We start from the raw sequence: 219,746 nt of genomic DNA, 5'->3' as shown, positions 1-219,746 counted from the left end.
GACCTGAGTGTTAACCAGCCCAGAGTCCCTCGGGAGGCCCCACTGCCCGTGATGTTCATACCTGTTACACTCACACACATGGATATGCCTGAATCCAGATTCACACATGTGTCCATCTGCTCCACGGGCAGAGAGGGGCCTGAATCAGGGCTGCTCACAGCAGCTTGACAGAGGGTTGGCCAAGAGAAAGATCTGAGTAGAGTACTCAGGATCTCAGGTTCCAGAGTCAGGGGGGCTGCTGGGTTCAAATCCTGCCCCCACCCCCTAGTGGCAAGCTGTGTGTCCTCAGCCAGTTACTTAGCTTGGCTAGGAATTGTAGCTGCGAACTTGTGTGATGCCTGGGATGCCAGCAGATATGAGTTTTTCTTTCCTTCCTAAGCTCTCTGTGCCTCAGTTTGCTCATATGTAAGAATGGGGTTAATAACACAATCTACCTTCCAGGGTTGGGTTGTGAGGATGTAATTAACTAATCCATGCAAATAGCTTGGAACAGTGCTTGGCTCATAGCAAGTTCTCAGTAACTGTTAGCGATTATTTTTTTCCAGCCTTTAAGGGGGTGTTGATGGGGAGAGGTAGGTAATGACCCCACTGAAAAGATTGATCCCCCAGGTTTGGCTGCCACAGGCATGGTCTGGGGTTGACCCTCGGAGGGGCAGTGGACACACCACCCTTCCGTACTCCTGGGGCTCATGCTAACAGGAAGGGGCACAAGTAGAAATGGGGGCCACAGAGGTAGCGTACTTACTTGCACTCCCCTTGGAGATGCAGGAGCAGCCTGTGTGGAAAGATAGGTAGCATTCAGGGGCATTGGTCCACACACTGCCAGAATCACAGGCTGCAGAGTCCCCTGACACCACATCAGGGCAGCCTCGGCCTCCAGGCAGAACCCATGTGCTGCCCAGGCCAGCCAGGAGCTAGGCTAGCTTTGGGCTCCCCCAGCCAGCAAACTTCCCAGGCTGGACCGTCTTTGGCAGCCTCAGAATCCTCGGTCTGCCTAGCCTTCCCTCTCTGCTGAGGCGGATTCCTGGAGTCCAGCCTCCCTGCCTCCCCAGAGGGAGTAGGACACATATTCAGCTGTGTGTGTTGATCTGAAGGTCAGTAGAGTCGATTTCAAAGTCGACAGACTGATCAACCCTCAACCTGCAAGGAGGCCACGGCCCAAGACCCTCTTTCCACCCTCAGCCCAGAGAGGGCCAGGGAGAGGCATGTCAGCTGAACAGGAATGCTTATTTCCAGGCGCCCCAGGGTCCCCTTGAAGATCACAGGCGCATTCTGAATGGAGACATTGGTGGACTTGTCTTCCACCAACTCTACCTGGCTGCTGGTGACGGACAGGTGGCTGATCTGGACACTGGGAGAACAAAGGGAAATAAGGAAGGGTGTCGGGGGCCTGGGAAGAGGCAAGGGCGTGTTTTTGTCACATCTCCACTTCTTGTCATCCTGCGCTGCCCAGGGATGCAGTGGGCAAAGCCCTGTCCTATCCTCCTGGAGCTGAGTCCAGCTTCACCTAATATCAGTCATGGTCAATCACATTTAATCTCTACTCCACCCATGTTTACTTTGGATAAGTTATATATTAATGAAATTTATTCTATGGAAGTTTATTCTATGGAAGTTGGTCTTATTGAATTGTTGATGATTTATTCAGGGTAATATCTCTTTTTTAACTTCTCCAGGCAACTTTGCCATCTCTGACCTCTTGTGATGTAGGTCTAAGATGGCTTTATCCTCATTTTACAGAAGGGAAACTGAAGCCTAATGTTACACAGAGAGTGCGGGGCTGGGGCAGCCCCGTTGGAGGCCCCACTAGACCTGGGACGCCCCCACTCCAGCTGCTGGCGGCAGGTGCTTTCCTCCCAAGAGGTAACGGTGGCATTCAGCATCGCCAGCGCCCCCTAGTGGTAGTAAAATGTTTACACCGACTCCAGCACCAGGTTGGTTACCTGTGCAAATCAGAGTCCACCTTTATTGAGCTTGTCTTTGGGGTGGGGGGCGGGGGGGGGTTGGGGAAGATGAGGTTTTAGGACAAAGATTAGGTCCCTGAACAGTGTCTTCCCCATCCCTGAGGACTCACACAGATATACAGACACAGAACCTGTTCCCTTGCAGCCTGAGGGGCCCAGAAGGTGGATGTGTCGTGTTCCAGGGGCCCAGCCTAGTGCTTAGACCTGGGTTGGAACCTGAGCTTGCCGCTGCTAGCCTCGCTGTGTGACCTCCAAGCTGCTTAGCCTCTCTGAGCTCCTGTTTCCTTGTTCAGTAAGCAGGGCCAGTAGAGGGATGTGCTGAAGGTAAAATGAGGTATTGTTTGTAAAGGTGCCTGGCCTATAGCACAGCCTCAGCCCAGGTAAAGTCAGGAGACTCAGTTTGCCAAGAGATCTTACTACCCTGCCTCCCTCTACCCTCCCTCTAAGGCCCGAATCTTACTGGGGCTGTTGGAGAGACTGATACCTTCCAATAAATCCCCACAGGGGCACTGGGGGATGGTGAGTGGGTTGAAGCAGCATGGTGGGGGCAGGTTGTGCAATACCAGGCTTCTGGCCCTGGTGTCAAGTCAGGTGGGGGGGTCTGAGTTCTCCTGGCTACACTTCCTCTCTGGGGGCTGGGGGCAAGTTTCAGGCTACTCCCCACCAATCCCCAACTGTTCACACCCCAGGCCTGACTCACTTGTGCAGACCTTACTTGACTTGGCCAAGGATCACCATGGCCCTTTGCCCTTGATATCGCTGGAGGCTGTCTGGATCACCTTGGTGGTCTCCTGGCTCATGAGAAGTGAGGGCAGTGGTGAGGGGCTGCAGGTTCAGGACCAGTGCCCTGTCCCCTGGCCTCAGCTGTGGCTCAGCCTCTTTGGGATGAGGGGTTGGACTTGGCCTCACTCTGGCATAAGTTAGATGGCTATGCTCAGGGCACATAGAGAGAGAGCTCTGACCCCTGACCCTGGCCAGAGATCCCAGCCATACCCTAGCCTCTGGATCCCAACACACAGGAACCCCATGATCCTAGTCAAATGGCAGCCTCTGAACCCAGCCACACACTAAGCCCAGCGTCACCAAGACTGTGCCGCGACACCCCCTCCCCCAAATACAAACTGAGTGTGTAGTCCTGGGACTCAAACTTTGACATCCTCCGTTTTAGAGACCATTGCGTTTAGCCTCCCTATGCCCTTAAGAGGCTAGGGCCCAGAGAAGGTAGGGGAGCTGACCAAGTTCACACAGCAGTGAGTGAGTGACAGAGCCTCCCCATCCTGGGCACATGCTAACCCCTGACTCCAGCCATGGAAGGATCCCCAACACCAAATACACACGGACCTCCTAACCTTCACCTTCTAACCTGACCCTCAACCTGGCTCTGCTCTGAAACTTAACTCGAGCCCCAGAATGATCCTGGGTCCCAGGCAAACACAAACTCCCACATCAGGCTGTTTGCAGCCCCTCAGGGACCTTCTCACCAAAGAGCTTGACTTGAAGGTGAGGACAGGAGAGAGTGAGGATTGCTCCACTCAGCCCAGGGCTGTCCTCTCTCTGGGCTACAGTGTGGCAGCCCCTGCATCAGAGCTGGCTTCTGGCCAGGGAGTCTCCTTCTCAGTGGGTGCCCCCCAAAGGAGCCCTGGACCGACAGACAAATGGGTAGACAGACAGATGCACGCACAGAGCAGTGGTGGTTGTACTTACACCCCAGGAGGGCAGGCTTGGTAAGTCGGTACACAACGCCTGGTACAAAATGCCTTTGGGGCAGGCGCGGTCACTGGCCAGCAGGGCTGGGGGCAGGAGGGAGGAAGCTGTGGGCGGGCCCATGCAGAGCTCATGTCTGCACAGCTCCCATGGGACAGGAGGCACTTCCGGGGCAGAGGGTCTTGCCTAATTCACTGCCCCTCTGGCCTTCTCTCAGGTTCAGAGCGAGGTTTCCAGCCAGGATTCCCACCTTCTGCTTGTCTCCCCTCTACCACCTGGCACCATGTTTGCCCTCTCCTATGTATCTGGATAATTGCTTAATACTTAAAACAAAATTTATTCTTTTTTTTACTTAAACAAATGTATGTAAAAATAAACATTATCTCTTTTGCCATAAATAGAAAGAGGCTAACATATAATGACAACAAAATGAAGACATTTCATTGTTGCCAGATACTCTCGCTTGACAATGACCCTCAGTTTGAGGCACGCTGTTGCATGTAAATCAAAACTCAGTTCAAAAAGGGAGACAGCTTTGTGGGTTTTCCCTCGCTGGAATTTGGTACCAGGGTACTTAATGCTGCATCTGTGTACCGCGCAGCAACCTCTTGCACGCCCTCCAGGGGTACGTGCCTAACACTTCGGTATTCTGGTTTAGAGATCATTGCCCTTAGCCTCCCTTATTGAACTGTGCCAGAGGCTGAGGCCCAGAGACAGGAAGCGAACTACTTGGGGCCACACAGCAGTCAGGGAGGGGCCTCCCCACCTTGGGCTCTTCCTTTGCCCCCACTCACCTGCTGCCTCCCCAGAGCTTTTGCCCTCCTTGGCGCTTCCCAAACCCCCTCCATCACCGACAGCCTGTCTCTGGGGCGGAATGAGGCCAGGGGCTATCTTGGAGTACCCCCCCGGCCCCATGCTGGCACCCTTCAAGGTCTCTTTGCGATTACAGTAGGCTGGAATCAGAATTTTGGGGGTGTCGGGACCACTCTGCCATCTAGGTTCCCATGTCCTTGGCTTCCAGAGGATTGAGAGGTAGGAAGGGAACAACTCTGAGTGAACGCCTGCCGCACCCAGACCCGAGCAGCGCACCCACTGTCAGTGTCCCCCTCCCGCACCGCCGGGAGCTCTACCGACAGGCGAACACATGGAGGGACGTGCTGGCACTCACCTGGCACCTCACAGTTGCAGCTCCGGAGGTCTGGGAAGCCTAGGTCCAGCGGGGCAGGAGGCCTGGGGACACACCGAGAGAATGGCGTTCTGCCACACTGAACTTAACCCCACGTCCTAAGATGGTAACAGGAGCCAGGCTGACAATGATCATGGCTCCTGGTGCCACGGTCTCAGTCTCTGTGGCCACCTTCCTGGAGTACGTACCTCGTCCTTGCCACCCCCTCCCATTCTGAATTCTCTTCAGTACCAGTCACAGGACACATAGCATGGTTCACCATGGATGAGCTCTTGTGCCATTCCATTTTAAAATATTAATCAATTAAGTTTTAAAATATAACACTGGTATCTGCATAGTCAAAAGTCACAGAGAAAGGGAAATCAAGTCACTTGTCAGTCCTCCCGTCCTGGAGCAATCTGTGTGTGTGTCCGTGCGTGTGCGTGTGTGTGTGTGTGTGTGTGGCAGGGGGGTGAGGGGCTTTCCTCCACGAAGGTTTTTGCCTCTGCACATTCATTCCACAAATATTTACTGAGCACCTACTCAACTAATGTGACCCCAGTCAGGGACACAGAGGGTGGGGATCAAGATGCCAGCCCCTCCTCTCACAGTCCCACATTCTAGATTTGGGTGGAGACTCAGGTACGGTGGTCTCACCTCCACTTCCCAGAACCAGGAGGCAAGATGATTATTTGCTGAATAATAACATCCACCGTTCATTGAGCTCTTATTGTGAGCCTGCTAGGCTGAGAGCTCCCTGAGCCAGGATCAAGGCTGCACTGGATCCTCGCATAGTAGGTGCTCAGCACATAGTAGGCCCGCAATAAAAGCTTGTTGAATGGCGTAGAAAAGCCAGGTGCTGTGCTGAGCTCTTTACATGCTTTATCTTATTTGGTTCTTATGATAAACTCATAAGGAGATATCAATTATTATCTTCATTTTATAGGTGAGGGATCTGAGCTCAGAGAGGTGCACTAACATATTCTACATGATGAAGCTGATGGACATTAGAAGGAGGACCTAAACTATAAGGTCTGTATTCTGTGCAGAGGGCTCTCACAAGTCCCCGAGCCCCGAGTAGGGGTGGGTAGGAGCACACACTGGGAGTCAGGGATCGGGTCTAGTTGGCCCCTGACTCACTCACTGTGTCACCGTGAATTGGTCACTGGCTCTCTCTGAACCTCAGTTGCCTCATCTGTAAAATGGGAAAATGTTGACCGTTGCCCTTTGCATCCAAGGAGACAAAGGCAGTGGACCCAATATGTACACATATAGCTGATTCACTTTGTTGTACAGCAGAAGCTAACACAACATTGTAAAGCAATTATACTCCAATAAAAAAAAAAAGAGGGCTTCCCTGGTGGCGCAGTGGTTGAGAGTCTGCCTGCCGATGCAGGGGACACGGGTTCTTGCCCCAGTCCGGGAAGATCCCACATGCCGTGGAGCAGCTGGGCCCGTGAGCCACTGAGCCTGCGCTCCGCAACGGGAGAGGCCACAACAGTGAGAGGCCCGCGTACCGCAAAAACAAACAAACAAACAGAGTCCTATATTAGGCTTTTGCTTGATCAGCACAAAGTATCCGTGGGTGGGTACACAAGATGCTGAAAACATGGGCTGCCTCTGGGAGGAACTGGGTGTCTGGGAGAAAGGGGTGGGGGAATTCCATGCCTTTTGAATTTTGGGTCACATGAATGTATTATTTTTCAAAAACTATAACATACAGTGTTTTACTCACAGCTGGGGCCAAGAATTCCCCTTAGCAACTGAGACCAAACAGCTGATTTCTCCTTCTCAAGAGTCCTCAGGTAGGGAGCCAGGGCCTCAAGGATATGACAGGATGCTATCCACAAAGGGAGGGCTTGCCCAGACTGCTCTCGGGCAGGTCCCTCCCTAGCCCCACGTGATACACCCACTCACAGAGCTGGGTGAGCCTCACTGATTCCCAAGGCCCAGCTGGGTGGGGCCTATTTCCCCTGGGCACCAGCCCCTGGGGGGTACATACCCACAGTCATCGCGAGGGTATGATGAGCAGGCATGTGCCCACTGGTCTCAGCAGGGTGGGGGCTGGAGGGCAGAGATTCCGCCCAGGAATCCCCAACATCCCCATCCATGGGCTGGGGCTTGGGAGCCTCGTTAATGGGCTCCATTTCCCAGGAACGGGAAGACTCCCTGGCGGGCTACTGTCCTCCTGGCTGCTGTGCATGTTCCACTCCTGGGGCCGTGGAGGGCAGTGACTGAGGGTGCCCCGGCCAGGGTTCTGGCGGTCGCGGCTCTACCCACAGCAGAGAGGGAGGCATGCCAATCCTTTAGTGCAGCTGGCTGCTGGGGGGCCTGGCATGGGAGTGTGAGAGGCCCAGGGAGTAATGGACTAAAAAGTAAAATAAGGCCTTTTTTTTTTTGAATGGTGGATGTTATTATTCAGCAAATAGTCATCTTGCCTCCTGGTTCTGGTGGCGCAGTGGTTAAGAATCCACCTGCCAATGCAGGGAACGTGGGTTCAAGCCCTGGTCTGGGAAGATGCCACACACTGCAGAGCAACTAAGCCCATGCGTCAAAACTACTGAGCCTGCACTCTAGAGCCTGCGAGCCACAACTACTGAGCCCGTGGGCCACAACTACTGAAGCCCGCGTGCCTAGAGCCTGTGCTCCGCAACAAAGAGAAGCCACGCAACGAAGAGCAGCCCCCGCTCACCACAACTAGAGAAAGCCCGCACGCAGCAACGAAGACCCAACGCAGCCAAAAATAAATAAATAAAATAAATTTATTTTTTAAAAAAAGGTTTAAAAAGCAAAATAAAACAAATAGAACTAACCAAGCAATCAACCAAAACCAAAAAAAAAAAAAAAAAAAAAATCTATCCCTGGCCAGGAGGGATAAGTTAAGAGGTTGGGATTAACAGATACACATTACTATATATAAAACAGATAAACAACAAGGACCTACTATATAGCACAGGGAACTATACTCAATATTTTGTAATAACCTGTATGGGAAAAGAATCTGAAAAAGAATATATATATATATAAAACAATCACTTTGCTGTACACCAGAAACTAATACAACATTGTAAATCAACTATATTTCAATTAAAAAAATCTATCCCTTCAAACTTAGAACCCTGCATCTTAAATTCTTCAAACTTAATAATCATAGTATCAGCTATATTTTTGAGCTATATGCTGTTTACATTATCTCATTTAATCCTCTTTTATTTACTTTTATCATGGTAAAATACACATACCTTAAAATTTACCATTTTAAAAGGTACAGTTCAGTGACATTTAATACATTCACAGCGTTGTGTGCAAGCGTCAAATTCCAGAACATCTTCTTCACCCTAAAGGGAAACTCCACACCCAATAAGCAGTCACTCCTCCCAACCCCCCAGCCCCTGGCAACCACAAATCTGCTCTGGACCTTTTGTATAAATGGAATACTACATCATGATGATTGTGAAAGTGCAAAAAGTCAGCTAGGGATTAGGGCGGGGATATCTTTTTAGTGGGGGGAGGGGAGAGGTGGGCATTATTCAGTTTACCACAGTTCCACTGAGGGAGAAAAATGTCTCTAAAGCAGATAATGATGATAGCCCAAGACCCTGATTATGTATATCTAGGTCCATGTCGGATTATTTGGAAGGACACACACTAGATTGTTAACTTGGTCACCTGGGGTGACGGCAAGGATGGGGGAGATAAAGTCACCCTTGAGTCCCCGGGGGACTGACTTGCTCCTTCATATTCAGTCACAACAAAGAGTAGGAGGCTGTGTTTACGCCGTGCCCAGGGGTCTCTATAGAAAGGGAACTTCTGAATGTGAGCAGGCTACATGTGGCTCCCAGCGTGGGCCACTCACCGGCTGCACGACTTGGGTAAGCCACTTAACCTCTCAGAGCCTCAGTTTCTTCAAGCATAAAATGGGCGCATTTTACGCATCTCCTAGGGTTGATGGGAGAATTAAAGGAGGTATTGCTTGCCTGGCCCACAGTCGGCTGTCTTATCATCATGGCTCATCCTCTTCTCCAGGCTGGGAGGAAAGCTGCTGGGTGTTAATATACTCTGCTCTAGCGAGGCCTCAGTCCTCAAGGCTGGCAGGGAAGAAGTCGCCCATCACTAGAAGGTGAGTTTCTGCAGCAGTGCCTGGCACACAGTAGGACCTCGTTACGTATTTGTGGATGGAAAGACTGTGGGGGCTTCCGGGATTTGGGTTAGTCACTGCCACCACTGGGCTGACCTGGGGGTGCTCCCCCATTAGTGCGGGTGGTGGCCCTGGATGCAGGGACAGAGCCGAAGGGCTCTAGGATCCAGTTGCCCCTGCGATGCCAACCTGGGAGGCTCGGAGGGGCCTACTTGGCACAAGCCAGGGGTGAGCCCAAGGGTTCAACTGTATTCTGAACAGGCGTGGGGCTGAGAGTAGGGGAGACAGACAGCTACAGAGCACCCCTGAGAAGAGACCCAGAGCCCAGCCTGCAGAAGAGTCAGAAGTGGCCAGCCAGCTGTACACACCCCCAGAATTCCAGATGCCAGCACCTCAGGGACCCGGGTCCCTTCCCCCCATGACCCCAGGAATCCCAAACCACCTACGACCACAGGTCCATTTTCTGAGTCCTAGGTCTTCCAGCAAGCCTCAGCCACGGGCCACTGGCTAATCTGGCAGAGGCCCGGGGCGATCAGGGGAAGTGGGGACAGGACAGAGGGAGACTTCAGAGGGCCTCGCATGCCAAACTCAGAGGACACCCGTCCTGAAGAAGGCCCTGCTCGGCCTCTGCTGCCCCCTGGTGGCTGGAGACCAGCTGGCCCCAGGCTTCTGGCCCAGCCCAGTGCCACTGGGTAGCGCTGAGGGCTGGGGAGGGGGAAGTGGCTGTAACTCAAGATGCTCGCATACCTGGTGTACCTGTACCCACACACCTGCCCAGATAAAGCAATCCACGTGCACGTGCAAATAACCTTGCGTGCACGTGTGCACGGATGTGCGCATTCCACGTACACACACAGGCCCCCTACACACAGGCCGATACACACCAACCCCAGCTACATCTGCCTATGAGACGCACACGCCCACACGTGTGCACATGCACCCACGACAGTCACCCAAACACAAACGATCGCGATGAGATTCGTGTCTTTTTTTTTTTTAAACATTTTCATGGGCTATATGTTCACAAAGCTTTTAGTGTTTCCTGACCTCCATCATTCAAAAACTACTGCCATGATTTCTGCCTTCTCTGCACATGCTTTAGACTGTTACTTACTTAACCTTTTAAACCGACTCGCTTTTTTTTACTTAAATGTATTTTAAAAGGGAACTTCGTATCTCCCCTTTAAGTAGAAAAATACGCTTATCTAATACATTGCAAAGTAACACGGTTATTAAAATAAGGGACAGACCCTCTAGATTTGGTTCTGCACACCCACCCCAGGGCACGTTTGCCGCCTTTGGAGAACACTGCGTTACTTTGAGCCTCGTGGCCCCTGTTGGGTGGATGGAGCAGTTTTTTATGTCCTAGGGGCCTATGTTTTGGATGAGGGAGCAGGGGCTCAGCCTGGAGAGGACCCAGGGCTCAAACCAGCTCTCCTGCCCTTGCACCCTCTGCCCTCCCCTAGGGATGACCTCTCTGGCCTCATCCTGCCAACGCCTCCCTGTCTGTCTCCAGCACCACTAGGTGCGGGTCTCCCAGTCAGCCCACACCAGGACTCTTACCCTCTGCAGCTCCCTGCAGCCCTCAGCCAACCCACCTCCTAGTCCTCCCTGACCCCAAATCCTCCCACCTGCCTTCTGTCGTCACTGGCACTCTCCTCCATGCCCTCAGCTCCTTGCTCTGACCCTGGATTTGAGGCCTTCCCCGCAGGTTCTCAGTGAGCAGTCCTCCCTCCTATACCCCTTGTGTGTAAATCATTTCTCCTCCCTCGCCCCCACCCTGGAAAACTCCAGCTCCTTGAACTATAATCCATCAGACCATACTGTTCCCTCCCTTATGACTCCTCCAATGGATCCCATCTCACTTTGACTAGAACCCACATTCCTTACGATGGCCTAGAAGCCCCTATATGATCTGTCCCCCCACTTGTGGATCCCTTCACCCACCACCCCCTTCACTCAACTTCAGCCGCCTGCCACCTTCTAAGGCATTGGCTATGCTGACCTTGTTCCTACCTCGGGACCTTTGCACTCGCCTCTCTTTCTACTTGGAAGACCCTTCCCCAAATCTTTGCTTGGTTTGCTCCAGCTCATCATTCAGGTGCCACCTCCTCAGAGGCCTTCCCTGACCACTGTCTAACCACTTGTCCTTCCCCAAACCCACTGCTAACTAGTGTCCCCCATCCCATTATTCTCTTTTCTTTCTCTGTTTTTTCCCCAGTACTTGTCATTTTATGTCCACTTGTTTCCTTCTTTAGTCTCTGTCATCCTGCCAGGATGTAAGCTCCATGAGGGCAGGAACACCCAGCACCGAAGGTCCTGAGTGCATAACTGTGAGTGTTGACCCCATGACATGTGCCTGCCTGCGTGCTCTTCAGCCAGCTGTGTGGCAGGGAACGCAAGCTCCTGCACACTCAGGCTTGCCCGAGTACAACAGGCATCAGAGTGTCTGAGCCGGTTGCTGCCGGGCCACTGGGTACCAATGCGGGCAAAGCCACTCTTGGATGTGTCACGTCGGAGACAGCTAGCCCCACCTCACTTCGTGCTCCCTGCACCATTATATCCCACCCCTTCCACCCTAAGGACGTGCTTCCAGCGGAGGCCACCTCTTCCCATTTCCCCAAGGCTGCCCAGCCCACTGCTGGAATGGGAAACCTTCTTTGTGAGGCACAGAGCAAAGCCTTATACCTTCTCTGGAGCCGCCCCCATATGCCTTTGGTCTCAAGCAGAGCCAGGGGGCACCTGATTCTGAACAAGGGACACAGCCTGCCTGGCAGCAACCCCACTGGTCAGTATGGTGCACCAGGCTGAGGAGCAGGACTCCTAACCTCCAGAGCTGGGACCCTTTATCAGTCAGGGTTCTAGCAGAGAAAGAGAACCCATGAGATTATTTGCTTGTTTCTGTCTTTCAAGAAATGGGCTTACATGATTGTAGAGGCTGGCTAGGTGAGTCTGACGTTGCAGGGCAGGCCAGCAGGCTGGAAACTCTTGAGAAGAAGCTGATACTGCCACCCGCGGCCTTAATGGCTTCGTCCTCTGGAAACCTCAATTCGTGTCTTCAGATCTTTCAGCTAGCTGGATGAGGCCAACTCAGATGCAGGGGATAATCTCCTTAAAGTCTACCAATTGTAGATGTTAATCACATCTGTAAGATAACCTCCCAGCAACACCTAGATTAGTGTTTGATTGAATGACTAGGCGTAGCCCAGTTCACCTTTTATCAACTTGCTACCCACGCACATGTCCTTAAACCACACTTAATCTCCAGATAAAGAAAATAACAAAGGCTTGCTTCCAGCGAATGTGATGCAACTATCCTGTCTATAACCCAAAACACAGGGATCCTTTCCCCAGAAGAGGATGCCAAGTCCTTGGGTGACAGTTACTCTTCTCTATGAGATCCTGTAACTTAAATCCTGTGATGTAGGGACTTCCCTGGTGGTCCAGAGGTTAAGACTCTGTGCTTCTACTGCAGGTGGCACGGGTTCGATCTCTGGTCGGGGAAATATGATCCGCAGGCCACGTGGCCAAAGAAGAAAGATCCTGTTATGTAAAGTTAACTATTATTATTTCATCTTATGTTACATGATAGGCGATAAGGGAAGAAGAAAAAAAGATTCACTTTATACTTACTATGTATCTACACAAGTTTGTGTATGAAGATACAAACAGCACAATAAGATGATGAATTACATGAAAATTACAAGATAATTCATGATAATTACAGGCCTCATTTCTGCAACTGGTCACATAGATGTAGCTGGTCTTTACAACTTTCTTCCACTACCCATTCCACACCCTCAGCAAGCACCTCAGCTGGTCATGGTTGCTGGGGTGGCCCAAACCTTCATTCCTGAAGAGTCAGGGCCATTAGTAGTTCTGCCTTAATTGCAGTTCTGCCTTACTTGCATTTTCCATCGACTTTAAGGCAGGGTAGCCTTAGGGATCTCCTGTATTCCGCACATCTTCTCCCTTAATTGTATAGTAGCAGCCCGATTTCCTCTTGGTAGTCAGGGTCAGTCACCCCAGCCAACAGGATAACTCCCTTCTCTGCCTGATGACTTGGAGGCTTGAGGAGCCCTAAGTGGCTGGTAGCTGTCTGAACTTCCAGTTCAATGACATCAATGTTGTGTCTCCGGAAAGCACTTCTCCCTGTTGTGGGGTGAATTACATCCCCCCGGGTTCACGTCCATCCAGAACCCTGGGATGTGACCTTATTTGGAAATAGAGTCTTTGCAGATGTAAATCCAATGGCTCAGTAGTTACTCAAACGGAAAGGAATTATCTGCAGAGGATGGCAGGACTTTGCCCCCAAATCCTAAGGGCCTCCACTGTGATTCATCCTTAGGGACCTGCCGCAAGCTCCAGACAGCATCCCTGCCTGCCCCTGCCTCTTCAAGCACCAGGAGATCTGCTGGATCCTGTGGCCCAAGTGGCAGAGCAGCACACACAGCAGCCTGGACCTGGTGCAAATCTTCCTCTTGTTCTGGGCCTCACTCAAAATAGGCAGCTTTTCAGGTCACTTGGTAAATGGGCCAGAGTGACACACCCAGAGAGGTCCAATATCCAGAGAGGCCAACTAGGTGTTGTGCCTGGTTTTTTGGCTGTAGGAGGGGCCAGATACAATAACTTATCCTTCACTGAAAAAACAGATATCTTGACACGCAACCAACCAGTGCATCGCTAGAAATTTCACTGAGGTGGAAGGCCCCTGACTTTTGGTGAAATTTATTTCCCACCATCGACAATGCAAATGTCTTACCAGTATATCTATAGTTACTACTTGTTCTCTAGATGGAATCCGCATATATCATCGATGTTAAACCTGTGGGATCTTTTGTGGAAGGGAAAGGTGATCAAGATACCTGCAGATCAAAGTATAATGACATCAAGCTGGAGAGCTGATCCTCCTGAGGCAGGACAGTGAAGGTGTATTGCTGGTCTGGCCAGCTGAAAGCAAACTGCTTTTCGTGGTCTTTACTAACAGGTATTGAGAAAAGAGCACTTGCCAGATCAGTAGCTGCAAACCAGGAACTAGGGGATGTGTTAATTTGCTTAAGTAATGAAACCACATCTGGAAGAGCAGCTGCAATTGGAACCGCCACCTCCAATCACCAGTTTATGATCATCCACTGTCATCCATCTGTCTTCTGCACAGACAGAATGGGGGTTGGAGATGTGGGAGTCACCACCCCTGCATCTCTCAAGTCCTTGATGGTGGCTCTGATCTCTGCAGTCCCTCCAGGGATGCAGTATTGTTTTTCATTTACCATTTTCCTAGGTAGAGGCAGTTCTCGTGACTTCCACTTGGTTTTTCTACCATAATAGGCCTCACTCCACACGTGAGGGAACCAATGTGGGGATTCTGCCCATTGCTAAGCACAGGCACACCTCGGAGATACCGCGGGTTTGGTTGCAGTCCACTGCAATAAAGCGAATATCGCAATAAAGTGAGTCATATGAACTTTTTTTGGTTTCCCAGTGCCTGTAAGTTATGTTTCCACTATACCGTAGTCTATTAAGTGTGGAATAGCATTATGTCTAATAAAACAATGTACATACCTTAATTTAAAAATACTGTATTGCTAAAGAACGCTAATCATCATCTGAGCCTTCAGCGAGTCATCTTTTTGCTGGTGGAGGATTTGAAATATTGAGAGAATCACCAAAATCACACAGAGACACGAAGTGAGCAAATGCTGCTGGAAGAATGGTCCTGATAGACTTGCTCAGCGCAGGGTTGCCACAAACCTTCAATCTGCAAAAAAAACACAGTTATCTGCGAAGCACAATAAAGTGAAGCACAGTAAAACAAGATGTGCCTGTGTGTCTATTTCAACTATACATTCTGGAACTGGGGACATAACCACAAGATGAGTTCAGGGACCCACTGGACCTACTGTGAGATGGACCTGACCCCCATAATTTTCTTTTTTTTTAAATTGAGTTTTTAAAAAATTTATTTAATTTATTTTTGGCTGCCTTGGGTCTTTGTTACTGCACGCAGGCTTTCTCTAGTTGCGGCGAGCAGGGGCTATTCTTCGTTGAGGTGCGCGGGCTTCTCATTGCGGTGGCTTCTCTTGTTGCAGAGCACGGGCTCTAGGTGGGAGGGCTTCAGTAGTTGGGGCTCACGGGCCCTAGAGCACAGGCTCAGTAGTTGTGGAGCACAGGGTTAGTTGCTCCGTGGCATGTGGGATGCTCCTGCACCAGGGCTCAAACCCACATCCCCTACATTGGCAGGCAGATTCTCAACCACTGTGCCACCAGGGAAGCCTCATAAGCTTCTACTCTTGACTGGCGGACCACAGTCACGTTTTGGGTCTCCTTGAATTAGTTTTAGTTTAGAGGCTGTGTCCAGCCATCCCCCCAAAGTCTGATTATTTCCTTTTCCCCAATGCACAGTCACCTTGATAAAAAGCTTCAGGTTCCTTTAGGGGAAGGCTGGGCGAAACAGTGTAAATTTTTTCAGTGTTGCAGTGTCCTTCCTCAAGGAGACTTGCCCCGCTTCATTCAAGGGTTTCTGGGTCTGGAAACTGTCTCAAGTCCGGGAATTGATGGAGAAGCTAATTCTGTTTGGGTGATTCAACTGAGACTTCTGTTCACTTCTGCTTACACAGATCAAGAATTCAGTTAGCCTGCCCAATTCTTTCTTTCTTTCCAAGGGATACCATGATCAACTGGCCAATGCCCTACGTCTGTGCAAGTCGAACGATTCTATTTCTTTTTAGACTCCGCTGGTACCAAAATGGTATCCACAGCCACCTTATCTCTGGTGATTTAAGTTCTACCACTTGGCCCCTGCCACCCTGGAATCCGATTATCCCTATTGCGTTTAAGGATCCTAGTTCAGTAACTGTGGTTCCCACTGTAATTTCTGACCTACAGAGAAGAATGACCACAGAGCTCTGCAATGACGCTGGGCTCCCCTCACAAATTTATTTCTCACAGTCGTGGTGAAAGTTGTGTCCTCTGGACCCTCACAGGGTAGGTGAGCAGGTCTGACATGATAAATCCACTCCGATGGACTTCCCTGGTGGTCCAGTGGGTAAGATGCCACGCTACCAATGCAGGGGGCCCGGGTTTGATCCCTGGTGGGGGAACTAGATCCTGCAGCCATGCCACAAGTAAGAATCCTCATGCTGCAACTAAAAGATCGTGCGTGTTGCAATGAAGATCCCACGTGCCGCAACTAAGAACTGGCACAGCCGAAATAAATAAATAAATATTTAAAAAAAAATCCACTCTAACATTCCAATCTTCCTAAGATTCAGAATACCTTCTGCTACAGTTCCCTAAAGCAATCCTGGCACTTCAACTTCATTGAGTGTAGGCCACCTGTTAGACTATATTTCAGCCAACTAAACTATTACTGTCCTTCCTCACTCTTCATGCTAAAACAGTAAACACAGAATCTCTGCTTACTGCATCCATATTAATAAATTCAGCCTGATCCAACTCAATGTTGCTTCCACCACTAACCCGCACCCATTAATATCCATTCCCACGCACCCCCCGAGATCTGTCTGTATAAATTCGAAAAATCATGCAGCTCTTTCAGTGTGTAGCAAAAAGCTGTTCACTCCTTGAAGCCTGCTGGGACTTGAGTCTGGTTATAGGTCTAGAAGCAAAGACAGGTGGGGTGGGCATAGGTCCTGAGAAGAATCAGCAGCATCTCTCAAGGTAACTACCTCGGGGAGGCCACTACAGTTTCTTCTGACAAAGGGCTAACTACCTTAGAAATGGGTAAAAGAGCTACTTCTGACAAAGATGACCAGTTATCTCTCCCTCTCAGTCAGACTACAGATCCGCATGGCTTCTGATCCCCTCCCTGGCCATATAAAGAATATTTATCTCCATTGTTCATTATGGATGTATGCCATCACTTCTCACCATGCATCTGTTTGCTGCTTAGAATGCCAAACAAGGCGCTGATTAATAGTAACAACTGCATTTCCCCAACCGTGGCACTCCGTTCAGTCATGGGCAGGTTCACAGAACAGAGGGGCCGCAGACCACACACCCTCCTTCAAAAGTACATCAGCATATTAAAGGCCCCGGGAATCCTGCAGTGAAGAAACCCACCAACTGGAATCAACCTGGTTTCCAAATTTACTTGACCACGGGCTCATTTTCTGGAGTGTTTCTTCTACAGAACTAGGATTCAAGAAAACACACCTTGGAAAATGCAAACTTAAAAAGCTACTATGGCTTGAGCTAACATTTGGAAAAATTTTGGTTTGTGCTTTTAGCTTTTTAATTGCTCCTTAACAACAGAGACCCAAACCAATAATTTCCTAAGTATTAACAGTGATATGTAGTACATCCTTATGCTATATTTAGTAACTGCTGTGGAAGCACTGTTATTTCTGCCATGTCGCCACCCAACAGCGCTCTTAAGCCTTGGCTCTTGTCTGAAGGTTCTTCTCTTGTATTAGTGCGGTTTGGGACAATCTGAACCCTTGTCAGCTGTCCTCAGGAGCACCATCCTGGAACTATTTTGGGCTGGTGGAATCTGGAGTTTAATCGATGCAACCCGACACCACGGGGGGAGAGGCCCCACTCCTTCAGAAACAGGAGCTGGGCACTGCCAGCTGCCTGGGGCTCCAGGCCCCTCTTCCAAACGATGATGCCCCTTGCTCTGCAAAACGATAGGATCTTTCACCAACAGTTTCAAAAGGCCTTCGTACCAACTCTTAATGACCACTTTCATCAATCCAGCTTCATGGCAGGAGGGAAGTCTCATCTCTGCACTCTTGCTTCTGCTGTGACCCTTCTCTCCAGCTCCTCAGGCTTTTTCTGTCACCTACTTCCTCACTTGTAAAACTATAAAACCTCCAGTCTCAAGTCACTTCTTCCTTCAAGCAAACATTGCCTTCGTAACTCATCAATAATCACTACCTCCTGACTGACCATTCCTCTGTTCTGGAGGTCTGGTGTTATCTGAAACTCTATGCCATTTCACTCCTTACTTATAATTATCTTAGTTGGCTTTTTAAAGCATGACCATACGTAAAACAGCTTTGTATCTACCCAGCATCTGGCTATGAATTGTTCAGTGAACGTTTATTTGATGTCAATGTGTCCAGTCACAATTCATTCAAATGATGATGACCATGACACAAGCTGATTATACTTTGCCCAAAACAACACTCCCGGGCCTTCAGCATTCTACTTACAGCATCACTCATGTTAAAAAGTACACAGCACTTTGCTTTTCAGATTAGTCTCAAAAATAATACTTAAAAGGAGGATTAAAGTCCAAAAGTAAGCTCAGCATGACATGTGAGCAGGTGAAAGGTACTTAATGCCATTAACTTTAAATCGTGGGAATTTAACTCTGATGGTTACAACATAAGCCAGTACTGTTTAAGTCAGGAAATGGGGGGCAAACACAAGCATAATCTTAGTAAATTAAAACTTTCGTGGCCTTACCTTATATTCTTCATCAGTACAAACAGTCCTTTAATAAAAAGAAGCACAATATTCAGGTTACTCAAAAATCAGCAACTCAGCTGTTGACCATCCAGAGGTGATGGACACGGAGTAAACTGGTAAGATGACAGGAGTCTCTGCCAGGGTCATTCATAGTAAAACTTTATTGAACAGAAAACCCAGCAAAGGTTTTCACCTCTGCAAAGCTCCTCTTGGTTTAAAGTAAAGCACGCATTTTAAAAAGCAATTATACATAAGTCTTTCCTAGAAAAGTCCTGCTAAAACATGTCTAGCAATTTCATTGATTATATAAAGTAGTACACTTAGTGTAATTTAAACATTCCAACAGGAATCAAATCGTACCAGCAGAACCATTTCTGCATCTATGACATCTATGTACAAATACACATGCAGACACACACATCTGGAAAAGTTCCTCAGGCATAAACATGCGACACTAATGCCTTCTACTTACAATGTCTATTAAACTACAACAATATATATTAAAGCTCTTCAGAATAAGGACATGAGAAGCCTTAGGCATTTTTTGTTCATCAAATTGTATCATGGCTTCACGTCTTACTTTCTGCTTTTGTAGAATCACAAAAGCATTATCATCCTCTTTGTTGATTCTTTTACTAATTCTGTGCCATCGCCACGTCCAGGTAAGGAAATCTAGCCAGAGCCAGATGATCCAGTCCACGCCTGCCAAAGCCTCTAGCAGCCAGAGAGCAAACACCATCAGTTTGCTATGGCTGGAGGACCTTCTGGAAGAAGGGAGGCAAAGAAAGTCTTGAAGACGAGCCAGGCTGTGCTCATAAAAGAAGGGCTGGTTTGCTCGTCATCCACTACGTCTCTGTCTGGAGGGAGGCGGTTGGGGTCTGCAATTTCAGGATCAGGGTCTTCCTACAGGTAATAAAACACAAGGAGAAAAGAGGACCGTGACAAGCACCCAGTAATGTCAGGAAAGGGCAGAGTAGCTCCCTGGCACCTTGCCCCATAAGCCAAGCCAGGTAGGCAGGACCCCGGGGAGGACATCCCCGGCTGGACGGAGCTCCTTCTCCAGCCTCCGTAGCACAACTGTGCTGGAACATTCTCATAGTTTTCAATATTCCTGGCAGCAAGTATCAGATCAAATGAAGTACTGTAACTAGATCTTCAACTATTATTAAACTAGTAATTAAGTTAGCCACTTCATTAAATGTGGATATTTTTCTAATTTTGGCAGTGTCCTGAGTTAAAAAAAAACTAAAACTGGAAACACAGGATTCTAAAAACAGATTCAAGGGTGACACTTTATATGAAAAAGAATATCCTTTAGGATTATGCATTAAACTGCCTTATAAAAATTCTATTTCTTTTTTAAAATATTTATTTATTCGGCAGTGATGGGTGTTAGTTGCAGCACGCAGGCTCTTCGATCTTCGTTGCCGCGTGCGGGATATTTTAGTTGCGGCATGTGGGATCTAGTTCCCTGACCGGGGATTGAACCCAGGCCCCCTGTACTGGGAGCACAGAGTCTTAGCCACTGGACCACCAGGGAAGTCCCTAAAAATTCTATTTCTGTATGTTATTTTCCAGGAAACCTATTCTGTGAGACAGGCTTATGTTCCTAATCCTTAATTAGAATAACTCTCCATTAGCAGTTTCCATGGTATAACATATCATTACTGAGAATGAACACTAAAAATAGTGAGTTTAAAAAAAACATTACTTATATATGCCAAAATGCAAATTGCCACATGACAAAAATACCTGATGGATTTTATCACACAATGTTTTAAAAATAGCTAATGCTATAAGAATAAATTTGAAAAAAATCTTGAAATATTGAGCCTAATAAAATGGTACACCACAAGGTATCTAAAGATTAAGGACTCGAGAGCCCGGTGTTTGACACCAAGATCGCCGGGCTCCAGCGGAAGCTCCATACCTGGAAGTTATTGTTGGGGTCCTGATTTGCAGCTTCCTGAGGAGGACCATCATTCGGGAAGTTCTGAACTGGCCTCTGTCGAAACGGAAACCACCCGACATGATGCCTTCAAAGGAAGCATATAAAGTCCATCTTAGTGAACATCAGAGTGACATGTACTCAAGAATTTTAGGGTCCTCTCAATGAGATGAGGTCCCCCTTGCTCCCCTCCTCTCATCAGAGCAGAACCTGATTAGAAGCTCGCAGCCAGGCCCATCTGCAGAGACATTCCACCACACCGGCTCATAGACCTTCTCACTGGCCTGTCAGGTTCTTGACAGGCACTATGGAAACTAGGCTTTATTCATTATCATGTGTCCAGCAACATAAACAGCACCTGACACATAGTATGTGCTCAATAAATACTTCTTCATCTGACCTAAACCTTACACATGAAAACCTGGACAGAGGGGGAAGGGGAAATACATACACAGCTATGACTATAATATATGTAATAACATACTAACAAGACCTAGATTCAGTCACCTACATATATGATTCTAGAGACTATAGAATTTAAAGAATTAACTAAAAGTTGCATCTGAAAAATCCAATTAAACCCAAGTCTTGAAGCAAATATGACAAAATATAACAATGATTAATACTGGATATGAGTACTTAATGCATTATTCTAAATATTTATTTTTTAAGATTTTTTAAAACTAAAATAAAAATCCATTTTTCCTATAGAGGAAAAATTTCTTCTGTCAGTTTTCACCACATACAAGGACATGTAACTCTAGGCCAGGGTTTCTGAACTGTGGTACTGCTGACATAGCGGGCTGGATATTTACTGTGGGGCTATCCTGGGCACCAGAGGATGTTTAACAGCTACCAACCAGATGCCAGCAGGACCACCCCCCTCGCTGTGACAGTCAAAAACGTCTCCAAACACCACCAAACGTCTTGGGGGCGGGGGTAGAGGCAGGTGCAAAACTACCCTGGTTGAGAACCACTGCTCTAAGCCATGGATAAAGCCAAATGCCAGGTCTGTGATGGATCTCTGGCCCTTCAGGACTATGCCACAGCCACTGCCTGACCTTTATCCTAGAAGGCAGCTGTAGCTTGATAAAAGATAAATATGTTCTTATTCAACACAAATACAATTTTCCTTTCCATGCCTCAGTATGGCTGTTTTATTGTGGTCATGAGCCTGGCAGGTAACTTAACTAGAGGAAAAGAAGAAAATGTTGTTCCTGTATTAACATAGAATTGTGTTTTTGGCAATGCGCAACCAAGCTATCAATTCTTTGCATCGAAAATCCTAGAATGACGTACTATTTAAATACACCTCCTTAAATATTGACTGAGACTGCTCAATAAAGAGGAAAATCTGCACTTGGTTTGAGTCACCACATAGTGTAATCTGTAGTAAAGGGAAAAAAGGGAAAGTGAAATCATCTGCTTACAGGTACATAACTACGGTGGCCCCCATGACCATGAGGAATCTGCTCAGGGAAGAGTAGAAGTAGAGGATACTAAGAAAAACGGAAAACGTAGCTGCTGAATAGGTCCAATCCAACCAATCTCGATTTATCTCATCATCTTCTTCCACAATAGGGCCACCCTGTGCATTCATCCGCAAATTCTGGTTGGCCCCAGGATTAACCACCACTTGAGGAGCAGCGTTCTGATTGGCGGGCTGGTTTTCAGCTGGAAACTGGTTGTGGATAGGGGCTGGAGCAGGCGCAGAGACCACAGGTATCTCTTGTGCACTTGGCGAGGGGACAAAAGCCCCTGATGCAGCAGTGGCTGCTAAGCTAAAATAAAAATGACAGAGGCAAATACTGTTGAGAGCAAGGCACCATGAAGACTTGTTCTCATAAGCTCATTTACGCAGGGATCTTTTACTATTAAGTAGGCATATACAAACTTGATTTTTCTTTAACTTAGTGAAGAACTTCTTTACTAACAGTCATATCTATAAATGCCTTTTCTACTCCTAAGAGAAGGTGCTTGGTAAATTTCATCTGGAATTAAACACCAAGGCCACCATGAAAATATGGTGCAGTAGCAAATTAAGATTTTCATAAAATGTTAAAGATATCACAAATTGAAAAGAAAAAAAGAGGAGATAACATATTCTAAATAAAGTCATCAAACTATGGATCAGTCAGCAAACTATGCATCAATACACAAATCAGTAGTTATCATTTATACTCTATTCCACCCACAGAAAGGCCTCTGCAGATAAGTGATGAAAATACACTCATCCCGCCCTTCCTAACTTTATGGGTAACATGGATGGGAGTTCCCTCAATTTCTGGGAGCCCTGGCCACACCCAGCATCGTGAGGAAAGACTCACTACTGCATGTAGTACTGCCGTGCGTATATCTGCTGGAACCAGGAGAGCTGCAGCCACCCATAGGTTGTGTAGCCTGAGAAACCAGGCCCCAGGCCTTGGAACGCAGGCTGGACAGCTTCAGGCCTATGAAAGATTTCAAAAGATGCTCTTTTTGAGTTGGTTTAGTATGAATAAATGAAAATTAAGTTTAAATTACAATCAGGAATTCAAAACAAAGAGACAGAAGATTGAGTTTTATGATAGTTACATGCAGATTTCCAGGTGATGCACCTGTGTAATACAATCACAGAAAGTACTGACAAAGCCCCCCTCCCATGGTCTGGATCCCATGGGAAAACAAGAGCCCGCTGCCCAGCACTGGGGTCTCATGATGTCATCACCATGATGTACAAACAAGCTGGACCTTTTCAGTCTAAGTGGATCCCCACCCTTATTTTAGACTTGCTGAGTCTCACTGAAGGTCTAAACCCCACTATTCATTCTTTAGGGAGCAGCTCTAAAAAGTCACACCTCTCCCAAAGTCTTTTCTGCAGGAAATACTCCTTTCCTCCAAATACCCATTCCTCCCTCACCCCTAGATCCGAACTCTACGGGGAGCAGAGTTATGCGTGGCACCACCCATGCACGCTTACTGACCACTTGTGCCTTGTAAGGCCGCCGGGCTGTTATCTCACGGGATCCCCCACAACCTTGTGACGGGGGAGCTCTCCACCCCGCCGTTTACAGAGGGGAGCCCGAGTGCAACTCAGGGAAGACAAAGGATCTGCACGAGGTCACTGAACCGGTAAGCAGTAGGGCTGGATTTGAGACCTGTTTGACACCAAACTCATGCTTCTATCATCCAGCGCAGCCTGGGGCAAGGTGTGTGTGGGAGTCATCTCTGGTTTTGTGAGCCCTACACAGTGAACTCCTTTGGCATCACTTCACAAAATTCAAACTAACAGAACTGCAGAAAGATCAGGAGTTGTTATGTGGTCATCTCTGCTGGTCAACTCCTATCCTTAAACAAACTAATATGCACCGGCTGTCCAATAAATATTTGTTGGATGAAATCAAGTTTTATTATGGTAAAATTCATAGTCAGATATGATCCTCAATTCTCAAATCATATAGCCAGAAAAAGGGAAGCAGTTTTAAGTGTTTCTATCCAATAATGAATTCAATTATCCACTTTATATGCTAGGTATGGAACTTAACCAAATTCCATACCCAGAATATTTCTAAAATTGTATTCTAATACAAATAGGTCTTGGTACGATACTGTTTTTGATCATTTAAAAATGATACAGTACATGGAAATGAGAAAATAACAAAGTGCTTTTGTTAGCTCCGATGATGATGACACTGCAGATACGCAAAGTAACTAAAAGGTTTTTAGAGTTATATCCTGAAGTATGTAGAAGTGAACTGACATAATGGCTGGGAATTACTTTTAAATACTTCAGGAAAAAATGGAAAGCAGGAATAGATAAAGCAAGTATGGCAAAACTTTGATCATTATATGGAGATTCATTATACAGTTCCCTCTACTTTCGTGTATATTTGAAAACCTCCATTAAGAAAAAAAACAACTCTTCATTCCTCAAACACCTGACTTTATCAACAATCAGATATTAAAACCTACTAGGAAACGGTGGGCAGGGGACTCGGGGAGTAACAGAGTTTCAACTTGTAGTTAATAAACTGTTTTTTCCCATAGGATCTTTCATAGTAAGGTGTTCCAAGAGCTGTGAAATCCGAACATCACAGCATTTAGTCGCTTCTGGCTTTTGCGCTAAAGAAAAGCTCTAATTGCTCCTTTTCTCCTAGCACCACCTGCACGGTACTTGGCAGAGCATTTCTCAAACAATCCCTTCACCTTTTGTCACCCACTGTTACGACAGACAAAGCACAAAGCCACTCGGCAAAGCAGCTGCACAGCGCTTACAACAGCTGCTTTTCTGCACCAGCACTAATTCCCTACCATGAGGTCAGCGCAATGTGAAGCACACCCACGTAGGAGGAGAAATGCCCAGATTTTCAGGACATGCGTCTCCACCTTTTAGATGTTCCTAAAAGGCTATGTATTAAGAAAAATTAAATACAGAAGAGATCTTTAAAGTGAAGCCCTTATAAAGCAAAATTTTGTCCATTTAAAAATTCTATGACTATATAGTATAAACACAGCTTATTCTTAAGTTGATGCAAATAATGCACATTCATGTTGTACAACCTGCTTCTTTATTACAACACTCACCTCGAGATATTCTCCCATCCAGAGGGAGAAGGGTTCCGAACAACCTCCCTTTGCCTTAAACCGTCACTTGAGGAATCCCCAGGAGACTGTCCCTGATTGAGACCAGCGGGCTGCTCTATGGATTCAGCAACCTAGATAAGTGTAACATGAACATGAGAACAAAAGGCCTAATGCAACTGTGTGAAATCAAGCTTCAAGGATTCTTTCTCTGTGAATGGCTTATGTCCCCAACCCTGACCTCTGAACTTGACAAAATCAAACAGATACAATGTTACATGAATATTCTAAAATTTGTTCAACCCAGTATCAATACAGATACTAAGAAAAAATCCATATTTTTTCCTAGAGTAGCTATGCTGCAGTTTCACTAAAATCTCCCAATGAAGTTATCATTGGTGAGAAAGCTTCCTGTTAATGCTCTATACATCTGTTTTTTTCTATACATCTTATGGTGTTAAATTTACTAAGAAATTAAATTTGACCAGTAAGATTCATAAACACAACCCAGCCAGCAACCTAAAGAATTTCTTACACTATATTCAGATGTTTCAGGATGTACAGTTGTAATGCAAATTTAGAGTGTATCACCACATTAGAATATTAATATTGTATATATATATTTAAAATAAATTTATTTATTTTTATGTTTGGCTGCATTGGGTCTTTGTTGCTGCGTGCGGGCTTTCTCTAGCTGAGGAAAGCAGGGGCTACTCTTCGTTGCGGTGTGCGGGCTTTTCATTGTTGTGGCTACTCTTGTTGCAGAGCTTGGGCTCTAGATGGGAGGGCTTCAGTAGTTGTGGCACATGGGCTCAGTAGCTGTGGCTCTCGGGTTCTAGAGCGCAGGCTCAGTAGTTGTGGCGTGGGGGCTTAGTTGCTCCGTGGCATGTGGGATCTTCCCGGACCAGGGATTGAACCCGTGTCCCCTGCATTGGCAGGTGGATTCTTAACCACTGTGCCACCAGGGAAGTCCCTTAATACCGTATATTTGAACTAACACTGTGAAATGAAAAATGAGGGATTTTGACCATCTAACATAAGCAAGTCTTAAGAGATCACTTGATAAAGACTGAGGCCTTTTCCTATCCAAACAAATAATCACAATGAAAATTTCCAAAGGAAATATAGTCATTTTTTACCCTTTATAAAAATCAATGGTTCCTTAGAAGAAATTTATTATGTGCTAAATTCATGCCTGCCTTGCTAGTTCGGTGATCTGGATACACAGCCACTACAGATCAAATCAAATCCCATAAAAGAGTGTCCTGCAGAGCTCCACTTCTCCACTACAACACTAATGGAATAGTCTACTACTACTATAGTGAACTCTCACTTGTGTTGATAACAGTTTCTTATTCCTGATTCTCACTGGGGAAGAGACAGAATATTATATGATAAAAAGACTTAAGAGTCTTATCCAACTTCCTTTATTTTGACCTTGAGAGTCTGAATGACACGAACTGCTATGATCATGAAAAAGCAGACATACCTTTGCGCTGGCTTCTGGCATTTTGGAGGGACTCTTCACACTGCACACCAGATGTAAAACATGCCGGTTTTCCTGCTGAAAGAAATAAGGAGGTACTTTAGGACCTGAATTCAACCTTGTTAGTGCTCAAAAACATTCAAAAGTTAATATATTTAGTGATACCTTTGGAAGCAAGTCCCTGAGACACTGGTGATCCAACAACAGCTTCCCAGAGTAAATTAACCTCTGGTCCTCTGGATGCTTATGGAAAGAAAGAGCAGCACAGATCAGCATTTAGCCCCCTCAAGTTCCCAACACTGAAGAAACTGTTTTATACAAATAATTTAAACGTGTGTGTTTTTCCCAGCATCATAGGAAAACATTTTTCCAAAGGCCCCATATACAAAACTTTTACTTAGGAAGTACTTAACTTTAAACTGATCTCTAACACGCAAACAAATTTAGGATGGCAAACTACCTCCAGTCCACAAAACCTATGGCAAGCTACCTGACTTCTTAACTCCCAGGGAAATTGCTTTCTGCCACAAAAAGCACAAATCTGGGGCTCCTACAGCAACGAACTTCAAAACTCAAAGTTTGGTCTCAGAGAAAACTGAAAGTCAGCCTTCCCTAAAACCACCTAGCATTGTCCCAAGATAACATGAAGCAATTCTAAACTTAAGCCCTCAGAGAGACTTTTCCCAACATACAAATGCAGCTAAAGCGGAGACGGTGTGTGGTAACATTCCACACCACAACCCTATATTTAGCATGCTTATTTTAAGGGGGAAAGTCTAAAATTCACTTGTCCAAGGTCTCCTGCTGCTAAAGAGTCAAGATTCCGAACCCTCTACTCCATTCCAGTGATTTTAAAACCACAGTCGTGCCACACACTTCTATACAAATCTCACTTTTAAAATCCATTTTTAATTCCCTTAAAAACTGGACTTAAGGGACTTCCCTGGTGGCACAGTGGTTCAGATTCCGCCTGCCAATGCAGGGGACACAGGTTCAAGCCCTGGTCCGGGAAGATCCCACAAGCCGCGGAGCAACTAAGCCCGTGCACCACAACTACTGAGCCTGCACTCTAGAGCCCGTGCTAGGCAACAAGAGAAGCCACCGCAATGAGAAGCCCACGCACCGCAATGAAGAGTAGCCCCCGCTCGCCGCAACTAGAGAAAGCCTGCGCACAGCAACAAAGACCCAACGCAGCCAAACATAAATAAATAAAATTTAAAACTGGACTTAAATAATGGCTTCAAGTGATATATACCAAAGTCAGTACACCGGAGCTCACCAGCAACTTCTCAATCTACTCTTGCCAAAATAACCAATTATGCAAAATTTGGAATAAAGCTGCTCCTGCCAAGTAGCCCAGAATTATAAAGCAAGCTGTTTAAAACAAACAAAAAAATAACCGTACCTATTTATCTGCATAAATCAGGATTTTTTTTTTTTGGACACTGGGCAACTATAACAAACTGCAGAAATATATTGGATGCTGTGTTCATCATTGTTCTCACTGACTCAACTTCATATGTAAATGCTCTAAACCTGGACTTGTAAATGTTATTGTATAGGTGGGGTCCTGCATTATATTAAAGAGTTTCACACTAGAAAAGGTTTGAAAACCACGGGTGCCCGTGATTTGAGGCCTGTTAAAGGCCTGAACCGACACTCTGCGTCTTTATCCAGAAGGCTGATTTAAAAATATATATATATTAAGCAAACAACTATTATAAAGTAAGGCTTCTCACATTAGAAAGCAAATGACGAATGTGCTCCAGCCAAAATTTTAAACACAAATATACAGACCTGAGAGACCTTTTATTTACAACTTTGGATCCTCGGACTTAATAGGAGTGATGTTCCTCACCCAAGGAAGCCCGATAGGAAAGCCCTCCTCCAAAACACCGCCTTTTACCAAATGACGCAACTAGAGGCTACACCTGCTTCGCCAATTTGTGTACCTAATAGCCATTCTTGCAGCAGCACTGCCACCTGTTTCTTGGGAGCAGCTATGGTGAAATTGCAAATAGTGCCAAGGCGAATGCTAGAGGAATGGGAGCTTATTATAAATAAGCACATTTCAGAAGAACGACTCAGAAGGGAAACTCACTTCCACGTTCTTGACAATATGGAACAAAAACAACCTGACCCATAAGCTACAACCTGACACGCTGCAACACTTCAGATAAGAAAGAACAATTTCACAATCTTGTCCTGCCCTGGTGCCCTCTCCTGTTTGATGGAGAATTACAGTTGTGGGCAGTACGCTGTTGACACTTACATAATATTAGAGTAGAAAGTAAATATAGGAAGGTCCAGCTCATAGCCTCCATCACGTGGTGGGGAGGGAGGGCGGCCCTAAGGGTGATGTTGACAGATGTGACAACCAAAACAAAGCGAGGAAGTCTCTGCAATTGAGGGACCAGAGTCTTAAAACCCAGACTCCAGGAGATTCCTTCCACCTATTTTCCTTCTAAATCACTTTTTACCGGAAAGTGCCCCGGGCTCCTCCCTGGGACTAAGCAAAGGCTGTGGAGTCCAGCTCACAGGGAGGGGAAGCGCCACATCCTGTTCCTGGGTGTGGAGCCTTAAGTACACGCTGCCTGGGCGCTCACCATGTTTCTCTAGCCACTGGCGGGGCCTTGGCCCCTGCCCTCACCTCTCTGCAATGAGAGGCTACATTCAGAAAACTCATTTCGCAGCACTTATGCTTCCTCATTCCTACCCATCGGATGCCATCCTAACGAGGAACACCCAGTCACTCCGACGTTTTGGGGAAATTGAGCCTTGGAGGGTGAAATGACTCACTCAAGGTCAAACTGCTGTTTCAGCGGGTTGGCTAAGGCTGGAAGCCAGATCTAGGGGACTGGGAAGGGGTCTGAAGAGGTATGGCGGGAGTGTGACAGCCGTTAGAGTTTGGGGACCTAGGACGCGAGGTGACAGGGGAAGGCGGCCCGTCAGAAAGGCGGGACGATGGCGGCCTAGAACGAGGAAGTGACAGCCTCTGGGCCACGTCAGAGGGCGCCTACGGCGGCAGGGCAGAAGGGGGAGACCACAGGCCTGGGAGAGGGGACCTGGGGAGCACCAGCCGTCAGTGGAAGGCCGGCGAAGCGAGAAGTTACAGGGAAAGGGGAGAAGGACGTGGCCTCCCAAGGGGGACGCGAGGAGTGCTGCGAGGATGACAGCCGGAGTTAGGGGAGTGCTGGCAGCTGGAGCCGGGGGCTCCTCTCACCGGGCGCTCGGGGTAGACGCGGCTCAGATGGGCCTTGAGGCGGCTCACGCTCCAGCTGCGGTCGCCGCTCAGCTCCAAGTCGCGGTGGCGCTGGTTGGGGCTCTTCACCAGGAGCGTGACGGGCTCGGGCTCCATGTCGACAGTGCTGTGGGCTTGGCGGCGCTCCCAGATGCCAGGAACTGCCACTGCCGCCACAACCTCCACAAAAACGGTTCCCGTCTGTGGAGCGCGCGCGCCCGTCTCGGGGACCTTTTATAGGCACCCCGCGCCCGGACTCTGCGGACGGAACCCTCTGTGGCTGCCACCCATTGGCTGGGGCGGAGAGCACTGCCCCAACGTGGCCCAATCGGCGCCCGGCTCCGTGGGCGGAAGGGCGGGCGGAGCACGTGGGCGCAGGCTGATGCAACCCGCCGCCGTGGCGTCACCCACGGTCGCGGCTGCGGCCCGAGAGCCTGGGTTCGGCGGCTGTGCTGGGGTGCGCGCGGCCCACGCAGGGCCCCTCGGCGCTGAGACACTGGCTTGCTCCCCGGCTCGGGTTGCTCACGGCACTTTAGGGAGGGCCGACCCTGCCGACTCTCCGGTTTGGCAGCCTCTGCAAATTGTTTCCTCACAAAGAAGCAGCTCCGCCCTTTTGACACCAGCCCCGTTTCCCCTTTCCCTTCCTTCCCCGGGTGGCCCGGGACGTCAGGCCCCCCAGGGGAGGCCGCCCCGCCCCCACCCCGGCCTCAGCTCAAAGAACTGCTGGGGAAAGTCCCCGTTTGCGAGCCCACATGGAAGGGCGCCCCCGACGCGCCTTAGAAGGGCCAGGAAGAAGGGAGATTCTTCCTGGGGTTCAGGATGCAGGAATCCGAGCCAATGTTGCCCCTTCATCTGTGACCTCAGACTTGAACGTTGAACCCCTAACTGTGGGACGTCATCCTAATGAATAGCAAGCAGGCCACAGTCCAGCTTAGGCTGGGACACGCTCGAAAAAGGCCTCACTTTATAGGATACTAACACGTAACTTCCTTGAAATTGGGGCTGAGTCACGGAAGGCAGGTTTCTCAGTTTTCCTAAAAATGTGACCACAGAGGCCTGGCTGATGTAGACACTCCCTCCCTCTGTAGGAAAAAAGGTCTTGAAAAACAAAACTGACATTGTGCTGGCCCGTCCTTGTTCTAATCCTGTTGGGACATCTGTTTTGCCAGGTGTGTCAGGACCTTGGCAGTTGTACATACAATGTAAACACTATGTAAATAGTTTCCAGAGTGGGGCAAAGTTAAGGAGGGTAACAGAAGGAACCTGGTGTGGTTGGTGTAGTACCACAGACTGGGTGGCTTAAAGGACAGAAGTGTATTGTCTCACAGCTCTAGAGGCTGGAAGTCTGAGATTGATGCCAAAATATTGGCTCCCTGTACACCGATGCCAAAATGAGATACAGAGACAGAGTCTTGGAGGAGAAAGAAAGGGTGGCTTTATTCTTTGTCAGGCAAAGAGGGAACACAGCAGGCCAGCACCTCAAGAATGGTGCCCCCCTCCCTGGGGAATAGGGAGAGGTCTCATATTTGGGGCTTGTGGTCAGGAGTATTTAATAAGGATCAAGGCGGTAATAGTCTTACATTCTTCTTTCTTCTGCGGAGTTTCTAAAGGGTGGGGTTGCTGACAAGATTCGGGTGTGTGCAGGGTCTCCAGTGGTCTCCTAATCTTGAGGAGCTTCTCTAGTCCCTTTAATCTTGCCTCAGGTGGCTTCGTGGCTGCTCCCCCCTTGATTAGCAACTGTTTGAATCTGCCCTTTGGAACTCAGGGAAGATATGGAGGCTGGAGTCTTGCCTACAAGAAATGGGAGACAAAAAGGCCTCTGTGTCCAGGAGCCCCACAGGGCCCCGCTTGGTTTCAAGATCAAGGTGTCAGGCAGGGTTGGTTCCTTCTGAGGGCTATGAGGGAGAATCTGTTCCATGCTGGCAATCTTTGGCATTCCTTGGTGTGTAGGTGCATCACCCCCATCTCTGCCTTCGTGGTCATAGTGTGTTCCCCCTGTGTGCGTGCCTTCACGTCATTTTCTCCATGCATGCCTGTCTTTGTGTACCAATTCCCCCCCCCTTTTTTTTATAAGAACACCAGTCATATTGGATTAGGGTTTTACCCTAATGACCTCAACTTGATCATCTGCAAAGACCCCATTTCCAAATACTGTCACATACACAGGTACTGGGGGCTTAGGAATTCATCTTTTTGGAGGACACAGTTCAATCCATAAAAATCAGCCTTAATATAACACAGAACACGGATGGTTTTCTTTTCAGCAGTGTTTGTACTAAGAAGGGAGGTGAAGCGCTTTAGAGATAATTGTCCCCATGCTCAGCTTTCTGTGATTGGTTTTTGTTGGCTGAGAAGGGCTCAGTCCCTTTTCATCCAGGCTGGCTTCATGGGTGTGGCACCTCTGGGGCTCTACTCTTTGTTTAATGCTCTTCTGAAAATTCTTAATAAATTTTGAACAAGAAGTCCTGCATTTTCATTTTTCACCAGGTCTCACAAATTATGTAGCTGGTCCTGTTTTTCATACATCAGGATGGAAGAAATGACTGATTACAATCTGGTAGTCTTCCAACTAGCTAGAAGCTAACCAGTGGAGCCAGGCCAGATAAAACAAGCAGAAGCCTTAGAGCAGGCAGCCAGACAGGAGATAACAGCTTCACTGGGTAATTAAGGAGGCCACATAACATGGTTTCCTGTAGCCTGCTGTGACAAGCATCAGGTCCCCTTAAAACAGCACATCCATTTTCGCTCAGTAGTAAGAAACTAAAGGGGTGTGCTTTTCACTAGGGAAAAGGCAATCCAATTTCTGTGATTCCCTCTTGAGTTATCTCTCAACGAGACAGCTCCTTGTAAAGGACTTTTGTGATCCTGCCTATAGTACAGAATTGTTCCTCGTATACATGGGGGATTGGGTCCAGGACTCCCCCCTGCCACCCCCTCCCCCATAGAAAAATCCTTGGATGCGCAAGTCCCTTCTATAAAATGGCGTAGTATTTGCATATAACCAATGCAACATCCTCCCATATACTTTTTTTTTTTTTTTTTTAACTTTTTGGCCGTGCTGCACGGCATGTGCGATCCTAGTTCCCTGACCAGGGATTGAACACGCGCCCCCTGCAGTGGAAGCGTGGAGTCTTTCTTAACCACTGGACGGCCAGGGAAGTCCCATTCTCCCATCTACTTTAAATCATCTCTAGATTACTTATATTACTAAATACAATGTAAATGTTATGTAAATAATTGTAAATACAATGTAAACACTATGTAAAGTTTCCAGAGTGGGGCAAATTTAAGTTTTGTTTCTTGGAACTTTCTGGAATTTTTTTCTTCAGAATATTTTCCATGTGGTTAGTTGAATACGTGGATGTGGAACCCGTGGATATAGAGGGCCAACCATATTTATAAAAACATTAAATTCAGGTCAACAAGCCAGGAATAGAGAGATAAACATGGAGTGACCCAGTTCTCAGTGATCTTATAAATACAGCGAGCATGATAAGACAGTCAAAAACAGAAATAAAAGACAACCCAGGGCTTCCCTGGTGGCACAGTCGTTGACAGTCCGCCTGCCGATGCAGGGGGCGCGGGTTCGCGCCCCGGTCCGGGAGGATCCCACGTGCTGCAGAGCGGCTGGGCCCGTGGGCCATGGCCGCTGGGCCTGTGCGTCCGGAGCCTGTGCTCCGCAGCGGGAGAGGCCACGGCAGTGAGAGGCCCGCATACCACAAAAAATTAAAAAAAAAAAAAAAAAAAAAGACAACCCAGAAGTCTCATCCATTTCTGAAGGACTTATGATTGCATTGAGGAATTACACAGAGGCAGGAGGAGAGGGGGAGACAGAGAAAACTGGGTGGAAGAGGTGGAATTTGAGCTGAACTTTGAAGGATGAGTAGGATTTGAATGAAAATAATAATGGCATCAATTATTGATAAGCCCAACAGGGGACCCGTATACACAATTTGTATGGGCAAGTATAGTTCAGTGGTTCAACTGATGGGCCCAGAGCCAGAGTGCCTGTTTCTAAGCCAACTTGTGTCACATATGAGCGTGACCTTAGGCAAGTTACTCAAACTCTCTGTACCTAACTGTCCTCATCTGTAAAATAGGAAGAATAATCGTGTCTATTTCACGGGGTTGTTGTGATATTTAAATGATATAGCATTGTTAAAGGTCTTAGGGAAGAGCCAGACACTTAGCAAGTGCTCAATTAATATTAGCCATTAATATTTAGGAAACTGCAAGGAGTTCAGCCCACAGGTTCCCAAGCCTGGCTGTGAAACAGAATCACCTGAGGAACTCTTTTTTTTTTTTTTTTTTTCTTTTTGCGGTATGCGGGCCTCTCACTGTTGTGGCCTCTCCCGTTGCGGAGCACAGGCTCCAGATGCGCAGGCCCAGCGGCCATGGCTCACGGGCCCAGCCGCTCCGCGGCATATGGGATCCTCCCAGACCGGGGCACGAACCCGTATCCCCTGCATCGGCAGGCGGACTCTTAACCACTGCGCCACCAGGGAGGCCCTTTTTTTTTTTTTTTTAAGTGAAGTCTTACAACACCAAGTATTGACAAAGATATGGAGCAATCAGGACTCTCATACTTGGCTGGTAGGAGTATAAAATTGTACAACTACTGTGGAAATCAGTCTGGCAGTTTTCATAAAGTTAAACATACACCTAACTTACAACCCAGCTATTACACTCACAGGGATTTACCCAAAAGAAATTAAAGACTTGCACAAGAATGTTGATGACAGCTTTATTCATAGCATCACACACTGGGAACAGTCGAGGTGTCCATTACCAGGAGACCAGATAAACTACTGTATATCCATACGATGGAATACTACTCAGTAATAAAAAGAAACGAACTACCATACATGTAGCAACATGGATGAATCTCAAAACCGTGCTGAGTGAAAGAACCAGACAAAAGGAGTACGTATTAAATGCTTCCATTAGTATGAAACTCTAGAATAAGCAAAATGAATCTATGGTGACGGAGAACAGATGCATGGTTGCCTGGGGACGGGGTGGCAGAGACGGACTTGGAAGGGGCCGTGCTGAAGTCGGCTGGTGCTGGTTTTCAAGAACCGAATGTGAGCTTGTCTTCCTGACTCTGCTTTCAGTGTCATCACACTGACAACCTGAAATTGGCCATGGTAGGAATATTCACACCACAGAGATCAGGAAATGCAATAAAGCAGAGCCTTTTTCCCCTGGGGAAGCAGTTGTTCACCTCTATTAATACACCACTGGGCATGAAGGAAATTTCTAGGGTGGTGAAAAGTTCTGTCTTGGTAGGGTGTGGGGTAGGCAGGCACAGACACTTTTCAAAATGGATCTAGCTGTATACTTAAGATATGTGCATTTCACTGCATGGACATTATGCCTGCAACTAAACATGTAAAAACAATAGGATGGGTGCCTGGTCCCATGTCAGGCCTACCAAATGGGACCTGGGGCATCTAAGTCGGTACTGATTCAAAGGCCAGCTTTGGAAACCACTGGTCAAGTGTGGCAGGAAGGACAGAGTTTATTTTAAAATACTAATAATGATGATGTCTGGACTTCTCTGGCAGTCCAATGGTTAGGACTCCGAGCTCTCAGTGCAGGGGACGTGGGTTTGATTCCTGGTTGGGGAACTAAGATCCCGCATGCCATACCGAGCAGCCAAAAAAATAAAAATAAAATTAAATTAAATTAAAAAAAATAACAATGATGATGTCAGCAAGAGGTAAGGCTGGAAAGAATTCTTGGGACCAGTTCAGGGAAGACTTTGCATGCTCACCCTTGAGAAGTGGCTTTATTTTGTGGGCAATAAGGTTTTTGAGTAGTAGAAGGACGTGATCAGAATCAGTATGGATCTTCATCATTACGAAGGCTGGGTTCGACGGGGAGAGACTTGGGGTCACGAGACCTGAGTGGTTTGTTCAAGAGAAAATGTAGATCAGTGCTAGGATCGAGCAAAAAAGGAAATGTGAAAAAAAAATTGGAAAAAGAAAAAGACATCGCAGAAATAAAGCAGGAGGGAAAGAGGCCTGGGAACAAAGATGGGTTCAGGAACAGAGCTAATGGCTAACGGGGGAGTGCTTACCATGTGCCACACACACAACTTCAAGAAACTTGCATTTAATCCTCACAGCAGCCTTTGAAGTAGAATGCTTTTATTATTACCATCTCACAGCTGGGGAAACTGAGGCATGGGGAGTTTAAGTAACTTGGCTACAGAGCTAGTAACTCTATGAAATTTTTATTTTTTAATTAACTGGTACTGAGGTATAATTTACATATAGTAAAATACATGGATCTTAAATGTACAGTTCAAAGAGTTTTGGTAGGTGTATTCACCTGTGTGAATTCCTATCATTCCAGATACATTCCTATCATTCTAGAGAGTTCCCCAGTGCCCCCTCCCAGCCAACCTGCTCACCCCCCCCACCAATCCTGGTCCCAGACATTACTGGTCTGCTTTCTGTCACTCCAGTTTGGTCGGGCCTGTTCTAGAAGTTCACACAAGTGAAATCATGCAACATATATTCCTTGGTGCCTCTCAAGAATAGAAAGTCAAGCGGCTCAGGGAAAGAAAGATAGTGAGTTCAAGGAAAATCCATACTCTTTTTTTTTTTTTTTTTTTTCTTTTTTGGCCGCGCCATGCGACATGTAGGATCTATAGTTCCCCCACCGGGGATAGAACCCATACCCCCTGCAGTGGAAGTGCAGAGTCTTAATCCCTGGACAGCCAGGGAAGTCTCGGAAAATCCATATTCTTAAGTGAGATTTCTGGAAATGTGGAAATAAAAGACTATGAAAATTTAAAAACTTGATGGTTAGAAGCACCTCTGTGGTGCTATGTCTCTGCTGTGACCTAATTCATCTTTAAATTCTGAGGGGGGAGAGGGAAGGAGCCGAGACCTGTTTTATTTTGTACTCAGGCTGTGAGGGTCTAGAAGCCTTTGCAGAACCTGAGCAGGCAAAAGGTCACTGACAGTGCACGTGCTTTATTTCAAACAATCTGGTGTCTTAGGCCCTGCTGAACTTCTGTACTTTGTTCTTGGAATTCTTGTTTTTACTTGGTTTCTAGAGATTCTCCCAAATAATTCAAGCTCCAACCAGAAACCTTGCCTTTTATGGTCATTTCTGAAATCCTAATTTGGCCACACACACGAGCCATCTTCTTTAAGCCAGGAAATGGACATCCTGTTCTGTACTCATGAAATCCATCCCATGGTGACCCAGGCCCACGCTAAACCGGAAGCAGCTTTCTTTCCTCACCAGAAGTAGCGCCCACAGTAAACCCTCCCAAACAACGTGGTCAGTGATCGGGAAGTGTTTTTGTTCAATAAAGGAAGGAGGTATCTCGGACTGGGATGCCCAAACTTCGAGTGTGACACCCACTTCCCTGTTACTTTCTGATATCTGTTTCTTAAAAGTGCATTTTTATAATCAAAGAGAATGAAAACTGATTTGGCTTTGAGAACCCCAAGTATCTCTTGAATGGGAGACACTGAGGGGTCTGGTCAGTCAAAACTGACCACTGGGGGCAACAGTGGGCCTGGTAGTTAAATGCACGGTGCACTTCTTTTTTTTTAAATAATTTTTTTAAATAGATTTATTTATTTTTGGCTGCGTTAGGTCTTCGTTGCGGCTCGCGGGCTTTCTCTTGTTGAGACGAGCAGGGGCTACTCTTCGTTGCGGTGCACGTGCTTCTCATTGTGGTGGCTTCTCTTGTTGTGGAGCATGGGCTCTAGGCACATGGGCTTCAATAGTTGTGGCTCACGGGCTTAGCTGCTCTGCGGCATGTGGGATCTTCCCGGACCAAGGATCAAACCCGTGTCCCCTGCATTGGCAGGCGAATTCTTAACCACTGCGCCACCAGGGAAGTCCATGCATGGTGCACTTCTGAACTCAGCCCTTATAAGGTTTAAAAATGTACCTGGGGTTCATTTACTTGATAAGCTAAATAGAATTATCATATGACCCAGCAATTCCACTCCTAGGGTTATATCTAAAGGAATTGAAATCAGGAATTTAAACAAAAACTTGTCTATGAATATTCACAGTGGCAACATTCATAATAGCCAAAAGGTAGAAATAACTGAAATGTCTAAGAACTGATGAATGGATAAACAAAATGCGGTCTATCCATGCAATGGAATATTATTCAGCCATGGAATAATATTGGAAAGGAATGGAAAGGAATGAAGCCATGGAAAGGAATGAAGTACTGATACTTGCTATAACATGGATGAACATTGAAAACATTGTACTAAGTGAAAGAAGGCAGACCCAAAAGGCCACATATTGTATGGTTCTTATTCATATGAAATATCTAGAATAAGCAAATCCATAGAGACATAAAGCAGATTAGTGGTTGCCAGGAGTTAATGGAGGGTGATTGCTTAATGGGTCCATGATTTCCTTTCGGGATGATGGAAAATTTTTGGAGCTAGATAATGGTGATGGTCACACAACATTGTGAATGTGCTAAATGTCACTGAATTACACACTTTAAAATAGTTAACATGGTGAATTATATCTATCTATATATATATATACACACATACACACATATATTTGGAGTAGACATTAATTCCTTTTATGTTTTAATTGAAGTATAGTTGATTTACAATGTATATATACCTTGATTTACAAGGTATATAGCAAAATGATTCAGTTATACCTACTATATAAATGTACATATATATGTGTATATATATATTCTTTTTTATCATTTAGTATGATAATCTCTAGGTCCACCTATGTTACTGCAAGTGGCATTAGTTCATTCTATTTTATGGCTAAGTTATATTCTATTGTATATGTTTCCTTTTTTTTTAGCCACACCGCACAGCTTGTGGGATCTTAGTTCCCCAACCAGGGATTAAACCCGGGTCCTCAGCAGTGAGAGCAGAGTCCTAACCACTGGACCACCAGGGAATTCCCCCATTGTACATATGTGCCACATCTTCTTTATCCATTCATCTGTCGATGGACATTTAGGTTGCTTCCATGTCTTGGCTATTGTAAATAGTGCTATTGATACTATGAGGTGAATTTTATATTATACAGTTGAAAAAATCAGAAGTCCTACTTGGTTCCCTCTTTCCTGTTGAATGCTATCTCACAGCCTTTCCTCCAATGGAGGGAGGAACCCAAATAAAATAACCGCCACCGGACAACAAAAATCCTTCCAATTACTGCAAAAAGGACAGGGTAGATAAATGGGTGGTTTCTGCTTGATTCAATAATCTCTCTCACAGAGCCCATGCTTGGCTCTTCTCTAGACTGCAGGTGCAGCCAGCTCCAGGTTTTTGACTCTCCTGGCTGCTTGGGTTTGGTTCCAGGGCAAACACCACTCAGGTGGGCCCTACTCTCCAGGCCTGCATCCTGGGCAGGATCATGGCTGAACTCTGAGGCCCAGGAAACCTCAAAAGCCCTCACTTCCCCATCACAGGTGCCAGTCCAGCCCTCTTCTAAATATTCTGATTGTAGTCCAGCATTTTACTTTAGAAAGAAAAGAAAAGGGCTTCCCTCATGGCGCAGTGGTTGAGAGTCCGCCTGCCGACACAGGGGACACAGGTTCGTGCCCCGGTCCAGGAAGATCCCACATGCCGTGGAGCGGCTGGGCCTGTGAGCCATGGCCGCTGAGCCTGCGCATCCGGAGCCTGCGCATCCGGAGCCTGTGCTCCGCAACAGGAGAGGCCACAACAGTGAGAGGCCCGTGTACCACAAAAAAAAAAAAAAGAAAGAAAAAACCCATATTTATTCATCTTAAGGTTTATAGTACCTTTTCATAAATACAGAATCTTTCCTGTACTCTAAATAAAATTTTGACTGTGTGTTAGTTTCTTTCTTTTTTCTCTAGCAAAACCCCCAGCTTCCCCAAGCTGGTGTCAGACTAGACCTAGCACTTAGGCAAAGATGCTTAAGACTACAGAGATAGCTATAGCAATATTCTTGTTAAAATGGTGGGACTTGTTACTTTCCTCCATGAATTCCCTTGCTCAGCCCTCCCATTCAACTCTGGACTTTTCCTTTCCCATCCCATAACAAACATCTCCACTCATTCCCCTCTTATCTCTGCCCTGGTTCCATCAGCTTTCCCTGCCCCAGGCCTACATCAATCACTCAGGTCAGCAAGATGTCACCTGCTGGTCTGGTTCTTTGTAAACAAGCTCTGGCCCCCTCCCCCTGCACCTTGCCCTAATTCCCCAAACCTCCTTATGTTAACCAACCCTACCTTTCTCCAAGACAGGACCCTTGAACATCTCCCGTTGCAGGCAGCCCTGTCTCCCCCTCCTCCTCCCCATTGTTGCTTCTAGGCTGGTGTGCATCTTAGCAGCCACTTCTCACCGGAAGGCTTACCTGACTGCAAGTACAATCTCTTGACCTCTAGGGCTCTCTTCCAAGATCACAAGCTTCCCTTCCATCCCTTCCCCATCTTAATAATTCCAGCTTCCAGATCACACTCCCTTTCATTCAGTTCTACTTACATTTATCTCTGCTCTGCTCCCACTGCTCATTGGCATAATCCATTCCTTTGCCATTCATTCATTCATTCGACAAACATTTATTGAGTGCCTACTCTGTGCTAAGCCCTGTGATGGATGCTGGGGTGCAAAGATGAGTCGATGTGGTCACAATCAGGGCTGATATGCACTCACTCAGCCATTTCAGCAGTTAAGATGTTGAAATACCACCATGCCAGCTGGTAAACATGCCGTGAATACCCTCCAGCTGCCCCGGCCCTGGTCTTCCTACCATCCAGTAACTAAAAGTTTCATCCCAACTGCCACCTTCATAGAGCTCACAAGCAAATGACAGACACCCTAGATTTTGCTCAAAAATATTTACCTCCTGGGACTTCCCTGGTGGCGCAGTGGTTAAGAATCCTCCTGCCAATGCAGGGGACATGGGTTGGAGCCCTGGTCTGGGAAGATCCTACATGCCGTGGAGCAACTAAGGCCATGCGCCACAACTATGAGCCTGCACTCTAGAGCTTGCGGGCCACAACTACTGAACCCGTGCGGCAACTACTGAAGCCCACGCCTACAGCCCACGCTCCATAACAAGAGAAGCCACCACAATGAGAAGCCTGTGCACCGCAACGAAGAATAACCCCCGCTCGCCACTAGAGAAAGCGTGTGCACAGGAACGAAGACCCGATGCAGTCCAAAATTTAAAAAAATAAAATAAAATAAAAACAAGTTTACCTCCTGCAGAATCTCAAACTTTGAAATGCACACATACTGACCACAAACTACCTTGTATTCTTCTCTGTCTCCCTCTCTCCCATTCCCACTGAGCATACTTTTTGTCCTCCTGCTACCAGTCCCTCAAGTCTTCTCAACTCTTGCAGCTCACTTCCCGTGTCTCCATCCATCTTGGAGCTCGTGGTCAGCCATTTTCATGTACTTTGGTCATTCTCCTTGAATTCCTCGTGCCTTGGCCTTCCATCCTTCTTGCTTGGCCAGCCCCATCACTGGGGAACGTGTCCCCTGCATTCTACACATTTGCTTTCTGACCTGGTGCTCGGGAGACCTGCCAGAGAAAGGCACCAGGGCAGGTGTCCTGAGAATTTTGCACCCTTGGACTAACAGAGATCAGCTATGCCTTCCCTGCTGCTTGGCAAAGTTTCCGCCACGTTTTACTGATTCACCATTACTACCTCTTCATCAATCATTCTCTTCATTGCATCTTAAATCTTTCCCCTCAGACCTATACATACACCCAGATCTCTCTTTATCACTCCCACCTGTAACAGAGACATTGATTGCTTGATGACTACTCACATGTTCCCCCCATTTTTCTAGACTCTTGCAGGGAGGTGGTGCCATGTGACTTACTTGGCTAATGGACTTTGAGTGGAAGTAACAGGTCACTTCTGAGCTGAAGCATTTGAAAGCCAGGGCATGACCCTCCTACTCTCTTTTCCCCTCCTCATTGAGTTAGAAGCTACTGGCTGAGGTGATAGCCTCCCAAGATGGGAATAGTTTGGATCACTGAGTCTTGAGGTGGAGAAGAGGGCTTACCCAGCATAGGAATATTTGTAAGAGAGAAATCAATCTTTGTCATGTAAGCCACTAACATTTAGTGGGTAATTTATTACTGCAGCAGAGCCTACCATGATCCTGACTGATACACCCGCTAAGATAACAACAATCAAAATGCTTTCCTTGGAGTCTCCTCCAAGTTTCCACCTTATTTTTTCTCCCCTTATTTTCCTTATTTTTCTCTCCATTGCTGGGTTACTTGAAGCACAGGTCAATGTGCATGGCTGCTGCTTTCCTTTCCCCTCCACCAAGTATTCCTCAATCTCTGGTACCTGAACCACCACCTTACCAAATTATTCTCTGTAAGGCTCCCAGTGATTCCCAGAACTGCAGTTCAGCAGCGGCTTCACTTCTGCAGTCGGCTGCCATGAGGGTTGACGATTCTATGCTTTTTCGATCTCTTCTCTGGTACCCTCTAAGGCCCTTGGTTACCTGGGTTTTCCTCCTGCCTCACCAATGATCTTTTCTAGGCTGCTTTGCTGGCTCCCTATTCTTCCTCCTACCCCTAAATGTAGCCCTTCTCAAGGTCCAGCCTCCAGCCCTCTCCATTCTCTTTACTTTCTTTCTTGGTGATCTCACCCAAGGTATGACTTCGATTTCCTGTCTTTTAGTGTTGACTCCCAAATCTACGGATGGTCTCTGTTCTTACAGTGTCAGGCTAACAGTGGACACCCTGACCTCTTCCTGAGCTCCGGGACCACAATTCTGACCACTGGGATGTCTTCATACTTAAAGTGTCCAAAACCAAACCCACCTTGTTGTTCATTTTCTCCAGCAGAAAGCCTATTACCTCGTCCTCCATATTACATGGTTTGTTCATTCTTACAGCTGCCCAGGCTCAACTCCTGGGGCCCTGCTCCTTCCACACATACATCCAGGCAATTCCCAGTTCTGGAAGATACTATTCTTCCTCCTCTTTTCCCTGCTCTTCGCCTCTCTCAGAGTGTTGAGACTTGCTGACTTGCCTTTGCAATTCTGCACAGCCTCCTCTCTGGGTGCCCTGCCTTTTCTCCTCCAGCCTCCTTCATCTCCTGTCTGGCCAAGCTTCCTCAGGCTCCCATCGCCCCTTCCCTTTCAGTGGCTCTCCAGTGCCCCTGAGTCAGTCCTGAGCTCCTCAGCCTCTCAGTGGGGGCCTTGCACACTACACCCTGCTCAGTCTTATTCTCCCCGGGTACGCACCCCTCATACACCAGGAAGACTGGTTTATTTCTTGTTCTCCAAACACACCTAGTAAGCTGTTCTTACTCTGGTCCTTGCTCAAGGCATCCTGCCACTTGGGTTACCTTCTCCCAATCCCAGCTCCCATTTCTGTCTATAGAATCCTATCAACTGTTCAAACCTATTTTAAATACCATTTTCTCTAGAGAGAGTTTCTTAATTCCCTTGACCTTAGTGTTTGCTCCCTCTTTTGCATCCTTAGAGTGTTTTATTTTGTAACTCTCCTATGAGAAAATGAAAACCACTTGTCCTTTCTTGCCACCATCTTTCGTCCACATGACGTTCTGCTCTTCGGCCTCCCAGCCAGGTGGTTCTTCTTAACGCTCTACCACGTGGTATTTTTAGAAACTGAGTTTTTTGTGGCTCCCTTTCAGGAAGGGGCGCTCATGTCATGCTTGTCATAAGGTTGACCCTCACTTCAAGTGTGCAATTAACAATGAAGCCGGTGGCTGGGCTTTCCTGGGCCCCGTTTCTGTAAACACTTTTGAAGTGGGCAGTATGTATTTTCTGATATCCTGAGCTATACACATCTACAAGTGAAACCTGGCTGTTTTGCATGTGCTTGGGGGCCTCCCAGCCAGGTGGTTCTTCTGAAACGTTCCAGCTATTCTCTTCCCTGTGAAACCCACCTCTCCCTCCTAGCCACACGAGAGGCCAGGCAGGTGTGTAAAAGGGAATTCAGTCCAAATGGGGCTCTCCATGCTCTAATGAGACCTGCGGCTCTCTGCCTGGGAGGCGGAGCTCAGAGAGCCTATCTGGTGGAAAACAGGCGCTGCTGTACTTACGTCAAAGCCACGACAAGTCTGGGCAGGAACTGAAAGAGGATATGAAATCTGGAGGCTGAAATGTCAAGGGGAAAATCAGGAGCTATCTGAGCAGTGGATCCTGGGGGAGATAAATGAGGAGTCCCTTCTGCAGTGGCTGTTGTGGCTGCTGGTGGGGGCTGGGTCCCAGCTCTGATGACCCAGCTCTCTGTGGCTTTCCATGCACAGTGCAAGGGTGGACTACTCACTGATGTGGAGTATCTACTCGTCCAAAAGCAGAGAAAGACACACACACACTGTAGACCAAAATCTCGTACCCTCTCAGGGCCCAATATGCCCAACAATGACTTGGAGGGCCTTCAGAGCCTCTGAGCACACAGTAGGGCAGCAGGAAGTGGTGGGCCAAGTGGGGGGGACTGAAGAATATGTCCTCCCCCCAACCCCTCCCCTCACTTCCACAACTTTGATCAACCACGCGTGGGCCAAAGCACAGTCAGCAGCAGGCCAGCTGGCTGGTGACACATGCTTTGGTCCAATTCTCTCATTTCACAGACCGAAGCTCAGAGAGGTTAAGGGGGCATAGCTGAGGTCACAAGCCAGTTTTGGGGGGAGACAGAAACTCAAGTCCAGGTTCCTTGGTGGCCATGCTGTGGCTCTTTCCACTCAATCTCTCCGCCCCTCGGGTTGAGGCAAGATTGAAAATTCTGGGAGACTTTTAAAAAGACTAAAGGGACTTCCCTGGTGGCCCAGTGATTAAGACTCTGTGCTCCCACTGCAGGGGTCACGGGTTCGATCCCTGGTTGGGGAACTAAGATTCTGCATACCGCGTGGCATGGCCACCAAAAAAAAAAAAAAAAAAAGACTGAAGAAAACAGGTTCCCTGTGTGTCTACAAACACATGTTAAGAAGCAAAGGGAAAATAAGTGGCTCCTGTAAATGTCCATGTGGAAATCTGGCAATATGACCTACAGAACCAGTGGAAGCTCAGCACAAAGTTCAATCCAGGGTTGAAAAAACAACACAGTTTTTTCATAACACTCAGCATAGTTGAAACACAGTGTGTTCCAAAACAAATGAATTCTGTTGACTGAATAAATGTATTTTTATTCATTTCATTGTTTTTCACCTTACTGTTAACTCAAGGCTTTAAAAATTATTTTTAATTAATTAATTAATTAAATTTATTTTTGGCTGCATTGGGTCTTTGTTGCTGCATGCGGGCTTTCTCTAGTTGTGGCGAGCAGAGGCTGCTCTTCATTGTGGTGCATGGGCTTCTCATTGCCGTGGCTTCTCTTGTTGCGGAGCACGGGCTCTAGGCATGCGGGTTTCAGTAGTTGTGACACATGGACTCAGTAGTTGTGGCTCACGGGCTCTAGAACGCAGGCTCAGTAGTTGTGGCACAGGGGCTTAGTTGCTCTGCGGCATGTGGGATCTTCCCAGACCAGAGCTCGAACCCGTGTCCCCTGCATTGGCAGGCGGGTTCTTAACCACTGCGTCACCAGGGGAGTCCAAGGCTTTTGAAAAATAATTTATTTATTTATTTTTGGCTGCATTGGGTCTTCGTTGCTGTGTGTGCGCTTTTCTCTAATTGTGGAGAGTGGGGGGCTACTCTTCACTGTGGTTCATGGTCTTCTCATTGCGGTGGCTTCTCTTGTTGCAGAGCACGGGCTCTAGGCACACGGGCTTCAGTAGCTGTGGCACACAGGCTCAGTAGTTGTAGCTCACAAGCTTAGTTGCTCTGTGGCATGTGGGATCTTCCCAGACCAGGCATCGAACCCGTGTCCCCTGCATGGGCAGGCGGATTCTTAACGACTGCACCACCAGGGAAGTCCCCAAAGCCTTTTTTTTTTTTAAACAAAGCTATTATCATTGTTCAAAATTTGGTTTCCAACATGGTGAATTTTTTTTTTTTTAATTCCCAAAGACAAAGCATTCTCTGTTCTTGGATCAGTGTCTCCCTGAGGTCAGAAGAGGGAGCACCTGTTTGCCAGGAAATGGTTTTTCATGTGGCTCTAGAAAGGCAAGCATTCCCTGATGGAGCCTTTGCCTTATCTGGAGTTGGAGTTGTTCCAGGTCCACCGAACGGCTCAGAGGCAGCCCCCTCTCCGTCCTTCAGGAGCTCAGCCAGGAGCTCTGGCTCCCTCAGCAAAGGCCTCCTGGGAACCCAGGGCCTTGGTCTCTGCAGTGGGACGAACACTAAAGTCCTTTGAGTCCCAACCCCAAGAAAGAGACTTTCGCCTTCATGACTAAGTGGGTGCTTCAGTGCATTTGGAGGGGGTCAACCAGACCCAGAGATGCCTGGTTCCTTGGCCACCCCAGTGCTATTGGAAGAAGGCTCAGCCAGTGGAATCCCCCAACAGCTCACCTTTATGCTGCTTGGGTACGTCTGAGCTGAAATGCCCTTTCAGAGAGCCTCACCCACCAGCATTGGACATATCTTAATGTACATGCTGCTCCTGCATCCCAGGTGATGGTGCAAACACTCTGGGGGGGGTTTCATCCACAGTAACCTGAACACACTTACCTGAGCAAGGTTCGTCTCCCCCAGGTTCTCTCTCTTCTCTGAGCCCCATCTTACGTTCCCCGCACTGCAGCCCCTCTGCTACTTACTCTGTTTCCATCTCTTACTGGTGGTTCCTCCTCCCTGTCCTCCCCTCCACCCTTGGGCTGGGTTTGGACATTTCTGATTCTTTGCCCAACGCTGCCATCTTTACACCCACCTCTCTGCTTCCCCATTCCTGACCCACCAAACCTGCACCCCCAACCAAACCTGAAATTTAACACTCCTGCATGAGACTCCCTAAACCATGCCCCTCCTTTGAAGCTCTTTCCTGACACACCCACCATCCATACCCCTCCTCCTGGTGTTTTTGTTGGTTCCCTTTCCTTCCCTGTGGGATGAGCTGGGGAAAACGGCAGTGATGCCCACCATGGCCTTTCTCCAACTAGATGAACTCCCTGTTGTATAGAAAAACACAGGGCACAGAGGAAAGTCTAAGCTGTATTTTTCAAATCATGAGTCAGCACCCATTAGTGGATCCCAAACTCAATTTAGTGGATTGCAACCAACATTAAAAGGAGAACAAGAAATAGAAAGAATAGAAACTACCAAAGTGCATCACTCATAGTAAGGATAAGGATTGATTTGTGACACTTCAGTTTCACTGTGTTTGTTCCAAACCTCAATGTAAAACAGATTTCTTACTGTGGGTCGCAGTCTGAAAATGTTTGAAAGTCCCGGTCTACCAAAGAACCAACCAAAACACTGAAGACATGCTATTGAAAGCAAAGGAAGTGAGAGGTGGTTAAATAAATTTGCATTGTTATGGAGGCTCAACGAGCCCCATATTCCCCCTGTAAGTGCTGTAGGTGGGGTGCCCACTCTCCTGATATTGGAGGGGGGAGGTGTGTTTAGGGGGTGCTCCCAGGAAAGGTCTGTAGAAACGGCCAAAATTCACACTCAGCACTCTGACTCAAATTTGTATACAAATCAAAGATTGAAATCTTAATTTGTTGTAATTAAGAGCAAAAGAAAACTTGAAAGGAATATGAATCCACCAGAGAGTTTTCCAGACAGCTCCACCTGCTACTTCTCCAGCCCAGAAAAACAAAGCCCAGAGGACTTGTCTGATGGGAGTGGGGTCCAGCTGAAATTTGGAAATCTACCAGCTTCTTCCATCAGATCATCAGATGCTACCACTAAAAGTGCAATGGGCATGTGTCCTGTCCCCGTGGACAGGTGGGCACCCCCTGCACCCTGGCTTTGGGCAGGCACAGCCAAGCCCAGAATTACTGGCAGTAAAAGGTGAGTACGTTTTCCTGGTTTCCTCGGATCAGGATGACCGGAGGTCTGAGGTCCTGGGACAGCGTCTCCAGCCAGGCCATGTAGAGCGAGCTCGGGCACTTCCCCTTCCTCCCTATGGGCAAGGTGCTGTGGGGCAGGAAGAAGCAGCAGATGGGGAATTACTAAGGGGCCTTCCCCACACGGCCCAGTTCCTGGTTTGCTTTCTGAACAGTGTCTCCGTTTATTGGCCCCTTCAGAGCTCTTTCTTCCCAGCCACCCTAAGAATGACCCGCTGCTCTCCTTGAAAGCATGACCTGAAATGTACCTTCAGCCGCAAAGCATTTCTTTTCTCTATTATTTTTTTTTTTGGCCGCGCCCCACAGCTTGTAGGATCTTAGTTCCATGACCAGATATCGAACCTGAGCCCTGGCAGTGAAAGCGCTGAGTCCTAACCACTGGACCGCCAGGGAACTCCCACAACGCGTTACTAAACAAAGCCATGGCCTGTAAGGTCCCCATGATCTGGTCCCCACCAGCCTCCACAACGTCACCTCCCACCACCCGCAGCCTCGCTCACACCCCTACGGCCACAGACGCTTCCTTTCCACTCCTGTAGAAAATGGCAAGCTTGTTCCTGCCCCAGGGCCTTGGCATGTGACATTCTTTCCACCCAGAAGGCAGTGGCCCCAGCTCGTCACCGGGTTGGCTCCTTCGATTCCCTCAGGTCTTGGCTCAAGGGCACCTCCTTCTCTGATCACCCTCTTCGACCCCATCTTCCCATCCCTCTTTATCATGTCACCCTGTTTCATTATCTTCATAGCACTTCACACTCTCAAATCCTATTTTTATTTATTTGTGTGTTGTCTGTCTCCCCCCCACTAGAATGTATGTTCGCTCACGAGTAGGCTGGGTCTGTCTTATCCGCCTGTGCCTAGAACACAGTCTGACACAGTGAGGTTGTATGCCACTCATCCGGCCATTCAGGTCATGCCAGCCTCGCCTCTCCAGCTACACACCTGCCTGTGGCCACAACAAAGTGATATGTTCACGTGTTTCAGCTGAGCGTCCTGGTCCTGCTCCCTGCCCCGTAGGTAAGGCCCTGGGAGCAGGACTCCGTTGTCGCCTGGGGAGGGCCCCTTGTCTGAACTGCAGTGCTGTGCAAATAACAACATGCCCTGGGAATGCTCTTCAGCCACATTTCCACAGCTATGTTGGGAAGTGACTTTTCTACCACACTGAGATTCCAAAGACGCATGGTGATGCCTGCAGCCATCCTGCTTTTGGCTCTTGGGACGTGGCAGCATCGCAGCTGCCAGCTGGCGTTACGTGAAGCTGGGGCACCGGCACCTTACGTGGGACTGCACTTTGTTTTCCCAAAGTACATCCACAGGTACTATTTCATCTGAACCTCAGAACCACCCTGGGGAACAGCTGAGGGCACTGGGCAGAAAGGAGGGTGCTGTGCGACACTGGGCTTCAGAGCCTGGCTCTGGGGTCAGAGAAGCTGTAGGAGTCACGGCTTTGCCACTTCCTCAGCCACGTGGCTTTGACAAATGGCTCACTGGCCCTGAGCCTCGGTTTTCTCTTCCCCGAAGTGAGAACACACATGCCTCCTTCATGGACGCTTGTAAGCTCTAACGAAAACCCAACTCAGGAAGGGTGCTGCACAATAATGCTCTCACAGAGTAAGCACTTCACAGTGTCAGCAGTACTGTCACCACGTATTACTATTTACCAGCTCGAGATGACCAGCCAGTGAGTGGCAGAGCTGGGACTTGACCCGAGGTCCTGGGATCTTTCCATCCTAGCGGCCCCTGCTCACTGCAACTCCCACCTCCACTGAGAAGGTGAATTGAGGTGCCTAAACAGCTGTCCCTTATTTAAAATTCCATCCTCAAAGCTTCACTTGCCACAAACACTATCCTCCCTTAAAAAGCAAGGTCCCCAGGATTGGGGAACCCGGTGGGAACAAGGACATTCCATTAAGCCAGTGTCACTTTAGTTAGTAGACTGTGTTTGTGTTTGCCTGGTGCCTTTCCAGGGAAAAGGGAAGTGGGAATATGGAAAGCAAACTTTCATGATTTAACAGTTACGCTAAAGGCTGGAAATGCCCTCCGGGAACTTCTACATCATTTTCCGGGACTGAATTCAGAAACTTCAAAGACCACGAGGGGACTGGTGGCTGCGTTATCCAGGGCAGGGGACTCCCATAGCTCCTGCTGTGGCCTTTCCCTCCCCGAGAGGACCCTGTGCACCTGTCCATGCTACTGATTCCCTAGGCAATCTCCCCCAGTGCCAGCCAATGACACACTCTATTTATGTTCACAGGATGTGTGTGCTGTAAGCTACTCATCTTTAGAAATAAAGCTGCTCCAGAACAAAGGAGCTTTTTGTTTAGAACTGCATCTCTTAGCCACAAAGAAAGGCAGCCTTGGATCAAACTTAGATGCGGAGAGATAACCGTGCTTCAGAATCAGCATCTCAGGCTTCAAAACCCAGTTGCCACTTGAGAGCTGTGAGATCCCGGCAGGTGCTGAATTTCTCTGAGACTCAGTTTCCTCATCTCCTAAGTGTGTGCGCTGCGGAGGGGATGGGGGTAAAATAGAACCACTTCATAGAGTTTTGGAAATTCATAAGGCCCAGTGGGTTGGGATTTTGAGATTAGCAGATACAAAGTATTATATGTAGAATGGATAAACAACAAGGTCCTACTGTATATAGCACAGGGAACTATATTCAATATCCTGTGATAGGAACTTCCCTGGTGGTCCAGTGGTTAAGGCTTCCCCTTCCAGTGCAGGGGGTGTGGGTTCAATCTCTGGTCGGGGAGCTAAGATCCCACACGTCTCGTGGCCAAAAAGCAAAACATAAAACAGAAGCAATACTGTAACAAATTCAATAAAGACTTTAAAAATGGTCCACATCAAAAAAAAAAACTTAAAAAAAATAGCCTATGATAAACCATAATGGAAAAGAATATGAAAAAGAATGTATATATATATATGTATAATGTAATCACTTTGCTGTAGAGCAGAAATTAACACAACATTGTAAATCAACTATACTTCAAAATAATTGTTTAAAAATAAAAAAATAAAATTAATAAGGCCCAATGCCTTGAGTGTCATAGAGGCTCAACCGATAAAATGCAATGTTGATTACTATTATTTTGACTACTACTATTTGGCTTTGAGGAGGGAGCCTCTATAGAAGAAAGAGGGGTCTAGACCCAAAAGTTATGCCAGAAGTAGGTTGTTAGTGTGGTCAAAGGTTGTTGGGCTGGTTACAAGGCTGCTTTACCAGCAGCGCAGGTTAAGCTGAGCTCAAATGTTATTCAGATAAACTGCTGATTAGCAGACGGCAAACAAGACAGTTCTGCCTCAAAGGTGCTCCAGAAAAGAGTCCACGTGCGCTCTCTGACATGCTGGAAAATGTGATTTTTGTCATTTCATGGAGGCTTGGGAGGGTTTTTTCATTCTTAGAATTTCTGGGAAATGCAGGCTCCTGGGCCCCACCCCAGGCCCTGATCTGGAAGGAATTGAGGAATTTGCCGTTTTCCACGGTCTCCCAGTGGTTCTGATGAAGGTGACCCTCAGAGTGAACTTTTTACGGGCACGTCTCCGGGTTGGAGACTGAGCAGTGCAGCTGCTGCGCCCTCCCAGTGGAGCTGGCTTGACAGCCAGGGCCCCTTTGGGCAACAGCTGCGGCTGCCGCCATGGGGTGGGACGCTGTGTGCAGGCCTCTCCTCTAAGGTGACTGGACTCCTGATTATTTGTATCAGCCAATCCCACAAAGACTGGGGGGTGGGGGATCCAGGGCATGGAGGAGTGGGAAGGGAGAGGTGCCAGCAGGTAGTCACCTCCCTGGATGAAATTCCTCATCTTACTGCTTGAGAGATGGACTCATTGTAGTGGCGAATAAACTTAGAATCATAGCATGTTAGCCGTGAAAAAGAATCTTGGAAATAATTTAGTTTAACTCTTCTCTATAATCAGGGAAACTGAGTCTCAGAGAAGGAGGGTTACCTGCCCAAGGCCACACAGTGGGCTGGCCAATGGCAGAGACAAAACGCAAATCTGTTTTGGAGGTGGCACTCAGGAAGAGGTGGTTTGGCACACCCACACCCCCTGGCTGGCACACAACAGGTACCACACCCAGGGAAAGTCGGGGAGCCATCCCAGGATGAAGCCATTGCCACCGTCTTGCCATCTGACCCAGTCAACAGCCAGGCTAACCTGGCCCTAGAAACATTTTCTGCAAGATGTTAGCCAGAGGCTTGGAGATAAACTCACTTTCCTTATACCACAGTCCCCACATCAAAGGCAACATGAAGCACTTTCTTTGTACAAAAAAATGATCTTCCTAAAAGCTCCAGGAAGCATGGCTTCATAGAGCCATCTTCGTGGGCAGCCACCTGTGCATTCACAAAGCCCCCCAGTGAGAAGGGTCCCAGGCTGGGCGTCATGCTCTGCTGTCACTATCTTGACATTCTTAATCACTTTTGAACAAGGCACCCCACCTTTTCATTGTGCGCGGGGCCCTGGAAATCGTGTGCTCCACCTTGATTTCCGGTACAAACAGGTTCCACAGGTTTCCCAGCTGCCCTGTGGAATCTGGAATCCGCAGGTGGCTCACCCCAGGAAATGTCAGGTACTCTGCTTGGCAAATGCCCACATTGCCTCTTGAGCTGGGCCTTTCCCAGCCATGTTCTGCCACCCTGAGACTCCCTGTGCCTTTGTTACCTTCCCCTCATCTTCCACTCAGCCTCAGCCAATACCTGCCCTAGCGAGGCAGCTCCTAACCAGACACAAGCAGCAGCAACGGAAGCTCGAGGAGCTGACAGGCACGGAGATTGGGACAGGCACGGAGCCTGGGACAGCCAGGGATGGGGCCAGGCTCTGCTTCCACTGCCTAGACCTGGCACCAACATCAATTGGGGGTGGCCGGTGGCCAAGGAGGGCTGCGTGGTTCCCAAACAACTAGGAATCGATTTTCTTCTGGAATGAGCTGGGTCTCCTTTGTCAAGCCATGTTTGGCAGGAAAAAGCAGTGGATAAGGGGAAAGTGGTGGTGAGGGGAGTCGGTGAGACCCGGGACACTGGGGCCACAAGACCTCTGCCAGCTGGCACTCAGGCGAGGGGCATGGGGCAGATGCAGGCCCGGCCACGTGCTGAGAAACCACCCGGGCTGTGTTTACAGGAGTTTGGGGCCCTACATCCTCACAGGGGAAGGCTTGGGTCCTCAGCCAGTGGCCACCCCTGCAGAGCTGACACCTTTGGGCTTGGCGACAGGCTTCTCCTTCTGCAGGGTGCTACTTACATGATGACCAGAGCAGCATCCCGGGAGTAATCCAGCAGAATCTCGTTCAGCCTCACCTGCCGAAGGGACTGGGCGAGGAAAAGCCATGTGGTCACTTTCCATGTCTGATGAGCGATCCCGGCCAAGCCCAGGGGCCTCTTTGAACATCTCAAACCAGGTGTGTGAACTGTTGCCCCTAAGTTATTATAGACTCTCCCACCCCCGAGAAGGTAAGTGAATGCCAAGCTCACCTCCTGGAGAAGCCCCCTGGGTGTTTCCTTCCTGACTTTATTACCATGAGCAGCGGGATCATGGCAGGGAAGAGCCCCTCACATGGCTGGGAAAGCTGGGTTCAAATCTCAGCCCTGAGAGTTCCTGGCAGAGAGCCTGAGCAGGTAACTCACCTCCCTGAGCGTCACTGTCCACAGCTGTGCAATGGGTACAACAGTGCCCTCTCCTGGGGAATTTGGGGAGGCCTGAGGGAGATAATCTATGCAAAATCTCCAGGCCAAGGGGAAGCACTTGATAAGGTGGACTTGGAGCAGGGGTGGAGCTGCTCCAACTCTCCCATAACAGAGTAGGCAAGAGCCTTCTGTGGACACGATGCTTTACTCAGCGTTTTCCAAGGAGCTGGGCAGCTGTGGGAGGGTCTGGGGCCTCAGGGCTGCTGGGTCAGGGAATTCCCCAAAGCTGGAGGGGGTGCTGGGTTGTGTGGGGCTCCCTTCCACCCCAAGACCTGTCTCCAAATTGTTCGGAAACGACTGACACTCAGGGTCTCATAGTGGACGGACACCCCATGTGAGAGAATGGAAAACCGAGGGGAAGTGAGTTCACCAAAATGTCACACGGTCGGCATTTTGGGTGGAATCATCCCTCGTTGTGGACCTGTCCGGTGAGTTGGAGGATGTTTAGCAGCATCCAGGCCTCTACTCGCTAAATGACAGTAGCAATCCCGCCCCCCTCCGAGGTGACAGCCAAAAATGTCTCCAGAAGTCACCAAATGTCACACTGCCTCTCAGAACCACTGACCCAGAGCATACAGGGAGCAGAACTGTGGTCCCCAGGCCCCCAACTGCTCACCCCACCTAAAAATGGCCTTGGCAGCTACCACTCTCCTTTAGGCCCTATCAGCGTCCTGAAGATGCTGCCTGGGAGGCGGGGTGGGGTCTACAGCTAAGGGGAGAAGATCAGCCAGGTTTGTTGGCCCACAGGACAAATTTTGCCTTGACCTTCACCACCCGCCTTATGCATCCCTTCCTGCACACATGGAGGAACAGGGGAGGGGAGGGAGAAGGACTCCGGGCAGTCCACTGCCACGGCCAGTGGGCGGTGACTCAAAATGGGCAGGGGGACCAGGCTCCCACGCCAAGGAGACTCCGAGATCAACCACTGGGTCACCTGTCATACAAGCCGAGCATGTATGGCTTGAGGACACCTCAGAGGCTTGGGGCAGGGAGAGTAGAATCGAGGGTCGGGGAGGGGGTTAAGGAAGCCCAAGACAGATGGGGCACAGGTGCTGACCCAAGGGAGCCCCTGGACCCCCACCCCACCCCAGCAAGGCCCTTCTCTCTCCTGCACCTTGATTCTATTCTTGTTAATCTCCTCATCCGAGATCTTCCAGGGGCAGTCCCGTCTCATCTCGGTGACCGTGGCCTCGTCTTTGAAACCATCATTCAGGCGGAAGGGCGCAATCATGTCCTCAAACCGCTTGGTGCTGGGGACAGAGAGAACAAGTGAGACTGGGTGAGATGCCCGTTTCCAGGGGAACCAGGTCTTCAGAGGGAGATGGAAGTGGGTGTCACGGGGACATACATTTCAGGCTGAAACCCATTCTGACGTTGCCTTTTACATCAAAGCAGCCTCTGTGTTGAATTCAGCGCTGACGGGTGGGTCTGACTTTCAACAGAACTTCCACAAGTCGTCCACGAAGACCAACCTGTGATCCACCTTCATCCACCTGTCCATCCCCCAGGTATTTACTGAGCACTATTCTGTGTCAGGCTCTGTGCTACACAACAGTGAACAAACCAGACAACATACCCCATCCTCACAGAGCTCACGGTCTGCCGGGCAACAAATAAGCAAATAAATACAGATTGGAAGTATTATGAAGGCACAAACTGAGTACCGGGATGGGGACTAATTGGGCAGGAAGACCTCCCTGGACTCAAGGATGCCCGTCCTTCTGAAACCAGCTATGCACAGGGCAGGGGGTGCTGGAGCAAACAGAACTGAAGGTACAAAGGCCCTGAGGCAGAAGCATGCTTGGGCTGTTTGAAGAGCAGCGAAGGAACCCACGTGTCCGGAGCAAGGCAAGTGCGAGGGAGAATGGGATGCCAACCAGTGTAAGTCAGGTAAAGGAGAAAGAGCCAGCAAAGGATACTTAAGAAGGACCACAGAGGTAGGTGGGAACCAGGAGAGGGTGGCGTCTTAGAAGCCAAAAGAAGGACTGTTTCAAGAAGGATCACTGTGTCAAATGCCGCTGAGAGGCAGAGAAAGATGAGGACAGCAGTGGGCTCTGTGGATCTGGTGGTGCGGAGGTCACGGCTGAGGCTGGAGAGAGTGATTTCAGTGGAGCAGTGGGAGGGCAGCCAGACTGGAGTGAGCTGGAGAAGGAGGGATGGGGAGGAAGAGGCCACAAAGAGTGTAGCATCACTTTGGAGAAGGTTGGCTGTGCAAGGGAGGAGAGAAATGGTCCCAGAGGTGGAGGCAGATGCAGGGGCAAAGCGGGGCTTAAAGACAATATGTGCTGGATGGGGTCTGCATGCTGGCTTGCGCTATCCTCTCCACTGAGGAAGGTCTTCCCCCATCTCTGTTCACGGCCTTCTCAAGGCTCTGCTCCTCCACCAGCAGAGACGACCCTATCCTCCTGTGCATTCTGGTCCCTGTCTGCAGCATTCTGATGGCTCCTGATGTCCTCCCTACACCTAAGCCGGGGTAAACCCTGCAGGGCAGGGCTGCAATGTACTCATCTCTGCCCCTGCAGCTCAAGCACAGCCCTGAGAGAATGGGAGAGTCAGTATATCCATCACTATTAAATAGTTCCTTTCTTCTCTTCTTGATTTCCTTCCCTCTCTAGGTAAACAAGGGCTAAAGAGGTCAGGACAGACCTTACTTTATTGAGAAGACAGAGTCCTGGAAAACCTCACGTAGACAGGTTGACATAAAGCAATCCTATTGTAAGTGTCTTCTTTTAAGAATATAAAATTGAATTATTAGGAGAATAAATCATCCCTTCTGGCCCCACAATTGAGCCCTGATACAAATTCACACAGGAGTTTGCTTAAAGTCCGCCCACTTGCCATTGCATGGGCAGGCAGGGGGAGTGGTCCCTCAGACCATTCGACATCTTCCCCCCTCCAAGTGCCAGTGGGTTAATATAACATCAGGGGCCGCAGCTGCCGTGTTTCTGCCTCAGGGCCTTTGCACCTTCTGTTCTGTTTGCTCCAGCATCCCTCAGCCCCGTGGAGGTGACGTGCCTCTGCCATGGCCCCTGCAGAAGGAGGTACCCTCTAGCTGTGTATTTCAGGGCATATGATTCTACCATTCCTGGCCACAGCCAACTGGACCAAAGGTAGCCAAGAAATAGGCCTTCCAGTGGCCTTTACCTTAGCTTGGCAGGAAGGGATGAGCTGGGCCAGTCACAGTCCCTTTTTTAGGCACTTAAATTAAGCAATGCCCAGAGAAGGAAGGAGGCAGCTTGTAGCGGATTGGGACTGCAGGGAAAGTTCGAGATGCAGAAAGAGCTCGGAAGCTACAAGCAGGCAGAAGCCACAAATCCAGCATTGACTGATCATCGACTCTGGGCTGGGCGCCAAGTTAAGCATGTTACCCGGATTGTCTAAGACAGTGGTTTTCAAAGTGAGGTGCCTGCACCAGCACCGGACAGCTTGTTATAATAGCATATTCTCAGGCCTTACCCCAGACTTATTAACTCAGAAACTTTATTTTTTAATTTTTTAAATTTTTTTATTTTACAGAATTTACTACAAAACACCATAAAAACTGCCTTCACTTAAGCTCTCTCTCCCCGTATCCGGCGAGCCAACTGGATGTCTCTGGGCGTGATGGTGACTTTCTTAGCGCAGATGGCACACAGATTGGTATCTTCAAATAAACCGACCAGGTACGCTTCACTAGCCTCCTGAAGCAAACCAATGGCGGCACTCTGGAACCTCAAGTCGGTGTTGAAATCCTGGGCGATCTCCCTCACCAGCCTCTGGAAAGCCAGCTTCCCGATCAGAAGCTCGGTGGATTTCTGGTAACGACGGATTTCTCGAAGCGCAACGGTCCGGGGTCTGTAGCGATGAGGTTTTTTCACCCCGCCGGTAGAGGGGGCGCTTCTCCTGGACGCTTTAGTGGCCAGCTGTTTGTGGGGCGCTTTGCCACCCGTGGACTTACAAGCAGTCTGCTTGGTTCGGGCCATTTTCTTTCACCCAATGCCTAAGTATTATGCCGCTTCTCCGACAGCCGCGCCGCTCCCGCTGCCCAGTGAAGAGCCGCAGTTGCCGAACTAACGGAAGAAGCTCCTCCGACTAACGAAGAAACCACTCTGGGTTCCAGGTGTCCCCTATACCTCCGTTTTTATACCCTCGCTTCACGCTGCGTCTCTGCGTCATAGTACCCTAATTTGCATACACCAACGACTTTTTCTATTGGCTGACGCTTTCGCCGACGCGCTGACATCCCCCGACACAAAGTTAGCCACAGCTAACTCAGAATCTTGCGGGTAGGACCCCCAAGCTGTGTTTTCACAAACCCTCCAGGTGATGCTGATGTTTGAGCACCACTGCTTTATGAAAATAATCCAGGGGTTGGAGAAAACTGAAGAAAACCAGTGTAGGTAAAATCAGCCTTTTGTGAATAGCAAGCAGCCTGGGTTCCTGAAGTGTGAAGCTGGAGACTCCCTCAGCCCCCAAGTCTGTGGGGTAGGTGTGGGGGGGTCCCTGGCAGATGAAACACCGGCTTCTGCTCGAGGGGCAGGATAGCCATGATTTGCACCAGTAAGAGCTTCAAAAACACTTGGTGTGTGAAAAGCATAAATGTGAACATTCTTCGGCTTCCCACCCAGGTATGTTTCTGGCAAAGACCACAGCTCTGATATGCAAAGGACCAGCAGGCAGGGGGAAGAAACACAAACAGAAATTAACGGCTGCACACTCGACCCTTCCTCTTTCTTTCCACGAGCCCAGTCTAGGTGGGGGCAGGGAGGACCATGTCCTTGCCCTTGGCTCACCAGAGAAAGGACTGACCCTTCTGCCTGGAACCCCCAACACAGAAAACTCACTGCTCAGCCCGCGGCTTCTGGTTGATGTCGGGAAGGACGTGAACTTCGTGGAATCCTAGCCGGAACTTGCTCAGCAGAGAAATGATCCTGGGAGACGGAGATTATTATTTTTTTTAATGTATTCATTCATTCAATGAGTTTTTATTGAGCTCCTGTGGAGGATATAGCAGCAAGCAAAACAAACCCTGCCCTTGGGGAGTTTGCATTCTAACCTGGGAGGAGGGCAGACAATAAATGAATATTGATAAAGCAGGTCAGGTGATGATGAGTGACATGGGAAAGGAATTGTCCTAAGTACCTGGTGGCCACCTCTGGACTAGGGCGCCTCACATTTTAATGTCTGAGCACCTGCTGGGGATTGTGTTACAGTGCAGATTCTGATCCAGCTGGTCTGGGCTGGGACCTGGGATTCTGCATTTCTCACCAGCTCCCAGGTTATGTGAGGCCTGCTGGTTCACTGGCCACACTTTGAGAAGGAAGTGTCTAAGGGATGGGAGGTGAACTGCAGGAAACTCCTCAGGTGGCTGAGGAAACAGATAACACACATGAACTAAGTACAGATCCAGGAGCAGCAAGCCAGATGGCCCTGACTTTGCATCCACAGGGAAGAGATGCCAACTGTGGTTTGCAGCAGTCAGGGAAGGCTTCACAGAGGAGTTGGTGATCTGGCTTGATGGTGAATGGCGGGTAAGACTTATAGGCAAAGAGGGTGTCTACACTGGAATCACCCAAGGAGCCTTCTAAACAGTACATGTGCCTCGGCCCTAGCCCGCCCATTGCATCAGAATCCCGGGGCAGGACACAGCATTCGTGATGCCCCAGGACTAGTTGGTGGGGAGTGAGCACCCCAGGAGGGGAGTCCAAATGACCAAAGACATGGGGGTGCAGGGGATGGAGTGGGAGCAGCGAGGGGCTGCCTGGGATGGTGTGGAGCATGCTAGGGGACAAAAAGGAGATAAGCCCGAAGGAGCAGGCTGGGGCCCAGCTGTCAAGCCACTGCTGGTCCCTGAACTTGGGAGTGAACTTAGGAATGCAGAGCTGTGGGCGAACATCTTGGTGTGCAGTGCTGGTTGGCAGGCCTGGGCAGGGCCTGGGTGGAGGCAGTCATGAGGAAGGCAGAGGACGTGGCCTGGTCAAGAGTCAGCTGCGAGGCAGAGGAGATTTCACACCCTTTGCTTGAAAGACATCCTGTGACCCCACAGTGCTGCAGCCTTGAACTAAACTAAACCTGCCGAACCCAGCTCTCAGCTGGAGCTGGAACAGGAAGCCGAGAGGGCAAAGCAGCCTTCGAGGTGTGTTTACCTTTTGGAGAGCACAGGGGAGCGGATGCTGCGTCTCCCAGGCAGTGCTCTCCTCTGCATTGCTGAGAAGGGCCCTCTGGTAGAGAAGTTCTCAGTGGCGGGTGAGGACAACGAGATGGGATTGCTGGTCACCCTTAACTCACGCAGTAGGTGATTCAGAAGGGGTCGTGGGGATGTGGTCCTGGCATAGGACTAAAGTGGCACAAGCCACGGGGTCCTGACCCTGGGGCGTCATGGCGGGCACTAAAGGCTGGGCAGGGTTTTCTCTCTGGTTAATTAACTGCGCGATTTGAGGCAAGCCACCCACCCCATCCTTCCCAGCCCGGCTGCACACTCCAGCAGTCCTCCATCCTACGACCTTAGACCTCACTTGACCTTGCTCTAAAGAAGCAGGTGCCCAAATCTAGGCACACATGTGCCACCTGCCCAATTCCTGCCACCTCCACACCTGTGTACCTGCCTACTATTTACTTCCTTCTCAGCTTAAGTCAACTCACATTCTTACTTAGATACATCCTGAAAGGAAATTGTCATCACAATTTAAACAGAAAACCAGCATCTCTTGCCAGAAAGATATGACCAATAAAGCCAGTAAACCAATGTCACTAAATTCTGGTGGATGCCATTTCCTGCCAAGCACTCCAGCCAGGCCTGCTTCCTCTTGTTTAGACAGAGAATCAGCCACAGAATTGGAGAATTAAGTCACTTCTCACCAAGAGATTCTTCAGAATTTTCTGCCCCTTATCCTGGCCACTGAAGTCACCTCTGGTCTCACCACGGGCAGCAACCCAAGCTTGGGGGACGTTGCCCTGAAAGATTCTAAGCTCCGCCTCATTTCTGAGGAGGAGGGGCCTTCTCCATCCTTCATTTCACACAAATCTCCTTGAGGTTTGTGGGTTTAAAATTTAACAGCTCTCCCTGTCATGGCCGGGACTAGGGCATGTGCATCTTATTAAAGGGGGACAGGACACCAAAACCATCTCTGAAATGGAGAGAAACCTGCTCCTGCCCAGAGCTTCCTCACCACGGCTGTGACCTGAGAGGGGCAAGCCCCCGGGTGCAGTGGAGGGGGTGGGCAGGCTGGGGTAGTGCTGGGGTGACACCTACTGCTCACGCACAACCCACACAGTGCCCCCCACTTACGCCTTTCTCTCCTGGTCCAGCCTGTTGATCTGGCCCCCCACGAACACGCGGGTCCTGCATTTATTCCATCTCTTCTTGCGGCCAAGGAGATAGGGGATGAGGAGGGTGAGGCCTGGCAAGGAGGGTCTCATGAGTCAAGAGGAAAATGCTCTCAGGATCCAGCCCTCTCTGAGTTCCCGCCCCGCTCTGCCACTAGCAAACCCCTTCCCCTCTTTGGACCTCAGTGTACCCACCTCTGTAATGAGTGTGCCAGACTAAACCAGGGGTGAAACACGGGGCTCTGTGGGCTGGGGTTTATTTGGCCTGCACGATGCTTTTAAATAAGTGAGCTGGCATTTAATAATTGGGATATTTCACATGTAAATCTAGATTGCTGTCACTTATCACTGTGTAATCCACAAATGACCTCACTACTCTGTGCCTCAGTTTCCTTATTTGTAAAGGGGGGTAATAATCGTTCCTACCTGGGGACTGCATTAGGTTAACCCATGCAAGCACTTAGTGTCAAGCATACAGTAAGTGCTCATTCAATACTATCTATCACATCCTATATATAATAGGATATATCTTACTGGAACAGAACATTTTCTCTGTATCTAGGACTCAATCAAGGGTGGGAACAATAAAGCTGAGAATGATATGCTTTAAGAAAAATGGGAGAGAGTGGTTTTCTTTGGGAAGTGAAGAATATCCCTACAGCTTTCCTGTGCACCAGGCCACCTCTCCCATTTATGTCATGTGTCTGTGACCCCAAGGGCCTGTCCAGTCTGAAGGTTCCACCTCATATTGACCTCAGCTGCTCCCCTAAGTCTCCCATTTTATAGTTGAAAAGCATGGGGCCAAGAGAGGGGCCCAGCCAGGCTCCTGTGAGCCCAGTGGTGGGCCCAGGGGTCCCTATTTCCCTTTGCTAGGCTCCAAGGTCCCACCAGAAGCCTTGTCAAGAGTGACCAGGAAGGGCATGCTGAGAGAGTAAGTCATAGAGGGGAGACGGCCGGGGGTGGATCCGGCGTCCTGGGGGCGCTGACCTCCATCGTCAAATAGCCAGTAGATGTCGATGGTCTTCTTTCCCTGCTCCGACTGGAAGATGGTGCTGGCCTGCTCCTCCTGCACCAGGGCCTCGGGGTCCACTGCAGGAGCAGAGGGGCAGGTCACGTGGGAGCAGAGCCCGTCCAAATACCCGAGTGTGTCTGAAACAGAGCGAGCTGCCCCGGGAGGTGGGCTTGCCGTCACCAGGGCTGTGCACGTGGTGGCCGGAAGCCCCTGCTGCAGGCATGCACTGGGGGACTGGCCCGGAGCACCGCCAATGGGCCCTCCTGATGCCGAGATGCCAGGAGCAGGGACCCAGGATGGGCAGGGCTGGGATGCGCCCCTCCCCTGCTCCCAGCTTCTGTCTCCTGGGATTCTGGTTGGCACTGGGGGGTTGGGGTCATTCTGTTAACAACTCCACTGTGCCCCTCACAGATGTGCACAGGATGCCCCCAGCTCCTGCACTGCAGGTTCCTCTGCCTGCCAGAGAATCGCTGACCCTCCCGGTTGGAGCCTGGCCAGGGGGGCCTCGGAGGGGTTGGGGCTTGGGCCCCAGAGCCCACTGGGTGGGGGTCCCACGATGCCTGGACACTGAATTCTCCAGCAGGGCTGGCAGTCTTTATCCTGCTCCCTCCCCCACCCCCCGACTCCCTGTTGCTTAATCTCAGGGGTCTCAGGCACCACTGTCACAAGCAAAAACCTCCTGCCCTTGCCCAAGTTTCCCGGTGGCCCGTCACTAGCTGCTCCCAGGGTGAGAGCGCCCTGAGCCTCTGAGTGGGTGGGACTGACCCGTGCCGGAGACAGATGGTCTGGCTCCACTGGCTCTGGCTTCCTTGCCATCCTCCACTGGGTCAAACACGGGGTTAACTGCAAAAAAGCGGGAGCTCTGTTCCCAGGCTCTCCTGCCTGGGGCTCTTCCGGGCTCCCCCTTACCCTGGGAAGAAGGTCCTGACCTCAGCTTCCACAGATCTGGCCTCTGCCTCCTTTCATGCTTCGGCCCCACCCGGCTTCCTTCTGCTGCTCAGACAGGCTACGCTCCTTCCCACCAGGCCTCAGTGGTGGGTGGCGTGGTGAGTGGTCCCTGGGCCAGGAGCCCTCTTTCCCCAGCCCTCCCCTTCTAGCCACAAGCCCCCTCCTCAGAGAGGCCCTCCTGCCCGCATGCCCTGTGTTGGCCTCCTCAGGACACCTCAGGACGCTGTCACTGCCTGAAGTGAGTCCTGGGTCCGTGCGTTTCCCGCCTGAATGTCAGCTCCTCAAGGGCAGACTTTGTTTTGCTCCCTGCTGCACGCCCAGCGCCTAGAGCAGCCTCGGTCAGGAGTGTGGCCACTGTCCTGTAAATTCTGGTTGCATAAATATTCAGTGAACTACTGCTGGGTGCCAGGCATGCCCTCGGTGACCCAGATGAACAAGACTCAGGCCAGCCTGCGGCGTTCACACCTCTCGGTTCCCTCAGCACTGCCTCCCCGTTTGTCTTCATATGCATTCTTTCTTTCACACCTCTAAAATTTACTCATTCAGATCTGCCTCTTTACATGTGACTTTACATGTAACACACATCCCTTACTCAGTGCCCCAATCCTGGTTCTGGAGACAAAAATACCCAGTTTTCATGGCCTTTCTGGGTGTGTTCTCATACTCTGTTGTCTTTACGTGACCCTCTCTCACCCCTCTTTTCCTTTTTCCTGGCTATTAGATCCTCTTTATCCCACTGGTTACAAAAGTTCTTATCGTGATTCGGGGGCCTCTGAGGTCCAGTTCTGGTTCTGGCCGCAGCTGGAAGCAAGACCTTGAGCTCGTCACATCCCCTTTCTGGACCTCGGTTTCTCCATTTAGAAACCTGATGATCTCCATCAAAAGCTGACTTTCTAGGAGTCTGTGACCTTTTATTTACTAATTTCCCCCTGTCTTCCCTGTACCACTTTAAAAAAATGGGTTCTAGAACTTCCTGATATCCTGCTCTGATTTTGATGGGGTGTCAAGAAGGTGGGGTGTGTACTCACTGTGCGCCTGCATCACCTTCGAGATGTTGAGCCCCTCACGCATCCTCATGACACACACACTGTAGTTGAAATCAAAAGCGTCGCTGGAAAGAGAGGAGGTGGGGTCAGCCTCCCCTTGGCCCCAGTCCCCAGCAGGCCAGGTGTCTACAGCTGACCCTGCCTCTCCCCATACCTTTCCTCCTCTCTGGGCCTCAGTCTCCCCATCTGTATAATGTGCAGGCAGGACTGGAAAGGCCCCCAGGACCTCTCTAGCTCTACTGTCTGCGGCACTATGGATCCTACAGACCCTGTACTTGGGGAAAACTGAGTCAGGCCAGTCTTAGGGCCAGGCCCTGTCCTCCTGATACATGCAGCTACTCCTCACAACTCTGCCAGCAGAGGTGGGGATGGGAATTACCCTCTCCATTTGACAGATGCAAAACCCGAGTTTTAGGGAGTAACTTGCCCATGACACACACTAAGGAAGTGGCCAACTGGGATTAGAATTAAATAGCTGAGGCTGGAAACCCTGAGGACAGGTATGCACATAAGAATGGCCTCGCTCATGAAGACATCAATAGGTTGTCTATATAAATGTCTACAAGGCTCCTACCCCACAAGTATATTTACTGCCTGGTTGACACAGTGTCCAAGAGTCCACCATTAGGGCTAATCTAATAGGATAAGCACTGCCCTCTCTGGACTCCTTTAATTACACATCACTGGGACAGGGGCCTTTCAGGCCCCAGCAATTTGGAGTTTCGGCATGCTGAAGCTGGGGGTTCCTGAAAAGCAAGTATACACCGCCTCCTGTTGTAATTTTGTTAGAGGCAGTGAGATGTACTGCTCAGAGTCATACAGCTGGTTCACAGCAGACCTGGAAGCAGGGCCCAGGTCCCCAACACTCAGCCTCATGTTCTTTAAATGCTCCTGAACACTGCCTCTCTGTACCACGTCAGTGCAGAAAACAACTCAGGTAGGCATTTTCTGGACCTTGCACAGCAAGAACTGAAGGAGAAAGAGTTTGGAGTTAACCCTAAAATCCCTAGGGAGTTTATCCCCCTGGTCCCATCTCCCAAGCTTGTCACCTCCTTGGAGGCCTGGTTTCAGATGTACCACCTCACAGCTTGAGAGCTGGCCATCTGCAGGTCTTCTGCAGCCTCCAGGTGGACACAAGATTTTCACCTAAAAACCCACATTTTCATCTTCTCTGAAAAACTAGATCTAGCAACACCGGGCCCACATTTCTGCTTGGGCACAATTAGCTGGAGCCAAATAGCAGCTGTTCTCTCCAGTTTGCCACAATCCCCACTGCTCCCTAATGCCCACCCTGAGCCCACTTCACTGTGTTACCTGCCTGTTTCTGCTGATCTTGGTGTCTATGACTCACAGGTCAGAGTGGGGAACCCTCAGACTGTCTTTTTCTTCCTCAGCTTCGAACCAGTGGACTCAGCTTCTTACAGCACCCACTGCTTCCCCCTCTACTTCCCAAGGCCCAGGAAACTCCAAAGGCCCAAATTGAGAGACCACAGGCTCTGCCTCCCTCATGCCCTCACTCACTGCAGGATGCCGATGTAGTCTTCCACTGTGGCCGGGTGAGCCGACTGCCAGTTCTTCTTGAACCCGACCACCAGAATGTTGGGCTTCATCCTCCCGAGACCTGCAGCCTGCCGGGGGTGGGGGGGAGCGGGGAGGGGATGAGGTGAGGAACCAGGCCGCAGGCCCCACAGGGCTCTGTTCTGTGACTAGGGTGGGGCTCCGTCTCAGCCCCAGCTGTCCTCTCTGCCATGTCATGGGGGCTTAGGAAACACATCTGCCAGTTCAGGGTCCTGTTTGCCTGGACACACCCACGAGACAGGTGAAGCTACAGCCAGAGTTATTCCCCTGCGGCCTCTCCAAGCCGGTGCCAGCGGCTGGACTGTCACATAAGTTCTGGATTATCCCAGCTCCAGCTTCTCTAGTAAATTATTTCTTATAAAAAGGGACTTGAATTTGGATGTCAATCTTGGAGTATCCCTGGGTCATCTAATCCTTACATCTCTTATATTTCTCTTTTTTTTCATGTTAAAATTTTTTTTTAACTTTTTGAGGTGAAACTTATATAACAGAAAATCAACCATTTAAAAGTATAATTCAGTGGCGCTTAGTATACTTAAAATATTGTGCAATCATAACTTCTACCTACTCTCCAAATATTTTTATAATCCCAAAAGGAGACCTCGTATGCTCTTTTTTTTAATTTTGAGAAATATTGAAAAGGATTCCCCTATGTTGACTCAGAATTAACAACTGTTATTTTATTCATGCATCCCATTACAAATGATAAAATTGAACAGTAAAATGAATTGCCCAGTGGAATGTTCTAGAACTTGATCTGACTGGTGGTTTCACAGCACTGAGCAGTGTCTGCATATGTAAACATTTATCAAACTATACACTTTTTCAGTTTGCTGAAAATTATATATGTAAATTATATCTCAAAAAAACCAAAATCACAAAATGTGTCATCAGCTCCCACAGGCCTCCAAAGCAGTTTCCCCAGGCCCTGGGCACTTTGAGAAAGTGCCCTGAATCAGCACATCTGGAAAGGCAAGAAAGGCGGGACTCCTGTTGCAGCAAAAGGGGCTTCAACTAGCCCCTCACGGCATCCCACCTTCCAGGTCGTCACACCAACTAATAAGTCCTGTGAGGAAGCCCCGGGCCCGCACACCTGCATGAGAATCTGGACACCACTGCGGAGGTCCTCAGCGATGACATCGGAGTAGAAGGCCTTGATCTTCCTCTTGTTCAGCCACTTGGTGTGCCCATTGGCGATGAGCCGGAGCTCAGGCATCCTCTGTTTGCGGGGTCCCTGGGGGGGACAGGGGCAGGTGACATCAGGGGTGGCCTTCATCCTCTGGCCTGAGACTCAGCCCCTCTCCTGCCCTGGAGGCTCTCCCCTGAGCTCATTGCTGGTTCTCCATTATGGAATTAGGGGAGGAAAAGCAGAGGAGGAGGGAGAGGGAGGGGTGGAAGGAAGATGGAAGGAGCAGGTGAGAGGCAGGACAGTGTGGGCAAGCCAGGGAGAGGGATGGGGGAGGGAGAGAACCTGCCCAGGGCACCACGGCCCCTCCTGCTGCCCCCAGGGGTGGACCTGGTGCCCAGGGGCTCCTCCAGGAGTACAGCCCCACCCCCCTGCAGGGGGCACTCACAATGAGCACGTGGCCGCAGATCATCAAGCTGAGATTCCGGGTGAAGGTGCCCACAAAGTCCACCAGGGCTGGGCGGAAGTTGGGGGGCCCCGTGAGCACCAGGCACTGGGGGCTGAGGAGGGGAAGGGAAAAGGGTGTGAGCTGTCAGGACAGAGCTGAGGGTCTGGATGCCAAATACAGGTGCCCCTGGAGTTCTACCACCTCCCAGGACTCCCTTCCTAGGACAGGTGAACCACCCTGTGGTCTTCCCATCTCTGATTCCTTTCCAGCTCTCTTGGTGGCCACCACACTGGGTGCCCCTTTTCCTTCCTGCTCAGGCCACCAAATGCTGCATGTGGGCAAACCACCCTCTTGCTGCTCCATCTGGTGCTCCTGCCCTGCCCAGCCCAGCAGGGTGTGAAAAGAATAAAGACTGGGAGTGGGGAGGCCCATCACTTATGAGATCACTGTGTCACTGGGTGGGTGAGTCAGCCTCTGGGTCAAGAGGCAGCCAAGGGTCATGGTCAAGGGCCACTACCAGACAGCTGGAGCCAGACAAAATTGGCCACTCACCAGCTGTGTGACCCGGCACTAGTTATTTAACCTCTCTGGGCCTCAGTGTTCTCATCTGTGAAAGTGGTTAGTAACTTCATATACCTCAGAGGGTTGTGGTGAGGCTATGTAAGGCACTTTGAGCAGTAATGCAACATAGATACATCCGATTATTAACATGGTGATCTGATGGGAAGGGGTTCCTGGGTGCACACTTTTCCTCACTAAAGAGGGGAATCAGCTTCGAAGGATACTTGGGAGAGGCTCATCACAGTCAGTCCCATGATCACAACACCAGAGCACCCCTACAAACACAGGTGGCCCTGTGTATCCGCATCCACAGATTCAACCAAGGGTGGTGATTGAATCTGTGGATGTGGAACCACGGATACTGAGGGCCAACTATGCTAGGCTTTTTATATAAGGGACTTCAGCATCTGAGGATATTGGTATCTGGGGGGTGGGGGTGGGGAGGTGGGGCTGGAACCAATTCCCCGCAGATACCGAGGGACGACTGTATTGCCCTTTGCATTTGTATTGCCCAGAGCATATTCCGTTGTGGAAACTTAGGTACACAGAAGTCACTAGACTTGCTTGGTCCCCACTGGGCAGTGTCAGCCCCAGTCTCCTGACTGCTGGGCAGTGCTCCTCCACCCTGTTTCCTCTCTGCAAGGGGACCGTGCCCATCATGAGTCTGCTGGTCAGGTGACAGGCCTTGGCCTGGAGCCTCCTGGAGCAGGGTCACAGCCAGCCCTGCATCCCAGGCATCCCCAAGGCTGCACTCACCGATAGTTCTTGATGTGGTCCTCCACCTCGTTGAGACCCACCGAGTAGCTCAGGGCCAGGTTGTAGGTGCCAGCCTGTACCGAGGAGCCCCAGTTCACCTCTGAGGGGTGTGTGCAAGGTTAGAAGTCATGGGAGAAACCAGACATACATATGTTGACCTTCTTCAGGAACCAAGCACCGTGGGAGCAGGTAGACAGCCTGTAGATCTGTTCCTAATGTTTGCACATGCAATATGGCTACGCATTTAAAAGTTATGCATCAAGCTATTGACTCTACAAAATATTCTCCTCCCTTGACGAAAAGATCTTCACAATGACCTGGAAGGCCGGGTTCTACTTTAGAGTGCTAGGCTTTCCTGGCATTCTGCATCCCACCCCCAGATTGCTGTCACCCTGGGAGCCTTGCCTGCATGCGTGCAGACATCCCTGCCCACACGTCCCGGCTTTGACTGGCTGCCCCTCAGTCAGTCAGCCCTCGGTCTGGTGTGCACACCAGTGGGCCGGCCACTCTCAGGAGGATGGACCTGGGCAGGCAATGTCAGGTCCTGCGTGTCCGGGGGGTGGTCTAGAGGTAGAGGTGTGGGCTCTGAGTGGGCACACTCCCAGGGGCTCCTCAACCCGTGGGAAGGGATGAGGCTGGAGCACCAGAGGGGGCCCTTGAGAGCACAGTGCCTGAGGCAGGCCCTCCGGCTGAGCTGACAGGCAGGATGGCTTGGCAGCCTCAGGGCGAGAAGGGACACGTGACCCCCTGGACAGCCTGCGACCGCACACCTGGCTTCTTGTAGATCACATAGAGCAGGAGGAAGAGGACCACACCGATGGAGATGAGGGCCGCCCACCAGGTGAGAAGGAACATGATGACCACAGAGATGATCGCCCCAAACAACGCCGCCCACTTGCTGTAGTATCGGAATGAGGGTCTCCACCCTGGGCAGGGGGCACAGGGCAGGACGTATGCTCAGTACTCCGGAGCCTCCTCCTGGGCCAGCATAGCTGGGCAGGGCCTGGGTGGCAATGCCCACAGTGCCCAGGGCTGGGGTCCCAGTCTGTGCCCACCCACCCACCCTGCTTCCTGGAGCTGGGCTTGGAGCCTCTGGTAGGGCCACACACACACCTTGGCTGGCATCCTGCCGTGTGAACATGCTACACCAAGGGGGAGGTGTCCAGCTCTGGCCAAATATGGCCACAGGACATCCAATGTCACAGCAGTGCTGGTTTCCGGGTCTCGCACAGAGCCAAGGGGGTGAGATGGAGGGGAAGGACATGATTCTGCCTAGCCCCACACTTGCAGGCCATGCCAGGGCCTCCACTAGTGACAGCCGCTCCACGGCACAACTCCAGGGCACCGTGGTCCATGGTCTAGGGAAAAGGTGGCCCCAGGACCAGCCCATCGGCGATTTGGGGCTAACTAGAAAAAGTCTTCCTTGAGACTCTTTACTGCCATCTGCCAGAAAATTTTTGTAATAAACATACAAATCTATAACATCTATGAGTGGCACCCCCTGGAGTTGGGCAACGTGCAACCTGCAGCCACCCCATCTGCGACTGACGATTCTGTTCCCTCTCTGGGGAGTCAGACTCCTGACTCCCTTAAAACTGGTGTAGGAATGCCCTAGAAAAGTCCCTGCATACTGTAAACAGTACATGAATCCATGTATAGTGTACATTGTAAGTGCTTGATAAAGGATAGCTGTTATTATTGTTATTATATGAATGGTCCCTTTAATTGATTTCAATTTGAGAGGTGACCTTGGTCTGCCCACCTGCATCCATGCCTTCCACTCTCTCCTCCATACCCCAGCCCCAGGTGCCTCCTCCCATGAGGGGGGAGGGTCTTGCTTACCAGGTGAGTTGGTGATGGAGGCGTGGAAGCAGCTGAAGTTGATGAGGGCATAGGAGCACAGGAAGAAGTTGGAGATGATGGGGGCGATGGTGTTGAGCTCAGCTTCAGGGACCCAAGGGAGAGAGGAATCAGTCTACTGGGCAACTCCACCAAGGAGTCATTGGTACCCTCCCTCTCAGGATAAGGGGACCCCAGATGGGCCACCGAGGCTCAGTGAGTCTCAACTTTCTCATCTGTGAAATGGGTCCATCATTTTGTGAATCTCAAAGTCCAGTGTTTTGTAAACTGTAAACTGCCGGCTCTAAAGAGGATGGAGAGCAGTGTGAGGGTAGATCCCATCAGGCTACGGGATGGCCAAGAACAGTGGCTATCACACTTCTTTGTGTGACCACAAATTACAGTAAGAAATACGTTTTACAGTGTGACCCAAGACACATGTTCTCTATTTTATGAAACCTTGAGACTGTATCGCAGTTCCACCCACAGTGGAAACCCATTCAAGAACCAGCTCCTTCCCTTCCCTGTCTCACGAGCCCCTGCTCTGCTGCAACCCCTGGCATCCCTAGACACACTTTTGCATGTGAATCCTTGTCTCAGGGCCTGCTTCTGTGGATTCCAAAATAAGACAAACAACTCATATGTGCCAGGCCTTCTGTACATGAGTCCATTGAATTAGCACAAGAGCCTTTCCCCAGAGCATTTGAGATCATGATCCTCCATCTGAGGTACAGTCAGAACCACCCAGATAAAACGACATCAAACCCGAGGCAGGGGTGGATGGCAGGGTGAGCAGAAAACATCCAGGAACATCTGGGAATGCCAGGCCTGACTAGGTGTTTCCATTCCCTGCTTGTGGCCCCGCTGCCTCTTCATCTGGTGCAGGATCCAGGAGTATCTAGTGTCCAGAAAGTTTCCCTTGAGTGGAAGTGGCTAGACCATTGGGTTATGTCTCATGGCTTGGTGATGCCAGCCTAAGTATTAGAGCAGGGATTCAGCTGTGGCAGGAAGGTGCCCCCCAGCCTGGGGAGGTTCACCAACAGTTGATCCTGACCCCATTCCTGCATAGGGAGCAGGGACCAGGGGTCATCATGCCAAGGCATGGTGATTGCCCTTGCTTGGTAGGGCCACCTCTCTCCTAGCAAGTTCTGCCTCATTGGCTAAGTAAATCAGGAAGTACTGGGGAGTGTGCACACATGAGTGTGTGCGTATATGAATGCACGTGTGTGTGTGTGTGTGATATACACACATGGTCTCTTCCTGCCCATCTGTGACACACCCTCTATGCATTATTACTCCCATTTTTCAGATGAGGAAACCGAGGCTCTAGGAGGTGAAGTGATTTTTTCCAAGGTCACACAATTGGCATATGGCAAAGCCAGGATAGAAAGTCAATCTAATTAACTGATTAACTGGAATCTTTCTCCTAAGGCATCCCCTACCTTGGAGCCCAAGGGATCCAGCAGCTCAAGATCTGAGAAATGAGGCTGGTCTAGGTTCTACACCTACAGAGATAGTGATCCAGCTGTTTGTACCAGCTCCCGAGGAGGAATCAGTCAGCTTGTCCTGTGCTCCCAATGTGCTCCTGGGGGCTAGTTCAGACCTGGGGAGGGAGGTCCCAGCTGCCAGGACACAGGAATGCAGAGCCAGGGAAAGCATGTCGGGCCCTGTCCCCATGGCCCTCACGGCTGGCCGGGAGAGGTGGCAGCCCCGTAACCTCTCCAAGGACTCACCGATGACGATGAAGGCCACAGCAATGGCATAGGCCAGCAGGTAGCCGCGCACTGGCTCATTGTTCTTGCCATAGCCTTTGCCGAAGAAGCCGATCAGCGGGTACAGCTGGTCTATGCACAGGCACTGTGGGCACAGGACGATGGGCTCACCCCCTGGCTGGGACCTGCCCCATCCCCTCCCCTGTGGCCACCTAGACCCCAGGCCCTGCTTGCTCTCTCCGTGACCTCAGCAGGGCACTTCCTGAACTGGGTCCCGGCTTCTGTCTCTTGAAAGTGGACTGATCTCCTGCCCTCCCCACCTCACCATGAAGACTGAAAGGGCAAAGGGGGCTGATCACATCAGAGGGAAACTGGGAGGGGGGTTGCAAACGGGGTGCCAGGCTGCACAGAGGGAGTGAGGGGTGGGAAAGGCAGCTGCTCTTCAAAGCTTGGCACAGGAAGGGGCTGCTTCCTGCAAGCGTTTGCTTTACTAGCTCCTTTTCCTTCAGTCTAGACATCGGGTCATATGACTCCTCCAGGCCTTTGTGGCAGTCACCTGGGGCCCCCTGCACCTGGCCTCCTAGACACTCCCGCTCCCTTCCACAGCCTCACCTGGAAAACTTTGGCGGCAGAGACGAGACAGGCCAGGGCTGAGGAGAGGGTGGCCCCAAAGATGCCGGCCGTGATCAGGGGTGCGAAGCCTGACACCATGCTCATGGTCTGCAGGGACATGGGGTTCGGGCCCCCATGGTGAGGGGTGGGGCCCAGAGCCCCCACCCAGGGCACCCCAGTCCCCGCTGCAGGCAGGGGCTGAGTCTGGGAGCTGCCATCTGAGTCTGCAACCCGCACTGGGGACCCAGTGCCCACCAGGGCAGGAACTGGGCCCAGGCCCCTACCTGAAACTCTTTCCCCAAGCCTGGGGCCAGCCCCCCAAACCTTGTCTACCCCAGCCCAGTCCAGCCTCCACCCGGCCCTCCCTGCATCTGGCAGGGCTGCGCATACTTGGTAGTGGTTGATGAGGCCGTAGCGGCAGCTGTGCTGCTGGGAGCACTCGGTAAAGTTCCAGCCGTAACCACAGGCCAGCCCCTCGCAGGCGCCTGAGCCGGGGATCACCGTGTCATTCAGGATTCCGGAGGCATCTCGAACCACACAGGACCCTGAGGAGGAAGGAGGGTGTGGGGAGGCCTCCTTTCCCTCCTCTCCCCTCCCCTCCCACCCTGAAAACACCAGACACTTCTGCAGAGGGCGACATGCTGCTGATGGGCCAGCTCTTCCTTTACTTTATGATAATAATAATAATGATGATGATGATGATGATGACAACAATGATTTTAGCTACCATGCAGAAGCGCCTCCAATGTGCCAGGCCCTGTGTTAAGGACTTTAAACACTCTGGGGAAACAGGTATTACTACTACTTTTATTGTCATTGCCATTCTACAGAGGCACAGGGAGCTTAAGTGACCTAAGGTCACAGTGTCCTCCTTAAAGTGGAGAACCGATCGCAGGCCCTAAGTGGCTATGACCTGGGCCATGTCCCTTGGCCACCTGCGAGCAGCTCACCTCACGATGTGGCTATTGGGAGCAAGAGCCTGTGTGAGGATCTCAGTGAGAGGCGAGTGTCAGCAGCCCAGGCCTGGTCCGAAGCCCACCTCTACCGCTCAGGCTCTGTGACCTTGGGCAGGTCGCTTAACCTCGCTAAGCCCTTGTTTTCTCCTCCGTCAAGTGGCAGAAATGATAGTGACCAGATTAAATGCAATAAGGCATGTAAAGGGCTGGGCACATGGTGATAAGTCAGTTGCTAGAGTCATCTTCCTCCTCCTCCTCATCATTGTTTTGATCATTATTCCTGGAGTTGGAACATGACTTTTCCTATAGGATTTTCATACCATGGAATCTGTAACCTGAGGTTTGAAGGGACCAGAGGAGCCTGGGGTGATCCCCCATCTCCACCACAAACTACCCGCCAAGGTGCCCCCCAAAATAAAGTTCAAGGCTCCACTTCCTGGGGTTGCCATGTCCTCCCGGCCCAGCCATCCTTGTTAGAGAGCCAGACGGCACCCTGTGACCCCTCCAGGGTTGGCAGCTTACCAATGGTGGCCGAGATGGCGAGGTAGGAAATGGTGGTCCAGAAAATGGCCATGAGCGTTCCCTTGGGGATGGCTACAGCAGGGTCCTGGAGGAGGGAGGGAGAGAGGGCATCAGGCAGCCCCTGGGCCTCCTCCCAGGCCCTGTCTTTGTCAGGCTGAGGGTGGGGCAGCAAACACTGACCTTGATCCGCCAGAACCCCCTTCCCTGGGGCATTGAGAGGAAGGCACCTTGAGACTGAGGACCCACAGAGGGGGACAGGACAGAACCAAGGGGATGGCTGAGACCATATTCAGGGCCCTGGGAGCCCAAGGCAGAGAGAGGAACTCCAAGCAGCCCCAGGCCTGGTCCCCGAGGACACCTGGCTGACGCTTGCTCTGGGGGCTGTAAAGGGTGGGGTGAGGTGGAGGGCTCCCAAGTCAGCCTGCCTGGGGTCAAATCCAGGTGATCGCTGGGCAGCGTGCATGTCCTCCCATGCTTCAGCCCCTCCAGCCTCACAGGGATGCTGGTGAAACCAAGGAACTCCAAGCAGCCCCAGGCCTGGTCCCCGAGGACACCTGGCTGACGCTTGCTCTGGGGGCTGTAAAGGGTGGGGTGAGGTGGAGGGCTCCCAAGTCAGCCTGCCTGGGGTCAAATCCAGGTGATCGCTGGGCAGCGTGCATGTCCTCCCATGCTTCAGCCCCTCCAGCCTCACAGGGATGCTGGTGAAACCAATTAATCCTTGTCAAGCTCCTAGACCAGGGCCCAGCTCACCAGCTGGGCACACTGCGTGCAGTCACTATTATGCACCAGTTGATTTGTCTGGTTCCACAGCAATCAATATATAGACAAGCCCCAAACTCTCTCCTTCCTCTTCGAGAAAGAACTCTGCTGATGCTTTCCTGGCAGTAGTAGCAGACCTTCACAGCCACGTCATGTGCTTCATTCTTCCAGGCACTTTCTCAAACATAGCTTCCTGAGAAGTGGCTGGTGGCGAAACTGAGGCCAGGGAGCTGTGAGCAAGGCCCAGCTCACTGAGCCCCAGCGGCTCGGTCCTGACCACGCCAAGGTCCACAGCCTCAGGCCCCCCGGGGGTGCTGATCCTGGGTGGAGTAACGCAGGCTGGGATTTTTATGGCAAGTTTCCCATCCAGGCACAGACTAGCTTGGAGGGGAAGGTCACGTCAGCCATAGGAAGTAAATTCGTAAACCTGCCAGCCTTTTCTGGGCCATTCTGCTCACCGCTCAGCTGGCAGGAAGAATCACAGGTGACAGAGCTTGGAGGGACCATGACACTGTTCAAATTCATTGGCAAGTCGAAGCAAAGCTGGTCATGGTCCAGCTCTCTGCCTCAGACACTCGGAGGCCTGTGCTGGAACCCATGGTCAATCTGTAATGACCAGGCCGTGAACCTGCCCTTAAGGAGCCCTGGCCCAAGTGGAGGAGGACAGGTGGGATCCTGCCAACACAGGGCAGATGGTGCCCGCCGCAGAGAGGATCACAGTGCACTGGGGAACCAGGTTGGGGAGACACTGCCAGGAACGCCGGAAGGCCTCAGGGTGGAGGGGACGATTTATGTGGCTCTGAAGGCACCGGGGTGGGAGGAAGGGCGCGGCGGGTCAGAGAGAAGTGGGAGCAGAGCTGGAGGGAGGCTGGAGGCTCTGGAGCACCCTGGGCTGCTGAGGTCTCTGCTCTGGGGGCCCTGCAACCATGGGCCAGCCAGCCCTGCCCTGAGTCCCTGGTCCCAAGGCCGACAGACCAGGTCAACCTCCCAGCTCACCTATGGTGGGTGGAATAATGTCTCCCCAAATTCACATTTATCCAGAACCTCAGAGTATGACCTTGTTTGGGAATAGCATCTTTGCAAATGTAATTAGTTAAGATGAGGTCATACTGGATTAGGTGGGCCCTAAATCCAATGACTGGTGTCCTTGGAGAGGAGAGGACACACAGAGGAAAGAAGGCCACATGAAGACACAGGTAGAGATTGGAGGGATGAAGCTACAAGCCAAGGAATGCTCAGGATTGTTGGAAGCTACCAGAAGTTGGAAGAGGCAAGGAAGTAATCTTCCCTAGAGCCTTCAGAGGGAGCATGGCTCTACTGGCACCTTTTTTGGACTTCTGGCTTCTAGACTGTGTGAGAATAAGTTTCCGTTGTCTTCAGCCACCAAGTTTGCGGTAACGTGTTATAGCAGCCACAGGAAATGAATACACCGGGCTTCCATCCTACCCTCACGTCTTGGCGTGAAATCTCAGAGCCCAACTCACAAATCAGGCATATCTGGGTCCACATCTTGCTTATCTCTTCCTGGCTGTGTGCCTTGGAACAAACCCTTTAACCTCTCTGAGCCTCAGTGCCTCTCCCCTGCTGTCTGTGAAATAAGAAAGTAGCCTGGCATGTAGCAAGCGCCTGTAAATGTGAGCGGTTAGGGGTGGGGACTGTATTGTGACACAACCTGGGACAACACCAGCCTGGCACAGATCCCACGGCAGTCACTAGGAAGTCCCTTGACTCTGAGCACCCATCCCCCCATCAGCAAATTGAGTTAATAATGCTTTTCTTGGCCTTAGAACAGGGTGGTTGTGAAGATTAAACCAACATGAGATCATGGTCACGAGACTGCTCTGTAAGCACTAAAGGGTTGGGGGACGTAAAGGATTAACAGTAACCATGACAACTTTGTCATCACCCCTTTAGGTCTCGGCTCACCTGTCACCTTCTCAGGAGTCTCTGGTCACCTTGTGTAAATTCACACCGTGCTTCTGCACCCCTGACCCAGGGATTGCCTCCCCACCACTTCCCTGCTTGATTTTTCTCCCCATCGCTCAACCACCGTCAGGCAAACTACAGATTTTACTTATTTATTTGTTGATTGTCTCTCTCACTAGCATGTCAGCTCCATGAGGGCAGGAATTTGTGTCTCTGTTGTTTACTGCTGCATCCACAAGACACTGGCCTCAAAGCTCAAAGCAAGTGCTCAAAAAATATTGGTTGAATGATGGAGTTGCTGTGATAAAGTTGAGGTCTCTTGGTTTTAGAAACTTGAATTCCAGGCCCTCTGACACCTGTGTGTGGGACCCTGGGCAAGCCCCTGACCCTCTCTGAGCTTGGTTTGCTCCTCTGTAACATGGGGGTGATGATGGTAGAAGCTTACAGCTGTCCCACAGATATTATTTTTAAAGAAGGAGGCACCGAGCCGGCCACATGGTAAAAATGACATTGACCTTGACAACCAGCCTTTAGCACTTCCTCTGGGCTGGGCACTGTTGTAAGCACTTTATGTAAATTAGTGCGTTGAATCCTTGCTCCCTGCCCTGGGAAGCCAGGGCTGCATGAGTCCCAGTTTACAACGGGGGAAGCTGAGGTCCAGAGAGGTTTTAAGGGACTTGCATAAAGTCCCCATGAACGGGAGCTGCTCTTTGCTGAGGACTTACTGTCCCACTGGATGGGCAAGGGGCCAGATCTAGGAGAAAAGTGTCCCTTTAGGGCTTGAGGGCATTTAAGACAGAAGAAGATGCCTGCCCCTGCCCCCAGCTCTGAGACAGCTGCCTGGCCCTGATGCCTGCACACTGGGCCGGTTGGTAACCTAAGAAGCTTGATAAAGCATCTAGATAAATCCCCAGGCTATGATGATCTATAACGGGGCTGGGAGGGGAACCAGGCCACCTGAGCACAAGCCCAAGCTCTGAAGAGAACTCGGGGCAGGCAGACCAGGCCCCTGCTGGCCGCTCCCCAGAGAAGGGAGAGGAGCCAGGCAAACACGGCCTCCCTCCGATTTCCAGGTCCTGCTAGAGCCACGCTGCAATTCGAGATTGCCTCCAATGCACAATTCTTAATTCATTTAAGAAAACGCATCAAGGAGCACCTTTCGAGCAGGACTGTAGATGGAGGGTGAAGGTCCCCAGCCCAGAGCCAGGCTTCTCACTGTTCATCCCCACTTGTGTACCAGCTCCTTTGATAACCTCCCTCTGGCAAAGATTCCACTGGGTTTCTCGTCTCTCAGAGCCCAGCTTCAGCCCCACCTCCAGCCAGAAGTTTTGCTGGAGCCCCTGCCACCTCAGTCTGCACTTCTCCCCAACTTGTGCGCACTGTGCTTCTGCTCTAACACTTCCCATTTTCCACATCCCACCACTGTTCACTCAACACACAGGCACCAAGCACCTAGGACGCATCAGACCCTGAGCCGGGAATAGGGACACAGAGGTAGGCCCCAGTTCTCCAGATGCGGTGGGGCAGAGACATAAGTGGCCTGACATCACTAAATTAGGGGAACCAAGACTCTGACAAAAGGGCTGGGAGAGGTATAAGGATGGAGGCTTTAATTTGCAGGAGGAACAGAACTTTGCAAGGTAAAGAAATGAGGATAGCGAGTCCCAGGTAGAGAGCACAGCAGAGGCAAAGGTGTGGAGGAGGGACAGGGCAACAGGGGCAAAGCAGTAGATCCTCAGGGCTGGGGCAAGGGTCATGGCAACAGCAACAGTTCCCGTGGGGCTGGGGCTTCACATGCCGAGCCAAGGAGCCTGCCCACATCAAGACGACGGAGAGCCCTGAGAGGATGTGCCTGATCCCGTATGAGTTTTGGAAGGTCAAGCTGGGTCAGTCTTCCCCTTAGGCTGGGAGTCCCAGGATCGAGGGAGGAGACTAGCCCATTTGGGGGTGGCCCTCAGGCCTAGAGTGCAGTGGTGCCAATCAACAACCTCAGAATGGAGTGGGATGAATGGGATGGATTGGGGTTGGCTTGGATTGAGTCGCACAGAAGTTTAGAAGCTCTGGCCCTGGGGTCTCAGGGCTCTGCTCAGTGCCCAGTGGGACATCCTGGTAGGACAGGGCCAGGAAGCAGGAGGGCTGGGTGTCTTGCTCACCTTGAGGTCCCCGGAGATGTTGGCTCCCGCCAGGATGCCCGTGGCCGAGGGGAAGAAGATGGAAAACATCCCGAAGAAGCTGCCGTCCACACCCCGCCAGTCAGGCACCAAGTTCTGGGCAAAAATGTCCGCTGGAAAAACAAGGCCTGAGTCAGGGCCTCCTGGAAGGCCTGGGCCCCCTCTCTGGGCCCAGCCGGGCAGGCAGGAGGCTCCCATGGCAGCTCCTGGCTGTGGGGGTCGTGGGTGCCAGCCTCCCCACGTAACCGAGCAGGACCCTACGGGGCCTTCCCAGAATTGACCCCCACCCATGTCCTCTGCCTGCCTTTTGTCTGTAGATAAGCTTTAGTCAAAGAATACATTTAATCAGAGAAGTGAGAACATGCAGGAAGAAAACAGTCAAGCAAGACAAAATAATAGTAGCTTAACCATTAAACAAAGTCAAGGACTTTTAGTTCCTCCTCAAGGGCTATAGATAATATTCTGGGCCAAATCCTTTGAGCTGTTTTGCAGCTACTGAAACCCGCATCAGGTGGGAGAAGTTAACTGCGTGCTGCCCACAAGCACGTAGACCCCAGACCAGCTGGAACCAGAAGGCTGATGATGTTGACTCCCGATTACCTCACCACCAGCCAATCAGAAGAATGTCCACCAGCTGATCACACCCCCCACACCCCCCTCCCTCACTCTATCTTTATAAATCTTTCCCTGAAAGCTGTCAGGGAGTTTGGGTCTTTTAAGCACTCACTGCCCTGGACTCCTTCCTTGACCCTGAAATAAACGCTGCACTTTCCTTCACCACAACCCAGTGTCAGTAGATTGGCTTTACTGTGCACGGGTAAGTGGACCCAAGTTTGGTTCGGTAACACTGGTGCCCACGTAATGGGCCAGATTGGTGGGCAGACTGTCCCTGTCCCCAGAGCCACAGGCAGTGGTCCCAACCTGCACATACCCCGGTAGCTGAAGAAGCCTTTGGAGGCCTTGTCCTCAGAGGGGGGGATCAGTGTCCCAACCAGGTAGTTGGCAAAAGAGACCATGATGACGAGGAAGAAGAGCACCTGGGCCTGGGAGGAAGGGAGCCTGGAGGTCAGACGGTCTGGCTCTGCCTTTTCAGGGAGCCCCAGCAGGAAAGAGCTTGCCCCAGGTCCCTTACTCTCCCATTCATTCATTCATTCATTCATTCAACACGCATTACTCCACAGGCTCTGTTCTAGGAGCTGGCGACATAGCAAGGCTCCTGTCTTGCTGATAAATAAGGAGGATGAATCTAGAGTAAGAACAGGGGGTGTCCCAGGGACTGGGTTGAGGCTACTTTAGCAGGGTGGCCTGAGAAGGTGTCTTCAGGGGTCCTAAAGGAGGAGGATAATGGAGCAGCAGAATGATGGGGGCATAAGCTTGGTGCATTCAAGGAAGAGTGGGGAGGTGGTGGAGCTGGAGGTCAGAGCCAGGGGATGAGAGGCGGGGCAGCCGGGGCCAGGGCTGTGCTGGTCAAGGCTGCCAGCTGTGGCCCAACATCTCTTCCCTTATTTCATGCTGAACCTCTGACTCGGGGCTTGGGATAGGTTCAGATGAAGACCACATTTCCCCAGCCCCCCTTACAGTGAGGTGTGGCCATGGACCCCATTCCGGCCAACGGGAAGTGAGCAGAAGGAATATGCACAACTTCCAGGCTGGGACAGAAAAGGAAAGGGGAAGGGGATTCTCTCCTTTCCACCCCCTGTCCCCTTCCTGCTGACTGGGCTGTGGACATGGAGGTGGGGGCCGTCATGGGCCAGGTGGATGAGGGCCACACCCCAGGGGTAGAGAGGCCACAGGATGGAAGGCGCCTGAATACCTGGTCCCCAGGGGACGGACACACACACACACACACACACACACACACACACACACACACACACACACACACACACACACACACACACACACACACACACACACACACACACACACCCTGGACTCTTCCATGAGAAAGAAATGAACGATTCTGGCTTAAGGCCCCCTTCCTTAGGGTCTGTGTCACAGCAGCAGAACTTAAAGCTCATCTGACACGCACAAGAGGCAGAACCAAGACCGGGACCAGGTCCCGCGATTCCCGCTTCTGCACTCGACCATGCCCACATCCCTCCCCAACATCCTGTCCTCACCTTGGACTCCCACTCCATGCCAGCCAGGGAGATGGCCAGCAGCACAGTGACGGTGACCACGCCAATGATGCGGATGTCGTTGGTGGGGTCCACGATGGGTGAGCCGTACTCCTGGGGGAGGTGACAGGCCAGGTTGCATGCCGCCTCTGAACAGCCCACCCCGCCAGGCTCCTCCACTGTGATTTACCTCATTTATGGTTGCCCTCTCATAGGAAAACACAAACTCAAACCCCTCCCCTGCCCACAAGTCCTCCAAAGCAGCTACTGCATGGGTCTGGACAATTTGGCCCTAAAGGCAACACGCATCCCTGAAGGAGACTTCTGGGTACAGTCTTTATTTGAAGAGATCATCAGAGTCACCCACAATGATTGGACTGTGGCTTTGGTCCCTAAAGCCCAAATTGGGTAGAGGGGCAGGAAGGCCTGGCCCAGAAGGTGTGGAGGAGAATGCGGCAGGCGGCCAGGGCTCCGTCTGCCCGGGGTCCAGCCCCTACCTCACCTGGAGCAAGTCCTGCACGGTCTCTGCGAAGCCCACAGTGTGCATGGCCACACCCACAGCATTGGCGAAGGCAAAGATAAGGCCGATGGAGCCCCCTAGCTCTGGGCCAAGACTCCGGGAGATGAGGAAGTAGGTGCCACCTATTGGGGACAGAGCCAGGAGCCATGAAACCAGAGGAGTCAGCTGGCTGGGGTGGACTTGGGGCAGGCAGAGCTGAGGCTGGGAGGGGGTGAGCATGGGGCCCAGGGGGTTCATGGAGCAGGAGACAACCAAGGCCATCCCATCGCATAGGTGTGGAAAGCCTGCCTGAAGCCTACATCTGGAATCAACAGGGGCTGCCTGGGGTGTCCCCGTCTGGGTGGGGGTGGAGGGTAGGGAGTGGTTCAGAGACCCGTTCCCGGGGTGAAGACTCGGGGACCTACATGAGGAGGACCTTGGGGCTGGGGGAGGGCCCACCTGACTTGACCTTGCCGTTGGTGGAGATGGCCGAGATGGAGAGGCCCGTGATGGAGGTCACCATGACCGAGAGCAGGATGATGATCCAGGTCAGGACTGTGGGGGTGGGTGGGGAGGTGATCGCCCCAAAACTCAGTCAGGGCATTTCTCAGAAGGAGCCATTTGAGGAACCTGAATCAGCCAACTGATTCACCACATGACTTAAGTCACTTTCCTTCTCTGAGCCTCACTTTTCTCATCTGAAAAATGGGTCTCTGTCTACCTCCTGGTATATTCTAAATAGCCAGGGAGCTGATAAGCCAACATGTAAAAGATCATTACGTATGGAAGGGTAGGTATCCTCTCTTAATAATAAAAAAATAAAGTAATAGTTACCACTTGATGAGCACCTCTGGGTGACAAACCCTGTGCTGTTTTATGTGCATCAGAGGAACCCCACAATAGATCTGTGAGGTGGGGACAGTTATTGCCCCCATTTAACTGATGAGGAAACCAAGGCTCAGAGAGGTAAAAAACTTGTCCAAGGTCACACAGCATGGTACAGAGCTAGCAGCTGGTCTGTCCACAGTGTGAGTTCCTAACCCAGATGCTCTGCAGAAGAAATTTGGCTCCAAGAGGTTAAGTGACTTACTGAGGGCAAACTGAGCCAGGGAGAGCCCCCAGGCCTGCTGACTCCACGTCCAGTGCTCCTTGGCCACACTACCCTGACCTCTGTAACCCGTGGGCTCTGTAACCCAAGTTCAAGATTGCTCCCGTGGAGCCTGGGAGGACCAGGACCCGGGCGCACCTTACCCCTGCCCCCCAGAGGCAGCACTCACCAATGCCTGCCTGGGCGGTAATCCAGGGGAGCCGCAGATAGAGGATCACACCCCAGATATTGAGCATGCAACGGATCTGGGAGGAGAGGGGGGTCAGAGGCCACCTGGGGTGGGGGCTGAGTACCCCCAAGGTCAAGCACATAAGTCCCTGTCCCCAATCTTGGCATGGCATTGGGCACCTAGGGGACACCTGGGCTCTTTCCTTGCTTCACCCACTTTAGTGGGTGCCCACTTCAGAGCCTCTCTGGTTCTGTGGGGCAGGGAGGGGAGGGGTACCCAGAGACCCACCTGTCCCTCCCAGCACTCTCCTACCCTCCTTCCACTGAGGCCTGAGGATGGGCAGCAAGCATTATCACCCCTCACCCTGCTCCAAGCCCAGGGTCCTGTGTCTGCCAGCCCCAGTCATGGCCCAGTGGCCAGCTGTTGGCCCAGAGCCTGGCATTCAGGGGGAACTCAGCAAATGCCAGCTGAGCCAATGCCCTACATACAAGCAGAAATCAGGGCTCAGGTGGCTTTGACTTCAGCTTACGAATTTAAAGCAAAGCCAGACGCCATAGCTGAGGCTGGAATCCCATGTGGGAGGGGCTGGTGTGGTCTTTGGCCCCAGCCATGTCTTGGGGTGGGGGACATGTGGCATTTACAAGCCCAGGGGGATTTCTTTTTTCTTTCTCTTTTCTTTTCTTTTTTTTTTTTAAGTCTTTAAACATTTTTTGTATTTAATTTATTAAAAAAAATTGAGGTATAGTTGATTTACAATATTATATTAGCTTCAGGTGTATAATACAGTGATTCAAAATTTTAGGCCTGGGAAATTTCTAAGGCCCTCCATATGCTCTGAGGTACTGAATGGGCCCACATCAGGCTCTGGCCACCACAGTGAGGGAGGGAGACCCAGACTCCGGATTACGGGCCTCTGGAGCTAGAGGGGGGTTGACCGTTCAGATGGAGAAAGAGGCACAGCCAAGCAAGCTGTTGGCAGAGTTAAGGTCAGAACCCCGGCTTCCTGCCTCCCAGAGCGGGAAGCTTTCTCCTAGATCTCATGCGATCCCCTCTGTAAAGTGCCATAATGTCTTCCAAAGCCAAGTACATTAGATTGTTTGCTATCTTGGGGCCTAAAACAGCAAACCTTCTCCTTCCCATCGTGGAGAATGAGAAAACAATGTTGTAGATTTGTGTTTAGTACTGCCCTCTGGTGGCTCTTTGGGGGAAACACAGTTTCTCTCAAAAACTCCAAGGTAGGCATTCATCCAAGGGCTTTACATCTATTAATTCATTGAATGCTCATCATTTCATAGACGAGGAAAGTAAGGCATAGACAGGTTAAGTAACTTGTCCAAGGTCACATGATGACTGAGCAGACAAACAGAGATCTTCCCCAGGGTTAGGTCTCAGGCTGGGGGGTAAATGGAGGTCAGGAAGTACAAAAGCAGAGAAAATTTGAGGTCACTAGGCAGATGGGGAAACTGAGGCCCGGGCTGAGTCTTGGGTCTGCCTTGACTACTAAGGCCCGAGAGCCCAAGCTGAGCCTGAATGGAGCTCTGTCGCCCTACCCGACATCCCATCCACGCCCCACTCACCATCACCCCCTTGACCCAGCCAAAGCGCACAGGCTCCTCAGGGTTCTTCTCGCCGTTGGTACCTGCCTCATCCTCCACCAGCCCATCGGTCATCTCATGGCTGGGCCGGCTGTCAAAGGCCAGAGCATGCAGGTGGCTGCCTTCCTGCTGGGAGCGCAGAGACCGCGGGTCAGGCAGGCAGGGGTCATGACAATCCAGCTCCCCCGCCTCCCCACCCTCCACCATCCAGCCTCCCAAGTAGCAAACCAGCAAGCCCCGTCTCTGCTGCAGACCTTTCTTACCCTCCTCTCCCCATCTCCTTTAGGTGAGTTTAAACTCTGTAAACTTCCACTGACTGGGAGCTCATTACCTCTCTGGGCAACCCTAGATTGCTTGACTGGGTCGCCAATGACTGGGCAATGAATATTACATGTGCCCAGAGCTTTACAGCTCCCATACCCGCATTCCATGTGGGCCTCTCAACCCATGAGGAAGACACCTGTTTGTCCCCATGACACAGATGACAGAGCCAAGGCTCAGAGAGGTTAGGTAACTGGCCAAGGTCACACAGCAGGAAGGCCCACTCCTCTGGGACGGTGTTTACCTTGAGGAAGGAGTGCAGGTCGGCCAGCGTGGGCCGGACCTTTCGGGGCTCGCCGGGCAGGGTGCTGTTGGCATAGTGCTCGTAGGCAGGCACCACATCGATAGTGTTGTAGCCAAAGGTGCGCATGTAGAAGGTGCTGCCGTGGGTCAGGTGGCTGGGGTGGCTGTTGTCATAGGCAGCCGGTGGGGGGGGCTCATCGCCCCCCAGCAATGTGCTGATGGTGAAGCGCCCACTGCACAGAGCAGGGTCTCTGGGCGTCTCCAACACTGGCAGCTCTGCCATCGTGGCTCTGGGTGTCGGGAGAGGGGGCCAGGGTCGGCGGGGACACGCAGGGTGGCTATATAGGCTGGGGCCACAGCAGGGAGGAGGCGGAGAGGTTGGCCCAAACCGCCCACAGCTGGCGAGCAAGGTCCCTGGACAGGGTGGGAGGCAGAGCACGTGCCTGATGCTGTCCTGCCCACCACCTGATCTCAGAGATAGCAACATGGCCTTGGACTGGGAGCCAGGGCTGGGTCGGCAGAGGAGGGGGGCATGCCCAGCCCCTGGGTCCTAGAGAGGCTCTTCTGAGTTTGGGGGCAGTGGACATCAGCAGCCAGACCCTAGGAAGGAGTACTCACCAAGAGGATCCTTAGGGACCTTACGAGGGTCCCCAGAGACAGCCTGATGGCCTGAGGACCCCCTCCACGCAGGTTCAAAAACCTCTTGTTTCAGTATATGGTATTTAGTTTTATATTTTGTTTATTTAGTATGTTCGAATAGATGAATGGTATGACATTTAAAAAGATACACACACACACACACACACACACACACACACATAAAAGGTTAGTCTCTCTTACTATGAGAGAGGTAGTGTGGTGGCCACCTGATGTGCCACCAGAAAAGAAGGACAACCCCCAGCTGCTGCGAGGGGTCTCAGTGTCAGCTCCTATGGCAATGGCCTTGCCTATGACCGAGTTCCCCCATGGAGCTCTCATCCAATGATAGGTGTGGGATGCAAAGGCTTGATGCCCTGCCCTCAGATCTGAGGAGCCATCTCACCTCCAGAAGTCCCCAGCGTCAGCTGAGGCTTTGTCTACACAGCAGCCCACTCCTCCCTCTGTCCTGTCCTGCTTCCTTCTCTTCTCGCCAGAGGTACTGACCCCAAGAGCTCTACTGGTGAGTGCCCTGCAGGCTCACCTTTGTCTCAAAGTCTGCTTCCTGGGGGTGGGTGGCCTAAAGCTCACAGGAAAACTGCTCATCTCTTTGTTATCCCTGCTGGGTTTTGCATCTTTCAGCCATTCAACTAACAAACCTTATTGACCATCGACCATGTCTTGGGTGGAGACAGGAGGCAGGAACACAGACGGCGGGCACAGGACTACGTTCACAGGGCTGCTGAGTTAGTGGGGGAAACGGACCTGGAAAGAGACCAGCCCCACTGTGTGAAGAGGGCGGCGATGGGAGAGATGCACATAGAGGAGGGTCAGGGTGGGGACAACCAGGGACAGGACAGACCCCTGACCGGAGTCTTGGAGGACAAGCTGCTCTTCTGAAGGCAGGGGATGGATGGAGGCCTCAAGGCCACCACCAGCCACAGGCTTCTAAGCTTGGCTTATGCCCAGGCTCTGGCCCTCGTGAGGGACACACTTTCTCTACCTCCCTGCCCTGCCTCTCGGACCTGAGCTGCGCTCTCAAAGCTCACCTACGTCCCCAGAGACCAGCTCTGAGATGCTCAGAGCCCCCCGGGGCTCCATGATGTCCATCAGCAAGTCAGCACCAGTGGACTGAGAACTTGTGGGGGGCCTGGCTGGCTTCTGCTGCCCCCTCACTCCTGGTCCAGAGGGGCCCAGGACAGGAGGAAATGCTCAGACCGTGTCAGGGTAACAAGCTGCGTTAGGGAATCACGACCCTCTAAGATGAGGGTGCTTCAATGGGGGTCCAGGAGCCCCACAAATTTGTAGACAAGTTTTCATACCTAAGTGCATTTTCCTGGAAAGGGGGGCATAAAGTTCATCCAACTTGCTAGAAGACCAGTCCACGGGGGCAGGGATCTGGGCCCATCTTGTTCACTGATATTCCCAAGCAGTTAGAACAGCACAGAGCAGGTCCTCATTAAACGCTTGTTGAATGAGTAAGGAAGGGAAGCCAGAACCAAAGAGAGGCTGCCATAGAAACCCTTGGCTGACAGAACTACCCAGGGGGTGGGGATGGGGACAAAGGGTAGGTCCTCGGGGTCCTCCCAGCTCAACCAGGCACAGGGGTGAGCTGAGGACGGCTGGTCCTCGATGACAAACCCAAAAGATTATGATCACTGTGCACTGTTTTGCAAAGTTGATATATTTACTATGAGTTCACTTCTTTAAAAGACTCTTCTCGGGGCTCCCCAGACCCCCAGACTTGCCTACTCCCTCTCCAGGACGTCTGGCCCCTCCTCAGAGAGGCTTCTGCAGGACGGTGTCCCCAACCCCAAGCCAGCTGCCAGCAGGGGGGAAGGCTCCAAGGTGAGGACTCCAGAGCCAGGACCACAGCTGTGGTCAGCTTTCCACCTTCCCTGCAGCGCCCCGCCCCATCTGCCAATTACTCCTTCCCTCCCACGGGGCCTCGGGGTAGAGCTTACAGACCTTATCGCCCTCTCCATCTTTAACTGCCACTTGACGGGTGAAAATCACAGCTGCCCAACACCCCCTTAGCCGTCCCTACATACACTGTCCCCAGAGCAGCTGTGGAAAATTCGTGATTAAGATCTTAGGAGAGGAAGTGGCCAGAGGGACCAAGGCTGGTTTCCAGCAGCACTGGGGCCCCAGCAGAGTGAGGGCCCACAGCTTTGCTGGATGACCTTGAGCAAGCCACTTCCTCCCCCTCTGCAATCCCCAGGCCTGGGTCAGCTCCAAGTTCCCTCCCAGCCCTGGAGGGGAGCATTTGCTTTTTTGAGAAGCCTTTCCTGCACCCCCATACCTGTATGTCTCTGGGTGGGGGGATTTAAGCAGGACCCCTCAAAAGGCTTATCAATAGGACAGTTGAAGGGACTGTTGGAACTCCTTGTCCCAAAGCACAGACGCCAAAGAAAGAGGCTTCCTGCCCTTGGATGGAAGTCCATCCCTTTGAGAAATGCTCACAGAGGCACTCTTCTTGATGGGGGCACCATGTGGGTCACACACGACTCCTGCCTTCCAGGGCTTCAGCTGCCAGGTTGCCCAGAGCCTGTCAGGTCTGAGACCAGGAGTGGAAGTTGGAGGAACCCTGAGTGAAACCCTGGGATTTGGCCTCAGGGGCTGTCAGGCTCCCATCTCAGTTGTCAGTTTCTCCAGGGCTCTGAGCAAGTCCTTCCCTCAGGCCCCTCAGCCCCCACTTAGCAGCCGAATAGAAATGACACCTACATCAGTGCTGGCTCTCACTCACTCAAGAGCCCCTGGCTGGGTGACTTAGGGCCCCTGGCCTCTCCTGGTTCTCGGAGGAAGAAGAATGGGGTGTTAAAGGAACAGAAAGACTCAGGAAACTCCCTGGAAGGGAAAACCCCAGGCACAGGGGGCCGAAATGGTGAGGACAGAAGGGCCTGCTGTCTTCACAGCCACTGAGGCACCTAAGCCTTTATGCAACAGGACTGGAACTCACAGCCTAGCCTGGCAGACTAACCAGCAAGGAGATCGCAGCAACTGGCTAGCAGAGGAGGGAGGCTGCCCTGGAGGAGGGGGAGCCTCGAGGGGAGACATAGGCAAGGATGGAGGGGGGTCTGGGGCATGGGGCTTGGGAAGGCGCGGTCAGTGGGAGGGACCAGGTGGTGGGACTGGAGCTCACGGTGCCATGGTGGGCGGGGGAGGGAAGAAATGGTGGGAGATAAGGCTGAAAGGGGTCCGATTGTTTCTTCAGTCACTCACATTTATTGAGTGCCTACTGCATACCATACCCTGTGCTAGGCAAGGAAGGCACCACGGGGAACAAGACAAAGGCCCTGCCCTCCTGGAGCTCACATTCTAGTGGAAGAGACAGACAAGCAGTAAACAAGCAATCATCATGGTACATTCAGTGATAAGTGCTATGAAGAAAACAAAGCCTTTTTTTTTTTTTTTTAAAGGAGGGGCATTTAGGCCTCTCTGAGAATGAGAAATTTGAGCTGAGATCCAACAATAAGGAGGAGATACCCATAAGTGAGCAGGTGTGAGCACAGGGGTTCCAGAAAGAGGAGAGAGCATGTGCAAAGGCTCTGGGGTAGGAGTGTGGTTGAGGATTCAAGATGGCAAGGAGGCCAGGATGGCAGGAGCCAAGGGACTGAGGAGATGGGTTTGAGACATGGAAGGGGGGACACCAGGCCTTATAAGCCAGGGTTAGAAGTTGCACGTTCTATTATGTGATGGTCAGATTTATATTTTTCAAAGTTCACTTTGGTCATTGTGTCATTTGGAGATTGGGTGGAGGGAGGCAAGGGCAAAGCAAGACTAATGGGGCCACTGTGGGTGCATGAAGGTGGTGGCCGGGCTGGGGAGTAGATGTGGATGGTAGGGTCGTGAGAAGTGTTGGGAGTTGAGATATATTCTGAAGGCAGAGCCGATGGAACCAGCACACGGATTCATGTAGGACAGGAGTTAGAGAGAAGAGGGGAACAGAGAGGACTCTATGGGGTAAATGTGGTGTCATTTCTGAGTAGGGACACATGGCAAGGAGGGCCTTGAATGCCAGGGTAGGAGACTGGCCTTTGTCCTGGGGAATCAGATCTCATCTGTTTCTGGAAACCTGGTGGGGGGCATAGTGGGGTGGTGAGCAGTGCCAGGAAGAAAGAACAGGGCCAGGGAGGGCCGGGAGGGGCTCCGGTGACAGTCAGGCAGAACAGACGACTCCACAGCTCTGAGCCCTCGGGCTCACCCCTGACTGCACACAACACTCAATCATCTCACTGGAGCCTCTGACAAATGCTGACTCCCCCGCTGGAGATGCTATGGGCCTGGGGCCGAAAAGGGGGTGAGGGGCCGGCATCAGTATTCTTAGAAATCTCCCCAGGTGGAACTGAGGGGCAGTCAGGCTGAGACCCAGTGGGCTAAAGAGAACAATCTTTCACACGCAGACTGCCCACCCCCACACCAACCCCCGCCCCATCCCCACGTCCACATCCGCCCCGGTCCCACGAGGCTCGCCTGGAGAGGATGGGTATGATGCAACCCTGGTGTCGTGAAATAGCCGGGTAAGAGGATGCGCTGCTCGTCGGCCTGATTCACAACACCAGCTGCAGCAACGATACCAGAACTCGGCGAGCTTCCTCCTCTGGATGTGGCTCCGAGGGTTTGAGGCAGTGATGACAAGCCTGGGCAAACATCCTCCCCGACCGATGGCTGTCCTGGGCCAGCGCCATGCAGAGGCCCAGGGCTGCAAATGATGGAGGCTGGGTCCCTGCCCACAACGGGGCGCACAGACTTGATGGTAGCGAGGAAGTGGGGAGCAGACACAAAACCCTGTATACAGTGTAGGGGGAAGGGCAACAATGGAGGTGTCTGGCACTGGAAAGGTCTGGGAAGCCAGAGGCTGACTACAACCTCTGCAAGCAACCAGGACCAAGGAAACTGAGATTTCTCTTGAGCCTTGCAAACCACATAAGTGTGTCTATTGCAAGCCTGGTCCTTCTATCCGGACAGTGTTACAGCAGTTGAACACTGAAGTACCTTGAAGCTACTGGCAGCTAAAGCAAAAGGGAAACATGTTTGATGATTAAGATATTTTCATTGTTAAAGGAACAACTCCTGGTTCCTTTTTCTTCACGGTTAGACTTGCTTTTTTTAAAAAAGTCTTTTTAGCCAACATTCATGCCACAAGTAATTGTAGGTATTAATAATGTATTAGACACAGCCTGGCTGTTTTGGAGAATACACAGAAGGACAGGGCACGATCACTGTCCTCAAGTAGCATATAGTTCCTCAGAGGAGGTAACGACCACGACAGCCACAACCCAAGGCCCAAAGGCAGAAATCCCTGGATAAAATGCTACATGGGTTCAGAAAAGGGATGACTTCCTCTGGCTGGGGTAATGATGGAGTGGGATGTATGAAATAGCACAGTTAGAATAAAGGCAAAAAGAGATAAACAAACATTTAAGGCAGGAGAGTGCCATGTGTTAGCTTGGAGCTTCCTGGCAGCCAAGGCAAAAAGTAGAATTATAATCGGTAGTCACTATCTGATAAAAAGAGTGAGATTTCACTTTTTTCCCCCTCTTCCTCTTCTCATAAAGAAAATAAATCTCCATCAACCCTTGATCCCTCCACCAAAGCTTGGAAAAGATTCAAAAACGAGGGTGGCTTGAGCTCATTCCTGCTGCATCAACACAAACTGAAGCAGTGATTCTAACAGAAATTCCGTCCTGTAGTCACAGGCATGACCATGTGCTCTTCACCCTGATGACTCAGCCTATGTGCTCTCAAGAGACCAAGGAGCCAAACCCATTGTTCCTCCTACCCACAGCTTTTCACTTTTAAATACACCTTCAGTTTTTCTAACTTTCCTGTAAACCTTTTTGTCTTTCTTGAAAAAAATAGAGGAGAAACATGGTCATTCTGCTCGATTTTGAACTCCACAGTGCATTCCTTAATGGCAGCTTTTGGAGCTCAGGAGCCTCTGACCTGATACTGGAGCTGGGGCCAGGGGACCTAGAATCATGGAACTGCTTTAAAAGCTCAGCTTCCCCCACCCCATCCCCCAAATTGGGTCCAGCCCTAGACACATGGAGGGAGTGGGAAGGATAAGAGTCAAAGGAGGCCTGGACCTGGCTCTGCACCACCTACCTCATGACCTCAGGCCTGTGTGCCTTAGTTTCATCATCTGCCAAATGGATAATTCTTCTCAATGAGTGTTTTGATGATCGAGAGAGGGAACTTGTGAAAGAAGCATTTCAGAGGACATTAATATTGCTCTGCAAATATATGTGTGTGTGTGTGTGTATATATATATATATATATATATATATATATATATATATTCCGCCCCCACCCTTCCCCCAGCTCTTTAGCTACCAGAAAAGAAAGGTGGGGGTGGGGGAAGAAACCAACTCATCCTTGACTATTTAAGGCAATGCTTTTTAGTAAGGGCTGGCACTAAAATTTATTAACAAACAAACAAAAAAGTTAGGGCATTAGGAGGAGTTGCGGGGAAGGCTTGCTCGGGATCAGAAGGTGGAAACCCAAAGAGAGTTGGATTTGGTCATTTGCATTCATCACAACTCGGGCTTCGACAGGGCAAACGTCCAGAGGATCCCAGAAGCCCAGAGAGATGGTCTCCCCCATCATCTTCTTGCCCCTTTACCAGACACCTGAAATAAGCTACTGACCTCCTTAATATATATCCCAAAGGATCTTCTGCCAGTGGTCACCCAGGGTTCAGCTGCAAGATGACACCTGCCATCCGGAATGCATTTGTGCTAAAGTGGGGAAGGTGCTGGATCCAAAGGGAGTCTGCCCTCCAGACGCGGTCCCTCGGGCTGGGTGCGAGTCCCCAGGGTATGGAGCCCTACAGTAGGAAGTCCGAGGGGCTTCGCGTGGAGCGGGAATCAAGTCCTCACTCCCAGTGAGCTTTGTTAGCAGCAGCACTGAGTGCTGGAGAGGCTCAGGACAAGCCCGGCAAGGCCTGTACCTGCCAAAGGTGGACGTGGGAAGGCTGGGGGCCGGAGGACACTAGGAAAGAACACCCCTGATGAGGGCCCAGGGATTCGGCCAGAGTTGTCAGATGGTCATTCACTTGTGATTTCCTGGGAGATGGACGCTGCCGTCCCTGCCACCCCCTCACCGCCCCCCACAGTAATGCATTTCAACTGGTGCCATTTTTACTGATTAACCATCAACATCAAAAACCATCCTAGACAACTAGCTTTGACCTTGGTGGGTACACAATGGGCAAGTTGACCCAATGGGCCCTAGGTATGCACATATTTTTCCTAACTAGTTAGAATTTTCATCTTCCTATTTAGTGCATCTCTGACAATCTATGATTTATTAAAAGTCCGTGCTGAGGAAGGTGAAGGGAGTCCACATTTAGAGGGGCCTTCTTCACTCCTTGCTTCCAGTCAGAACGATGGTCTTGACCCTGTTCTTGACCCAGGACGTGAAAATCACCTGGGGAACTTTAAAAAACCAGTCAGCACCCAGGCCCCTCCCCAGACCAATTAAGTCAGAAATTCAGGGGGCAGGGGCTTGGAAGCCAGTATTTTTAAGAGCTCCCCAGGTGATCCTAATAGGTATCCAGGGTTGAGAATGGCAGAGCTGGGGCTATAAGCTTGAGAAAGATGTGTTGACTAAGGCTGTGCACAGCACAAAATCTGGCTTTTCTTGATAAAGGTAATGCTGATTTAGGGTTCTTAAAAATAATCTTTCATGTTGTAAAAGGATTTTAAAGAGTTTTTTTATCCTGGGTAGACTCATGAATATATAAGCAGGCCATCAGCCCTTTGCTTGAATTCACTGCCTAAGGTCAACAGACAGCTTTACAGTTATTGATTTGTAAGACAAGTGTGTGTCCCCAAATGAGACCACCTGTTGTCACTCTGCCTGATGGACCACACACCCCAGGTGCAAACCCCACATACTCACCTCTTGGACAAGGTGGATGCCCCACAATCAGGTTTCTGCTCAGCCAGGAAGGGCTGCACATGAGGCCTGTGACCTCTGGCAGTTCTCCACCTGGCTCCAAGGCCCCTCAACTCACCTGAGTCCTGCTGTTTCCCCAGCTTCAAGGTCATAGGAGAGATTAACAGCTGCATGAGACTGCTGGGGCCGAGTGGGGAGCTGGAGTGGAGCTCATTATATCATTCTGGGATGGATGGGTGGCCATACCCAAACCACGCCGGCCCCCCAACCCACCCACCCGTCTTCGGTCTGGATCCTGGCCAGGTGCAGATGGCTCCCGCATCCCCCAGCCACAGGAAATCTGATCTTCTTTATCTAGCCCTTTCTTGTGGCATTTCCTAAGGCTTCCTATTTTATTATAGTGTCTGTGCACACGCACACACCTGCTTATCTCTTCTCCCCACGGACCACACCACACCATGAGCTTACAAAAGCAGGAACTGCAACTCGGTCTCACCTAGGAAAAGGCCCTTTGCTGTTGGTCTCGCCTCAGTAAAAGGTAAGCTTCTTGAAGGCAGGGATGTCAATTCATTTCACCACTGTGTCCTAGAACAATGCCTGGCACAGGATAGATGCTCAAACATTTGTTGAACTGCATTCTTCTTTCAGCGGTCACTGAATCAACAGGAATCACAACTTGAATTTGACATGCCAAGGTTGGTCCCCTTGTAGCAAATTTTTTGGCTTACTAATTTTAACCTGAATTTGTCTCTTGCAAAAAACAAAAAGATTGCCATCCCTGGGGTGGGGGTAATTGAGTCCACCCTGCACCCATGTGAAAAACCTGTTGTAAAGTGCAGAAGCCAAATGGTAGAGGACATACCTATAGCCCTAGAGACCCATCTAAACAACGCTGGGAGTAGGGTGGCCAAAATTAACCTTTATTGAGGGCCAACAGTATGTCAGGCAATAGGTAGGTGATTTCTATAAATTAACTTCATATTCCCATTAGCCTGATGGAATATGATTGGTATCCCTGCTTTACAACTGAGCAATCTAGTTCCAAGCAGTCAAACGACTTGCAATCAGTCACATGATTACCAGATGGTGAAATGGGGATTTTAGCCCAACTTTCAGGCCAGCTCCAAGGCTTGTGGTGTCTCTTGAAAATGCCAGGCCCAGAGGCCTGGTGGGCTTGTTCCATTCAGGGCTCTGTGCTTGGAGAGCCTTCAGTCTTGGGCTGGTCCCCCAATATTCATTTCCTTTTCCTCCCCCTGACCCCCACTGTTGCTGAGCTCTTTCCTTTCAGAATTTAGTTTTCAAAGAAGTCTCGAAATCTTTCTTAGGCCTTTTATGATTTCTAAAACTAATAATCACTGCCGGCCACCAGAGGGCCACATCCCAAACATTCATATTTAGGGAATCAAAATGCCCTTTTGGGTTTGATATAATTTTCCTAAAAATACAAGCCAGCTGATGTGTGTGGCTGACCAGTATGAAAGCTCACCCAGGGATCCACTCTGAGTGCAAGAGGGTCAGCCGGGTTGTGAGGGTGATGCCTCCGGGCCGGCACTGTTTGGGGGGAGGCATTTGCATCAACTGGGCAGAGGGGCTCTCCAGCCGACCTCCCTGAGGAAAACGTCTTACGCCAGCAACAGCACCGCCAGCATGCAGCTCTCCTGGGCTCTGGGGCCTCATTGCCCACCATCAGTCCTCATACTTCTCTGTGGCTGTGTGCTTCCCAGGGCTTCTATGGAAATCTGGCTGTTCCAAGGGAATGGCTAAAGCACCCCTCATTTGGGGTGACCAGTGGCCCTAACCTTGTCCTCTTTCCTCGTGGGTGGCATTTTAAAGGTTTTAACTAGGACTCCGCTGAAAAGCCTCTAGCTCTGAGATCTGGGTAAATGGGGCTACGCTTTACTGCAGCAGCCAGCTCTCCACCTGCCGCCAGCCCCTCGACAGCTTCCCCTCTCCAGCCACCGGCTCTTGCCAGCCCCTGCTCCAGGAGGTGCTGCAGAGCGTGGAAGAGACCACTGAGCCCTACATGGGGTGGGCCCTACATGGGCACTTGTCTGAGGCCCAGATTTCCAGGTGATTCATCAGGAAGTGGCCTCGCATAGGTCACAGGGGCCAAAACAAGCTGAGGGCCCCCAGGCAAAGGGAATGGGCTGAAGCTCTTCCACGTGGCTCCTTCAAGGAGAGAGTACCCCTGCCACCAGGCAGCTGGAGCCTGTCTCTCCCGGGCTTCTCGTTAGGGCCAGGTCTCCCAGGTGGAGAGAAATGAAGACCCCCTACCTCCTCAGCCATGTGCACATCCCTAGGCAGAAGCCCAAATCCCAGACCCTGAAAACGCTTCCTGGTCAGAAACACAGGCAGATACTGCCCAAGAGAGCAGGGGACATCTGTTCTGTGACCAGGCCCAAGTCTCTCCCACCATCGAAACAATCTTGCATCCCCTTCCCAAGGCCAATAACTGGCTACTGACCCCCACTTAAAATGCTTTCCACTGAGAGCCCAGTGTCAATGGTCACAGAGCTCCAACAGCTCCTAGGCCCAGAATGCATGCCACATGCTGGGTCACCATCAAAATGCTCTGGATGTATTGTCCCACCACACCTCCAGCCAGACCGACCTCCCTCAGATCCCTAGGCAGGGGACTGAACTCTGAGGCTGGTGAGGGGACAGCAAGACTTCAGAGCTGGGATGGGAGTCCTGTACTTACAGAAACCTGTGGGGACTTCGAGGACCCAGGGGCCCGGCAGGCCTTAGCCTTCCTTGCAGGGAGTGGAGAAGGGGCCAGGCCCAGTCACCCCCAGAGGCTGGGAAGAGGCACTTCTGCTGCCTTCCGAGGAGCCCCAGGCTGTGCCTCAGTTAAGGACATTCCCAGGAAAGGAGGCCCGAGAGAGGTTTCTGCTCCACTGAAGGACTGAACAAAGGGGGCACAAGACACTTAGGGAGAACATTCCGGAAATTTACTGGCTACAGACAGGGGTGGTGGTGAAGGAACCATCCTAAACAGAGTAAATGCAGAAGTTACTGTGCAGGAAGGAACGTGAGAACACATATACCAACTCTCTCCCACCTGCCCCTTCTCCCCACAAACAGCACACAGAGCGACAACGTCAGCAAAGCAAAGATGAAAGGAAAATAATCAGTCAACCAAACAAAGCAAAGAATTCTCCCCCCCTGCATCTCTAATCAAAGTTACTGATCAAGTGAGAAAAGGCTGTACTTTGCTTCCTTGTTCTCTTTATAAAATACACATTTGAAATTCCTGACGGAAAAATACCCAGTAGAAGCCAGCAGCTGAGGTCAACGGGGGCCCACACTCATCCAACTCAGTCAGCCTGCCTGGCTCTTCAGAACTGAATTCCCCTTACTGCCCTCTCTCCAGTGACTTCACGTATCTCACTGTCATTTCCGCTGCCCACAGAGGCACAAACAGTGCAACAGATCAGGGTAATCCAATGTAGCTGGAGAGTTCCTGGCAGCCTGTACCAAGCCTGGAAGCCTCTACACAGCAGATGCCAGCAGAGGCCAGCCTGAATAAGGCAGCTAGAAAAAACTGGGACAAACTTATACTAACTTATTCACTGTTTATCTGAAATTCAAATTTAACCAGGTGTCCTGTATTTTTATTTGCTAAATCTGGGGCAGATGAAGGGGCCTTAGCTGCAGGCCATGCAGCCCTGGATGTCACCTGAGAGCCTGCCTAGGCCAGCTCTGCTGCGGCCAGCCAAGAGGCTACAGTATGTCTGTTTCTCTGTTAGAAGTCCCCTCTGGGATCACGGGCTCCCCTCTTTCCTGTTCAAACAGAAGCCACTGTCTGAGGCAAACTCTTTTGCCCTCCCCATCCTAAGAAATAGATTCTCAGGGACCCCAAGGGCAAAGGCAACAGGGCATATAGAGTATGCCAATGTGCAATGCTGGGTTTCTGCCAGCCCCTCAACCTTTTACTTTTTTTTTTTTTTTTTTAAAGATCTGGCCTTTATCATTGTTAACAGTGAATCAAATGTCCACCCCTTCTTCTCAATGTTTCCCTACAGACTGTGCAGCTCTGCAAGTTTCCTTCTTTGAAGGATCAGTCCTGTTTTATCTAACCCCACGAGACACTCCCCTCTACCTTCTTTCAGACTGAATGCCTGTTAAAGGCCCCCAAGTCTGAATCCAGGCATGTGGAGCTGGTACAGAGGATGTGGGGAGGGGGCTGGCACAGGAGGCCAAAGCAAAGAATCTGCTCATTCAAACCTTTTGTGAGCGAGCCATTGTGGGCTAGATACCTAGGAGAGGGCACATAGAAGCTATTTCAAAAATCGAGATTAGGACAAAAAATTTTCCTCCCTTCCTGGGTTAGCCACTTAGAACCAACAGTATTTCTACTTAGATGATCCTAGCAAAAAAGGAAAGAAAGAGCCCACTTAGACTTCTGAACAACTCTGGGATGGGGACTTGATGACTCTGGCTATCCCCAGCTGCCTAGCACAGCCCAGCACATGCAGGACTGTAACTGCTGAACTGAACTTAGGCTGACACATCAACACACCAGGCCTGTTTAGGCAGGCCCTCCCTGAGCTATAGCCAGTCACAACAGTTACATGTATAACAAGGCAAGAAGAAGCACAGATCATTTGAAAATAATTTTGGAAACATTTTAGTTCGTGGTTTTAAGCTTTTTTCCACCAACCTTTTTAGTTAGAAACAAGTGGCAAGACATTTATTTCCTTCCTGTCCCTGTCCTGTGAGGGATACTAGTATACTATGAAGCTGTCAGAAGATGGGCCGGAGATAGGTGACTTCTGAATTCAACCTACAAAGAATGAAGAACGGGGGACCATCCAGGACCTCAAAACAGCCTCATGTTCCTGCAGGGAGCTACACTATTTCCGTTTAATGAGTTGCTGACTTCTTCCTGATATTCCTGAAATGCAGGCACAAAGGCCTTTTTTTTTACTGATATAAAATGAGCATCTTGAACAATAATACCATAAAGTGCACATCTCCATTAGGAATTTTATAACGTTTTCTCCCAATTTGCTGGACACACGGCTCAGTCAATCTCTATGACTGACTGAGGCTAAGTGAGAGTCCAGGCAGGCTGGGGCCTGCCAGCACTCTGGTGGGCCTGGGACAATGCCCCAGCTTGGGGTTTTATTCAGTGTTCGGCATGCCCGAGTCACTTCCTAAGTGGCATGATGGAAATGTGGCAATGATGTGAACTACCTAATGAGCTAGACAAAGGTTCAGATGCCTAATGGAGGAACAATGATTTTGGGGATCAGTGTAAAGCAGTAGGACGTTGGCACATCTGCACGTTATGGTTAAGTTAAGTATTAAAGCTTTGGCCAAAACAGTTCACTCAAACAGAGCGGGCAGGGGTGAGAATCCAAAGAGTAAATGCTCCTCAATTTTTTTCCTCTATATCAGCAAGTATGGGATTCTGTGGGAAAGTCAATAGTACTGTTCTTCAAGTAACCTAAACCCTAGAATTTAAATGATTCATCAAAAGAATAACAATAGTGGCTGCTCTACTGCCATTACAAGCCCCTAATTAGACTGTAAGTTCTTGGAGGGCAGGAGCAGGGCCTACATTCTGGCTTCAGTGTGCGTGGGCATCTCCTGCCCTTTGATGAACGCATCCAGCTCAGGCATGATGAAACCAAAGGATTCGCTCTGAGAGCTCACTAGTTCCACTTGTTTTCCCTTAGAAGTTAGGCGGCCATGGTTGTTTAAAAAAAAAAAAAAAATCAAAGGAACAGAGTCCATGCAATCAAATCCCTAGGCCTCTGAAAGGGACTCAGATCAAGTCAGTACATCCCTCTGAGTATCTCAGTGAGTTTATTATGAGCCACTCGGAAGCAGGCACTGACCCTGTCAGCCTCCAAGTACCCTTGATTTTGTTAGAAAGATTGGAATCTCATCCTGGGAAGATGAAAGACGCCCAGGGCCACTTTCTCTCAGTTCCTCTGGGTAAATGGTGAAGTCATGGACCAGTATCAAGGGAAAGGATTTAGCTCCCTGACCGAGTGAGCTAAGGATGACTTTTAACCTAATAACCTATCACAGGACCATGATTTCTGGGCACAAGCTGTAACCATGAGTACACGGGAACCTGTTGATGCTGTGGCCTTCTAAACTCGGCCTCATGTCTCCTGCATCTCTGCACCCAGCAGGCTTTGCTTTACCACAGAATCTGCCGACAGGACAAGCCCTGGGTTTGCTCCATGAGCCTGGCCCAGCCCTTCTGGTATGAACCGAGTTACCTTATTTCTCCTATAAATGTCTCTCGCTACGCAAGTTCTCAAATGCCAACCAGGGACTGCGTTCCTCTCAACTCCACCCAGCTCCCCCTTCAGGGCAGCTTTCTTCTCCCTTCTGTCCAAGGGTAGAGGACCTCATCCCCCTACGCAGGGCTCACGTGCAGCTCTCCTATTTGGAGCTGGCAGAACTGCATGACGCAAGGAAAGGGAAATTCGCAATTAATTCTCACAATGAGAATGATGAACAAGAGGTGAGCCAGGGAGCAAATATATATTTAAACACCTTGCACCTTCTCTCTTTTATGGCACTGTTATATTTCTATCTACAAGATCTAGTATCAAAAAAAAAAGAACCCTAAATCACACTTTATGAAAAGTCCTCAGAATACTCTTTTTAAGGCACTGTTAAAGCAAATTGTTTTGTTTAAAATATAATCAACACATATAAATTGGGCACAACTTGCTAAATCAAGTCCCCTGCACTGCTTGCGTTCTGAGACTTTCTTAGTAAAGCCCAATTGAAGGTGAAGAGATGGGACTAGAGGAGGGAGACAGCCCCTTAGGCTACATCCTTAATAGATATAAGGGGATCCAACTGATGAACAGCAGGTGGCCCCATTATCTATCTATTAGCTCTTTACTACAAGGAAAGGCAACAATTAGTATTTTTAAAACCAGAGGATTGTGAGGGTAACCATGCCCTGTGACAAGAGAGTTTCCTCCCTAGAAGCAAAAAGTACCTTTGGAGACTCTGGGGATCTTAACATCCTCCTGGGAGAGCCCGCCTCAGGAGCAGTCCATAAAACCGGTAGAGCCGACCATACCCAATTTCTCGTAGCCCCAGCTGGTCCATTCAGGAACAAACACTCGTCCTCACGTCCTCTCTAGTTTAGTCCAAGGCTTTGGGAGAAACAGGGCCAATGATGGGGGACAACCTCTGCTCAGGGACCACACATCCACGGTGCTGATGCCCAATGTAATGAGACCCATGAGCTGGCCCGGCCAACTGGCTTCATGAGTGGGAAAGGAAAGGAGAGAGGAGGCTGTCCAAGCAGGAGAACCAAGCACCAGAGAAGGGAAAAGAGGGGCTTAGAAGTCCTCTTGAAGAGGAGAGTACACAAGGCCAAGCAGTCACCTCGCAGTGCTGCAGCTACAGAGGGAGAAGGGGCCCGGTCTGCCCTCCCTCGAGCTCCAGCTGAGACCCTGACAAGGTTCATTTACCAGGCTATCATTTCCTAGGCCTATGTTTTCATCTCCAGTGGGATTTCAACAGAACAGCAAACCAATTAATCCTGGGATCAGAGCAAATAATTTGGAGGATGGTCTTGGACCCCCCGACACCAAGGCCCACCTTGGTGAGATAAGAGGGAAGAGGACATGGAGTGCCTGGTATTTCACACACAAATCTTAACTTACCAAGGCTGAGACTGGCTTTCACATTCAAATAAAAATGTGAAAAGCAAACTGTGACCCTGCTACAGGGAATGTTACATCTAAATAAAAGCAACTCCCAAAGGCTTCATTTCCTTGCTCATTTTGGGTGAATTTTTAATCATTTAAGGTCAACTTTAACCAAATCACAGATGCCTATATAAGCCTATAATTTTCTGGCCCAAGCACTAGTGAAGACATTTCCTCCCACACAAATAAAAATTTGAACAAAATTTCAAAGGAAAAACAAAACAAAACAATGAAAATAAAAGAATGTGAAAAGAAATACAAATCAAAGAAATTTATTGGTGTTGACAAAAATACATAATACAAAAAAACAAAACAAAACTAACACAACAGAAACAAAACCAGAAACTCCCCCCACCCTGGTGAGCCCACAGGCCTGAGGTACTGACAGCGAGCAGCCCCAGGAGCCCCTTGGAGCATCGCACTTAATTCATGAGGACCTCCATCTGCACCAGCCTCGCGTTGGTGTCCCCAGATGTCCGGTAGGGTATCATCCCAGCAAAGGTAATCAGGGCTCGGGCTTGGCTGCGGAGTTGCTGAGAGAAAGGGGAAGAAGAGAAGAAATCCAGTTAATTTCCGAGTCAGGGCACTGTCCTGGGAACCACCACCCCGGCCTTCCATTTTCTACCCCTTGGGGTCAGGGCAGATTCCCGGTGGGTGGATGACAGTCTCACCCTCCACTACCATGTTCCTCCAGCATGGTGCAGAGTTAGCAAAGCTCGGCTGCCGGGGCCTCAGTTCCAAAGCCCTTCTGCTTAGCAAAAGATGGATGGGTGTGCCGGGCAAGCTGCCTCACCTGACACGTCTGACCAGCTGCTGACACGGCCCTGTGCTTCAGACTGCCTGCTCTACTTCTCTGAGCCTCTCTCTCTCTCCTGACTGGTTTCTGTCCACCTGTTACCACGGGGTCCTGAGTTTCTTTCTAGGACCCTCATGAAGCACCTGCACTACCAGAGGCAACAGTCGTGCCTAAGTGAGGCCCATTCCAACTCTTTCCTCTCCTGCGTCTTCTGCTTTCCTTCCTTTCACTCCTTACATTCCTTCCTTCCGGACAGAAGTGCTTGGCCCTCTTTTCTCAGGCAACAATATTTATGAGATTCCTAGACTACTCCAGGAAGGAAAAAGATTTAAACTCAGGTGTTTCCAACAACAAAAATAGGAACCTTCACTCCAATTTCCAACTGATAAATTATTGAATAAAGAATAAAGAAACGTAAGAGAACAGCTTCAGGTTGCCCCACATTGAGGTGTGTTGGATGCCTGTACCAGCAGGAAAGGAAACCATATCTGGAATAGAAAGGGAGGGTCTACATACATCTTTTGGACCAGTAATGAGATTTTTAAGAAAAATTCAAGGGTCACTTACTAGGCTTCTTAAGGACCATTCAAGAAGAGAACTGAAAGGTAAGTGCCTTTTACCTGATATGTGAAGTAAATTGGCAAGTAAAGGTCCTAATTAATGTCCAAACCAAAAGAAATTTACTTTATGATGAGAGTATCCATCAGATTTTCCTTGAAAGTGCAAAAATGTGCTTGGGTTCTCCTGCCTAACTTGCAGCTACTTTACGTAAGCTCTAGGGGTATGCAGGCCAAGGGACCCATCCATTCCCTGGCAACACTGCACCTTAAACCATGAGGCCAATTCTTGGGCAGGCAGCTTTTACACATAAGTCTTTCCTTGACTCCACCCATCCCTTCCTTTCATTACAAAGGAGAGCGGTGGGTAAGAGGAAGACAGGAGAATGGCTTTATCCATCATATGTAAAAACTAAGTGCCTAAAAAAGAGAGACTAAAACACACAGCGTGTGAGTCCAGCTGGTCTTCAATCAGTTCCCTTCAGATGTGGAAAATGGACCTGCCAGGCCACCAGCTCTGCTCTCTGTGAGCAAGCCCTGCTCTGACCTGTAAGCAGTACAGAGAGTATCAGAAACGCCCACCACTTCAGTAGTTGTATTCACAACAGCACTGCTGCCAAGGCCCCAGCACAGCGAGCCCACTGCTGGCACATCTCCTATGTAGGCTCTTGCCTGTCCAAGGGCAGATGGCAGACCTGCAGCTGCCTCTCGTGCACACACGGATGGGCCTATCACGTCGGAGGACCACTTCCGAGCACTGCTATGTATGCTGCTAAAAGTGAAAATTCCCACCATCACTCACAAGGCAGAGGCTCTGACAGTGACAATGCCTGTAGGGGTCATAGCGGAGAGAGCCCTCAGATATCCATGGAGGCGGGAGATAGATTTTCAAGGCTCTAGTTTCTTGATTGCCAAAATCAGGTATGGCTGTTGTACACCATACTGAGAGACTCACCAAACATTCAGTGGAAATGTTAAGGGAAAGGTAATTCTAAAACACCGCCTGTTTTAATGGTTTAATTGGGTAAAACACCTTTCTTTCCCCTTTTGTCAAATCAACTGTACACCATAAGCTGTTGGAATCCCAGGGTTCTATCTACCTGGACTCTGCATGACCCAAGCAATGCTGGAGGCCCCACAGGCAGTGGAAAGGGCACTGGCCCTGGTATCAGACAGACCCGGCTTCCAGACGTGGCTCCTTCACCTACCACCTGAGGGGCCCACAAAAGCAAGACGCCTCCTGACCCAAGCCTCAGATCCCTCAACTGTAAAATGGGGATAACGACTGTTCTAGGTACCTCTCTGGAGTCACTGTGAGATGACAGTAGAAACAAGGGTTTGCACCAAATTGTTGACCAAAAGTAAGTATGGTTTTCAGGAAAGTGCTGAACTGAGACTCATAAAATGACCTTCTATTTAAAAATGGGCAGGAATTCTTGTGGAATCAGTATAAATTAGCATTTTGATTTCTTTAAAGGTGATATTCGCTGACTTGGCACATCTTTGTTTTTTAGCTTGAGAAGAGTAGCAACCCCATTAATGTTTGATTTCTTCCGGGAGCCCCCGACACAAACTTTACCCAGCTGCCAGGTAGTAAAGAAACGAGCAATTTAGGGTCATGAGCAGTGGTCTCATGAGGTGCAATGGACAGCAAACCAGAAAGGTGGTTCTCAGCGATGGTTCTGGCCAACCATCTGGCTGGGATCTTACAGAATCACGGTCCTCGATGACTCGCTGGGGCCTGGATGCCGACGATGGACTTGTCCCCTTGAGCCTCTTAAACTGTGTGAACAAGATGTTCATGGTGGCGAGAAGCACTTCTGAGAGGTTGTGCCTGACCTGCACAGAGGGACACACATGAAGTAAGGAGAAAGAACCAAGCCCTGGGGCCGACCACAGGTTGGGGGAGGGTGGAGCAGTGCTCCAGCAAGGCCTGGTCACATCATATCTCCACAGCTGCCAGGTGGAGCGCCACACAGCCACCAAAAAGGAGCTGATGGCATTGAAATGTCAAGCGTGAAAGCAAAGCTCAGGCAATGCTACTCAGAAGGTCAGGTAGGCCACTCTTCTGCTCCCTTCTTTACGCCCGTCCTCCTAGGCAGGGGTAGTGAGCAAAAAGCATGCCGACTACGTCTGGCCAGCAAGAGTGATTAGCAAAAGCCTGCATTTGAATGTCAGTAGGCAGGAACGCACACACTGGTTCTCCAGTCCCTACCACTCTCCACTATCTCAGACCCACCAGACTGTCTCCATGGGACCAGCACAGCCCAAGCAGAGTCCTTGGGAGTGTCTATGAGGACGGGCCCTGGTACAACACTTCAGTCCATGAAACACTGAATGATGTAACCAGGGGAGGGCAAGAAACAACAGAAGGAGTGGCTAGGGGTAGAACTGCACCAGGTGTGAAGGGACGGTCGGCGAGAGGTAAGACCTCCTGAACTGTGTGTACCACAGCAGGCAGCTGCCTCACCACATGTGCAGAAGCCGGCCTTCCTTCTTCCTCTAGAACAGAAACATGCTTTCATAAAAGGAATGCGCTTACTAATGGTTTTAAATTGAAACACTGTTAGGAACATCCCGGAACCAGGCAGCTGGCCCTCAGTGCCTGTGGTTCTAGAGAAGAGTCTTACCCTAGCTGCACATGGGAATAACCAGGGGGGTTCTAGGCTGCAGCTCAGATCAGGGAAACCAGAATTTCTGGGCCTGGGCACAAAGATTTTTTTAAAGGTCTCCTAGCAATTCCAGTGTGCAGCCCAGTTGAGCACCCTTGGGCTAAGCAGTGGCAACATGCTAGAAACCCTGCAGAGAGACAGTAGCTCTGGGGCTCTTGGGCTGATAACTGAGTCCATGGTCACTGCACCTGCTTCTTGAGACAAAATGGTTCAGAGAAGGGAAAGAAGGACGTGAATCATGATGCATATTTCATGTACCCAATGGAACTACTTAGACAAGATCAGAGTTAAGCACTGACACACCCTCTAGAACAAGTGCATAGTAAAGAATCAAACCAGATCCCACAGGATCAACAAGAAACCTGTTTCTCCCAAGAATATGTCTGGTCTCTAAAGCGAGTGTATTTTCTGAGTCAGGAACTCGGACAATAATCTGATGGGGATATGTGTACTCACAGAAAAACCAGCCCAGGATACCTGAAATTGGACTCGTCTTAGAAAACTCAGTCTGGATGGTGACTGTAGTAGGACTGTTAAAGTTATTGGCTACGTTAAAACAAAAGCTTTCAGTAGAAGTGGGGGAAAAAAGAATTTTATAATTCAGGAAGAAAAGGACTCACCTCATCACTGAAATTTCTGAAGGCAGCCACTCTCTCTTCCACACTTTCCTGATTCAGGGGCACCAGCTTCAACCGATCAATTATCTATTTAAAACAAAACCCATCGGTCCCATATGACACAACCATCACAGTCATTTCATCTCCTCAAACACAAAGTCAGCATCTAACACATTCATAGTGGGCTTCTTAATAGGAAATGCTAATCCCCTTATTCAAAGGCTTTGATTTTAACTTGCTGACTGACTCAATTCCTATCCTCATTTTCTGAGGCAGTTTTACAATTCAGAGATTTCAAATTACTCTGAGAAACCTCTCTGTTTTTAGATTAAAGAAGAAAGGAAGAGAAAAAAGAAAAAGGAAAAAAAGAGCAACACAGGAAATCCCTTTTACATTCACAGGATCATACTTGTCCTTCTTCACTTAACAGGCATACTGGTGACATTTCCTTTGTTTTAAATGAATCTCACGAAGTGTTTTGATTTTTCAAGGGCATACATTAACCTGCACTTCAAACACCCCTGCTGAAACTTACATCAAAGGCTCTGTCAATATGCCCACTGTGATACTCGTCAAAAAAGGTGATCAAGTCCAACAGAAGATAGAACGTGGAGTCCACAAATTTATTTGCACTGATTCCCTGAGCCCTATACCTGAAGGACAAAAAAGAAGGAAGGGGGGTACATTAGGAATTTCTGTGCAATCTATAACTTGAGGATAGCATCTAAAAAATGTCAAAACCTCTTAAACTCTCTGGATGAAGTGAACTAAGGAGTGGAAAATAGTGTTTCTTTTGAAATGGCCAAGCATTTGATGGCGGGTTTGACAGAAATCCATCTATAAATGTTCTGTGTGAAGCACAGTTCTCTTGCCTCAGCCCCCATCTCAGCAAGCATCTCCAACCCAGTTTTCACTGGGTCACTTTATTAGGCGTATCTGCAGAGGGCACAAAAAGTGACAACTATTGCCCCAGCCTGGGAGTTACACTGGTTAAAGTATGATAACTCCTCGAACTCATGGGAAGGAAGGTAGCTTCTGAAACACTGGCCACTACATCTCTAAGAATTTCCCCATCCATCCATCACTAGCTTTGTTCCAAAATGCCTTTGAGATGGCTGCTAATGACATATAGATGAGTAAAATGCCTAGAATTAAACCTCATGTACAGGATTAAAATGTTGAGATACCCTTTCATACCCTTCCTTTTGGCAAGAATGTTCACCAAGTGACAGTGCCAAGTGACAGTTGGTTATGACGTGGGGGAACAGGAACTCTCAAACTGTCAGTGCTGGTGGGAGGGTGAGTGAGTAGAGCCATGCTGGGGAACTCTTTGATGCTACGGTAAAGCTGAAGATGCGTCTGGGTGGGCGCTGGGAGCCCCGGGACCCCCCGGAGCCAGCCCTGGCCTTACCGCTCCGCGACGGAAAGCGCCATGTTCTTCAGCCTCTCCTTGTTGGACTGCGGGGCACTGATCTGGGGGACGACGGGGCTGAGCAGTTTGTTCATCAGCTCCAGCACCTTGTCAGCATTCTGTTCGTTTTTTTAAATTAAGAAAGGAATCAATTAAAAATAATCAGTAAGAGGAAAAAAACTAAACAACCGAAACCGAAGAGGGAACTTTTGTTCTGTGTCTTGATTTGGGTGGTGATGACACAGATACATACCCGTGGGAAACCCATCAAGCTGTTCACTGAATATGTGTACATTTTTCTACTTTTTAATTAGACCTCAATCAAAACACTTTTAAATGAAAAGAAAAATGAATTATAACCCTCTTTTTGCCCACGTTGGTCAGTTGATAAAAGGAGAGAATGTACTCTTCTTCAGGCCCCAACAGTCATCGGTATTCCCCGCATGTTCTCACAACGAGCTACTTCCTCCAGTTCTCTCAGAACCCCTCAGCTGTGGTTTTATTCCGACACACACCGGTCACAGTGTGTGTGCGGCTGCCCGGAGGGTGAGCACCAGGCATCTTCACCAGCAGCTTCACCACCCAAGCATGATGGGCGCTTCCTCTGCTGCCAAGGGAGACTTTGCTCAGTGCCCGCGGGACAGCCTTTCAATATGTCACTCTTGTTTGGCCAGAAAGACCTTATGGGCAGAAATAATTCTGTAAAATGGGAATTTCACCCTAACTGGACTATTAACTGCCTAAGCACTAGGAGAAAATGCCTCAGCAGGGAGAGGGGGACAACAATGGCACCGTCAAAATGTTTGTGCATTTGATGCCGAAACGCTGCTGACAGATCTATTAAGTGCAGAAGACAGAAAAGAGCACATTCTACCTTGGCAAGGTCATAAAGCTTTGCTGCTTCTTCAAACAGTCCTTTATTTTCTGCCACGGAAGCAACTTTGTTGATAATAGGCTTTGTGTCACTAGTAAACTTATCGATGACTCCAGGCTGACAAGACAAATTATGGAGGGGAGGAAGAGAGAAATGGGGGGACAGAGCTGTTATTTTAAACACAGAGAAGCAACTGAGATCCGAAAACTACTTTAACTGAAAATACTTGCCCTGGGCAATGCACGTATTTCATCAGCTAGACTCTGGCTTTCTTGAAGATATAAGGTCCTATTAAACATATGAAAAGGACCAAGGAAACTACCCATGAAGAGGCGGACTCAAAGGCAGCACAGAGGAGTCACCAGGAAGACTGTGCTTTCTAATTCTCCAAAATGACCTAGAGAATTGGTGAAATCACCAATGATTTTAATTTTGCTGATGAGTAGGCACTAGGGGGAAAAACCAGGAGGCTCAGAGAAAGTATCTGAAAGATTCTGAATTTGTTTTCTAAGACAGATGGCAAAAGAAATCCAGTCCTGAAAAAATATATGGCAAGTGGTGTCAGGATACTTAAAAAAATAAATAAATAAATCTGCAACATCACTCAACAGCAACCAAATGGTCAAGAAAGTATGAGAGAGGCCTGAGGTACCGCAAAGAGGGCAGACTGTGTGACGCCTGACTGGCCATCTGATTCTCCATCAGCCCTGGACCAAGTCGGGTGACCTGCTCCGCCACCCTGGCAGCACAGGAGATCAGTGAAGAGCATGGGCTCTGGGGTCAAGAAGGACTGGGCTCAAATTCCAGCTCACTTCCTTACTAGCTGTGTGATCTTGAGGAAAATAACCTCTCGTCTCCACTTCCTCCCTTGAAAAACAGATGACGGTTCCCACTGTGTTGGGTTCTTGTGATGATTAAGTGAGAAAATACATGTCAAGCATTCAGCACAGGGGCCTGGCAGTTGTCACTGCTCCATAAGCATGGCCACTGTCACCAGCACTGTCACTGGTCTTCTTCTGAAGAAGAATGCCACTGGTCTTCTTCTGGATGGTGTGAGCAGTGGGAGGTCATCTTGAGACTGCTGGCTCTAAACCACCCATTTTTACAAATGAGGAAAGTGAGTCCCTAAGAGAGGCATGTGGAGAGTGCCCGAGTGGGTCAGGAGGGGTCTCTGATACCAGGGCCTCCGCCCCTTCTACATTGCCCAATAGCCATGATGGGTCTTAGGGAACTGCTAAGGCTCATGGGAGCAGCTGCATCTCTGGGGTCAGTGTAGAGTTCTGAGCCCTCAAAAACTATCTTTTGAGAGAGGTCAAGTGCATTTGTAACTTTCCCTTCTGGGGAGAATAGGTGCGGTAACCAATTTCTTTCTTGCATATTTTCTGAGCCAAGAATGGCAGAAATGTAGCCTTCTCAGCTGAAAATATGGCAGGTGTGAACAGATGAGTATTCTGAACATAATAAAAAAACTATCTAACCACAAATTTACATATTTTAAGGAGAAATGTAAGTGTATGTAAAATCAAGGTCATCATTTGGGGCCTGTAATTTTCATTCTTTGTTTTTAAAACGAAGCAACTTCATTCAGATTTGCATCTTCAGTACCTTGAATCCTAAAATCTAACTATTCTTTGGACAATTATAAATCCCCAACTGCAAAGGAACACACCTCTGGGGTGCACTTAACCCACCTTTCTACTTCCATCGTTCTCTAGTTTCCCAAGAATCATATCGAACTGCAGAGAAAAAAAAAGTTTACTCAGTTTATTGGACGAGGATATACACATAATCCACAATTCTTTGAAGACAAGAGAGGAATAGGGGAGGTGGGAGAAGTCTTGCACAAACTAGAGAACAGTGAGACTGAATCAACATTTCCATTATCAGAAACCAAAGGAAACTCTAACACCCCCCTGCCCCCAGCCACATCCACCGAACTCATATTGAGGTGACCATCCAGTATCACATCAGCATGAGAACTTGTACACTGGAAATCATGGGGGCGTGGAGAAAAGTTAACAGGCATACCTCTCGACTTTCTATCACCAGCTCGCTCACACAACGCAGAAACATGTTTTCTCCTTGACTGTCTTTCTCATCTCTAGAAGGGGACAAAATCAACCTGGTTTCTGGTGTGGCCCCAAGGTCTCTGTCATTCTCACAGTGGCAGAAATCAAAACCAGCTGAAGTAAATGGTCAAAAGCCAGTCTAACCTGAGGAAGTAGAAGTACTGAAGGGCCTCTCTCGGGTCCGTGGATTCAAACTTCCGGGTGTAGAGAATAAGTAGCCGCACGAAGTTCAGCCTCCGCATGCACGGAGGGTCGCCAGGCTCATGGCTGACTGCACCGACGGGGACAGAAATGGTCACAACCACACTGCCCTTCTGACCCACACAACCGAGAGCTATGGGAACTGAGTCCAAAGACCCAGTGGTGGCACCTACTCCTGCAGCCCAGCCAATGTTTGCCAGTGTGAGCTTAGGCTAATCCCCTTCACCACCCTGTCCTCAATTTCGTCCCAAGTACAGATTGGAGAAAGTGGCATTTTTTAGTAAATCACTAGTATGCTGGTCTCTGAATGAAAAGATGGTGACAACTGACCATTACGGCATGTGCTCTGGAGTGAGTCTGCTGTGCTACTAAGGAAGCTGCAGCCATTCATGCACAGGTATCTTCTCTCCCTCCCCGGACTCCCACCCCATGCAGGTAGGCACACAAGATGGCTGGCTGCGCCTTCCAATGTCTCCAGTTAGAGCCCTAATGGGAACCAGTCTCATGACTCTAGGGACTGTTTCTCCTGAACCACCCTCCAGGCGACCTGACTCACTGGTCACAAAACTAGCACTTAGCACAGCATTTTATCTATTAAACACCTCAGGGAATACTAATGGAGGGGGGGAAGGCAAGAACCCTCATACTAATCATCTCATAAGCCCAACCGTCTACAACACTCTAAAATGATTGGTACCACTTGCCCAAATCCCTGCAGCTATGTGTCCACTGCCACCCGATGGGGGGATGTGTTATGGATGTGCCACTGCCAACAAATACTCACGGAGCTGAGCGCTCTGTCCCGAGGATTTTAAAAGCAGCTTTAGCTCAAAGAGCACCAGTGCCACGTGGACAGCATGGCAGCGCAGCCGCTCCATGCGGAAGAGAAAGGCAATGGCAGCTTCGAACTGCGCGGTCAGGAACAGCACTTGGAAGTAGAGGAAGGGCTGATGGTTCACCGTGAAGTGGGACTCGCCTGCCCGGGGAGAGGAGGTCAAGCTGATTCAGAAAGAGCCGGCTTCTGCTGGGAGCCCTGAGCCCAGAAGAAGCCCTGTGTGCTCAAAGGACTTGCTGGGCGGGACAAAAGCACCAGCCTGAGCCTGAACGGATGCGGGGGCTCTGGACACAGTGGACGCCACTCCAGCCGTGGCCTGCTTCCACGGCCTCCGGACCTCACAAAACAACTGGTGAGCAGGGGGCTGTGTTGTAAAACCCAAACTGCTTGCATTAGTTGGGAGAGAAACAGAGCACAGGACCTTAAAACGGAATACAAAAGGGGCTGTTTCTCTCCTTTATCCTGATAAAAGTCACTCAATAAGGACAGGAATGATTTCAAAGCTTCGGTATACTCAGATTCACAGATATCTGCGTTCAACACTGCGGACCACTAGTTGGAATCTCCTTTTCTTCCCCCAACTTTTAAACAGTGAGAGAAAGAAAAAAAGAAAAGCTATTTCTCCCTTGTTTGTGCTCAGATATAGTCACTGTGAGGTCTCTGAGGAAGCAGTAGCCAAGTCCTCTTATGTCTCTCCCTGAGCCAGTGTCTGCCAGAGCAGTTCAAAGAACTAGTGGAAAGAGTTTACTGTCAACGACCATGTAAGTCACGTACTCTGTTTATGGCCACGTACGTGGCCTCTACCCAAATTTGAACTTGTTATTCTGTTGTGTTGTGTTTTGAAGATCCAGAGGGTTCTGAAGGAGAGACAGAGTTCAGAGATGAAGGATTTTCCCAGAAAAAAGCTAAGCAGTGACCTTAGGTGGACAAGAGAGGGAAGGTAGTTATGTTCAGGGTATCTTACCGTAGTCTTCCAACAACTGTTTCTGGAACTGAGAGAGAGTGAGCCTGTCTTGTGGGGAGCTGGTGCCGTCATCATCGAAACACACCTGGTTCAACTAAACCCCCAAGAGAAATACAGGCATTGGTACAAGCTACTTCCTGTGCCGGGTGTGGACTTGTAGCCGGTTAGCTGCCACGCTCGAGGCTACGCTAATGGCTGTGTTACTGGTTGCGAATATTACACAATAAAAATGGGCCAGGAGACAGGAAATCCACTAGTCCAGTCACCTTACTGGCATTATACATTAAGCAGTAACATCTGTGTGCAGTGTGTGAGCAGGGGGAAGGGGAGAATGCCCTACTGGGCAAAGGAAGCAGCGCCTGCCTTCAGCCACAGGTAGTCCTCAGTTTTGTCGGCCACCTCGCTCTGGTTGTCGGTGATGTCACATCTGCCAATGATACAGTACACAGCCCGTTTGTAGGGGTCCGTGTTGTTCCTGAGGGCCCTGCGGTAGTGCAGTCGGAGCTTGTTCTCCGTAGCTGGGGACAATCTAGAGACACAAGGGAACACACAGACACATATGCTAAAGATCCTCACGGGCATCTGAAAGCACCTAGGTCCCAACCACACAGCAGAGTCACGAAGCCTTCCTTCACAGAGGGTAACACTGTCCCACCCATACCCACGGGCACCATCACTTTAACCAGACTTGCAGCTACCAGCACCTGCGTCTCTGCCCACTGGCTTCCTCAAGTAGTGGCTGGCAGAGGCATGTGAGAAGGTCTGGGGAATTAATCCTCCACCCACCTCCCTGGCAGCCCTCAAGCAGTGATGGGCAAGAGTGAGTCATCCCTTAAGTGCCTTAGCCCCGCTCTGGCTTCTCCACTCCCTTATCCCTGTGAGATCACCTCCCAAATAAACTCCGTGCACTCAAACCCTTGCCTCAGGGTCTGCATCTGGGGGAACCCTAAAACACTGTCCCTACTTTACACTCTCTTAACATGAGCAAGACAGGGCTTATGGTTTAAGACAATCTCCGGACATGGCATTACTGACACTGCCAAAAAAGTAACCCTGGTTTTCCACATGTATAACTGGGGTAACCACCATTATTTCTTCTACATACATATATGTAAATTTAAACTGGGTTCGAATATGAACTTAAGTCCTATTACATTAACAAAAACCAGAGGAAAATGAATGCTTAGCAGTTCCTTAATGCAAGAGAACTAAAAAAAAAAACAAAAAAAAACTTACTGAATTAATTCAATGATTATATCTCAAGATTGCTAACTTCTAACTCTGGCCTTTGAGTATGAAGCATATATTGTCATTTGGGTCAACCAGAAAAGCACTAAATGTGAACAAGTGAAGTGTAATACAACAAAGTTTCATTTAATAAAGCATCCTTGATGTGCCTGGGACTTTGTAAGTGTACACATGGTGTCAGAATGGGGCTCTTTTAATGTTTTCAACTGTTATTCTACAGAGTTCTACTTGCTTTCTAAACTTCGTTTTTCTCCCAAGCAGAAACTTATTTGGAGCCATGCACAAGGAAAAGAGAGCAACGCCAGTGGGGGCCACCCTGCTGATTCCACGTGGCTTCTTCTGGATGCACCATCTCATTCACCATACCTTCTGTCCTTGCTGTTCATGTACTCCTGGAACCAAGTTTTAAACTCTCCCAGCTGGTGCTGCGCTCGGTTGACCACCTGTGAAGCGGCAAGCAGGTCTCCACAGCGCAGGCAGTAATAAATTAACGCCCACACAGGATGGCCTTCCACCTCTCCATCCTGAAAGAGGAAAGGTTTAACTGATGACTTTCGATGTGCTGGCCCTCAGCTAAGCCCTCTTCTTGTATTAAGTCACTTAATCTCACAACTCCACTAGGCAGGGACCATGAATGGCCTCCTCCTCTCTGTTTTACAAACCAGGAACCTGAGGCATGGGGATGTTAAATAATTTTTCCAAGGTAAGCTGGTAAGTGGCAGTCTGGCTCGAGAGCCTTTCCTCTACAGCACTGTGTACACAGGCTTCAAAGTGGGTTCTCCGTGGAACCCCAGTACCCACAGCAATCAGGTGACATGTTCTTCTGTGATAATTTACAGATGTGTACTCAGGCTAAGGACGTTCACTGACCAATAAGAGACTATCATCATATTTGAGTTTATAAAATGTTAACCATTAATGATTAACTAAATGGATTCTGGCACTTCCATTCACCTGTTGTTAGTTGTTCACTCACTTAGTGAGTATCTTTGTTTTGGACACCGTGCTACATTATGCACTGGGGAATCTAAGAAAGCAGCTCTGTTCCCACTCTCCCAGCACTAGAGCTTCTCTCTCCTAAAAGTGGCTTTGTCATCACCTGCACAGCAGCCCTGTGGTTACTCCTCTCTCTGCTTCTCCCCAACTCCTTCAGAAAAGTAGACCTCAGACTTCCTTTCTTGGCCCCTCCACCTTTCCCTCGGCAGGACTCTTTCTTAAGCCCAGATCTGATCGTGTCACTTCCTCACTTAAACCCCTTTGAGCAATTTACATCCTAAGTGCTTAGCCTGGTGCTCAAGGCCGTCACCAGCTGGCCCCAAGCTGGTCCAGCCCTACCACACACCCGATACACCAGATATTCTTTCCTGCCTCCACGCATTTGTTCACGCTCCTCCTTCCTCCTGGAATACCCTTTTCCCAGACCCCTGGCTGGCAAGCCCCTACTCTTCAAGCACAAGTGTGGGCCTCACCTCCTGTATGAAGCCAGGAGCCTGCAGCCCACCACCCTTGGTACACAGCTCCAGTTCAGCACTTTGCACAGGGTCTGTATCTGACTGTAACTACACTGTGAGCTGAGAAGGAAAGGCACGTTCTAGGACCCATATCTAACTCTGTTCTTCCAGCTGTTTGAGCCAACAATCTCAGAAGTCAGCCCTGACTCTGCCACATCCAAGTTCTTCCACAGTCCTATTGGGTCTACTTTCAAAACATGTCCAGAACCCAATGACGTCATCCCCCTGCACCCTCCTCCACCCTAAGCTGAGCGACCACCATTATCACCTGGACTCCTGCACCACCAGTCTCCCAAGGTCTCCTAGCTTCTCTCCCTGCCCCCTCTGGTCTCTTCTCCATATAGTAGTTCCCACACATAACCTCATTTAAACTGAAAACGCCTATCCGAGAGAGACTGCTCTGGGAAAGTAACTGATCACATAGAGAAAGATGCCAATACCTGAAGTCCAGGCAAGGGAGCTGGAAGTTTAATGTTCAGGAAACTTCGAACCAACTGGTAAGTCCCAGGTACCCCGCCCAGCTGGGCCTGATGCAAGTTGCCAAAGACAGTCACAAGGGTGTAATTCTTATAACTGGAAAAAATTTAAAGGCAAAAAAGGGAGGTTGAAAACACATATTACACATTATCTATGTCCATACCCACAACAGTAGACTGTGAATTCCACAGGGAAGGGCCTGGATTTCAACCTAACATAGAAGAGGAAACAGTGCATGCTTAATGAAGCAAACTACATTATTTATTCATTGGGCAGTGGACCACTGTGAAGATTTCTCATCACTGTGGATACTCAAAAGAATCCCTGGAGCAATATAATAGTGGACTTCAAATGCATTAAGGGCTAATGTGCAGAATAATAATTGCTCCAGCTCACAGCCTAATGCTCTAGTGGGATCTTTTCAAATTTTTCATTTTGAAAAATTTTAAAGAATGCTCATATATCCTTTACTTAGATTTGCCAATTGTTAATATTTGTATGCATGTTTTTTTCTCTCTATATATATGTAGATATACACACATACACAAACACACATACTTTTTTTCTGAACCATTTGAAAATGTTATAGAAATATAGAAATCAGGGGCTACCTCATCTGTAAATACTTCACCGTGTATCTCCTAGTTAGGACAGTCTCCTACCTAACCTCAGTACTATCATGACACTAAGAAATTTAACATTAATGTACTGTTATTACCTAAAATATAACACATATTCAAATTTCTTAATAACATCCTTTATAGTTTTTCTTTTTTTTTTTTTTAAATCCAGGATCCAGTCAAGGGAAAGCATGAAATTTAGCTGTCATACCACTTCCATTTCCCTTAATCTAGGGTAATTCTAACACTTTTTATATAAAGACACTGACCTTTTAAAAAGAATCCAGGCTACTAGCTACCTGGTAAAATGTCTCACAAGCTGAATAGTTTCTCATGACTTGATTCAGGTTCAACTTTTTTGCCAAGAACCCTACCTACAGAGCTGATGCTGGTCCTGCCACAATGAGGCAGGTAATACCATTTTGCCCTTCTTGGTAACATTTAATCTGATCACTTGGTTAAAGGTGTTGTCCACCGGATTTCACCGCTGTAAAAGCACCTCCTTTCCCCTTTGTAATTAATAAGTACTTTATGGGGTAATACTTGGAGGTCATGTGAATAATCTGTTCACCAATAATCTTTCGCCCAGTAGTTTCCACTGGTGGTCTTTGCTGAACCCATTGTCACATTGGTGGTTGCAAATGATTTTCTATCATTTCCTGTTTATTTATTTGCTAGCAGGCTTCTTAAAAACCTTTACAGTGTTTTAAAATTGCTTTTTTATATTAAGATTAAATGGTTCAAGTTATAGATACCCAAACATGAGGTTAATACATTGAAGAACTTTCTAAATATGTTTCTTGTCCAAAACAAAACAGACTGCCTCAAAAAGTCAGGTGCTTCATATGTTCAACCACATAATAATATTAATATCATACCACATTAAGTATAATAACCAACTGAGAGAGACAGGGTGAGAGTGAGAGAGAGAAAGAGAGAGAGACACACAGAGAAAAACACCTAACTGTCAATTACAGAAAACAGACTCAATGGAAATTGATGTAGTCATAAAAAATGATACTGACAAAAAATTTTAAAAGCTGTACACATTTGGATCATAAGCTGTGTAAAAGATACATATCAAACAAAATATTCATATGTCCAAAAAGGTGGCAGAGGTGGTGTGGGGGTAAGGAAATACAACAAGGTGCCAGGGGCCTCTTGGGCAGGGGAGAGGGGACTGCTCCCTTTTTCAGGTCCTCTTTTTGGCATCTTCCAAAATTTCTGTAACAGTCATGTAGTATTTTCATAATGAAAAATGAACACAATTCAATTTAGCAAATGTAATGAGTTCGCCACCACTGGAAGTATTTAAAAGCAGAGGTTGGAAAAGAGATTACAGAAGAGTCCTGTAGCAACCAGGACAAACAGATGCCCACTATGGTCTCTTCAAACTTGAATGAAGACAACTCACATGCTGGAAAGGGCCTCAGAGCCTAAATTCCTTGAGAGCTAAGAAATGTGTACCTTGCTTCAAATTTGGAATGTGGCAGGAAACAGACCAATGCTATGTTTTCTCAACATTTTCAGCCTTATACCCTGAAAATAATTTGGGACCAGGTCTACTTTGCCACCTGGTGTATTACAACACTTGAAATACTGTACGTACGTTACACTGTCAGTGGATTAGCATCAGAAAAAGAAATTTTTTTAGTGAGTACAATTATCTGAAATATTCCCTTTATCAAAAGGGACAACAAATCTTAAAAAGGATGCCATCAGAGAGTGATGCTACTAGAGTGAAAAAGAAAATAAGCATACAATAGTTGTGCACAGGAAACTCCCAAATAGCTCCAAGTGCTGCTAAAGGAATTAATGGAACAACATAATTCCAAAAAAACTAAATGGAAAGAATAATAAAAGAAATGGGATAGCTTACATATATAAAACCGCAGCCTAGTACCACTGGTGAAGTCAAGCAACAACGTTAAGGATGAGGTTTACTGAAGAAAAAGCAGTCATGAGCAGTCATATACGTACACACATTAAAAAATAAAATCCTAATGTTTTTTATATACTGTAAGAACTTCTGACTCATATTTTGCTGACTTGTAGCAAATAAATACCACTATATACATTAGGTTCTTTGTGGCTGAAGACTTAGAAATTTACATTACAAAAATTTAGTGAAAGCCTGATATAATACTTTATGAACCCTTTGTGCCCTGTGCCAGAAGCAATAAAAAACCATTTGGAGCTCCAGATTTTTCTGAACAACAGAATGGAGGCTAGTGAGTTTAATATGTCTGATGGTGTTCATCTCATGTGGCTATAATATAATTAATTTAGTATTTGGTATAAAAACCTGTTCTCTCTCTCCTGTACCAGGTCTGAATTACCTTGACTTCCTAATGAAGTATTATTTTGTTGACAGAGGGTGACCACACTACAAGGCCATTGGCAGCTGCATGGGCTCAGCAGCAAAGAACTGCAATTGAGCAAGTGTATTCAGCTTGGCTTTCTCTTCTCACGCTAACAGAGAGAGGCCCAGCACCCTGTCTCTGAAATAAAGAGGGTCTGTTGCACGCTCATGACAACCCCTGCTGGCCAATTCAGAACAAGGAGTGTCCACAGGGAGTGGATGAAAGGCACGGGCCCTACCAACGAGGGGGACAATAGTTAGGGCACAAGGGCACAGCCACAAACCCCTTGGTGACCAACTCCAATTAGTGAGGAGATGGCAAAAAAAAACCCAGGCACAAATCAGAGGCATTAGCAGCCGGGAAGGATCTGGACTCACAAGGATTAACCAAGTAGAGCCAGAAGGAAAACAAAGGATCAAGGGGCCTTCCTAAGGTTTGAAGGTGGTAATGCTGGGTGGGAAAATTAAAATGCCTAGAGAAAACAAAGAGCCTAAGCAGTAATGGCTGAACCACAGGAGGGACAAGGATCCTGACCCAAGGCATCGTGCTCTAATAATCGTGACTCTGTACTGAGGGACAGAGAGTGGACAAAGAGAAAAAGAAAAGCCTAACAGTGCTCAATGCTCCCACTCAAAATGATTTTATATCGGTGCATAAATAGTTCTGGTAGAGAAGTGTTTCTGAAAACAGCCTAACACCTCTCAGACTTGCTCAACCTTGTTTAAATTATACCAGCTACAGAGCACTTAGCTTGAGGACTACTTGAAACCCAAGAACGGCTGCCTTCGGGGGATTTTAAAGCCAGCCTCTGTGCTGCCGTTGCCTTACCTCTGCTCGAGGTATCCCAAGGCCTGCCTGACGAACTCCATGCGCACTTCCACGCTGTTGCGGCTCTTCAGGGCATCAGTCGCCGGTGTCAACAACACGTCTGTCATTTGTTTTACCATGGTCCACATGTCAGAGATGTTCTGCACATAAATGAGACCGCATGTGACAATGCTGTGGGGCCGGAGAAATTGCCTGGTTCTTCACGGCAATCCGACTCAAAGGCACGCAGGACATGGAGGGGGAAGAGGTTAACGTCCTGTCTGAGGCCCTCAGGCTCAAACCCAGTACAGAAGACGCACCTCTTCCCGGCCAGCTGCCAGGCTCCCGTCTTCCCTGCGAGCAGCCCCCATCCCGAGCTGGTTTTCAGATCAATTACTATTCCAGGTCTGACATAACCACCTACATAACTAAGACAACATAAAACTAACAAGAACACTGAATCTCAGTGGGTTATCCCTTAAGAGAGAGTGAATACATTTATAATCATCCAAAGCTCTAGGAGTTTAAACTCAAGTAGCTGCATTTCAGTCCTTACAAGGTCACTGGAGTTAAGGCTTAAAATAAGAGTTTAACCTAAATAATACAGGTTCTGTCCTCCCAGAGGCTCTCCAGGGGCCACTGCTCTTACCCCACCGTTTGAGTGGCACAGCCTCCTTTTCTCCTGCCTGTTCACTCCCTTCAAAAGACGCCTTCCTGTGGCCTCCCAGGAAAGGCACTGGTGATCTCTCCTGTGTGTTACCACCACACAGCTGGACTTCCTCTTCCCAGAATCCTCCTGGCTGTAAACCTCTCCTAAAAATGTGTTCCCTGAACCCTTTGCAAAATATAAAGTTAAGAATCCTTGGAAGACAGTAGCGACTAAAGAAAAAGCAGGTTTACACCTTTTCCAAAGAAAAAGAGAAAATCCCGTTTTCACTGTTTCTCTCAAAAATTAAAAACTGTAGAAAATCCACCCTAAATGTGACCCTTTTTAGGTGGTGAGATGGTAGATAAATTCTTATTTTCTTTAGATTGGTTTGTATTGCCTTATATTTACTATTAAAAAAAAATAAAGCGGTTTTGAAGGAAAAAAAAGTGTGTACGAGTGCTTGCTTCCATTATAGCCTTTTCTCCTTTCTCCCCTCCTCCTGGCCACCTAACAATCTATCCATCCCCTTAATTTTTTTCCCCCAGCGGGAGAAAACTGGCCAAGGATAAGAACTGAGGGACAGGAATAAAGATGGGGACTCAGAGAGGAACAGAACCAGTGGCTTTTAAAGACCCCACCTGAGTCAAGTTCAAGGGGCTCACTGGTGTGAAAACCGCATCACCTTTACAATTCACATCTCATGAAAGAGCCTGTTAGTCTGTCTAAGGAGGGAAACTGGCAGGGAGGAGCTGGAGCCTGACAGGACTTCAAAGCAAACACAGCTTTGCTGGGCCTTTTGCAGATGCATAAAGATACATATATTTATATATATAGGATCATCATCAAAAAACCACCCCAAAATTATTTAAAATAAAACTCTGAAGAACAGTTAACATCTTTTTCCAGGGCATAGAGTTTCTCTTCAGCACATTTCTGCCAAGTCAGCAAGCTGCTAATCCCATTGGAACACCAGACCCCACATGTCTCCTCGGGTCAGCTCTGGGCGCTACCTTATCATCCAGCTCTGTGACGGAAGCACAGAGGTCCACAAGGTTAGGCTGCAGGTGTCCGTTGACAATCTTCTCGTTATAGATATAAATCTGAAAGGAAAAGCAAAGTAAGTCGCACACATTCTATTTTCACCTTTTCTTTTTAGAACCCCTTGAAGCAGTTCTGAAACCAGCTTCTGCCCAATGGTCAGAAGTTTTCCTTCCTCAGAGTGGCTGAGCTATCCACACTGCCTGGAGGGCAAGGCCTCCGGCCAGCTTCCCAGTTCTGTGCCTGAGCTTCAGACAGCAGCATCAACACCCACCAAAGCTAGCCGCTAGCCCAGCCTTCCTAACATCTGAGGAGTGGGAGCAGGGTGGTCCCGGGGGTGGGGTGGGGGGAGTCCCACGGGCCGTTCTGCATTGCTCTGCCCAGCAGACCATCAGTCCCAGAGAGCAAGGACCAAAGTGGAAGGTCTCCTGCTGCTGCTTCCTAGGAACCCAGGGAAACATTTGGTAATCTTTCTGGCAAAAGGACTGAATGGCCCCAGGCCCAGGGCTTGTGGACTTAGTAAGGACTGTCAGGTCACAGCCCTCCACGTGTTTTAGAAGAGCAGTTGCTGCCCATCTGCAGTACCCGTTTCAAAAGAATCCCAGCTCCTTAGTAAAATTTTCTCAAGAAAAAGGAACTATGTGATGTTCAACAAATGGAAAAGCCAATATTACTTTGGATTTTATTTTTAAAAAACCAACATAATGATGGTAAAAACGAGTCAGTTCTACTCTTTGCATCTGAAGTCCTTGCTCTACCGAGGACTGAACAAGGTAGTGATGTTAGACAAGTCAGGACCCTGTCGAACCTTACCTCCCTCTACTCTAAATGGGGGAGAGTATCATGCAGCCTTCAGGAGTGTTATAAAGATTAAATGAAACGGTTTTTAAACCAGAACGTGGTGTTTATTCACTCAATGAGCATTTATGAGGAGCCTTCCCTGGGGTACTGTGTTCAACATGGGATATAAAGATTCGCTCTCCACTGGAGGGGATAGCCATGTAAACAGATACATGACATTCCAGTGTCCTGAGTGCTAGTAAACCTTAGTTTTATGAAGTTTTAGTCTCCACAGACACAGAAGATACATGGTTTCTCTCCTCAAAAGCTTGTAATTTCATTAGGCCTGAATTCTGACGGTGCCTGTGGCAATGGAAGTCAGTCACATAATGAAAGTGAAATTTAAAAAAATGTAGATGTAGTGTGGGAGAAAGAGAGAGATCTAAAAACTGGAGAAAAAATAAATGAAGGCCAGTAGTAAAACATGAAGGAGTTGGAAGGAGGGGGACTTATGTGAGGGAAGCTGATGTGGCTGGTTTCAGATGCCTAGAGTTAGAACTGGCAGTGGTACGCTGAAGGAGAGAGGCTTAAAAAGAACATTTAGAACATTTTTCTCAACAAGGGGTACACGAAGGATCTCCGATAATACCATCAGCTCACCAAATAATTCAGTTAAGGCACCCCCCTGTCAAAAGCACAGGGTCTAGCAGTTTCTCCCCTCCCCCTATTCACCTCTATAGCCACCATGTGTTTTTGTCTCCACCTACCCCACCCCACCCCACCCCAGCCCAGGTTGGACGGAAGAAAGGAACTGGGTGATGCTGAGGGCCACAGTGGCACCAATCACGGGAGGGCTTCCCTGGTGGCGCAGTGGTTAAGAATCCGCCTGCCAATGCAGGGGACATGGGTTTGATCCCTGGCCCGGAAAGATCCCACATGCCATGGAGCAACTAAGCCCGTGTGTCACAACTACTGAGCCTGCGCTCTAGAGCCTGTGCTCCACAACGAGAGAAGCTACCGCGATGAGAAGCCCGCGCACCGCAAGAAGAGTAGCCCCTGCTTGCCTCAACTAGAGAAAGCCATGCACAGCAATGAAGACCCAACACAGCCAAAATAAAAAAACAAAGAACAAATGAATAAATAAATTTATTTAAAAAAAAAAGAATCACAGGAGTTGGTCATGACAGAACAGATGTTCCTTGGTCACTGCTGGTGCAGGACAATTTAAAGAGGATGGAAGCCCACCACCCTCAATTCAAGAAACAAGACTGTTTTCCCTTCTTGATACTTTGTGCAGCAAAGTGGCAAATTAGAATAAAATATACAGGTGGCCAGCACTGCTTTATTCAAAAAGTCAATTCCAGGTATGTACTGTCCTAAGGGCAGTTTCAGTCAACAGAGTCCCTGAGCTTTACCACAAAGTGTCTCAATCCATACTCAAACTATTGCATGGTCATGATATATCACAAGAACCACAACTTTCCAAATATCATAAGCTTCTCCAGGACAGTAATATCAGGTAATGGTGAGTACACTATGCTTACCAAGGCAGAAAAGCATTTAGAAAATTTCTCTCTACAACGGGGTGAAGAAGCATTTCTGATAATACCATTTGCCGACCAGGTGATCAGTTAATACAGAACTCCATTTACTCAGCAGTGCAGTTACTCAAAGCTTTACTGTACATGGGCTGTTGCCAAATGCAAATGAGATGCCTTGGTCAGTGTGTGAGGCAGATTTCAATTTCCCTAAGTTAAACCTGAGTCATTCTATTACCCAATTTGATAGACTTCTCCAGGGACCTAGATGGTAAAATATTAACGCGTCCTCTGAACGAAAACCCAACTTGCTTTCAGGGTTGGACTTTCACATGAAGTCTGTGTTCTCTTTTACTTCCCAGCGGGCTCATAAAGGATTTTCCTGGATTCGATCTTCTTTGAGAACACACTCACCTGCCGGGCATAGGCCATCTCGATGCTGTCCAGAGAGCTTCGACCAGGGGGTCCCGCATCACTGATGTAACTTGGCTGCAGAGAAATACACATTCAGAATTGGTTCAGAACAGCATTCAGTCATGTAAAGAAAAAAAAAAAAAACTATAAACATATGTTTGTCTTTAACAAAGCTGTTTCTGTTTCCTAGTCAGACTTCCTGAAAATGATGATTTTAGGGGCTTCAATAGAAGGCAACTCCCTTACCATGATCACATGAGAAGGGAGCAGGCATGGGACTCAACTCAAAAATAACAGGAGGCTGGAGAAGCTGTAAGGATATCTCAGTAACTGTTTCTGGAAAGGTACCTCTTTGTAACATTCGGTTTCAATCCCCCAGTCCACCTCATCTTCCCCCTCCATGTCTTTACACCAGTGAGGCTGTGGTGTATGTGGGTCTCCTGTTTCCATCACTCATATCAGACAGCTGAGGAAATGGAGTTTATAGGGTCACAATACCAGGATTCAGACATTTCCTATCTAGAGCCCACACTAAGACAACAGCTACTGATGAACTTTATGCATCTGAAGATATGAAGCCAGTCTAAGTTGGGCATTCATTCATTCAGCGAACATCTGCCAAGTGCCTGCCTGCCACATGCACAGTGTGTACACATCCATCCCCACAGGGATGACAAGACAGCCCACAGAGGCTGTTCCCAAAGAGCTTACCATCTGATGGGGAGAGTTAGACACCAACATATGGAAAAAATTCTTAGTCTCTTTTAAGAAAGACTAAAGTTAATTTTTAGCTAAGTTTATTCCCTACTGTAAAAAAATATGGATCAAAATCAGGTATGTTCCAATTAGGTATATTAGGCAAAATCAGGTATGTTCCAATTAGGTATATTAAATTTCCAATATTAGTTTGTACTGTAGCAAAGATCAAATTCTTCAAGCTTCTCTCATTAAAAAAAAAAAAAAAACCAATGCTCTATTCTCTAAAATCTAAAACAAAGCAGTTTAAAGTAGGTTTCCTGGGAGACACATGGCAGATAGCAGCAAAACTTCCTAGCACCACCAAAGCTGGTAAAAGGGATACCAGCATGAGCATGCACTGGGGCAGGACAGAGAATAGGAAGAAGCAGGAAGCAGAAAGGTGGGTTGTAAACCCTCAGGTTCTGGAATGAACACTGGACTGTCAGGACACCTGACAGGAGGACTGCTCCACTCCCTTGCTTTGGCGTCTGGGCAACGCACATATCCTTGGAGCCTCAGGTTCCCTTTGGTTGATGAAGGGGCTGTCCTAGACAATCTCGAGAGGTCCTCCCCAGCTCTCATTTTCTGCAATCATTGGTATTAAAAGAGCTTTAAACAGTTTACTGTTCAAAATATCGAATTTGATCTCACTACAGTACAGTAAAAACCAATGTATTGGAAATTTAAGAATATAGCTAATATACCTAGTAGCATACACCTAATTTTGATCCATACTTGTTTATAGTAGGGAATAATCTTAGCTAAAGGTTAACTTTAGTCTTTCTAAAAAAACGGACTAATAAAAACTTTTCCATATGTTGGCATCTTACTCTCTCCATCAAATGGTAAGCTTGGAAGATGCTGCTGCTTGGCTGACCCAATGACCATTTCACACCCCCACCTCTCACTTCTACTTGCTGCCACTTCCCACTCTGGCATATGGAGTTAAATATATCCAGTGGTGTGCTGGTAAATGTTTAACAACTGGCTTGGGAAAGGGGACTTGATTTGTAGCGTTTGCTGGTTTCTGGTGTAAATATTCCCAGCATGGCAGAAATCAAGCTATTCCAAGCAGTAGCAACTAGACGGCATATTTCCTGAAACTCTAACAATAGGTCCTCATGAGCTGACCCCTACACACTACCCTTTCCCAGCCTCTACTGCAGCTAGGAGTGGCCATGAACCCTGGTTCTAGCCAACCGGATGAAAGCACAAGCCTGGTAGTACATTCTGGCTTAGTGCAGCTTCTGCTTTTCCTGATAAAGGGAGAAAAAAGAGCCTGGCATGGCCTTTCAGCTTTCTCCCCTGAATGCAAACAGGCTGTCTAGAGCTGCAGCAATCAGCTTGTGAGACCGAAGTAAGTGGCCGTGCTAAAAATGGTGGCATACAGAGACAAGGAGGTGCCTCTGATGGCACTGCAGAGCTACTGAATTAAGGCCCACACTCTCCACACCTGCAGACTTGTTAGGTGAGAAAAATAAATCGCTATTCAACCTATAGAAACTCAAGTTTTCTGTTACTCACAGCTGAAAGCATTCATATCTGAAATGATAGAAAACCATCAGGTTATAGTAACAACAGCCACACTTACTGAGCAACTACTATATGCCAAGCACTGTCTTAATTTCTGTGTATTCACTCCACAACCCTATGAGATACATACTTTTATTACAACAGTTTTACAGAAGAAGACACCAAAGCGCACAGAAAGCACCTTGCTAGAGGTCACTCCAATAGGAAGTAGTGGAGCCGTGGTTTGTGCCCACAGCCTGGGGCCACACTGCCAGCCAGGGCAGCCCAGGGTAACTGTCCAAGGATGGCCATCGAAGAACAAGAGAGAGTAGCAGTTAGAAATCCTGGCTCCACTACTCACTAGCTACGTGATCTTGATTGAGTATATTGCTTCTTTTGAGCCTGGGTTTCTTTAGCTGTAACACAGGGGCAGCAATGGTATCTACCTCATAGATTTGTGAAATTATCTTAAATTAAATGGGAAGAAAACAGTACTTACTTCACAAGGAGTAAGTAGGAATAAGTAGAAAGAGCTCACTGTCCAACATTTGACCGGTAAACGCTAGCTGTTACCACTTTTTAAATAAAAAATAAACCATAATGAACACGGGACTAAATCAGATGTTGAAGAGTGGATAGATATGGACACTACAGAAACATAATCTAAGATATTTTCTTTGTGCTGGCTGGAAATTCTCATCCCACTCCTCTACAATGAAAACATATTCCTTGTAGGAAAAGAATCCCCCACCAGCTCATTTTCCATTTCTGGACTAATTCTGAGTGTTCCCAGTAACACTGCATTTGAGGACTGTTCTATAATGTGGCCATCTTTCTGGAACAGAACTCTCTGAAAGCTGATGATCCCTAAGTCTTCTGAAAGAACAGAGCACTAAGCCTGTTAGTTCCAGTAACCTAACTGGGGGGAATAAACGGGGAGGAGAGGGGGAATGGCACTCAACACTTCTGCAAGGACACAGCTGTTTCAGCTAAATATACATAAACAGCCTTGAGAAATATTTTCCAGTACTACTAAAAACCTAATTTTAAAAAGTAGTTGGTTTTTTGGCCTTCAAATTTCCATTTAAATTAATTTTGCTTAATGCCCTTGTTTTCAAACATACCTTTCCTTCATTTGCCCTTGGCCGAGCCTCTATTTCACCACACACACAGTCAGTTATCCATCAACAGGATGTGTACATGCACATTCCTGAGCAGAGGAACCAGCAAACATTCAATGGAATTTCAAAGCCAGGAGCTGCTAGAGGGCTGGGAAAGGAGACGCCGGTATGCTGTGTGGGAATAACATTCCAAACTCTTCAGGTTTTCTCTGTATTGGGGCCTGATCGGAGCACAGCGGGGATAACAGGAGCACAGAATCAGAGACCAGAAAGGCAGGGAAGATGGGTAGGCAGGGCCAGAGAGAACAACAAGGGGCTCACCCAGGAGTCTGGAGATAATGTGGAGAAACAGCAGTCTCTGGGAGCACAGACATAAGGGTCTTCTCAGTGTACCTGGTGTTCCCCAAACAGCCATTTTCTAAGTGAACATTCCTGAACAGGCAGGATGTGGTTGGAGAGTGGCAGGAGGGAACTGCAAGCTTTTATTAAGCAACTACTTTTGTACATAACATATCCAGGGATAAATAAATCTCTTTTCCCAAGGAGAGCACATTCTAGGTAGGGAAAAAGGAATGTAGCGCTCACTTCTAGCAAAACAAGTACAGAGTAAAAAGAAAATGTGATGATACTACAGAAGGAAGAGAGTTTTTAATTTCCAAGTGGAATGTTTTGGCTTCATGTAAGCAAAACAGAACCAAAGTAATTAATGTACAATAGTTGGCTACAGTATCCGTACATAGAAGCCCAGTACTACCAGAAAAAACGCCGACTGGGTACCAGAAGACCCAGGTTCTAAACGCAACCCAACTGTGTGACCTTGGGTAATGACATCTAACTTTTCTGGAGCATGATTCTCCATGGATAAAACGGGAAGAATACTTGGGTCATTTATACAATGAAATCTATTACGGCCACTAAAAAATGACAGACAACTACATGTACTAACCTAGAAAAAGCTCCAAAATAAGTTAAAAAAAATCAAAACATAATGCTAAGTAGTAGCATTTATTATATAAAATGGTGCCATTTATGGAGTAAATTGATAATAAACTGATCAGATGGACATATATGTATAAATGTGACATAAATACCTGAGAGGGAGTTGGAAGGATAGAATGTCAGAGGTTATGTTTGGGTTGGGGGTAGAGGAGAGCAGCTGAATTTTCACAATCTCTATCTCTACCAGTAGAATGCTGTGCTCTCTACCAGTAGAATGCTGTGCAAGAAGGTGTTCATGTGATATATCCTGATGTCAAAATGAAGGGCCCGTTGAGTTGGGTTCTTTAGAAAGAGCAGCTGAGCACTTTCTATACTTGAAATCCTACTCAAATTCCAATATGTGAAACAAATTAGGAAACTACCAGGGAGCCATAAAATACAGCTTGGAATCATCTAGCCTGGGGTTTTCAAACTCATACTGTCAGTCTATATTTTTACTGTATTCCATCAAATCTAATATACCATCAACTGTAAGGCATCATGTTATTTATGTACCATTAGGAAAGAAAAATGCGGACAAACTATGACACACTACTGAATTTAAGGCACATCTTGATTTCAGAGATGTTAAAATATAGAAAAGATGTGTAACTGGGAATTGGTGAAATATGATATTAAGTCAGTGATCAAAATTAGAGACTACATTCAACACACGCTGTTCACACATCACATCATTATCTGTAATGATTAAGCTACAACTTAGCTTTTCTACTGAGCCTATTGCTTGCTAGGCTGAGCCATTTTCCAGACAATACATTAAAGCAACATCCACTGACTATGTCTAATATCAATACAGCCACGACACACTGAGGCTAGATAAAAATTTACTTTTAAATGTTGCCTAAGATATATCAAGGATTCTCAACGATGCTCAAAGCCCGTAGTGTTGTGCAAGGAGCGCAGACTGGGGGTGCTCTTCCCCACAGGCCAGACGCAAGGACTAGGGTATGGGAGTTCTTAGACAGGAGTCTCTTTCTTGTTTCAAAGCATCATTTTTATTCAGACTACAACCTGGAAAGTTATTAACAATCTTTCGATTCCTACCTTTCTTTAAAAATTATACCTTTTTCTTCAATGATATCCTAAGGAAATTAACTTCCCAAATTGAATTTATGCTACTGAAGCATCATTTCCCTTATTAAAACTTGCCAGGAATAGATATTACTAATGTGTTGTTGCTCTTCTGTTATTGGAAGGCTTGGGGGAAAAATGTTTCAGGAACCACCATCTCCTAGTTCATTTTTGCTTAAAAATAAAAGCCTCAAGCCTCTCTTTATATTAAATTAACCAAATTTGGACATTTTCCTTCAAATAAAAGGTCAGCTCAAAATGACTGGAAGCCTCTTTCCTAATGACTGTCTGGATTCCAACAACCTTATTCTTGACAATAAAGTGCCCAGGAAAGAATGGTTTAGATGGCAAGTCACACTTTAATTATTTCTTCTACTTATGTCCTGAGATTTTTTTTCATTCCTAGTGACTTTATAGGTCAAGGGACACTTAAAAAGGGATAAATCCATATTAAAATGATAAAAATAAACTTAATAGTGTGTAGCTTACCAAATACCAGCCAACCACCATAAACACTGCTGCGATGTGCTAAGCGTGCACTCTATACCAGCTCTGGGCCAGGCACCTTACACACGTTCTACGTTCCTTCCAACGGTTCTTCAAGAGAGGCCTTTTACAATGAGGATGAGAACAGGGAGGTTCCCGGGAGAGGCCCGGGAACTTAGGCCTGCCGAATTCCAAAGCCTGTCTCAGGCCTTCACACTCTGCGGTTTCTTACAAAGAGGGTAGAGAAGGTGCCTGCCCAAGTGGAGATAATACCACCTTTCCATCATTTTGAAGAAAATTACATGGAAAAAACCTGTAAAAACACATGGTTCTTCCACATATCCACCAGAATGGTTGAATTGAAAAAGACAAAAAATACCAAGTGTGGCAAAGGTATGGAACAAAGAGAATTCTCATAGCGCTGGTGGGAGGGTACACTAAGACACCATTTTGGAACAGTGTTGAACATATGTGCACCCTCTGCCCCAGCAATTGCCCGCTTAGATGTGCCCAATGGATGTGCAAACGTATGTTCACCAAAAGACAGGTACAAGAATGCTCTCAATAGCACTCTTTATGAAAGCTAAGAACTGGTAACTATCCAAATGTCCATCAACATCAGAATGGATAAACAGATTGCAGTCATACTATTGGGCCATGAGAATGAATAGCCTTCAACTACATGTAACAATATACAGAATGTTAAGCAAAAGCCAGAAACAAGAGTACATACCATATGACTCCATTTACACAGAGTTTAAAAACAGGCAAAATTAATCTATGACATCAGAAGTTAGGACAGTGTTTCTCTTGGTGGTGGTGGTGAGGGGTAGTGAATGAAAAGGCACAGAACGGGGGATGCTGGGGTGCCGACAATGTTGTTTCTTCATCTGGGTGTGTTCCCTTTTGGTATATTCATTGAGCTGTATACTTAAAAAGTGCATACTTTTCTGTATATATGTTATACTTCAGGAAAAAAGTTCAAAACAGAAACAAACAACAAAACCTACAAGGTTCCAGAAATGCCAATTCCCTGGATTATCTGAAGAACCATCTGCATCATTTGTCAGCTTTTTCAGCAAAGTTATCCACTCTGCTAGGTGTCACAACAGAGAACAGCAAAAGTATCAATAACTCCCTTCCAAGAGGGAGGACTCGAGGTCAAGGAAGCAGAGTCTACTAAATAGACTAGTCTATTTTTAAGACAAGAGCAATCAAGAAAGAATATCTCATTAGCAGCTTATAATTACTTCCAAATCCCAATACAGACTACAACCTATTAACACAATTTTAAAAATGAAGTTTATAAAACCATGAGCTGTTCTACTTATCTGCCCAGACTCACAAGAAATTGAGAAAGAAACATTAGGCTGGCCAAGGATTATATACATTAGCTCTTTTTTCCCAAAGACTCTCCTCTTCTTTGAAATCTTTGAGTCTAAGAAATGTGGAACAGGGTCATTAATGAGTAATTTCCTAAGATAAAAGACTTTAGCATGTATTTATTTTGCGGGCTAATTTAATAGAAAAACTGGGTTTTAAATCAGGAGCAAATTTGTGGATACAGGATGTGTGAAGTTACCCTGCAGGCATGACACACTGCCAAGCTACCCACCTTTGACCCAGACTTCAACAGAACGATGGTCTAGAAGCCAACAGTCCTGGATCTCACCAGCATATTACACATCTCTCTGAGCCTTAGTTGTCCTATCTCCCATGAGAAAAGAATGCTAGCTAGTTAAGAAACAACTTCTGGGGAAAGGATTTATCAGGAAGCAATGGCAATATTACTTGAAATGTCTAATGCTATAATCTTTGTGACATTATAATTTTTAACCTGCACCTCCAAATTATCTGAAACTACTTACTTTAAAACAATAGTAAGGGGCGCCCATTATGGGTCAGGTGCTTTATGTTATCACTAATCTTCCCAATAATCCCATTTCACCAATGAAGACATTAAATGTCTGCAGGGTTAAATAACTTGGATGAGGTCTCAGAACTAGTCAGCGGTGAAGCTAGAATCTGAACCCCAGGGCTGTTCTCTCCCCAGCACCAGCGTGGTAAATGTGTGGTTAAGTCACAGCTCCCACTGGCACAAGGGCAGACATCACTAATCAAGCTAGACACTCTTTTCTGCTGATCCCAAGATGCAGCCTCAAATCCCTCTCAGGAAAGATCTCCAGGATAAATAAGTGAAAAAAGCATGATATAGAACAGAGCATATAGTAAAATAACTTTTGTGTAAGAAGGAGGGAAGATAATATATTGCCTTGTATTCATATCAAGAGACTCTGGAAATATTACACAAGAAAGTAATAACAGTGATTACTTCTAGGGAGAGGCAAAGCGGGGAGGGAATGAGCTTCTGGGCACAGGGTACTTTAGTTCTCGAGTCATATGAATACACTGCCTTTAAAAAAAATTAGATTTTAAAGAGGAGAAACCCCTCAACTTAGCACCACCACCAATCAATGAACACTGGCAATTAAAATAAACCCTATTAAACATACCCACTCTAAAATCACACTGTTTCAACATATCCCTAATACTCTGGTTAGCACAAAGTTAGCTAAGGCCAAATTATTTATTCAACAAATATATCTAGAGCATCTAATATGTTCCAGGGACTCTTCTAGGCACTGGAGATATGAGTAAACACAACAAACAAAAATCCTTACCTTCATGGAATTTACATTCTACTGTGAGAAACAGACAGTAAGCAATATAAAGACATAAAATATATACAATGGTTTAAAGTGAAGAAGTGCTAAAAAGAAAAATATAGCAAGAAAAGGGGATATAGAAAGTGCTGAATGGGGAAAGGTTGGTTTCAGATATCAAGGCCCTGGAAGGCCTCACTGAGATGGCACCGGGTAATATTTGAAGAAAGTGAGGGAGACAGCCATGCAGTTATTTGGGGGAAGAGCCTTCTGGGCACAAGCAACAGGAAGCCCAGAGGACCTGAGGCAGGAGCAAGCCTACCCGGTTCGTTCAAGGAACCTGTGACAAGCTTGTTTGGCTGGAGCAGCAAGAGCAACAGGGAGAGCAGAATAACTTGAGCTGCGAGAGGCAACAAGACCAGGTCAGGTAGGGACTTAGAGGTCATGGTAAAGACTCTGGCTTTCACTCCAAATGAGATGGGTGTCACTGGAGGATCCCAAACAGAGGAGTGGCATGATCTAGCCTGTGTCTTAATAGCGTCACTCTGGCTGCTGTGCTGAAAAGACTGTACAAGGGCAAAAGCAGGGAGACCAGCGTGGTTGACAACCTCTAAGATGACTCCCAATAATCCCCACTTCCTGGGATCTGAGCCCTCGTTTAATCCTCTCTCCTTGAGCATAGGCTGAATTTAGTGACTTACCTTGATCAAAGTAAAGCGACAGGATATTACTTTCAATATTAAGTCACGGAAAGACGGTGATTTCTGTCTTGGGGGGCCTTTAGCTCTTCCTTGGATCCCTCACTCTTGCTCCAGGGGAAGCAAACTATCATGTTGTGAGCAACACAAGAGAGACCCACATGACGAGGAACTGACGTCCCTAGCCAAGAGCCAGGGAGGACCTGAGGCTTGCCAAGAGGCACGTGAGGTAGCCTGGGAGTGGATCCTTCCCGAGTTTAGCCCTGCAGTGAGTGTTGCCTCAGCCAACATCTTGACCGCAGCCTCAAGAGACCCTGAACTATTTCTGGTAAATGCAGCTGAGCTAAATGATTGTTTTCAGCCACTACGGTTTGGAGTGATTGGTTACATAGCAATAGATAATGGAAATAACCAGTTAGGAGGTTAGTCCAATAATGTGAACAAGAGATGATGGTGACTTGGACCAGAGTGCTAACAGCAGAGGTGGTAAGAAGTGGTTGGATTCTGGGGATATTTTGAGAGTAGGGTTAAGTGGATTTGCCAACATGTAAGAGAGTCTAGGTGAGAGAAAGGGAGGACAAAAATGAATCTGAGGTGTTTGATCTGAGCAAGTGAAAAACTGCAACTGCCCTTTATAAAGATGATAAACTCTGTGAGAAAAGAAGGTTGATGCCAGGAGGGAGTTGAGGGCAGTAGCTACCATGACTCAATTCTAAACATGTTTAGCTTGATGGCTCTGAGACATCTGAGCACAGCCAAGAAGGCCACTAGAAAAATGAGTCTGGGGGTGTTTGGGGCTGTGATGTAAATTTAAGTCTTCAAGTACATAGATGGTATTTAATACCACAAGCCCAGATGAGATCAACGGGGCAGTAACTGAGGAAGAAACAAGAACAGGTCAAGGACTGAGCCCTGGGACACAAAAACACCTAGGGGTCAAGGAGTTTGAGGAAAATTCAGCAAAAGAGGCTGAGCAGAAGCAGCCAGACATGTTGGAGGAAATCCAGGCAAACATGGGCATCTGGAAGGCAATGAAGAGAGGGCTTCAAGGGGGAGACAGTGATCAACCGTGCCAGGACTGTCAGTAGTCAAGCAGACAAGCATTCTCTGACCTCACAGTTTTCATCGTGGTTTACCTTCTGGACTCAACCTACCTCGCTTTCTTGAGTAAAGTCAAGGGCATCTTCTCCCGATGCCAGCAGGGTGTGGAGAATCCGCTGTTTCACTTGCTCCCACTCAACCAGCATTGACTCTCGATGGTACTCCTCAGCCATGCCAAAGGTCTGTTGGAGAGGAGCAGAGAGAGATGACCCAAATGAGAAGACAAAGAACACGGTTTCCCTGGAAGCACAACGGAAATTCAAAGCCCTCCAGATCTGCCATCTTTCCATAAGTGGAGCAAAGGCAATCTATTTCAAATTATCCTTAAAGAATTTACTGACAACTGTTTGCAACATGACCTATTTCATCAAGTCTAACACATTAAATTTTTTAAAATTGTGGCAAAATGCACTTAACAATAAAACTTACCATGTTAACCCTTTTTAAGTGTACAGTTCAGTGGTATTAAGTTCATTCACACGGCTGTGCAAACATCACCACCATACATCTCCAGAACTCTTTTCATCATGCAAAAATGAAATTCTGTACCCATTAAACAATAACTTCATTCCCACCCTCCCCCAGTCACAGGCAACCACCATTCTACTTCTGTCTCTATGATTTTGACCACTTCTAGGTACCTCATGGAAGTGCAATCATACAGTATTTGTCTTCTTATGTCTGGCTTATTTCACTTAGCAAAATGTCCTCAAGATTCATCCATGTTATAGCATATGCAGTCTTGTTCCTTTTTAAGGCTGAATAATACTCCACTGTATGTACACACCACATTTTGTTTATCCATTCATCTATCCATGGACACTTGAGTTGCTTCCAATTTTTGGTAATTGTGAATCGTGCTACTGTGAACATGGGTGTACAAATATCTCTTCAAATTCCTGCTTTCAGTTCTTTGGGATACATACCCAGAAATGGAATTGCTGGATCAGATGGTCATCCTATGTTTAATTTTTTGAGCGATTGCATAATGTTTCCAAAGAGGCTGTACCATTTTTCATTCTCATCAACAGTGCACAAAGGTTCCAATTTCTCTACATCCTCTCCAATACTCACTATTTTCTGGGTTTTTTTGATTGTAGCCATGCTAATGGGTGTGAGGTGATAATTCATGGTTTGATTTGCATTTCTCTAATGAATAGTGATGTTGAACATCTTTTCATGTGCTTATTAAGATAAATATCTTCTTAAAACCTCTGAAATTAGGCTACATATTACAATTGATAGCATGTCAAAAGCTTAAATTGAAGTACTTTTTCTTTGTAGTACATAAAATAATGATGGATTATAAAGTCAATGGTATCTTAAGATTTAATGAGCCTCTAAGATAAGACAAAAAGTAAGATTCTCCCAGTGTCTATTTTTTTAAGAAACAGTAATATTTTTATATGAGGAAGCAAATCAGTAAAAGAAAAAACAACAGAGCCTTTTGCAATTAGGTTTCCTATCAGTCTTCTCAAAGTCACTACTGAAATGTCTGGCAAACCTCACTTCTATCTGCTGGTGACACAGCAGGTTGCCAAAACAAAGGCACTCAGAAGGAAAAGAAAAAAGAGAAAGAAGGAAAACAAAGAAAAGAGGAAGGGGGGCTTCCTTGGTGGCACAGTGGTTAGGAATCTGCCTGCCAATGCAGGGGATATGGGTTCAAGCGCTGGTGCGGGAAGATCTCCCATGCCTAGGAGCAACTAAGCCTGTGCACCACAACTACTGAGCCTGTACTCTAGAGCCCGCGAGCCACAACTACTGAGCCTGTGTGCCACAACTACTGAAGCCCATGTGCCTAGAGCCCGTGCTCCACAACAAGAGAAGCCACCACAGTGAGAAGCCCGTGTACCGCAACGAAGAGTAGCCCCACTCACCACAACTAGAGAAAGCCCTTCACTGCACGCAGCAACGAAGACCCAATGCAGCCAAAAATAAATAAAATAAAACTAAAAAAAAATCTAGGAGTGGTCAAAAAAAAAAAAAAGAAAGGGAAGAGGGAGGAAGGGAGAACACACACACACACACACACACAAAACAAAAAAACAAGAAAAAAAAACAAAACCCAAAAAACAAAAGCAAAACCAAAACCCCTCTGAGGAGGAGATTAAAGCAACTTATAGAGACATACTGAATCATAACCATTCTTAGCCTATTATTCTTCAATTGGCAGACCAGGTTTCCCATCAGCTTAAGCCCACTTCTCAAAAATCCATTTCATTTACAATCAGATTGGCATCTAATTAGGCAGCACCAAGGGAATGAGTATTTAGTAATGCCTGCTTTATTTTGGCAATGCAGATAATTTATACTGATAATATTCATATATATAAGCTCTGGGAAACTATCAGAAAAATCATATACTCCTGGGCCTCCCTGGTGGCGCAAGTGGTTGAGAGTCCGCCTGCCGATGCAGGGGATACGGGTTCGTGCCCCGGTCTGGGAGGATCCCATATGCCGCGGAGCGGCTGGGCCCGTGAGCCATGGCCGCTGAGCCTGCGCGTCCGGAGCCTGCGCGTCCGGAGCCTGTGCTCCGCAACGGGGGAGGCCACAACAGTGAGAGGCCCGCATACAGCAAAAAAAAAAAAAAAAAAAAAAAAAAAAAAAATCATATACTCCTTCTACAAATGGGATGTTTGAATGTGGACCAATATTTATTAAAATGTGAAAAAGAGAGCAGACACCCACAAAAATGATTAGGAAGAGGGTTGGCACATCTTGCAAATTTGATTTGGTCCATCTATCAATGGATCTCTTTTCTAATATGTATTGTGAAGACAAAAAAAGAAATGACTATCAAAAACTTTAAAAACAGTCTCTCATCTGGTTTTCTTCCCACTGAAGGTCAGGCAGAATGGACCACTCCAAGTAGCCTGGATCGAAAAAAATACCCGGAGAAAAATAATTTTCTCTTGCTACATTAGTGACCTTAAACACGAAAGCTATGCATTTTGAACAGAGAAAAGTATGCTGGAACAGAGAGGTGGGGTAGAGGGGAGGGGAAGAGGTAGTTTCTCTAGAAGCTATCCAGAAATAGTGCACATGTTGAACCACATTTCTTCTAAAACTCTTCTATTTAGTGGGCATCCACCTCCTTAACCTTGAACCTGTCCCAGAAAGGGAAAATAAGAGGGCCATGGGGCAGGAGGACCAGGGCGGGTTGAAATAAGGAGGTGGAGGGCTGGCATACCATACAGCTTTCCAAACTTGCAATAGGAAGTGAGGCACTGACTAAGCGCTGCCACTGACCCAGGACACCACAGTGTCACAAGAATTTTTCTTAAGGGTAAGTCCTCTGGCTGATAAAGAATGGCAGAGCACTAAAGGCAATTGAAGAAAACACAATCTGTCTCAGAGACACTGTTGATGAGGATGGCAGGGGCAGGCTTCCAGCATCACGTAAGGGTCAGGGCGACAACAGTGGGAATTAACCATCCCCTGTTAATCAAGCTGCCCACCTGTGTGCCAAGAACTCCTGCTTCAAGAACACAGGAAATACTCTGAAAACTGGCAGCTTTCTGAGCTCAAATCCTCAGATGTATCTGAGAAATATGCCAGGCTACTCATTTAGAAACAGCTCCACAACCTGAACAAACAGCACTGTCGTTCCATTCATCATTAGTGTGATAAGGAGCTTCAAATAAAAATAAATGGTCCAACATTAAAATTCTCTTCCCTTCACCATGCCACCCCCAGCTTATCTTAATTACATTAGAGATAATGGAACATCCAATTTGTGGGCTAATCAGGGATGATCAGCCACCCATCTGCCCTCTTCCAGTCTATTCCCTTTAGACCCACATCTGAACCACCAGATTAGGTGCAAAGAAGAATGTCAACTAGAGGAGCTAATGAGAGAGAATCAACAGAGCTACTCAAAAGAGCTAAGAACTAAGAGAAAAGGAGGACAGTGAGGGTCTGAGACAAGGTGAGAGACAGGGATAGCAGGGATAAGGAAAGACAAACCACAGAAAACGACAAAGCAGTGGAGAAACTATTATAAATTAAATCCGGGGACTTCCCTGGTGGCGCAGTGGTTAAGACTCTGTGCTCCCAATTCAGGGGGCCCCCAGTTCGATCCCTGGTTGGGGAACTAGATCGCATAGGCATACTGCAACTAAGAGTTCGCATACCACAACTAAGACCCAGTGCACCCCCCCCCCAAAAAAAGATTGTCATTGTCAAGACAGGCAGACCTCAGATATATTAAAAAAAAAATTAAATCCAAATCTTTCAAGTTATGTGGGGAAATATATCTCTTTGAACATAGTTAAGAAAGGAAGGCAGGGAAAGAACTGGGCAACTGAATTAAGAACAGGTGGGGAGCACTCGAACCCCATTTTCATAAAGGGAAGAGGGCAACCTGCTTTGACTTCACACCCACTTATTATTGAGCTGTTGCTGGCTTTTAGAAACTCTACATATGTTCTGATAATGTTGTTCTGTTTTTGCTGGGATGCACCAAATGGGAAAAGATAGTACACATTTGTGGTTTTGTAGCTTGTTTTCTTGGCATTTCAGCAGGATATTGGCAAGTTATTCAAACGTGAAATTACCACCAATAATGCCAAAAAGCTGCTCACCTTTTTGTTTGAAAATGATTCTTGTTCAGCAGCAGCCTCTGGTGTCCAGACAGGTGAAGGGTTCCCCCCGCCAGGGCCAGCTCCCAACACCGGAACATCTCCCTCACAAACACATATGCACACATTTTGCACTGTGGTATGTCACTTAAATGTTTTGGCTGGCTGCACATTCAGTCTCAATATGGCACAACGTTCAGAGACTGCCAATTTCAGAAACACATTCCGCAGGGTAAATGGATTAATAAGGCTCGGTGGCATTCGACAATCCTAATTTAATTTCATCGGTCCTTTACAGCAGGAGAATCAATGTTGGTGAGTAACTCACTCCAAGTGTGAACCAAAAAAAACCTTAAAAAAAATATTTTCAAATCTGGATCAAGTGAATTTCTCTATTTCTAGGAATAAGTACTATTGCCAAAAATATAATTAATTAAATTTTAGGGAATTTTACTCTGATAATTAAACATATCAGTCATTTAAATAATGTCTCTGAAACATATTCTTATAAATTAGAGCTGGCAAGCCCCCCTGCTGCCCTATCTCACTCATATCAGCCCTACTTAGACATTTCCACCTGTATGGAATATTCTAATAAAGCACACTGAGAAGCAGCATTTTTTTTTTACTTTCTTATTTTTTGAACCACATAAATAATACACAAATACATTTCACTTGATCTAAGGCTTACATAAGTAAACAGCAAAACAGAGATTCCCTTCACCCCTACTCCCTTGCAGAGACAGCTACTGCTTCCAGACTAATGTGAACCCTCCAGCCTCCTTCCTGGGAAAAGCTGCATTTTTAGAACCAACTCCACATGATCATTAACCTTCCTCCTCCCTCCCCAAAAGACTCTGGGGGCCTGAAAATCTTACTCCATAATGGAATGTATTGGAAAGATTTTGATCTTTTAATCCTTGTCAAACAAATGAAGATAACTCACGTTAGTAAAGTAAATGATCTTTGACTGTCTCGAGGGAATGTTTGTTGCGAAATATTGCTGCACATATAATGGCTGTTCTGGCTGACTTATTTACTATCCTCTCGAATATCAAGATGTTTTTTGTTTGTTTGTTTCAAAGAGCTTGGAGAAATTGTTAATTTAAAAGGTGGTGTAGAAGGTCAAATTGTGTGATAAAAGGAAAAGAAACTGAGGAAAATTATCAATATCATAATTGCTTTTCTGAACTGCTGATTCAGTATAAACCAAAATACCATTTATACTGTAACAATGAAACCAAAGAATTGTCTGGCCCTTCCATTTTATGATTAACTTAATAATTAACCGACCAGCCCAGTGTTTCAGATGCAGTCACTAAATACACGTAGAGTTATGAGCATGGTATTTTCCTCAAAAATGGTTCCTGTAGGGCTTCCCTGGTGGCGCAGTGGTTGAGAATCCGCCTGCTGATGCAGGGGACACGGGTTCATGCCCCGGTCCGGGAAGATCCCACATGCCGCGGAGCTGCTGGGCCCGTGAGCCATGGCCGCCGAGCCTGCACGTCCGGAGCCTGTGCTCCGCAACGGGAGAGGCCACAACAGTGAGAGGCCCGCGTACCGCAAAAAAAAAAATGGTTCCTGTAGAACTCCCTCTGGTGAACTATCAAGAGAGCTGGGCCTGGAACACAGAAACCAGCTTCTAGAACCTCCACGCCCCAGTATACACTGCTGCCCTCACAACAGTATACATATACATTTGGGTTCATTTCTTACCCTCTTGCGGGACTCTTCGATGGCAGACAGCAGGGCATTGTCCTTTTCATTCTTTAGGAAGCCCTAGGAAGGAGGAGAGAAATGACACAATTTAGGTTAAAATTAACAAAATTAACCTTCAAATAATCAAAAGCACACTGTAGGCAAAAGAAGAAAAACACCCGTAAGGATATCTGCTACCCTGCCTACCTTCACCCTCACAAAACTCTCTCAACTTGAATATGGCCCATATTATAGATACAGCTTTGGCTATGCAGCCAGTCACAGTGCCTGTTAACTGTTCCTCGGTCTATATTTCTCTGTTGTTTTCAGTTAATTCTTCAATTTCTTCCTAACATTGAGGAAGGCATCAGCCATCCCTTTGTTTGGGTGTTTTTCACTTGTTTGTCAATGGCTGGGATACCTGAAAAATCATTTATTTATGCTTTTCTTCTGGGGTTGTGCTATGTGCACTCCCTATTTCAGGCCTGATGACACCTGCTGCTTATTTAATACAGGTGGGGTGAAGAGGAACTGGCCCACAAGGCTGGTTTAATACACACAGGGTTAAATGTCTGCAAAATGCAACTTCATGATAACACAACAGACCTAGTTTTACATCATGGTTCCCCCATTTACTACTTGCACGGGTGACGATTTTAGACAAGTCATCCAGATTCTCTAAACCTTAGTTTATTCATATGTAAAATGAATATTAAATGAGACAATGTAATCAAGTGTTTGGCCCAAGGCTCAATACATGTAGCTCTAGCATTAGGATTGATTAGATCTGTTGGCGACATTAAAGAAAGATGCCCAGGGTGACTTCCTAGTTGCTATTCATTGTCCTCATTGCTCAACCGGAGATCCTGGGGAGGAGGACAAGGGACAGATGCAGACAGAGTGGGCTTCCATGCTGATGCCTTGCCATTCACACAGGGGTGAAGCTTTCTCCCCACAGCCTGGGATGTGGGGGCCAAGTAGGAACAAGGAAGATGATCCATTAACTAATAAGTAGTGATCAAACTCTTGGTTGTAATATGAAAGATTCTGAGTGACCCTATACATTAGATCCACCTACACTATGGAATGCAAGGTACCTGCGTGTCAAGCACACTATGGGTGTATTTATACATGTCCCAAAATCATCTGTTTTTTCAGAATCATGTTTTTGCTCTTTTTGTTTTAGGAACTCTTTGGGGGAATATAATACAAAGTAGAATTAAGCTAAAGTTTTTAAAGTGACATGCTAAATTTTAAAACATCTGACAGTTTTCTTGAAAGCTTACTGTCATGGTTAATTGATTAATTTATTGATCACTTATTTATATTTCAACAATTATAACATTTTAGTATATTTTGTTCAAACAGTCGCAGATAAGGCTGTGATTCTTAAAACAAAACAAAACAAAACAAAACAGGGGTAGGGGGCTGGATAAGAGTGGGGACATATATTTAAATAAAATATTACTAATCTTCACAGGATTGTCCACATCTGTTGTTACAGCCCGACCTGGGCAGTGCACTGGAATGGAAAGAGACAATGGCCAGCAGCTCGGGGAACAGTTCCCTCATTGGCTCCTCCAGGGCAGTCCCTGAGGCAGCTCTCAGGCAGCTCTGAGGACATGACACAGAGGCTGCTCCAAACACCTCTACTGATATTCGGTGGTGGGGGTGAGGGGGTGGAGGGAAGCATCTGCCACTTGCTTCTAAAATAATGGCCTCAATAAACCAGAGCACATAAAGCTAGGACCCCACGTAATCCAATCAGAAGGGGGCAGCTTCTCACCACGTGTCTGTTTCTGGCCATTGCAAGGGAGCCAGACACGAAATCATGGGAAGGATTTTAATGGACCTTGTTCATACCCTTAGCAGCAAATGATTACATCAAGTCAACAAATCTTTATTATGATTTCCCTTTTCCTGAGCGGGTCTTCAGTGGCTAAAGCTAAAGGCTTTAGTGTCACAGTTTATAAACAAAGCTATAGAACTATTATCTTCGACTGCTGTTCCTGAACAAAGGGCATAAGATTGTGCTTTGTTGCACCTTTTCATGGCTGCTGCTGATTGTCAGGGTGGTGGTGATAACCACTGACTGACAAGGCCTGGTCTCATTTTTTTCTTTTTGGCTGGGTTGGCAAGGAGTGTGCCAAGTGCCCCACCCCCTCTCTGGGCTTCTCTGCTCGTCCCAGTGACCAGCCCATCCCATTCTTTTAACTGCATCTGTGTCTGCGTATAACCCATATACACATACACACAATTCAAACACAAATGCAAAGCAATAATCAGACACATTTGTTTAAAAGCAACATAATATTCTGTAAGAAACACAATTTCAAAATTTCTAAGAAATGAAATTTCAAGTAGTGGTTAAGAAAGAAAAAGAAGAAAAAAAGGCATTGCTTTGGGGGCAGATTACTCTCTTCTTTATAAACCTACCTTCCAAAAATCTCACTTAATAAATTAAATGAAGTATTTGTGCATGAGAATCAAATTACAGATATCACCTACATATGAACAAAGATCATGAGCCACTATGCACCTCTACAACTGGGCTTTCTCTATAGCACAAACCAAGCCCACAAACTATAAAGATTTTGAATTTTAATTTTTCATCCTTTATTCCTTCTTTCATCATTTATTCCTTATGTAACCTATGTAACCTATGTAAAATAGTCCCCTCCTATCATATTTTATTTTTAAAAACAACGTATTAGTGACCTATCTTTTGAAAAGAATCTTAAATAATATACAGTCAGAATAGTGCTGGGATCCGTGTGCCATCTAGTGGCAGTTAGTTTCTTGTAAAGAATATACACCTTAAGGAAGAATAACAAATTAAAGAACTAATAAGTTGGGCAAGAAAATACCTGCCTCAGCCCAAGTTTCCCACGGATCTCTTCTACTTCCCTTTTCCATGTGTGTGTTTCCTTTCCTTCCAGCTCCTCCTGTGAGGCACCTCTCAGGCCCCTCATCTCAGAGATATATTTTTATAGTTTATCAGAAAATGGGTTTTCTATAGAGGTGAGCTGGGGTGAGAACAGTGTACTAGGAGGTGCCCTCACTCATTGGGTGGGGCTCCTTGCCACACTGAAGACTCCTGGTCAAAGCGAAGGCCCAACAGCTCACTTCCTACTTGGAGATGCCAGCCATCTAACTGACCCTCAGAGACCCTCATCATTAATATCTCCTCTTTTTGCCAACAAGTGCTCCCACCCAGCCCTTCTACTGCTGGCCCACTCAATAAAGAACATTCCATAAACATCTGCAGGCCTGCTAAGTAAGATAACTACCCTTGACTTACCATCTGTATACTGCTCCTCTCTGCCAGGGTCCTGGAAACAGACCCTCTTCTAACTGACTCCTTGAATGGGTTTTGGTTTCAAGCTTTCTGTAACATATAATAGCTCCCATTCAAGAAGCAATTAAGGGCCAGACATTGCTCCAAGCAATTCAAAGACATTATTGCTAATCTTTTAACAATATGAAAGAGTAGACATGATCACTCCATTCTCCTCCCTCCCCCGCCAATCCCATTTTACAGGTAAGAAACAGATTTCAGCATTCAACTAACATGACAAGGGTTTCCGACCAGGAAGAGGCAGAGGCAGAATTCAAACACAGCTCTAACTCTCAAAAGACCAACTGTTTCTGAAATACTTAGGGAATAGTAAACTTCTAAATTTAGAAAATAAAGATAAATTTCCTTTTATCTCTAAAAGGATGGGAGTCCAGGAGGGGAGCAAAATATCCTTAAATTTGTTTTCTTCATCAGTTATTAGTTCCCCTTTATAGATGATGAAGTTGAAGGCTCAGAGAATACTAATTCTTATATCAGTACTAGTAAGAGCTAACACTTATATGGATATGGTGATTACTTTGTGCTAAGTGTGTTACACACATTTGGTTCATTGGTTTACTTTTAACCCAATGCTAAACTGCCTCTCAATAGTACTTAGCTGGATGATCCTTTAAAGTATGTTCTTAAAGGGCTGTGTGAGATGGTTTCCAGAGCTTCTATCAACTCTAAAACACTGTGGTTTCATATTAAGATCACCTGGTTCGTAAGTAGCCAAGTTCAGACTTAGAATAAAAATTTTCTGACCCCTTTTCTACCTTTTTCCACTCTACCGTGCAAGTCAAGATGAGCTAGACAGCTATTTTACACTTGCATATTTATTCCTTTCCTCCCCTACTTCACATAGTTAGGTGAGGAATGAAACAAGTTTGGGGCATTCCTTTAGAATGGTGTTTTTCAAAATGTGCGTCAGAACCCATAATTGGGTTATGAAATCAACCAGCATTTTTTAAATGAAATAAAATGTAATAGAGATATGTGGTATAGGTAAATACTGTTTTGTGCAACATTCTTTCAATTATATATACTTATTTGTACGTATGAAGTGGGTCATGGTGTTAAATGTATTTCTTACTATGGATCACAGACAAAAAAGCTGGAGAAATCACTGTTCTAGCCTGCCAACGCTATAGTGTTCCAAAATATTATTATTATTTATTGCTGTGGAACAATAAACACTGTACACCTGCACAAGCAATATCTCCAGCCACATGTTCCATCTTTAACAGAGGAAGTGGGCTGCCTTGCAATGTATGCTGTCTGAGAATAACCCAGAATGTAACTGCAAGGTAAGCCAACTCTCCTATCAAAACTGTAGTCACATCTCAGGGACCTGGCAGCCAAACTGGCTTTTAAATGGCTCGGGTTGAGAAAGACAAGTATGAAAAACTGCCTTATTTTAATTACCACGAAGACTCTGGGTTTCAGAATATAAATGACTGTAGAAAAAGTGAGTGGGCAAAGGATGTTTGTTTTTGTCAAATGGCCAAATTCTCTTCACTTATTTGCCTTCCAAAAGTGAAAGCTGTAAGAAAGAAGGGTCTCTATGAGAAATATTTTAGTATCCACTTTAGCTAGGAAAGTACGATGGCAAAAAGAGCCTGCATTGATTCTTTCACAGTTCTTTGCTTTCCACCAACAACAAATAAGTGATTTATTGAACAGTTATGTAAACGGTTTGAATTGAAGCACACACAGACTTCCTAATCATTAAAAAATAAAACAAAAAAGATAAAATAATTAGTCTAAGTTGGCCCCACAAAACAAAAGCCATATTTTACATGGCCCTCAAAACACAAAAGACCGTTCTAGGTCTCCTCCCCTTCAACAGACCAACTGGTGATCCACCCTGTCAAACTTTAAAGTGAGGCAGCCATAGCAGGCCTGACTTTCTATCAGAAGGTATCTGACATGAGACAAAAACACATGGTGAGTTGCTGTAAAAAATCTTGTCTCTTCTCTCATTTAATACATAAAATATATACAAATTTATAGGAAGTCAATAACCAACATTCCAAATCCAAATAATATTAACACAAGTAAGCAGTGGCCATAGTTAATGGCCACTGTGGTTGGAAAAAACATTGCCAAGACACAAGCAGGAGCTAGGAGGGCAATGAAAAAGGAAAGAAAAAAAGCAGGGCAAAAAATAAACTTAAAAAACAGAATAATCAAGAGGGTCTGTTCCAAGATGAAACAAGAATTCCAATAAGCACTACAAGTATTCCTTAGAACTTTAGATAGTGAAATGGAGAAGTGTCCACTTTCTGTCAAGACAGGACTATGAGTTGTACCCATTATTTTGCTTGAGCTCATTCTGAATAAAATACCACTCCCTTAACCTCTCCCAAACCTTCTTCCCAATTTCTGAACGAATGACCTCTTCTGAAGTCTTCTCTTGGATAAAATTTTTACAAAGGTAAAACTACTACTAAAGGAGAAAGTGAGGAAGGACAAAGCAAGATACTGTTTTCAGATGAGCACAACAGAAATCCTGCCAGCACTGGAGCTGCTGGGCTTATCAGATGGTGTGGACAGGCTTTTCATTAGCTCCCTTTGTGGTGCCTACAGAGAACCCTCAAGGAATTTTTCAGGTGCAAAGAGATATTCTTTACTGAAAGCCCAAAAGATGAACAGAGAAATTCAAAATTTAGGGCATTTTCAAAATTTGGGGAACATTCATATGGTTTTATAGCATGCCTGGTTATTTTATTAGATCAATATTTAATGCATTAAAATAAGAGTATATAAAACGTCAGCTTAAAAGGCCCAAGAGAGACTGAATCTCCCTTTGTAAGAAATACAGACTAAATAGCAAATCCAAGCTTTATTCTCCAACTCAAATATTCAGAATAAGTTCCACTGCTTGTTTTCTACCAAAATTTTAATATTTTAAATTGTTTGTTCACAGATTGCATTAAATAAAATATTTTTTCAGACTGCATTAAATTTAAAAGATATTTATCTCTTTAAAATTTAATTTTATATATACATATATATATATCTTCAAAAAATACCCCTGCAGAAAGCAGTGCTAAGCTGGCAGATTTGACATTGTCAATTGTAATACATTTTTAATGCTGTTGTATGATTTCTCACTGTGCATTTATGCAAAAGCCTAGCCACCCTCATTCAGCAGGTGGCAGCAGACCCTGCAAGAGTGGCTGTGGAGTTTGTTCCACCATTTGCCAGTTCAGCAGACCCATCGGCCTACAGGCAGCTCTGGAGTCACAGGTGGCAGACCTTGGTGCTGTGTGAACACCAGGCCATCTGTCACTGTTAGGCTGCAGGGTCCCATTTCATACATGGTTTCTGCTACTGGCCTAAACAAAGGGTCACACAATTACATGATGGATTTGGGCCCATTAAGGCAAAGCAAATCACTTGCTCCCATATAATCCAAATTGGTTTACAAGATGGTCTACAAATTCTCACAGGCTGAAGAGAACTCAACGTGTGCAAAGAGATTCTAAACCCAAGAATACAGAGCTCTGAGCAGTGCTTCCCCCTGGGCCCACCTAGGGCTTTACCGGCAGCATTCTGACTCAAGTGTACTGGCTTGCCTGATCTCTTGCAGCCATGCCAACATAACTGTGACACAATTCCATCTCCCTGTGCCTTCTGGAAAAGCCACAAGCCTTCGAGAGAGCCACTCATGTAAGTCCACCTAATAGCCTTTGTGGATCCCTCCCTATTACCCTCTCCATCCCACAAAAGAACAAAAAGAAGGGTGGGGGAAGTGGAGAGGGAGAGAGAAGAGGAAGGGGAGTTGGGAGAGGAAAAGGAGCAAGGACCTCAGGCCTACAGCTTCAAGAATTAGCCTTCCCATCTTAGGAGAGGGAGAGGGGGAGATGGGGGAGGAGGAGGAAGAGGAGGAAGGGGAGGAAGAGAAGGGGAGGTGAGGGAGGAAAGAAGGGGGAAGGGAAGGAGGAGGAGGGGGAGGGAGGGGGAGGAGGAAATAACTATCATATAACAAACACCCAAACTTCCAAGATTTTCATCACTGGGTAAAGAAAGGATATAAGAAGTAGGACTCACTATGATCCAGAAGGAGAAGGTCAGCTTTGAGAATGGGGACATGTCATTTCTGTAGGGCACTGGTGAGGGGTGCAAGGATGTGCAGCACACCTCCCCCGCCAACACAATGTAGGCATATAACTACTAGATGCCTCTTCCTACTTCTACACCAAGGCGTCAAGCTGGGGCTGCTTAGCACATCTGGTTGCTGCACTTGGAGAATAAGGCCAAGGTTAAGGTCTGCAATCCTGTGAGGGCCATTTAAGTCTCTTGTACTGCAAAGCCAGTTCTGTCCCTTTTAGAGGGCCCAGGGCATCCCTGCTATCTATCTCTGGCCATCAAGGAAAGGAAAGCATCTGTCCAGCTCAGTTATTGGGAGACTCCATGGAGAGGGGGAGCAAGTAGTAAGGGCATAATATAAATGAGTAAAATAAAAAATGATGACCATTTAGTCAACTAGGGAGAGAAAATGCTTTTCAGCAGAAATGCCCCCTCCTCCCAAATCCAGCAGAGCCCTGCAATAACCTTTCGGGGTTGTGTAAGCAACTTTCCCCTGCTGGTCACAAGAGGTCTGGGGAGGATGTGATTTGCTCACCACTGATACCTCACCACTTCCAGAAAACTAGCCAGAGCCTGCACCCTAGTGATGCCGCAGGATGTGCCATGCTGCAGTCGCTGGACCTCTGCTGGCCATCCTCTCTCTCCACTCCTGGGAAGGGGGCACAGGAGCAAGAAAACTAGAAACCGAGGGAGGGAGGGAGAGCAGCCAGCCAACTGCTCTCAGAACGCCGAGGTGGCCCCAGAGGAGAAAGTAAGGACAGCAACTCTGAGCATTTTATCTCCTCTCCCTGCCCCCCAAACCCGTACCCCTGCCCCACCCTGCCCCAAACCAGCATACTTATTAGAGCCACCCTTTGCGGACACAAGAATAGGGAGGATTCTAAAGAGAAAACTTTTCAATCTAGCTTTGCAAATGGAATAAACAGTGTGCCAAAGTATGTGTGGCTTCAAAAATCAGCTGAAGAACCCTCTCCTTACCCAAAGGTATGAACAGATCTAAAAAATATTAATCCCATAGCCACTCTTAGGTGATGGAAAGATAAGATAAGGAGAATACACTAAGGGATGATAAAAATGTTTTAATATGTCTTTGGGGAACTGATTTCCATCTTGGAGATGGATTAGTCCATGTTCAAAGAACTTTGAGTACTAAAACCACACTGCAATATAAAATGGGAATGCATCAATCACAGCCTTTATCATGGCCAAAGTCCCCTCCCACTGCCCCCAAAAACCACTCTAAAAGAACTTATTAAAAGAACCCCGTATTATTTAAAAAATATACAGGTTGCCTGCTTTGTCAGATCTATTGTCTTTTCCCTTTGGAAACAGGAGACAAAAGCAAGATTGGGGGGCCATGAGAAAGACAGACAGCAGAGTGTGTGTCTCTGAGGCAGTCAGGTGGGAGCTGAGTGGTTTTTGCCAGGCTGGTTTCCACAGCACTCAGGATTAAGCCTGAGTTCTACTTAGCAAGCATAAGGAACACCGTTAGTCAAGACAATGTTTGGGAACCACGTGTCATATTAATTCCCTGCTGGTATACGGTGTCAGTCATTTACACTGCAGTCGAAAATCACAGCTCCTCCCGCTATGCAGCACTGTTTATGCTGATGGGATTGGAGCACTGATCATCATGGCTGTCACAGAAAACGGAGCTTTGGTTTTGCTGCAGTTTCTTCTTATTCAGAAATTCTTTTTCAAAAATTCATTTGTCTGGAGACCACTAAAACAACAGACTTTCTCTTTTATAACTTCCCATTGCCTTAAATGGAATTTGTCATGGTACGCCTTTGCTAACAGTACTTGGGATTTCACACTCTCCTAATTAAGTTTGGAAGCGTTTTGACTTTGCCTTGTCAGAGCTGAGGGAATACTGCAGGATGCACTACCACTGTCACCATGGGTACAGAAAACATAAAACACTGCTTAGCTAAAATGGCAAATACAAGCAACAGGAAAGGAGAGAGCAAGATCACTTTTCAAACACAAATTGCCCCAAACTTACAGGGAGCTGAAACCTTTCACCCAGCTCATGCACACTCGGAGGAGAAGGGGCAACCCTGCACTGTGGGACCTAGAGATAAAGGAGTGATCTGCTGGGAGGACATGTCAGAATGCCTGTGCCCATCCCGGAAGACAAGCATTTTGCCCTTCATGTGGAGCAACACAGTGAACCTAAAAAGCTTGACTTGCAGGATATATCTTGTTTTAATTGTTTGGTTATAAATGCATATCATCTACAACAAAGGACCAGGAGGACTCCAAGCACAGCTCAATAAGCCATTTCCGGTAAGACTGCGAAGGAACATCTCTGTGAGTAGGTTGCTAAAGCAAAGACAGACTTTGCTGTAAGCTCAATCCATTAGATCCATCACCAACCAGTAAGCCCACAAAGAGAAAGAGTCAAATGCAAGCAGAGGCACAGCACAGATTACGAGTCTGATGGCCTAGATTTAGGCAAAATTGACTGCTTTCCAGATGTATGACCTTGAGAAAGCTGTTTAATGACAGTAAACCTTGCTTTACTTGACTGTAAGATGAGCTGACTGCGCTACATAAACTCTAAGGCCAGCTCCAGAAATTCCAACTCCATGAGAAGTGGGAACAGGTAAGAAATTAGCATTGTCATGACTATAGTTCACTTCTGAAATAATCCATACCTTAAAACCACACAAGAAATACAATAAACTTTGTTTTTGAAGGCAGCCAACATATATTTAATATTTAAAATAACCAAAGCTCACAGAGAGCTAGAACAAAAATCAGAATCAAAGACAAAGTATTTTCACAGGAATGCTAGTTTCATCTTGCCATAAAGGAGAAGCATACTGTCCTGTTTTCTGAAAATTCATCCTATATTGAAAGGAGTACATTTTCACAATTAAAAAAAGAAGACAGCAAAAAGCAAGGATATTCAGAAGTATTAATAGAAAACAGCTATTTAAAATTTTATTTTATCCATATTTTTCACCAATTTCTTGAAAGCAACAATCAGAAGCTATCTAGATATAAGTGCTAATTAAGTCTTTTGTTCAGGAAAACCTCAAAATTTCTATCTTCTAACAGAATAAAAAGTAATTGTAAATTGGCAGGGCAGTGCTGCTAGAGGTATCTTCAAATTTGATTGAAGGAAAATGACCCGTGCGGTCCACCTCTTATCACAGTGTTCCTGGTGACGCCATTTTACTCCTTCCTCACTGCCATCTTAGTGCCACGAACGTCTCCTAGCGGGCTGGCCAACAGGCTTGCTTATCTACATTTTGGCACTGCCAGAGCATTCAAGGGTTTGGTATGAATATATTTTTTGCAGCAAAAAGAACCAACCCCTGACTCTTTACTACCAGCCAGGCTAAAATTTCAGATTGAAGAGGTTTAGGAATCCCCTACAAGTACCAGAAAGGAGAGTCTCTTCTGAGTAGCCAAACTTGAGTAGACCATGATGGGGTCAAAGAAAATGGGAAGCAACTGGGTCTCTGCTATGTCCTCAGAGTACCTGGTACACAGCTTACAGAAAGCCAGAGAAAGAAAATAAGACCAAAATCTTCAACCAAGTTTTACTTTAAAAATTTCAAAGGAAGGCTCTGTGATACCCTTTATGTCATCCAACCAAACATGTATGCAAGCAAAGATGCAGTTAAAATGGAGTTCTAATTTGCTGCCCTAAAAGTCTTATTTCAAAGTGCAAGCCTTGTAAAAACCAAAGGAAAAGAATCCCTTTACATTCCATTATATAGTAAACAATTAATATATTAAATGTCCTTCTCAGGATTAACAAAATTATATGGAGATCTAGGCTCTTATGCTACAAGCATAAGATTAATGCAAGATTTACGGAATCTTTGTGGGATTCTAAACAGGGCTTAGGAAAACTGAGCCTTCTTATTTCAATGAAAAGACTGATGTGAAAATCCTCCTCTCCCCTAGTTTCAAAGACATCTCCTAATTAGAGAAAACAGCATTCAGTGAGCAGGATGAACAACAGCTAGTGCAACAAGACTTGGAAGAACAGCTGGCTTTATCAATTTGATATCAAGTTAAAAGGTATCTAGTTCTGTGAAGATTCAACTCCTGAAACAGCTACTAAAGCATTTTGGGCAAATTCTTCATGGTACAGTTTACTGTACTTACTATAAATTCCTCAGGGTTAAGTGCCTTTAAAAAGATAAACACACAAATCAAAGTTAAAATCCACTTGTTTCCTCTTAGTAACAGCATAAAGGAACAAAGGAATAAGCTGAGTCAAATCCAATTAATTTTAAGAATCAAGATTTCTAAGCTTACAATCACAAACAAGAGTTTTCCACAAGTAGCTCTGAAGTCACAACTATTAATTAAACAGAAGGCACTAAAAATTATCCCCATTAATGAGAATGAAAGCCCTCAAAATCTACTGATCTTTTAAGATAAAATCTTCTTTTGTTAAAACATTTTTCTTATATATTTTAATCAGCCATTATAGATCATTAACATGGAAGCATTTTCTTAAAAAAAACCCCAATAAAATCCAGCAATTTTCTTCATAAATGGAAAATAAACTATAAAAGACAGTGAAAAGAAGCCTGGACTCTCTTAAATATACCATATTTAGATTTCTTTTTTCTCTCAAGTGTCATTTTCATCTTTGACTACTGATAAATTCATACCTCTCATTAACTTAAATTACCAATGAATATTTAATTAAAAGCATGTATTAAACCACTCACAAAACCTATATTTCAAGTATATATACATATATATATACACACACACCAATATATATCACACCTGGTTTCTAACACATACATTAAAAAATACATCTAACAATCTCTGTATTATACCTTTAATATTTGCAGCGTTCATTTTAAAGTCTATTTTGTCCATTCAACCAAAGACAAATTTTCAACCTCCCACCACTTTATGAGTATGAGAAATACTTACTGTAGACAAAAGGATTCCATTTTCTTTCTGGGAATGCTCTCCACCCTCCTACAGAACTCTTTTATGCAGTGTGCAATTTCATTTTCTGAGTTTTACAGTAACAAAGCTCTCGTGCCACAGAACCTAATGTAAATGAAATGGCCCTGCAGCTGCCTTCAGAACCCAGCTCACCTCAACCATGATACAGCTAATTGTTAAAAATGGTGGCTGAGACATTTTCCATACATTAAATTAAGGAGCTCTGATGAAGGCACTGGCATCCTCCCACTTCAGACAAAGGAAAATAATTTGCGACTGTACCAAGGCACGGATAACTGAGTCATCTCCCATACAGGGTCAGTGTTAGAGGTTTCCTCCATCTTTACAAAATGCAAACCACAGCTCATTGTCTCATCCCAGAAATCAATTCTCTGTAATGCTGCACTGGGTCAGAGTTTTAAAGGAACCTTAGTCATGGGTAAATCCAGACCTCCAACGCCGAGACAAGTGAAATTCTCACAGTTCCTCTCCCTTCCCTGAGCAGCTCTCTTCTATTCCCCACTTGACAGCTCCTCAAGTCTTCCTATTGTTAAGAGTACAGAAAGTCCCACACCTCTGAAGGGAGCTAAATCTCTCAACTAGGTGAGCAGTTTACAAGTCCGTGCTTTGGAAAGAAGTCCAGACCCTACAGGTCCCATGATACAAATACATTCCTTGGGGTAAAAAGCTATACATCATTGTCTTTTTTTTTTGGGGGGGGGGACTTGTTTTTAAGGGAAGACAACTATCAAGCTGCTTTTTCATGCTGAATTAGAAGTATTTTATCTCTGATATTAATCAAGGTATTAAAAGTGGTATAGGCAACATTTATAATTTTATCACCCTCCAGATAATGCTTACGTGACTTGGGAAGTTTTTCATTTCACTTACACAAATCACATTCTCTGCACCAAAAACTGGAAGTATACTTAAAGCATTCATATCACACTCTTTTGAGGATGAATTTAGGATAGGAAAAGTAACTATCTTAATTTAAATCACCTACATTTGATAATACTTAAGAATCCACATTTTAAAGCCTTATGCTAAAGCATTTCTTGTGAGATAATTCCAGATATATCAAATAGCACTTTTTCCCTATAACAAAATATAAATGACTGAATTCCTTGGTAAAGCATTCTACGCACACACACACACACTCACCTACAATCCCAAAGAAGGATCTGATTTTAGCAAAGAAAAATTCTATTTTAATATTTTACCTCTTGTAAGAATTCTGCACTTCGTATGCATCTTTTCAAAAAAATCCTAAAGAAAGACCACACTACTTACTACTTAAAGATGAAGCCTGCAAAAATCCTGAATAACCAACTATTTAAATCTTTAAGCAAATGCTTCTCTGCCCCACCCAACAGATTTTTTTTAAGAAAAATGTAGAATAACAGGGCACAAATCTGAATAATTCTCAGAAGAATCAAGTACTTTTTCTATTGAATGAGTTAAATGCTTCTGAATTCATCTCAAAATTTTAAGCAAACCGAGACTTTGTCTTTCAGAGGTACTGCAACTACATGCTATCAATGTATTTACTAGGGCACAATAATCTTAATTTCTTTACGAAACATAGGCAATCCTACCTGCAGCTCTCAAATTTAAGGAGTTACAAACCAGTCGATGCTGTTGGTCACGCAGCTCTTCCATACCTTCTGTGTGGGATGAGCTCTGTTGGAACCAGTGCTCAAGTTTTTCCCACTTCGAACAGCCAGAATTGGGGGGGGGGGGAGGAGGGGAGAGGAGAGAGAGGAAAGAGAGAGAAGAGAGAGAAAGAAGAAAAAGGAAAAGAGAACACCCTGCAAATGCTGATATGACTGAAGAACTAAAGAGTCTAATTAGACAATGAGATTGCAGGGTCCCCTGAAAAAGGGTGCACACAGCCCCTGGGCGCAGCATCATTATTTGTGCTGCTCCACACAAATTCAGAGAAGTCAGCCATCAGTTTGAAAGCACAAACTGATGCGAGTAACAGTTTATAGGTTACAGAAGGGTATTTTATTGTTAACGGACTGTACCAAGTTAAGATTTAAGAGGGGGAGAGACAACATGTAGGCAAGGAATGCTATGATACTTTTTTTTTTTGACCCAAGCCACTGCAATTACTCTGATGTGAATTTTTGATGACTTCCGACATCTTGCATGGTTAATAATCGCTTCAGCTGTCATGTTTGGTTAATGTGGAAAATGCATTTGCTGCATTGTGATGCAGTGCTGTGGCCACAGATTTTAACACCAGTTGTGAAGCTGGTCCCTTAACTGAGCAGCAGGAATTTGCACATGCCATGATGCTAAAATAAATGGTGGTTAAAAGATTTTATACAGCAGCAGGCAGATTCTGCCATTTTAGCCTACAGAATTTGTAGATCCAACATCCACAAGCATCTCAGATCACTGTACCCTCATCAAGTGCACTGTCCTTCAAATAGAACAGTAAATTCACCATCTTATATGTTTGGCCTCTCAGTAGTTAAAATATTTCTATACTGTTTAAATAACTATTCAGATTAATTACAGCTTTGAACAGAACCGAGGTTATTTGCATTTCAGGAATATACAGCCAATGAAACTGTCAGTGACACAGGAAAATGCAGACCTTTTATTAACATATGCTCAGCTCAACTGTCACTTCTCTGTATAACATTTAGGGAAAAATATATGATGTGTAAATAATGAATATTCCCATACTACCGTAATGGTTTTTTTAAAATGTTCCTCAGAAAGGGATTTGTTTTCCTCAGTGTTTTAATGTATAACCTGAAAATTAAAAGACTACATCAAAATACTAACATGTGTTTTTTATTGTCACTAAAAGAAATTCAATGCAGCAAACAACTGTGCAATTACAGGAAAGCTTGTGCAAAAGCAGAGATGAAACCGCACTGAGAACCAGGCACCAGATGATTAAAGTCAGGCCAGTAAGGTAGTGGACAGTCATTATGGTACAGATTGCAAAAGAAAAATCGAGAAAAAGACCCTTCCATCTTCAAAAACAAAACCCACAAACCCTATGATGCAATGTGTTGGCTGCAAAACCCATACCTATACTGCAGAACCTAAAGGACACATGATTTGCCAATTTCACAACACATTTTTATACAAATATTAACTTGGCTACTTAGTATCTAGAATTTGGCTACTTAAGGTTCTTATTCATCTATAATAATCATTCTGGTATTTAAAGAAGCAGAACCAGGTTACAGACTTTGCTGCTTTAAAAGATAAATAACTAATATAATCAACTTGTATTTCTTACATCAGAACATTTGCCAATTAAATGTTCATAGTTGAGATATTTCAGACGTTTCTGCCCTGAAAAAAATAAAACTAAAGGGAAAAAGAATGAACATAAGAACACACTGGTGTCTGAACAGTGAATAACAAGGAAAGAACTTATGTTACTAACATAAAAATCAACCCATGATTTCCTTTGTTTTATTCATTGTGATAGCACCAAATGCATAATTTGGAGGTGCATGTGTTAACAAGAGCTGTAAAGCTGAAGAGCTTTCTAGTTTTGTTTCTTCTCCTAACTTAAAATTAACTACACCAACAGTGCTATTTGGTGCCACAGCAGATGTCACAGTAGTTGTAGCTAACATTCAACAACTCAAGCTTTTTTGTTCCAGACCCCATACAAGATAGCACTAGCAGCTCAAAACCGCACAAGGAGGGAGAGAGGGATTGTGTGGGGGTAGCTTTGAAATTAACCAGGCTCAGCTTATGCTCCAATTACTGAACAAAAGACAATCCTGGGGGACCTCTCTCTGAACCAGTGCAAGAAGCAAACTCTTTTGTTTCTGATCAAATAAATACAGCATTGGAACACAGCGGATATGCAGCAATAGGAGTCTCTGCCTGGGGATGGAAGGGGCAAGAAAAAAAAGAACTCAAAGACCCCAGTCTGGTTACAGTCAAACCACTTCACTGACTGTTAAAACCTATTCCTGAGGGAGACATCTGAAGTTCACTACATGGGACTGAGAAAACCCCCTTCAATTACTTAAAAAAACCCATGTCATGGAGCCACATTTTTCCATGCCACTATGGCCGAAGAAATACGTTCAGCGGATAGATCTTTATGCTAGAATAAACCATAAACCAGCTCAGCCTCAGTCTTCCCCAATCTATGAATATCCCAAGGAGACCAGACGAGCTGCAGAATATTCTGACTGCAAAGGACCTCGGAGCTGAGACTACTGAGAAGTGTTAACTAACCTGCCTCAGACTCCAAGCCCGAATAAGTATGTGGAGGTCATTAAAACGCTGGACAGAAGCCACCTTACAAAGGAGGTACTTTTCCAATTGATTTATCACTACATGAATTAATCCATTCCTAAATGCCTATTTGGTAGTACATTGTTTAATTCTGTGTTTTGGCTTTATATAGTCCTAAGCACCAAAAACTAAAACAAAGAGAAAAGGACAGACAAGTAGTGGACTCAGCACTTATTAATATAAGGGACATAAATGCGCCTGCTTATACAAATGCAAAGATGATGTCTGAGTCTTTCTACCACAGGGGATCGATACGATCTTTTCAAAATCCTCTGTACACTGCACCATTCTGAACCACAACGGCAGCTAATTTGTACATCAGATACACACACTCTCTATGTAAAAAATGTAGACACCCAAGTGTAAAGACAGATGGATCTTACTACCACAATGACCAAAGTGTATTAGGTCTTTGTGTAGTTGAAAGATCTCCAAATTTCAGGTGAGGGCTTGAATTTTTAAACAGTATTCCATATAAAATTCCAACGAAGTATGCCTTTAGATAGTTCCTTAGAATTCACTGTAATGAGAATCATTAATAGAAGTTTCAAGTTTGTTGTTTTTATTTCCATCTCTCTACAGATTCTCCCAATTAGTCCATTAAAGAACTTCTTAGCAAAGTACAGGTATAGGACCAAGAAAGAAAGAAAAAATTTCCCGAAAATAGTAGGAACACTTCCTCCAACTTAAGATATCCAGGTTCCAAAGACTCTCAGACTTTCTCCCTCATGTAGTTAACTGGTTTGAAAGATCTGAGAAGGTAAAAAAAAAAAAAAAAAAAGGAGGGGGGAAAACAGTTCCAATTTCCTTAAGCCCATGCTTGAAACACACCAAGGATGAGGAGACATTTTTTAAGGGGTGGCATTAGTACTCCTTTAAAAAAACAAACAAACCTGTTACCATTAACAAATAAGATTATAGAATAGAAAAAGGAAGCCACTGAAATTCTATGGTTCAAGTAGAATTATAATAATCACTAGGTGGGGACTTCCCTGGCGGTCCAATGGTTAAGAATCCATGCTTCCACTGCAGGGAGCATGGGGTCAATCCCTGGTCGGGAAACTGAAGATCCCGCATGCTGCGCGATGCAGCCGAAACTAACTAACTAAAATAAAATAAAATAAAATAAATATCACTAGGTGAAGTTCAAGTGCACAACTGTAAAGCTCTAAAGTACATTAACAATATGCAGGGCTCTACCCAGAAATCAAACTTTTACAGAACGCTGGTTAGCTGTGTTCTGCCTTCTGCCAGGCTCACTGGGCTGCTGGGAAGATCAAGTAATATCACTGGTAGGTAAGTGCTTTTAAGTGTTAAAAATGAGAGGCCACGTGAGGTCGGGCAGTCACTGTCCCCTACTTGCTAGTCTTCTGAGGCACAGCTGGCTCCCAGTTCCCTTCCCAGCCTCCATCGCCAACCTCCTCCCGGCTCCTCTCTCCTTGCTGAGACCTTGGTCCCTTGCCCCATGCTATATGCTTCCTGTCCTGTACAGTCATTTGCCCTGCCACAACTCTTACCTCTAGACCAGTGGCTCTGGAAAATTCTGTCTGGAGCTATTTTCTGAGCAGTGTTTCTTATCCTACCTTTAAGTGTTTGAGGAGCATTTCCATGGTGATGTCTTGCCAGAACATCAAAAACTGAAACAAAATCTCAACTCTCAGTCTAGTTAACCTTCCTAATTCCTCAGCTTCGACCAACAGCACCAATCCTTCTCTTGCCACAAACCTTGAGTTATTTCTGAACATCCTTCTTAAGCCCATCAGGCACCAAGTGCGGCAGATGTTTTATTCCAAATGTCTCTCACACATCTTTTCCTCTCCGTTTTCTCAGCCACCAATCTGGTCCTGGCCATCATCACTGTGCCTGGATTACTGCAACTGCCTCTGAACAACACCGCAGCAGGTATCCTTCCACTGGCCATGCTAACTTCCATAAGTGTTTCCACACCCTCCCTCTTTCCGTGTTGACATTTACCTACTCCAAAACTTTTAACAGCATGTACTGCCTACACTCCACTGCTTGGCAGTCACTCCTTTCACATTTGATCCCCGCCTCACTGACAGACTTTATTTCTTAGCACATAACTTCTATTCTCACCTCCCTGACCTTGTTCAGGTTATTACTCTCATATCTTCTTTCACTTCCTGCAAGCTAAGCCCATTTAATCTTTCAAGGCCTATTGGGATCCTGACTATTCCAGGGGATCTTCCCCAATCACCCTTGAAGTCATTTGTCATTACCCCCTTCCTCTCCTCTGAACTCCGTATGGCATGTAGAATCTCATGTCATTCCCATTCAGTTTTGCCAGTCACTTTACACTGTCTTGGACAGTTTGACCCTATTATAGGAATGTTAGTCTGGGCTCTCCAGGTAGAAAACAATGAGCTTCTAGGGGGCAGTATCCAGAATTTATGTTTATTCTAATTGTCATCAGTGCCTACCATAGTGCTGTCCTTAATGGGCATGCAACAAAACCACTTCATTGATTTTCATTAGTGTTCACTAGGCCCCACCCAGGGAGATGGAAGCATCTACTTAAAGGGGAGCTAAATATTACTTTCGCTTATTGTTTGTTCTTTCAAATCTCTTCAGCTCCTTGAGATAATTGCAGCCTTAGGTACTAAGACAGATGCTGAGGTGGTTCTTGGCCAATGTGCAGAGGCACCAAATTCTTCTTTGTGACTAAGCAATATTACCAACAGTATTCAATTCCCAAAGTTGGCTTCCTTCTCAGTTGCATCTAGAGCCAAGGAGGTTCCGGGAAAATGAGATGGTCCTAGCCAAAGTCAGTGGTGTGGCATTCACAGCTGATCTGTCCTGACAAATCAGCTGAGAATGAAAAAGCAAACCTGCTAATTTTATCAATGACATTTCGCCTTGAGTATTAAGTGAGGACCACTAGATTTACGCAGCCACTAAAGAGTCAGAGGATGTCTGCACATCTTTTTTTAGCAGTAAAACAAATTAAGGTCCACTCTCTGTTGCTCATATGCAAACTTGTCTGCTCAGGGGTCAAGAAACAACAGGGAAAAGAAAGCTCTCTGCCTGAGAAGTTGATGAGTTCCTGCTGCCCAGAGTAGGGTTCTGCTTTGGTAAGCCTATAAGCCAAAAGGGGTGGGAACACGGTTTAGAAGTGGGCCAGAAACTTTAAGGCAGGTAGGTGAAGGTAATTTCAGAAGTAAGATTTCCACTTTAAACATGTTTTTGGGAAGTAGTTCCTCAGTAAGTGCAGTTACTAATGGGAATGGGCTAAAATGGGAGGAGGAAGGAAGCAGCTCTCCTCAAATATTCCTCCAGGGCAATTCACTGCAGTCCCAAGTTTCAGAAATTCAGAATGAAAGCTCTCTGTCAGTCTGGGTCTGGGTCTGGGTCTCTCTCTCTCTCTCTCTCTCTCTCTCTCTCTCTCTCACACACACACACACACACACACACACACACACTCACAGCATCTAATCAAGCCTTAGTATTTAGATAAAGGAAACAAGAGATTTTGGCAAGAACTTGTAGACTATATGAAGAACTTCTACCTCAATAATAAGTGAAATAATACAGTAAATACAGACTCATTTTCGTTGTAGCCATAAAATTTCAGGGGTGACTCATTTCCCTTGTGGCATAGATTAAGAAAATAAGGCACAGAGAAACTCAGATTCTCACAGGTCCAGGTCCTGGGTTCAGGGCCTGAGTTCTCTGCACAGCACTATGGGACACTGTACCAACAAAACCTGGCCGGGTGTGTGCTTGATGGACTCTATTTCATGGAATCTGAAGTTCTTACATGGAGGATGATGGTGGATAGAAAAGAACAGCTTCTGGCTTGCTAGTTTTGTTACCAATGTACTTTACACAACAGATGTATTTCTTACCAGGTTGATTGTAAATAGAACTCTTTTAAACAACTTCTATTTTAAATTCAGTAGGGAAGCTGTTATTTGAAGAAATACTAAAGCTAAATATCACCCCACAATTTCTTTAATAAATGCAGATATTCAGAGTTTGGATTTGCTTCCTAAAGCAAGGTCTATCATATTATTACTATTATTTTAGAGAAAAGACACTAAAACCTCAATTTTCATGCAATTTTTTTGCTGCATATTATTTACCATTTGTTATTAACTAGAAAACACTGATGAGGCCAGAAATTGATTAAAAAAAAAAAGACTCCTCAATAGAAAAGGATTACTAAAATTACTCAATCCTCAACGTAATTTAAACATGGGAAAACCTGTATATATTTCATTATCTGGTCAGAATTTCAAATTCACTGACATATAAAATATAAGTTCCTGAAATTTTTCTATGAAAAATTTTCTATGAAAAAAAAGAGAGCTAAACATTATATGCAATATAACAACAAAATGAATTTGCAACAGAAAACATGGTGACTGATGTCCCATGGGATGTTGGTCCTACATGATGGGGTGGGAGAGGTGAGAGGAGGCCCTGCCTTTCATCACCCACCACTTTTAGGTCAGGACAGACAACCAAGGCAAGTTGGACAGGTGGCCTGGTCTAGGCCCCAGGAGCTCATGCTTCCCTGTAAGAACCTCAGCTCACGTTTCCATCTCAGTACTGCACCCTCCACATCTCTACAACAGGAACAAGAGGATCTGCAATTCCAAAACAGTTTTTTGAAAACTAGGCTGATTTTAAAATCTGCTCTTCCCACACCATTCTCTCCACCATCCTTCCAGCAGTGACGCAGGTGAAAATCATTTAAAAAACAATGGTCCAGTTTTACTAACATGCTTCTTACATACTAAATCCTCCAGCAAACTACTGAGGTGATTAAAACATTTCCAGTTCTACTATTTTGCCATCTCACATCCTTAAGTCGATACTGGGACATTTCAAGTAGCTGAATCCCCTTCAGTAGACCTAAAACACTGAAGATCTAATAAAGATGGGGACTATATTATATCCACTTACGGTGCTTAACAAAGCATCATGCACAGGGTTAAGTGCTCGAATATATTTATTGATTAACCTATGAGTTGTTGAAGGTTATTATTCAGATGCTTGAGAAATGTTTACAGAACTGCAGCTTGTTGTCAGCCTTCTCCAACTGTGGTGCTTCTGGGCAAACTCACATTTAGAATTTAACCTGAAGTGTTCCTGCAAAGCTACCTATATATTAGTCACACTTAATCTAATTAAGTTCTATTTAAGCCTTACGGGTGAAAAACCATGTAAAGCTACCTACATATGATTTCTAAAGGCAAGAGGTTATTAAACCTAGTGGAAAGCATGCTGAAGTTGGGAGTCAAAAGAACTGGGTTCTAGGTAACCCTACACAGTTATTCACACCATGCCTCAGTTTCCTCATCTATAAAATGGGAAAATACTACCACACCTATATGAAGAACACTATGTATATCTTCAACTGCCTATACAACAGGATTAATCTTCAAAGCAAAGAGAAGCCATTTCAAATGATTTCTAAGACACACAGGCTGCACATTTTAATACATTTTTTAAATATTCAGACTGATTTAGACATTTCCAAGGAAATACTTATTCTGCCTCTGTGCTTTCTCTCATGGCATCTGTTGTTACTAGCAGGTAAGGAAAAGTAAAATCTAATGTCATTAACAGTAGACCCAAGATCTTTAGCGCTCACTCAATGCAGGAGGGGGTTACAGAGAGAAGCAAATGAAAAGGTAAACAAAATGAGGATGAGAGGAGCTGAGGAGAAAGGTAGAGAAAATCAGGTTAATGAATAAAAACAACAAGTCCATCTTTCATCTCTCCTGGCTCCTAATGATGGCAGACGGTGTATTTAATCTGCTGAGAGACCAGATTTAAGGCCTTCTTTTGGCACAGTCCATCCATGAATTATTAACATTTGCAGAAGCAACAGCACATCCGCTCAGTGATCAGAGAGGAAAGTGATGATTAACTAAAATGGGATTATTAATCCCTCCACTTCCCTTTCCTCTATCCCCCTCTCTTCTCATTCCCCACTGGGCTCTGACTGCTTTTTAGGCAGTGTATTTTAAGCTACAGCCTCGGTATCAGAGTCAATACCTCCACGGTAAAAAAATAATCAATGACCAATTATAAGTCATAGGTTTTTAATATATGTAAGTTTTTAACATATCTTATTGACCCCTGTGTCCTTCATGAGTGGTTACAAATTCTTTACGGACTCAAACACTTAGAAGATAAACACACTGCTTTGCAGGCTGAAAGCTCAGGGTTGGTCCACAGGTGGACTAAGTATAAAAGTTGGCAGAGAGGGCTAGAAAAGGGTTTACTTATACTAACTAGACTTCTGTAATAACTTAACCCAGTGGACCTCATGCTGGAGGGCTTGTTCAAACACACATTTTGGGCCCCACCTCCAAAGATTTGGATTCCGTAGCTTTGGGGTGAGGCCTGAGAATCTGCATTTCTAACAAGCTCCCAGGTGATACTGATGCTGCTGATCTGTGCACCACACTTTAGAATCACTGATAAAGATCTTCTTTCCTGTTGTCAAATGCATTCAGGGCATGAGAGGAATGGAGAAGGAAATTAAAACCAACCTGAAGTAGAAAGTTAATACAAAGACAAAGGTGAGATTTGTAGCTCCTTTCCCTTCCTAACCCCCAAAGAAAATCCTGGAGGCCTGAAGGGCTCTGCAATGTTTGCTGCTCCAAAACAAACCCTATTCCATAACACTCCCCCTTTCCCCAAAATATGAGCTAGTAGGATGAATAGTTAACAAATGGTGAAGAACATATATGAAGTTGAGAGCTAGATTAATTTATAACTTCATTCCTAAAACATGAAAAGCAAAATCAAATGTGCCCTTTTCCTTGGTCATTTTCTTCCCCATCATCTTCTCTACTTAGGATTTGGCTTTAATGTATGATCAATCCTCAAAAAACAAATAAGTTGAAACAGCCTCACCCAAAACAGCTATGTACTGTAACAGAAAAGTCTTATACACCCTCAATATCAAGCTGAGTCAGGCACCAAAAAAGTAGAATATTAGCAGAGGCTTTAGGCAAGGGCCAAAAATAAGGAAATGCACTTCAGGGTACCCATTAAAAGAGCAAAGCATGAGCAGGTTAGCCAGATGGATAAACTAAATTCCACCTCTTTGGGGTCTGCAAAAGCAGAAAACACAAGTAACAAGAGCATGTGAGGAAGAGGCCCACCTCTGGCAGCCAGTAGATCCAGCCTTTCCACCAGGCCCAGCCCAACCCCACACCTAGACTCACTCTACAGAGCAAGACAGCGCTGGTGGCTGCACGCTGCCAGGCTGCAGAAGCCAATCTTGACTGGCTTCTGAAGCCAATTCTTGAAGCCAGCCATGATTTCACAGCTGCCACTTGATTGCAAAAAAGGAGGTACACTCCCATTAGCAATGGCTGCTCTGGATGCCAGCCAGTCTAAAAGGCTGGGGGGGGACGGGTGGTGGGGGGAAAGAAAGAGGGATACAAAAGACAGAAGGAAAGCAAGAATGAAAGGAAAAAAGGAGAAACGACAAAAAGAACAGACAAAAGAATGAAAGAAGGGAGGATAGTCCAAAGGAAGGAAGGAATCAGGGAGGGTGAAACAGAAAGCAAAAAACTGGCAAAAACAAAAACAAAAAATCTCCCCCCTAATCTGCTCTGAACCCTGACAGCCTAGTCCACCTAAAGTTTCAAATATGATATTTGTTCTGGTTTGCCACTTTGCATGTGCTTGGCACCAGTGACCTACTCAGCACAAACAAGGCTGATACGCTCTAGTGTGACAAATCTCAAGAAACCCTGGGCCCCTTCACATAAAGGGCATCTGTAAAATATTATCACCAGCAGTAACACTTTTGTTCAGTATCACTTTTTGTTCCAAAGTATATCCCAGATGGAAAAAGTGAGGTTTGTCCCCATTCAGTCTATAGTATTACCCTTCTAAGTAGCGTTTTCATACCTACGACTGATTTAGTTAACCAGCAAATCTTTCACATGGAAAGGAATAAATGGAAATGTCACTTCAAAGAAAACAAGTAAGAAAAGGTCTAAGGGGAAAGACAGAACCAAAACATCAAGAAATTTGACCAGTGGCAAAAGAACTAGCTTAGCATCTTTGTGGTGGTGATGATGATGGTGATGATGAAAAGGAGGAGGAATTTATCCAACCAGTCCACCCACCCCTTGATGCCTTCCTCAGCAAGGCATGATGATAAGGATACAGGGCAAGGTATTAAGAAGCATTGGGTTCAAGTTCCACCTTTGATAATAACTAATCTATCTTGATCTCGGTTTCTTCCACTTCTAAATAAAGATGATGCTAACACCCATTCACCTCACCTCAAACACTGCAGTAAGGGATGAGACGCTGATGGACAAAGCCCACTGCAAAGTATTATATGAATGGAAAGATTATTATGGTGTGTCCCTCAAAGTTCACATAAAATTACTAACCTGTTATTTCCCCCCTAAAACTTCTAAATTAGGACAAAGTCATAGAGCTTCTCAATAACTATTTTTCCCAACAGTTTTCTAAATAATTTTTTAAATTTTTTATTTTATTTATTTAATTTATTTATTTTTGACTGCGTTGGGTCTTTGTTGCTGCGCACATGCTTTCTCCAGTTGTGGTGAGCGGGGATTACTTTTCATTGCGGTGCGAGGGCTTCTCTTCGCGGTAGCTTTTCTTGTTGCAGAGCACGGACTCTAGGCGTGTCGGCTTCAGTAGCTGAGGTGCGCGGGCTCAGTAGTTGTGGCTCGCGGGGTCTAGAGCGCAGGCTCAGTAGTTGTGGCACACGGGCTTAGTTGCTCTGCGGCATGTGGGATCTTCCTGGACCAGGGATCAAACCCATGTTCCCCGCACTGGCAGGCAGATTCTTAACCAGTGTGCCACCAGGGAAGTCCCTTCCCAACGGTTTGAGGGGGAGAGTGAAATGACATAATGGTTGCTCATAAAATCTGCACATCTCAGATCCCTTTTCACACATTAGGAAGTTTTTTCCATTACAGAATAAAGGAAAAGACTGTATATTACTTTATAGGAATTGACCAATTCTGAACTATATGAGGGCCATTCTTATAGACTACCTCTAACACATGCTTCATGGACTAATTCCTCACTGCCCTGTTAAAATAAATCAATTTTCCTTGTCGTTTCAAAGATGTTCTACAGCTACAAGTACCTGGTCCAAACAATTCAACACTCCCAAAATGGTGGCAGTCAAGAAAGTACACTATGGAGCCATTTTCCAAGTTCTGTGAACTAAGGACATCTTGTTTTTGTAATTAGAGGGAAAAGTGAATTTTCCCTTCTAACGCCATTCAGTTCTCATTCACACCCTTAAAATCCCAAATTTAATGTTTTCTTGTCATCTAACTCCCTCAGCCCTCACTCACCCTCAATTCCAGTCAAGAGGTGTCCAGGTTGTGAAAAGGAGGGTAAGTCTTTCATAGGCAATGATTGTTTCCCTTCCAATCACTCTGAGCCCAGCTCCCTCCATAAGCAGGACACTGTACCTGCCCCTCAGCTAGATTCTAATTTCAACTTCACACTGGGAGAGTGGCACCAGGCACACGCTGAGGACCACTTATGTGGGAGTGCTTGCTTAGCTGGGCCCTACTCTTTGTACACCACCACCCCTGCCCAGTTAGTTCCCTGCTGGTCTTCTCTTCAAGATTCTGTTATGTTAGTTTGCATTTATTTCTAAGAGCCAGTTAGTCCAAAGAGTACCAATTTGCATGACTTAGGTATTAATGTTCTGCTGAATGTCAACTCCTCACTTTTGTGCTATCTCCTAGAAGTGAGTAATTTTGCTGTGCAGAAATTCCTTCCTGTATTCTGGAGCACACACCAAGTTGAGGGCTCTGCCTGTGTCTTTAAAAGCCAAACACACATAATACCCATAAGCAGCCAAATCACATTATAAGATGCAAGATTTCAACATTCCGGCACACTGCCAGAGCTTAATGGCCAGTCAGACGCTAAGTAAGGAAATGGGTCTGCATTAAACCTACAAATAAGTCAACAATCAATAGTTCAGGATTACAGTAAAAATTTGATGTGCCCTTTAACTTGCTTCTAGCATCATCCTTCTAACTCCAGCTCAGCTTCAGAAGCAAAACAAAACAAAGATGATCAAGCAAGAAGCTGAACCCAACCAATTTTTACAAGCACAAAGCCTTGGCATTTCAAAACTAAAAGCTGCTCCAGGATTTCACAGAAATCCTTTACAGTGTACCTGTAGGGCAGCAAAACTGAGAAATAATAGGCTGGGCTTTAGACAGTAAATTAAACTGACAGCTCAGCAAGCAGAAAACTATGGCAAAAAACCCAGCACCTGGAGATAAACGGAGGAAGCACGTTTGGCCTTCCTGCAAAACTCATCTTCCCCCCAAACCAGCAGTGTTTGTATTAAAGTTTAGAAAGCACATTCCAGCTTCTCCCTCAATCAACATTATTTTACTACTAAGCTTATATAAATAAGAGCGATGCCCACCACATCCATTCTCTGTGGGCTTTGTACTCTTTATTTTGCTCTAAATGAGTGATCAATTATACCTCTATTTCCTATTTCTACCACCTTTCTCCTTCAAATATAACGTGGAAATTAGTCTACAATGAAGCTTAAAACCTAGAGGAATAAGGGAATAGTACTGAACTCAAACCCACAGAAGGGACTTCAAGTCTGGCATAATAGCCTTTTAGGCCTTAGGCTCCTCCTTGGTGAAATGGAATTAACAATAGTAACTGCCTCAGAGGGTTACTGGAAGGACTGAATGAGGAAACCCAGAGAGTGCTCAGTACAGTGTCTGGACACAATAAATGTTCAGTAAACCTTAGCTTTGCCTTCCCTATTTTAGCTGGGGTAAAACAGAAAACTGGAATTCAAAATTGTCTTTGGAGCCATGTTTCACTGTACCAACAAGTAAACTAAACAAAAGAAAGGAAGGGAAACAGGAAAGGAAGGGGAGAGAGATGAGGAGGGAAAGTGGCGGTGGGGAGGGGGGGGGTGGAGAAAGGAAGAAAACATAGCTACTGAAACTAGTACTACCCAAAGTACAGCTGAAGAAGCACCCGTCCACAAGTAGTTTGTTCCCAGTCTGCAGCAGGTAAGTACAAAATCTGAGAATCAGCATTTAGAAACTTTTATAGCAACCTGACAGAGTAATTCTATGTCCACTGAATTTAAAAAACTAAGGCTTACAGGAATTCCCTGGCCCTGGCAGTCCTTAGGATCCATGCTTTCACTGCTGGGGCCCAAGATCAACCCTGGTTGGGGAACTAAGATCCCACAAGCCTCATGGCATGGCCAAAAACAAACAAACAAACAAAAAACAAAACCTAAGGCTTATATTCTGCATGTCTTTTATTTCATTCTTTTCTAGTAATTCATTTTTGCTGTATTTTATAAAAGTATCTCTCAGTCTGAGATAAACTGGGAAAAAAGAAACTTGAGAAACACAGATTATGTAAGCACCTTCTGAATACAACACCCATCACCATATTCCTTCAACAGGAAGACATGTGGGGCAGCGTGGGGCCTCATCACAGAGCCAAGTGCTACTGTGAATGCCTTAAACCTTCAAGGATTCACCAGGCCCTGCTCATTTAGAGACTGCTTCTGCTGAGACAGACTCATATGCACTGTGGATAACAGAGAACCGAGTAAGAAATGAGAAAGCACTCCCAGATAATATCATACAAGTATACTTTGGTACCTTGAGCAAATCAAGCATATTATATAACCTTCCATGGCTGTCCCTAAGATAGTAAGACAGCTTTTTCTAATTAGACAATTTTTTTTAAATAGATAAAGGAGGAATGGAGAAAACTCTGCCCCACATCCTTGTGCTCATGTCATTCAAAGAAATAAATCAAATCAGGTAGTAATAAAAATCAGCCAGTGAATCCACACTCCCACTTACGTTCTGCTGACCTAATCCTCCCATTTGTGTTACAAACTAAATGAATAGCCTGGCTCTAGTTGTAAATGTGTTTTATAAGACAAAGGTTCTTTTTGTACAGTTTCTTGGAAGCTGTGTCACGCCCAGCCCTGCTCAGCAGATTCTGCTGCAGTGCTTCAAGTGCTGTGGTTTTCTGAAAAGCACAGGCGGGATTTTGCTGATGGTATCTCGGCCTCACAGTATCTCGGCCTCACAGCCACTCCATGGTGAGAAGCGGGGACTAGCCCTTCTGCCCTCCAGGATAACTGAAGCAGCGCATGCACCGCTGCTCATCGTTAGCGTTGGAGACCAGGAGCTGCCTTCACCCTGAGCATGGGACTCACTCAACCTCTCCGTATCTGAAGTGCAAGATGGAAGCCAACCATTTGCAAGACAGGAAAATGCTCAAAAAGGAAGCAATACACCCTGGTTCTGGGAGCTCTGCAGCAAAAGAAATTATAGTACTGGTCTTGTCAGTAGAGGACGTTGTTCATCCTACCTCCCAGCTTCTTTTCCTGGTCCCTGCCAACCAACAAACAGAAAAAAGCAAAACCAGGAGTATCTCCTGTCTGAGCCCCTCTCTCAGTTCCTTCACAGAATGCGGATTTTTAGTGGAGACAAGGAGAACCTGGGCCCCAAAGTTTTATAACTAGGGAGCCACACTTTGTAACCACCACCAATGGAAGGAGCCGCATCAGGCTGCTGGCCTGGGAAGCCATGGACTGAACACTGCGAAACAGAAATAAGAGATCACAGGGCGCTGTGGCAAGCAGATCAAAGTGGTGCACAGGGTCAAGGGCTGCCATCTGAGAATGACAGACTGGTCTACCGTAGTGCATTCAATATTTGACAAGGTTTTAACCCCCATTTAAATCAAACAGTTTAGCCCATTTCTGATTCCTGAAACCAAGCAATTTAAAGATACCAGAGTGAAGATAACAATATATGTTCCCCATCTCCGGAGTACTGGAGCATCAATAGATATCGGCAGGTTAAGAGAAGCTGGTAAAGAGGGAGGGGATGACTCAACTCCAGTTCAAAGGCACCAGGGCCTGGCCAATACTTGAAGCTCTATTAAATTGTTAGATAAATATTTTAGCCGTGGGCTTCTTCCAAAATACTCTTACAGAACCATTCCAACTTCTTTCTTAAGTTGGTAATTGATATTCCCCTGCTCACTACAGGATATAAGAAACCTCTGAGAAGACAAAAAAGCCTGTCATTTCCTGCCTGCACAGAATGCATTCAGCATCCATTTACTTGCTTGTTCTGAAAGCCCTGCATTCAGGAGTAAGTGTGAATGGTTAAGTAAAAAAGCTGAAATCTTATATCCTTGGCTCACATAAAAGCAGTTTTTCACATTTTCCATAGATGATGCCTTTAACAACCATTTTTATTCCAAAGTTACCATTTTTAATTCCATTCAGAGGACACTTTAATACAACTGCATACTTTGCCACCATACCATAATGTCTACCTTTCCCCTTATCACAAACAGGCAGAAAAATTAAATCATTTCAGTACTTACCACAGCAATCAGCATTAGACTACCTAATTATAAACACAAAATAGGATGGCACATTAACCTGCCTCTGTGAAGACACTATTTTTTCCTTTTTACATGTTTACTGGTTTTTACCAGCTCTGAGATTTACTCTGGGTCAGGGTTTAATGACAAGGAACAGCAAATAAGTGGGGGTGATGTGGGCACCGCAGTGTTTACCCAAGAGACGAAGCCTAGAACAGCTACTGCCCTGAACAAGAACACAGGACACAGTGTGATGTGTGTCTTTTCCACACGCACCTCAGCCACTACAACTGAATTCTGGCCTAAAACGTACCTGGTATTTGTTCTAGAAAAGGGTTTCTCTCTAACTAACGGGCTTTGGATCCAATGGGAATTGGATTCATTTGCTAGTGAACCCAAGAGCATTACCTATAGCTTGTTTCAAGTCCCGGATAGGCAGCTGTTATAAGCTGGGAAAGGGCAAGATTCAAATATCCATTAAAGTCCTCTAAAAATTCATAAGAAAGGTTACCATGAACTTCCCACTGACTCTCTTAGGAGCAAGAGGAATATAACAAAGGAGGTCAATAAATCAAATGCTTAACTAAAAATCTTCACACTGTTAGATTCCATGCAACAGTCTCTTACATTTTTATATTATGTGAAAACATTTGAAGAGCAAAGTTTCATTCCTTCAGAGTCCATCAATTCAAAATTTCTAATCATCCAATTTGGGCTAGATCACTATTATTTGCAGAAAAGACTGCTCAAGCATATTAAGAGCAGAAACAATAAGGAAGATAAGTATGTTTTGCCTACTTAAACCATTTCTCAGAATTGCTATACAAATTATCAGTATGCAAATAGATGCAACTCTTATGAATGAACCTCATCTCTTCCTTAATTTACTAAAACAGCTTTGGTAAGACCTCTCCTTGGTACACACACTTAGCAGTTGCAGTTTCTAGGAATAGATGAAAATGACAACTACATTTCTTTAAAAATAATTCCAGAATTAAGATATTGTTCACCCATTCAGAATGCACCCTCCCTCAACTAATTCGAGCTAGGGAAAGCTTACTGCACCTTTCCCTCAATATTAATACTTTGCCAGTACTAATCCTGAAGAACTGCTATTAGCATACTAATCACTCTAAGAAAGTCTGAACTTCTTTTCAACAAACTGCCACAGGATTTCTGGAACCAATTCCCTACCAACAACTTGCCAGTACTACAAACACACAATTAGCACTCAAGACAACTACTTTTCCTCTTAGCTGTAATACACAGCTGCATTTAATCAGCAGTACCTTAATTCTGAAGGTATAAAATTAAAAGATAAACTATGAAAATAACAATTTAGGTGATATGGGATTATACCACCAGTGATTCATTTTTATGCTTACCAAAGCCATTTAGCTTCTTCTGATTATTTAAAAGATAAGCTAAGAGTGGTTTGAGTATACTCTACGTTACCAAGGACAGAAAAAGGAAGGAAATAATGAAAATTTTATTATAGATATAGTGTGGTAAGTAGAACAAGTTTTTAACAAGTCAATTATTATTGCACCGTTTTCTTATAGTTATTTTATCCTCTTTTTAAGACTTCTTTTTCTCTTTATTCATACAGGACAGATTTCCATCTGGAAATTGAGCATATTATGAAGACATTTAGTTCCATATAGGGTTTTTTTGTGTGTAGAAGGGACTACATTTTCATTTATCATGATTTAAATTGGTTGCTAAGTCAATTCCAACAACATAAAGTTGTTTACTTTGTGGGGGAACATTCAGAAAGTTTTGTTTTTTCCTAAGCAGTAAAGCCAACATGCTATATTTGGAGGCCATGGGAAGAGAGATCTGAAACTATGAAAGAGGTGGCATCTAGGAAAGCCTTAAGAGGGTCAGACTGAAATTATGGCTCAGACATTTTCAGAGGTGCTACTCCACGCTAAAGGAAGGGGGTGAGCAAAGGCCTAAAGTATAAAAGGAAAATGAAAGAGTTTGGTAACCTGGTTAGCTGAAGTAGAAATCTCTCTCTCACACACACCCCAATTTAATCCTACCTATACTTACCCTGTAAACTGGAGTACTTAAAAATACTTTAAAAAAAATCAGACTGTCTCTAGTTGGAAAATGTCTCTTGAGAAATCTCTTAAATACATTATAGAACATTAACCTGTTTGGAGAGAATGACTATGACTAAACTCTGGAATCAGACAAGGGTAGTCAGCCTCACTTTCCAAAGGCCTGAAAGAGAGTGCTGAGGATGAGATCAGATACTTGGTTGAGGTTTGCAGTCCCTGGAACAACTAGAAATAGACGTCTTATCCTGAAACTCCTCCATGAAACAGAGTTAGATTTGAAGATGTTTCATTTATTACAGTTAATTGACAGTTTTAAATTTTCTGGCACTGTAAGTATAGTGGGTTGAAGTGGGTACTGCCAAAAATATATGTCTAAGTCCTAACTCCTGGTACCAGTGAACGTGATCTTATTTGGAAATGGGGTCTCTGCAAATGTAATTAAAGTAAGCATCTCAAGATGAGACCACCTTGGAGTTAGGGTGGGCCCTAAATCCAATGGCTGGTGTCCTTATAAGAGAAGGGAAAAATGGATTTGACACACCTGACAAAAAACCTACGAAGATGGAGGCAGACTGGACTTATGCTGCCACAGATCAAGGAATGTCAGGAGCCACCAGAAGCTAAAAGAGGACAGTCTCCTCTTGTGCCTTCGGAGGGCGCTGCCAACACCCCAATTTCAAAGTTCTGAGCTCCAGACTGTGAGAGAATGCATTTCTAATGTTTTAGGCCACTAAGTTTGTGGCAATTTGCTGTGGCAGCCATAGGAATCTAATACAGTAAGTTCAGCAATAATATTATTATATTTTGGTTTAATGCCATTTGGAAATATTACAGCCTAATGCCGAGAAACTGCAGCTCCCATTTTTTATGGCCAACCCAGGCTGTTTCTGCAGAGCCTTCTTGAAAAATACATGTAATCTAGTGAAAAAGCCCAGAATATAACTGAACTGTGTAACTGTGCACTTTATTACTCTATAATACACATCATCCATGGTACATTAGGTCTGTTCAGACCACACTAAAAATGTGCAGTCTGCCCTCTGTATTTTTTTCCAAAGACGGAAGTGAGCAAGTGGATCTCTGTGAGAGGAACCATACTTGCAAGCACCACAAAGTCACTCAGAACAGAGCAGTACAGTTGTTTTAGTACCATGTCCTCTTAACAGTTATGGCTCTTCAGCTCCATTACAAAAATGTGTAGGCCTTCTTTATGACCATTTCCAAAAATTAAATCAATAAACATTAAAAAAAATTCCACTAGCATCAGCCATACATATATTTAAGTGGGTTTATTTAAATATGTTACTTTTGCTGGCCACAGCAGTCTTTTAAAAATGCATTATCAATGCATACCAACATCACTGTTTATGACAAACAACAAAAAACCTGTATTAATTTCAAGCTCCATTAGAAAAAGAAGGAAATACAATCAATGTTTACGAAACAGAAAAGGACAACCTATTCATGGGAAAATGCCTTTCCAAGCTTATAAGTAATGCAAACAATGGATGGTACAAAGTCTTGGACAGCACCTGTCAAAGGATCCTTCAGCATTTCCTTTTATGGATTTATAAGCTGACATAATAAATTCACTCTGACTGATACTCAGTACGTGGGATTAGGGTACGTTCTCATCTCAAGAACTGCACTGGTTGGAAAACAAAAGCTCATACACAAAAATCGATCAGATTTATGGTATGTGAATTATATTTCAGTAAAGCTGGTAAAAATAAATGAGAAAAAAAACGTCCATCAAAAACTATATCTGGGGCTTCCCTGGTGGCGCAGTGGTTGAGAGTCCACCTGCTGATGCAAGGGACATGGGTTCGTGCTCCGGTCCGGGAAGATAGCACATGCCGTGGAGCGGCTGGGCCTATGAGCCATGGCCGCTGAGCCTGCGTGTCCGGAGCCTGTGCTCCGCAGCGGGAGAGGCCACAACAGTGAGAGGCCTGCGTACTGCAAAAAAAAAAAAGTATATCTGGCTTTTTTAAAAACAAAAAATTGAAAATGTCCAAATTAACTCTTCCTGGACAACCAACACATTAAGAGAAGAATTAAAAGGAGGACCACTCCATGCTAAGGGCGAAAGCTGGCTTGGCTCCTATATTTGACTACTACACAGGAAGTCAGGGAAGGACATGATACTACTATGGGTACAGGAAGTTTAGGCATAGATCAGCTGAGCCACACAATACAACTTAAAACTCCAACCTCTATCAATCACTAGAGCTATCTCAGATTAGGCCAAAGACTCAGCCCTTTAGAAGTTAAATTTTCTCCTTTAAGCCTTTGCTGGCAAGAAGATGAAGTCAATAGAGGATTTTATTTTGAAATTAGTTAGTCTTAAATCTTTACTTCAGGTCTAGATGATCAATTCCCAATTAATCAAAACTTACCTTGGAGTGACCACTTCACATTTTTAAAGCTATTCCAGAAAAGCTCAACTGAGAGGTAAAATTTTGAAATGGAGGCATCCTTCCTCTCAAAGTTCAAAGACTCCCCAGTGGTGCAGGACCAAAACTCTTAGCCATGCTCATTCCAAATTAAGAAACTCTCTTTGATGTGACCAAGCATGCATTGCCAGGAAGCCACCTAATGGGGCTATTGAAGGACAGTGTTCATGCATAAAGTAGAAGGTTAGAATAAATGATCATTATGACTCAATACATTTATAAACCTGTCATTAATATCTCAAAGCAAAAAATGTTGTACCACATCAGTTGGAATTCATGAAGTGCATCACTAAATGTTGCTGGGTATTCCAAATATGTATTACAAATATGCCAAAGAAAATCTAAAAAGCAGTTTTTAAAATAAACAACTTATTTGGCATTTTAAACATTAAAAACAACTCAAACAAACAAATAACCTTTCAGCAAGTGCCATTTCTTTCCACACTATTAGGAATACTTCCCCACATATATGGTGATTATTCAAATTATTTGAGCTGTATCTCATTCACTCACCTGTTATGGGAGTAAGTATTTGTTTCTAGGGCATCAAGCAGTTGAAATAGAAGGTGGGGAGAGCAACAGCTAAAACTTAAAAAAAAAAAAAAAAAAAAAAGAGGCAAGTATACATGCCATTTTGAGATTACATGGAAAGGGCTTCCCTGGTGGCACAGTGATTAAGAATCATTTGCTTGCCGGTGCAGGGGACACGGGTTCCAGCCCTGGTCTGGGAAGATCCCACGTGCCGCGGAGCAACTAAGCCCGTGCACCACAACTACTGAGGCTGCGTCCTGCAACTACTGAAGCCAGCATGCCTAGAGTCCATGCTCCGCAACAAGAGAACCCACCACAATGAGAAGCCCACGCACAGAAACGACGAGTAGCTCCCGCTCACAGCAACTAGAGAAAGCCCACGCACAGCAATGAAGACCCAATGCAGCTAAAAATAAATTAATTAATTAAAAAAAAAGATTACACGGAAATAAGAAGGCATCTATAAGGTGACAGGCAAATATAATTTAGTATATAAAACTGGAAAAAAACTGGATTTTCATACTCTGGGAACATATCAATAACAGGAAAAATAATGAATATCTATAGTTACTGAACTCTCAACTCAAAGTTGAGGGTTTTAGGTTTCTCAAGTGGAATAAACGCAGTAGAATTATGGCCATTACTATAGATGGATTAAAACAGTTCTCGGAAGGGTAGTGGAGTAAAGAGTATTAATTCAAATTGAGCTCAAATAATAAATAACAGATCCATCTGTACTAGGATTTGCCTTTGTAGGACCTGCATCCTTTCATCTCAAAGGTAAATCAATGATAAAAATGGTATCCCACTATCCTTTCACTCTAACACAAGTCAATGTTCCAATTCCTCAGAACTAAATGGATCACAGGACTTCCCTGGTGGTCCAGGGGGTAAGACTCTGTGCTCCCAATGCAGGGGGCCTGGTTTCAATCCCTGGTTGGGGTACTAGATCCCACATGCATGCCACAACTAAGAGTCCATGTGCCACAACTAAAGAATCTGCATGCCATAACTAAGACCTGGTGCAGCCTGAAGGAATGAATGAATGAATAAATGAATAAACAAATATAAAAAAAACCCAACAACTAAATGGATCACAAGATTTTTCCTTAACAATTTTGAACACACACACACACACACACACACACTCACACACACAAAAATACCAGTTTCTGATTAGATTAAAATAGCAATCAATTGTGCCAGTGGCATGCTAGGTTAAATGAGCCAGGAGTGCTCTATCAGACCATTTCCTGGTGCCACTAATGGAGCCAAATACTTCCTAGAAATCGATAAGTAGGTTTCAGTAAATAGTACTCTGTTTCCCCAGCTCTTTGCCAAGCCATACAAGCAAGATGTAGAAAAGAAATGTGGAAGACGAATAGTAAAATTATTTGAGATCTAGCAAAGAAAGCAAGAGAAACTTACAACTAATGTCTCCGTGCCTTGGATTAAGCCCAAAGAAGGAAGAGAAATCTGTGCTCATAATTACAATAATTTAAAAAGTGCAGGTCGGAAATGCTTTCCTAAATTCAGCCTTACAGAGCACCCTGAAAATAATCCAATGTTCCTCCAAAGCTGAGCCTCCCATTCTCTTAATATCTGAGGAAGAGAATTAACAAAGAAATGTGATATTCCTAAACCAGCTGGTGAACAAAAGGCCAGGGCCTTCAGCCTGGGTTGCATGCTCAGGGTTGCACCTGCACCAGTCCTGGTACCTGGCAGCCCTTACCTGAATGTCTGTGTCCTTCACAGGCTCAAGAGGCTCAAAGGTGGTGGCTGCACTCAGACTCTCCAATCGCTGGGAGATGTGGGATATGTCAAGTCCCCGAGACCCGAGGAGAACTGACCTATATGAGGATATAGGGCAGGGAGAAAGAAGTAGAATTAGAACATCTAATATGCTTCCTAAAATACTAGAGAGTATTTTTAGTGTGAAACTAAAACTTCTTATATACTGCCCAAACACTTTTGTATGGTTGTTTTATACCTTTCCAAAAAGAGCTACCACCTGGGATAACAGACACAACGTTGCATTTGGTAGTAAGAGAGAGTTCTGATCATGCCTAAATTAGAGTGAGGGACCTGTCTAGGATAAATTGATAGCATATCAATAAAATTACAGGCTAGACTGCTCCAAACACTTTATAGTAAAGAAAATCGTGAGGTAGATATTATTCTCAATCCCCGTTTTACAGATGAGGGAACCAATGTGCAAAGAGGTTAACCAACTTATCAAAAGTCACAGAGCCAGGAAACAGCAGAGCCAGGTCACCAAGCTCCACAGCACAAACTCTTAACCACCATCCTATATTTACAGCCTCTATAAAGACAGATGTAGTAAACCACAAAATTTTAGAAGCTTCAGGAGAACCTAGTCTAAACTTCATTCATTAATTAAGGAAACTGAAAGTCCAGGGCAATCAATAACTTGCAAAGGGCAGGGAAACCAGAATCCAAGGCCAGTTCTCCAAAGCTTCTCTTCAAAAGCCAAATACCATGTGCAGTACATCTTCAAATTCCCTCTCTGCTGCCCAATCCAACAGTAGAGGAAGCTGTCACCTGACTAATAAATGCTTTTGAAGAGAGATGGGAACACTACAGCTGGCTTTATGTCTACTCATCTGGAGCAATGTAACAATGGGAGAGCAAAAAAAAAATTATAGATTCTCACTAATATCTAGAACATTCTCTGGAAGAAAGAAACTTAGGGAAATTAATTGTTTAGACTGTTGCTTTTGGATTATGATTTAGTACCACCAAATCCCATCGATAAAGTCTGTGCTCATTCTTAGTAACTTAGAAGCTAGACCACCTGGCGGCACAAATAACCCTAACACCTATGGGTGTTACACTGAAGATGACCAATTCTGAACTAACACACTTACTGGAAAAAAGAAAAGACTTCTCATACTTATTTCCATTCTACTTAGTACCACAGGAATAGATAATGTGCACCCAGAGGGCTCCACACTGTAGATTTTTTGTCTCTTCCGTGCAGACTGGTCAGCTATGATGCCATCCCTGAGGCTTCCCCTCCAGGCTATCATTTCAAATAGATAATCTTGCCTCTCTCTTCTAACAATCCCTGATGGCTAACTTTCTAGTACAGTGGTTCCCAGTCCTGGTTGCACATTAGAATCGTCTAGACAACTTTCCTCCCAATGATTCTGATTAGTGTTGGGTAAGCCTGGAGCACGGGTATCAGTATTAGGCTCTCCTTCCCTTTTTTTATAACAGCTTTACTGAGATATTATTCACATATCATACAATTCACCCATTTAAAGTGTAGAATTCCATGGGTTTTAGTATATTCACAGAGTTGTACAACCATCTCCACAAGCTATTTTAGAATATTTTCATCACCCCTCCCTGCCAAAATTTCCCCCACTCCATAAGCAGTCATGGGAATATATCAATAAAATGCTCATGTCTCCACAAATCTCCCCCTAACCACTAATTTATTTTCTGTCTCTATAAATTTGCCTACTCTGGACATTTTCTATAAATGGAATCATACAATATGTGGTCTTTCATGACTGGTTTCTTTCACTGAGCATAACGTTTTCAAGGTTCATCCATGTTGTAGCATGTATCAGTACTTCATTTCTTTTTATTATTGAATAGTACTCCATCATATGGATATGCTATATTTTATATTAATGAACATATCATCATTTGAAGGACATTTGGGTTGTTTCCACTTTTTGGTTATTATAAAAAATGCTGCCATGAACATTCATGTGCAAGTTTTTGCGTGGACGTATGTTTTCATTTCTCTTGGGTATACACCTAGGAGTGGAACTGCTAGATTATATATTGACTCCCTGTTTAACCTTCTGAAGAACTGCCAGACTATTTTCCAAAGCAGCTACACTATTTTATATTCCCATGAGCAATGTACAAGGGTTCTAATTTTTTCCACACTCTTGCCAATACCTGGTACTACCTTTTTGATTATAGCCATTTTAGCCAACTCCTTTTTAAACTATTATAGAAAAAAATCTTAATATGAAATTAAAATAATAAACCCTGTACCTATCACCCAGCTTCAAAAACTAGCGTGTCGTAGCAAACTCTATTTTCATCTACATCACTACCTACTTTCCTCTCTCTACCACCCATATTATTTTGAAGTAAATCCAAAATATTCTCTTAATTATTTCATAACTTTAAAATGTGTTTGTTTGAATGGAATACAAGTAAGTTCTCTACCTGCAAATAATTGATATGCCTCCAAATGTCTTTTAATATTTGAGTTGCCCCTCCATCTCATTTTTTTTTCTTACAATTTCTTTGTTGGAGACTCTAGATTATTTGTTCCATAGAGCAGTGCTACTCAAACTTGAAATGTGCATGTGAATCACCTGGGAAGCTTGTTAATACGCATATTGTTTCAGTAGGTCTGGGATAGGGCCTGAGGGTCTCCATTTCTAAAAAGCTCACAGCTGATGCTTATGCTGGTGATCTATGAACCAGACTCAAAGCAGCAAGGATGTAGTTTCCCACATAACAGGTTTTACTGATTGCATCCCCATGATGTAATTTAACATGTTCCTCCGGCCTCTCCTATCCAATTTCCTGTAAATTGAAAGTAAGTGCTAATGGTTTGATCAGGTTCAGGTGGCATTATTATTATTATTTTTGGTTCAATTACTTCAGACTTTTATCAAGAGGTACGTAATATCTGATTACCTCTTTTTGGAATGTTACCAGACACTGATGATCATTGCTTAGATGCATTAATTCCTTAGAGGTTGCAAAATGGTGGTATTCTGTCTCTATTAGCTGGAATATTTCCCCTCAGAGACACTCTTCATCAACTATGTGGTTACTCTGAATAATGAGTTGATTCTCTAGCATTCTCCAAAGGTGACTGATGAGTTTTGCTTGAGTATCATTATGAACTCATGAATTTAAACATATCTGATGTATTTCAATCCACTGCAGTTATTATCCTTATCATGGCCAAAATCATCTCATCTTTGGCCAGTAGAAGCCTTTTCAAGTTGGTTTCTGAGTTCTTTTGACATGACTCAAGTTGACCTACATTAACTTCCTTGCCATCTGGTATGACAAGACAAGTTCATCTTGCCCCAGACCTGGAATCGGTCAACTCTCCAAAGAGCCCGTTACTTTTTATTACGAAATGGATTTTTAGAGACCACTATCTGGGCACTAAGATTGCTCATTGCTACGCTGTTTCTAAGCCTTTCAGTAAGCAGAGCTACAAATAGAGTTTTTACTTTTGTTTCAGTTTCCTTAAGATAAATTACATCACGAGTTCATACTGACATTTCCAATTCAAAATTAAAAACATAAAGTTTGGGTTTAACCTCATAGATTTTCTATCTGTATCTCCTTTCTCTCATACCCAAAGTCCTAGTTCTCAGCATCACCACCTTAACTACTTATTTGCTTTATCCTACACTATACACACAATAGTCTCAAAACAGCAGTATCAATCCCTGTACCAATAATATCATTATCGAAGACCGATTAAGATATTACTTGGAAATGTTCCTCTCTGAATGATTATGTCACCAACTGAATGAGCATTTATTTTCCTTCTTTAGGAATTCTTTTTTTGAAATTTAATTTTGTTTTATAATTACACAAAATATTTATACAATTCCAAAGTCAAATCTATAAAAAAAAGTCCATCTTCACCTTATTTTTTCCCTTTTCCTATAGGTAACCCTTTGTTTGTTTGTTTACACCATTTATATATATATATTTTTTGTGGTACGCGGGCCTCTCACTGCCGTGGCCTTTCCCGTTGCGGGGCACAGGCTCCAGACGCGCAGGCCCAGCGGCCATGGCTCACGGGCCCAGCCGCTCCGTGGCATGTGGGATCTTCCTGGACCGGGGCACGAACCCATGTCCCCTGCATCGGCAGGCGGACTCTCAACCACTGCGCCACCAGGGAAGCCCACACCATTTATATTAATCACACCTTTTTATTTCCTGTATTTGTTGCTTTGACATCTAGGGCCTTGCAGGTACTGGAGTGACTGCCTCTCCCACAGTTAGCTAATTCCTAGAGGCCTGTAAGCGCATTTAAGAACATATGCACACTAATTAATCCAGAGCCCATACCTCAACCACCTCCTTCACTGGGTCACTATCCCCTGCCCTAATCATCTCAGGGTGAGGTACCAGACAACTAGAGACAGCGCCTTTACCCTAGAGCCCACTGAGGCTATTCAAACTAGCCAGTCCTGAGCCTGCTCACCCTGCCTTCCCAAAGAAACCTCAGTAAAGGCTCTTGCCCAGGTTTTCCCCTTGCTTCCTCTGCCCCCTGACTGACCTCAGTGCTCCCTCAGTGGCCCTGCATGGCATGCCCTGCCTCCTGTTTCCAGAGAAATGTGAGTAGAGGGCTTCCCTGGTGGCGCAGTGGTTAAGAATCCGCCTGCCAATGCAGGAGACACGGGTTCGAGCCCTGGTCAGGGAAGATTCCACATGCTGCAGAACAACTAAGCCCATGCACCACAACTACTGAGCCTGCGCTCTAGAGCCCGAGCTCCACAACAAGAGTAGCCACTGCAATGAGAAGCAGGTGCACCGCAACGAAGAGTAGCCCCCGCTTGCATCAGCTAGAGGAAGCCCGCACACAGCCATGAAGACCCAATGCAGCCAAAAAAAAGAAAAAAAAGAAATGTGAGTAGAAACTTCTTCCTTCATGACAGTCATGTCATATCCATGTTTGCATGTCTTACCAAACCTGATTATAGTAAATCTCAGCTACTTTTAAACACCTTCCTTCTTTTTTTATTAGCAGTTAGGTATACAAGTTTGTGTTACCTACTTTTTAAAAACAGCTTTATTGAGCTATAATTCACATACTATACAATCACCCACTTAAAACGTATAATTCATAGATACATTTATAAATGAATCACTTTGTTGTACACCTGAAACTAACACAACATTGTTAATCAACTATACTCCAATATAAAATAAAAATTAAAAAGAATTTTAAAAAATGGCAGAATGTTGATATGATAGGTGATGGGTACCTGGGAGTTTATTATACTGTTTTCTCTACTATTGTGTATGTTTTAATATTTCCATAATAAAAGTGTTAAAAGTAAGTGTAATAAGGGGAAAAAAAGAATCTCAAAAAAAAAAGTATAATTCAGTGGGTTTTAGTATAGTCACAGATTTGTGCAACCACCACTACAATCGATTTTAGAATATTTTCATCACCCAGAAAAGAAATCACCCTACCCATCAGCAGTCACTCCCTATGTCCCCTAATCTACCCACTCCCTTGGCAACCTCTAATCTACTTTCTGTTTCTACAGATTTGCCTATTCTGGACATTTTCTATAAATGGAACTATACAACATGTAGTCTTGTGGCTGGCTTCTTTCACTTAGCATAATGTTTTCAAGGTTCATCCATGTTGGAGCATGTATTAGTAGTTCATTCTTCTTTATTGCCAAATAGTATTCCATTATATGGATATGCCACTTTCATTTATCAATTCATCAGCTGTTAGACATTTCGACTGTTTATACTTTTTGGTGATTATGAGTAATGCTGCTATGAACGCTCATGTACAGGTTTTTGTGTGGACAACTGTTTTCATTCCTCCTGGGTATAAACCTGGGAGTGGAACTGCTCAGTCATATGGTAACTCTATATTTAACCTTTTGAGAAACTGCTGGACGGTTTTCCAAAGTGGCTGCACCACTTTACATTCCTACCGACAGTTTACGGGGTTTCAATATTTTCCACATTCTCACCAACATTTGTTATCCGTCTTTTTGATTACAGCCATCCTAGTGGGGGTGAAGTGGTATCTTATTGCGGTTTTGATTTGCATTTCCCTGATGGTTAGTGATGTTGAGCATCTTTTCATTTGCTTATTGGACATTAATATACCTCCTTTGGAGAAATGCCTATTCAGATCTTTTGCTCATTTTATAATTGGGTTGTCTTTTGGTCCAGCCACTAAGTAAAACAATATGGAGGTTTCTCAAAAAACTAAAAATAGAACTACCATATAATCCAGCAATTCCACTCCGGGGTATGTACTTGGCAAAAATGAAAACACTAAACCAAAAAGATACATGCATCCACAGCAGCACTATTTACAATAGCCAAGATATGAAAACAACCCAAGTGCCCATCCATAGCTGATAAAGAAGATGTGATACACAAAGTGGACTGTTACTCAGCCATAAAAAATTATGAGGGACTTCCCTGGTGGTGCAGTGGTTAAGAATCCACCTGCCAATGCAGGGGACACAGGTTTGATCCCTGGTCCAGGAAGATTCCACATGCCACGGAGCAACTAAGCCCATGTGCCACAACTACTGAGCCTGCACTCTAGAGCCCGTGAGCCACAACTACTGAGCTCACACGCCACAACTACTGAAGCCTGCATGCCCTAGAGCCCACACACCGCAACTGCTGAAGCCCGTGTGCCTAGAGCCCGTGCTCCACAATAAGAGAAGCCACCAAAATTAGAAGCCTGCACACCGCAACGAAGAGTAGCACCTGCTCACAACAGGTAGAGAAAGCCCGTGCAGCAACGAAGAACCAATGCAGCCCAAAACAAAAAACAAACAAAAAAGAATGAAAATCTGCCATTTGCAGCAATGTGCATGGGCTGAGAGAACATTACGCTTAATGAAATAAGTCAGACAGAGAAAAACAAATACTGTATGATATCACTTACATGTGGAATCTAAAAAATAATGCAAACCAACGTACACACAAAACAGAAACAGACTCATAGATATAGAAAACTAATGGTTACCAAAAGGGAGAGGGAAAGGGGGAGGGGCAAATTAGGAGTATGGGATTAAGAGATACAAACTACGATATATAAAATAGATAAACAACGAGGATATACTGTATAGCACAGGGAATTATTATATCCATTATCTTGTGACAACTTTTAACGGACTATAATCTGTAAAAACACTGAATCACAATGCTGTACACCTGAAACTAATATAATATTGTAAATCAACTATACTCCAAAATAAATTGGGTTGTCTTTATTATTGAGTTGTAAGAGTTTTTAATATGTTCTGGATATAAGCCCCTTATTCGACATACATTGTAATATGCAAATATTTTCTCCCCATTCTGTGGGTTGTTTTCTCTCCTGATAGTGTCCTTTAAAGCACAAAAGTTTTTTAATTTTGATGAAGTTCAGTTTATCTATTTTTGATTCTGTCACTTATGCTTTTGGTTTCACATCCAAGAAGGTCAGGAAGATTTACACCTATAGTTTCTTTTAAGAGTTTTAAAGTTTTAAAGCTTTAAAGACAAATACCATATGATTTCACTTACATGCAGAATCTAAAAACCAAATCAAATGAACAAACATAACAAAACAGACTCATAGATTCAAAGAACAAACAGGTGGTTGCCAGAGGGGAGGAAGGTGGGGGGAATGAGTGAAATAGGTGAGGGAGATTAAGAGGTACAAACTTCTAATTACAAAATAAATGCATCACTGGAATGAAATGCACAGCATGGGGAATATAGTCAATAATATTGTAATAACGTGGTATGGTGACAGATGGTAACTAGACTTATTGTGGTGACCATTTTGTAATGTACAGAAATATCAAGTCAGTATGCTGTGCACCTGGAACTAACATAGTGTTGAAGGTCAATTATACTCAATTAAAAAAAAAAAAAAGAATTGTTTCGGTCATTCTAGGTTCCTTGAATTTCCATATGAATTTTAGGATCAATTTACAAATTGCTGCAAAAAAGCCAGCTGGGATTTTGATACGAACTGCATGTAATCTATAGATCAATTTGGGAAGTGTTACCATCTTAATAATATAAAGTCTTCCAATCCATGAATATGGACTTTCTTTCACCCGCTTTCTTAAATAAATGATAAAGTACTATACCCTTTCCTCCACCTTGCATGTTTATTTTACTTAACGATATGGCCTGGAGTTGCTCCATCCATGGCAGTGTATATTCTCATTCCTTTGTGCTACTGAAAAGCTATGCACATGTACCAATATTCAACCAGTCCCATATTGATGGATGTCAGAGTTGTTTCCAACTTTTGCTATTACAAATAATGCTGCAAAGAATAACCTTGTGCACACATCTTTTCATACTTTTGCCAGTGTATCTTTGGGAGAGATTCCCTGGAAGCGGGACTGCTGGGTCAAGAGTAAATGCACTAGCTATTGCCAAATTCTGTGCCACAGGCACTCTATCTCCACCAGAGATACATGAGAACATATCCAGTGCCCAGTGATTTTAAGGCATACCAGGGTTGCGAACCTTGGCATTTAAAAATTAGCTATTAGAATTATGAGAAGAGAAAGGATATCCAAGTGGCTGGTGCCTGGAGGAACTGTGGGCCTGTGCAGTGCATATGCAGAACTCCTGATGGGGGAGGGGGAGGGAGGAACGATGAAGGAGGCAGGGAATCTAGGGTAGGGATGGTTTTACAAATAAAGGCTGTACCAGAAACTTTCAGCTTCTAAGGGTGGAAAAATCCAAAGGTTCCCTGCCCCCAACCTGCCCCAATTTTTGTAAGCCAGGCAGCTTCTCTTGAGCACAGAGCCAGAGAGGCTGGAGTCAAACAGTGCAGTCCCAGGAGAACAGGAGGACAAAAGCTGTTCTCAGTCAGTATACATGGGGAGCAGAAAAAAAGTCAAGAGGCTTGAGTTAGTCCCACCAGTCACTTACTGACTGAAAATCCTGGGTGCATCACTTTTCCAAGCTTCCTTTTTCTCCTGCTAACATGTGAAGGAAAACCCTGCCTCTCTCACCTCTCAGGCTTGTGAAGACCAGTCAAGAGAGCACCTATTATATGCCTATGGGAACTGAAAGTGCCTTACAAACGTGAGGGATTCTCACTGCCCAAGCTGGATTTGAGTTCTGGTGTGACCGACCACTTGCTTATCTGACTCTCCTCAATTATAAAACAGAGACAGTAACACTTATTTCACAGGGTTATTTTAAGAGGAAAGTATATAATGCATGTAAAGTACTTGGCACAATGTCTGACAAACAGTAAGTGCTTTAAAAGGTAGGTTAGTACAAGCATAGTAAAGTTATAATCTGCTGTTTAACTCTGGGCAAATAAATGTTTATACATGCTTTGCTTGAACATGAAGAAAAGTGTGAAAGAATAAGTAAATTAAAAACACTGATTACCTTGGAGGGTAAAGTTAGGGAGAGAGAATGATTGCTGCATTTTTCTTTGTACACCTCTAGGTTGTTTGGTTTCTGAGCTGAATGGAAAAATCCAGTGAGGCATCTCCAATGAGGAAAAGGGGGGATGCAATTGACGATGTGTACCCAGGGAGGGCTTCACAGCTAGTGATAATATTCCATGTCTTAACTGTGCCATGTGCACAGGAGTATTCATTCATTTTCCTATTATTTACACCAGGAGTCAACAAACTTATTCTGTAAAAGGCAGATAGTAAGTGCTTCAGGCTTTGCCGGCCATACAGTCTCTGTCATCACTACTCAACTCTGCTACTATAGCACAAAAGCAGCATAGACAATACATAAACAAGTAAGTGTGCCTGTGTTCCAATAAAACTTTAACAGGCAGCAGGTTGGATTTGGCTCCTGGGTCTTAGTCGGCCAACCCCTGATTTATACCTTTATATATGTTATGCATATTCTTCTTTATGTGTGAAGGTATTTTACAATTTAAGAATATCACACATGTAAAAAAGCCAGCAAATCTGTTCCCTAAAATGAAAAATCCAACGAAGTCTATTTAAACAAATGAATTTCAACACAGAGCAATTCACTCTTAGGTCTACAAGCTAATCTTAACTAAAATCTTGAAGACAGAAATTTTTTTCAAAATTTATTTCGTGTAAGAAAATTTTCCCTATTCACTTCTCTCCTCTGCCCTCATCCTGTACTGAAATACTCACATCACACTTTATGTCTCTGCCTATCAAGGAGATGGAAAAATACAGTCATCAGCCCTTTGGTTTCTTTTTGAGCACCTGCCCCACCCTATATCCATTCTTTCAATGTTCCAACTTCCTCCTCCCTAAAATGATGAATTTAAGGTAGAAAGAGATGAGGAAGAATGGAAATTTACAAGAAAGAGAGCATGACTGATAATTGTTCCCAATAAAACATTTTCCCTTTTTGCTCTTAATAGGCTGTAAAGCTAATGTAATTAAATTATAACTATAGCAACTCAGCTGGCATCACAGTCCTTTCGCTCCAGCAGCATTCTTTCACACAAGCAAAAGCCTGTAGGCTAAAGACCCGGGGTACTGCAGGCAACCAGCAGCAGCAGCAGTAGGAGCCTGCAGGGAGGGAAAGTTAGCAGAAATGTCTAAAGGCTGGATGGGGTGCTGGACGAAAAGTGTAGTGGAGCAGTTGGCTGCATTTAGCTACAAGGCTGGATAGTGAAAAATCTCTGCCAGGGTTCCCCTGATTTGCCTTTACCAATACCAACAGAACAAAAACTAACTAGCATTTTAATAAATAAAATTCTGGGGAGGCCTACATAAGAATTTCTACAACATCCTTACTGACTCAGCAGAGCAGCCAAAACACTCAGCTCTCAAGATTAGTTGGGAAAAAAAAATGTAGCCCTTATACTCACCCCCTGTGACATTTACTATGTATCCAAAACAATGTCCCCACGTTAACACCAGCACTTAGGTCTTATCAAGTTTAAGGAATGAAGACTGAGCAGATGACTGACGATTCCCCATACAGTATTTCCCACAGAGAATCTTAGCCACTTTCCAGACCCAGCAAGGTCACCAGTAACAGCACCTCTGCATCCTCCCATGACCCTTCCATCAGGGCTAAAGGAGCATACACTCTGGAGTCAACCTCACTGGGTTTGAATCCTGACTCACTATTCACCAGCTGTGTGATCTGAGAGAGTTACTTGTCCTTTCTGAGCCTTAGCTGCTCATCTGTAATACAGGGACCACATTCCTACTATTTGTTGTGAGGATTAAGCAAAACCTTACCGATGCATAGTAAGTAATCAGTAAATCACATTTCTTATGAAAGAGGCGAGATGTTTTCCTGCCTCACCAAATAATAAGCTTCTTGAGGGCAAGGACCATGTCTAATTCATGGTTGTAGTCCCAGAGACAGCCCAGGCCTGGCACAGTGGGGCTCCCAAACACACGTCTGTGGAATCGACAACCCGAAGCATGTTGTGAGGCAGCAGCGGCCACTGGCCAGTCAAGCTGCACTTTTCTCCCGCTGCCCCCTCCTGAGGCTCACCCACTCTCCTCTTCTACAATCAACTGGCAGCCACTGCATTTCCAAGGCCTTTTAGAAGCAGCCTCTGGGGTCGCTGACAGTAAGCAGATAGGATCACTCCTCACTTGGATGGCTTCTCATCACTAACTGCTCATCAGTTTCTTCCAAGGACTCTTAAAAACTGTGCTCATCACTGGGCCCTCTCTGGCTTGGAGGGTAACACTTATCTGTGTGACCCACATTTACCAATATACTACGTGAGCCATTTATGACCAACAGTCAGTGAACCCAAGCAGGAACGACTGGGACGGTTTCTCTATGACAAAGCTCTTCACCCTTTCTCACCCTGATCATCTCTGCCTGTGATAGGGGCTCACAGCTTGGTCAGGCAGACAGGCTGGAAAACCCAGGAGGCAGGGAGACAAAGCAAGGCTGCTGACCTGTTGATAAAACCTCTCTTGCATTCCTGAGACTCTGGCTTGTGTCTGTCTTTTACAGACTACATCCAAATTCAAGGCAGGAAAGCAGCAGACCCTGCCCCCGAGCCACCAAGCACCAGTGCTGCCTCCCCACCAGTACTCACGCCTTGACATCTGCTGTCTCCTGGGATGTGCGTGTGAGGGTACGGGAACGCAGGCGCTCGCCCGCCTGCTGGATCTCCTGTAGGTTCCGTTCCACATGGGGAAGCTCCGAGATGCCCTCGGTCTCAGCGGCAAGCTGTTCAGCTTGCTGAAGGAGCTCACCAAACCCCTCAGTATCCATTGGAGATGCAGCTCCTAGGTGGGGGAGAAAAAGGAAGAGACCCAAATCAAGAGGAAAGACAGGCTTCAAACACTGCCTGAACCTGTCACAAGCTTAACGAAACACTAGGACTTTTTGTAAACAGACAAGGAGACAGCTCATCAACAAGCAGGATTTGTTCCTGAACATAGCCCAAGAACAACAGTCCTGACAGAGAAAATGAGTCAGACTGGGAAGAAACAGATCATTTTTGTCCATACTGACAGCCCCAAGATTGATTTCTGCCACCAGAACAAATGCAAAGATATTAAGGCACAGATCAGAATTCCTGCCTCACTTCAGGCTCAAAGCCGACAAGGCAACAGAAGCCATGGTGGCAACCTCTGGGAGACGTAAAGAACCCTCACTCAAACTTCCTCTCCCTCCACCTGTCTTAGACAGAAAAACACCTCCACCCGCAGACGGCTGGCAATTTATATGGCCATCTCATCTCATATGATTCCCAAACAACTCCATGAGGATCCTGAGAAGACAGAGAAGCAACTCCAGTCCACAGAGCTCAGTTCTGTGCCTAGAATACTCTCTGCTGCAATGAGGCTGAACTGAAAGCAGAAGAACACAGGTCTTCTGACTAATCCCATTAGTCTCCTTCGTTAACATAAAAGACAGTCTTTTAAAATTCATGTCCAAGTCTCCATTCAGTCATTCTTCAGCTTTATCTCTGAGAGCAGAGATCCATGTCTGCTTATTATATATGACATGCAGAATATGACTTGTTAATATACCTACTACTTTTAGAGATACTGTTGCAACTAATAATTATACTAATTTAAATAGCAGCTGGCTTCTAGATCATGAATATTATTAGCAAGATCACCTGTTTCTCCAACAACTGAGAAAAGCTCTGTGAACAATGTTGATATTTAATGCATATTACACATTTATGAATCTTCTATATACTGTACCATCCTTGTATAAGGTTCATAACTAAGAGAAGGAGTTTTTACCTCCTACCACTATTTAAGTCAACAGAAGATAAATAGTATCAACATCATTTTAAAAAATTACATTGCTAAAAGGTTAACAAAATTATTTATTAAAAAAAAGAACAATATTCTTTAAATAGCAGCTCTTGATTATACTTCTCCCCTTTGTTTTAAACCCATGGCTTCTATTGTACTTTAGAAATCCCTGTGGTCTAGAATTGTAGTTACAATGTTAATGTAATATATAATTATATCTCAGCTATGAAGCTCAGGTTAATGTTAAAAGGGCATGGTTTCCACCATAAATCCACAGCAGCAGAATAAGGACTTTTAAAAATGAACATTAAAGGACATTAACTTTAAAGGCAAGGGCACAAGGTTAAAACAAAAATAGCTCAGCTGGAGTAAACATGAAGACATTTTGGTATTCTTTATAAAGTTCCAAGCTGACTTTAATCTTTAGACAAAAAGCCATATACACTATAACTCTTTAGAAACTCTAAAGTTTCTAGATAATCATTGTCATTTTTTTATTTTACCTAATAGAATCAAGCTGTAACTGGCCACCTCCACCTGTGAGAAAATGTGGATCACAGAATGAGAAGGGTATTCTCGGGGACAAGAAGAAAGAAGCAGAGAGTATAATTAAACGACGGCTCCTGCTTGATGGAGAAATGTTTTTCCTCAGAAACCTATAGGGCCAATGATGTTCTATGAACTACCAGAAACATGGTCACTCACCAGAAAGAGGAAAAAAAAGAAATATGCTGCCTCTTACCCCCATACTTTTTTTTACTCTAAGATAAAAATAATTTGTCTAACAGAGCCAAGGAGAAGGAAATACATTTTTTCCTTCATAAGGAAAATTCTGGAACTCCCTGAATAAAACAAAACTTTTTTATGTTCAAAAAAAGAAGAAAAATAAAGGAAAAAAATATATTTATCATTTCACGTAACATTTCCATGTCAGACAAATTCAGACAAAGGAAATGCTCAACTTCTCAAATGACTTGCCCATACAAAGATTTAAAGTGATGGATTTGAGGGTAAGTAATAAATGCAAAATAAAAGTCATGATTTACTTTAATATGGTCCAATAAACATGATTTTTAAAAGTTAACTAAATAGAATTATTTTGACCATAGTAAAATAAAGGCTGAATCTCTAAACAACATCCTAAACTTAATATGCCCCAAACTGAGCTTTAACCTTTCATCTACAAAATCTGCTCCTTGGCCTGCTCCAGTCAGTTGCTTGGGCCAAAATCCTTAAGGGCCTCCCTGACTCACATCCCACATTCAAATAGGCCAACAAAGCCTTTCAAATCTACCGTCAAAATGCACCCAGAATCTACCTCTTCCCACCACATTCCCCCATCCAAGTCACTCTCACCTCTTCCTGGCTTCCCGGCTTCAGCCCTTGTCTCCTACAGTGTCTTTTCAATCCAGCAACCAGTGATCCTTTGAAAGTCTGATCACATCCATCCTGTTTAAACTTCTTGTACAGTGAAGCCCTACAGAAGCAAGCCATCTCTTCTTACCTACTAGACTCATCTCCAGTCCTGTCCCCCTTCCTTTCCTGGGCTCCAGCCACCCTGGGGCCTCCTTGCTGGTCCCCCAGAGGGTCAAGCACATTCCTGCCCTAGAGGCTTTCTTTGTACTCCTTATTTCCTCTACCTGGAACGCACCTCTCCCAGATATGATCATGGCTGATTCCCTATCTCTCTCAGCTAAACTGTCAGCTTGCCTCTGATGCCAACCTAGAGCAAAATATTTAAGAGTGCAACCTGCAACCAACCACCCTCAGCACTCCCCCCCCACCCCCAGCTAGAATGTAAACTGCACAAGGATAGGGTTTTTTGCCTGTTTTGTTCACTGAGGTACCCCAGGTTCTTAGAACAGTGTCTGGCACATAGTAGGTTCTCATCTGTTGAATGAATGGGAGTTTTATTCTTCCGTTTGTGGAGACTGTTCTTCTTGAAGGCTTCCTACACACTCTTGCCAAATCAGCACCCACTGGCAAGCAGAGACCAAAGCAAAAACATTCCCTTCCCACTACCAACTGATACTTAACATTTCTGAGGCTGCACAGCATAAGGCAGAGACAGTATAAATGGCAGGAATTCAGATCACACTTGGTCCAGACTAGTGCTTTCCCTCTAAATACCCAGACAAAAACCCAGTGATATTTTAGAAGAAACAGCCCAGTTTTCAGGTGAACAAATTCCAAACTAAAAGAACAAATATACATACAGGAAGAACTGTGCTATATAAGTTTAGAGTAGAAAATAAGCTTGTTCCATGTCTGTCTGAGAGAAGAGAGAAATGTATATGATACCATATTTGGGAAAAACTGGATCTGTCCTGCATTATAACTCAACCAGTGGAAACTGATTTACAAAAAAGTTATTAAAGTTTCCAAATGTATACTTTGATGTAGTCATCATCTTATTAAAATTTTTAAACGTATGGTTAATTTTACAAATTTAAAGATGATTTTTAACCCTTCTGCAAAATAAATATCAATTTAGCCACAAAACATAGGGGTTAAACCAACCGAATATCAATTTTGACCCAAGATACTGAAAACTGATCATGAAAATAACCTCACTAGCTTTGTCCAATAGTGAGAACCAGAATGATTAGCGGGAGTGGAGGTGAGAGGGTGAAGTCCAAGCTCCGTGTTGGGAAAAAAATCTGGCCAAGACACACGCAGAGACTGGATGCCAGCTGCACCCCTGGGGAGCTATGGAGGAGCCAGGAAGAAGCCACATGGAGAACCCACAGAAGTGGGATGTGCAACAGTCAATGCAGCAAAACTGGGGCTGGACAGGAAAAGGCCAGCAAGGACAGACAGCACTAAGGTTCCTCTCTGTCAGCATGACTCTGAGCCTGATTGTTGAGAGGCCTCTGGAAACACCGAAAGGTGCTTCAGAGAGCATGGCAGGGTACCAGGGCCCTGAGCAACAAACTGCTCTCCGTGCCTCTTGGCAGAAGTCCTACTAAGCCTCCACAGACCTCCTCAAACACCCGGGTAAGCCTTAAAATGAAGGGCAAACTTATCACTGCTGTTAGAAGGCAAGACTGGTTATCCTTTGGTGGCGGGGGGGTGGGGGTGGGGGACAGGAGGAGGCAGAAAGGAGGCTTCTGGGGGGCTGGTAACTTTGTTTTTTTATTCTGGGTGCTGCTTAATAGTGTGTTCATTTTGAGAACATTCATTGAGCTAGACTCGTGATTTATGTACTTTTCTGATTGTGTATTGCACTTCAATAAAAAGTTCCCCATCAAAATGAAGGACAATGACCCACTGTTTTTCAGAGGTTGCAAACACCCTGCTATATTAGAAATGGTGGGACTTCCCTGACGGTCCAGTGGTTAAGACTCTGTGCTTCCAATGCAGGGGGTGTGGGTTCAATCCCTGGTCTGGGAACTAAGATCCCACATGCTCCGCGGTACAGCCAAAAAATTTTTTTTAATTAAAAATAAATAATAGGGCTTCCCTGGTGGCGCAGTGGTTGAGAGTCTGCCTGCCGATGCAGGGGACACGGGTTCGAGCCCTGGTCTGGGAGGATCCCACATACCACAGAGCAACTGGGCCCGTGAGCCACAACTACTGAGCCTGCGCGTCTGGAGCCTGTGCTCCGCAACGAGAGGCTGCGATAGTGAGAGGCCCGCGCACCGCAATGAAGAGTGGCCCCTGCTCGCCACAACTGGAGAAAGCCCTCGCACAGAAACGAAGACCTAACAGCGAAAAATAAATAAATTTTAAATATATATATATAAAAAAAAATAATAATAATAATAAATAAATAGAAATGGTGAATGCTCTTAGTGGGAAGTTCCCAAGATCCAGACCTCTTCACCACACCTAGAGGATGCTGAGAAATTAACTAGGGGAAAAAATTAAGGCCCATGGCTTTAGAGAGACAGCTCTCACCTAGAGCTAAAACCAAGGACTGGGCAGACTTCCATTTCCTCAAATTAGTCAGCATTCACCTGTCATTCAGTGTCCAAAAAAATGTCCCTTCCAGGCACATAAACATTCTTAACAAAGAGAAAAAAAAAATCTCCAAATGGCATATAGGATGAAATGAACTTAAAAAAAGGGCAGAGCAAAAATGCATCAAATAATTTTGGTTCACTTGCTATTAACATGTGTCTTAATTATGAAAAATATGACCATTTCCACATTCCCAATATAACCATGTTAAATATTTAATCAAGCCAAAAAAGAGTAGTGTATTATAATAAGAAATATATTTGGTCTTTGTCCCTAAGTTCCTGGCACACAGCTTCTAAAACCCTTGGAATGTCCTGAAGTTCTGAGTCTTTTGTAATTCACAAGGAACCCCTTTTAAGCACACCTGAATTTATGCAAATGAGGTAACCTGGAAAGGCTAAGCTAGGTGGCCTCAGGATGGGGCTGGTCACCAGAAAGACCAAGTGATTAGAGAGTTGGAACTTTCAGCCTCACCCACCAATCTCTGGGAAGGGGAAGCAAGGGCTGCAGATTAAGCTCTATAAAAACTCTTGAACAATGAGATTTGTTGAGCTTCTCAGTTGGTGAATGCATCCACACACTGGGAGAATGGTGCACCCCGGTTCCACAAAGACAGAAGCTCCTGAGCTAAGGGCTCTTCTGGACACCGCCCTATGTACCTCTTTACCTGGCCATTCATCCTTCATAATAAATCAGTTGATTTACCCCTGGGATAAAACCCAAATCTCCCCTCATAATTTCCTCATCTCTAAAGAGGAGATGATAATGCTTACCTCCTTCAAGGGGTTGATGATACACAGAAAGTATTTTATTAACTCTCCTGATTTATGTCACTGTAAAATGCTATTTTAGCTTTTTCCCAAAGTTGCCAATTTGGCAACATTTTGTCAATTATAAAAGTCTCTGCTTCAAAAAAATCTTCTAGCCAATATATGATACTAAATTATGACTTATTTAATCACAGCTTCATATCATTCAGTAAGAACTTCTGGGAGACACCTGCAATTTTTAAATGTACAATTTTTACATTCCCCACTATCAAATATGGTTTTAATTATAAATCTAAATTTCCACAATGAAGGTGTGATTCTAAAGAAATTTAGCATTGAATTTCAAGTGGAAATCTTGCCCTCAAACTTATTATTAATTAGACTGTAACAGGATTAAAACACAAGAACAGTGTTCAATGTCCAACACCAAGATTAATGAGGAAAGCCTCACAGGAGGTGTCAAAAGCTGAAGACTGGTTCTGCTCTCCTCTCTTCTTCTGAATACATAGACTATGGTTAAATGACAGCATCATTCTACTTTGTACTGTATCTGTCAGCTGTCAATTACAACAACCAAAAGAAAATTACATCCTAACAGATACTATTGTTTCAGATGCCTCTAGAAGAGGAAAACGATGATTAACAACAAAAAAAGTGCTGTTGGATAACTCTTTATAGTCCTGTGAAACTAAGTAAAAGAGTTAGACCTAATCATTATTCAGAAGGTAGACTTCTGGAGAAAACAAAGAACTACTTTTGCAAATATGTTCCTATAAAAGGGTTTCATCTTCAAGGAATTCATGGAAAAGACTCTGACAAGTACAGGTTTCTCGTAACTGACTATACTGCTGAACTGAATGAATAAGCATTTTCAGAACTCTAATGGAAAACTGATGAATTCATAAAAGTGCTAACAAAAGATCAAGATGAAAAAAATTAATTACATGGGACTGAGTGAACTAATGAGGATGATTATAATTTTTGTGACTTTCTGTTTGAATAAAAAAAAAATCCCACAAGGACTCAGAGGCAAAAAATATACAAATCAATTTTCACTGCAAAGTAAAGGAGCTGTTATAGTGGAGGATTACTGGACTGACCGTCAATATTATGACATAGTATGAGTGTGTTTCGTGTTTGGTAAATGCAATCATTGTTGCTTTTGTTGTGGTCATCTATTTACAATGCTTGGTGTCAGTTTATTTATCTCTTGTAAAAATAAAATACAGTGTGTGTGTGTGAAAAAAATTTTCTTAATAGCTGTTCTCTATTTTAAGTAATATAGATTTGTAAACATGTTGTAAATAAATGCCATTGGTTGAAAAAAATAAATTAAATAAATCTTAAAAAACACATAAAAAAACAAAGAACTAAAATAAATTACCCTAGACAGAAGAGAAATGAAAGACCTGGGTGATTCAGTACAAGTATGGGCCTGGATGACTCAGTGTTTGCAGTAAGGAGTGTTTAGTATCAGCTTTCTTGATACATAAAATAACACTTGTATTATTTCACCTTCAATGAGCAAAGAGAAGCAATCTGGCATCACACAGAAACATAAAGTAACCACACAGCCTACCTTCTGACAAATTCTTGGAGTAGAACTGTGCACCCCATCCTGGCTTTGCCCCGCATCATCTCTCTGACCCTGGGACCGGCCCTTCCTCATCTCTGGATCCCAGTTTCACCACCGGTGAGAGGAAGGGGTTGGCTCAGGTGATTTCTAAGGTCCTGCCCGCCGTGAAGAATCTACAGACGTGGGATATTTTAATTCAGTCTTTAAACTCACTTAATGAATGTGTCCTTGGAAGGAGAAGCCCCATTTTAGCGGTGATGAAAAGTATCTGTATAAAGAACCTGAGGAATGATACAGGCCCCATATTACAGCTGCATAAACAGGGGCAGATCACCAAGTCTACCTCCAAAAGGCTTTGGCTCTGGTTCGTCTCTCGAAACCAACGGTTCTCAGTTGGGGGCAGCTTTGCTCCCCAGGGAGCACTGGCAATATATAGAGGCATTTTTGGTTGTCACAACTGAGAGAGAGAGGTGACGTGCTACTGACATCTAGATGGCAGAGGCCAGGGATGCTGCTAAACATCCTATGATGCACAGCACAACCTCCACAACAAAGAATTATTCAGCCTAAAACATCAATTGTGTCAAGGTTGAGAAACCCTGCTGTAAACTAAGGAAGGCTTCTTGTCCTGAGAGCCATGACACCAGCATCACAGGCACCAGGAACCCCGGGAAATATATGCATACATTTTTTTAAAAATATAAGAGAAGCCCTATAGTTGTTATCAGATTCTAAAGTCTGAGTCCCCTGCCCCCCCCCACCGATCCCAAATAATCTTAAAACACTGTATATACAGAATTATACCATTTGAGTTTTTAATGGTGGTAGTCATTCCCGGGTATACCACACAGCAATGGAAAAGATCAAACTAAAGCTACATGGAACAATAGGGATAAATTTCACAGACATAAAAATGAACTAAAGCAGCCAGACACCAAAAAAAGACACTGCATGATTCCATTTATATGGATTTTAAGAAGAGAAAAAACTAATCTGTGGTGCTAGAAATCAGAACACTGGTTATCCAGGGTGTTGGTGGGGATGGGGAATGACTGGGAGGAAGCACAACAGAACTTTTCTGGTACTACAGACTGAAATGTGTTCCTCTAAAATTCGTATGTTGAAGTCCTAACCCCCAATGTGAAGGCATTTGGAGAAGGGACCTTTGGGAGGTAATTAGGTTTAGATGAGGTCATGAAGAGGGGGCCCTCATGATGGGATCAGTACCCCACTAAGAAGAGACACCAGAAAACTGCTTCCTCTATCTCCCACCCCTACTCCACACACACATTCACCCAGGAAAGTACATGTGAGCACACTTGAGATGATGGCCACCTACGAGCCAAAAAGAGAGAGGGTCTTCACCAGAACCCAACCATGTGGCACCCTGGTCTCGGACTTCCTGCAGAACTGTGGAAAAATAAACTTCTGTTGTTTAAGCCACTCAGGCCATGGTGGTTTATATGGCAGCCGAAGGTAAGACACCAGGGTATTGGAAATATTCTATATCTCAATATGGGTCATGGTCACATGATTGAATAAATATATAAAAATTCATCAAGCTATACACTCAACATATATTAAGTGTATATGTTAATATATATAATACATATATTAAGGTTTGTTCACAGATAGAATTTAGAAGAAATAGCAAGAAACATAACATTAGCATAGCAAGAAACTTAGCATTATCTCCAGAGAGAGAGCAAAGCTAAGATTTGGGAGATTTCTACTTTTCGTTGTATAACCCTCTGTCAATCTGAATCCTTTCCGTAAATGTATGTGACCTTTTCTGATTTTTAATAACTTGTTCATTTAAAAACTGCTCTAAACTCCCTGCCTCAGCATGTTTGTCTCACCACTGCCCCTGACTCCTTGATGGCAATGAATGTCAAATCCACACTCCCATCCTGCTTCTTGAACTCACGCTCCAAACCAGGAGTTTCCAGGCACTGCCTGTGCATTTCCACTCAAACCCACAAATGCCACACCCAGTGCACCTCAAAATGCAGTTATCCACCCACCACCACCGCCGCCACCAGACGTCCTCCCAAACCCCTTCACCTGTACCTGGGCTGCACTCTCTCAGGTTCTAACTCACCCTTCTCCTTGCATCTGTGCATGACCTCGAACTGTTTATTTATAGCTATTCTCCACTCTCCAGACTCAGAAACCAAAACAGATGCAGACACATTTTTGAGAGAAAGCACGCAGGTACTCCTCATTATCCACACTATTGCTCTCCCTGACAAAATCTCAGGAAACAAATACTACAGACTCAGATAACATGACATCCCTCACTCTCCACATCTCTCATTACCTAAACAGATTTAGAGAGCAAGAGATACTTTATTTTTGCAGCATCTTCAGTTGCTTTTTTTCCTTTTCCAGCTTTATTGAGATATAACTGACACACAATATTGTGTAATTTTAAGGCACACAACGTGGTTTGATAGACATAAATACTGTGAAATGATTGCCACAATAAGGTTAGTCTAACTGTTGCTTCCATCTTGATCACCATCACTTAAGGCCAGACTTCCCTCCCTTTAAGCCCAAGTTCTTGCTAGATGCAAGTTCCAGCCCCTCCCACTGCACATCACTCTGCTCACTGCGACCACGTTCCTCTTTCCACCATCACTTTCCCTATGTTGCTCCTGAACAAAAGCCCTCAATACCTTCAACTCACGGGATCCAGAGGAGGCACTGTTTTTGGAGAAACCCTGTGTACCAGTAATGTGATTCACTCTGTCCCTGACCGTCCTCATGCATACCCTGCTCTGTGCTCATGCCATTTTTCACAACCAGGAACATCTACTCACCTTCTACCACACCCCTGAGATCCAGCCAGGAACTGTACCCTCTAGCTGGGTGACCTTGGGCAAGTTAATTACTCCCTCTGGGCCTCACCTGTGAAGTGCAAAAATAGACGTACCTTCCTCGACTGCCACACAGTAACCACTCAAACATCAGCTATCGTTTTACCACGAATTCAAGTCCTACTTACCAAAATGCTTTTCCTCAATACCCATCCCACAGGAATCTCCCCTCATCTAGATTCCTCTCTACTCCATTTATTTATTTGCCTTACACGTTTCTATGTGGCCAGCCATCTGTTTTTGTGCTCCACAGGGTTTCTTTTTTCTTTTTTAAATTTTTATTTACTTATTTATTTTTGGCTGTGTTGGCTCTTCGTTGCTGCGCATGGGCTTTCTCTAGTTGTGGCGAGTGGGGGCTACTCTTCGTTGCGGTGCGCGGGCTTCTCATTGCAGTGGCTTCTCTTGCTGAGGAGCATGGGATCTAGGTGCGCGGGCTACAGTAGTTGTGGCTCGTGGGCTCTAGAGCGCAGGCTCAGTAGTTGTGGTGCATGGGTTTAGTCGCTTTGCGGCATGTGGGATCTTCCCGGACCAGGGCTCGAACCCGTGTCCCCTAGCATTGGCTGGCGGATTCTTAACCACTGCGCCACCGGGGAAGTCCCTCCACAGGGTTTCTGCAGCCTCCTTACTTCACTCTGGAGCTCTCACAGAGCTATTTTCGTCAATATATAGTTGTTTATTTGCTGTTTTTGTTGTTTTTATGGGGGGACAAAGTGTTAGGACCTGTTAGTCCACCACCCTGCTGACATTCTCATTTACCTTATGTTATCATCTATTAATACCTAGTTTTCTTCTCCCCCAAACAGCTTAAAATTTAAAGTATTTTGTAGCTTTACCTTTTTTTTTAAAAATATATAACTCCAACAGTGCCCTTAAACAGTAGCTAGATCCACAATACAGTCACTAACTGCCAGAATAACCTTCAGCAAACCTTTCCCAAAATGCCTAATGACTCATTTTCTAAATTCCTGTGTTTGCCTTGTAAAGTTCACCAAAGTTAGAGCCCCATGTACGTGTGAGCACACTCGAGACGGTGGCTACCAACAAGCCAGAAAGAGAGAGGGTCCTCACCAGAACCCAACCATGTGGCACACCGGTCTTGGACTTCCAGCCTCCAGAACTGTAGAAAAACAAACTTCTGTTGTTTAAGCCACTCAGGCCATGGTGATTTATATGGCAGCTTTCCTTCATTCATTTAACAAATACTTATTGAGCATCTACCACATGCTAAGTACTGTTTGTTCAAAGCAATGGGGATGGAGCTATGGGAAAACCAGACAAACTTCCCCAGCCTCAGGGAGCTTGTGTCTATTAGGAGACAGACAATAAAAATGCATAAACATATAGACACATGATGCCAAGTATTGATAAGTGCTATGAGGGAGGTAAAACAGGGAAATGCGGCACAGTGGATGGTGGGACTGCTTTAGCTGGGGTGTTCTGAGAAGCTTCTTTTAAAAGGAAACCTTTGAGCAGAGACCTGATTGAAGTAAGGGGGTGAGCTATGTAGATATTTGGGGGATGAATGTTCTTGCCAAGCAAGAAAACAAGGCAGAAGTGTAGTTTGCATAGTTGAAGAGCAGGAGGCCACGTGGCTGAAGCACAGAGTCATGGGGAAGGGTGGTGGGAGAAGGGGTTGGGACAGGGTCAGATCATGTTGGCTTCCCAGCACCAATGACTTTGGATTTCAGCCTACTTATGATGGGAGCCAGTGAAGGGCTGAGCCTTCTCTAAGGCTCATTCCCACTGCTGTGTGGAGAACAGACAGGGGGTGTGAGGGGACAAAGTAAGAACAGGGAGACCAGTCAGGAGGCTACTCTATCACCCAGATGTGATACTTGAGACCTGCGTGGACCAGGGTGATAGTGGCGGAAGAGACAAAAAGTGGGTCTGATTCATGGATACTATATTTTAAGAGTAGATTTAGTGTAGACATGAATTGCTGATGTAGAGTGTGAGAGGAGAAAAGAAGTCAAGGTCAATGCCAAGGCTTTAAGCCTGAGTAACTCAGACCATGAAGGTGCCATTTACTGAAACAAGGGAGACAGGGAAGGCAGTAAGCCTGACATTACAGGGCTGACGTGAGGATGGCATTAGATTATAGAAGTAAAGCCCATGGCAGAGACCTGCGCACAGCCAGAGCTCAGGAAGTGATGGTTGTCCTTTTATTCCACTGTCATTGGTTCCTTCTCCTAGGATTTAGGTCTCTCCTTCCCTAAAATAATTCCTCATCAGTAGGGGAAACTGGGTGAGGGGCACAGAGAACTCCGTACTATCCTGCATGTGTTCTATAAATCTAAAACAAATCTAAAATAAGAAGTTTATTTTAAAAAAATTCCTCAACCCCATGTCCTCCTCTGGCTCCCACTCCCTTCATAAAGAGACGGCCATCCCCTGTCCCGCGTCATTCATTCATCACCACTGCCATCTAACTTTTGCTTGCCTGCCTCCCATTTCCTGAACTCCCTGGCAGTCACCACTGACCCAACTGCCAAATTCAATGGACTCTTCAATCCTTCCTTTCTCACAGCCTTTGACACCCTGACCACTCCTTCCTTCCTGAAACTCTCTCTTCCCAAGACGTGGAGACTCCACCTTCTCCTGGTTCTCCTCCTCCTCCTCCCTCTCTCAGCCTCCTCTGCTGTGCTTCCTTCACCTACCCACCCCTCAAATGCCGAGCTTCTATCCTTGGACCTCCTCTTCTCACACTATATATTTCTCTGGATAACATCCACTTGAACTTCAACTACAATTCCTACCATGCCATTCATCTCCCAGATGGCTACAGACCTCTCTGAATCCGTTCACATACACATGTGCATCCAAGAGAACCACACACACACTCTTGAGCAGGCAGTGCCAGGAGGCTCAATGCTGCCCTTCCATGGACCTCGGAGGTCTATCTGGGCCCAGGCAAGGACACTGACCTATCAAAACAAAGGTGACTTCCGTATCTCTATGTCCAGCCCAGCTCTCTCCCACGGCCAATATTTCCAACTGTTCACCTGACATCTACAGCTGGCTGACCAGTGGATGCCTCAAACTATACATTATCCCAAATGCTTCACTTCTCTCCCCTCTTAGCTGCCACCGCCACCACCACCAGCACCACTTCCTCCTCCTGCATTCCCAGTCTCTCTTGATAAAACGATTAGCACCAGTCAATTCAGCCAGAAACCACCTCAGGCTCCCTTTCCTCTCCAAACATCCAATCTCCAGGTCTATCTCCCAAACCTTTCGGAAAGTCGAACCCTCATCTCTTTTGCCCCCACTCTAACCTCACGCTTTTCTCCTGATTACCTCGTCTAAGCCTTCTTGTTCCTCTAACCTACATTCCCCTTGGCTAGAGAGGTCTTTCTGAAACGTTCCCTTGGCTTTATACCCTCAGCAACACCTTCCATCTCCTACAGAAGGAAGTGCTCGTGCGTTGACACGGCCAATAGGGGCACCCTCCAAAGAATGGGCACTGCCACCCTTACCATCCTCATCTCTTACTGCCTCCCCACAAAGATACCCTAGCAATTCTCTACTCCTTGGGATGCCTCATGCTGTTTCCTCCCTTCACACAGTGGCACATACAGGTGTACACTCTGCTAGAACACAAACATACCCTGGCACATGGGAACTCCTGTGTACCTTGCAAAGTCAGCTGGGACAGTCCTACCTACCTCAAACCCCTCCCACACTATTCTCAACCATCTATTACTGTTCTTCCCCGGCCAGGTGAAGAGTTGTGATGATTTTATTCCCAAGTCTGTTTCTCTCTCTACATGGAGAATTCCTGTAGGGTGAGGTCCACCGACTGCTCAGCTTTGAATCCTCAGCTGCTAAGTTTGGTACAAACTTAAAAAAGTTACCGAATAAAATGTCTGCTGAATTAAAGTGACCTGTTCCCTGAACATACCTCAGATCCTCACCTCCAGGTCTTTGCTCTGACCCCTCCCTCTCGCTGGCACATCTATCTTTCTCTCTACCTTATTTTCTACTTCAGCCCATCAGGAAACAGGTTTAGACACTCAAGTTCACCACATCTCCAATGTTCCCACCTCAGGGTATTTGCACTTGCTGTTCCCCTTCCAGGAATGCTCTTGCCCGAGATACTCCCCTCTCTGATTTCAAACAGGTCTCTGTTCAGACATCCTTGTCCTCTTTTTAAAAAGGCCCTGCCACTACATGCTACCCCTGCAGGCTTACTGCTGGTGATGTGCTCCACAGAAACAGCAGCTCAGTGAGCACAGGTCTATCTCAGTCACCACTGGATCCCTAAGCCTCTAACAGTGTCAGGAACATGGATTTATTTTCTATTTGTTGAGCACCTACTGTGTGCCAGGTCTAGGTGCTGGGGATACATCAGGGAACAAAACAGATAATGTTCTAGAGGGGGAAAACAAACAATACACAGATAAATGAGTAAACTATAAGAACAACTAAAGCAATAAAGGAAGATAGGAAGTGGGGAATGTCTCACTAGATGACCCTTGAATAAAAACCTGAAAGAAGTGAGGGAGCGAACCATATGAATATTGAATCGCAAGCACAAAGGTCCTGAGGTCGAAGCATGTCTGCCATGTGGAAGGAGAGGGTAGCAGAAAATGAAAGTGGGAAAGTAACAGTGGGTCAGATTATGTAAAGCCATATAACTCACTGTAAGGAGTTCATCTTTAAATGAGATGGGGACCCACTGGAGGGTCCTTCTATCTGCTGTGCTGAAAACAGGGGCCAGGGCAGAAGCCAGGAGACCAGATGGGAGACTATTTCAATAATCCAGGAGAGAGGTGATGGTGACCTGGCCCAGGATGCCAAGCACTGGACGTGAAGTAAGAAAGAAAGAGAGCAGTTAAGGATGACTCGAAGGTTATTGGTCAGAGCCTTTTACATTACTGAGAAAAAAAAAAAAAACAGCAAGAAAAGCAGTCTGGGAAGAGAGGTGGAGGGAACCTTGCTAGCCCTATCTTGAAATGTTCAGGTTGAGTTCCCTACAAATCATCACAGTGGAGATATTAAAGTAGGCAGTTGGATATAGGTCAAGGGAGAGGTCCAGGCTGGAGATATTCATGTGGGATCTGTTAGCCTAATAAACAGGTATTAAGAACGATGAGCCTCGAGTGAGATCACCACGAATAAAAAATGAAAATGTCCCAAACACAAATGCACCAAGAAGAATAACTGAAAGAAAGAAGAAAAAATACGACGCCCAAGGGCACACTCTCACAGCCCCCAAACAGAACAGAAAGGTGACCCTTGCTGAAAGACATTTTGGTCTAAACAAATCATAACCTCTTCTCACACCCGACAGAGGGGCAAACCTGGACCAGCAGCTCTGTCAATGGGTCGTCCAAACTTGGAACAAAGACCCCTGCGGTCGGCCCCGTAATTTTTAAAAAAGAGACCCAGTAAATGCAGGCATTGCCTTTGCAGAGGATGGGGTGCTGTGGGCCCAGAGAAAGTGCGGGCCACCTCCAGGTTCTAATCACTAGCATCTCCCTGCACGGGAAGGAGCATTCCGCTGGATGCAGACAGAGGAGATAGGCCAAGGCTCACAGGGTAGCCCCCCTCCCGCGAGGGAAACGCCTCCCGATAGAGTATCCCCGAGGAGCGAGCGAGGGAGCTGACAGGGCGCGGTCAGGAAGATATCAGGCGAAGTGGTGGCGGGGAGGGGCACCGATACAGCCACGGGTGGGCTCGCAGGGCAGGGGTGGGCGTGGGGGCGTGGCGCGCCGGCAGAGCGCTGTAGTGGGGCAGGAGGGTCGCCAGGGGGCCGAAGCTCCGCATTCAGAAAGAGGGCAGACAGAAAGCACTCCCGGAGCCCTACGCTATAATGGGGGGCGGTTCGACAGGGCGCTGTGTCGCTGGCGTCAGGCGTGCCGGCTGCCATGAGGCGAACGGGAAGTGTGAGCAGCACGGCTCCGAGCACATGGACCGGGCTCCGCCCAGCCTCTGGGCCTTAGGTTCAAGGACCTGCCACGTGTAGGAAGGACAGGACCACAAACACCCTTACCTGGCGTTGCAGCCGCGTCAGCCGCTCAGGTCCGGGTGAGAGAACGCGGCGGCCGCGTCTCGCGCCGCTCGCCCGCCTTCCTGATTGGCCGAGACCGGCCTTCCCAGAAGCCCCCGCGCGGCGCGCCGCCAAATGAACTTTATGGAGACCCGAGGAGGAGGACACGGACATGGGCGGGGTTTGGGCGGGGCCTTCGACTGAGCTGTCACTCCCCACACGCACCCAGCCACCGCCCTCACCCCTCCCACGGGGCTAGAGTCGGCTCCTGCCGGAGGAGATCCGACAGTTGCCTGCGCGGATTTCTTACCCTTCAATGAACACCATTCGAGTGCCAGGCACTATTCTAGGTACTGGGGGCACAGTGGCAGGCACGGCAGCAAGATCCCTGCCCTAATGGAGTTCTCAAGCTGGTGGGGTAAACAAAATATAATAAATCACCTCCAGTTTGTAAGGAGGGCAGTGACGAAAAAAGCAGTGTGATGGGAGAGAGAATGTGGTCAGGGAGGGCCTCTCTGAGGAGGTGCTGGCTGAGCTGAAACATGAATGATGAGAAAGGGTCAGCCTTGCAGAGTCTTGGCTGCAGAACATTCTAAGTAGAGGGAACAAATCTGAAGGCTCCACCGGGAAACAAGCCTGGTGTTTGAAGAATAGAAAGAAGGGGAGTATGACTGCTAGAGGATGATCCAGCTCAGGTGGGATAAGACTCACAGTTGGCTGGGGCCAGACTTTGCAGGTCCTTCAGGCCACAGCAAGAAAGTTGAAGTTATTCCTCATGCAAATGGAAGCCACCGGAGGATCTGAAGCCGAACTGTGACATGAGCTGACTTACCTTTATAGACGATCTCTCTAGCCCTCTGGGTAGAGAAGAGGGAAGCAGAGAGGAGCTGGGAGGCTATTTCTGTGTCCGAGACATAAGGAGAGTGGACCTTGGATTGTCACAGTGCCCACTCATGCAACATACATTAGTGCTCACACTATGCCCAAAATGAATGAGACCCAATCCTTACGATCTGGTGAGGAAGCAGAGTGTATTTCAATGTAATGTGCTAAGTGCATGACAGAGCTATATAAGGATGCTAAGGGTGTTTAACCTGGTCTGGTGGGTTGAAAGTCAAGGAGGCCTTCCCAGGGGAAGTGACACCTTAACTGAGCCATAAGGATGAATAGGGCTTAGAATGGCAGAGAGAGAGGAGGTTTTTCCTGGCCTAGGGAATGGTGTAAACAAAGGTAGAGAGGAGAGAAATAGTGCTATTCCCACCCTCACCACACCTTTCCTCGCACTTCTGACAGATTCTCTCCTTGACAGAACTGTAGCCAGGCTCCTCTGAGCCCTGTTCTCTTCTAGGGCCTCAACCTCAGCCTGTAACAACTTGAGCAAAACAACCAACATAGTTTCTAACAGCTCAGGGCCACATCCTTAGGGGACCCTAGCCCACCAGAGAAAACTTAAGGCTGCCAAAAGAATTTAACATTTTTTCTTGCCAACACCTGAAGATAGGGTCCCTGTCTCCCAGCATCTGTGGGAGGTCAGGAGCCTAACTTCAGTGAGCACCAGTTAGCAAATCCAGATGAGTTTCACATGGACTGACACCTCCTTCCCACTTTTGGTAATTTTCCCCTAACTCAGCAGACCTCAACCCCCTCCCTATTCTCTGATTCTCCCTTTGAAATGCCCAGTCACCTCTGTACAAATCAAAGTTGAGTTCCATTCATGCTGGACTCTGTTCCTTACTGCAATAGTATATTGTTGATTAAAATATGTCCTTACCACTTTAACTAGTGTCCAGCTTTGTTTGTCTTTAACAGTTCACACCAGCATATTGTGGGTTCTGTATAAATGACTGATGCTGATTGACAATATACATGGGTGTGGCCTTTGTCTTAAAGCTATTAAATATAACCAGATCCTGCTGTGGTCAGACAATATCCACAAATATAACAGCATCTTGCACCTTAATAATGTTTTATCCTTTTACCTTGCTTTTTTCTATTATGTAAAGAAGAATTTTTAATACCATAGACAAATACTCATGAAACATTGCCAAACGGAAAATCAGGACATTTACCTTTTGGAGCTGAATACTTCCATATTGTAAAACCCAGCAATTCCACTCCTCGATACATGCCCAAGAAAAACTCTTACACATGTGCACCATGAGATATTTGCAAGAATCTTCACAGCAGCACAGTTCATAACAGGAAAAAAAAAAGACAAATGTCCATTAACTAACTAAATAAATAAATAAATTGTGGGTATTATAACAATGGAATATTATTCAGCAGTGAAAATGAGTGTGCTATAGCTACAAACACAACATGGGTGGATCTTGGAAACATAATGTTAAGTGTGAAAAACAAGTAGCAGAAGACTATTAGTATAGTATGAGCTCTACCCTGGCTAGAGTGGCTGGTTCAGGGATGGGCTTATGACTCAACAGAGTCAAGAAAATTCATTCTCAAGATGTTCTGCTCACACAGTTGCTCTCTTTACCACTGGAATTGGAACTGTGAAGGAGTTTTCATAGGAGTCCTAACTCCCTGAAATTAAGCTTTTAGAACTTTAGTTATTAGCCATGAGGAAGAACCTACCTGGGAATGAAGCCATTACAAAAGAGAACAATGTAGTGATGGAGAGAGAGGTAGAATCCAATGACATTATGTGAGCTTCTAGATCAAACTAAAGCTAACCCTATCCCTGGAATGTTCTGTTGCATAAGAAAAAAAAATCCACTTTTTGCTCACTTTCAGTTAGGTTTTCTGTCACTTATAATCAAAATAATCCTGAAGGATGCAAGATTACTTGAACCCTTGCAGCACCTCATCTAACATGCTTGTTACAAGGTCAGCAGGCCAGAATTCAGTAAGCTTTTCCCAACTGAATGTGGTTGTCCCTCACATGCTATATTTTTTTTTGTGGTGCACAGGCCTCTCACTGTTGTGGCCTCTCCCGTTGCGGAGCACAGGCTCCAGATGCGCAGGCTCAGCGGCCATGGCTCACGGGCCCAGCTGCTCCATGGCATGTGGGATCTTCCCGGACCGGGGCATGAACCCGTGTCCCCTGCATTGGCAGGCGGACTCTCAACCACTGCGCCACCAGGGAAGGCCCAACAAAAACTCTTAAAATTTGTATGGAGACACAAAAGACCCCGGATAGCCAAAGCAGTCTTGAGGGAAAAAAATCGGAGCTGGACGAATCAGACTCCCTGACTTCAGACTATACTACAAAGCTACAGTAATCAAGACAATATGGTACTGGCACAAAAACAGAAATATAGATCAATGGAACAGGATAGAAAGCCCAGAGATAGATCCATGCACCTATGGTCAACTAATCTATGACAAAGGAGGCAAGTGTATACAATGGAGAAAAGACAGTCTCTTCAATAAGTGGTGCTGGGAAAACTGGACAGCTACATGTACAAGAATGAAATTAGAACACTCCCTAACACCATACACAAAAATAAACTCAAAATGGATTCGAAACCTAAATGTAAGACCGGACACTATCAAACTCTTAGAGGAAAACAGAGGAAGAACACTCTTTGACATAAATCACAGCAAGATCTTTTTTGATCCACCTCCTAGAGTAATGGAAATAAAAACAAAAATAAACAAATGGGACCTAATGAAACTTAAAAGCTTTTTCACAGAAAAAGAAACCATAAACAAGACGAAAAGACAATCCTCAGAATGGGAGAAAATATTTGCAAATGAATCATCAGACAAAGGATTAATCTCGGGCTTCCCTGGTGGCACAGTGGTTGAGAGTCCGCCTGCCAATGCAGGGGACACGGGTTCGTGCCCCGGTCCAGGAAGATCCCACATGCCACGGAGCAGCTGGGCCCGTGAGCCATGGCCGCTGAGCCTGCGCGTCCGGAGCCTGTGCTCCGCAACGGGAGAGACCACAGCAGTGAGAGGCCCGTGTACCACAAAAAAAAAAAAAAAAAAGGATTAATCTCCAAAATATATAAACAGCTTAGGCAGCTCAATATTATGAAAACAAACAACCCAATCAAAAAATGGGCAGAAGACCTAAATAGACATTTCTCCAAAGAAGACATGCAGGTGGGCAAGAGGCACATGAAAAGCTCCTCAACATCACTAATTATTAGAGAAATGCACATCAAAACTAAAATGAGGTATCACCTTATACTGGTCAGAATGGGCATCATCAGGAAATCTACAAACAACAAATGCTGGAGAGGGTGTGGAGAAAAGGGAACCCTCTTGCACTGTTGGTGGGACTGTAAATTGATACAGCCACTATGGAGAACAGTATGGAGGTCCCTTCAAAAACTAAAAATAGAATTACCCTATGACCCAGCAATCCCACTACTGGGCATATACCCAGAGAAAACCATAATTCAAAAAGACACATGCACCCCAATGTTCATTGGAGCACTATTTACAATAGCCAGGTCATGGAAGCAACCTAAATGCCCATCGACAGATGAATGGATAAAGAAGATGTGGTACAAATACAATGGAATATTACTCAGCCATAAAAAGGAATGAAATTGGGTCATTTATAGAGACATGGATGCATCTAGAGACTGTCATACAGAGTGAAGTAAGTCAGAAAGAGAAAAACAAATATCAGATACTAACACATATATGTGGAACCTAGAAAATGGTAGAGATGAACCGGTTTGCTGAGCAGAAATTGAGACACAGAAGTAGAGAAAAAACGTATGGACACTAAGGGGGGAAAATGGCGGGGGTTGGTGGTGGTGGTGGGATGAACTGGGAGATTGGGATTGACATGTATACACTGATGTGTATAAAGTGGATGACTAATAAGAAAAATAAATAAATTAATTAAAAATTTAAAAACATTTTAAAAAGGAAGGAAATTATGACATATACTACAACATGGATGAACCTTGAGGACATTTACTAAATGAAATAAGCCAGTAACAAAAAGACATATACTGTATGATTTCACTTAGAGTAGCCAAAATCATAGAGACATAAAGTAGAATGGTAGTTGCCAGGAGCTGGGGAGTGGGGGTGGGAATGGAGTTATTTTTTAATGGGTACAGAATTTCAGTTTCACAAGGTGAAAAGTGTTATGGAGATGGATGGTAATGATTGCACATTATGAAAGTATTTAGCACCACTGAACTATACACTTGAAAATTAAGATGGTTAATTTTACGTTATGTCTATATTACCAAAATTTAAAAAAAAAAGTTTTTAAGGTTGTGGAGCAACTGAGACCATCATATACTGCAGAGGAATTGTAAATAGGAACACACACCTTGGAAAACTGGCAAAATACATTAAAGCTAAATATACACATACTCTGTGATTCAACAGTTCTATGTATGTATATATGTATGTATGTATGTTTTATCTATCTCTTGCATAAATGTATACATATTTTCACCAAAGCCATGCACACCAATGTTCATAGCACCATTATTTGTACTAGCCCAGAAGTGGAAACTACCCAAATGTCCATTAAAAGAATAATGGATAAATAAATTATGGTGTGGTCACAGAAGAAAATATTGCAGTAAATAAAAGAATGAACTACATCCACATAAAGCAACATGAATGAATTTCACAGCCATAATGGTAAGCAAAAGAAGCCAGACCCAAATGTATGACTCCATTTATATAAAGTTCAAATGAGACAAAACTAATCTATGGTGACACATTGTCAGATCAGTAGTTATTTTGAAGGGAGGAAGGATTGTTGACTAGGAAGGGAAATGAGACAATCTTCTGAGGTCTGTTAATATTCTGTTTCTCAATCTGGATGCTGAGTGGATGGATATATTCACTTTTAAAAATTCATTGAGCTGAACATTTAAGATTTGTGTACTTTACCGCACATATATTATTCATTATACTATAATAAAAGTTTTTAAAAAAGTAAAATATTCTCTTCACTGTAGAATATTCAATATTTTTGCTACACAGAATTCATATCACTTCCCTTCCCTCAACTATTTGCAGTTTAGAACCTTGTTTTATTTCTTTGGTATTCCCCCACAATCCCTAGCATGCGGTCCATGGAAAGAAAGCTAGAAATATTTCTTAACTGACAGAATTCAGCTCCACAATTGCGCCCTATCTTGAGCTGCTACTGCCAGAGATGGGTTCTTAGTGGGTGGCAGCAAATTGCATAATGCTTTGTGATCTGTGGCTGAGTGATTATCAGTATTCTTTAAAAGTCATTAAAAGCTTAAAAGGGAAGCTTCTTACTTTGCTCTTCAGATGAATTTAATTTCAGCTGCACAAAAGGTGACTTGACAGTATCAGACATGGCAAACAGGCTTTGACTAGAACACTAGCTCCTGTGTGTTCACAATCAGTTGGGTCTATCCAGAAATCCTGTGCTAAGGATGCTGAGAGCAGGTCCAGGCTCAGTGGAGGAACGTTGAGATCATTTGGTGTATCAGTCAAGATGTTTGAGCTCCAAATAACCAATTGAATTTGGCCTGAACAATAAGGAAATGTGTTATTAATCTAATTGGAAGTTTGGCAGTAGATTGACTGGTTGATTCAGCAGCCCACAGTCTCCAGGGACTTTCCATCTCTCTGCTGTGTCATCCTCGGTGTGAACTCCATCTTGGAAGCAGTAAAGATGTTGCTGATCAAACAGGATAGACAGTTCTTACCCTATAAGATGGCTCATAATCCTTGGGCTCTGTCAGAGCTCCTGAGAGACACGGAACATTGAAAGATATTCTCTACAACTGGGATCTGTTAAAGAGTTAACAAAGGAAATTAAGACCACAGCAATCATTAACTGAGCTGTATGCAATAACTGTGCTAAGGGTCTCTGTGAGACTTTTCTCAGTTAATCCTCACAGCAACCCTTTGAGAGAGAGATGCTACTGACAGCCTCATTTAAGATGCAGAAAATGAGGCTAGAGTTAAGTGGCTTACTCAAGGCCATATGGTGAGCTCAGCACAGAACAATGATTCAAACATGACTCCAGACTCTATATTCCATATTAATTCCTACACTTATCTCTTCTCTCATAGTAATAACACCCCTGTCCCTGTAAAAGGCACCATAGTTTAAAGGTGACAAGCATGGGGAAGATGTAAAGCAACCAGAATTCTCCTACATTGTTAGAGGGAATATAAACTATACAACCACTTTGTAAAACTAACAATTTCTAAAAAAAGTTAAACACACACCTACCCTATGACCCAGCCATGCTACTCCTAGGTATCTACGCAAGAAAAATGGAAACATTTGCACAAAAGCACTTTTAAAAAATGCTCATAGTGGCTTTATTCATAATAACCCCAAACTGGAAACCAGCCATATGTCCATCAGTGAATGACACACCTGGGGTATGGCTGTAGAATGGGATACTATTCAGCAAAAAAAGGGAAGAAACTACGATTCCTGAATTGATATAAATGGATCTTAGAAACCATTGCCAGCTAATAGCCAGATATAAAAGAATACATACTATGCCATTCTACTTGTATTAAGTTCAAGAACAGGTAAAGTTAATCTATGGTGATAGAGGTGACAGTAATTGTTCCTTGGAAGTATTGACTGGCAAAGGCACAGAGAACTTTTCGGGGTGCCAGAAATATCCTACCTTGATCTGAGTGGCAATACAGGTGTACACATATGTAAAAATTTATTGAGCTGTACATTTAAGATTTGTGCACTTTACCAGATGAAATGATCTCTCAATGAAAAGATTAATAATTTTCAAATTACAGAAAATGTGATTCACATCTAATATCGGCCTTGAACCTTGCAAAAATCCAGGGCAGGGCAGGGCTGATTATCATTGTGTGTCTTGTGGGAACCTAAACTCCGGGAGAATTAAATGATTTATCCAAGGTTACAGAGGGAGGTAGTGGCAGACCAGAGCCTACACTCAAGTCTTCTGATATCAAGGCCAGTGTTTTCTAATCCACAAAAGACTCAGAGGTGAACTTAGAAGACTTCATGAACTATAGGAGCTATCCACTGGACTGTTAAATGGACTTTCCTGCCAAGTTTCTGAATTGGGAAGGGAATAAATCCCACATTCTCATTAATCAGCAGCTAACACTCCGATGACATTGTGAAGGTGGTAGCATGTTTTAAACACCTGGTTGTTTTATTTGTTATTAAACAAACTGTTGAGTGAAAAAAAAATCCTACACATCTCTTCGTTGCTGCTGTTTCAAAACAGCTTTGCCGACGTCTATCAACTTTGTTTATGTCAAACTGCGCAATTTGTCACTGATGCTGAATTTGCCAAAAGAAAAGTGAATTTGATTGACAAGTCCCCAGGGCTTCTCTCTCTTCCTTTTCAACGTTCCAGATGTCAAAAAAAAAAAAAGTTGGATCCACCCCCAGGAAAGCTCATCTGTGGGTGAAAAATGCACCAAAGGAACTTGGGGGATATGGTTACAGTTTCTGTAGAAACTTTGCCTCCTAGAGACCCCATCTTCTTGATTGGTTCAAATTACCCTCCATTTTCAATTTCTGCCTTTCAATGGAGCCATCTGCTTTGAGGCCCATCTGTCAGGGGCTCTGTTGTGGTTGATTATTAAATGCATTTGCAGATGGAGGTTCAGGAGAAAAAAAGCCTTAAATGACAAAAGAAAATTGTCCCCAAGAATGAACTAGAAAACAGAAGCAGACTTCTAGCTATTACCACTCCTAGACATCAGAAGACTTAATCCTTCTTTGAAAACCCAGGAGTAAATTAACATCAGCAAAGGAGCATGGTGGACAATAGTGGATATTGGGTGGCACTGGGGCTTTCCACCACACCTTCTCCCTTCTTTGGTAACTATACCCAAGAACGTGCAGGTTAACTTTGGGGGGAATTACCTTTTTCACATTGTGACTATTCTCATAGGGATAATAACCATCTACCGTGAAGGGTTGTTCTAAGGATTAAATTCGTTAATACATGTTAAGGGCTTAGAGCAGAGTCTTATATAGAGTAAGTGCTCAGTAAAGGTTACCTGCTTTTATTTCTGGCAGGGCCTGTTGCCACAATGCTCTAGAATTGAGTAGAGGTTTCTCCGACTCACCAGAACAAAGCTACCCTCTGCCCTCACCCCATGCTACGCATCACAGGACATAGCAACTGTCCATAACTTTCACCGAGGGCAGCAGCATGGCATGTTCCACTTTATGTCCACCAGGGGGCGCTCAGTGAGTGTTAGTTGAAAAAGGACCAGCCTGACCCCCGCCAGAGCCCGGACTCTGAGAATAGAGGCTCCAGCACCCACAACTGATCAACTTTGCTGGAACTCACAGAGTCTGAATTTCTCAAATAGAACTGGCACCCTCAGCATTTGGTCCAAACTAGGGCTAACAGTGGCATCTGTGGCATAGTGAGGCAGAACCAGCTCCTACCTGTGGCCCTATCTTGGTGGTCTGTGGTTCTGTAACATTCCTGGGCACTGGAAGCATTTCCTGAAGCAGCGATGTGGCCAGACCTTATCTTGCCTTGAGATAGAAGAGTGCTGAACACTTAGACTTCAGTGAAGCAATGCTAGAGTTTACCCTTATGAAAACCATTTCACACACACTCACCAGGCTACTGACCCTGACTGAAGTCTGTCTTAGATGTCTCATTCTTTTTTAGAGCAGAAAATAAAAATTCGTCCTCAAAAAGTCAGGGAAGAGGGCATTTAGGGAAGAACAAAATTTTCTTTATCCATCTGGCTGATAATGTAATTTTAATGGAAAATATGTTTGTTTACCTTTTTAATCTGTAAGTGTCTTCACAGCATTTACTTTTTGTAATACATTTGATTTTAAATGATGAGAAGGCTGCTCTTCAGTTTCATGGTTCAGTTTAAACTGGAAGGTTTGAAGGGAGAGTTTTTATCCAATATAGTCTCAGTTTTTCAAATCATCCATCAATTTCTATGATGTTTTTGTAAAAATGTATCCTGGCAAGAATCAACGTTTCTGTTTGTTTTTTTCTGAAATTATTCCTGCAAGTAAAATTAAAATATGTTCATTTCAATGCAAGGCCTTGTATAGAATAAGTACGTAATAAATGTGTCAAGTGAATGAAAGAAATACAATGACCTGAGAAGAAGTGGGATAACTTCTGTGTTGTGGATTTGACTGGGCAGGACTCAGCACATTGTTTCATTTTACCCACAAAGATCTATCAGGATCTGTTGGCAAAGAGGGCTCTTTGTTTTCTGTCTTCCATTCAGCAAGCCAGGAATGGGCGTTTGACAACCAGAAAACTCCTTACTTGATAGCTGGATCAGGGTTGCTTTATCTCTACCTGATGAATAATCTTAGCATCATACTTTATACCCAGAAGGTGTGTAATTGATAATGATATCAATTATCATTATAATGAATTAACAGTTTCTCGATTCTCTGGGACTATGAAGCCGGGGAACCCTATTATCATAAAGGGAAGGTTAGGGGAAAGGAACTCATATGACAGACACTTGAGTTATGCTGTTTAATTTAATCCTTCCAACAACTCTTTCAAAGTATCCTTGTGTTTTAGAGCAGACAGGAAGCTGAGCAGAGGAAATTGTCTAAGGTCATGTAGCTAAGGAATCAGAAAAGGATTTGAACCCAGGTTGGTCTAATGCCACAGCCCAGGGTCTTGCCAGTGTACCATTCTCTTTGTAGAGGAGCAAGGGGCTGCTGTTTAGAGAGAAAGAATTGAGCTGCACATCCCACAGCAGGGACTCAGAGGCAAGAGACGGATGGAGCGTCATGCCTGTGGCACCTGAAGTGGGCACCCCCTTGCCTCACCCGAGCCCTAGCCCTGGCATACCCCACTGTCATTGGGGGAACAGGATTTCACCCTGCCCTCTGAGATGCTTCATGTCCTGGCCTCCCTGTACCATCATTGTTCTCAGACATTCCCACAGTGCCCTGGGCAAAAAGTCAGGGGATCCCAATGCTGCCTTTGGCCTGTTTGGGTCATGGAGGGGGGTGGGCAAATCACTTGCCTTCTGAATCTGAGCCCCATCATGTGTCAGGGAAGTCAATAATGCTTGTCTAAGTCCAACCCACCTGGCAGGATGCGATGAGACTCCATGGAAAGATGTGCATGGAAGTGCTTCGAAGACATTAGAGGCCGTAGGAATGTTCCAGATTCCTCAACTTCTTTCCAAACAAGATGTGATAGGGTGAGTTCCTGAGAAATTAATTCATGTCTGGTTTTTTGTTGTTGTTTTGCTTTGCTTTATTTAAAAATTTGTCAGCATCCACTAACAAAGGACGAAAAGATGATTTGTTCCTTCTCCCTCAAAGGAAAACAGCGAAGTGTAGAAGTTTGTATTCAATTCAGCTGCATAAAACAAACAAAAGCCAATAATGATAACAACACGAACACCTAGTGGCCTGAACAAGCTAAGACATTATTTCTCTGTCACGTAAGAGAAGTCTGAAGGGAGCCCATCCAGACAAGGTGGTGGCTCCTGAGTCATCAAGGACCCAGGCTCCTTCTACGCTGTTGCTCCACCATCCTTGGCATCCTGCCTCACTGTTCAAGGTGGTTGCTTAAGATCCAGCTGTTATGCCCAGGTTCCAGCTAGCAGAAAGGAAGTCAGGGACCTGAAGCAGCTCCTCATTCCCTTTAAAGATATATTCCTACAGTTTTATATCCACTTCCACTTACAGTCATTGGACAAAATTTGGTTACCTGGCCATCACTGGCTGCAAAGTAGGCTGGGAAGTGTCTTAGCTGGATGTCCATGTCCCAGATAATTGCTGGGTTCTTATTACTAAGAGGAAGAGGGTGGATACTGGGGGCAAACCCATTGCCTCTGACCCATCATATCTTGGGTTCTTAAGTTCCAGATTCCTTGTCCAGGTGTCAGGTGTGTGTGTGTGTGTGTGTGTGTGTGTGTGTGTGTGTGTGTGTGTGTGTGTGTGTGTGTACATGCATGCATGTATTAGGAGGAAGGGTGCCAGCAGGGGAAAACACCCAACAGTGTACCATTATCTGAGACCAGTGGACCTCAAATTTTAGTGCAAAACAGAATCACCTGAGAAACTTGCTAAAACTATAGTCAGTAGGCAAAGATTCTCGGGCAGAAAACTAGCACTGATCAAAAAGGACAAAACAAACTGGTTTTCATCAAAAATTAAAATTTCTGATCATCAAAAGATACCATAAGAAAATGAAAAGGCAAGCCAGAGACTGAAAGGAAATTTTCCTAATAGTTATCTAGGACAAAGGACATATGTCCAGAATTGTGCACTGGTCTCAGACTATCAATAACCAGTGTTGTGGATGGACCAGCCCTTATGGTTCTTATTATGACTGAAGACACCCTTCAGCTATAAGCATCAGGAAACTTTGAAAAAAAGAGGGTTTTTTTACTTACAAGATCTAGAAATTACACAGCACATCTGGGGCCACACAGAAATTACATAGCACATCTAAGATCAAGGTTAGAGAGAGAGAGAGCATGCATGGGCCTGGGGTTCTGCTTTTATTGGGCTTGGGGGTTGGGAGGTCTAGGTTTTCTTGAACTCACTCTTTATTGGTGAATTTTAAATATGCAGGCGGGAATTTTAAAGCACAAGAAGAGGAAAAAAACAAGTAACCCAAAGGTCAGTTGTTGAAATCAACCAAGATCTCTAAATATAAAGGCACCTTGGTGGGGGAGGCAGCCTGGCCGTTTATCTTGCCATGCGGGTGGCAGTGTGTTTACTCTAAATAGTTGCCTTCGAAGAGTATGCCTCTTTCTTTAAAAAATTAATTAATTAATTATTTTATTTTATTTTATTTTTTTGGCTGTGTTGTGTCTTCGTTGCTGTGCACGGGCTTTTCTCTGGTTGCAGTGAGCGGGGGCTACTCTTCATTGCGGTGCGCGGGCTTCTCATTGAGTTGGCTTCTCTTGTTTGTGGAGCGCAGGCTCTAGGCGTGTGGGCTTCAGTAGCTGTGGCACATGGGTCAGTAGTTGTGGCTTGCAGGCTCTAGAGCACAGGCTCAGTAGTTGTGGTGCACGGGCTTAGTTGCTCTGTGGCATGTGGGATCTTCATGGATCAGGGCTTGAACCCATGTCCCCTGCATTGGCAGGCGGCTTCTTAACCACTGCACCACCAGGGAAGCCGAGGATGCCTCTTTGAAATGGATTCCTGAGCGATCAAAGTTTGTCAGGCACTGTGTTACAAAAAAGAAAAAATTGTCAGGGCTTACACTACAAGAATATATAAAAGAACTTCTGAAAATTAATAATTATGAATAATAATTAAAAAGATAATCCAATGTTTCTAAATGGTCAAAAGACTTCAATAGGCACTTCATGAAAGAGCATATAAAAATACCAATAAACATGAAAAAACAGTCAATATCCTTAGTCATCAGGGAAATCTAAATTCAAATCACAACGATCCACTTCTTCATACCCACTAGAATGACTACAGTTTAAAAGCCTGATAATACCAAGTGTTGACAGAAATGTGAAGCAACTGGAACTCTCATATTCTGCTGGATGGAATCTTAAAGGCTACAACCATTTTAGAAAAGTTTGTCAGATTCTAATAAAGACCCAGCAATTCCACTGCTAGGTATTTACCCAAGAGAAATGAAAGCATATTGTCCACAAAAAGACTTATGTAAGAATGCCCATAGCAGCTTTCTTCATAGCAGCCCCAAACTGGGAACAACCTGAATGTCCATCAAAGAAAAATGGATAACCCAACTGTGGGGCATGCATACAATGGAATACTAGTCAGAGATGTGAAGGAATAAACTATTGATATACACAACAATACGAACGAATTTCAAAAACAGTGGGCTGAGTAAAAGAAGCCAGAACAAAGTACTGATATTTACTATAGGACTCCATTTAAATGAAGTTCATGAATAGATGAAACCAACATGGGATAGAAATCAAACAGTGGTTGTGGATGGGTGAGAGGTATTGACTTGGGGGGGCCTGGGAACTGCTAGGGTGATGTACATGTTCTGTATCTTGACTGGGTTGTGGGTTACATGGGGTTGTACATCTGTCAAAACTCATCAAACTCTGCAGTTGAGGTTTTGCTCATTTTACTGAATATAAATGTAATTTAATCTCAAAAACTGAGTGTGTTTATGAATTGCCAGCCCTAGTCTCAGAGATTTTGATTCATGGGATCTAGGAAATTGATACTTTTCAGCTTAGGAATTGGCATTTTTATCACCCCCCTTCCTCAGGGTGTCCTGATGCCGGTGGACAGGATAGATGTGAGTTCTGGAACTCGAGAGGGAGGCATGACGGCCGTGTGGCTTGGAAGGGATTGGCTCCCTGAGTTCCAGAGGACCATAAGGTGTGGAGTGGAGGTGGGAAGAGGGGCCTGGGTCCACTGCACACAGTGCCCTGCAGGGGGGTGCTCGGGTGGGGAGGTGCAAGAATGCTCAGGACGTTGGTGCCTACTGCAGGGGCTCTGGGGGAGCAGGCAGGGCCCCATCACAGAGGCCTCTGGCCAGGGGTGCGGGTAGCTGGGAGAATATCTTTGTAGCTGATGGCCAGTGGAAGCACAACCCAGGGCTAGTGTTACCAAACCAAACTTGGGTCTGCTCACCTGCACGCAGTAAAGCCCATCTATTGACACCAGGCTGTGGTGAAGGAAAGTGCAGCGTTTATTGTAGGACCAATCAAGGAGTCCAGGCAGCTAATG

At 45.9% G+C, this 219,746-nt stretch overlaps 4 protein-coding genes across 8 annotated transcripts; all 4 read right to left on the bottom strand.

Annotated features, from left to right (window-relative positions):
- Positions 1-18,549: 18,549 nt before the first annotated feature.
- HERPUD1 (homocysteine inducible ER protein with ubiquitin like domain 1) lies at positions 18,550-29,865 on the bottom strand. Its single transcript, XM_060084179.1, has 8 exons — positions 29,624-29,865; positions 26,566-26,643; positions 26,404-26,478; positions 24,918-25,048; positions 22,682-22,804; positions 21,785-22,135; positions 20,337-20,442; positions 18,550-19,309 (listed from the first exon to the last, which is right to left on the bottom strand). The coding sequence occupies exons 1-8, from the start codon at positions 29,756-29,758 to the stop codon at positions 19,145-19,147; spliced, it is 1,164 nt and encodes a 387-aa protein (XP_059940162.1). The 5' UTR covers positions 29,759-29,865; the 3' UTR covers positions 18,550-19,144.
- Positions 29,866-47,453: 17,588 nt separating this feature from the next.
- SLC12A3 (solute carrier family 12 member 3) lies at positions 47,454-84,824 on the bottom strand. 4 transcript variants are annotated; one of them, XM_060083374.1, is made up of 27 exons: positions 84,543-84,824; positions 83,960-84,106; positions 82,383-82,458; positions 81,565-81,660; positions 81,109-81,248; positions 80,610-80,720; positions 79,418-79,529; positions 78,469-78,599; positions 73,631-73,715; positions 72,543-72,697; positions 72,153-72,260; positions 71,562-71,685; positions 69,832-69,933; positions 68,760-68,915; positions 67,990-68,089; positions 66,673-66,784; positions 66,192-66,332; positions 65,042-65,148; positions 63,503-63,585; positions 62,322-62,369; positions 62,203-62,205; positions 61,502-61,603; positions 60,477-60,588; positions 58,033-58,119; positions 54,324-54,459; positions 52,767-52,834; positions 47,454-47,595 (listed from the first exon to the last, which is right to left on the bottom strand). In XM_060083374.1, exons 1-27 carry the CDS (start codon positions 84,822-84,824, stop codon positions 47,454-47,456), a joined length of 3,066 nt encoding a protein of 1,021 aa, XP_059939357.1. The 4 variants fall into 4 exon arrangements, with proteins under 4 accessions (XP_059939357.1, XP_059939358.1, XP_059939355.1 ...); XM_060083375.1 differs by having other exon boundaries at positions 83,960-84,103; XM_060083372.1 differs by lacking the exon at positions 62,203-62,205 and having other exon boundaries at positions 62,292-62,369.
- Positions 56,722-57,206, bottom strand: LOC132479747 (histone H3.3A-like). Its single transcript, XM_060083281.1, has one exon. The coding sequence runs from the start codon at positions 57,169-57,171 to the stop codon at positions 56,761-56,763; it is 411 nt and encodes a 136-aa protein (XP_059939264.1). The 5' UTR covers positions 57,172-57,206; the 3' UTR covers positions 56,722-56,760.
- Positions 84,825-101,032: 16,208 nt separating the features above from the next.
- On the bottom strand, positions 101,033-205,248 carry NUP93 (nucleoporin 93). Of its 2 annotated transcripts, XM_060083925.1 has the most exons (22): positions 205,157-205,248; positions 188,794-188,986; positions 176,737-176,854; positions 139,903-139,965; positions 133,660-133,788; positions 123,218-123,292; positions 120,458-120,547; positions 118,820-118,959; positions 114,972-115,104; positions 113,387-113,544; positions 112,136-112,301; positions 111,773-111,866; positions 110,758-110,949; positions 109,917-110,043; positions 109,732-109,804; positions 109,395-109,439; positions 107,704-107,820; positions 106,830-106,948; positions 105,954-106,071; positions 105,422-105,505; positions 103,840-103,968; positions 101,033-101,309 (listed from the first exon to the last, which is right to left on the bottom strand). In XM_060083925.1, the coding sequence occupies exons 2-22, from the start codon at positions 188,970-188,972 to the stop codon at positions 101,199-101,201; spliced, it is 2,460 nt and encodes an 819-aa protein (XP_059939908.1). In that variant the 5' UTR covers positions 188,973-188,986; positions 205,157-205,248; the 3' UTR covers positions 101,033-101,198. The 2 variants fall into 2 exon arrangements, with proteins under 2 accessions (XP_059939908.1, XP_059939907.1); XM_060083924.1 differs by lacking the exon at positions 101,033-101,309 and having other exon boundaries at positions 101,316-103,968.
- Between the last annotated feature and the right edge of the window lie 14,498 nt (positions 205,249-219,746).

This window comes from Mesoplodon densirostris, chromosome 19 (assembly GCF_025265405.1).
Source record: "Mesoplodon densirostris isolate mMesDen1 chromosome 19, mMesDen1 primary haplotype, whole genome shotgun sequence".
Lineage (NCBI taxonomy): Eukaryota > Metazoa > Chordata > Mammalia > Artiodactyla > Ziphiidae > Mesoplodon > Mesoplodon densirostris.
This window is presented reverse-complemented; position numbering and strand designations above follow the sequence as displayed.

What these genes read in the sequence shown, in the direction of transcription:
- HERPUD1 (XM_060084179.1), bottom strand. Translation starts at nt 29,758, where the DNA reads ATGGAGCCCGAGCCCGTCACGCTCCTGGTGAAGAGCCCCAACCAGCGC. An exon ending in TGCCAGAAGCCAGCGCAAAG is followed by an intron (nt 25,049 to 26,403) that starts GTATGTCTGCTT and finishes ACACTTATCTAG; the next exon opens with GTTGCTGAATCCATAGAGCA. An exon ending in GCCACCGTAGTTATGTACCT is followed by an intron (nt 20,443 to 21,784) that starts GTAAGCAGATGA and finishes CTTCCTTTGAAG; the next exon opens with GCATCATGTCGGGTGGTTTC.
- LOC132479747 (XM_060083281.1), bottom strand. Translation starts at nt 57,171, where the DNA reads ATGGCCCGAACCAAGCAGACTGCTTGTAAGTCCACGGGTGGCAAAGCG.
- SLC12A3 (XM_060083372.1), bottom strand. Translation starts at nt 84,824, where the DNA reads ATGGCAGAGCTGCCAGTGTTGGAGACGCCCAGAGACCCTGCTCTGTGC. An exon ending in ACCTGCACTCCTTCCTCAAG is followed by an intron (nt 84,107 to 84,542) that starts GTAAACACCGTC and finishes CTGCGCTCCCAG; the next exon opens with CAGGAAGGCAGCCACCTGCA. An exon ending in TACCGCCCAGGCAGGCATTG is followed by an intron (nt 81,661 to 82,382) that starts GTGAGTGCTGCC and finishes CCACCCCCACAG; the next exon opens with TCCTGACCTGGATCATCATC.
- NUP93 (XM_060083924.1), bottom strand. Translation starts at nt 188,972, where the DNA reads ATGGATACTGAGGGGTTTGGTGAGCTCCTTCAGCAAGCTGAACAGCTT. An exon ending in TCACAGAGCTGGATGATAAG is followed by an intron (nt 118,960 to 120,457) that starts GTAGCGCCCAGA and finishes ATTTATGTGCAG; the next exon opens with AACATCTCTGACATGTGGAC. An exon ending in CAGTACTTCTACTTCCTCAG is followed by an intron (nt 109,805 to 109,916) that starts GTTAGACTGGCT and finishes GTCCCCTTCTAG; the next exon opens with AGATGAGAAAGACAGTCAAG.